General features: G+C 42.8%; 2 protein-coding genes and 1 long non-coding RNA gene across 7 annotated transcripts; 2 read left to right on the forward strand and 1 right to left on the reverse strand.

The window, feature by feature from the left end:
* Positions 1 to 349: 349 nt before the first annotated feature.
* Positions 350 to 25184, reverse strand: ATP6V1G3 (ATPase H+ transporting V1 subunit G3). 2 transcript variants are annotated; one of them, XM_019491206.2, is made up of 4 exons: positions 25006 to 25090; positions 11880 to 12082; positions 8719 to 8819; positions 350 to 1295 (listed from the first exon to the last, which is right to left on the reverse strand). In XM_019491206.2, the coding sequence occupies exons 2-4, from the start codon at positions 12022 to 12024 to the stop codon at positions 1107 to 1109; spliced, it is 435 nt and encodes a 144-aa protein (XP_019346751.1). In that variant the 5' UTR covers positions 12025 to 12082; positions 25006 to 25090; the 3' UTR covers positions 350 to 1106. The 2 variants fall into 2 exon arrangements, with proteins under 2 accessions (XP_019346751.1, XP_006262639.2); XM_006262577.4 differs by lacking the exon at positions 11880 to 12082 and having other exon boundaries at positions 25006 to 25184.
* On the forward strand, positions 23952 to 62940 carry LOC132250822 (uncharacterized). Of its 2 annotated transcripts, none has more exons than XR_009462463.1 (4): positions 23952 to 24213; positions 40742 to 40854; positions 41001 to 41061; positions 62289 to 62940. It is a non-coding gene; the product is annotated as an uncharacterized LOC132250822 (long non-coding RNA). The 2 variants fall into 2 exon arrangements; XR_009462464.1 differs by lacking the exon at positions 62289 to 62940 and adding an exon at positions 41674 to 42229.
* Positions 62941 to 90559: 27619 nt separating this feature from the next.
* PTPRC (protein tyrosine phosphatase receptor type C) lies at positions 90560 to 231337 on the forward strand. Of its 3 annotated transcripts, XM_059728438.1 has the most exons (30): positions 90560 to 90633; positions 90718 to 90835; positions 139766 to 139792; positions 143631 to 143771; positions 146187 to 146222; positions 155366 to 155587; positions 156615 to 156731; positions 160164 to 160319; positions 166921 to 167049; positions 173770 to 173922; positions 193235 to 193419; positions 197501 to 197561; positions 201590 to 201698; positions 202669 to 202700; positions 207065 to 207180; positions 209220 to 209310; positions 209423 to 209499; positions 209747 to 209783; positions 210249 to 210346; positions 212112 to 212237; positions 215637 to 215794; positions 216184 to 216319; positions 221874 to 222023; positions 222768 to 222858; positions 223210 to 223343; positions 225620 to 225754; positions 226068 to 226190; positions 226757 to 226935; positions 229021 to 229156; positions 230781 to 231337. In XM_059728438.1, exons 2-30 carry the CDS (start codon positions 90769 to 90771, stop codon positions 231048 to 231050), a joined length of 3492 nt encoding a protein of 1163 aa, XP_059584421.1. In that variant the 5' UTR covers positions 90560 to 90633; positions 90718 to 90768; the 3' UTR covers positions 231051 to 231337. The 3 variants fall into 3 exon arrangements, with proteins under 3 accessions (XP_059584421.1, XP_059584422.1, XP_059584420.1); XM_059728439.1 differs by lacking the exon at positions 143631 to 143771; XM_059728437.1 differs by lacking the exons at positions 90560 to 90633; positions 90718 to 90835; positions 139766 to 139792 and adding an exon at positions 142694 to 142841.
* The last annotated feature ends 39945 nt before the right edge of the window (positions 231338 to 271282 follow it).

Raw genomic sequence — 271282 nt, forward strand, 5'->3', positions numbered from 1 at the left:
CCTCCCCTCCCCACCAGTTTGGGTCCAATCCTGCTCCCTCTCCTCCCTCCACCCCCCACTTCTGGTCAGACCTCACCCCCAACTTTGGGTCCAACACCTCCCCCCCCACTTCGGGTCTGACCCCCCCTCCCTCCCCTTTGGGTCCAACCCCTCCCCCTTGGTTCCGGTCTGACCCCGCTTCACCCTCTTCCCCAGTTCAGGTCTGACCTCACTCCACCCCCTACCCCCCCCTTTGGGTCTGACCCTGCCCCCCCAGCCCCTGATTCTGGTCCGATGTCCACTCCTGGCCCGCACAGCCAATCGGCACACGTGTAGTTGGGCAAAAGCATTACAGACACATAGACACACAGAAAGACTAAGCCTTTTATTATGTTAAAATAATGAGAGACATGATATAATGCATCTAGAACTACATTTATTTTATAAATAATTATTACTAATTGCATCCATTTCAGGCTAAAGGAGAATCTCTACGGTACATGGTGCAATTCAGTAGGAGGAAAATTCTTTGTGTAGGTAGATATGTAAAATCAGCCATAACTAATGTTTGCATTTAAACTACACAAAATGATGAACAAATTGGGAATCTGGAAAATATGAAGTCTTGGATCTGAAGGCTGTGATTCTCAGTATGCCATTACAAATGTATTTGGTCTAAAGTTTGGAGTTATTTGTAAAATCACTGAAATCAATCCATTTCATTTCCCCAAAACAAGAGAGAAGTGCTTTAATTTCAAGCAAACAGAAATATTATTACTTAACTATTAATTTTAATACATTAAGCATCGGGATAAACAGATTTCATACAACACCCCAACTGGTACAGAACATTTTATATCAGAAAAGAAATAAGACACCCACTAAAAAGCTGCCAGTGTCAAATAATCACTTATTTTGCTGTTGTTAACTTGCCCCTATATAAATCATGGGGGCATGGTAAGCAACAGGAAACCATTTCAATCCACCAAATGCTTGTGAAACCTTGTAGAATTGTATTATATTAAAAATCTGTGTAAGGCTACATGTTTTGGACTTAGTGTTTCTCTCACATACACACAGAACAAGAAAACCAAAATCATCTTGTCCTATCAGGAAAGGAATGCATCTTACACTGCTATGGACACATCAGTGGCTTTGTAGTTCAGGTGGATTTCAGGTTTGATGTCATATACCATGTTCAAAAGTTTTTTCATCATGCTTTCCATCTCTTTGTGATAGTTACTGGTGACAGCTTGGATTTTTTCGGTTGTTTGGTCTTCGATTTTAGTGGAGAGGTTACCCTGGGAGCCCATTATCTACAAAGGCAAAACAAGAGAGAACTTCTTAGCAAGAGAAAACCTCTGAGCAAAATAAATAAAGGCTTACATCATAGCCATGTTTATTGTAGCTGACGCAACCTCTAAGAATGTGTATCTGTGTTCCAACAGAAACATTATGCAAACTTTCCAGAATGCTCTCAAAGAGTAATAGTTTAACTTAGATTGAACCATGTGAATAATCAACAGGATTAATGGGAATTCTTTTGAACACTTGTTAGTTGTAAGCCTCCCACTCTAATGCCAATTTCCAATGTTACTCCAGCATATAGCAATTGATTCTACTATAGGAGAGTTTCTGTTTTTGAATATTTTCCTTATATTGATTAATTCATGAAGTGGTATAGAGTAGTTCTATCACTAATTAGCTTGCTTTAACTTCTCTGAGGTAATCTAAATGTGGTCATTGGGTTATATACACTTCTAAAGAAAGAAAGAAATGAGGAGCTCATAAATTACTGACAATATCCTCCATGTTGCAGGGGTTTAAGTTGTAGCCGTGTTGGTCTAAGGATATAGGCAGACAAGGTTCCTTGGGTGAATTTGATATCTTTTATTAGACCAACCTAAATGGTTGGAGAATAGTTATTAAGCAAGCTTTTGGGTTCAAAAACCCTTCGTCAGGCTAAGGAAGCTGCAGCAGTTGGTGTGTGCTCTTCCTGGATGGAATGAAAAGTAAACAAGCCAGGGGCTGGGCTGGGCTGGGCTGGGGAGTCAGTTGCCAGGCAGATTGTAATGTATCAAAAATCCAATGTCTATGTTTAGTCCCTGATCTCTAGTATCCAGGAGGTTGATGAAATGGAGCTCATAGGCTCGTCTCTGGGAAGTGTTGTGTAAATTTCCCTTGAGGATCAGGACTGAGAGATTGGAGAGAGAGTGGCCCTCCTGTGAGAAATGTGCCCCCACTGGTAATTGGGTGTTTCTATCTTTGATGGATTTCCGGTGTGCGTTCATTCTGGTGCGCAGTTGTTGTCTGGTCTCTCCTACATATCTTCCATCAGGGCATTTGGTGCATTGGATGAGGTATATCACATTCCTGGAGGTGCAGCTGTAAGATCCTGGGATGCTGATGGCTCTGTTGTGGGGTGTAGTAATAGTGGGGGTGGTGGAGATGTGGGGGCAGGTTTTGCATCTCTTGTCATGGCACGGTCTGGATCCTTTTGGTGTGTTCTGGGGTTGAGGTTGCAACCCATATTAGAAAAAGACCCTATTCTTAAAAAGATCTTCCCAGAGCCACCCATCCTAGCGTTCAGACAAGTACCGAACCTCACCAACCTCATCACCAGAAGCAAACTTCCTCAACCCAGAACACACGGTCTGGATCCTTTTATATGGGTTGCAACCTCAACCCCAGAACACACCAAAAGGATCCAGACCGTGCCATGACAAGAGATGCAAAACCTGCCCCCACATCTCCACCACCCCCACTATTACTACACCCCACAACAGAGCCATCAGCATCCCAGGATCTTACAGCTGCACCTCCAGGAATGTGATATACCTCATCCAATGCACCAAATGCCCTGATGGAAGATATGTAGGAGAGACCAGACAACAACTGCGCACCAGAATGAACGCACACCGGAAATCCATCAAAGATAGAAACACCCAATTACCAGTGGGGGCACATTTCTCACAGGAGGGCCACTCTCTCTCCAATCTCTCAGTCCTGATCCTCAAGGGAAATTTACACAACACTTCCCAGAGACGAGCCTATGAGCTCCATTTCATCAACCTCCTGGATACTAGAGATCAGGGACTAAACATAGACATTGGATTTTTGATACATTACAATCTGCCTGGCAACTGACTCCCCAGCCCAGCCCAGCCCAGCCCCTGGCTTGTTTACTTTTCATTCCATCCAGGAAGAGCACACACCAACTGCTGCAGCTTCCTTAGCCTGACGAAGGGTTTTTGAACCCAAAAGCTTGCTTAATAACTATTCTCCAACCATTTAGGTTGGTCTAATAAAAGATATCAAATTCACCCAAGGAACCTTGTCTGACAATATCCTCAGGAGTTAGAAATATATAACCATCCATGGGTCTCATATAAGGCATTTTAAGCCAGCTACAGACATTATACTTTTACCAGTATAAGTTATTAGAAACTGGTCTATACCCACAACAGAGAAGTTTGGCACCCAAAACCAGTCTATACCCATAACAAAACAGAAGTTCAGCATACAGATTCGTTTAAAAATGGTGGAACCCAATCTAAGATTTGTGCCACCCTGCCCCCAACCAAAGGGCAAATGTATGTTCTGTTTGCTATGCTGCTTACAGACTACGCCACTTACGAAAGCCATGAAACTTAAATTGATTCTGCTTTGGGCTTTTTGAATGTCTGTACATGTCAAATTTTCTTGCCTGGCCAGGCAATACCAGGCAGCTTCTGGCACAGTAATTCTCAGGACATTTACTTAAAATTTAATTGAATCTTCCTTTCTCTCTAGAATAGTTAAACATTTTAGCAAGGCTATGTTATAAACAGATGCATGCTGTGACTTCACCTTACTACTGCCCCAGCTGCCTTTGAGTACTTCTCTGTGATAAAGTTATTTAATTAAAAAATTAATAGAATTTTTGAGGATGCTTCAGAAAATTGGAGGATTTTCCCTCGGGTCTTAGAAAGCACCAAGTGGTTGACATATATTAAATTTTGGATGACTTTTCAATCAACGCAGGTTAGCTACCCACATCTTTATCACCTTCTCAGTATGATAAAGATACAATATATAATATGGGTAGGTACTGTGCTTCAGTGCACCGTAGTCCTGCCAAGCCAAGCCCCCATTGTTTCAGTTGAGTGAGTCTCTTGCGTAGAAGTAAAAAAAATTGAACCATGGTTAAATTACCAGTATATGGGAGGGTGGAGGTCACCAAATTACTTTTTCTTGCATCTTCAGCCCAATTTTAGCCTTTAAAGAATACAAGTGAATTTAGATCTTTCTTTGTAAGGAAGTCATTTGAAATGACATTCACCTGCAGTTGGCATCAAATAAGGAATTGGTACATAATATGGATTTATTTTTTGTCCTGGTTTGTAGGTAAGAAGGACATCTTCCCCTGTTTAAATTTTTATTTGGACTAATTATTTTTAGGCCTATATTTAATGAGCATCATCTATATCTTAACTTGAGCCAAATTTTGAGGATTGTCTAGCCACTGTATGATCCCTACCTACATGGGAAACTGTCTTCGTGGAGATAATTTTCTACAATTTTATGGTGCCAATATATTCTTCCCCTAGTCTGCCTCAAGAAAAACACTCAAGAAATGTATTATTTCATTAAGCAGAGTCATATTTGCACTAGGAACTCTACCCTTTGATTCACACTACTGAAAAAAAATATACTCATTTAAGTTAATGAATGATTAGGGTTGTGCAGGTGCTAAGGTGTATGGCTGACAGCCCAGAGGTTGCAAGTTCAAGGCCTTAGCAGAAGTGCTTACAGGGTGATCCTGTTGGATTCCAATGAAGCTACAAATTCTGCTACATAATAGACCTGTGCGAAGCAGCTAGTATCTGCTTTGGATATGGCCGATTCAGAGACAGCGCTTCAATTTGGTGATTTGAATCAATTTGATCGAATCTGATTTAGTGATTCAGCTGCTGAATCTCTGAATCATCCAGACCAGGCCCATTCCATTTGCTTTCCCTGCCCGGCAATGGCTGCCCCGCCTGCCCCAGCTCCCGGCACTTTGGAAAAGATAGTGCCTGTGCAGGCCGGGAGTGGTCTGGGCCCGTCTTTGTGCACGTGGGCTGTGGCCAGCAGCCCGGGCATGCGGGGTCAGAGAAGACCGGGGGTGAGCTAGAATTAGTCACGGACGTGTAATGGTTGATTTAAAGATTGTTTATTTACACCAAAGGTGGTCGTGGTGTAGGCTGGACAGTTTCCAGGCACAGCTCTGCTTAAATCCTCATTAGAGGACTACGACAAGTTCGTTCTTTCCCACGGAGTTGTTGAAGCTCCGTGGGTTCGGTTGTTTCTCGTGCAGGAAGGGATACATCTAGGAATCTATCGGTGACGGGGAGAGGCCAGAGGCTGGTCAGGCCTCTATTGCCTTTTAAGAAATGCGTTGGGTCCGTGAGGATCCGCAGCACTTAGAGAGCTTCATACAAGGCGAAGGTTTCTCTCTCACTCCGATTTCTCTCCCTCCGATTTCTCTCCAACTTGGGCGGAAACCACCCAAGCTCTTTATACGGCTAGCAAGCCAATCGCTAGCCGCCACGTATGCATAATTTAACGTGAACCAATAATGTGGCTTGAATTTGAATACAAATGGCGGGAACTCTTTGCACCGAGCATTTCTTAGATGCAAAAGAAATGCACCATGCAAAGAAAGCTACAAATTAGCGGGAAATTTTCCATTGCACCGGGGTTCTCTTCTGCAGCAGAAAACTCTACCGTGCAAAGAAGCTGCAATTTAGCGGGAAAAATAATTTAGCAGTGCCGAAGCACACACAAAACAAAAATCACAACTTTGGGTTGTGACAGCGCCGACTCAGTGGGTGCTGCCAGGTGTGGGGAAATCCCCACTGCCCCCTACTGCCCTGTGCTGCATAGGGGGCATGCACAAGCCCCGCAAGGCTGCTGCAGGAGCAGAGAGTCCTGGAGTTTTTCTGGTTTTTGTTTTTTTTTTCCTTAAAGGGCTGGAGCTGGGTCGGGTGGGGCAGCTGTGGAGGGGCTGGAAGAGCAAGGTGGGGGGTTGCAGGGCTTGTGCAGAGCCCCTCATGCAATGTGGGGCAGCAGGGGGCAGCAGGGATGCCCCCCCCCCCCAGCAGCACCCACTGAGTCGGGGCTTTTTCTAAACCACCGGGAGCTGGGCAGGGGCAGTCATAGAGGGGGCTGGGGGAGCAGGCAAGGGATGGGGGGAGGCTGGCAGGGGTCTCCCCATGGTCTCCTCTCCCCTCCTCCATCCCCTACTTACCAGCTTTGAGTCCAGCTCCAGCTCTCTGCTGCAGCCAATGGGGATTGCCCAAATCATAGAAGCTGTCCAAATCTTTGGAAAAGATTTGAGGAACTTCAAATTGATTCAGACCTTTTTATTGGTCCCAATTCAATTCAGATTTGGAGACTCAGCCACCGAATTGGGCTGCATCTCCTCCAGATTGAATCAGCACCCGAAGCTTTGCACAGCCCGACTACATAACTATCACAAGGACACAAAAAAGGAAAGGAAGAATGGATGATTCCATTTTAATTGAATTTCTTCATGTTCTCTTTTTTACTACTGAGTTTAAAAATCTTCATCTGCGGAATGTCACACAATGCTGTACTTGATCTATGTTCTGTTTTCCCTTTTTCCTAATTTTACATCTTGTGTAAGTGGGATCCCAGTCAAGCCTTCTCTCTCCACAGATGGGTGCTATACATTAATACCATTGTGTACTCCATTCATTCTAGTCAGCATTAACAGGCTAAATTATATACTCTTATACATCCCATCTTTTATGCCTAAATGACATTTAATAATGTTCTTAGAGGTTCTAATATAGTTGTTGAAAGCATTGGTTCCATTATTTAACAGTAGTAGTAGTAGGCATGTGTCTGTCTCCTGTCTCGTGACATGATAGAATTAGGCTTGCTGAACATAATCCTTGCTCAAAAGGTAAAGTGAAACTGCAATACCCTCTCCAGGGTGCAAATGCCTGGGCATTGTATGTAGAGACACTGAGATGCCTACACACCAATGAGCCCCTGTCAGCCTTGCTGGTTAATCCAAAGGAAAGGCAGAAAGTCCTAAGCTAAAATATTCAGGAATGGTTTTCACATGCTCCTGGAGTTCAGGTATTTTAGAACTTGATTATTTGGCTTAAGTCCATTATAAAGACAGGAAACTTTGAATCTGCAAACTTTGGATCCTGATCTGGGTTTAAACTTTGAATATTGCCAGGATGGATCTCACTAATAGCTCTTTTCAGTACTCTTTGCCCTTCTTGCTGCTGCCTGTCATTATGGACCTATTAGTGTGGTTTGGGGTGTGTGTCGGCATGGAATAGAAGCCCAATCTCACTATAACAAAATACATTCAGGATGTTAAAAGATGCTCAAAGGTAACATTATATATGACTCTGTAAGTAATGTGGAATTATGAATGTTTTCATATGAATATTGACCTAGCACGTGGAACTAGTTATCAGTGTTCTGGCCCTGACCTGGCCCAGCCTCTCGATTTCCCTCCAGGCTTAGGTTAATAATGATGACATTTGTCTGGGATAGATAAATGTCCGACATAATGGGGTCAGGGAAAGTGAAGGAGAACTGTACTGACTGCTTACAACATGTTGTCATTGAAGAACCAGTTTTCAGTTTGGCCCTTTGTGTAAAGTGTTCATCAACAAACACGATCAAGGTGCTAATTGTGGGTATGGTGAGAAGATTGTGTTCAGCCTCATGTAGAGGGCATGTTTTTTTCTCTTTTGACAGTTCAGATTTAAATCAAGGGCTCCCCCTTTCTGCTTGATTGAAAAGATAAACACATTTTAAAGGTATTTGTTTTTATTTTGTCAGTAAAAATCTGAACTTGTATGTGCAGTTTTGCCTGGCCTTACTGTGACATCATCTCTTGGAGCTGACAGTGTAGATTAGTGACTTTGTATTTATATCTATACCTAGGGGTTATGATATCTGTTTAAAAATCATGTTGTATATGGATTGTGGCTGAAATGACAAGCTGGTAAAGCTTTTTTCTTTCTTTATGACTTCTACCATTTTATTTCCCTTTTTTTGACCGGTGTAATTTTGTACAAAACAGGCAAAAAGAAATGAAAAGGAAAGTCAAGAAGGAAAACAAGCAGTTTGTGACAATCCTTCATGAAAACAGTAGGGAGACTTGCCAAAGGATAGTAAAATGTAAAAAAAAAAAAAAAAAAAAAAAAAAAGGTCACTAAAATTCAGGAGAATAAAACCTCAGTTCAATGATTCATTTTTACCATGAGAATGTAATTTAAAAAAAGTCAGAGTTTTGAACACAAGCACCTATCAGAAGATGTTTCTGTGTGTGGAGTTGGAAAATAAGTTGATAAAAATTCCTCTGTGACGGCCTCATCTTGAGCCTAATGACGGTTTTGAAAAAACTCCAACACTTTGAATATTAGACAGAAAGCAACATTTGATTTATTTCAACTTCTAATTTGAATCTAGGAACAGAAGATCTACTTGGTAGTAACAGTGCTGGATACTGTCCAACCTATCCACATCCTTCTAGAAGTGTGAGGCCCAAAACTGGACACAGTACTTTAGGTGAGGCCTCATCAGTGATGAACAGTGTGGAAGAATCACTTCACTTAATTTGCAAGAGATATATCCCAGTCAATAAAACCCAGTATGTTGTTGAGTTCCATGGACATTCAATCAGGCCACTAGTTTAATTATAGATATAAGCGTCTTACTTACATTAGATTGTTTGTGCCTGAATTCCTTTTCTCTCTGTAACCGGTAGTGGTCTATCTCTGCTGTGGCTTCTTCTTTGGCTTGCCTCAATCTCTTTCCCTTTCCTGAACAGAAAATAGAGATATTAAATTCAGGTTGAAATTCTTTGTGACAACACACATGACCATCTTCTATCACAGCTTCATGTTTAAATACAATCTTTTAAATAAAATCGTTTAAATAAAATCTTTTTTCATTGGTCGTAGTAGCCAGCAGATAACAGATACAGAGGTGGGTGATTCAATAAGAAAGAATATCAAAGCAGGTATTTTGTACAAATGTGTGGTAAACATGAAAGCAATCATAAGATCAGGATTTTTTTTTTTTTAGTATAGATAGTTGTGTCTTTACTGAATAACTACACAATGGAGAATGAGTAAAATGTGTAGGATTCCCAGTGAAGTTAATGTAAGTTTTTATTAGGAAAGGTTCTTTAGCAATGCCTAAGTAAATTAAGATCAATGAGAACCAAGGAGATTTAGGTTTCTAAGTCACTAAAGTGCTCAGTCTCTAGTGCTTTAACTAGAAGCACACATCAATAACAAAAAAGTTTGCAGGTTTGCTAACAGAATGGAAGGAACAGCAAACCAGTTCTTTATCACAACCTGTATGACAATTTTCTATCTCACTTCCTTGTTTAAATGAAGTATCTTTTTTGATTGGTAGTAGTAGCCACCAGATAACAGATTTTAGTTGTCACTGATTGGAAAATACATTATTCTGTAAGATTTGCTATATTGATTTGCTGCCAGGAACACTTCAGCCCACACCAACTGGATTTTATTTAACTCTGGCAGATGTCCAGGGTACTACACAAAGATATGCCTAACCCTTAGCGAACTGAACTGCAACATCTATATTTTATTGTCTCCATTACTTTTTTTTTTGGTCAAATGCAGAGATGGGTGATTAAGAAAGAAAGACTATCAAAGCAGGTATTGTGCACTAATGTGTGGTAAACGTGAAAAAAAATTGTAAGACCAGGATTTTTTTTTTAATACAAAAGTTATTCTGTTAAGTGACCTTTAAGCTGTAACAAAAAGAAAAGCCCTCATACTGAAAAATCTTATGCACATGCTTAACTTTACATATTATGAATTTCACTTTGACTTATGCAAGCTGCAAGTAGTCTTATTTATGTGTAAGTCTTTGAAGCAGTTGATACTATCTACAGTATCTCCCAGGTTTGGCAAAAATACATTTAAAAAGAGAGGGAAAGAAATGTAGAAACACAGCGCTTACGTTGTTGTCATGTGAAACAAATGCTGAACTTGTAATTGCTGAATTGTGATGCTTATGTACCTATTTGTTTTATAGGACGTTGGTGAAATCCCACAGAGCCTCACAAAGGTTTTGTTTTTTATACTGGATCTTATTAGTCCAGGAAAATCTATGATGTTGATTAATTAATGAGATGACAGTATTACTAGAGCTAAGATATTGGAAGCTGGCAACTGAAAAGAGGATTCTTTAGTGTGACTGTTTAAATTTTTTTTGGCTTGTTTTTATTAACACCTACTTGACTTCAATTGTTTATGAATACTTTGGAAAAAAGACATTTTTGTTAAAATGTGCACATGCATGCCTTTGATGAATGTGTTGGAACGAAAAGTGTACCTTTTCCGAAGTCCCCAGCAAGGGTCTCTAACAAAATCAGAAAGATGAGTGTTGACAGTTTTGGTATTCCTCAAAACCAAGTGCCCCCCCCCCCCTCAAAATGCAACCCATCCACTCCAAATCCTAAATACTTGAGACTTTCTTTATGTACTTTAAAGAGGAAAGCAAGCAAGCAAGAAATTCCACTTCTTCATTATTCTGTTTTTCTGCTGAAGGATGTGCTATGTTTTGAGTCTAGCATACAGAAATTTGTCTTCATGTAGCCTCAAGTACTATTTCTCAGAAAAAGCCTGCTAGAGCCACAGTTGCTGATTCTGATGTCTGTTGTACCTGTACAAATGAGAAGTAAATCTGTTAAATTAATAGACTTAAACTGGTAGAAGAGTGAAAGGAATTAGGTCCTAACTATCTATATTTGGTACATGATTTGATTTGAACAACAGACTTGAGGCAATTGTTCATTTCTTTTTTTTTTCTTGGTGCACTAAATTGGATTGGTTTCAGTTATACTGCACATGTGAAAGCATATCAGATGTGACATATAGCAATGTAAGTCCCCTGGGCATGGCACAACAGTGAAACTGAAGCTTGGAAAAAACAGTGCTTTGACTAGATCTGTGATTCAAGAAAATCTTTGGCAAAAATGACTGATTCAGTGGTAAATTATCAGTTCAATGGGCAGGCCAGTCCCAAGTCAGGACCTTCATTTCTGGGAGTAGATTTAGTAACAGAGACACTAAATTCCTTTTAGCATCTTATTCTGATTTATAGGCCACTTGACCCACTGGAGTATGCTTATTGTGGAATTCATGGAGGGATCAGGTGTGATTATATTAAAGCCTTTCTACAGCAGGAACTGTTGTGCAACCTTGTGGATTTACTGTATATTTTTATTTCCTAGAATGCTTTCTTGGATACTTAATTATATCTCTCAGAGTCCACGTGTCATCAAAGATCATTGGCAATGTGTATAGAATTGCAGGCAGACCATTTAAAAATGTTTTCCCTGTTTCAAACCAAAATACAAATCCTTTCTTAAAATGTATCTTTACTGAATTCGATTATATTTATTGAATTATGAACCAGCAGTGTGACATTGTTGCAAGGACGGCTAATGACATACTAGGCTGCATTGGTAGGAGCATTGCCATCAGATCAAGGGAAGTGATTATTCCTCTCTATTCAACACTGGTGCCGCCACATCTGGAGTACTTTGTCCAGTTTTGGGCCCCCCACTACAGAAAGGATGTGAACAAATTGGAGAGAATCCAGTGGAAGGTAACAAACTGGTTAGGGGGATAGGGGACATGACTTCTGAAGAGAGGCTGAGGGAACTACCTGAAGGTAGTTGAAGGGTGGTACCAAAGAGAATGGAACTAGACTATTCTCAGTGGTGGCAGATGACAGAACAAGGAACAATGATCTCAAGTGGCAGCAAGAGAAGTTTAGGTTAGATATTAGGAAAAACTGTCTCACTAGGAGGGTAGTAAAACACCAGAAGAGGTTACCCAGAAAGGTTGTGGAATCTCCGTCATTGGAAGTTTTTACGACCCAACTAGATAAAGCCTTGGCTGGGATGATATAGTTGAAGATGTCCTGCTTTGAGCAGGGAATTGGACTAGGTGGCCTCCTGAGGTTCCTTCCAGTCCTCATTTTCTATGATTCTACCTCACTGTGCAAGTGGTCTGTCACTGGTTCATATTTCCAGAAGCTGTAAGTGAAAAACGATGCATTCGTGTAAAGGCTTGACACCAGCCTGAGCAACAGAAGTTAGAGTTGTGTCAGCATTTTCAAATCCTACCCAGTAAATTTGGACGCGTTGATTTTGGGTTTCAAGTTCAACCTTTTCAGCAGAGATTCTTTAAGAATGAAATCAATGTGCCAGATTCTTATTGGATGTAAATCAAGAGAGCTACAACTGATTTAGATGGAGCTCTGCCAGATTATACCAGTCAAAAAACTGGATGAGGATCTGGGTTTCAGCTGGATAATGAAGTAAACTCCCTTAAGTCTAGGGGATTTCATTTTTATATTTGAGCTAGACCCATCCAAAATAAATGTATGAAAAATGTTGTCACTAAATAAATCAATACAAACATATAGGCTAGGGACAGAAATGACACACAAACCAGTATAAGTGATTGAAAACTGGTTCAAATCTGTAACACAACAGAAGTTCAGTGTACATAAGCTGCTTTCAAAAAAAACCAGGCTAAGATCAACCTGGATTTGTACCTCCCCTGCCACTCCCCCGCATTTGCAGGGTGGGCAGGTTAGTCTTGGCCTAAGCTGTTTGCTCCAGGTGAGCAGGGAGGCATGCTTTACTACCCCCCAGCTTCTTGCATGGGACAATGCAGGTGTTTGCCTGCATTTCCAAAATAAAAAGTGAATGTCTGTTCACTTGCTAATTGACTCAGTCTATGCAACTTAGATTAACCTATGAAGACTGAAACGATTCAGCCTCAGGCTTGTACTTAGTCATACAATACATAAAATAGACTAAGAGAAGTGGCAAGATTTGGTTTTTCTGTCTTCAGCTAAAACAGATGAAGCAAAAAAACAATACTGTCCATGGTAGTGGGGCCCAACCTTTTTTGGCATGTGCCACAAATTAGCTCTGCACACTCCCTAAGTGTCACTCTGGTCCCTTACCCTTACCTGATCTTCTGCTTGGCTTTCTGCTTCCTTTCCTGTGCTCTCTGTGTGATCTAATGCTTTACTGTCTGCTCCCTGCCCTATCTGCCACTGTGATACCTGTCCCCTCCCCAGTATGTCACATATCACATATAGAGGCTGCCTAAACCTCTGATCTACTGGATGTTGTAGCAGTTAACGTGTGTAAAAAAACCACTCTGTAGAGTGTCATGCACTGGATATGAAAATGGCAGCCATTTAATTTGTCCATGATGCTTTGCTATTTGCAAACTGATAGCCTAGTGTTTCCTATTTAATTAAATGCAATAAATGGTAGGGCAAGAGCACTGTGGCCAGAATCCATGATTGCCAGCATATGTGATATATGCTGCACCTGATTATGGTGAACAGAAACTAGATCTAAACCTGCTATTTTACTAGAAGCAACCCAAAGGTAATTTTTTAAACCTCTTGTCTATTACTGTGTCTGCACAACGAGGCCTGGCTTATTCTGAATTGTGTTATATGGGTCTTCCTTAGCTGGTGTATATCCATTTAGCTCCACTGAGGTCCATCGATCGGCCCCTGTCTTTGCTGGAAGCATGGAATGAAAATTTATCTAAGACCACTCTGATGAGGAGGTTAGAAACTATATGGAGGCCAGTGAGGCAGAGTGAGGTTTGATCTATTTATTTCAGGAAGGGGAAAAATATACCAGTAGTTTACAGGTGTAATTATTCCAAGAGGAAAGTTTTACAACCCTCAACACCTGTTACACAACAACAGGTGTGCAGGGTACTTTCTTAGATCCCTGTGTGGTTCCCACGCTACGTGGCTCACGTTGATACATCTTGGTTATCCCCTTATATAAGTTTTTATTTTATTGAAACAGCAGGAAAGCATTTTCAGTGTCAGGGAAAAAATGTTTTCTCATTGCCATAATTTTTTCATGGTAATGCGTTAGCTTAGTTATAAGTAAAGCACTGGTGTGATTTTTTTATTTTTTTTTTAAAGAATACTGTTGCTTTGTCAGATATTGTTTTCAAATTAAATAGAAAATCAAGGTAAATCAGACACTTCTGAAAATGTTTAATCTGATCACAAATTTATATCTATATTGTATTTTAAATTAGAATGCTCTGTTAAAACATGCTTTGAATGTTCAAAAACAAATTTAGGATTGTCGGCTAAGTTTCTGTATGTGAATGATAAACCAGTAATAATAGTGATTTGCCAAAAACACAAACAACCCCTGTTTTAAATAGGATTACCTTATTTGTCCTTAAGCGCATGTTAAACAGTTTACAATGCAGATTTTATTGTATTCTTTCTGAGGAGGATATGTTGCACTCCATAAAAATTTAATATTTTGACCACTGGTCAAATTATACAGCTTTTTTGCTACATAAAACATATGCCATCTGTTAACTAGGAAAAAGCTAAACGTGTAAGTTTGGGTGTTAAAAACATGCATTGTCTGAACAGGTATGTTAGTCCCTCCAAGTTTCTGTCATGCACAACAAGAGCTGTGTTTAGTGTTAATTTTTTATCTTGTTGTGCATGACAGAAACTTGGAGGGACTGACATACCTTTCAGACAATGCATTCTTATTTCTGAGATTAATTTTATTTTTAAATAATGGAAGCAAGTAGATATAGCATGAAAAAGAGGTCTAGGATCAAAGTTTGTTTGTCTGAGTCTGGGTTCTAAGGATCTAGAAGATATTAATGTATTTATCTCCATCACACAGCCCTTACATAGTCTGTTAGGCACAGGTGAAATCTCTGAAACCTACCAATGAGCTAAGAGGAGTATTGCAAGCCAGGACTAAAGTGCATTGACCATGATCTATGAAAACAGTATATAGATTCATAGATGTTAGGGTCGGAAGGGACCTCAATAGATGATCTAGTCCGACCACCTGCATAGGCAGAAAAGAGTGCTGGGTTCAGATGACTCCAGCTAGATGCCCCTCTAACCGCCTCTTGAAGACCCCCAGGGTAGGGGAGAGCACCACCTCCCTTGGGAGCCCGTTCCAGACCTCGGCCACTCTAACTGTGAAGAAGTTCTTCCTAATGTCCAATCTAAATCTGCTCTCTGCTAGCTTGTGGCCATTATTTCTTGTGACCCTCCAGGGGCGCCTTGGTGAGTAGAGCCTCACCAATTCCCTTCTGCGCCCCCATAATGAATGTATAGGCAGCCACAAGGTCACCTCTCAATCTTCTCTTGTGGAGGCTGAAGAGGTCCAGCTGCCCTAGTCTTTCCTCATAGGGCTTGGCCTGCAAGCCCTTAACCATATGAGTGGCCTTTCTCTGGACCCTCTCCAGGTTATCCACATCCCTCTTGAAGTGTGGCACCCAGAACTGGATGCAGTACTCCAACTGCAGTTTGACCTCCTTGGATCTATTTGTCACGCATCTGCTGATGCACGATAAAGTGCAGTTAGCTTTGTTGATGACTTTGTTACACTGATGACTCATGTTCATCTTGGAGTCCACTAGGACTCCGAGATCCCTTTCCGCTTCCGTGATACTGAGCAGGTCATTTCCTAGGCAATAGGTGTGCTGGACATTTTTCCTTCCTCAGTGCAGCACTTTGCATTTCTCCTTGTTAAATTGCATTCTATTGTTTTCTGCCCATTTGTCCAACCTGTCCAGGTCTGCATGTAGTTGTTCCCTGCCCTCTGGTGTGTCCGCTTCTCCCCACAGTTTGTATCATCCGCAAACTTGGACAGAGTACACTTCACTCTCTTGTCCAAGTCACTGATGAAGACATTGAAGAGTATCGGCCCAAGGACCGAGCCCTGTGGGACCCCACTGCCCATGTCCTTCCAGGTCGATACTGACTAATCCACCACCACTCTCTGAGTATGACCCTTTAGCCAATTTGCCACCCACCAGACTGTGTAATCATCCAAGTCACAGCCTCTTAATTTGTTCACCAGTATGGGGTGGGATACCGTATCAAAGGCCTTCTTGAAGTCTAAGTAAATGATGTCTACCCCTACTTCTGTATCCAGGTGTTTGTAACCTGGTCATAAAAAGAGACTAGATTAGTCAGGCATGATCTACCTGCTATGAACCTGTGCTGGTTTCCCTTCAGCATAATTTTTTCTGCTAGGCTCTCACATACATGAGTCTTAATAATCTTTTCAAAGACTTTGCCTAGGATGCAGGTGAGACTGACTGACCTATAGTTGCCTGGATCCTCCTTCCTTCCCTTCTTGAAAATAGGGACCACATTGGCCCTTTTCCAGTCCTCGGGGACCTGGCCCGTGTGCCACGAGTGCTCAAATATTCTTGCCAGTGGCTGCGCAATGACATCAGCCAGTGCCTTCAGTAACCTCGGATGGAGCTCATCCAGGCTTGCCGACTTAAACGCATCCAGTCCTTTCAAGTGACTCTGCAACATCTCAGGGTCAACGCTTGGTAGTCTGGACCCCTGCTGTTGCCTCTCTACAATCCCATTGTGAGACTTGTCTTGCCCCTCGTTTAGGAACACTGAGGCAAAGAACTCATTGAGGAGTTTGGCCTTGTCCCCCCCTGTCTGTCACCAATTGCTTTTGCCCATTCAGTAGTGGTCCTATACCGCCCTGGGCCTGCCTTTTACTCCCTATATATCTGAAAAAACAATTTTTTGTTATCCTTAACTTTTGATGCCATCCTCAGCTCCATGGTAGCTTTGGCCTTTCTAACTGCCTCCCTACAACTGTGAGCTGAGGAGGTATACTTCTATTTAGTAATCTCTCCCTGTTTCCACTGCTTATATGCCCCCCTTTTTGCCCGTAGGTTGCTCTGGATTTCTCTGGTCAGCCAAGGAAGCATCTTGGCCCCTTTCCCCTGCATCAGGATTGTCTCCCTCTGTGCCCGAAGGATCGCTTGCTTAAGGCACAGCCACCCTTCCTGGGCTCCCATCTTGCCAAATCTCTTACTCTGCAGTGCGTCGTTGACAAAATGCCTGAGCTCTCTGAAGTCAGCCTTCCTCAAGTCTAGCACTTCCACCCTACTAGTTACCTTTCCCACTCTATGCCTTATGGTGAATTCTGTTATTTGGTGGTCACTGTCCCCCAGGTGACCGCTGATCTGATGACCATGTCATCCCCCGTTGCCAATACCAGGTCCAGTAAGGCATTCCCCCTAGTGGGACCATATACCTCCTGCGTCAGGCGGAGGTCCTGTACATAGGATAGGAACCTGCATGAATGGTGGGAATTTTCTGTCTGCATCTCCCAGCAGATGTCAGGGTAGTTTAGGTCCCCCATGAGTACCGCTTCCCTAGTCTTTATGGTCTCCCAGAGCTGCCTCAGGAGTTCCAAATCTAGTTCTTCCCCTTGGTGTGGGGGTCTATAGCAGACCCCTAGCACCAAATCCCTTTTCCCTTGACCTCCATGTATCCTAACCCACAATCCTTCTACTTTCTCCTCCTCCGATTCTATTTTGATAAGGGTTGATGTATAATGGTCCTTGACATAGAGCACAACCCCCCCCCCCCTCCTCACTCTATCCTTTCTGTACAGCTTATAGTGACTTACTTCAATGTGCAGCTTGTTTATAATATATAGTCCCAACTGCTTTATGGGGTCTAGTAGTTTTTCAGAAAAAAGTTCCAGGCAAGTATCCTTCCTCACCCAAGTAAGTATAACATGCACAACATGCATCTGTTAATAAAGAGTTCAATTATTTTGATGCTCTGGGTTCCAGTGCATCTCTTGGACAGCCTATTCCAAAATACTTTGAGCAAGATCCTTAGCACTTTCATTTATATCAGCCAAGATTTAGCACAGTGATACTCAGATCACAGAGCTGAAGCCAGGAATGTTTTGTCAACATATCCCCTGCAGCTCTTCATAGAAAATGTTATCAAGGATTTATTGTTTTTTAACTTTATGAGAGAGGGATTTTCTGCAATAACAGATATCGCAATCAATGCTTACTAATATACTAAATTTTTGTTTTGTTTTGAAATAGTGTATTTGTCCCTTTTCACTTTGGGGCATACGTACTGTTTTGACCTTGGTTAACGCTGACTGCTTCTGTGGCTCCTGAGCCAATGAGGACTGAGTGTCACTGATGTAGTCTATTGTCTCCTTAGATCGAACACTGTGTGCAAATAAAGTATGATCAGGCTCTAAGCTGTTCTGGTGATGTGGATGTCTACTGATAGAACTTTCCTCTCTTTTTTTTTTTTTTTTGCCCTAGGATATTCTTGAAAATCATGTTTCAGCTAAAAAGATTTTTTTCTGGTAACATCATTTGAGGGAACTACCTTTTCCCTTCCTTCTTTTGTAAGCAATGTAGATAGAGCAGTCAGTAAAGAACAAGCTCACTGCTATGAGTATCTCAGTGGCTGTTTAGCAATGATAGCATAGGTCATATTTACAGTTTAACTTGGGAGGAACTGCACTAGTACAGGCAGGGCAAGTTCACTGTTTTCCTTTGAAACTGAGACCTGTTGATTGTCAATCTCTGAGCAGAATCTGCTGATGTTAACTGGTACAAATTGGTTTAGAGTTGATGTTTTCTGAAATGAGATGGAACAGGCTTGACTTGCTTTGCAAATTTCTACACGCATAGGTTACCTATCTGCTCTAGTTATTGCCTAATAGGTTAGTAATTGTTAGATGACTGTACCTTGGAATTATTTCTGAGGTCTAGTGTACATTTTATTTTATGTCCAACCCGTTGCTAAATTCTGCAGTAATATATATTGATCTCAATTCAGAGTGGCTCTGGAAGGGAAGATGCTGAAATTTATTCTGGATTTAGGTGCGTGTAGTTAACAACAGTATTTGGCACTATGAAACATTTATGACTTCATTAGAAAGTTGAACCTTTTTAATAATGAGGGTTTAGTTTTAGTGAGACAACTCATCTTACATGGGCATAATTAGTTATTAAAATGTTTTAGTTCAAGTCTACACTAGAACATTTTGCTTGCATAATAGTGTTAGTTAGGGCTCTGTTTTACAACATTATTATATCAGCACAAACTCTAGAGCAGATGCAGTTATATTGGCAAAAATGTGCCTTTGAGTATAGAAAGGGTTGGCAACCTATGGCCTATGAATTGGATTTTGCCCACCTGGGCTAAGTACAGACAATCAAAAAGCTGGAGGCTGAATTGATTCAGTCTTCACAGGTTAGTCTAAGCTAGTAGATTGAACCAATAAACAAGTGAACAGACATTCACTTTTGGTTCTGGAAATGCAGCCACATGCCTACCATGGCCCAGGCTAGAAGTAGGAGGTAGGCAGGCTAGCCTTGGCCCAAGCTGCTTGCTCCAGCCAAGCAGGAAGGGCATGCTCTATTTTCCCACCCCCCACTTCTGGCCTGGGCCACCATAGCCATGCCTGCATTTCTAGAATCAAAAGTGAATGTCTGTCCACTTGGGGGGTGGGGAGGGAAGGGGAAGGGTTTGCAAGGAAGGTGCACAGTATCCAGGGACAGTTAATTAGAATCTGGAGGGGATCTGGGACAGAAGATCAGTAAACCGATTTAACCTAAATCAGTTAAGTCAGATATTGCATCCATCTGGGTTTATCTCAAACCAGTTTTGGCCATTTTGAAAGTGGTTTATGTTCTCTGAACTTCTAGGTTAGGGACAGAAATTCAAAAAGGTTGAGCCTGAATTGATTCAATCTTTGCAGGTTAGTCTAACCTGGGTAGGCTGAACCAGTTTGTAAATATAAAGACATTCCCTCTGGACTGAAGAAATGCAGGCATATGCCTGCAGTGGCTTAGGTTAGAAGCCAGGGGCGCTAAAGCAGCCCTTCCTTCCCTTCCACCGTGCTGAGGCCCAGCAGGATGCTGTAATTAGGGAGGGGTTCCTCCCCCCCCCCCCCCCGGCTATTGATAACAGAGCATTTATCAGCTCTGTTATCAGCATTTAGCACCCCATCAGAAAACAGAGCCTCGCTCATTAGTTCAAGCTCTTCTTAAACAACTTTTTTTCCAAGGAAGGAATGGAAAGACATTACCAGATACCTGTTGATTATCTCCAACAATAGGCTCCTTTTTATATATTGTAGATAGCGTTCTGTTACATTGTATTGATTTTTACTGTTTTATATTGTATTTATACTGTATTATATTGTATTCCTATAATTTGTGCATTGATTTTTATTGTTTCATATTAACATAGATTCATAGAAGGGACCACAATGGATCATCGTGTCCAACCCCCTGCCCCTGGCAGGAAAGAGGACCGAGGTCAGAGGACCCCAGCCAAGTGACTATCTAGCCTCCTCTTGAAGACCTCCAAGGTAGGTGATAGCACCACCTCTCCTGGAAGCCCATTCCAGATCCTGGCCACCCTTACTGTGAAAAATTTCTTCCTAATATCTAACCTAAATCCACTCTCAACTAGTTTTACACCCGTTATTCCTAGTCACTGCCTGGGGTGCCTTAGTAAACAGCGCTTCCCCTATTCCCTGTTGACCTCCTCTAATAAATTTATAGGTGGCCACAAGATCTCCCCTCAGCCATCTCTTGTGAAGGCTGAAGAGATTTAGCTTTCTCAACCTCCCCCCGTAGGGTCTATCACGAAGGACACTAATCATGCGAGTGGCCCTCCTCTGGACCCTCTCGAGATTTCCCGCATCCCTCTTGAAGTGCGGCGCCCAAAACTGGACACAGTACTCCAACTGTGGCCTGACCAGTGCCGCATAGAGGGGGAGCATCACCTCTTTTGTTCTATTAGTCATGCACCTGCTAATGTACAACAAGGTGCGATTGGCCTTGTTGACGGCCTTGTAACACTGCCGGCTCATGTTCATTTTGGAGTCAATTATGACTCCAAGACCCCTCTCTGCCTCCGAGCTGCTGAGAAGGACACTCCCCAAACCTATAGGTATGCTGGGGATTCCTCCTTCCCAGGTGGAGTACCTTACATTTCTCTTTATTACATCCTATTTCTCTCTGCCCATTGATCCAACCTGTCCAGGTTGGCCTGAATCTGCTCCCTGCCCTCTGGTGTACTAACTTTGCCCCATAACTTGGTATCATCAGCGAACTTGGAGAGGGTGCTCTCCACGCCCTCATCCAAATCGCTGATGAAGATATTAAATAATATCGGTCTGAGGACTGAACCCTGCAGGACCCCACTGCCCACCTCCCTCCATTCCGAGAAGGATCCATCCACCACCACTCTCTGAGTGCAGTCCCTAAGCCAGTTGGCCACTCACCTGACCGTGTAGGTGTCCACTCCACAGTCTGCTAGCTTCCCAATGAGGATAGGGTGCGAAACTGTGTCGAAGGCCTTCCTAAAGTCCAGGAAGATGACATCAGCCTCAGCTCCCTTGTCCAGGCAGTGTTGCGTGACCTGGTCACAGAAGGCTACCAGGTTTGTCAGGCAGGATCTACCTGTGACAAACCCATGCTGGTTTCCCCTCAGCATCGTTTCCCCTGCTGGGCTTGCACAAATGTGTTCTTTGATTATTTTCTCTAGCATTTTCCCAGGAATAGAGGTAAGACTGACTGGTCTAAAGTTACCCAGCTCATCCCTTCTCCCTTTCTTGAAAAAGGGCACCACATTGGCCCTTCTCCTGTCCTCAGGGACCTGGCCGGAGCACCATGAGTGGTCGAACAGCTATGCCAGCAGCTCAGCTATGACACTGGTCAATTCTTTCAGCAGCTGTGTATGGAGGTCATCCGGGCCTGCTGACTTGTACCCATCCAGCTCCTCCAGGAGCTCCTTAACTATTTCAGAACTAAACTTAGGCAGACTGGTGCCTTGTGGACATATGTCAATGATCGAGGTGGGGGAATTGGCTTGGTTGGTACATAGAAATACTGAAGCGAAGAACTCATTGAACAGCTTTGCTTTTTTCCCCGCATCAACCACCAACTGTCCTGATTTGTCCTGCAGGGGCCCTATGTTGCTCTGAGCTTCCCTTTTGCCTGCTATATACTTGAAGGACTTTTTATTGTCCTTGATTGTTGAAGCCAGCCTGAGCTCAAGCTCTGCCTTGACCTGTCTAACTGATTCCCTGCAATAGCGCACCAGGGAGATATATTCCTCCTTGGTGTCTGCTCCCTGCTTCCATTGCCTATGAGGAACTGAAGCTTGGGGTTCAGCTTCTGTCTGTCCTGTTCCAGAGGGTTCCAGGTGTTGTTACTGAGCATGTAATGCCCTGGCATAATGGTGGGTTGCCTCATCTTTTGTTTCTTGAATGCTGAGGGTGGTTCCAAGGGCTGGGTCATTGGTTCAGGTGTTGGTTTTTAATAGTTCGGTCATTCAGAGGGAGCTATTTCTAGATCTATTGCCATTATCCACACTGAAAGCCTAAATATTGTATGATTTAGGCCTTCAGTGTGGGTTGGCATGAACGATGTCAAGTATCCATTTTGTGTCAGGTCCCCATCTTGTTCCCATCTTGTCCCCATGCCCTGTTGTGTAAGTATGTTGTAACCTATGACTCATACCTACCCCTCCTATGTATCTTGGTTCCTGAATGAATGGGGATGAATGAGGGTACTTGAGAGACAATGGCAGTAGGTCTAAAAATAGCTCCCTCTGAATGACCAAACCATCAAAACCAATACCTGAACCAATGACCCAGCCCTTGGAACCACTCTCAGCATTCAAGAAACAAAAGATGAGGCAACCCACCATTGTGCGAAGGGTTCACCTGCTCAGTAACAACACCTGGAACCCTCTGGAACAGAACTGACATTGCCTGGACAAGCCCTTCCCATAGGAGGGTAGTCTGCCCCATAAAAAGGGGTAGTGAAGACTGACTCCTTGGGGCACCTTCTCCATCTGGACCAGCACCATGTCACACCACCTATCCACCCAGATGCCCTGCTGGTGACCCCACTCTGGACAACACTTTGCTGTGGAAGACCCTGGCTGGCCATCAAGGATGAACTCATAGCCCAGGATAGGTAGCTATCACCCACCTTCCTGCCCAAAGCAAAGGACTTGGACTCTGTTTCTCTTCTCTACCTGGACTCCAACCCTTCCACTGAGTCTTTCTCCTGCTACCATTGTGAATGCCTGTGTGTGTGTGTGTAGGCATGGGGCTGTGTAGTGTGTTGTCTGGTTAATAAACCTGTTATTTTGAAACCCCAAGTTGGGTTTTTGTCTGTTTTCTGACTGTTTCCTCCTTACCACCACTGATCTGCCCCAAGCTCCCAGCTTTCAGCCTCAGTTTCCAGCCCCAAGCTCCCAGGTTTCTGCCTCTCTCTCTTTCCTGGTTGTCTCCTCCTTGCCACCAGGCTTCTTCCCCTTGCACCAGTGACCTTGAGTAACCCTGGGGCCACTTGACCTTAAGTAACCCCAAGCTTCAGTTCCTCAACCAGCTTCTCTGTAGTCTACCGGTTCTAATCCTGGTTCCGGCAACTTTTACTCCTTACACTTTCTCTCTCACCTTAACCTTAATCTTCCCCCAGGTATTGCAAGTACCCCAAACACACGCATACATACCATACCATCCGAGTTAGGAACTCACCTGTGTGTATGTGTAGGTGGGTGGTTTGTGTGTGAACTGGTGAATATACATATATATGTCATATGCGTGATATATGAATTAGTGGCACTGCATGCATGTATCTGGAGCATAATCTAGATTTAGATTGTTAACTGTTCAGAGCAGACCCTGCCATATGACTGGTCTTTAAAGCACATTGTGAACTGTTAGTGTCACATAAACAATATATGACTGCATTAATAGCAGTACTGTTTTGTGTACTAGGGCTACAGGACTGGTCTCTTAATTGACACAACACTGAAGTCTACATTTCTACTTGAAACACAGGCTATATTTCCGTGTAGTATATTTCCTTCTAGAACACTTACACACTATATAGGTCTGATTAAGTCCCTCAGCAACTTTACTTTGCAACATTCTTTGCATACCAGCATTTCTTTCCTCTTTTTTGATTGGCTTTCTTCTCTGATTCCTAATATTTTTCAGTTGCAGGTCAGTCAAGTAACATAAAATTTAAAGGTACAGTATTCTAAACCATGTTCAGAATCTGTGAAAGATCACCTGTAATCCCCCCTGTGAAGCTGAGGCAGGTCAACAATTGATGAATAAGTACTTCGTAGTGGGAGTGCATTCTACATGTTCTTCTATTGAGATCACAGAGAGTGCCATACATAAAATGAGGAAGAATATGCATGGAGAGATTGCAGGGACATGATAATTTGTTTTATTTAAATACTAAGGATGTTCATTTGCAGCTGCAAGTACAGTTTGCTATTCTTGTACGTATTACCTTTTTTTTCATTACTCCTTTTGTCCATGCTTGCCTTTGATAAATTAAGCTTTTAAATGTAATATCCTCATATATTTATATACCCAGACACATAATATGCTTAAAAGAATGTCAGCTTTTTGTTTGCTATTTTTTTTTCTTGAGTTGAGTGTTTAGCAACATGATTTTAAGTGTATTCTTGCTGACTGCATGCCTTACATTGATTATTGGGGTAAACCCTCACAGTGTTGTGAATTCTCATGGTTTTTCTTGTGACTGGTGGTGATATATAGTTTACTTTTTTTTTTTTTTTTTTTTAAAGATCCAACTCCAGGAGTTATATTATTTATTATGTGACTATTTAAACTTGATTAAAAGAATAAAAATATGTTCTGTGATTGCAACATATTTGACAGAAAACCAGTGACAAGGGCCCAACTTTTCTTACTTTTATATCTTATGAATTTGGGGGTGTCTGACTCATGATGACTTTTGAGTTCTTAAGAGTTGCCAATACTCCTAATACAGTCTCCCAATTTTCTATCAGAACAAAACCACTTATAGGCCTGGCCAGCTCGTGACAGCTAAATAAAGTTAGGATAAAGCTAAATGAGCTAAACAAACAGGTGATACTAGTAGTAATCTAAGTGGTGAGAGTGAGCTGGCAAGCAGGAATGAGTAGAAGCAGCAGGAAATTCATGATCCTGTGTACAGATGAAATAATACTGATATTTTACCAAGCTACTGTATTTCTAATGAGCATTCCATAGCACAATACAATAAACCCAGACCAAATACTTACTCTTTTTGGCTTCTTCTACTTTGTCTTTGGCACGTTTTTCTGCTTGTAAAAGCTGCTGGATTCCCTGAGACTGGCTGGTCATGCTGATTCCTTGGGTCTGGCTTGTCTTTGTAACAACTAAGAATTCAAAGGAGTTTTATACTATCAAATAATCTCTTCCCTGGGCATTTTGTTGTGTCAACATGTGTTATAGTACCCATCTAGATTGCACCAAGTCAGCCTGGTCTTAGCCAGATTGCTGCAGTGCAAGAAAAAACAAAGGGCCTAATCAGGAAAACCACAATTTGCTTTAGAGACACTCTCTCCTTCTCTGGGTAACACAAGTTTACCCAGGATTAAACTGAAAATATGGGAATGACACTCAGACTATGACTGCTCATAGTTTTCTTTTTTTCCAGAAACAAGAGAGCCAAAACAAAACCCCTGCGTTGTTGAGGCAGAATTTAATTAGCGTAATTAGTATGAATGGTAGCCATTTTTTTTTTATTTATTGCCTTTTACTTGTAATACATTTTTCCATGGGTACTAAGAGTCAAAGTGGTAGGGCCAGCAAAGTAGTCTTGGCTGAATACATGGGATTGTTTGTATGGCCCTTTGTGTTTACTTGCCATGAACGTTTTTCTTCATTAAAAAAAAAACAATCAAAAAAGTCATACACAATAATTTGCAGAAGCCAAAGTAGAAAAGTCTCACTGTTCAGTGTATGCTCTTCATCTCCCACTGTGCCTGATCCAGATGTGATAATGCAACATCTGGAGGATGCAGCCCTTCAGCTCTGTTCATAGGTCTGGAGGTCCTGAATTTAAGCCTAATGGATCTAAGTGGTACTCAAATGTGAGTGAAAATGCATAGATGCTGTTCTAATTAGGGAACAGACACGGTGACTGGGATATAGCTTCAGTCACCGATCACAAGTAAGCAGCAACAGCTCTGATTTTGATTATTTACCATCAAGCTGTGCCGTGAAGTATTTGAAGAGATATTTTTAATAAGGCATCTTTGCATGTTCCCCTTAGCACTCATGCTAGGAGTCATTTGACACTGTCATTCAGCTGTTTCATTTGGGTCCAATGATAATGTCTCAGACTGTCTTTGCTATTGGCTCTGGCTCCGAGGCCTTTTCTTTTCTGGTGCTCCCCAGGGCAGCTCTTCTGTACTGCTTGCTTGCTGCAAGGCTGTTATGTGGCCCTTTATGACAGAGTGTCTATTGCTGCTATGAATCTTTTTTTTTTTCCAAGTGGCTGCAGGCTTGAGGGAGAATGGAAAGAGAAAAACCTCTTGTCCTATTTCCCTCTTCTACTGAGCTCCAATTTGCAGGAGCACTGGGAGTATGAAAAGGAAGTTGGCTGTTTTCTTTTGTCACTGCAGTACTGGAGTGTGGATCTACATACTGAATCTTACCCTGAGAAGTTATAATATTTCTCATGTGTGACTCTTCTTTCCCACCCAAGTATCACGTGAGATCTCTGTCCCTCTCAGCTGTTGAAATCACATGCCACTTATATTTGTGCAAGACAGCAAACACCAGACACAATTAAAAAAAAATCAGATGCATGTATTGGAGACGACTGTATTGTGTTTGAAAAGAAAATAGGAAGTGATGGTCAGCTGGACAGATGACATACAAATTTGAGGTTTCAACAGTCTGCTGCATAAGCAGAGCCATGTTATGAATGGTATGGCTGGTAGAAAAAAACAGAAGTAGGAAAAGAAAGGAAAAATGAACAGAGTTAGCTTTCATAGGCAAGTGGAATTCAGTCTTAAAGCTTAAAAGGAAGCAAGAGGTAATGTCAAATCAGGGGAGTATCTTGTGCAAGCCAGTCTTTGAACTTGTAAGAAATGCTGCAAGTATGCATTGCCCTGGACTCAGCCAAAACAAGTTAGTGATTAAGCCTTTTTTCTGGCTTTACATTTTGGTTCTAAGTAAGTCCTTGTGAAGATGGTATCATAGTATGATCTATACTGCCAGTTTCCAAGCTTGTCTGATGGTAATGGCTTTCAACATGAGTCTCCCGTGTATTCCATTTTACTGAAAAATCATTGAAATAAAGTATGTTAAACAAGAAACTCTTCCATCATTGGATCCAAAGAGAAACTCTTCTGTGCTGCAGTTCTAATGTCTTTTTTTAGCTTGGTGCAGATGACAGTCCTTGTCACATAAATAGATGCAAGAAAGAGGCTAACGTTAATGTTTAGAGGCAATTGTTTTGGATCAAGAGGAAATCCAGTTTTAAAAAAGAGATTCCTTTCTACATATACAGTAGGTACTTTTGTCCTTTTTAATGAAATTCTATTTTTGCTGAGGTGTGTTTGGGCTGAGCGTCACTGATATATTGTCTGTCTGCTGCAGGTATGCTTTCCTAAATATATACATTTATTTTATTAGATTGTTAAAAGAGGCTTTCGGTAGTTGTTCCTGTCTATCTCTACTGAGAAGGAAAAGAACTGAATATAATTCTAGTGCTTTCCCACCCCCTCAAAAATCCAGCTGTGGAGTCAGTAATGAAGAGGTATGTGAGGGATGAAAGACTTTGCAGAGGACTCCCTGCTTATCTGCAAGTTAGCCAGAAGCAGCAGCAGCCTAAATTAAATGTTTCCAGGGTGGACAGATATTGTGAGGCTGATGTGTTCAGTCTGTAGCCAGAAGGTCAGGGTCAGGGTATAAGTTACACCTGAGATGGTTTGAATTATTTTGTTGTCAAAAGCAATTGGCTTGGCCTATTACTTCAACTGAATTTTAACCAACGTGAAAACTACAACCTTTCAGTTTCTCTGCCCTTTAAATTCACTGCGCAGTAAAAGCAGAGCTATAGCATCTTTTATTGTGGTCCAAGAATTCACAGAGTGTTCTTCATGTAAGAGGGTAGCAGGCAACATTTCTGCTGAGGTAGGCTTGGGCTGAAGGTCACTGATGCATTGTCTGGCTGCTGCTGGTATGTTTTCTGAAATACACACTTTTTTATTATAACAGTTCCGTTATGGAAAAAAACCCTTATTTAAAATTTTTGCTACCATGACTACCAAGTGGCACATTTTGTTCAGGCGACAGCTTCAAAGCACCAGCCCTGATTCAATGATGAAGTAAAATCAGCAGCATGTCAAAGAGGACGAGCTGCAGTAGACTTTTGTGTGTGTGAGCAAGTTCCTTTTGTTTTTTTGTTCAAAAAGGTCTAAGCAAGGAAAGGTACTGTGCACACCTGCATGCCTCGTTACACCACAATGAGGCCACCATGATTATTTTTCTAACTAAAAGAGAGCAACTTCAAATGAAGTAAAATCTATCATATTGAGAGAGAATGCTGCAGAGTTCTGCAACTTCTATCAGCATTTAATGTCAGAGGGACTTTGTCTGTAACACTAAAAAATATGCATTGCCAGCCACAACACACTTTAAAAAAGCATTAATTTATTTTTTCTCTCATAATAAAAATAGCAGCATAAATTATTTTGAACTCTGCATTAACCTTCTGAACATGGATGTATATTTGAGAGCCTTGCAATAAAAACCTAAGGGTGAAAGCCAGTGACTTCAATGGCAAAGCTTCTATTGACTTCAGTGACTTCATCTGTGTTTTGAATTTTACCCTTAGGGTTTAAAAGGATGCAAATGAACAATTAAGATTGCATAAATAAATGTTAAAATCTATTTAGAACGTATGCAACTATTAAATTAATATGCTTATGTAAAAATCTTAACATATGTTGCATATTTTGAATTTGCCCTTATACTGGTGCATTAAGGACATACCTTATGCATAGTTTTTAATTTGCACAGGTTTTCTGGTGTGATTTCTTTCACGGTATGACTGCATAGTAGTGACTAGACTAGTTATGCAAGATTACCAGCTTCTAAATGGGGTATGTCTATGCAAGCTGCTACCACAGTAGTGACTGCAATAGTGACACCTTAAATTCCACACACTACATTTATATTGAAACTTAGCAGCTTGAGGTTCAACTGCATGATTTGAAGGTGGAAATGCATTTTGTGTGTTCAAATCTGAATATTTTTATGCACACCAAAACTGGATCTCAAATAGTATGCTTTCAGTTTTAGCTGGCTTGAAGCACGTCTCATGCTGTATCTAGTGGATAGACTGCTGATCTCATCCTGGTCTTTTAAAATATGTTTTCTTCTGTATCATAAAAGTAAATTTTAAATTAAAGGCATTTAAAAAAACCTTAATATCATGCAGTCAATCATATAATCATGTCAGTTTTGGGCCCTGTGTCATATGTTTTGTGATATGATATATTCTGGGCCTTGAAGAAAATGGGGAATTTTTTAAAGGCAAATAAAGTACCAGCTCCAAGGCACGTCAATAGGAACTGAGTGCCTAATCTGTATTTTACAAATTTCCCCCACCATAATCGAGATATGCAAACTAGATGGACAGTAAAGAAAACTCTCATTTCTATCAGTAGTTACATGATAAATCAGCTCTATGAAATACTGGTCTTTACGGAGAATTATAGTAGTTTAAAAAAAAAAAGTCATGGTTAATTTTCCTTCATGTAAATTCTGAATAAACTTAAGAGCTGATAAGTTATTTTTATTTATTTCCTTTCCTTAATGTTTCATTTTAAGTAAAACTTCTTTTTTGAGGATAGTTCTCCTTCTCTGTATCATTTCCCACCTCTTCTCCCAATAACGGGCCTCTTCTCTTTCTCTGACTCCTACCACATCCTGTTTGACTCTCAAACAATCATTTTTATTTCTTACTAGTGATACTATGTTCTGACAAAGGTTGCAACTTATTGCTGTACTCTTAAATCTCACACAAACTCAAACATTTTACTCACAGCAGGAGAAGAAAAATCTCTTAAGTGTCATTTGAACAAGCTAGGCTAACCAGTAATTCATACTCATGCAGCAAGTGTATATGCATTGAAGAGTGAACTAGATGTTTTTACCTGTAAACTTGGGGTATGTGAAGATGTTGCATTAGGTTGACCTAACTAGGGTTAGGTCCATCTAAATGACCATCTGTGCAGATGTTCTGGGGTGGAGGGGGTGGGGGTTGTAAATCAAGCCAAAAATAGCCAGCCCAATCTAAGTTTGTTCACCCTGGGGTTGGAGAAGTTCAGCTGCTCACTACAACCCTGGACCTGTGCTCTTCCTAACACCTCCCCACCCCTCCACAATCCTGAATCTTTTTATCCCCCTGACCTCTATACCCCTGGACGGACCCACCAACCCCCCACTGTGAACCTTCATCCCCTGCCAATCCTGCTAACACCCCCTGGACTCATTGACAACCCCTCCCCAAGGATCTGTTAACCCCTGCTAATCCTGCCTGTCCTTCTACCCATCCAAAATTAGTTCCACCAAGTTCTTGGTGCAGTTTCTGGCACCACAAACATCTGCACGAATTGCTCCTGGCCTCCGATCATGCATCTTAAAATAAGTCAAGACACTCTAGACTGGGTGTGGTGAATATCTCTGTGTACCCGTGGGTTAATTGCAATAATTTCTTAAGTAATCTCTGAACTGATCATACAATTGTTCATAAACCTATAGGATACTTTTTGTTGATTATGAAATAATCCCTCATCTGGTAAGACCAGATCTATTTCTCACTGGAGTTAATAAAAAGGCTTCTATTGCCATCGGTAATGTTGGATCTGGTCCTCATTCTGGAGATTCACAAACATTTTCCTGGTGTGCGAATTGGCTTTTCCTTTGGAGGACCATCTCCCCTTCATTAGTCACGATGGCTATTTTGCCTCCAGTTCATCTATCATCATTCTCTTCTATCATCTTTGTGACAACTGCAATTACGGATGTGGAAAGTAATATTCAGATACTAACTTAGTTTTGTTTGTTTGTTTTGTTTTTAATTCAGTTTGGCCATGAAATAAAGCGAATAGCCAACAGCTCTCCAGGGTGGACAGAAGATGCTTTCTGGGCAGTGAGCTACAGAGCAGAAACTTCCTCTTACTCTGAAATAGCACCCAATGTGTAGGTTACTATGTGAGCAGTGGTAGAATAGAGGGAATGCAACCTTTCCTATCACTATTAGATCATGGTGGAGGGGGGAGGTTGACTTCCCCCCCCTACCCATCCCACACTCACTCTCTTTCTCAGGCATGCACACATGTGCTCCCCTACTACCTGATCCATAATGGTCAAGGACAGATAGTACACTTATTGCATGGCAAGTGCAGTGAAAGCCCTCTGCAGCTGTAACCAAACAGATGGTCACAGCATATAGTGCTGTAAATATGACAGATCCTGCTTTAATATAACCCTGAATAGATGTAGTACCAGATGGCCAGAGGAGGCTGAGGGGGGACCTGGTGGCTGCCTACAAACTCATCAGGGGAGATCAACAGCAAATAGGAAGAACCCTGTTCTCTCCAGCACCACCTGGGGTGACGAGGAACAATGGTAATAAGCTGATGGAGAATAGGTTTAGGTTAGAGATCAGAAGGCAATATTTTACAGTTAGGGTGGCCAGAATCTGGAACCAAGTTCCTAGGGAAGTGGTCCTCACCCCTACCTTGGGCAAATTCAAAAAAAGGTTAGATGATCACCTGTCTGGGGTCTTGTGAACCCAGCATTCATTCCTGCCTGTGGCAGGGGGTCAGGCTAGATGATCTGTTCAGGTCCCTCCTGACCCTAGCTACTATGAAACTTCAGCACTGTAGGTAAGAGTGCTATACTGAACATCGGTACCAGATCACATTGCAGCTTACATTGAGTTGCATTCTGCCAGCATCCCGTGGAGCATTGCAGCACCCTGCTTACCCCACTCACAGGGTGGCAGTCTAGCCTAAGCCAGAGCTCATGTCCTCTGCCCAGGTGCTGAGCTCACACTGACCCAAGGCAGCAAAGCCCCCCTGTTTCTAATCCCCCCCTGCCCCTTGTTCTCTCTGGCCAACTGTGAACTGCAGTCCTGGGTTGTGGGGGGAGGGTCTGTGTATCTTGCCAGTCAGATCCCAGCTTGGTGCCTTGCCCTCCCCCTCTCCCCTCCCACCCCCCCAAATCCCAGCAGGATTTGGTGCGGGCAGCTCACCTTTGGCTCGGGATGGCAGGGGTCAGAAGATCAGGCCTGGACCTGCACAGAGGCGACCCTGTGGCCTCCGTGGCTCAGGCACTGACAGCCGGTACCTGGCCCATGAGCACCTGGTGTGCCGCAAGGCTTTTCTTGGCCCACAGTTCCAGGGTCTCACTTCTTCTTTCATTTGGCATTAAATATCAACTTCTGAATCTATGAGTCGCTATCTGGTATTATTGCTCAGTGTGCAGATTCCATCTATGCCATCTGGGCATTTGTAAAGATTGCAGCTGAAGTGCTTTAGGAATAGATTTCAGACCAGATTAGTCTGACTGATCTTTTCATTGCCATTCACCTCAGCCCTTAACTAAATTTAGCACAACACATGGGGCCACATTACCTGGCCTGCTGGGCTCTCCACAGGTCCAGAAATCTGGCAGCAGGGTAGTGGTTAGAGTCTATCTTCTTATGCCACATGGTCTAATGCCCAAGAGTACAGGGAATACATCTGTGTGTGTAAGTTGTGCAGCCTGTTATGAGTCTCTCTGCATTGTAATGTACAGTGATGATCTTTTTAGTGTGAGAACTTCTGGACTGTACAGGAGTACAATAGTCTACTAGGGCATATACCATAGCAAGTGAGGTGGTTCTGAGCACTTACAAGTTGGCACCCCATGTCATATTTGTTAAATGTCTTAAGGCAGCTACCCATGCAGAAACTTTACTGCTGACCTTCTGCATGTGATGTTTATAGGTGAGGAAACGGTCTAATGTGGCTCAACAATTGTCCAGGTGGAAGAGTGATGATACTGATTTACTGATGCTCCCCATTGACCCATGCTTTTCAACCTGTCCCCCAACCCCAACCCTCACACCACTGGCCTGGAATGAAAATGAGGTGCCAGGGTTGGTACTGTTGTTGGGGGCTTATCAGTCTGTTACAGTGAATGGGAGCATAAATCTGGTTAATTGATGCCTGGCTGCCCTATCCCTTAGGGACGTGTTGCTTTCCTCAGAGATGCCAGTGCATTGACATGGAACCATTTAACCTGAACTGGCCCCCAAACAGACACTGAAAGGCACTGAAAGCTTTATTTCAATTCCTGTAGCTGAGGTGTAACCAACAGTCGCAAGTGTGGGTTTTTGGTGGCATGCCTCCAGGTGCCATTGCCACAGCACAGTTTGGCAGAGCACCTACATATGAGTACTGCTACAGGTATGGCACAGAAGGAATGGTAAAAATTCCCCCTAGCAAATAATCCCACCACTCCCTCCTTTTCTCTCCTCCCAGAGAACTGGAAAGTCTCCTCCCTCCAGGCCCAGACACTTGGGTTCCCAGGTATCCTGTCTCCCTCAGCACGGAGCTAAAACACAGCCCTCTGGGTTTTGCCAGCTGGAAGATGGGACCCAGGCATCCGTTGGTGTGGTCAGTGCCAAGCAACTGCACAGGCAGGGGAAAGGGTCTGGATAGGGGTCTCACCATATTTCCCTCAGTGTCTCCCTTGTCTGCAGACTCTGCGTTTATGTGCAGGAGGCACTGTCATAGAGTGCAAGATGCTGAATTCAGGATGGTTGCCCAGACACATGCAGAATGCGTAAGATGTGTATAGATGGTGCTGGTGAAATAAGGAACAAATGTGATTCTTGATGTGGAGGGTGGGAATAGACAGGCTGGTGACTGCTTACAGCTGTGCTGCCACAGCACTTAAATGAGATGCCTAGGCCCAGGAATGTACTGCAAAGGTCCAAGAATGAGATCACCAGACAGTCACCTGCTGTGTGAGGGAGGCCACCTGTGGCACTACAGGGCTGATAGTCACAGCATCAGGATAAGGAGTTTATATACAGTGTCAAAGAGCTGCTGGGGGGTGGGGTGGACCAGAACAGGATATATGGTGCATGGGAGCTGCTGACCCATGGTCAGTGTTCCATGGTTTTTCTTTAATAAGTACACTAAAGTTTGGCAGCTTCATCATTTCATTAAAATGAGGAAAGTCTCTTCCTTGGGCTGCATTCCCCTGCATCTTGGTGTGTGTCTTTAGTGGGGGTTGGGAGAGGGAGCAGGAAAGGGAAATAGTGCCTGGCCAGCCTGGGTTGTGGGCAGCTCTGCCCAGGATGCAGAGCCTCAGGAGCCCATGGCTGGGCACCTGTGCCTCACTGCCAGGATCAGGGTACTCCAAGCCCTCCAGCCCTACTCATCCTGGGAGGGCTCCCAGTCCATGCAGGGGAGGAGGTAGTTGGCTGGGGCTTTGTGGATCTGAACCACTTGCTGCTGTGTGAAGCTGGGGTCACACACATTGGGTGTTCACCCACTCCCCCATCCCATGTGCTCCTGGTGTCAGGCCTAGTCAATAGCTGAAGTACTCCTTCTGGTGGTCCAGCTTCCCCCATAAGGCCTCATGAGTCTAGACAGGAGGGGGTAGACAAGGGGTAGACTGGGCCCCTGACAAGGAGTGTGAGGGGCAATGAATTGCAAATTAAATTGGGGAACCTGGGAGCATAATGTCCTCTCTCTATTATCCCAGGGAATGGTACCAGACACCTGGGTTCTGTGTGTGTATGTAGGGCACTTGGGTTCACATGCACACATGTGGCAGTCTCAGGGTAATCTGGGTGGCCATGCACAGGCTGGTTGGCTAGTGGCTTGTGGCAATGAGGACACATGTCATGGCAAGCCGAAACCACATCAGGTCCAGGTGGGTGGCCATGATGTCCTGCAGCCTCCAGAGAGACTCACACAAGGCAGCCAGCAGGACCTGCTGCAGGTCCTGCATCTCCCTGCTTGTTTGCATGCAGAGAGCAGGAAACAAAGGCATGTGCAGGTCACAAAGGCAGAAGGTTGGGATTGTGGTGGCCCATGGCCAGCAGCCAGTTGGGGGGGGTATCAGCCATCTGATTCCATTTGGGAGTCTTCAGCAGCCTGTGGGGCTTGTTGGGAGGTACGTGAGAGTCCCTGCTGCCTGCTCAGCTTGGTCTGTGCAGACAGGCTCTGAGCCCCACCCCTCTGAAGGGCTAATGTCTGTAACGTTAGGTGGTTAGAGTAAATCTTGAAAGTTAGAGAGCTTCCGTCTTGGGCTTCATGAATGCCTGTACTTGGCCTAAGTAACTAGCTTTGCTTCTTTCCATGGCATAGAAAAGTAGAAAACCCCCTTTCTAATGTGAGTTTCATTTTGAATAGAAATGTTGTTGACATGCATTTAGTGGTAAATCTTTTGTTCCTTTTTCATGGGAAAATCCATAGTATCTTAGAAAATTGCACTTCACATTAAAGATACCTCTGCTGAGAGTAACAGAAGCTTGATAGAGAAAATAATTGAACATTTTCTCTACATCCCAACTGAACTTTGGGACTTGTAGTCTTGTGTATACTTCTGTGTTCATCTGAATGGGGGACAAAAGCAAATTAGCTTTACAGAGTCTTCTTCATTAGTTTTACATCCTGTGATAAAGACTTCGCTTCTTTGGTCCATACATTTCAGTCATATTTTGTGAATTTTGAGCAGCAACAGTTGTAAAATCAACTGCAAATGGATAACAGTAATGAGAAGGGTAATTGTTCATATTTTTTATTTTTGCAAGAGAAGATGAGACTAACGATTTTGAGGGAGAATAGTAAGCTCTGTGCACCAGCAGTGAAGGAGGAAGAACTGATACAGTCCTTGTGAAACAAAAGTTTTTGCAAGATAAGTCACAATCTTTGGCATAGGCAGAGATTGCATTCCCATTCTTTGTTTTAATAAACTAAATATTGCCATGGCTGAGTCAGCCCTTATGAAAGCTGTATTTTTTTTCTCCTTTTGTTACTTCCAAAGAGCTTGTTTACACTGATGTGTACACTGATGATTTCATAGACATTAGGGCTGGAAGGGAACTTGTAAAATCATTGGGTCCAGCCTCCCACCCAAGGGGCAGGAAATCAGCTAGAGTCAAAGGATCCCAGCAAGATAGACATCCAAATGTTTCTTTAAAGTGTCCAGAATAGGTGCTTGCAGCACTTCTGGGGAGAGTCTGTTCCAGGCCTTGGGGGCTCACACGGTAAAGAAGTTTTTCTTTATGTCCAGCCTAAACTGGTCTTGGAGGAGTTTGTGATGGAAGATCCTAGCACAAGAAGGCTGGAGCATGCCTTGCTTACCCTAGTCTGCATGGATGTTCCACCTTGGAAAGATATCAGTAAGGCTACTCTAAGCTTGCTCTTGAGCCCTCAGTTTCCAGAAGACCTGAGAGTTGCAGTGGCTAACAAGCCAGAGCAGTGCTATACCTAGAATCCTGGCAGCCCCAGGCAAACATTTAGTATCGGACTTCCCCTTCACCAGAGGTAGTAATTTTTTTTGTTGCAGAAGTCTTTATCACATCTGTGGTATTGATGTCTTTGAATAGTTCATTCCCAATTGATAACATTGCCAGTCCTGTATATGTGCAAAATTAAAACTTGATTTTTGCAATTTTAATTTTTTCCCCCCATTTTTGGACCCCATTTCTGTCCGGGCCCTGGGCGGCCACCCAGTTTGCCCATGCCTGTGCCTGGGTCTGGACCAGAGCAACCCTTTGGGTCTGAAGTATGCCTGCAGACTTGCGTAGGTAGGGTGTACTGAGGGCATCCAGTACTGTGATGTACTATTACTGTAGTGTAGACAAGCCCTACATTGATAGGAGGGAAACAAAGTTCTAAGTGTAGCTATTGTTTGTCCCTTTTTTAAATTTTCCCTTCAGAACCTAATTTTGGATTTTTTTTAAAGTATCCCCAAAGCAAGAAATGATGTGCGGATAAGAGAGAAGGTGGAGAAGAGGAAAAGACAGAGATTTCCTGAGTTTAAAATTTTTGTCCATCTGTTCTTTACTAATTTTAGCCCATTCAACTTTACATCAAGTCCATGGTATTTTTGTTCTTTCATGGTATACACATGAGTACAAGAGACATTAAGCCAGACAATTTTGATTTTGATGGCTCTATTCTGTGCATCAGGATTTACGTATAGGAATTATGCACAGAATTGAGCATACATTGCACACAGTTCTGCAGTAAATTTTAGAAAACTGTTTTTGTTTCACAAAAAGTAAATTTCACTGTTGAAAATTGCAAAGAACTAGTGAATGTATGTATTTTTTTTTCATGCTTCCTTTTTTTACATAGCTGGCAAAAAGCCAAAATTCAGCTTCATAAGTTTCACTTTTCTTGCAAAATACTTCAGTTAGCTCCAATTACCAGAAGTCATTGCAGAGCATAGCTAAATTTTGCACCGCTCCAGCCAACTGAATATGCAGTGACCTACTAGAATCACAATTTTAAACGGTTGGGTCATTTCTTGTGATCAGTTCAGAATGTGAAAATTGCTGTAAGTTAGGAAGTCTGAGCCTAACACAAATTCCATTTTCCTTGGTAGTACATTGAAAAATGTTACTAATGGAAAGAGACACACATTTGCCTGTGGGAATGTCTTGGTGGTCTCATGGATGATGGCCCAAGGTTCTCACAAAATTATATCTGGCAAGTAGCAATTTAGGAACTGACATCATGGCACAATCCAGAGCTGGTCTTGCTAAAGTATTACATAAGTCATTGCACTTTTCAAGATGAAAAAGTTATGGAAGTACCCATCTTGGGTATAGTGGCAGCAATTAGATAGACAAAGGTTTAGGAGTATCTGAGATTACCACAGTTGTCTTATATATTTAAACAGGAACAAATGCAATCCAAATGATGACTTGCTGAGTGATATGTAAATGCCATCTTCTATGCACAGCTTCCACCTTCCTTATAAAGAGAAGACTTCACTTTTCACATGAAACTGTGAGAGAGGCAAGCTTTCATGCCCAGTGCAAGCACCAGCCTGCCCCCTGTCTATGGGTCAGCCATCCATGTCTCTATCCTGCCATGCCTTAATGTAATAATTAGGTGGGAGGCTGCCCATTATACAACCCGATATGGGGGTGGGGGGCTATCCACGGCTCCATTCCACCCCTCCACTGTGGCCCAAGTCTTGCAGATGGCATCTCAGGCAACCAACTCAACCATCTCCTTCACCCATTAGCTATGGCCCCTTTCCCTGGGGCCTTTGGCTTCCCCTTAAGTCCTGGCCCCTTCTCAGGCCAGTTGGGACCCTGAGCTTCTCTGCTGTACATGGGCATCCCTCACGGTGGACCCCTGGCCCTTTTGACCCCTATCTAGGTCCTGGCCCCAGCATTGACTAGTCAGGTCCCTCAGGTTAGGTCTAAGCCCCTTGCCTGCACTCAAGGATCAGGGTCTCCCATTCCCGGCTCAGGTGCTTCACAAAGTGTGCTTGGCCCCACAGAGTTACTCACTCCAGCAGGTTCAGGCAATTCAAGAAGCTTACCTGGCCTTCCCTGGATTAGAAGGAACATATAACCCACCCAAAGGTGGGGGCTGGGGTTAAGGCACCCCTACCCACCTTTCACCGGGGTGGTAACTGGCCTGGCATTTCCTAGGGATTCCCGTGCCACTGGGAGCCGCACCAGACCACCCACTTATGGAAGAGTGCAGTTTTAGGTCATACCCAGGACCAGAGCCTCCTGCTCCTACCTGCAAGATGTTCCCATGCAGCAGCTCAGCCAGGCAATGTCTCTTGCCTGGCTCCCAACAGCAAACTGCTCTTGTTTATATAGGTGGCCAGAGTTCTAAAATGGCCACCATAACCAAACACATGCTGAGTATTTGATTTAGTCCTTAATGAGGCAGGTACCACTGGTGCCCTGCCACAGAAACAAACATGTTCTTGTTTTTCTGGATCCCATAGATATAGATATCCACTTGGGGTAGAACAGCTGATCAAGGAACAGAGTGTATGGGTAACAGGTAGGGCCAATAAGATGTGTATGGTATCTCCATGGCCACAAAGGAGATTTTTTTTCTGACAAGTAACATAGCCAAAGGGCCTGACTCTTATGTGGTGGGGACTCCCTGGTATGGAGATTTTGGACAGTGGCAAACATGGGACTTCTAAGCAGCCTCCAAATAAATTCCATAGTGAGATTTGGGTCTGAAACTGGAGAGGCATTGAGCTGTTGCATGCAGGTTTTGTGATTCAAACTTTGGCTTTCTTTAGCTAGGGTCAAATTTTTGAAACAGAAAGAGGAAACTGCTGCACCAGGACCAAAACTTGTGAGTGTTCCTGCTCTCTACACATAGGGGTGCATTCTGGCTTTGGATAAACTATGATGTGTTTGTTGGAAAATGTTGAATTTTTAAGGGTGACACCTCTGGTGGTTGGTGCAGGCAGTTTTAAGGCCATAACAAAGTGAGGAAAGTGTCCTTTTAATGCAAAACTGAATTTAATTTACATCAAAATTGTCTGAAAAGTTTAACATATGTCAAAATCTGTGGCATCTTAAAGGAAATGAAAGCACCGAAAAATCCCTGCTTCTTTTGCTTAGCTGTTCTGGAACACCTCCCAATTTATCTTTGAAATACATAATTAAAAGGATTTTATTTTTTCACTGGAATTAGGTTACTATGTAACTAGAAGTCATTCCCTGCACTGTAACCCCTGTCTGAGAATATTGTGAATATTTACATTGCTCTTTCTTGACCTTATAGGTAGCAGCAGCAGCTTCTTTTTCATAGGGCATGGCATATGGAAACCTCTCTAAAGGAAATTCATTGCTTTGAAAAATCTCAAAAGATATATATTAAAAAAGAAGCTTTATGCTTATGATAAGGTAACACTTCTTAAAAAGCTACACAATGCTAGCTCTTGAAAATCCTCTTGAAATTAAATTAAACCCATTGAATTTTTTCTTTTGTAAAGGCCTTAAATGTAACATCTCTTTATTGTATCTGTTTGCCCCATTGGATTTTTCCTCCTAAGCCTCACTGAGATTGCTCCCCTCTGCCTAATTTTAAGAGATGATAGGTGAATAGAAATATTTCTGCTAGACTTCAAAACTTTGCAGGAAACTGGATTCATGTAGTTGTTGTCCATTTTACTTGCCTGTTTGTTGGGCGTGGAGACATTGTACCTTTATCAAAGAATCATTTCAAATTATGTCCACGGTTTTGTTGTTTTATTCATTCTTCTCATTAAAACAAGGAAAATTTGGGTTTAGCGAGTTCATGTTTTGTATCTAAACACCAATACTTACTTCTAAGATGACATATACCCAAGCATGGTCTTTGCTGCATCCAGCCACTCCCTGAGTGCTCCCTGCAGTTTAGAGCTGCACCTTCAGTATCATTTCCTAACAATTACTGCCACAGCTCACGTGCATGCCCAACAATGATGTTTGGTTTCCCATTCTCACAGTCCTATTTCTGTGAACCTAAATAGACAGAAGTGGAATAGATTCTATGCCAAATGGGGAAGGCCAGGTTCCTTTGTGTGTAGTGTCCTTTGTGTGCCTTGATATTTTCAGTTACTGAAAAACGAGAAAACATAAAAGAATTGACAATACTTTGTTTTACTATAGGACAAGTTACTGCTGTTATAACAAGTGGTGTTCAGGCTATGTTTGATCAAGGCGGCTTTTACAATAAGTCAGTATGTTTTTCTTTTAATCTATATGAACTTTGCATGGCCTGATGTATAAGGGTGTATGTGCACGCACACATGTGCATGCACACACACATGTACATACTTGCACACATATACACATAGACACAGAACATATAGCCCCACAAAGATGCAGGACATCCATTGCTATACAGAATTTATAGTTAGTGTAGCTAAAGTTACAGCTTTAGAGAAGCATCCTGTTTGACTCTCAATTCTGTTACATTGCAGTTCAATTACAGCATGTGAAACAAAGTTCATTACAGCACTGATGTTATTGAAGAACTAACAGGAGTCTGCACTGGTGCTCTCGGGAACAGCAGCACAGAAGGCTGTGTTCGTAGGTATGTGAACTAAAAGGTGGGAGGGGATGTAGTGATAAGAGATTTAGAAACCTAATACTTTACTGTAACTCTGATTTCCGCTAGACACATTTTAGTTGCATTGAAGTGTACAGAGAAAAAAATTACTGTCTTTTTCCCCTCCCTAGGTGGTTTCTGTGAGGCTCGTTACCAGCAAGCTGAAGACCCATGTGAAACCTACCTTTGGCAGTAGGTTAAGTATATAGTATGCCATTCTTAAGGTTACAAATCCTAATGACATTACATAGGTTTCTTCATGAGGGTGTGAATTTGCCTTCCTTTCAGAAAAGTGACTCAAAACAATCAGCAACTCACAAGATAAATGAACCTATTCATGTTCAAAGACAATATATTATTTTTTTTTCTAGTTGCTTTTACAGCCTGTCTACTAAACACATGTTTTGAGTGCATTATACTCCATACCTCATCAGGCTCTGCACACTAACGGTTCATGGTTACTAACAATTTGTTGTGAGGGTTCCGCCTTAATACATTTCTCCTAGGGTAGCAAAGGGAAGTATCAACTGATTGGAACTTCCCACTTTGCAGAGCATAACCACAGGTGCTTGCCACTAGCTGGTGTGATGGAGATGGAACAAAAGGCCATGCTATTAACTCCTCATCCTTCCTCATGTCTTCCAAATTGGCTAGCAGTGATAGTAGAACAGTAGGGAACAGATATTGCAGCCAGGTGAAGATAGTAATTTATTAGAGAGATGTATGATAACATTAAATTTTTTTTTTTCAAAATTTCATTTTCCAGGAAATTAAAACTATTATAACTATTTCTCTCTGTTTCAGGAAAAATTAAATCAAAATCGCAGAATTTCTCACAAAATGGAAAATCTGTCTTTCACTCACCTAGACGTTCACTCCAAAAGTATCAAGAGTCTATTAAAATAAACTATAAGCACACAAGTCTTTCAATGTAGATGTAACTCCACAAACTTTCCTATGCTCTGATATCAAACTGTGACTTCAGTACCTGGAGAGTTTCTGTGATAGAGGCTGTGATTTAATAACTTCATGCTGAAGCCATGGGACTTGAAACCATTAGCTGGATTGTAGCTGATGTCTTGGTGGGGGGGGAATACATGACTTGAGATCTCCAAGTGGATGTCTCTGCAGTCTGAAGGACAGACTGTGGCCAGCACTTTGCATGGGTGTGCAAGGCATGGAAATGAGAAGGGCACAAGGAGCTTTACAGACAGGGAGCTTACAGGCAAGGGCCAGCCATAAATGCAGCCACTACTTGTGCCAGGCCTGGCCTCACTTCACTAAGCCATGGAGGAATATACTGCAGATATAATAGCAGAGTCAGTTTGTAAGGACAAGAATCCTAATAATTTGGATCAGAAATTTTCCGTCAAAATGTCTTTTCCAACGAGAATGCAAATGTTGATGACTTTTTAAGCAAATGACATTTTTTTCTAAAGGTACTTCAATATTTTTTTTAACATTTTGTGGGGGAAAGGATGAGCTATTTTTAATTTCAAAATGAAATTTTAAGATCAAGACTATATTATATATGTGTATTTTAAGTTTTAAAAGTGAAATGAGGCTGGGATTTTCTTCGCTGTGTGGTGATGTGGGTGTGACAGTTTTATTATCATCTTGTTCTCAGCTCTCGAAGCAGTTTGATTATTGTGTTGATTTGTGGTCTTTTGGGCCACCCTGGGATCGTTCTCACAGAAGTTACAAATTAGGTCCTTTACCCCAAGGTGGTGATCCAAACAGAGTTAAGCTTCTACAGCTCCTATACAATAAAAAGGAAGAATTAAGTGCCTTCAAAGGATAACCCAGAGTACCTAGGCATTGAACCTGGAGATGCCTACAGTTCCTTAATAGAGTATATCTGATCTCCCAGCCATCCCTGAAGTTTAAGCACTTGATTTGGGGCTGCACACCTGGTGCCTCCTATCATCTCAGGATCCAGAATGCCTTGAAGGGAGATGCTGAACTCATACCAGTTACAAAAAATTCAGTACAAAATGCAGTACCCATCACCACTTTCACTCTCAGATGGGGTTGTTGGTAGTAAGGGAAGTGTGGTGGGGGTGGGGGTATTCTGTGTACCAGTATATGTTGCCAGAGTTACTACAGTTTTTTAAACAGGTAAATGAATAATGTAGAAAGAGTCCTGAAAATACTTATGTTTGTTCCCCCATATTTCATAACTTGGTGAGTTAGCACTCTCCTGGGAAATGGAAGATATAGCTTCAAGCCTCCTTAGGCTAAGGCCTTGAACTTATATTATATTTGTGCTAGGAGAAAAGCCTTACTCCTGACACAAAAAGAGAGCATACAGCCTTAAAGAGATTTCTGGCAGAATGCAACGTTGCTCTTTTGCAACAAAGTTGGTTTGGATACCTATCGGGAAGATCTCACTCCTCTCAATCTAACTTGGAAAGCTGTGCACTTCTTTTGGGTGTACACCCAATATCCCATGGTCTTCTGTTCTCCCTGCCTCCCTCCAAGTGTGTGCAGTGAACTAACATCAGACCCCAGGGCCCAGCTGGTACCAATCTAATTATAAGATATCAGGGAATCAGGCCCTGACTATAACAAGCTTAAATCAGTGTCCTAGGCTATTTGGACAATAGAGGCAACCAGCCCTCTGAGGCCACAGGAAACAGGCTGTAGCCAGCAGGCCTCAGACAAAAATACTATCCAGCTAGTGACCTCTCTACTGTTCCTTGACTTGCTTACCAGAACTTCTAGCTTCAACTCCTATTGCAACCAGGCTTCAACTTGAACTCCTGAAATGCCCTGACTTTGACTTGGGTAGCTGGCTTACCGGGAACTCTGATCTCAACTCCTGGCTTACCATGACTCCAGCTTGCTATGAACACAGTTTCTTGACTTTGCCTGACTCTCAGATGACTTGCCCTGACTGCCTACAACCTGTTCTTTAATAGGGGGAGGGAGGGCTCCTTGACACCTTGACTAGGGAACTCTCTCAAAATGTGTTCTCACCGCTGGAGAATGCCTCTGCCTCCTTCTGCACTGCTGTGGTTTGGCCCAGAGCAGTATGGGGGAAGGCAAGCTGTTGTACCTCATACAGTGGGCTGTTCTCCCATGGCAAGAACTGGGAGGGTTCCCACTGTGGAAGAATGACCCCCCCTACCTGGGTCCCACCAATCAGCTGACTGTCCCCACCCACCATCTTGCCATTCTCCTACAACGAGAATACTCCCATGGCTCTGGACACCCCCAAGAGCAGGAGTGGCTGAAGGAGAGGTTCTCTAATTCCCCCTGGCTGGAGAGCTCATCCATCTAGCTCAGATAAATTATTACTGCTCCAAAATAAGCACCTGCTTGTGGTCTAAGAAGACCCTAGGACTTAGGTCTCCCACTTCCTGGGTGAATGTTGTAATCACTAAGTTATTGTGCAGGTGGTGGGTGGTACCACTATTACCATGACTGGCTGCTTGTGGGAATGAAAGTGACTGTGCTTGCAATACTTTGTACTGAATTCAATTCACTGAATATGAATTAGACATGGACTGTGGGTGCCTTATGAATTGGGGCTTAAATTGATTTTTAACACATCTTAGTGATGAACTGGATAGTAATGGGCTTAAGGTAAGAGTTAGCATCCTAGTTGTTTCAAAGAAAATCTAGGTACATAAGGACTTTTTGGTCAAATTGATGTTCCCAAGTGGTTTTGTTAGCTACTGGAGTAGCACCTAAATTCTGTGTAAGTTCTGTTTGGTGTCTACAAGAACAATTTGGATTTGGTCCTCATTCAGATACTAGGATTACAATTTGATTTGGAACAGGATCTAGTTTTGACAGTATAGAGGATGTAGTTTCATAGATTTCATAGACAGTGGGCTTGGATCTCTGGACAAATAAATTTTGGGTACTATAACTGTGTTAATACTTTGGAAACAAGTGCTGTAATTCCAAGACCAAAATAGCATTGAGGTGGTATTAAGGATGTACATATGTCATGATAACTTTAAAGAAAAATATTTAAAATAGGAAACCATAGTTAAAATATAATCTGCAAGCCATGATAAAATTGAGAGTTACCTTTTACGATATCTGAAAATATTGGAATGTAAAGTTAAGGTACCCCAAACAGCTTTACATACGAACAACATCAATTTCCATCCATATTGGAGGAAGTGTGCATTTGTCACTGTGTGTGCACTCCACAGAGATGTTTGCTCAGGACCACTGGAATCTTCTATGGTCTGAGAATACCCTAAGGTGGACCCTAGCCTTACAGTCCATTACCCTTCCTGGTTTGCTGTGACTCTGATTTAAGAAGCAAGCATTCAGCTTCATTCCTGAAGAGGTCACCTTGGGTTGACCCAGTGCAACCTAAAGTTCCAGGCAGCACAGCAGACAGTATCTTCGGTAAAGGCATTTATCGCAGCAAAGGACAGCTCACCAGAGGTTCTCTGTCCCTTCCAAAGGGGTTAAGCAGTTCTTCCATCCCCAATCTAGCCTACACAGTCCTAAGCACCCCCAGAAATATTCAGTGGTTCCTTTCTAGTCTTTTCCAGCTCCCCACAGCTCTTCTGACTTCTTTCAGCCCCCTAGACTCTTCTGTCCCCAGACCTGCTATGCTGTTTTCCTGGCCTGTTCTCCTTTTGTCATCTTGCCTCAACACCTCCTCGGTGTTAACCATCTTACTTCTGTTGTTATGCCAACACAGCCATTCAAGAATGATGTTGCTAATGGTCCATTTAGTTTCTCCTGTAGCCAGTCCTGGTACTTAACTCCCTTCTCCTCTGTGCACAGGCAAAGGATGTAAGCTAAGTTATACTGGGTACATCTACATGAGATGCCATAACGCACAATAACTTATTCTACTGTGCATTAGCGCGTCACAACAAAAAAGCATGATAATGCATTAATGTGCAGTTGAATTAGTTTACTGCTCATTAGGTGTCACAAAAAATCTTTTGCCTTTGCTACTGCACATTAGCACAGGTTAATGTGCCCTTATGTAATACCTGAGAGGTGCTAAACTTAATGTGCAGTAGCAAAGGTGCATTAATGAACATGTAGATGTGCCTACTGTATTATAACAACAATGTGAACAAAATTAACAGAAATATCACACTAAACCATGTAGCCCAGAGGTAGGCAACGCCCAGCATGGGTGCCAGATCACAGCACCTGAAGGCAGTTTGTTTGGTACATGGGCCTTGGGGTGGGCAGCAGGGAAAGGGTTGGGGTGCACTGCTATAACAAGGATTGGGCTCCTTGTGGCTCCCCTGCCATCTGCCCCTGGCATGCCAATATCTTACAAGATCTGGGCATGGGTGTTTTTGCCACTCTGCCCAAAAAATGTTGCTGACCCCTGATGTAGACTCTTAGAGCATCACTTTCAGTTACTGTTCTATATGCAAATACCCAACCTCTGCTAGCTCATTGTAAACTGATTTCAGTCACTGATGGTAGTGTCAGAGTGATGTTCTAGCTCTGACAGTCCAGGAACTGTTCAAGAAGTAAGGGTTTCTTAGGTTGACAATATCTTTTTTTGAGTCAACTGCAAAGTTGGGACGGAGTTAGGCAAGCTTTCAAATGCAAGACATTCTTCATCAGGTCTGTCATGTCTTGCATTCAAAAGCTCGTCTAGCTATCCCAGCTATGCAGTTTGTCCAATAAAAGCTATCATCCTAAGAAATCCTTGTGTCCTGCATTCAGTCACTGATTCATTACTACCTTTGTTTATTGTGAACACTTGTATAGTGAATTCCAAAGTCAGCTTCAGCATCTTATTGACTGCTATAACAAACCACACTAAAAAAATAATTCTTGATTTGGAATGCAAAAAAGTTAATATCTTCAAAATAAATAGCACCCCTAGATTTTTTGATGTAGGTGGCTAACTGTCCTTGATAAATAGATATTTGTTATTAGGGGACCTTGCATGAAAGTTGCAAATAGCATTGGGCATGATTTTCAAATGTGTGAGAATAAAATCAGGCTTTTAGGGTGCCTATATGTGAGCGTGGAGACTGTTTTAATGTGCTGGAATTCCACCGTGTTAAAGCAGACCCAATTAATCAAGTCTGCTGGAGCATGGCAATTGATGTACTCCAGCAGCCTTCTGCATCTCGTGTATCAGTGTCTCTGTGCTTAAAAATGGCAGTGGGATCACTTGAACTAAAGTTCACTTGATAAACTTTAGTTTAAGCACCCCCGCCACCATTTTTAAATGCAGGGATGCTGACACAGGAGCTGAGGTGGTGCTTTAATTAGAGTAGATGTTGGAGCCACTCTAATTAAAGTGCCACCTGCCCCACCCCTGGAGCATGTGTACAAGTGCCCTTAATCTCTATCTCAAGGGCCTAAGTAGGTAGCCTGGTTTCTTAATACTGTGGAATTTTATATAGCTCCCATTGACTTGAGCGGGAGCTGCCTCATACTCAGCAATTTTAAATTCCATATTTATCAAATGCAAGACAAGGGTTTTGTGTGTTTTTTTCTCCAGGCAGCATAGGGAAGAAAGCTCTTTGTCTTTTATTCACATATAAGGAAACCTCAACAAATACATTGTCTGTCCTTGAACTGCTGCCAAAAGCAGCATTTGTTCAGTAATGGAAACCAACTGTGAAGTTGATTAAATGCAGCCAACACTGGGCATATCTGTAAAACACAAGGCCTATATTGGGCAAATATGTATTCTGGCCCTTAAAAAACAAAAAACACAAAAAATCTGGGTTGATATTCCCTCCACAGGGAATTAGCACCAGACTGGCACCAGGAGGGCCAGAACCAGCCCTTACCCCCGCCCCTTGGGGCCAAAAATGCTTCATCTTAGCCAAAAGGCTGACATGTCGATGGGAAGTGTGCATGTGTGTGTGTGTGTGTGTGTGTGTGTGTGTCCCTTAAAAAACCAAAAAAAAAAAACACAAAAAAGGAAGTTGCTCCCTGAGGAGCGAACAAGCCACCAGGCTTTGAAGCATTGCAATATCATGCTGGCATGTGGAAAAGCTGGAACAAGCTCCAACACCCTCCCCTAGTGTGAAAAATGATGATGGGAACCTACAATGAAAATTGCTTCATGCAGCCCATCAAAATAAGATATATGGCAGTGATTCAAATCACTCTCCCAAATAGATTTGGCTGAATCTCCAAATCGGACAAGCCCCATTCCCCCATCTGCTCTCCCAGTCCTGTCAATGGCTGCCCTGCCCAGTCCCAGCTCCCCGCTCTTTAAAAAGAAAAAAAAGCCCCAATTTCACCAGCTCCTGCCAGGCGACGGCGGGGGGGGGGGGGCGGGGGAGATCCCCACTGCCTGGTGCTGTGTGGGGGGGGCTCTGTCATGAGCCCCCATCCCCTACCTGGCCCCAGCCTCGGGCTCTTAAAAAAAAAAAAAAGCCCTGAACTCACTGGCTGCTGCCTGGTGGGGGAATGATTCCTGCTGCCCCCCAAAGCCCCATGCTGCATAGGTAGCTCTGCCACGAGGCCTCAGAAATCCTGAGGCCACTGCAGCATCCGGGGAGTCCAGGCCACTTTTTTTTTTTTAAAGAGCTGAGAGCTGGGGCTGGGTGGGGCAGCTATGGGGGGGCTGGTAGAACAGGTGGGGGTCGAGGGTGCTCAGGGGGCTGGGGGAGCAGGCAGCAGATGGGGCCTGGTGGGATATATTTACAAGGAGTTGATTAGTTTACTGTGGCCTAATAGGGCCACACATATAGTTGCTGAGACTTTACAGTGGAGCTAATTAAACGACTCCACAGGCAACACCTAGTGTAATTGTGCCCAGTGTTTTCAAATTTGCTTCTCACTTCCATGTACTCAGTAGGCCTCTTCAAAGCTGGACCAGAGCTCAGTGGAGCATGGGTGGATGTGGACTGCTCACTGCAGGCTCAGGGCTCTCCACCCAGCTGCCTTTCCCCTGGATGCCCTGCAGCGGTTGCATGTCCACCCAGCAGCAGCAGTGGGCACAGCTTCATGCCACCACCATTTCCCCTTCTGCTGCCAGGCAGGCAGAGGGTGCCTTTCCATTGTGATGTGGCCAGCATGAGGGTCCTGGGGCGGGGGGGTAACAGGGTGGGAAGCCCCAAGGCCACAGCGGGCAGCTTGCTTCCACCCCTGCCCCATGCACAAATTGGGGGGGTGCATATACCCCCCATGCTCTGCCCTGGGAATGTGCACAGTTAAGGGGAGCTGCCCCCCCCCAATGAGTTTCCCCAGCCTCTGTCCCACTCCATGCCCCAGACCCAAGCCGCATGCACCACCCTGGCTGGGCTGTACCCCCAGTCCCAATGCCTGCCACATTCTATCTACATAAGGGCCTCAATCCTCTCCCCCATGTCCTCTTATGCCCCCCACATAGATTTATTTGCACGGAGCTGCTCTCCATGCTGCCTGGCTGTATTCTCGGCCACTTGAATGTGTGCAGGCATGCACATACATGTGTCGCCACCTGCGTCTGATTCCTGGCAGCCCCAAGCAGCCCTTTGAAGGCTGGAATGCTGCCTGCCTACAAGGGGAAACCTGCTATTTCCCCACAGTTTTCTCTGGTCAACAGAAAACCCAGTCCTGGCACAATACTGCCAATCCTGGACAAATGCTGCCCCAGAGTCATGTAGCCTGGAACCAGGACTTGATGTTCCCAGTCTGGGACTGCCCCACCGAATTAGGGATGGCTGGTCACCCTAATGCTCAGGGGAAGTTGGGTCTGACAGTAAGAAAGGGGAAAAAAGACTGCAGGAGGAAGAAGTTGAAGGGCAGAGGCCACAGGGGCTACCTGATTCCCCAGACTTATTTTCCTTGCTCTCTGTGGGAGGGGAACAGATTCAAGGCAAGTCTCCAATAATTAGATTCTATACCTGGACAATATAAAATCTAATTATGGGGAGGGTGGTCATCTTATATTCAGGGCCATTTTCTTTTTGAGTAAATGTGGTTGTTGGGGCCACTTATTTAGGTACCTAAAATTAACAGTTTATTTTTTTCACTTGTTTTGGAAAATGATGGTAATTTTCTACAATATGTGTATGGAAGCTAATGGAAATAAATAATACAGATAATGAGGTAGCCTTATTTAATTAGAGTAGTTATAACTGGAAGTTTTTAAGGGCTATCAGATTAGGAAATTAGTCAATACAAATAAAAAATTTTGCTGGCTGTAGATCAAGTTTTTGCTGAGGAAAAAAACCTGAAAATACTACTGTACTTATGGCTGTGGTAAGAAACTTACTGCAGGAAATATGAGGAAACTGTGTAGCCATTGTATGAAAATTTTACATATTTGCCCTGACTTGCTGTTTTCCAGCAAGATTTTTTTCTTAATTTAATCCTTAGTGGCGGGTACACATCAGGCAAGCGGCCTTAGCAGAGAAAATGTAATTGTACAGCATACTGCAGGGGTGTGTGAGCACATGTTGTTGGCTGTTAGGACTGTTGAAATGTTCTAGAGGTCCTGCTGAGTGCTGGAATAATAACTTCAAAGTGCTTTTTTTCCCCTCTCTCTAAATGTTCTTGGGCTGTTCCCATAGCAAATAAGGAATACAAAATGCTGGATACAGAAGGCAAGAAAATTTATCTATAAACAGAAAAAAGATTTTTTTGTTGCTTTTAGAAAAATAAAAGATACAGTGATCATTCTAAATGATGTAATCTGAAACTGCTGTTCATCTATATCCTTTATCTCTTGTTACTTTCTCTTTTTGAAGTACAATTTTAATGTGTTCACATGGATGATACTGAACATCCAACAGAAAGAGATTGCACAGAGCTAACCACATCAGCTAATAATGCTAAAGGAAGTAGTAGCCTGGAAAAATAACAGTTAATTTTGTTTTTATGCTGGGTGGGTACACTTAAAACATCCTTTAAGAGAAGACATTTTTAAATATTTTGTAGAAAATTCAAAGCTGCCCAAATATAGTTTGACAGGTCTTAATTATACAGCAGTCTTAAATTTCTAGTACGGTCCTGTTGTATTTGGACCTGGGTGGCCTGTCTTTTAATCCCACCCTGGTGGGTATAAAAATTACTTGTGTAGAGGGCTAGTGCAAATCTTATACAATACTTATTTTCATTTTGGTAAGGATTGCAGATTAATTTTACACAAGAAGAAATAATGAAAAACGTTGTTTAAGAAGAGCTTAAACTAATGAGAGAGACTTTGTTTTCTGATGAGGTGCTAAATGCTGATAACAGAGCTGATCAATGCTCTGTTATCAAGGAGCTAGGGAGAACCCCTCCCTAATCAGAGGTCCCGCTGAGGCCTGGCCACACCCCGCTCAGCTCAGCACTATGGAAGGGAAGGGAGGGTTGCTTTAGTGCCCCCCAGCTTCTAGCCTGAGCCACTGCTAGCATGTGCCTGCATTTTTTTCAGTCCAGAGGGGATCTGTGCAGTTACAAACTGCTTCAGCCTAGCCAGGTTAGACTAACCTGCAAAGATTGAATCAATTCAGGTTAGGGTTTTTGAATATGTGTACCTAGCCTTAGTGGTCTGTAAAAGTGGTCAGGAGCATTTTATGAGCAGCAGTCCAAAATTCAGTTCAGGCTTAAAGGCAAGCTGGTGCTTCTTACCTGGCTGTTGCCACTGCCACTTCTCCCCAGTGTTTCTTTCTGCCACCTCACCATAGTACAAGTAAAGACCCTGCCACTGGAACACTGCCAAAGTCCCCTCCTGTTTCATGATCCAGACAGAGTGGTCATATTTGCTGATCCCTGCTCTATAACATCGGAGAGATCCCATTATAATTTGAAGTGTAATCTTAGCAGTAATTTTGGCAGGGAGAGGAAGGAAGAAGACACGGAAGAAAATTTTCAGGAAAGCTCACTCCTGAAAATTAAACTAACCTTTGGGCTACTGAAGCAGTCACAAGGAGAAATATATGAGAATATCATGACCCACATTCATACCATGTAACTTTTTACAGATGGAGTACATCTTTAGAAACTTAGGAACTTTTATACTGAATCAAGCCTTTAGACTTCCAGTTCAGTGACTAATAACTGAGAAAGGAGGAAGGCCTGCACAATATGCAATTTTGCAACAGCACACCCATGAGTAAAACAGGTATGTTTTAACATGGGGAACTGTCTTGATTCCTAAACAGAAGGCATATTTTATTTTATGTGAAGTTATGTAAAGTTGTGACCGGTGATGAAAAAATGCTGTGTGAAAAGGCTAATATTTAGGGCTTCAGTCCTTCACAGAGAACCATTCAGGAAAATGCATCTTGACTTAGGTAGGTTCTGCATGGATACAGGGTCTATCTGCCTAGATCTCAAGCAGATCCAAGACCTAAGTTGTTAACAGGTGTTGAGCTACTACTATACTTCACTCTGCAGGTAATAAAAGGCAATTTGTCTGACATCACCATGCAAAATAATTTGCTATACCAGAAATGCATTTTTATTTTTAGACCCCAAATTTGGAGGTGGAGAGTGGGGAAGAGGTTTTATATATCTCATGATCTAAACAAATGACTTGAATAGAATCAGGATTTTGGTCACTATTCAGTCTGAGTGTCATGTTCTGAGTAGACGTGGTGAGTATGACTCCACCTCCACGGCCGGGTTCCCCCCAAACTATCCTGCCATGACTTTGGTGGTATATAGAAAGGGAGGGAGTTCAGTCGTGTTTTTCTTCCCCTTTAGTCATGGAGATGGAGGTACTCACGGGTATACCATGATGTTGCACAGGGCTCTACCTCCCCTACACCCCATCCACTCGCCAGCCACTAAGGTATCCTGGTCTGTGTCCCACTGATATGTCATCCCCCTTGACAAACTAGGGTGCAGTATAGATTCTAAATCTCTGGTCCGGTACCCAGATGAAGATTCTGCCCGGAGCTTCAACCCGTAGCCTCGAGGCCCTCGCCTCTGGTGTCAGGCGTCCTCAACAAGAGAAGTGCCTGCTTAAATCTTATTCCTGGGAGGGCTGAGAACTTCCCATCCCAGCCTGGTGCCAGCCACCACCCCTGCTCTTCTGCTGTGGGGCAGTTTCAGTGGAGCCAACATTGCTGGTGCACGGAGTCTCCCATGGCCTGACTTGCTCCCAGCCAGCTCTCCCTCTGCTGGCTTCTGGCAGGGTTTTTAAACTTCCTGCAGTGGCAGCTCCAGCTGCCATAATCACCCACCGACCCCACCTGTGAAGCAGCCTCTTGAAGAGCTGGAGAAATGCCGGCTTGCACAGCTCCTGCTCTGCCCCCGCCTGCTCTGGAGGTGAGTTCTCTGGGGTGCGGGCCTCTCTCTTTTCCCAGTTGGGAATGCTGGGGTTTGTCCCATGTGTTCCTGAGGCTCACGGGGGTCCCTTGCAGCCACACTGAGAAATAGTTACTTCACCTTGGAGTTAAAGCAAAAGTCTTCCTGTTTAAGCAGAACAAATATTAACTTAATGCTTTGCTTGCTTATATGTCATTGCCAAATTTCTAAGATGATTCAGCAGGACAGTGTTTAAGGACATTATCCCTATACAAATACCACCTCCCCCTCCCCCCTCCAACCAAAAAATACTATCAACAAACTGACTTCCTAAGCCATAGACCACTCGGGTAGGATTTTTCCTATCATGGTCACCCATGGGAACAATAAATCTCTGGATTCTTTTCCTCCATTCAAGGTCAAGCTATAAAGCAGTCACCTCTTCTGGCACACTGTGTATACTTTTGATGATGTGAGCTGAGTTTTCTGAGAACTAACTGTTTAGCTGTTAGCCACAGAACTTTTGGAAGGAAATATGAAAGTATGCTACCCTCCCTCTGTTGTGAATTGTTTGAGAGGTCTAATAAAAAGATGGCTTTTTGATGCCAGATGGGTGGAAACCATACTTGTGGCCCCTGTGGGAGTATGTCAGCCTGATAGCATGTCCTAAATATTTCAGGGATTTTGTTACATTTCTTTTAATGACCTTGCTAACTCATTCTACATCTAAATTATAGATGTAGAATTTCTTAAACTGGAAAACAAAACAGACCCCATGGCTAGGGACAGAAGTTACACATAAACTGGTTTAAGTGAGCAGAAAATGGTTTAAACCCGTAACAGAACAGATGCTCAGTGCATATAAACTGGTTTCAAAATGGCTGAAATTTGTTTAAGATAAACCTGGTTGAATGTAGTATCAGACTTAACTGATTTAGGTCAAACCAATTTATGGAACTTCTGTCCCTGTCCCCTTTCTGGTTCAAGTTAAATCACAGTCTCACAGCATCCCAGTATGCTTTACAGCCCTGGGCTGTGCTGTCTGCTGAAGCAGAGCACTGTTGGCCCCACCCCTCTGCTCCCTAGCCAGAGCAGTGAGCACTGGCTGACAAGTGGATAGGGATGGGAAACCTGGCTGGCACAGCCCAGTCTGTCTGGCAGGGGTGGAGCAACCCCTGCCAGACTCTTCCCAGCTGGAGTGAAGGGGGCAGTGTATGGGCCAGCGGACTCAGAGGGAGGGAGGGTGATTAAGCTCTCCTGTCTCCCTTCTCTCCCATGGGCACAGGGACCCCAGTCAGGATCTGCCTAATGCTGGGGTGTGCCTGAAGGGGAAGGAGGAAGCAGCCCTTGTTAGGTTTGTCCCTGAGGGTGGGGCATGGCCCGACACCGGCCAAGGCAGCATGTCAGGCAAAGTGGGGGAAGGGAGGGGGATTAAATTCCCCTGTCTCCTCTCTCTCCCACAGGCATGAGGACCCAAGCTAGGGTCTTCCTGGCTTGACCCCCCATGGGCCACTCACACGGCATGGGGCACAGCCAGAGCTGGGCTGGGCAGCAGGTTCAGGTGAAGGCAGGGCAGGGAGGGATTTAAACTTCCCTATCTCCCTTCTTGGGCATGGGGACTCCAGGTGGGGCCTGCTTGCAAGGCAGAAAGCTGGGCAGACCCCAGCTGGGCTCTCCCATTCCCATATCACTTTGGTTCTCCAGCATTGTGTTGGGAAATTTCTTAAGAACAGGCTCCACTGAAGCATGCTTCCTGTTTTCATTTGGTCCAGAAACATAGCAGATGCTACCATAAAAATTTCAAGCAACAAGCTTTCTTGTCTTATTTTGGGATTTATCTGTTCAATTCCATCTCTTTCTCTAGCCTAATAGGGACACATGTGTAGATGTCGGGATGTTTACTGTGCAGCTAGTCAACTGAGCAGAAAATGTCTCATGCAGACATGCCCACTGAGTTGTTTGCATTACAGTAACATGCCAAGTGTACTTGGTATTGTACACATTGGGAAAGAAACACAATCTTTGCTTGCAATAAATTATGAATTGAGAAGACAAGCAGTCTTTGAAGGAAGGTGAATGAAGCATTCAGTGCAAATGTTTGTGTTTATCCACTTCCTTGTCTGCCAGGAGACTATCAGCATATTATATTTGCAGGCTAGCTTAGGATTTGAAAGATGAAAGAGTAGTGTTCTCATTGATCAGTTTGGAGGAGGAGTTCTAAGAATAAGGGAGGAAATAATGGAAGAAATAACTTGTGTACATTTATGGAGTGTTGAAATAGGTATTGAGAAGGCCCAGGGACAGACATTATACATAAACTGGTTTAAGTGATCAGAAACCGCTTTAAACCTGTAACAGAACAGATGTTTAGTGCACATAAACCAATTTGAAAATGGCTGAAACAGGTTAGAGATAAACCTAGTTCAATGTAGTATCAGACTTAACTGATTTGGGTTAAACTGGTTTACGCAATGTCTGTCCCAGACCCCTTGCTGGCTTAAGATAAACCAGAGACGCCCATCTTCCTGGCATGCTCTCTGGGCTGGACAGCTATCTGCTCTACAGCAGGGCTGGCCCCTCTCCTATGTTCCCTGGCTGCAGCTCCCAGCAGGGACTGTGAGCTGCTTCCCCCTTTCCCCCTCGCCACTCCCTGCTAAATACAAATTCCCCCCCTGTCCTTTGCCTTGCAGAGAGGTGTCTGTGTATTAGCTAGCAGTCCACATGCTGGCTATGGTCCATGCTGAGTCAACAGGTAGAATCAACAGACAGAATCAACAGATAGCTGGTGATGTCCCACTGTTGTTTTCTTAATGGGGTGATAAACATTGAGTTAGGGGTTGTAAACACTGTTATCAATTCCCTGCTGGGCTAATCAGAGCATCCTCCTGGGGCCTGGCCATGCTCCCCCGCAGCTCAGTACTGTATAAGGGAAGGGAGGGCTGCTCTAGGGCCCCCTGGCTTCTAGCCTTAGCCACTGCAGGCATGTTCTTGCATGTCTGGGATGTCTGTGCAGTTACAAAGTGATTTAGCCTAGCCTTTTCAAAGATTGAATCAATTCAGGCTCAGGGTTTTTGAATGTCTGTCCCTAGCCCAGGGAACTATTCTAATACATCTCAACAAATTTATCCATCTTATATATCCATCAATATATATTCCTAGTGTTGAAAAAAAAGTTATGAAGTGAACAACAGATTCATAGCTTTTTTAATAAAATCTTTTTGTGGAACAATAATTTCTTTAACTACCCCCTCTGCAGTTTACACAGCAATGTGCTAGTTCACATGGTAAGATGTATTGACCAAAAAAAGAAGAAAAAAAGTCCTCCAGTATTCATTATTGACTTGTGGCAATTTGGCTCCTTAAAGTCTGGTGATGGAATGGAAAACTAACACTGTTCCCTGACTGATTTCTTTGTTTGCCTAGGACAGGAAAAACAATTTAATAGCAGGCAGTTACAGGCCTGATTATAGAGGACTGGTACAATATAGCTCTGTTTCATGGACTGACAATGCTCAGCCAACAGTTTTGGGGATTGTGGTCTTTTTGTGTGTGTGTGTGTGTGTGTAATATCAGTTTTTAATGATGCATTGTGATTAAACCCAGAATTTTATAAATTATATGCTGGACCTCCTCATGATTAGAGGTGTAGCCTCTTGCCAAAAAAAAATCATTCACGTTATTTGGACTTCCTAACTGACTAGGTAAAGCAGGAAGAGCATGTTGTATGAGACAGAAAGAGGATATGCAAATATCATGCTCGGATCCCCGGAGGGAGGACACATGTTATCTCAGACTTCTGCAAATTTCAGATGGTCTGTCAGTTAGCTCAATCTGAGTTTCAACAGCTTGATATAGGAAAGAAGTTTAATTGTTATTTTATTGTATTTGACACTACAAAAATTAATTATGCTTTTTTTAAACAATTAGAAAAATATTGACTAGGTTGCAGGTCAGTGTCTCGGGTCATGGTTTAGGTATTCAGCCCTATGAAGATTTCCTTTGTGAATGCATGCATGTGTGTGTGTGTCTTAAAAGCTGAGAGGAAGTTGATATTCTGAGTACTTTACAGTGTGTACAGTTTGCATCTTAAGTTTTTTGCCTCCTGATTCAATTGACTTTTATCTTTATATACACCACTTTTTTGGCCCATTCCAACACTGTAGGTGTTTGTTCATAAGAACTTCTGGTATTTGTTTCTTGAATATTTCTGACACAGGTAAAAATGAATAAGCTGATTTGTATCAGTGCTCTCTGACCAATTATTACAACATAATATAAAATGAAAAAGAAGCAAGACATAAAGACATTCAGAAAACAAACCCTTCCATTTCCAAGTGTTTCATTTCCCAGGTTTTGGTCTGTCTTTCTTCCTACACATCTCTTTAAATCACCTTTATTTTCTTGAATCACTTCTATACTCTAAATTTCACACTAGCATCTACTATTTTACACTTTATCCCTTGCACTTATTCTATTTTCTGTCTAATATTTCCTGTCATTGGTTTACTCCATTCAGCTATTGTGGAAGTAACAGAGAAAACCAGAGTGTTAACAGCTTGTTGAGCCTAGCTTTAGTTTGTTGATTGTTACTGAGGATCAAATGACTTGAAATACTTACAATGAAGTAGCATATCTAACATGCAGGAAGTAACCCTTCCACTGCTCCACTGCCTCATTTTTCTGTCCATTTCTCTTCTCTTCCTCCCATTTCTCACCTGTTTTAAAAATTATTTTTAACAAAACCAAACCAATCTGAGAGATGGCCAAAAAGAATAAAATGTTTTTGCAAAGCCTAAATTATCTACTGATGAAATACTGAGAGAAGTTCTTGCTGTAATCAGCGGAACATGTATTAATGACAGTAAAAAATCATAAGAACATAAGAACTGCCATTTACTGTTTCAGACCATAGATACATCTGGCCCAGTACCCTCTATCATACAGTAGCAGAGTGGATGCTGAAAGGGAGAGTGAACAGGATATGACCAGGGGTTTTTTTTACTCTTCCTCTCTTAATTACAACTTCCAGTGCCTAAGGTCTAGGAAGTTCTTATTAGGAGACTGTAACCCTAACTCCCATGCTCAATAGTTAGTGATGCGCCTTTCCTTCAGGAATTTGTCCAATCCATTTCTGAATCTGGCTAAAATGTCAGCTTTCACAACATCTGGTGGCAACAAATTCCACACTTTAAATACACGCTATATGAAAATGAGCTTCCTTTTGTTTGTTTTACACTTAGTACCTACTAGCTTCTTGTTGTGACCTTTGTTCAACATCAGCAATCTTAAGAATCCCATAAATATGCAAGATCCCCTAAATCCCTAGACTCTTAGACACCTAGTATATCCCCTAGTATATCCCCTAGTATATACTTGTAGCAGGCTTACCTTTTTGGAGCTTGGGTTGAGTCCCAGAATTGAGGGTCTGCTGTTTGATTGGTGGAGCCCACCCACCAATCCAGAGGCAGCACAAGGGAGGCAGCACAAAGATGGTAAGGAGCAGCTGGACCTGAATCGGAACTGTACCAGCCAGGTCTGGAGAACTTCAGGGGTGAAGCCCCTGAAGAGTATGAAAGGGGAGCATGCTCAGCATGCTGGGGGAGAGATAATGAGGGACAGTGAGGAGAGAGGAGCTCCAGAAATGGCTGTTCTCGGGACCCCGCTTGAGCTTCAGCAGTGTGTGAATCGGTGCATGGGGATCAGGCTCTAGGAGCTGCTTGAGGCAGCTTGAGCCTGCAAACCCAGAAAGCAGCTGGGCAGTTGGTGTGCAGATTGGCACATGGAGAGTTGGCTTTGGGATTAGCTTGCAGCTCCTTAGGCCTCACCCAGTGCACAGGTCAGCACACGGAGGGCCCGCCTGGGAGCAGCTTGCAGCTGCTCAAGTTAGCCTCAGCCCTAGGCAGAGTGACTGGAGTCCCACAGTGTGGCTCTGCCTTTAACTAAAAGAGCCCCAGTGTCCAGAGCAGGGCCCAGGAAAGGAAGGAACCCGGTGTGAGACTGGAGAACCAGAGACTGTAAGGGTTTGGCTCCCACGACACAGAGAGAGCTCTGGGCTGCCCAGTGTGGGGCACCAGGCCATTGAGGACAGTGAAAGATGCTGCTGGAGAGAGGCTCTAGTGGGATTGGCCTCCAGGGGATGAGCCTTGGTTGCTTCAAAGAGGAAGCGTGAGTTGCTGAGGAAGCGGGCATGGGACAGGAGGGTCTGCTGCCTCTACCCTCCATTGCAGGAGGGACGTGTCCACATCCCAGGGCCCTAAAGGGGAGGGGCTCCAAGGAAACCCCTTGGGGAGGTACTGAGTGCACTCCCTATTTTGGGTGATTGTTGTTGTGTCAAGGTCTATATAGCTATGTGTATTCTTTAAGGAAGTTTGTATGGTTTATATGTTCTTAATGTGTTAATATGTATATTTGTATTGTTACTTGGTAGGTCTAGGAAATACTGTTAACTTATTTGGGTTATATAAGTTGAGTCCTCATATGTGTTTATCATGTTGCAACCTTAACTATTTTGTTTAATGTATTAATGATTATATATGTTGTAAGTTATATGGTTTATGTGAATTGTGGGATATTATATGTAGTGTCATATGCTAAGTTTTATTGTAAATATTTCATGTTTTATCTTAAGTATTTCTTATAGTAATAAATTGTATATAGTTAAGCAGTCGGTCTCAGCCTGGCTCTTTAGAGAGGAGAGGGAACTGCTCTAGTAGCTGGCCCCTCCATCAGCACCCTGCCTGACCTCCGTCACTGGCTTTGGAGGACAGGGCAAACCCCACTAGGTGTACCCGGGCTACATACTTTTTCTTCACTATTTAGTATTTTGTAAACATTTATCACGTCTCCCCTCAAGCATCTCTCTTCTAAAGCAGTTTTAAATATTTACAAAACACCTTTCAGATTTCAGGTGGGATTTTGACCATTGAAGAGAGCCCTTAATACTGGAAAAGAGAAGATATATCAGACTCCACTTACATTTCCTGTCTTTTATCAACATTGTACTTTCAGCATTTGGTAACCATCATTTCTGTTTTTATTAAAGCAAAGGCTTTGTTTTGCACAGCCACGTTGCTACTAGTAGTATTGTTTTAAGTATTTATGTCTAGAAAGGCATATACAACAACCTCATGAAAAACCCTTGATTATGGTAGATAACTATGATTTGTGTAATAAGCAATAGCTATAGTACAGCAGGTGTTTAATCATGTTCACCTGTTTGATCCCCCACTTAATATTTTATAACATCACAAATGGTTCAGTTCTAGGGATGATGATGATCATAAATTTACACTTAATAGTCTTGCACCTGGGGATTTCAAAGCACTTTATAATCATTACAAACCAATGAGGTTTTATGATAGCCCTGTGAAGTAAGATGAGGTAACTGAGGCTCAGGGTTTTTGAACAACTTAACTATTTGTAGTTTTTTATGATCTACAAGCTAAGTTCATTAATATAATGATTTCTTTCAACAGCTTTTGTTAAACTTCATATTTTGTTATGTCCTTTCTGATGCAAATTTGCAGATAACAAATTTGTGTTAGGTTTGTAGAATCCTCTGCATTTTTCTCTAATGACACTTCCTTGACAAACCACAGAGGACAAAATAATTCCTGTTCACATGTCTATCTTTGGTGACATCTTTTTAAGTCTGTTGGACAGCCCCAGAGGCCACGTCTAGATGAGCAGGGGTGTGTACTTGTAGCAGTACAAATAGTAGCAGCATAAATTTGTGTTGCTACTTTGTGCTGCAGCTCACACCCCTGCATATGCCCTTTGTTGCAAGACACATTGTCCTGCTGTGGGCAAACTGCCCATGCCCTGTTCCTTCTGGCTTCAAGCAAGACTCCATATGCTGCCAGGGTGAGGTGGCAGGGTGCGGGAGCTGGCTGGGGCACAGGATGCCTTAGTGCGAGACTAGCCAGCAGGTAGTGTGGAGGAGGGCTGCCTGTTCCCTTGTATCCACATGCTGAGGAGTCCCCACACTGAGGCACAGTGAAATTGGGGAGCAAGAAATTCAGGACTGCCTGTTCCAATGTCTCCATGTGCCACTCCTTGGCTGGCTGGGGCACAGGGTGCTTCAACGTGGGGTCTCTGTGTTTGTCCCAGCATGTGCTATTTTTTTGTGCTTTGCACTGCTTTTTTTTCCTGTTTTTTTGCTTTTGGAAAATCCAGTAATAAAATTAGCCAATTAGCAGTGCCATACACAGTTTAACATGCAACATGTGCAGTTTGTGATGCCACACAGAGGTTTGTGGAATCACAATTTGCAAGTGCCTGCATGTATGGACCTGGCCACAGAGAGCAATCATGTCAACACATGGAAAAGGATAAGGGAAGGGCCATCAGAGCATTACTCTGAGCAGATCAACCTTCGAGACAGGTACATATGTTCTAGGTTTGGATGTACTCTGCCAAAAGCACTTTTCTGCCTCTGCACCATAATGGCTGCAACCTGTTCTCAGAATACGTTTCCCTCTACGCGTTACATTATATCTGGACATTGGCAAAGCATTTGATAGAAAGCTTCATAAAGTTTTACTTGAAAAGTGAATCTACATAGTCTTGGACAGAAGCACATTCATATAATAGATTAAAAATGCCTAAAGGACTGTGGACAAAAGACAGCATGGCGTGACAATGTATCCAGCTCTTGGTGGGTAACAAACAGAGGATGGGATAGAAGCAGGTTCTAAAAGTATCTCGTACATGAATTAAACGAACAGATGACACCATCTTGGCAAATTTTGAATACATTAGAGCAGACAGGAGCAACAAAAAGAAAAGGGAAGATGGGGCATTTTGATATAGAGATGGAAAATAAAATTATATTCATTATGGAAATATACAAACTAATACACTGAAGAAAGGTAATCCCAAACACAGATTTTCAGCAGAGTAGAAAAAGGTACAAAAGGCTTAGTTTACAGTAAACAGGACATGGAAATGCATACAAAAGAATTGTGATAAGAGGTGATGATCTTTTAAAGGCTGTGTTGTTCTGTGCAGGGGAAGATGGGTAGCCTTTGGTACTCAACATACAGCTATGATTTAAAACAAAAATCTTTGAACCCTATTGGTTACATGCAATACACGATTAAAATTAAGTAGCAGGCATGTCCTAAAGTAGGTCTGAGAAAGCATGAGAAAGAATGTTGAAAAAATACGAGGTCCATTCAGTGATTTACATTATATATTTCAATGTGACAGGCACATTGAAACCAAAATGGAAATACTTTGGGAAATGTTATTTGTATATGTTTTCTTTCTTTTGACCGTAGGCTGCTACTCTTTGCTTGCTGTTGTCACAGCTTACAGCCTATTTGTCCCACATCGAATAGGGTGCTACTATGACTCTGTCTGTATGGCAAGGTAAGATAGCATATACTGTATTATAGTATATATGATTCCAGATGTTTAAGTAACAAAAAGAAGTTAGTTAGCTGGAGGGTCAAAACCCAATCCCTATTAAGGAGAAGATCAACTCAACAGTTTAGTTAAATGATACAGGATATTTGCAAGTATTTGAAAGGTGTAGAGGCCAAAGAGAGAAAAATTATTGTTTTTCAAGATGCTTGGGTTATAATGAGGAAGAACAAAACTGAGCATCAGAAAATTCAGACTCAAGATCAGGAAAAATAAGCAAGGACAAAAGTATGTGAGATTCTAGAAGCAGTCACCAAGTGGAAAAATGGAAACAGTCACCTGAGTCATTTATAATTGAAGTGGACAAAGTGTTGGCTTTAGGCCACAATTTTCTATTAAGATAGAGATGGACAACTTAGTATAACTTTCCCATCTATAGTTCATATTAGTTCTATTTTAATTTGGATTAAAAAGACATAGGCAATAAATTTATATCTCCCTATCATTTCTCCTCTATGCTCTGTTATAAATATGTGCAAAATCTCTTATTTATCTTTATTTTATGTAAAGTACATTTGATTGTTTACATCAATCAGTGATGATTACATTCCTTTTGTTGGCTCTTTATGTTTTTGGTTGAGTGTTCAATGTATGTTTTGAATATCATTGGCTGAAAATTGGAAAAACATTTTAAGAGAAAAAATTAAACATTTAAAATTGTTTTAATTTCATAGGTTCAAAAATGATTTTTTTTACTGAAAATTTTGCATGAAATGTTAAAATAAAAAAAAAAACTAGTAGTTTTAAATAGAGTGCCTTTACAATATCCTGATTATTGTTTCCTTACTTTTTTTTCCCATTCTCTCCCTTCGGCTCTTTTTCTTCTTCTCAAGCTAAATGGGCTAGGAACAGTTAGGAAAGATAAGAAATGAAAGAAAAATGGAAAAAGTTAAACAAAAGAGAAATAGAAATGTTTGTAAACTGTTTTTAGTGAAGATTGCCAATTTCATTTTTAAAGGAAGTAAAAATTGTTAAATGTTTTTTGGTCAGCTCTAATGTTAATTTTATATTGTTCATTCTGTTCTAGTCTACTTTACCTCTTGTGGCTCAATCGGAAATATAATTACATTCACACAGCATGTTAATTTGATATATCATAATGTCTTGAATGTTCTTGATAAGTATTTTAGCTAGAAAGCTATGCTAGTTCAAGAAGCAGGGACATATAATCATCATCATAAGTATTAATACAGCTTCAGCTTGCTATATCACTTTCCAGTGGAAGACCTCAAAATACTTTATAGAAATCAATTAATTTAGCTGCATAGTGTCTCTGAAGAGGTAAGTGATAGATAAGTACAATTCTTGTTTTATATATGAGAAAAAAAAAGGCAAGGGTGCAAGATGCAGGCAACGTGAGGCCAAAAGGGCCAGAGCCTGAGCCCAGCAAGGGAAAAAAAGGTGGCCTGAGGCTGAAGGCCAAAGCCTGAGGTTGTGGGATCTCCATCCTTGGAGTTTTTTAAGACCTGAGTAGACAAAGTCTTGGCTGGGATGATATAGTTGGGGGTGGTCCTGCTTTGAGCAGGGGGTTGGACTAGATGACTTCCTGAGATCCCTTCCAACCCTAGTTTTCTATGATACTGAGAACAGAGGCAGCCTGAGGCTGAGAGGACCAGAGCCTGAAGCCAAAAGGGACAAGGCCAGGGCCAGGGATCTCGGAGCCTAAAAAGGGTGAGACCAGGGTCAGGGGGCCCAGAGCCCAAGAAGGATGAGAATGGAGTTGGAACCCAGAAGCTGAGACCCAGCACAGTGGATCTAGCTGAGGAAGGTACAACCAGGGAAAAGGGGCCAAAACTAGGAAGGCTGAAGCCCCAACAAAGGTTTGGAGGCCTGAAAGGGCCAAGCACTGTGGTGAGGCTGGGTGTGCCCCAGTGTCACGGATGGCTTCCTGCTTGTTAGTCAAATGGAAGTCAGTGGTCCAGTCCAGGGCACATGGCGCATGCAATATGCAGTAGGTGGCCCCCTCAGGGATGCTGGCTGCTGGCTCAGGAAGCTGCATCTCATGGTGACCAACTGCCTCATCACGTCCAGAAAGTTGTACATGATGTCCGGCAGCCTTAGGTGAGAATCATACAGGACAACAAGCAGGACACATTGCAGATCCTGGCTCTCCATGCTTGGGTGCAGGTGGTGGGACACCATGGCAGGGTGTGGAAAGGCTAGGACACAGAGGCATGTGCAAGTCAAAACAGGTCCCCTGCTCTAGGGGTTTTTGGGAAGCCTCAGGGCTGGGTACAGGGGAAGGTCCTTGGTGATGTGACAGGAGATGGAGAGCATGCTCGCCCATGCCTGGCAGCCAGTCAGGGTTGGCCTGGGCACTTGGCTGTGCTTGGTAGTTTCTGGAAGCTTGGGGAGCCCACAGGGCATGCTGGGAGACATACAGGAGTACCCCCAACCTGCAGACCTTGCCCAATGAAGGCAGCCTCCATCCCTCCACCCCACAAAGGACAAACGTATATGCTGTTTGCTACTGATCTAAAATAGGCTGCTTACAGAACATGATATAACTTAAATTGATTCCTCTTCAGTTTTCTTAAACATATGTACATGGCCTTTATGCATCTAAATGGCCTGCATGAAGCTATGTTACTGCATTTTTTTGCACTGATGCACTTTGGTTATAGCAAAATCAAATTACACTGCATGTGTACCACTGGTAAAATAGAGGAATAGAAAGACCTTCCCACCTTTTAGTGGTTAGGGTATTTACCCAGGTTCTAGGTCCTCCTCATTCAGAGGAAGTTTGAATCCCTGTCTTAGCCTTCCCCACAAAGTGTTCAAATGATGAAAACACTTTGTAGACATTACCCAGATCCTTCTTCAGGTTTCCTCTTGATTGGCCCAATAGGCAGTCAAAAGAGAGAAATATGTGAGGCAGAAGGAAGTGACCAAACCAGAGGGTGCATGGCTCTGTGAGAGAGATGCTGCTTTTGAAAGAAGAGTGTGTGGATATCATGATCAAAGACCAAATAATATTGGGTATAAGAGGTATAAGCCTCAGAAAAAGACTGCTAAAGGACCCTGAGCTTAATTTGGAAAAGGCAGTTAGAATCTGACAAGTGCCTGAGATAACAATGACAGGCTGCAAAAGCTGGAGGAAAAAAAAGAACAAACTGAACTAGACAGGATTACAAGACTGCAAAAACTTAAGGCAACGCATGAAGAATAAAGAAAGGAGCACCTCACTATGAAGCAGGCAAGCAGAGGCCAAAGAGAATTGCTTGAAGAAACAATGGTCAGCTGCAGATGCTGACAAACCCAGGCAATGCCCTACATTTGGTAAGTGCTGCAACAAATTCAAAAGATTCAATCACAATGCAAGAGTTGCAGAAAGGAGCAGGATGTTCCTCACAAGAAACAGCAGGTGCATGCTCTATGTAATGAGGAAAAGAAAGAATTCCTCTTGGCACAATGAAGAAGTTAATTCATCTGAGGATAGGACAGTCACCCAGACGCCAGTGGACTAATGGTAGTTTTTAAATTAGATACAGGGGCACAGGTCAATGTAATACCAGAAAACATTATTCAGAAAATGAACAGTAAATTTGTATACTATAAGAATAAGAAAGTGAGACTTAGAGCATATAATGGGAACGTGATTGCACTGCATGTTGGACACAAAGGCAGTATAGTAAAAATTGAGTTTGTAACACTCCCAGGAAAGCTACTGCCAATTATTGGGTTGTAAATGTGTAAAACTCTAGGTTTGATTAAGATAATGGATGCCATTGAGGGATTAGAATTCAAGTAGGTAGAGGAAGAGTTTTATGATGTATTTCAAGGCATAGGAAAACCGTCAACTGAGTACAAGATAGAATTAAGAGAACCAAATACTCCCACCATAAATGGTCCCCTTGTACTAAGGGAGAAACTGAAAAGGGAATTAGATAGTTAACATGGACATAATAGAAAAAGTAGAGGAACCAACTGCTTGGGTTCATTCACTGGTCATAATAGAAAATAAAGATGGGCCCTTGAGATTGTATCTGGATCCTAACCAAATGAACAGGTATACCAAAAGGCAGCTTTTTCCCATTCCAACCAGGGAAGAGGATTTTACTAACATTACAGAAGCCAAATATTTCTCCACTTTGGATGCCTCTTCTGGATTTTGGCAAATTCCCTAGAAAAGAATAGCAATAGATTCTGTACCTTCAATATGCCCTTTAGAAGGTATTGCTTTCATAGGCTTCCTTTTGGACTATAGTATTTCACAGAAAGGTGCAACAATTTTTGGAAGGCCTTGATAGAACTATGGTTTATATTGATGATGTATTGGTTTGGGGAAATACTATGGAAGAACATGACATGAGGCTAAGAAAGGTACTAGAAAGAGCTCACAGAGCAGGTTTGAAACTGAACAAACAAAAATATAAATTCAGGGTCAAATAACATATCTGGGAGAAAAATCTCTCTGAGAAAGGGATGTAAATTGATTCTGCAAGGATTAAAGCCATTACAAACATGCCACCCCTTACAGATAAGGAAGGAGTGCAAAGCTTACTGGAAATGATCAATTTTGGAGGGAAATATTGACCTAACTTAGCAAAGCAGATCAAACACCTTGGATCACTCCTCCAAAAAAATCGTCAGTGGATATGGGAACGTGAAGATGAAGCTGAATTTAAAAACTTTAAGGACAAAATAATGAAAGCTCCTACACTAAAATACGGTGACCCTAAAAGACCCATTAAATTGTCAATAGATGCTTCTAAGGAAGACATTGGAGCAGCTTTGCTTCAAAAACATGGGGATAGTTGGATGCCAGTAGGATATGCATAGGGTGCTAAGTCAGAGTGCCTATATGCACAAATTGAGAGAGAAAGTTTTTTCTCTGGTCTATGGCTGTAAGAAATTTCATATATTCATCTATGGGAAGCCTGTGATAGCTGAAACTGATCATAAACCTTTGGTAACTAAAAAAAAGAAAGGGTTATCAGACATTCCACCCAGATTACAGAGACTTTTCTTTCAACTTCAAATGTATAATCTAGATGTATAGTACCTTGACATATAGTTACCACCAGGAAAATATCTACTTATTGCAGATATATTGTCCAGAACATATAACACAATGGAAAATGACACAATTCCAGACTCAGGCATATTATATGTTAATCTAATTAAAAGAATGATTCCTGTCACAGATAAAATGTGGGCTCTAATTGCAGAAACTACTGCTCAGAACACCACATTGCAAAAAATGATAACAGCTATTTTTGCCGGCTGGCCTGGAAAACACCTAGCACCTATTCTCACTTCAAGGAAGAGCTGTCAGTACTGGATGGCATTTTGTCCAAAGGTTCATGACTTGTTCCAGCAGTGCTCAAGAAAGACATGTTAAACAATACATGAGGGGCATCTAGGCACTGAAAAATGCAAAAGGAGTACAAGGAGTGCTCTATATTGGCCCAACATAAATAATGACAGAAGATTCTGTAAAGGCTTGTATAACATGCCTAAAGTACAGATCAGCACAAAGAAAAATGCCCATGATGGTCAAGGAGGAGCCCATAACTCCGTGGTATCAAGTGGGCATTGACTTTTTTACACATGCAGGAAAAAAAATATGTATTAGTGCTGGATTATTATTCTCACTATCCTACAACTGCATTGCTTGAAAGCATAACATGTCACAACTCGCATCAAATCAATTTTTGCTAGACATGGTATTCCACAAATTGTGAGAACAGACAATGGACCTCAACTCAACTGTTGTGATTTTAAAGAGTTTGCAAACAAATATGGAATCTGTCGCAGCACTTCAAGTCCTAAATACCCACAATTCAAAGGTTTGGTGGAAAATGGAATACAAATAGGGAAGAAATTATTGAAAAAAGCTATAGATTCATACATCAAGGAAACATGTGTAGTCCCCAGTGGAAATGCTGTTTAACAGGAAACTCAAAACCAGCTGCCAAATCTTGTGGATGATGCTCATCAGAATGAAAAGCAAGGCATAGAAACATTTTAAAAAATTGACAAACTCAAACAAAAATGGTACTATGACAGGGGTTCCAGAGAGTTACTATAACTGCACAAAAAAGATATAGTACTTATTTCAGATGGCCACATGTAGAAACAAAAAGCAATAATTTCCCATCAAGTAGTTCCCAGACGCTATAAAGTAGTCACTCAGGAAGGACAGGTGTTAAGAAGGAACAGATAATACTTGCAGCTTGTAAAGGGGAGAAAAGAAGCAGTATCATGAGATTCACCAAAGAAAACAGAGGTAACATCAAAGCAACATGAAACAACAGAGGAGACTGAAAATGACACAGAAGTAGAGACATCTGAACAAGGGAACCAAACAAGAACTGAACCAACAAGGACTGAGAATGCAGAGAAACCAAAAAGAGAATGCAGAGGAACTTAGAGCCAAAAAGCCAACACAAAGACTAACAGAGACCTGTTAAAATGTGCTTTAATTATGGGTTGAATTAAACTTCCAATGTTAGTATTACATGGTGTGGCAGGGCACTGTTTGTGCCTGCCACTTTAAGATCAGAGCCAAGCAGCCAGCAGGTGCCTGATTGTGGCAGCCACTTTAGATTCAGGGCTGCCTATATAAGCAGGGCATTTGGCTGCTGGTGGGGCAGGTAGCAACATTGCCTGGCTTGAAGACTCCTGGTATCATCCTTGGAGGTAAGGGAGGAGCTGTAGGGAATGATCTGGAGGCCCCTAGTCCTGGGCGTGACCTAAAATTGAACCCTGCTTGGAGTGGGTGGCCTGGTGGGGCTCTCAGTGGCATGGGAGCACCCAGGAGATGCCAGGCCAGTTGCCACCCCAGTGAAACGTGTGTTGGGGTGCCTTAACCCCAGCTCCCACAACTGGGTGGGTTAACCCCTAGTAGGAGCCAGAAGGCAGACCCCAGGTGCAAGAGTGGGGCTAGAGTGGCAGAGGCCTGATGTGGAATACCCTCGACTGGTCAGGGCGGGGGCCAGGACCAGAATGGTTAAAAGGGCAGGGGACCTACCACAAGGGATGCCCAGAGCTGGAGGCCTGAGGTTCCAATTGGCCTTGGAGACAAAGCCAGGGCCAGGGCCTCTGTGGCCAAAGGTCCTGGGGGACCACACCTGAGAGGGGAAATAGTTTCAGGGAGTCAGACAGCGCAAACGAAGGTGGGGTAGGCCGCCTGAATGGAGGGATCTTAGGGGGTACTAATGGGAGGATTTGGGGGCCCAGTGTGGGGCCGGTGAGAGTAACAGCTGGATGCCATCTGCGAGGCATGGGCTGTAGTGTAGGGGAGGTATGGAGCCTCAGATAGCTCCCCCTGGCATAGGGGCCAGAAGACAGGCAGCCTCCTGCCTAATTAAGATAATTAATTAATTAACAACAAGGCATGGCAGGAGAGAAGGCAAGCGGTTGGCTAGAACAGGTGGGTGGGCCAAAGGTAAAATCAGCCCCGAGAAGGCCCCCTTGTAACACATGGGGATATGTTGCATGTAAAGGGGGAAGATGTGTGGATACCTTTAAGAGTGTTATGTATATGTTGCAGGGGTGTAGGCTGTAGCCGTGTTGGTCTAAGGACATAGGCAGACAAGGTTCCTTGGGTGAATTTGATATCTTTTATTAGACCAGCCCAAATAGTTGGAGAATAGTTATTAAGCAAGCTTTCGAGTTCAAAAACCCTTCGTCAGGCTAAGGAAGTTTCAGCAGTTGGTGTGTGCTCTTCCTGGATGGAATGAAAACCGTGTATATGTTGTTACATTTGCCTGATGATTTCAGGAGGTAACTGAAGGGAACAGCAGAACTGTAGGCTGAGCACTGCTTTCTGAATAAGCACACTTTATCATTCTATAAGCTTAACTCCTTGGTCTTTTGAGAACAACACAAAGAGAACCCTTGGTTGTAACCTGGGCTGTTTTTCTGTGACTAAAATTTCAGGATTACCTGACTTTATTTAGGTCAGGACTATCCAACTGGCAGCCCCACAAGTGGTTAATCTGGCTTCTGGGCTCCCCTGCAGTCACTGCTCCCTTCTTTGCTCCAGCTGCTAGTGCAGCTGGTGTTTCAAAGCTCAGTCTCCCCAGAGGCTGGTGTAGGGTCATTCAATGTGGAGCACAATGGTGCAGTGCAGCCTTCAGAGCTAGGGAAGCTTACTGCTGGGAAGATGAAGAGGGGTACCATCCACACCTTCAGTGTCAAAGTGTGGGAGAGCTACCCATGCACATAGTGCAACAGTGGTGGGGACACCTGCCCATGTCCAGTTGGAGAGTTGGGCAGGGGGAAGGGCAGCCTGCTCACCCACATGCAGCATGTAGCTCATCACATGCAGCATGTGCTGGTGCAATGGTGGGCAGACCCCACTCATGTGATTCCAGGGGAACGCAGGCCAGAGACTTGAGGGGGCCTGTGGCCCCTCCACTGGTGCAACCCCTGTGGTGTTCAATAGGCCTGTGCGAAGCTTCAGGTAGTGATTTGATTCAGAGGAGATTTGGCCTGATTTGGTGGCCGAATCTCCAAATCCAAATTGAACCAGAGGACCAGTAAAAAGTTCTGAATCAATTTGAAGCTCTCTGAATCAATTCAGAAAAGACTTGGAGAGCTTCGATGACTTGGGCAGTCCCCGCCCGCTGCAGCAGTGAGCTGGAGCCAGACTTGGAGCTGGTAAGCGGAGGGCAGGAGCAAGAGGGGCTGGAGGAGTGGGGAGGGGGCCATGGGGGAACTCCTGCCAGGCCCCACCAACTGCCTGCTCCCCCAGTCCTCACAACCCCCCAATCCAAAGCACCAAATCGAATCACTGTCTCCTGAATCTGCCAAATCCTAAGTGAATACTAGCCACTTTGCACAGGGCTAGTGTTCAGCCCCTGGCCACTAAAAAATTGGACAGCCATGACCTAGGGGATCCTATCTTGATGCCCAGGTTCTGGGCCAGAGTGCAGTCCTACTGAGTAAACCGAGTGGGCATGCCTAGGTTTGCATCATGGCTGAATCATGTGCTGTGTGCAAGTCCCCCAAACTTCAATTGCATGGCTGCATATGTGCCATTTAGGTATATAAAATATAATAGGATTTGCCCCTAAATATCAATCTTCCCATGTTACCACCTTGTTGTCCATACATCTCTGCTACTGGCCTGAGATCTCTCTCCATTCTGCTACTATACCCATTTTCAGGATTGCTCCATCCCTCCTAAATTCTCTATCTCTCCAGGCCACGGAGTCCCTTTGCTAAAATCTTATCCTCAGACCTTCCTGTATTCCTTAACTGACACATTGTATGATTCTCTGCAGCAGGGATGTTACCTATACAAATTTAAATGTATTACATTGTACAGTGGGTTACCTTGGCAACTGTTGGAACAAAATTTGTCTAAATGACAGCAAGGAGTGCATGAACTCTGTGTCCTCAAGCCTTTCTTTCACAGAGCACTTAGGAATTGTAAAAAAACAAAACAAAACAAAAAAAGGAAAGAGTAATGCCAGTATTTTATTGCTCTAATAGGGGAAAAGGGACTTTTTGCATTAGAGATGGCACTTGTACTATTAGGTAGGCCTCCCATCAAACTCCATTCTTGTCTGGCACCTATGCCCTTGAACAAGAGTCTGAGCAACTCATAGGCAGTAACAAAGAGTCTCTTTGTAGGTGCTTAACAAAAAGGCACGAGCATACATGAAACCTTGTCTGCTGTATCAAAAAACAGACTGCCTGGTGTAATTTTATTCATGATTTCTCTGTTTTCTCCATGCATCTTATTTTTCCCTTTAATTCCCTCCTTTCCCCCCTATTTTCTTTTCCATTATGTATTCCCCTTGTATAGGAAGTTAAAAAAATACCATTTTCCTGATTCCATCTCTTTCTGTTTCTCTTCTTCTCTTGTATGAATAGAGGCAGAAAGCATAAGTGAAGTGAAATCTGTTATTCATTTGACATTACTTGCTTAATGTAAAATGAACTTGCTCATTGTGTGTATGTTGAATAACCTACCACCAGCCACTTAGAAGCACTGAGCACTCCCTTTAAAGTCTGTGGGAGTAGTAGATAGAGTTGGATAGCACTGAGGGCTTGCCTACTCATGGAGTTATTTGAGAATAGATATATTGTAAGAAGAGTGTCCACATAGTAGTTATTCTGGAATAGTTAGACTTGAAATTCACATCCTACTTAATTCTGGTATAATTTTCATGTGTCGGTGACAAGCCCAAGATGCATAGCTCCTGTAAGATTTTTAGCTCATAATTGTTGTTGATTTAGGGCAGAGGCAGAGATGTGGGTTTTCTGGAAAAATCTTGAATTGGAGAATTTTCCAATGCCCTAAATAGAGCGTGATGCAATTCAGCATGTTTATTTGACTTTTATTTAGTACACAACACTAAAAAATACCCCATGTTAATTTTATGTCCCAATAGCCACAAGTATTTGAACTGCAATATTCGATTAGGAAAAAAATTAAATATACCACGCTTAATGTGGTTTAAATATAATATTAAAAAACAATTAAAGCTTTATGTGGAAAGAAATTATTTTTATTGAAATACTTGTAAAAATGTAACGACAATATGCAATAGCACGTACTTCGCTTACGTTGTTTGTTTGAATTCAAGAAAAAAACCAAAGGCACTGAAAACTGTTGACACACTAATTTTAGCACACTCAAAGAACTGCATGATATGCTGTGCTTTGGTTTTGATTTGGCCTACACAGCCAGTTAGGTGAATTCATAACTTGATTTTTGGTTTGGATTATTATGTGAGTGTATTTACCCTCCTGTTTACAAATCAATAAAACCTATATGTACTCTCTCACACTTCCTAGGGATAACACCTGAAAAACATTAATTGCAACTTTGAAACTGCTAAGCTTGCCTAATATTGTATTGGCACCCATTCATTGTTACTAATGAATTTTATGAAACAATGAATTTTTAGAAATGGAAAATTTCCCATGGAAAAATAAAGCACTGGAAAAATTTCCACCCCACATCTCTGGGCAGGGTCATCAAACATATGGCTCATGCACCAGATTCAGTCCATGGAGATGTATGTTCTGGCTTGTGAATCTCTGGACCATCCCTGCACACCTCATGGGGCACATGCTGGCCCCAACCCCAGCCCAAGCTCCATGTGCTACATGTGGACTAGACCTGGCATTGAACATGCTGCATGCAACACAGGGGGGCAATCTGCATGTGGCACCCACACCAGATTGGTTCTGTGCACTGGCTCTGGGCCTGGTCTGGATTGGGCTGCACTGAAGCCAGTGTGCTGGGCCAGCCTGATTGGGTGCTAGATGTGGCATGTGTCCCATGGTGGCCCCCTGTACCACATACAATGCACACAGCAAGTCCAGCACCCTGTGCCACATGCAGCATGTGCTGGCCCTGGGGTTTGGGCCACATGCCACACATGGGCTGGACCATGGACTACACATATCACAGGGTGTGGGCTGCCTGCGCTGCCCTACCAGACTGGGGTCCCAGAGCCAGTGTGCAGGTTCAATATAGCTGGGCACCACATGCAGCTGTCACCCCAGACTGGACCCTAGTGTTGCATGCAGTACCGATCTAGTCAAGCCCTGGAGTGAGGTTGGCATATGCTACCTGTGGCATGCAGGCTGGATCTGGTGCTGTGGGCCCACAGAACAGGGTTTCAGTCCCAATTTGACCCAGAGACCCTCATCCAGCCCATGAGGCTGGGTGAGTTTGACACCCCTGGTTTAGAGCCATGCTGTGTGTGTTGCTTCAGAAATACACTTGCATGGTTCTGACTAGCTACGCTCCAGTTCTCACAGGCAATATATACAGTGAGGTTATCAAAGCATTACTGGTCAGAGGTAGAGGGTTAAATAGCAGGGTGTCTAAACAGGTGACAAAGCAAAAGTTTCTATAGCAGCTTGAATTTGCAAGAATATGACCTAATACTTGTGAACCTGTCAATTTTCAAACACCTTGACAAGGAAGGGGTGATCAGTATCAGTCAACGTGGATTTGTTGTGAACAAGTCACAGCAAATGAATTTGCTTTCCTTCTTTGGCTGGGTTATTAGTTTGGGGAATGAGGAAATGCAGGAGACATAATAATCCTGGATTTTAGTAAAACTTTTATATAGTCGCACATAACATTCTTATAAGTAAACTGGCAAAACATGTACTAGATAGAATTTCAATTAGGTGGAAACATAATTGTCTGAATACCTCCAAACAGAGAATATTAAAACTCATGGTTATTTTCAAGGCTTTGTGGAGTTGTAAGATAATATAGTACCCCATGCATGGTAGCTACATGGGTACGTAGTTATATGTTAATGTAATCTAAGACATACATGGTGTGTGTACACATGTGCTTTAATGTGCATTAGCTTATTTTAATGCATGTTGCTAAAAAGTGTGATTACTTTTACACATGCTCCAGAGGTGGGGGGATGGGGGCAGTTTAATTAGAGTGGCTCCAAGAGCCGCTCTAATTAATGCGACCAGAGCGTCTTGTGTATCAGCAGCCCTGCTCTTCAAAATGGCAGCAGGGCGCTTTTTAAAGCTAATTGAATGAGCCTTAGATAAGGCACATCCACTGCCATTTTGAAGCATGGCATGCTATTTAGTTAATGTGTATTAAAATAGGTTAATGTGCATTAAGCATCACTTAAAAACATGCTCTTTAGTTAATGTGCATTAAGTCAGGCTAATGCACATTTTCCTAGTACCTCACAATGGAGGTTCTAGAATTAATGTGCATTAACTAAAGTGTGATAATGCATGTGTAGCAAAACCCCCAGTTGTTCTTTTTTTAAAACATTGTATTTAAAAATGCATTCCCTCCCCTTTTCCTAACCATTTCTGACTTTTTCTCTCCCTCTCTATTCCCTATAGATAAGTATAAGTGAGCTAAGGCATAGGATAAGCTTCAGCATTTTATTTTGGTAGCAAGTTGCTTTTGTTTTATTATTTTTTCTCCTTCTTTTCAAATACGTTCCCTGTTATGGATAGCTACTGTTTTATATTGTATAATTATTATGTTTTATATTGATTTTTACTGTTCTATATTACTGTTCTACTGGTACGAGATGATTTAGGCCTACATATGTAAGTTAGCATAAGTCACGTCAAGTTTCCATTTTGTTTGTCAAGTCTCCGTCTTGTGTCCCCTGCCCAGATTTACCCTATTGTAACTCTGTTGTAACTGTGAGACTCATACCTACCCCTCCTATGTAAATTGGTTCCTGAATGAATGGGGATGAATGAGGGTGCTTGAAAGACAATGACAGTAGGTCTAAAAATAGTTCCTTCTGAATGACTGAACCATCAACTCGGCAACCCAACCATCACCCTGCATTGACCCTCCCTGGCTCAAGATTTGGAAGACACAGACTGCTGCAGAAATCAGTCAACTCACCATTACAGACACCTGAAACTGCATGTCCTTACCTAGAAGTGCACATGCTCAGTACACCAGGGGCTGACTCTTGCCTGGGCAACCCCCTGCCACTAGGGTCATAGAGGGTCTGCCCTTATAAAAGGGGGCAGTGAAGACAGACCCAGGGGGATGCCATCTTCACCTGGACCAGACCTGCTCCATGTCACGCTGACTATCAACCCAGAGGCCCTGCTGGTGGCCCCCCCCCCCCCTCTGGACAAAGATCCCGACTGGCCGTCAAGGACCTCCTTCCAGCCTGGATAGGTAGCTATCATCCCCACCCTCTCTTCAACCAAGGACTTGGACTCTGTTTCTCTTCCCTACCTGGACTCCAACCCTTCCACTGAGTCTCTTCCTCCTGCTACCATTGTGAGTGTGTGTGTGCATGTGAGCCAATAACTTCATGGGGCTGTGTAGTGTGTTGTCTGTTTTAATAAACCTGTTATTTTGAAATCCTGAGTTGGGTTTTTTTCTGTTTCCTGACTGTTTCCCCCTCGCCACCACTTATCTGCCCCTTGATCTCCCAGCTATCTGCCTCAGTTTCCAGCCCCAAGCTCCCAGGTTTCTGCCTCTCTCTCTTTCCTGGCTGTCTCCTCCTTGCTACTGGGCTTTTTTTCCCTTGCACCAGTGACCTTGAGTAACCCTGGGGCCACTAGACCTTAAGTAACCCCATGCCTCAGTTCTTCAGCCCAGCTTCTCTCTAGTCTACCAGTTTTAATCCTGCTTCTGGCAACTTTCACTCCTTACATTTTCTTTCTCACCTTAACCTTCCCCCAGGTATTGCAAGTACCCCAAACACACACATACATATACCGTACCACCCAAGTTAGGAACTCACCTGTGTGTGTAGGTGGGTGGTTTGTGTGTGAACTGGTGATATACATATATATATACATCATTGTATGTGTGATATATGAATTAGTGATCTGTGTATGTGTATTGGGTGTGCAGGTATTGACAATTGATTTTTGTCTAACTTTTGGTGTTTATAGTGTATAGGTGCTTGAATTGGTGCTAGGTCTGCATGTATCTAGGCTGGTAATTTTGGATGTCTATGTGCCTGAGTTTGAAGTGTGTGTGTGCATGCCTGGTGACGGTGTATGTACCTAGAGTGTCTGTGTGCACCTAATTGATTTTTGTGTGTGTGCGTATGTGCAATTTTACACCATGCCTTCCTGTCTGACAGTGCGATATTGAGATCCTGAGCATTGGCATGACCCCACAGGGCAACACACATGTAGATGTGCCCACAGTTAGTCATGCAGCCTACATTAGTCCAGGGCATAGGGGATTAAGAACTTCCACAGCCACGCTATGATAGGAAGAGATATAAGACTCTGTGCACAGAACCCACATTGGTACACAGTTGTAAGATGGCAAGACACTCTTAAGCAATGGTTTTAACACACAGTGTACAATGGATCAATGACAAAATAACAGGACGTTTCAACTGAGGTTCCACAGAGTTCTGTTCTGGCTCTACTGTAGTTTAACATTTTTATTAATGACTTGGATATAGGAATGGAGCTTCTTGATTATGTTTGCAGATGACACAGAACTGGAAAGCACTGCAGACACTTTGGAGGATAAGAATAGAATTCAAAAAGGTCTTGATAGGTTGGAGAACTGAGCACTAGCTAACAAAATGAAAATAAACAGAAAAAATATAGCGTGTTGTACCTAAAGAAAAACCTGAAGCACAAGTACAAAATGGGAGGTAATTAGCCAGTTAATATCATTGCTGAGAAGGATCTGGGAGTTTCAGTAGATCACATACTCAAGATAAGCCAACAGCGTGATGCCATTCCCAAAAAAGAAAATCTAATTTGTGCTGCATTAACAGTAATCTTGTATATGAGACACCAGAGGTGAGAGTGCCACTTTTATCAGCACTATTTAGGCCCCAGCTGATGTACTGTGTGCAGTTTGGACTTTTAAGAAGGATGTGGAGAAACTGGAGAGGATCCTGAGGTGAGCAACAAAGATCATATAGGGGTTAGAATACAAACAGCATGAGAAAAGATTGAGAAGACTAGTTATACTTATTTAGGCAAAAAGGAGATTAAGTAGGGACATGAAAGCAGTTTTCAAGTATTTGAAAGGCTGCCATAAAGAAGAGGAAGACCAATTGCTGTCCCTTGTCACAGAGCAGGACACTAATGGTTTTAAATTTCAGCAAAACAAATTTAGATTATATTTCAGAAAAAAAATATGTCATTATTGTCAGAACAGTAACAGTACAAAAAGCTCCCCCAGGAAGCTGTGGGGTCTTCTTCATTGGAGGTGGTCAACAAGAGTCTGGATAGGCATGTGTCTGAGATAGTATGGCATAGTGCACTTGTGCAGAGGATGGATGAGATTAGCCTTGAGATTGCCTTCAAACCTATTGGTCTATGAATGTTGCTTGTTGTGTTTAAATTCTTTCTTTCTTTGAAAAAATAGCTGTAAATAACCCACTCTAAAGGAATAAAATATTTGCTTGCTTACACTTTTTAGGTAGGGTGCCTGGTTCATGAAGACTTTTATGTTTATTTTTGATATAGCCCACTTTGTGCTAGGGACTCTTCAGATATTCAAAATGGCTCATTATCTAATGACAGGCCTCTGTAAACACATTTTAGGGAAGAACAGTATAGTCCCATCAAGTCATTCAGAAGTGCCCACAGGTTTTACACAAGGTTACATAAGCTGTGGCATAGTCAGGAACTGACTGTAACTTGTTTGAGTCTCCACCCAGTGCCTTAACTGCAGGAGGACTGTTCTTAGTCACATGCTCGCTAACTAGGGTACTTCATGTATTCAATACAAATTTCATATTATGAATTCTTTGGTATGCTCACCACGTTCATGTTGTGCCTGTCAAACTAATTTCCATCAGTTAGATTCTGTATGAACCTAGAAGGCCCATTTTGCTAGTTAAGAAATTCTTGCTTTCATAGTCAATGGCACAGGAAGAGATAATATAGCTGGCATTCACATCTGGCTGTTTCTGATGCCCCAGCTGAATCAACTTGAAACACAGCCTTTGGTGCTTGAATTCACCTCTGTAGTATGGATAGAAATTACACATAAATCAATTTAACCTTCATACATTCCCATGGGGTAATTTCCTACCCCAGATGCATATTTTGTGCAGTATCTTATAGTTAATTAATTCTAAAAAAAATTAGTTTTAGGACATTGTCACTGGTACCACAGTGCATAATATCCCCAAAGAACAGCCAGCTTACACGAATGGTTTGCTCTCTGTGGATGAAAAACTGCCCAGGATAACATGTTACCCCAAGCATAAATGTGTTTTTCCATGCTGGGTAACAACTTACTACAAGCCCATGTTAACTGTGAGAGAGGAGGTAGAAGCCCCCCGCAACATGTCCCGGGACTCCGCCTGATGAGCACCGATACTTACGGCAAGGACCAAGACGAGCGGCAGCTGCAGGGAAAAGCCGATGCAGGCTCAACAGTTCAGCAGCTGCCTGAGCCTGCGGATTGGCAAACTCCAGGGGCGGGGCCTCGAGGAAGCATGGGCTGCTCAAAAGGCAGTTGGGGAGAGAACCAGTGGCCGCAAGGAAGAGGAGCGGTATGCTGGCTGGGAGACGCAGGTGGCAGAGCCAGGCGGCGACAGCAGAACTGTGTGTGGGGCAGGAAGCACCAGCATGAGCCAGGGAAGCCTGTCTGAGAGAACAAAGAGTCCAGGCTCTAGGAGCTAAAGATTGTTAGAGGGCCATGGTGGGGAGAAGTAGTTCTGCCCCGCAACTGCGGACAAAGAGACAGCTGCACCGGAGAGTTCAGGTACCGTGGCAGGGAAAGGTGACGAGCGAAGGCAAAACCCTTCGGGCAGCCAAGTGAAGAGGGAGGAGCAGGCAGCGTCTGGCTCAGAGCCCTATTGGGAAGTGGCAAGTACCATCAGGTGGTGGGATCAGGAGTGATTAACTCCTGGTCAGTGGGTCCCTGGGAAGAATACTCAAAGAGACGGATAAATTCCTTCTCCCATCCCAGGGGGACAGAAGGGTCCGGGGAGCCAGAATCCCAGGCACCCATTGGCAGATGCTCAACATCTTCTCTTTCAGTTAAGAGTTTCCTTAGTTATCATTACCCCAGGCCGGGACAGGTTTAGTTACCCGAAAGTTGGTCCAAAGACCAGGGATCAACTCAGGAGAAATTGACGGCCAGAAAGACCTGGGGAAGATTACAAGGAGCAATGTCTTCCCAGGCTGTGGACATGGTAAGGGTGGGGTAAAGGGGAGGTTCAGAGCCCCACGAAGAAAGACCAGGGTCACAGCCCCTTTGGGACCACTGACAGGGACCTGCTTCCCCATCAATCAACATAGAAGTCATGGCAGGCGAGTAGAGGCAGTGCTCAAAATAATCTAGGTGACCCCAGGGTGCGGTCTCACCCTGATGTCACTAGGGAAGAAGGCACCAACCAGAAAGGGGCCAAAGCCTTACAACACCTACCAGTGACATTAACGTATTGGGGTAACTTCTTATCCCAATGCAATTTCTGCATAAGTGACAGGCCTAGACCTGTTTGGCCACTTCCGGTGGATGCATCTGAAAGGTCATCATTCATCCACACCTCATTCATGTCCACTTCAGGTATCCATGGTAACTAAGGGATGGCCATCCTTCATTCTACTTTTGCTCTTGATGGGGAACTCACCCTAGTTTCCTATGTTCCAAAGAAGTCCAAAATTGTGCTGTTGCTGTCAAGCATGCACCATGACCTGTCAGTGGGTGGCGAGGAAAGAAAGCCAGACATCATCCATGACTACAGTAAAAACACCGGTGGGGTGGATAACCGTGACCACTTAGTCCATATGACCACCTGCAGATGGAAAATCAACTGGTGGCCAATGACACTATTTTTCAATATGCTAGATGTGGCTGCCATTGCCAGTCTCATCATTTGGCTAGGCTGCAAGACAAACTGGGAGCAAAGATCACATATAAGACAGTGTTGGGGGGGGGGTTTGGGGGGAGGGGTTGCAGGAGCTTGGAGAACAGTTGATCAGTGGACAAATAAAATGAAGAATGATGGATACACATCATCTTTCTAAGTCTGTCAAGTCTGGTATGACTGCGTTAAATTACAAATTGCTACAATGCACCCCAGTAGAACCTTCTGCAAGCATGAGCGGACATTGTGCTTTTTGTTCAAGGACAGATGACTGCAAAACCCGGAAAAAATGTGAAGATTGTAAGTGATTTGTTTGTGTGCACCACAGTACATCACTGCTGCTTTGTGGGGAATGCAATATTTAGTTAAAACAGTTAGGAAATGTTTTTGGAAGTAATTGTTAGTTTGAAAACAGTGTGAACTGCAGACTTAGAAAATCGTTCATTCATATTTTGAAACTCTAAAATAAGTCTAAATTTTGTTCATAGTTTTGGTTAAATAACATTTTGGGTTCAAATAATCATAAATACTCTTTCAAACAATCTGTATGTTTAATAAATAGTTTTGGGTACATTTATACTGTTGTTACTGGTTCCATTTTGGTCATGTGGGTGGGGTAACAAGTTACCCCACGAGACCAACAATGGTTATGGTTTCATGAGAATGGATGAGGGTTAAATGATCAGAAACTGATTTAAACCTGTAGCAGAACAGAAGCTCAGTGCACATAAACCAATTTTAAAATGGATGAAACTGGTTTAAGATAAACTTGGTTGAATGTAGTATTAGACTTAAGTGATTTGGGTCAAATAGGTTTATGAAACTTTTGTCCTAGACCTCTTCCTGGTTTAAATTAAATCACAGTCCCCCAGCATCCCAGCATTTTGCAGCCTGGGCTGGGCTGTGCTTTCTGGTCCAGAGAGCAGGGCTGTCCCTGCCCCCCTGCTCCCTATCTGGAGCAATGAGAGCTGGGGTGGGGGAACTGCCCCCCCAAGCAAACCCCAGCTGGGGTCTGGGGTAGGGGTGTGCAAAATGGGCCCTATTCATTTCAGATTTGGCCTGAATCAGGGACAGTGATATGATCTGTTGATTTGGGTCACTGTCCCTGATTCAGTTCAGCTGAATCTGAATCTGACCATTCAGTGAATCAGGAATTCAGATACAGGCACAGCTTTAAAAGTTTTTTCTGCATATCTTGAGGTAGCAGCATAGCTCATGATTGCTGTGGTGCTTGGGCACATGGAGCATCCCACAGGAGTGCAGGGGGCTCTCCAGTGTGCTTGGCAGCAAACCCAGAGGTGGACTGGAAGTACTTCCAGTCCACTTCTGGGTCTGCTGGGGGCCCTCCCCCCCACACACTCCCAGCCTGGCAATTGGCTACAGGATGACCCCAGGTGCCCCCGCTCAGACCCAGCAGGCAACAGTCACCAAGCCAGGTGGGTGCGGGGGGGGGGGGGGGGTCCCCCAGCACACCCCCCAGTGGACTCAGAAGTGCTTCTGATCCACTTCCAGGTCTTCTGCCAACTGCACTAGGGAGCCCCCTGTGCTTCTGTGGGATGCTGCATCTGCCCCAGCATTGCAGTGTTCAGAGCCCCTGCTACCTAGAGGTATGTAGAAAAAATATTTAAAGCTGTATCTACATCTGAATGACTGAATCTGTCCAAATCTCTCCAAATAGATTCAGAGGGTTCCAAATCGATTTGGAGAGCTTAAAGGGTCCTTTGATTTGATATGGATTTGGAGATTCAGCCACTGAATTGGGCCAAATCTCTGCTGAATTGAATCAGGGACCTAACCTTCGCACAGCCCTAGTCTGGGGCCAGGGAGGGGGTTTAAACTCCCCTTTCCCCACTCAAATTTACTGCTGGCTGTGACTGTGGGCTACAATCCCAGAGGTACCTGGAAGCATGAAGAGGAAGAGATGAGCAATCTTGCAGAGTCCTGCTGCTATGATTTTGGACTGAAAATCCCAGAGACCTTGGGGGCAGCAGAAGGACATAGCAAACACACAGCGCATGCTGGCTACATGCCAGGGAGCCTACTCTAGTGCCCTCCCCAACCTTTCCAGCTTCTGGCCTGAGCCACTGCAGGCATATGGCTGCATTTCCTGAATTAAAGGTAAATGTCTGTACAGTTCTGTTTCAATTTAATCTCTGCATTTTAGACTAACCTGCAAAGGCTGAATCCATTCAGCCTCAGGCTTTTTGCTTGTCTGTACTGTACTTAGTGCTAGAGACATAGTGAGACACTGTATCCACTCTTCCTCAACCTAATTTCACAGGACTGAATTCATTCCAGGAGTTGCTCCTGCAGTGTATTCATCCTGGCTATGTTGTTATTTATTACTGAGGTGTGTGCTCTTTGATTCTTGGCGTGCCTAACTTTGATATGCAACTGTGGTGATTTCGCATATGCTAGACATCACGCGAGCAGAATTTTGGAAAGAAAGTTGTGAAAGTGCACAATTCAGCTGATGGTAAAATTCAAATGACATATAGGTGCCTATGGATATTTTCATTCTTACTTAATTAGATTTACAGGGCTTTGTACTTTTGAGACCTCTGAGTGAAAAAAGGAAACATAAACTTAGAAATTCTGTTCCTTGGGATGACTAAATTAAAAACACACTTTTTAAGGCATAAACTCAGCACACACAAAATACAGCCTCAGGTTACATACCAGTGGGGAGCACTGTTTCCTGGCTTAAAAGAAAAGGGAAAAAAACCAAAACAACTCCCTAGTTAAAATTCTCTGCAATGAATAACTGAGAGGCCAAGTAGCATGGAATTATGCTTCTGGAAATTGGAATTTGGAGATGACATCAGGAGAGACTATCTAGATCTAGCTGCGTTGCTCTACAGGGTCATTGATATAAGGAGAACTCCAGAAGCAAGAAATTATACAAAAGGACAATGGAAAGATTAGAATTTTAGGGCTTGTGTTTGGCTTCTGTCAGCTGACCTGAAGGCAGTGAATACAACAAGCTTCAGCAGCAAATGTGCTCCTGTGAGGGCCAGGTCTATCAACGATGTTTAGTTCATAGGCTGAGTACAGCTGGCATTTCATTCCTTATGACTTTTCCCCTCATATCTTCCATCTTGTGAACTTGTAGGAACTAAACACAATATAGATATTTAACTGTTCCAGAAAACTATTTATTTTTGTCTAAAAGGGAACATTAATACTTGTGAAAAGCCCCTGATGGATGACTTTGGAGAAAGTAGCCTTCAATTTGTCCATATATAACAAGTATAAAAATCTGTAGTTTCAGAACAATTTCCCCTTAACCCTGCCTCGCCTCTGCTCAGTTCATGTACTTTAGCTGTGAATAAAAGGGAGCACTTTTTAGTTGGGCAACCATGTTTGCAATTTGAAAACGAAGATATTTTGTGGCAAAGCACTCTATAAGCTGGCTTCTTTTCTCCCAGTTCAGAAAAGCTTCTTTCGGAGAAGCATGGCAGATTAAAGGCAGGCTGCTCTCTGCACCTGACTTCTCTCCTGTTTTTGGTTTGGCTGCAGGACCGTCCTTGGAGGGGGGGGGGCAAATCGGGGTGACTGCCCTGGGCCCTGCGCTTTGGGGGGCCTCACAGAGCCAGGCCGCTTCATATCCATCTGCTTGCCACCTCTTCCCCCACTGCTGCTGCTGTGTCTGGGCCCCACACAGGCTGATTTGCCCCGGACCTCACACCCTGCTATGGTTGTCTCTGTTTGGATGTATGTGGAAAGGATGAAAGCAAGGGAGAAATGGCTGCCAGATACCATTCCCTTCTGTCACTGAATGTCTTCAGGTTGGGGTGAGTGATGGGGTTTCTTAATAATTAGAATAGGTCACCAACTAATTTCAATACTTTGTATGCTCTGTTATGACCTGGTCCTGGAAAGGGACAAGAGTGAAGTAGGGATGTGCACAACATTTTATAGTGGTATATAGCAGTATTATGAATAGGCTGATTCCTTACTGGACTCTGGCAGGATCCCTTAATCATTCTAGCATAGGAAGAAAATGTATTGTCAGAGTACAGGGATAAGACCTGGCTTTGGAGCCTTCATGGATGCAGAAGTTGGAGGCTAGAGACTACCTTCTGGACACCGAGAAGGCTGGACAGCTTAGGAGCTCAAGGGCTGAAAACTGGCCTGAGAGCTGCTGATCCATCTTTCCTTGTAGCTTAAAGTCACTGTATCGAGGTAATTACAATACTTAGTTCTGACAGCCCTAGTAAAGCAACCTTTTACTGTTTATCAGATTTCAAGTGTTGGAGCTAGTCAAGGGTAGTGGAGACTGAGAGGTCTAGTTTTCAGAGCATCCACAGTACTGATCCTTGAATGTGTGGTATATTCTCTGTGCTATCTGTTTTCCGTGGGCTGTTGTTTCACAGCTCTCAAAGTGACTCCTTGTAGTGGGCTTGATAATAGTCCTTTTTTTGTAAACATTGTGTACTTAGATAAATCCAAATGTTTCCACTGATACAGTGAAAACAGGTATATGTTGACCACCCTAAAATGAGAACTGCTTGGACTACTGTGCCAAAAATGGCATGAATGGTACCTTTATGACTAGTTGTGAGAAGACATTTCAGAATAAACACTTATTCTCTGGCTGGAAATCATAGACTGAAGTTGTTGGAATTCTACCAATATTTGTGCCTGTAGGTATGTATACGTGGGTGAGAGAGATAGAGGAGAATGAAGCAGAGGAGGGGAAAAGTATATCTTTAAAGTATATCTGTGTATTCAACAGGCTTTTAAACAGAAAATCTGAGCCAGCTCCTTGGGTTGTATAAGTTGCTGTTACAATTACAGTTAATGCTTTTTTTCTGATTGACCAAAAACTGAAACCCTAGGTGCTGCTGAAGACGGGTCCTCATGGCTGGGTCTGCAATTTTGAAAAGAGCTAAACAAAATTAACTTCCCATAGCTGCATATTAGGGCTCCTTGATATAGATACTTTGCATCCTGAAAACAAAAGTTTCAAAAGATGGATGGTTTATGATTTTATACTATTTTTCACATTACCATGAAAACCATCTAATATGGCTAATGAACGGGCAACTTTTGCTTTGATAGAATAAGAAGTGCAGGGTTGCAGCTGGATGCACTTGTTTGATTTTTATAGGCAAAACTTACACTGAAATCAACTGTCTGAGTTAAACATCAGGTTATGATTGGCCCTCAGCTGTACCATTTCAAGGGCGGTGCCAGTGGTGCACCAGCACCAGGCATCCTTGAATGTGGGGGTGCCAAATCAAACGGACAGCATCCAGCAATGCTTACTGGAAAAGATATCTGGTTCCTCTCTGTGTGTCTGTCTGCTTGTCTTCATGCTTCTGCTTGATGTACCTGTCACTTGCTCTGCATCTGTGCCTTTCTGATTTTGTCTGGATAGTCTCTCTCAGTCTTTGGCCTCTGGCTCCTACACCAGCTTTTTGTCCCCTCCTCCTCGTCCAAGTGCCTGGTGTCAGGAGAAGGACCCTACGGCCAATGGTTGGCAGTCTCCCATGGTTCCACCCTCCTTCCTGGGCTAGGGGCAGGTCCTCCTGATTAAACCACTCCACTTGGGCTGCAGAGCGTCAGTTAGCACATGTCCTTGCCAAGCCTCTTGCAGACCTAAGCTGTGTGCTAATGTGCAGGCCCTTGGCAGCTGTCGCCTCCTGATCCAAAGCCCAGCAAGAGGCCAGAAGTAGAGTCTGGATATCGTGGGAGGGTGAGCTTCCTATCGTCAGGCTCAACATGATGAGCAAGTGCAAAGCCACCTTCCTGCTATAGAGTTTGTCCTGCAGTTGTGCCTTGGAACTTGATGCCCAGCCACCACCCCAAGGGTTTCACTAAGCTGCATGCACTGCCATGCTAGACAGCAGGTGACTTCCTTCTAGGCATGTGGCAGTCAGAGAAAATCTCAAGATCAGTTCCCTGTGGCAAAGAAAATTACCAACTTGAATGAACTATAAAATTTCCTAAAGAGAGTAGTTCAGTTCTGACCTGGTTTAAACTAGTGCAGAAGCAGAAATAATACTTTTTCCTTCAGAGACTTTTCAATTCAAGTTTGATTAACTGACTAGGGAAACACCAGGTGCTTAATGTTTTTCTTTTGAATCTTTTTTGTTAACTTACATAGTAGTGTGTAGGGGGTTCTCTGCACATGGTCTGCATTGGATGCCAAGATGCGTGGCTGAGGCTCACAGAGGAGTTGTCTCATTATCTTAATAAAGTTTTCATTGTTTAAGCTACACATAACAAAAATAAACAAGCCATCCCTTCCTTCTTTCCCCAAAATGTACAAACATGACTGGTTTATTGTCTGAATGTGTTCTCAGAGACTTGAAGAGACTCTTTATTCATTGTGGCAGAGACAGGTATTTTCAAGGTGGGTGCATCTAGACCTCTGTGTAGGCAGCTGTACGCCCTACATTATGCTCATTATAGTACTTGGCAAAAGGCAAGCCTTATTATGCAGCACATACAGTTGATATATGCTGGCTGACACATAAAATTGTAAGTGACATATCAATAAATACCACAGCTTTTATAATACAATATATCAGCAACTGACACCTTGGTTTAGATCCATTTTGATGCCAGTGGGGGCATGTACAAATCTCTGCAGGAATTAAACATATATATATATTCAAAATAAGGATTGCTGTGGTTAAGGACTTCATTCTGCAGTTCTTTACTATGCTTCAAATATGCTAAAATAGGGTTCCCTGCTTTAAACTGAAAAGCCAGACTTCATAATGCACCATTTGGTATATTTCTTGACTTCATGACATCTGTCTTTCTCAGTTGATTTCAAGCCAGGACCCTTAACAGGGATAGCTAATGTTCGTCTGACAGAACTCAGTTTTGAGTCTCAGGTCTGAGGTTGAGCACATGTGTTGTGGAAATCATTACGTGACAATAAACATATGAAACCACCAGGGCAATTTTACAGAATGATTTTTCAGTGCACTCTGTAGCTATTATTCTTTGAAATGTTTGCAATGTAATGAATTCAGCAAAAGCAAACAAGCAAACAAAAAACCCAACAACTTTCTTGTTGCCAGAAAGCTAAAACAGGCAACCATAAGGCTCAGGTATCAGCTAAGACTTTCGGGGCACATCTACACGTGTTGCTATGCAGCTGTTGTTAGTGCGCCATCATTTTTGGAAGTACTAAATGATGGTGCAATAACAGTCCATAGTACGCCACACATGCTTAGTTTTAGGCATTATGTCATCGTAGTGATGTGCTATAGTGAGGTAGCGCATTGCTATAGCGATGTAGCTGTTGTGTCACAGTTCTTGCCCTCGGATGATATGTTGCTATGGTGATGTAGTGTCACTTGTAGATGCGCCCTGGGTGACTGATTTTACAGGAGACCCCCACTGCAAGACATCTTACTTTTTTGTCTTCAAAATGGATATTTGTAATAAGCTTCTATTCTGCCAGGTGTTTATTCTGCATCTTGCATTGTCATTTTCTGACCACCCACATGGCCAGAGAGGGACCAGCCCTGGATTAATCCTTATATTTACTGGTGAGTAGGCACAGTTTCTGTGTTCTGTAACATGGGTTTGCAGCAACTGCTTCCTTCAGTAGAGCAAGCCAGAACCATTAGACTCCTCTGTCTACACTTGCCTTTCACATCTAAAGCTATTTGACTTTGCCTGTCAATACCAATGTCCTCATATAGACATCTTTATATGTCGTATATCATATAAATCATAAAGTACTTTTTTTTTTGGTGACTGAACATACTAGCGGGATGTACTATTCTATCATCATCTTACATGTGTTCAAAACAGAACTTGATTTTTTTTGGAGAACTCCTGATAATAAACATGAAGTAAATATTTTTCATCTCACCAGACTTTATTATTAAGGGTGATGGATTGAGAGCTCACTTCCTGCACATACTTCCTTCCTATTTTTGGCCAGGTAGAATAGTAGTTTTAAGGAGTCTGTGGCTGAGATGCATGTGGTATATCAGAAAAAACAACAGCATATTTAGTGGTTTAAAAAGTTTGTGGGTTGGCACTATGCTGCCTTCAAATTCTTTTGCAGGCATTCAGGGAATGGCCAAGTTGTAATGGGATTTGACGGCAATACAAGTCAATGTAGTTTTACAACAGCTGAAGCTCAGCTAAAAACAAAAGCACATCAGCTCAGTGGCTCCTTATTGAGTAAAGGCATCATCCATGATTCCACTGTGGAGTTTTCAGTGCAAGCCATTTCCACTCATGTGCGGACCAGTGGCAAGATTTGTTCTTTTAGTGTGCAGCTGTTATGCCCACAACAATAGCTTTGCTGTGGGGTGTTATGTGCCAGAGAAAAGGAAAATCTTGTGGCTGTCATTGGTTAGGTCCTGTGTGGGCCCCTGGAGATATAGGTTTAGTTTCATTTCCTAAATCTGTTACAGACTTCATGTGTGCGCAATGGTAAATCACTTTTTGTCTGTCTGTGAATAAGTACTTCCATCTGTAAAATGAAGATAATACTAATAGCACTGTGAGAATTAACGATTGCATGCTGTATGCCAATATATTTGAGCGATAGTGGCATTCTATGTGACTAGGAAGAGAGGAATTGTCCATTGTTCAGCACCATCCTTTATAGAGTCTTCTGGGGAAGGAAGTTTGAAAATTTGCCTGGTGTTCCTATGAAACTCTGTAGGGGAGCTAGCACAGCAAAAGATCTTGCATACCTTGATAATGAGTCCTGTATGGGACCCTGGGTAGAATGGAAAATGCTATATTACTGAGACTGGACAACCACAGACTGTGGGTTGGTGAGGGGCAGAAGGAAAGAGATGATGATGCCGAGACGTGTGTGTATGTTGTTATGGGCCAGATTCATCATAGGGCAACTTGAAAATATGTAGGTTACCTCCTCTCAAAGCTTTTGTTTCAGGTGGCCTATAGATTCATGTAGATGTCAGCATATTACATGCACTCAGGTCACATTTTCAAGCTTTTCTTTGTAACTAAATGGTCTAAATTAATTTTGTTAATGAGATTTCTTCCTTGGTTCCATGACTTAAGGAGCTGGTGGCATAGATTTGAATCTATACACAATATATGCCATACTCTGGCTTTGGTTTCAGAGGGAATATGGTGCAATTATGTCCACTCATTTATATATTTCATTTACATTGTGTTATAGTGTAATGTTTGGGAAGTTATAAACGTATGCATATGAGTAACAAACACAAATGTGTGAGCTTCTTTTCTCTTTTGTATCAATCCTGTGAACTTAGGGTCTTGGTGGTACATGTTGGCTATTTTTCTGATTAACACTATGTGTTGCATTTCAATTTACTCCTCTCCCTTCCCCCAAAAGCATGAAATTCTAACATTTATCCCTATTTTATACCTTGCAGTGTAAATGGCTTTCATTGTCTAGCTGGATTGCAAGTCCATGGTTGAGTCTTTCTCCAATACCCTCATTGAGGGAAGATGTCTGTGATGTCTTGCTTACTCAGCAAAAGACCACCAAGCAGAAGTCTTCAAGGAGTACTTCCCCCTGCCAAACAGTATAAATAGACTAAATATTGTATGAGAAAATTTGGATTCTCAAGAAGTTGTAAAGTTCCCAATAATAGCATGACATTGTGCATGGGATATGTATGACCAGAGATTGGACCACTGGTTAAATTACAGAAAAGCTGGCATTATGATTAATAAGGGTTGTTATAGTCCCATCTTTGGAAAAGTTAAATTCTTTTACATGCCTATTCAATTCCTGAGTAGAAATGCTTAAAACTGCTCAATTCATTTGAATTAAGGAAGTTAAACATCACTGCAGCAACTTAAGAAAAACCCTCTTGACTTCCTGGAAACTGTAAAAAAAAACATTTTAAACAAGTAAGTAGAATAGTCTCTGACATCACTTAGCTACATGGTGAGATCGCAAGTGGTTAGTCTTTGGGTGACAGAGGAAACTGCTCCCTGACTGATAAGCAGACATTGCAGCGTATGTTCATGGTTATTTTCCTTTTGATTCAAGTTTTGCAGAGAAATTCTTTTACAGAGAGATAACAATTATTTTGCCTTCTAGAGAGAGACACATGCTGTTTCATAAGGATACGCCTGATTTCCAGATATAACCATGTTTTTGTGGCTTAAACTCTTGGCATTTGTCTTTGCCCTTCTGGAGAAGGATGTTTTTGTCAAAGGTAGGTAGCAGTTGACATTTCTTTCCCTAATTTTAGAATGGTAGCATTCTTTTGGTAGAACAGAGGAAATGTTGAAGCTTTGCAATATGAAGACTTGGCAACTTTGTTAAAAAACTATAATATATGTTGTCTAAAGTGGCAGCGGGTCACTCAATCAGGAAGCCATCGCATATGAAGTACAAGACTAAAATGCTTCCTGTGTAGCCATGCTCAAGAGGTGTATATGCTATTTTAAAAAGAAAGAATGGCATTTTTTTCTTTATTTTAATTTATTCAAATCATTTGAGAAACAATGGATTTAGAACTCTCAAAAGTACTAATTCAATAGAATCTTGTTTTATTTTTTGTGAGTCAACAACTTTTTTCTTCAGTGTTTGAAGGCATTAAAAATGAAAATCTCTTTCGATTCAAATTACTCCCTCATCTCAGATTCTACATGCAGTTTCCCAAATTTTGATTTCTCTTACAAAGAGGTTGAAAAGAAATTCAGAAACTGATTGGACCGTGGAAGGAAAATTGTACTGTTTCTATCATCGCCATTACCATTAATAGTTTTCAGAAAATAAATTAATTTTGCTGGGACATCAGCTTGTAAACAGTGAAACTTTTAGAGGGACTTTGGAATTTAGAATTGACTCGCTGGTGAATGTAGATTACTTTACCTCTGTTGGGGCTGAAAAAATAAAGATATGCTCTAAGACTGATTCTACAGAACTAATTACTAGGTATAGAGCTCATTAGTAGTAGTATTAGTCAGTAGGTATTATTCAAGGTAGAAAATACTACATGTGGAATCAGAATTTGTGCGATCTGGGTCTGCATGTTTTGTATAAGAGAAGAGAGTGTCATAGTGCTATATTTATTTCCTTTTAGATCATCCAGTTAATATATTTCAGGAAGTTTGTGCATTTACGGTAGATTCAAGCTGTTTCTTAGGTAATTTTAAGCTGAAAAGTAGTCCATAATTTATATAATTCAAGATCGTAGCAAATGACATGCAGAACCTTGACTTTCTTTTATGTATCCCAGCTTTATAGCTGTGTTACTAAACTGACTTCAGCTTCTCATCAGTATAAGCAAAAAAAACCCCACACACTCAAAAAAGAAAAATAAGAAAAAAAGAAGAAAAAAAAGAAACATTTTGCTAACATGTTTTTTAGTTGCTTTGGACTCTGGACATTAATTCTGTTATCCTTGAAAGTCTCTATAGAGAAAAGGCACTCAATAGATCTGGTTGGTAGCTGTTGGATATTATATGAAAACCAGTGAATACTATAAAGCAAAAGAGCAAAAATCTTTTTTTTGTACCTGATCTATTTTTCATTTTGAATCTCATTTCTATGGCTTCCTGCCGCTCCCCTTTTTTCAGGAAAGGCAGGTAAATGCCTGCCTTCATGGCCACCTCCATTGTCAATTGATGCAATGGCTAACAGAGGGGGCTGGAAGAGGGGATAGGGAGGTAACGGTATTATAACTCAGAAGGCAGATTCTTATGCTCTCTGTCTACATACACAGGTCTAGCTTTGGCTAGTGTCTTCCTACTAAGTTGCTAATAAAACTGTTATAGGAGCGTTGGGTTGCAGAAAGAGTACAAATGCAGCAAGAGTTCAAACACTGTGATGGAATAAAGGTCTTTGAGTATTATGAGACGGACTATATTTGGCTTCAAATTATTTTTCTTGGTCCCTGTTTCTTGTAAGTCATTCTTCATTTTTCTCCTTGCCACTTCCGGTGTGATTATGATCAAGTTTCCCCTCATGTTTAATTGGAGTAAAAGTATTTACCTCCTTTGCTAAACTCTTTGTAATTAGCAAATGAAAAACACTGTACAAGAGCTACTTATTGTTGCCATTATTAATTGTGGTAGCTTATTTTTCTCCTGCATCTGCTGTATCAAATAACCATCTCAACAAGTAAAGTAATTAATTCATCAGTAGAATAAAATCACGTGCTGTACTGCATGGTGGTTACAAGATGCCAGTGCTCTGACTTTTTTTATTGGTTCATAGGTAGAATTGAAGGAAGTTTACCAATATCGTTTAAGTCAAGCTTACTTGAGAGACCCCTAATATTGGTCCAGTTCTATACTGGCACTGTTACCAATGGGACCAGTCTTGTAATCTCCCTTTATAATCCACCTTTGTAACCTCTTTGATTTTCAGAGGCTTATGACTGGGGACAAAGCGGTGGAGAGGATGTGATGGCACTAATAGTCCTGTCAAAATGGGTGTGGTGCAGTGCTCAATCTTTATTGATCAGTGTTGCCATGTGGAGTTGAAGCATCTGTTAAGCTTTTTGGGGTGGAATTCATTGTCAAAGGGGTAAACATTGGGAAAGGTTTGTGATGAGTGTGTTTCAAGCTGTGTTTTCACATTAGAATTTGTATCCAAGCGTCAAATGTGCCTTGGGGTGATCTGTACCCAATGTGAGATGCCGTAAAGGTTGCGGCTGCTCAGAAAATTCTGTGCATGGATACACTTCTGAAAGTCAGGCCTAGTAAAGTGTCTAGAGCTGGGCACCCAGAATCACACATCACTTAAACCCCCCTACCACCTAAGTTTTTAAAGGAATATCTAGAAAAAGAAGAACAATGGTAGTACTGGGGCCTTCATGTATAATGGCTTTGTAACTATCCCAGCCATAATATGAAAATATGAGTCGGTTGTCATTTCCTCTAGCACAAGCTTCTGCCAGATAGTCAGAAGACAAATGTTGCATTTTAGGGTCAAGTGGCAGTATGTGCAGGTACCTATCTTTATGAAGCACTGTAATCGGTCTCCAGGTTTTTCTCAAATTGTGTATAGGATAAATGTCCTTGTCTCCCACCTGCCCACTGCTTCAGGCCCTGTTCTTCCCCCCTCCTCACCCTGCTAAAAGCATTGGTACATTGACAGTTTTCAAAAGCCTTCACCCACTGCTGAGTCACTTCTGTTTTTAAGATGCTGCTTGCTTACTTCATGGTGCGGGTGTGACTTGTTTATTTTTTTAATTAAAAATTAAAAGGCTTTTTTTTAATTAAAAAATTAAAGGACAGTGTCACGAAAATAGTCTTACGAGAAACAGTGAACCCCAACTGCGCACAAGACAACTTTGTTTTCATCTGCTCTGGCCGCAAACTTCAGCAGAACTTCCTCTTGTTTTTGCACCCCTGCATACAAGTTAGATGTAAAGTATATAGCCATAGGCAGCGGAAGGCTGGGGCTAACAGGGCTTAGCCCCCGCTCACCCCTCACAAACACAGCTCCACTGCTGCAGTGCCATCGCCATGCCCTGCTGCTGCAATGCTGTGCCCAGCGCCCCACCATGTGCTGGCCCTGTAATGGCTCTGCGGGAGGGAGGGGCATCCCTATATTGCCTCCCACCCCTTGCAAATAATGTTTTCTCCCACCACCGTTGTATATAGCAGGTGTTTGTTGGGGGTGGGGCAGGTGGGTAGGATTGGTTGGGGCAGTGAGGTAGGAAAAGTGCGGCCTGAGGGCTGAGACGTGCATCTGGGCTTCCACAGCCCTGTGGTCTGCTCTCATAAAGATGTGCAGACCTTCATTAGATGAGGCTAACCTATTCCTAATCTAATTTAGCCCATCTGCACTCAGTTAGACTGGGCTGGCCATTTTTTGCCCAACCTTCCTGAACATCCATACAGACTGGCACTTAGATCAACCTATTAAGGTCGATCTAAGTGTAATGTTCGTACATACCCTTGGTGACTACACAAGTGCACGGTGAAATCCAGTCTCTGCCTTGACAAGGCAGGCAAAGTGAGAAAGGAACAAGAGGTGAAATAACACTGCACAGGTCACATAGCAGGTAGTGGTTGCAATTAGGAAGAGAGGCTTGGTCTCTTGACTTATAAGACAATACTTATTCACAAACCTGAGCTGCCTCCCAAACAATACTTATGTATATTGGATGATCCGGAGGTTTTCATGCTCAAATCATGAATACACTGCATGCATCGAATAACTATTTTGTTAACGTTTCTTTTCTCGAGGAACCGCATTGGGGTGCATTCTGGACAGGCACAATCCTCTGCTTCTGTTCCAAAGCTAGCTATGAGACAACACTTCTGGGGGCATGTCTACGCTGCAGATGACAGGATAGTATAAACATTCTGAAGGTAGCATTAAAGCTAGATAATTTGACCCATGTTGAACTCCCAGCTACCACAGGTAAACTGCCTTCATACCAGAGTTAGCATATTTAAGACTTAGCTTAAATAAACTTAAATAAGCAAGCCTGGATATTTCTGCATGATTATAATCTGAACTAGTAGAAACTAAGTTAATGCTCTGTCCAGCTCTGCTTCAGAGGTAGTTTTCCCATAAGCCTCCATTCACCTGTTCTGTATTCTGTATGCACCTGTTCACAATATATACTGTGTCAGAAGAATGCTTTCAGTCAGATTGGATTGCCAGTGCTGTCCAGGAAATAGCAGTGTAGATCCTGGAGTCTATTGCCTTGTCCATTATTTTAGGCTTAAAGTTAGGTGTTAACTAGATATGAATGTAATCAGCAATAAAGAAGATGGTTGCTATCTCTAAGGGTCAATTCAGGAGTTGAATTAGTTTGGAATCAGTTTATGCAATGCAGTGATGCAAATCTTGTAATGGCAAAACTCTTGACTTCCTTCTGTAAAAATCAAGATAAAAAAACAGTTGTGAAACTGCCTTTACTGAAATTTTACAGTTTTCTTAGTTGAAACAGAGACTCAGACTGCTGCATTGTATTTTTCTATATATATTTTCAGGTAATTTGTTACCTTACAAGTGGTTCCATGTTCCCTGGAGTTTCATTAGCCACTAAACTATCTTATCTATTTCTAGATTCTTTTTCTTTTAGGTAAAACTATTTGGGGCCTTTAGTATCAGGATTTTAAAAGCTAGCTTTAAGATCTTCAATGCCAGCTTGCATTGTACATAGTGGTGTATAGCTATAGAATCTATTTCCTTCCTTTTCTATTATACTTCTACCTTCACAGTACTGTTTCTAGTCATTCCCTGCATGTCAATCCATTCTCAGACAGTATGCTTGTCTGTTTTGTAGATTCAAAGACTCCTCTTACAACCCTTCTCTCCATTCATAATCCCACCATTCTGTAGACTGGTATCAGCTCTAATGATATATTTTACTGTGTGTGAATGACTTTTTTGTGGCACAAATGTGGACTCCGTGGAGCAGTTTTTTAATTGCCATTGTTATGTTCTTTCCCTGACAATTGATGAAACAGACTAGCAGCCTAACAACAGAAAAATGAAGAGAAATCAAAGAAGCTTTCTGTACTACATATATATAGCTGCTAGCAGTTCATGAAATGAATCAACTATGTCCTAGCACCTGAAAAGCATTAAGAAAATGTAAAGCAATACACAAGTCTAACAATAATCTCAGTCTAAGCACAGATGATATCTAGACATATAGGTATTACAGTCATTCCAGATAATCAGTTAAATATTTCAAGAGTGGTTTTCCAACAGAAGCTATGGACATGCCACTTCAGACAGTGTTACTTGGAATGAGTTGTAAGTATGAGGGGGGTTGTTAAATGTAGACAAGGCTAAAGTCTGGAAAGACTGATTTACCTTTGATACTAGTGGATTTAATTTTTTGAAAAACCCAGTTGTAAATGTTATATTATTCTGAAGTTTGGACTGTTTGACTACCAAACTTGTGTGTTGATAAAAACAAAAAGGATTTTATATGCGGAAAGATGGTGTTTTTATAGAGCTTTGTTAGCATGTGAAAAACATGCTCATAATAGATTTTTCTTGAGTGGATCATAGGCCTTATTAAATCCACTGGAATTTTGCATTAGAGATTAGGAAATAGCATCACATCCTTAGAGCAACTGTTACTATGGTCAAGAGTGATTCTTTATAGAAACAATAGTAACAATGTCTCTTTGCTATGGCTATTATTTTGCTTCAAGGCCTGTGAGGTTTAGTTGTAGTTTAATTGTAACTCAGGACTACCCTGCTTTATCCCACTGTTTGAGAATACAGTGCCTATGATAGTGCTGGGAGGTGAAGTATATAACATGTGCATGAATTTATGATATAAAGATCAATGGTAGCTTTTTACTGATTTGAATGACAGTAGGTTTATATAGCATGGGAAAGATTATTTGTAAACCAAAGCCTAAATAACTTTCTATTAAACTAAAACATTTCTGTTAATAGCATGCATCACATCACATCACACTGTTTTCAGTTGGTTCCTGCCACATAAATTCTCTTGATTTCTCTTTACACTCAAATTGTTATTAACCTAGGCCTCACCTCTATGGTGACGTCAATGGAAAGCCCGCAAAGACAGCAACATAATACGCTCAAACTTGTTCAAGAAATATTTTGCCTTTTAATTTTTTTCCTTTTGGTTTTAATTTTCTTTTGTCTGATACTGTAAAGATAGGGGGAAATGTCCTGGGTTCTGCATTGTTCTTGCAATAAATAGCATTTGAGAGCTCAAATGCTTCAGTTCTGTTTTAGGGGATTGCCAGTTCTCTTTCAGTGGATTGCCGTGTAGAGCTAGCATCCACAATTGGAACCATGTGTTCAAAATAGCTGTGACCATTTAGACATAAAAATTAATGGCCATAGCTGTAGCCAGCATCTAGGGTATTGAACTCTTTTGAAAACCTGGTTTTATTTAGGTGCTTCTCTGTAGATGATCTGTTCTGAATATTTGACCCCAGTTGTAGATGCTGAACACTTGAAAAATACGGTCCTAAGCTCTTTTGACCTTCTGGTCCTTAGAGTCTTGTATATTTTGCCATTAGTCCAATCATTATATTTATCATAGCAGAGCATATTGGCTGGAGTCAAGATCACAGGGCCCTATTTTGCTATGTACAGTACAAATGCAGAATGCCTCACCAAGCTCACAATTGAATTTAAGACAAAACACAACAGTAGGTTGAAATAAAAGGATGGAACAACTGTGGGAAGTAGGGTTTGGGAAGGAGTAGGGACCCATGTGCATAGCCAAATGGTTTGTATACTCCCTCTTGCTATTCATTTCTTCTTCTGAGGAACTCATTCAAACTTGTCCCACCCTTGAATACTGAGTCATTTTTTGCACCCAAAATAAACTCTAATATCAGGAACTCTTGTTCTCACACTAGTTACTGTGCTCTTACAAGTATCCTGCATTGCCACGTGGATGCAGTGTGGTACATGGTAGAGGTCATTTAAAAATAAAACACTGAAAGGACAAAAAAAACTTACATGGGTGTCTCAAGTTTATCCCTTTGTATGTAAATTAAATCTACAAAGTTAAATATACAGATGTATTGGAGCATTAAAGTTTTAAAGTTACTTGCATTAGTTATTTGGCCTGACTGCATAACCCTGTAATAACAATGCTGTTTTTTTCCACATTGTAATTGACAGCAGAGCAGCCAGGCAAAAAGCATATAAAGAAATGTATTTTAATAGAGATGTATAGATTTCTGTGTGTGATGTGTGTTTTGCATACAGTATAGACATACCTGGATAGACGTATAATAGGCAAACATTTATAATCTTATACTTGTGCACTTCTCCCTAACAGATGTTTCTTTTACGTAGAATGGAAGTATGTAATACCACTCACATAGAGGAAGGGCAGCACCCTGTTCTACTCAGAATCTTATTTTATGCCACTTACTGTGATATCTGAGCACCACCACCATGACAATAATACATTAATTCTCAGCTAGATCTGTTGCTGTTCTTACAGATTTATTTATATTGAAAAGGTGCTCTCCACTCTGCAAAAAAAATGGGGTTGGGGTGGGGAAGGGAAATGTTTAGCTGCAGGGATGCAAAGACTGACATCAAATCTCATGAATTTCATGTGATAGATCAAATGGAGTCAAACTGTCTATAATGTAAGTAAGGTCCATATACACACAGCTGAGTTTGAAATTTCTATGACACAATTTACTGAATTAGATATATATTTTTTATAGGCTAGTATAGGTTTCATTTTCATTGACTTTGCATGGAGATCTGAGCATTCAGCTCTTCTCAAAACCAGTTCCTGCATAGCTGTGTGTTTGAGCTGGAATTTTCTTTTCTTTTTGAAATGCCAAGGGATTTGAATGACTGCATGTAAGATAAGATATGAAATCCCATTCTGAGATGGGACTCTAAGGTAGAGTTGAAATACTGAATGAAGCAAGTACATGGTGTGATGAGCGTGTAATAACCATAAGCATTTCCTTTCCTGAAAATTCTAAATTATTTCTGTCATGTCAGCTTGTCTCACAGTGTGTCTTCATGATGACGGACAGGATAGGCAGGTAATGGAACAGGGCAGAATTATGCGCCCTGTTGTAAAATCATTAAAATCTTTGTTGTAGACTTGGAAAGACACCTCTATGATTGATTGGGTGATACATCAGCTAGCCTATGGTTGACACATTTTCAGACTTCACTGAACACAAGAAGTTTTAAATGACATTTTCAGAGTTCCAAACAAGGAATCACTGGATTTTTGATTTATACTTGTTCAGAAAATAGTTAATGTCAGTAAGATTACTTATATGCTTAAAGGAATGCATGTGTTTTGCTGGATCAGAGCTTAGGAATCAGAGTTAATAAAACAAGATCAAAGAATGAAAAACAACCCTTTCCCAGTGAGCTGCTTGTAACACAGCCAGTCTATTATAGGCTGAGGTGGCACTGCCCTTTTATTAATGGTGCTTGACCCTTCTCTCTATAAGCTGTTTTCAGTTGCTTATAACTTTGCCAGATTCTAAAGTTTTACGCTGAAATGTTCAATGCTGAGTATGTGCCTTAGACTACTTATTTGCTTATTTACCATCTTTTCTTGCATACTGCATGCCCCTGAATAAAGCATATACCTTGTTTTTGGAAGGTGGAATGAGGAAAAAAGATTTTTCCTTGAAAATACTGGTAAGTATTTTGCAGAGAAAACACAGGCAGCTGCAGTTAGTGGGGAGCAAAAACCTGTGGCTGCTCTGTTAACCACCTAGCTGCAGGATGTGGTAGGTGTTTCTGAATGCACGCCCAGTATGAGAGTGCTGGTATATTTGCTCCCTGCACTTCCTCAGTTAAGACGCACACCCCAATTATGAGCGCCTAATTTTTGGAAAAAGAAAGTGTGTGACATATGAGCATAAGTATTTGCTGGTGAAATGGTGAAAATGGTTCAGCTGTTTGTCACAATGAGACTAGAGGAAAATAGGTTGTTTTCCACTACTAAAAGATTCTGGCTCTAGCTCATGCTGTGTATCAGGGATTTCAGATTTGGTGAGGAGTCAGGCTTTTTGTTAGACACAGACCTTGTCTCATTGAAAAGCTGCCTAAATTTGGGCATGTAATAATTGTTGCAGTCAGCAAATGATCAGTAGAGATGTACTAGTGTTTGGCATCTAAAATCCCAGGTGCTTTTGTCCCAAACACTTCCCCAATTTCTATGTGTAAGCAAACATACCATCTTTAGACTGACTCAATACACTCCTGCTCAGGGCTGCAGTGTTGAAAACAGTTTCCCTTTAATGGCTACTCCAAGTTGGGGAATTAGAACAGAGGACAGGAAGCCTACCTATGCTGTAGTCGCAATGACAATGACACACTTTGCTGTCATCGAAGCTGTGTGGAGGAGGAAAGGAAGATCTGATTCAACTCTGGAGGAGGCAAGAGTCAAATGCTGATGAGGGTCTAAGAGCTAGAAATGGGTGGAGGGAAACAGAAAGTCAGTTCATGGGGAGGCAATTGAGATCAGATGGAGAGCCAGGAGAAAGAAAGGAGTTTGAGATAGTCATGGCAAGGAGACTGGTAAGGAGTGGGGCGTGTGAAAAGGGTGGGGCGATTGATTTGACAAGCCATTATGTAGGGGGCAGTATGTTTGGCTGAGCAGAGACCACGGCAAAGAGCTAAAAGAAACAAGGGTGTTGGAACTGGAGGTTATGGGCAAAAGAGTCTGGAGCTACTACATCCCATTCCCCTCAAGAGCCTAGAATAGCACCCAAAACCCTGCGTCTCGCCATCCCCCTGGTGTCAGCACACATCTGTGTCACTTACTGGCAGTGTGCCATCTCTCTCTACTGCTTTGCCACATATAGAAGGACAACCAGCTAGTGCCATAATGTATTCCATTAGCCCAAGTGTCTGAAGTCTATATATTGAACTAAAGGTCCCAACTGTGTTGATGAACTGGGTGGGTGTGAAGTCTCAGAAGGGATTTTTTCCCCATTTTCTAAACCTAAAATATTATACAGATACCACATAAACACAAATAAAGAACAAACAACTCCCTTTTCCAAATACTTAAGTTACTTGTGCAAATGTGTATGCAGGTAATGATAGGCTTTCATTACATGATCAGGTACTATTTTTTCACAGAATCTCTGTTTTGTTAGGTGCACAGACTTGCACGAGGCTCACTGAATGAGAAGCAATTCAGTTTTTTTATTTTCTTTTTGTTCAGTGGGTGGCTCCTTTTTTAACTGACTGTTATTCAGACCCTTCTCAGTAGACAGAATTATTAATTTTCTCTTGGGATTTTCTGTGGAGCTTCTCATTGTAATATCTGAGGATTTGCAAACATTAACATATTTATTTCTAGAATAACCCCATGAAATGACTCTTTGCTATCCCTATATTCCAGGTGACAATGTGAGACAGAGAGCCACTGGTCTACTAATACTGGGAGATTGATTTCAGAGGCATAGGACCCATTTTTTAGAGTACTCAGTATTACTTTGCACTTCATATGTTCAAAGTAGAGAAGATAATTTGCCTTCAAACACAATTTTGTGTGTTCAGCACTTCTGCAAATCAGATCGATCATGTTAAGTCAGGCACCCATAAAATATGAAAAACACAGCAGTGACTACCTGGGAAAAGTTTGGTTTAATTGACCTGTTCTTCAGGACAGAATTTTGTCATTACTTAGCAAAGCTCAGAGGTCTGTGTAGTGATTTAGCAGAAGTTTGAGACAGAACTATAGCTTCATCATTCAAAATTTGTCTATTTCTGATTATTGCCTGTAACAATGTAGGCTTATTTACTAGGCACATATATAAGTTTAAATTTCCAAAACCACCAAAGGTGATTTAGAACCTAATTTCAATTTTCAAGAAGTGACTTTGTAGCTTAAGAGCCTGTCACTTTTGAAATTAAATTTTGAATATTTGAGTAAATATAAACACCATTTATGTTTATAGCTCTGTGAATTGTGTTGATACAGTTATGGAAATAGTGGTCTTTTGCTGTCTCACTCATTGTATCTGATTAATGCTTGAGACACAAGAGACTTGGAACTATTTTACCATGATGGATAACTTTTTGTTTTCTAAATGAGTATGAAAAATTACCTGACTGTTGATGGAGATTTTGATAATAGTAGATGTGCCAGCCTATGATCTATTTCCAAGAAGTATAGGCAGGATACACCATTCCTCTACTTGAAAAAAAGCTTATAGGTGATTGCTATGGAAACACTGTGGAGTCTCTAGACAGAGCAGTCTAGTGGCATCCCTTCTTCTTTGCTGCAGAGAAAGTAGTGCTGGTGGCACTGGAATCAATGCTTAATAAAGAAATAAGAATATTCACCTCTCAGGATATTTTACTCATTAGTTAGCAATAGTTGCCTACAAAAGCTCATGTCTCTCTGAATCAGTGTCTAGGGCCTATTCTGACTTCTGCATGCCCCCATTTTGGCAACTAAAACAGGCACGCAAAAGAATAATATTTATAAAAATATAAAATGATACAGCTTAAGCGTACCATGAGCTTTAAGCAGAACAACTCATTTGTTTTAATATGTGTCAGTCATAAAAGAGCAACATGGCAGAGAACTGACAGGTTTCACACCATACTAAGGGTTGTGAAGAGGGTATACAATAGTCCCCTGAACCGGGGTATAATTTCATCCTACCACAAGGCTAGCACAAGGCTAGCACAGCTAACAAAGCTAGGTTTATCTCAAACACCAAAAGACAAAGATGCAGGATTGATTGTGTTGATGTTTCTCACTGGGAAAAGAGTGCTAACATCTTCACAAGGAATTCTCTGCCTTTTTTCAAGGGCTGCTTTGGGATGGTGAATAAGGTTACAGGATGCAACTTTTTGAGTATCCAGGTACACAAATAGGGACATGGATAGATAAGCATACACTCAGAGTGGTTTTACAAGAAGAGGGAGACTGTTGCTCGGGAACAAACAATAGCTGCTCGTACTGTCACAGCCACATGTCCATAAATCAGCTAAATTGCCCAACTTTTACTCTGAATGAAGTAAGATGAAGTAGTTTTGTTACATTTATATAGCTACAGATTCAGGCATACCTAAGTTACAGCATTCCAGGTGCTGTGAAGTTTGGAGCAGCAGCACACCTGTCCTTTTTAAGGCACGCTAAGCATACATTTGTCCATACCCTTGATATGCAGATGTGAAAGAGTCTAAAGAGGAAGTAACAATACAGATAATACCAAGCATTTCTATTTTGTGATGTATTTACCAACTTTTCTTCATGTTATGGTTTGGCATAGCTGATTTGCAGCATGCATGCTTGTCACAGGTGGCACATGGCAGATCAAGGATGGGACAGGAAGCATAGTGGCAGGTTGGGTGGGGAGCAGAAAGCAGAGCAGCAGATTGAGGCTAATTTATGGCATGCTTGCAAAAAAGGTTGGCCCCCACTGTATTATAATATTTCCAGGAAACATCAAAAATTATTTAGATTCAGTATGGATCCAGTACTGATGCTCAAATAAAGCTATATATATGGAAAGTTTTATTACAGGAAATATAATCATTAAGGAAATGGTCTGTGTCTCAGTTTGCTGGAGTGTGACATTTCAAAACAAGCCTTGTTTTAAGGGTTTCATCTTAAAATAAAATAAAACAAACCAACCAATCCTCCCATCCACTGCAAACTCCACAATATTTTCCTATACCAAGGAAGGTGATTTTATTCTTGTAATGAAAAATGCTGGTAATTAATGAAGGGGACTGCTACTGAGTATTTGAAGTCTTCCAAATTCTGTTATAAATTTTACAGATTAGTTTTAAAGGAAGAAGCCAATATGACTGTAAGCAGATTCTGGCCTGGTTCACTGCAAACTGCTGTGGTGTGTTACACATTTGGCAATTGTTTATGGAAAATTTGAAATATTTTTCTGAGTTGCTTTATTTGAATGTTTCTTTGTAAAAGATGATGTGATTCTTAACTCCTGTGTTATTCTAATCCTCATTATTTACTTTCTTACTCATATACTGTCTTGCTCACTGCTTTGATCCATTTTATTGACCTAAAAAGCTGGGAACTATAGGTGCCTATACACGCGTTCTGATGTGTTCTCATTAGAACACATCAGAAAAGACTTGATTAATCGAGTTTGCTGGCTCTAATTAGAACACTCCAGCATGCTGCAGAATCTCAGGTATTCAGCATCCTGCATTTGAAAACGAGGTTTAGTTAAAGTGCCCCCCACCACCATTTTGAAAAGTGGGATGCTGAATACATATGGTGCTGTGGTGTTTTAATTAGACCCTGGGGCACTTGTGTAGCCACTCTATTAGGCCAGATCATACTTAAGTGTATGTGAAGTCCTGGTAGGAGGAAAACTGCAGAATTCTGGGTTGGAGTCCTTTGAATTTTTTTCCAGTGGGACAAGAATATCTAGTTTACCACAAAAAGGACAGAGGGTATGAGCTGCACACTGAAGATCCTCCAAATCTTGTGGCTCTCAAGGATGACTGGAGGCAATGAGCTGATACCAAAGAAGTAACAGATTGTAAACCAAGTCTTCCTGCATTGAAGAGTATAAGTAGGATGAAACATAATCAAAATTACTTTAATGTAACTTGCCTTCTTTCTGCCCTTGGGTACACTCATTAAATTCCCATTGATTTTAACCTGAGGGAGAAAAGTTACTTTTGAACACTGTGTAAGATCAGCCTACCAATGCAATCTTAGTAAAATCAGAAATTGCATATTGCAAATTGCTCTTTGGTATTTCCAAAAAAAAGGAAAAACGTATAAACCCAAATTAAAACATTATTCTGTAGGGTTCTTAGCATTGCTCAATAGGTTGCTCAATAGAAAGATTAAAGTGCCCAGTATTTTATAGCGATAGTTGTTACAGGTAGGACCCTCGTCTAAAAAAAATCAATTTGGTAATGTTTCAAATTATTAAATAAGTAAGAGAAATACAGTTTCTTGCTAAATGGACCTAACTAAGTAAATGGAGAATTATTAGCATCACTGTGCCACAACATTTCAGATGATATTTTTAATGATACATATTTAATTTTGTTTCTAAAAATAAAAAAAACCCTTTATTTTCCCCATAATATTTTAAAGTCACATAATAACTGGAAATTAAAATACATTGTAGAATGCCCATGTGGAAGTGACATTGATTTCTTGATTACACAGGGCTTGGATTTTCAGTCACTTACGAGTATGGATGCCCAATTATCTTTGCATTTACTGGAAAATTAGTTGCAAACACTCTTCGATAGCTTCAGCTTAGACATGTTATACCATGTTAAATTATCTTTGCTAGTTTTTCATTTTTACCATGTTTAATCTTATTACGAAGCTTTTTTGGCATTACATAGATCTCATGACCGAGTCATCTTATGAACAAGGGATTTTCCTTAGGGAAAGTTAAAGATTTTTTTTTAAAGTTTTAATACATAATAATATTCCTTCACTTCTATCTTGTGTATTTGCTTGTTTTAAAGTATTGTTCCAGAAAAGCTACCTCAGTTTTATTTCTAATGATTTGGAAGTTTACAATGGTTTGCTTTATGATTATCATTATATGTGCAAATCACACATTTGTGTGATATTTCCCAAAATGTCAGTGTTAGAACAGAAAATAACCATGTCAAGAAATGCAGCACATTCCCTCAATTTTATCAAGTCCTCAACATCCATGAGATTTACAGGTATAGTTCAAAGACCTGTAACATAATCAATGAACAGTGAACTTAAAGGCACAGTTCCTTTGTTATCTTGTGGATCTGTTGGCTCATAATTAGATGATGTACAAACACATCTGTATGCACTTTAAATAATAAAGTGTGGTTCTTAGCTTGTGATTTACATGATAATTAGAAAATGAGCATCAGGAAATAAAAGGAGCTGTTTGTATGTAGTTACTAAAATATTGTTTTGAAGCATTTTCACAAGTTTAAAGATATCTTTGCATGCTGTAACTTTAAATGTACGTTGTAATTAAAATAATTGTAACCTTTTTCATACTTACCAAGAATCCCTTTAATTATTAAATACATTCCAACAATCAGTATGTAGTTTTATGAATGCTTCCTACATATAATTAAATGATACTACAAAGATAAAATTACTTATTTTTCTTCCCAGGCATTTAAAGGTAATTTCCTGGAAATATCTCTTCCATTTTCTAGGGTAGAATTTAGATATAACAGAAGTTTAAATCTCCCCTAAAATGTCCAATTCTGTTTCTTTCTACAACATGGGAACCAGTAACTCAACATGCTCTGCTAGAGTTTTCATGTTCTAGAGAAAAAGGAAGCAGGAAGGCAAAGGGGAAAATAACTGTGGTTATAAGATTCTAAGTATCATATTAAACATGGAAATGCAGCTCAAGTGATAGCAAAAGAATAGAACATAGGTTATTTATAGATAAACTTAAATATACATGTTAGGTTGGTTAGGAAGAAACGTCATGAGCAAATAGCTAAAGGTTCACAGCCAGTTTGATCCGTTTAAAAGAGGATGATCTGCTTTAAAAAAAATAATTCATTGAATGATTTTGATGTTGCACAAATTCTTAAAAATAAAAATCTTTTTGTACGCATTTTGCAAACAGAGAGAGAACTTAAATGATGAGTACTTTTCTAATTAGAACCTGCCAGCAATTAAGTGCTCTTCTTTATTGAGCTGGAGTTCTCTACCCATCTTCTACTGACCAAGTGTTCACATCACTAAGGGTGTTATGTCTTGTGTCAGCATTGATGGTAGTTTTATGAAGTGTTTAGATTATGGATTTATGTAGGATGGTTTGGATAGGGATGATCGGTATTTCTCTATGATTCTATGATCACAAAACTTCATCTACACTTTGGCAGTTTGATTCTGGGAGGCCCAGAACTGAATGGGTATGAAGATGGGCTAGCGCACAGGTGGTTCCTAAAAGTCGAGCCTGAAGAACAATGATAAAACTATATGGGGAAAGTAGGACTTTGAGTACTTGTAGTGTACCACTGAATTTATGCTAATTTTGTACAAGCACCATCTATTCAGTGTACTTTTTATTTCTTTGCTTAATTTAACATGCATCACAATTGAAACAACAAAAACGTATAGAACAGTAACTATCTTGCGAACTATATTTACATTACTCTGTGTAATGTCTGTATTATTATAAAATCTATTTCAATTTAGCTCTGTAGCTAAAGAAATGTGTTATAAATGAAAGACGAGTCTTTAAGTCAATCACACTTGGTGTTTTAGTTTTGCAAAATTATGATTTCAAGCCACGTAGGCTGAAGTATTAATATTTTTTTGTATGCTGCTATAGCTCGCTTTACCTCAGTAAGGAAGTTACTCACTTGTGGGTTTACAAGCAGTCCTAGCCATGGGAGCGGGGAGTATAGAGTATAAACCGAGAGCTACCTTGCTGAAATGTAGTCGAGTGCTCTGCAAAATGAAGATAAAATTAAGGCACCCACATCCGGTGACTGAATTGTTCTGGCAAGTTGTCACCAGGATATTAAAGCTATTTATTCCAGACACTGCTAAAGTACAAATGTTTAAAAGTATTCTTGATTTCTTACTATGCACAGCTAAAAACATGCATTCTGAGCCAGTTCCTCATCTGGTATATATCAATATATTTTCATTGATATCAGTGTGTTTACCCTTAGTTTTATTCTGAGAACAAGGAAAGATTTAAAGAACCAGTCCCACCAAAATTAAATGCTCGCAAATATAAAAATATCTAATTTTTAATAGAAAATTCAATAATGAAATACAGAGAAGCTATAAAACTACAAAGTACAGGATAGTCATATCAAACACGTAATTAAAATTTAGAAAGTGCTCCTTTTTTAAATACCTAACAATCTTATTGATTTTTGAAAGCAAAATAATTTTAACATTTCTAAATCCTGAAGTCTTAAAAAGCCTCTAACAGGTAGCCAACCTGTTTGGGATAGGACTTTCTTATTTAGATTTCAAAAATGAAGTTGTTAAAAATCTCTATGGGAAATTCAGAAAGAACTGTAGGTCAAGGCTGAAGAGCAACATTACCAAGGTATACATAGTTTTGATACTCTATTGCTTGACAAAATATCAAAAAAGTTTACTAAATAAGGTAAAAAGCTATGAGTGTTTCTAATAGGTGTTACTCTAATTAATAGCCTGCCCTTTCTTAGAATCATAGAATTATAGATAATTAGGGTTGGAAGGCACCTCAGGAGGTCACTTAGTCCAACCCTCTGCTCAAAGTAGGACCATCCCCAACTAGATCATCCTAGCCAAGGCTTTGTCTAGCCAGGTCTTAAAAACCTCCAAGGATGGACAGTCCACAACCTCTCTGGGTAACTTGCTCCAGTGTTTTACTACCCTCCTAGTGAGAGAGTTTTTCCTAATATTTATCTTAAACTTCTTATGGTGCAACTTGAGACCATTGCTCCTAGGTCTGTCATCTGCCACTGCTGAAAGCAGTCTGGCTCCATCATCTTTTGAACCCCCCTACAGGTTGTTGAAGGCTGCTATTAAATCCCCTCTCAGTCTTCTCTTCTCTAGACTAAATAAGCCCAGTTCCCTCAGCTTCTCATAAGTCATGTCTCCCAGCCCCCTCACCATTTTCATTACCTTCCTCTGGACTCTCTCCAATTTGTCCACATCCTTTCTGTAGTGGGGGACCCAAAACTGAACACAGGACTTCAGATGTGTGCTGAACAGAGGGAAATAATCCCTTCCCTTGACCTGCTGGAAACACTCCTACCAATGCAGCTCAGTATGCTGTTAGCCTTCTTGGTAGCCTGTTCGCTCATATTCAGCTTATTGTTCACTGTAATCCCCAGGTCTCTTTTTGCAAAGCTGCTGCCCAGCCAGTTAGTCCCCAGCTTGTACCTGTGCATGGGATTGTTCTGTCCTAAGTGCAGGACTTGGTACTTGTCCTTGCTGAACCTCCTGGCTAGGGACAGAATTTACACACAAACCAGTTTAAGTGATCAGAAACTGGTTTAAACCTGTAACAGAACATAAATTCAGTGCACATAAACCAGTTTCAAAATGTCTAAAACTGGTTTAAGATAAAACTGGTTGAATGTATTATCAGACTTAGCCAATTTGGGTCAAACTGGTTTATGGAACTTCTGTCCCAGACCCCATCCTGGTTTAAGTTAAATCAGAGTCCCCCAGCATTGCAGATGCTTTGCAGCCCTGGGCTATGCTGTGCTGTAGTGTCTGCTCTAGAGAGCAGGGCTGGCCCCACCCCTCTCCCCCCTCGCAAGAGCACTATCACTGCTCCAGCTGGCTGAGAAGAGGGTAGGGCACTGCAGCCACAGCAGCATCTGCCTGGCTTCCCCCTACCCACCCCTGCCCCCTCACTGTTTGCTGGTCAAGTAGAGATCTCCCCCTCCCTCCCTCCTCTCTCCCACAGCACAGACCCCAGCCACACTGACTCTAGCCAGCATCTGGTCATGGCCACGCCACCCCCATGCTAGCTAATGCTGAGAGGTGTCTGTGTGTGTCTCCAGTTTCACGGAGAGAAAGGCAGATAGAGCACTGTCTCTTTAGGGCTTTTTGGAGCTAATCAGCAGGTAGCTGGTAATGTCCCTCCATTCCTTCCTTGGAAAAAGTTAAGAAGAACTTGAATTAATGAGAGAGGCTTTTGTTTTCTTGATGGGCTGTGATAAACTTTATGTTATCAGCCCCCTGCTGACTTACCTGTCAGGTTGGTGCAAATGGTATGAAGAAGCAGGGAGAGGGAAATTGAAAACTCAGTACCTGTTCTTTCAGCTGGCTGCTCATCTTCTCCCCAGACTGCCAGGTGCAGTAGTCTGGGACCTTGTCTGAGAAGACTGAGGTGAAAAAGCCATTGAGTGCTTCAGCCTTCTCTGTATCCTCTGTCACTAGCTTGCCTCTCCCATTCAGTAAGGGACCCACACTTTCCTTGATCCTTCTCTTGTTACTGACATACTTGTAAAAACCCTTCTTGTTAACCTTCACATCCCTTGTTAGCTGCAACTCCAATTGCACTTTGGCCTTTCTGATTTCATTCCTGCATGCCTGAGCAATACTCTTATACCCCTCCCTAGTTGTTTGTCCAAGTTTCCACTTCTTATACACTTCCTTTTTGTGATTTATTTACTGAAGACTTCCCTGCTAAACCAAGCTGGTCTTCTGCCATACTTGCTAGTCTTCCTGCACATCAGGATGGTTTGTTCCTGCAATCTTAGTAAGGTTTCTTTAAAGTACAGCCTTGACTCCTCTCCCCATCAGACTGGCTTCCCAGGGGATTCTGACCATGAGTTCCTGAGCAAGTTGAAGTCTGCTTTTGTGAAGGCTAGGGTCCTTACTCTGTGCTCTCCATCCTTTCTTTCCTCAGGATCCTGAACTACTACGTCCCACTTCCATTTCTTCAGCCTCACTTTGCATGTGGTTGAGTCATTAAGTTGTCCACAGACAATAAGAGCAGCCTCAAAGAAATTGCAGAAACAAATATACTCAGAGCAACCATCACTCTTTGGCACTGTCCACAATTGAGACTCAGGGGGCATGTTTACACATGCAAATGCTCCGGAGTAAAGGCATCCTGGGCAGGCATCTACACATGTGGGGAAGTGGAAACAGATTTGCTGCTCATGGTAGCAATCTTCTCCAGCCCCCAGTGGCCCTGCACTGGCCCTTGCAGTAGCCAGGGAGAGCTCTAGGGTGCTAGCTCAGGGCTAGCAGGGAGCACAAGACCAGGAGACACCTGTCTCCTGGCAGGGGCTGGGAGATTGCTCCCTGCCCCTGGGAGCTGCCTGTTGCCAGGGTGGGCTCTGCCACTGGAGCTGAGGTGGGGACAATGCTTCCCTGCCCTGGCAGCAGGAAGCTCCCAGCCCCCACTCTGCAATCACAAAATGGGGTCTGGGAGATTTTTATACACATAAACTGGTATAAATGATCAGAAACTGGTTCAAATCTGTAACACAACAGAGACTTAGTGCACATGAACTGCTTTCAAAATGGTCAAAACCAGTTTAAAATAAACCTGGATGGATGTAGTATCAGACTTAACTGATTTAGGTTAATTTGGTTTCTTGAATTTCTGTCCCAGACCCCCTCCAGATTCAAGTTAACTCACAGTCCCCCCAGCACCCCAGGATGCTTTGCACCTCCCCCACAAACCATCCCCCCTTGCAGGGTTGATGGACTAGTCTTGGCTGAAACTGCCTGCTGCATCTGAGCAGGGATGCATTTTCTAGCGCCCCACCTCAGCTGCTGGCCACAGCCACTGCAGGCATGTGGCTATATTTCCAGAATCAAAACTGTATGTCTGTTTACTTGCTTGTAGATTCAATCTACACAGCTTAGACTAACCTGTGAAGATTTAATTGATTGAGCCTCGGGTTTTTTGACTGTCTGTACTTAGCTCATATAATTAGACACTGTGCTATTTTGAGTTAAGTAATATTTATTATAATTGGGTTGAGTTGTGACTGATCCCAAATTGATCTAGAAGAGAGCAATAAACACTGTTTCAGACAGTGACTTGCATCTCCTTTAATGTTATAAGGACAATTGGGACAATGCCTTCTAGCAATCTGATGGTCCCTGATGAGATTAGGAATTTTTCCCATTTCTCTATTTGGAATAGCTTGTAAAATGGTGTCTAGGAATGGTGTCTAGTCACCATAGGAGGAACAAATAATTTCTTTACCTAAATAATTCTCCCAAATTTATTCATTGTGAAAGTCAATTAATTCATTAATTTTATGCTGAGTTCATTAAACAATCATGTTGGAAACTGTAAGCCTCTTCTTGTGCTAATCTATCTATGCTAGAAATCATGGGGTTAGCAAAATGATTGGCAATTTCTCTCTCAACATAAATTACATGCCTTCTACTTTTTTCCATATCTGCCATATTTCAAATTGACATTCCTGAGCCAGAAAGATTATTAATATTCCTCTTCAATTTAATATTTCTCTTAACTATGATCAAGCAAATACAACATTCTCATGAAACAGCTTAAGGCCTACTATAGTCTGCAAGTGGTACTACAAAAAATTGTCCTAGCTAATCATCTACCCTTATTATTTTTCAGTATACACAATAATATATATGTTGTATTGTGCTTTAATGTCTCTATCTTTTGCCTCCAATGAAACAATATTTGCTGTATCTTTGCCTGTTATTATGAGAGAAAAAATATAATCCCTACATTATTATCAAACAAACAGCTATGTAAGATATAAATGCTTTCTTGCAGGAAGATAAAAAACCCTGAACATTTAGTTAGATTGTAATGAATGATCTATGTACTTTTACTGTAGCTGACAGGAGTTAGTTTACAATGCAGTATGCCTTCAAGAGAGTACATATAGGGTGGTGTTACAGGTTACCTATAAAACATTGTTAAGGTACTTAGGGCTTTTATACACATACCTTTTTGTCCCACAATGCACCGGAGATTTGCCACTTCAGAGCAGGCTCAATTAATTGAGACTGCTCTGCATGCGAGCTGATGTGAACTGCACTGTGCCGCATACAGTTGTATAAGTGGTGAAATGCATGTCAGTGCACAGAAAATGGCAGTGGTGCACTTTTTGACCTAAAGCACTTCCAACGTGTTTTGGTTCAAAAGCGCACCGCCACCATTTTCTCAGCAGTGATGTGCATTTCACCACTTATACAACTGCAAGTGCTCTGAACCAGCTGAGAATTGTTTCAGAGAGTCCACTGGGTCTCAGCTCTGTCTTGGTGTGAGGGCTAGCATAACTCCTTCTCCCCATCGCCCCCCAAGCCACACACACACCTGACCAATCCCAATTAAGTGAAACTCAAGTAAGATTTTGGTCCTTTATTTTTTATTTAGATTTTTTTCACTCTTTTCTCTTTACTTCTCCCCTCTGCCCATTCACTTGAAACAGTTTTGTTTTCAAGATTTTACCCTTCCTGCCTGTGGCTTCAGTTGGCTCCTGGTGGCTACAGAGTGAGGAAAGCCACAGCTCCCATGGTGGTTTCTCCACCACTGAGCTATCTACCACCCTTCCCCCTCTTCTTCTACCCAGAAGAGGGATAGTCTTGGCTTCCATCCACATCCCTGCTAGCCATGCCATCTAGTGGCAAGTCATAGTTGTGCAGGTCTGAGAAGGCATTAAGCCTTAATTTATGACTGCTCTGGAACTGTTCTAACTTTATAATGGCATAACAGACAGGCATGCAAGTCCCTGCTCTAACTCATGGCACTTTCCATAACACACCATGAGTTAGAACAACCCCACCCTGAACCAGCAGACATTCGCCTGTTGGGTCAGGGAGGAATCGAGCCTTCCTGCCTGTTGCCTGACTGGGGCTGGCTTGATGCAGCTCCGCCCCCCCCGTCCAAGCTCTGGTGCTGTCTGCAAGAAGGGAGGGGTTTGCTGGCCTGAGCTGGAGGTGGGGGGCTGGAAGGGTCTGGGGGAGCTCAATGGGGGGGCGGGGGCTCTAATCCACCTGCCCCCCCCCAGTTCAGGCTGAGTAAACCCCAGACTTCAGTGTGCTCCTCTCCCCTCTCTCTGCTCCCTTTCTGCAGACAGCACCAAGGGTGGTGCTGGGCTCCATCAGCCCAGTGCCAATTGTGCCACAAATTAACCTTAGGGAACAGAAGTTCCCTAAGGTGTTCCAAAGTGGAGCACCTTCACCTGATCCCTCATCAAATGGGAGTTAATTTGTTGTGTGATGAGCCACTTTTAAAGCATTCTACAGCCATGTACATGTGTCACAGCTGCAGAGGACTTTCAGGGGGTTGATGGCGCAATAAACATAACTTCTTTCTGAGCCCATCAAAGCCTGGAAGATATGAAAGGTTGTCATTCTTTCTGGTAAACTGCAAATCTGAGCTGTTCTTGTTTTTATTAATAAACTCAAGCTGGATCAAAAGAGTCTTTTTCTTTAAATTCCTATGCGCCCCTATATGTGTGCATGGCAGGACGCACAATTGTGGGATCATGCATTAGATCCCATCATGCCTTATTGCCTGTGTAGGGGAAGCTTGATCTTGAGCTCCCCCTGCACTAGCAAGAAACAAATTCCTATGGCTGAGCGCCCTCAGTTGAGGGGCTCCTAGTCATAGTGGGTGCCCCATGAACCCATGTGGCTAGAGACATAACTACCCCAATCTCACAGACTTGGGGGGGGGGGGCGGTGAAATCCTCAGGGCTGAGAGATCATGGCTACCAGGATCTTGCAGTCTCAGGGGTGCATGAAGCCTCAATCTGAGCCACACTCTTGCAGCCTTGGCTGTTTCATGCACCCCTGAGACTGGAAGACTGCAGCAGTTGCAATCTCCAAGCCCCAGAGGCTCCATGAACCCCTGGGGCTGGAAGATCACAGTTGCACTTTACACTAGGAAGCATGCTGCTGGGACCCAGTGTCTGCAGCTGTGGAATGCTGCTGGAACCCAAAGTCAACAACTGCTGGGGCTGAAAGTCCCCTTAGTTCTGGGACTCCCAGCCCTGGCCAGGCATGCTGCACACCTGTAGCTGTGATCCTCATCAGCTGAGGAGAGACCCTGCTACATGTGCAAATGAAAGCTCCATAGCAACCAGCTATAAAGTTAATACATGTTTCTGAGGTCTACCTTTATAGCAGGTTGGAGCTTTTAATGGCATGATTAGCATTTTGTATGTGTAGTTGGTCTCTAGGTAATTGTGCATACAGAGGGGGCCTATGAAAATGAATGACGATTTTGTTTAGCGATGATGTGTATGTGGGAACCCACACTGTTTTGGGCATCTCTTTTCAATTTGAACTCAAATTTGAACAACATCTCTTTTCAGTTTGAACAATATCCCAAACGAAGTGGAAACTGGTCAACACTGGGGATTAAGACTGGTTGGAACTAAATCATTGCAGTCAGGCTTTGGTGTCCAAGCTAATGTCTTTAAACAGGGCTGAACCGATCTAATCACCTCTGAATATTGGGGCCTCTGAGTATGATGTCTTGATGCAAAAGATGCATAAGAATCTTAAATTAAATGGGGCAAGAAAGAGTTGGCTGAGAGATACCAAATTGTCAAGACTCCCCTAGAACCTGCAACTCTGGCTAATAGTTTTGAAACAATTATCCCTTCTTTATTCCTAGGGGTGCATCTACATGTGCTTATTAATGCACAACAATAAGCTCTGGAGCTTATCGCTGCCGGGTGCATATCTGCACATGCACCTGGGATTGCACCATGTTGAGCTAGGGCAGAGCAGCCTGGCTGGCAGGGGGCCATGGGCATCAACCTGCCAGCCCAGGGCTGCTCCCTGCAGCTCAATGTGCTGCAGAGGGTCTGGCTGGGCCATGAGGGTGCTCCAGAATGGGGCTAGCTGGCAGGCAGCCCCCACACTGAAGCACCCTCGAGTCCCAGCAGCCAGCCACTCCAGCATCTACACATGCATTGCTGCAGCTGGACACCATCTATTAACTGTCTACAAATAGACAGATTGCTTACCAATGGAACAAATATTTGTATCTGCATTGGGATTTATATATATATTGTTACAGTGCATTCATTCTGAAGCAGCCACTACAGCAGTAAATAGAGTTGTACATTGTCCCAGTCATGGAAAGAAACAGAAATGTAAGTAACATGGTTTAACTAGGCCATCTGGGAATAACTAGCACAGTGGAGGTAGTCATTTCTTCCTTGCTTGTGACAGTGCTACAACTGAGGGTTAAAGAATTGGAAAGGATAAGTCTCTTTGTAGTACATTAGAAGCACCTTAACCCTCCAAGTACCCCATTTCCTAACACGTTCTTGGCCACAAGGATTTGCTAGCAACTAGCTTGGTTTTGTCTCCCCATCCCTCTGTTTCCAAAAGAGCCGGCTATTTCTTACCTAACTTTGTCCAGGTCAAAGATCCATCTTTTCCCAGGTCAGGAAGTCATAGCCACTCCCACAGGATCCTGGTAGCTCCTTGCCTACTCTCCCCCTTCAGCATTCCAGATGAGTTTACAGTCAGTCCATGGAAAAAATCTGGATGATCTCTTTGTCTCTGATTATTAGATTCACGCCATTTAAAGATTGTTTTGCATTTGTATAAGCAGTGGCACCTACATTCTGTTATGATGTGTAAATTCTATGGCAGATATTTCACATTGAATTTTACATTGGTTTGACTTTAAAAAAAATTGCCTTGGCTCTTCTAGTTGTGAAGACAACTTTGAAAACATAAACTGAATGTAATTTAGCTACCTAGGTTCCATCTTCTACACAATGACACTGAGAACCATGCTAAAGAATCAAACTTCCTGAATTCCTAATTTAGATGAATTGTTTCTAAATTTCCAGTATGCCACACCCAAGTGTTCAAGAATGCTGGGACCCTGGCACAGAATTTACCTTTAGTTTGCTGAAGATTATATGAGGTTCTGGGCGTAGTTAACCTGATTTAAGTAATCTTAATTGTTGGTCCAGGACAGCCAAGGGCATGTCACACAACTGCACACTTGAAGAGATCCATTTGTGTCTACTAGGAGATAAGGAAGTGATTTGCACATTTATCCACACCATTAGAGAACCGAATAAAACACTGTCATCTCCCCAAATGATAGCATACATTTTGTTGCTGCATGACATTAGGGATAGTGAAGTCTGCCACTTACTAATTCAGCAAACTTTATAATGAACTTGATTCTGAAAACAATTCTTATTCAGAGATGTACTTAAATCATATACTAAAGTTACTTGATGTACTTAAGCTGCGTACTGAAGTGCCTTCTTGAACTCCCTATCTTTCCATGTTCCCCTGTTTCATATACCTATACTCTACATTTTCAGAAGTGTATACCTTAAGCTTAACCAGGTTCTCAATCATCTGTTCTTAATCAATTTACTGTAATTTAAAAAGGACAGTAAATTATTTTCTCACTCTCTCATAAATTCATTGTTATCAATTTCAACCAGATTTTTTTGTGGAATTTAGACTTTGAAATACTGAAGTTTGTACATTTTATGTATTCTCTCTATCAACTTTTCCATCTGTCCTCACAGCCTTGCAGGTGGCTTGACACATTCTACTGCCAAACAGTTCTTCATTTCTTGTGGGCAGTAACTAATATTTGTTTTGTTGATCAAATACATATCTTTGTCCTCCTACTTGTAAGAGCTGGTTCTCATGGTAGTGAATTCTCACTGACAAGGTCTGAAATGTTACTACAACTTTCAGATATGTATCATGATGGAGGTCAGGAAAGAATCTGCAGATATGCTGAATCCTTGGCGTGTGTACTTCACTACTACACCCCTTAGGTAGGCAACTGAATCATGAAATCAGTTGTTATTTTCCACCCGTGACCTTAAGGTTTTACTGATGTCCTTTATCTTTAAAAGTCTATGAGATACTTCTATAAAATACCATTGCTGTTTCACATTCTGGATCCAGAATCTCTGCTTTCACTTTTCATTGTAAGCCTTATTGCTTATTGCAAAAGTAAAAGCACTGAAACTGAAATGAAATAAAGTGAAATAAAATGTCATGTTACTTTTGAAAAGAATGAAAAATAGTCTATTTAAATAAAATGTTGTAAATAGTTAAAAATAAACATCTGCATTAAGTTCTTGAGACATCTGAGCTTCACATCTATCAGTTGCTTTTTTTCCAAGTGAATGACAACACAGCTTTGTAAACATACATTCAGTTTCACTTTCATTTGAAAATCCCCATTTTCAAATACCTATAACTTTCAATAAAAATTCCTTTTGGGGAAAATATAGTCATTCTATAATTAAAAAAAGATGCAGTCTTCCTCCATTTTACCATATCTAAATACACCCTTAAATATGTATTAAAATTATGGCTCACATTTTATGTAAGATTTAATAAAAACAGCTTGGAAGACAAGGGAAAGGAGGGCTACATTTAGGCAATTATATAATTGGTCTGATCTTCAAAGGTACCGGGCCTACAAAGTTCTCATTGACTTCAGTGGGAATTGTGCTGAAATCAGGTAATTCACATTCCCTTCTTTTAAGATTATTTGTTATTCTGCCACTAGCCTTCAATTCCAAGCTTTGATGGCAAAGAGTATAAAGTATCCATGACATTATGAACATGGAATTATAGAAAGCCCAAATCAACTAAATTGTTTCTGTGGAACAATTCATTTCAGGCCTAATATAAAACCTGTACAAAGGTTTGTACTGACTTCAGTGGGCTCTGGATCTGCCTCTTGTGTCTTGTTATCTAGATAACTTGCTTCAAATCTGTACCACAAAAGGCAGCAAAGTGGCTTGTGATCTTCAGAAGAGATATGCAAAGATCCAAATGCCTTCACGTGTCTAATCCCATCTGCTGGCCACTATTTTTCATTTGTTCATTTCTGGTCTTGTTCATTTAAGAATGATGTGTAAATTAAAAACTGTTAATAATATGACAATTATGATCCCATTCCACCTTCCTTTGGTCCTGAAAAATAGTTAATACATCTGTTTTTGTAACATGCCTGCATCTTACCCTTAAGATTAAGACATAAATAGCAGAGAAGAGGAGGACCCACCTGTCTTTGCTTTAAAGATTTTAAGGGTGAAGTAGACTGTCTCTTAGTGACTGGCCCACAGATCCACAGTCTTCCACATAGGCATAAAAACAAAGAACATGTATGGAAATATATTTGATTCTACAAAAAACACTTTTATTGTTATGTGATAAAGTTTGTGCAGGTTTATTCGCTCATCTACAAGACACAGAGGACTGTAAGAAAAGCATTTGCCAATTATTTTTAAACTAGTGGTATATTTCATTGAATAATTTACTTGCCAAATACATTTTGTAACTTTTAAGCACTTCTGTAGCTATAGCTTCCTATATTCACAAATCATTTGATGACTAGCAGCAAAAATTAATCAAACAATATATCCAATTAATTGTTTTTAGACTACTGTGTGATAAGCAAACCAATGGATTGTCTCTCTGAAAAATAAGCTAACTTATAGAAGGATGTCAACATCCTAAAAATATAAACTCTTTAAAAAAAGTAGGAACATAGAGCTTGCTACTGCTGAATATCTAGGGAGGACCTTAACAATAAGCATGCAGTTGAAATGAGTTGAATTTTTTTTCCCTGCTCTTCCTTTTGCGAAGCAGAGACTAGATCTCTATCAGCCAATGCTGGTTAACTTCTTTTTTTAATGTTGAAGGCATCTAGGTCATAGAAACTGAATAAGACTAGAAGTGTAGTTTAGAGCGCAGTTTCTTAGTGGCACAAGGCTGAGATTGAGATTTAGAGAGCACAAGCACTGTTGAAGGTTCCACTAGGCTTGGAGCAAGAAGTAGATTCACAAACACCAGATCATTGGGAAAGAATTTCTTTTGGAGGGTTTGATGTAATTGTATCTTTATTCTGATGTAGATACCACTTTTGTTGTAAAGGATCCTTCAATGGCTTCCCAGGGTTATATCAGACAGAGCAGAGGTATAAAAATGCAATGCATAGTGTAACAGTATATTGAGTATTCTGTTCTTAAATACAGCTACTGTATTTGGACAGATCTTTTTCTTTAAACTTGAATAGCACTGTCAAAGAGAAACCATAAAAATCATACATGTTATCCACGTTTGGGTTCCTGTGGATTCTTACCTGATTCAGATAAAAGTCAAGTATCTTCATATGTAAACTGGGATAGACAAAATTAATAGTAGGTGGATAGAAGTAGAGGGGAATCATGGCATCAAACTAAAGCTGCTCTAATTAAAGCACCCTCAGCATCAGGTGTGTTTAGCATCCCATGGTTCAAAATGGTGGTGAGGAGGTGCTTTAACTGAAGCTTATTCAGTGAGCTTTAGTTAAAGTGCTCCCACCACCATTTTGAAACTTGGGGACTCTGAATACACATGATGCAGAGGCTGGTGAAGCACACTAATTAGCACACGCCAGCAGACTTACAGCAGACTTGATTAATTGAGTCTGCTCTGATGCATGCTAATTAGCATGCATTAGAGCAGAGGTCCGTCACATGTACAGGTGCACTATATGTCAGAATGGCAGGAGGTTTAAAATGGGGATCTACAAGAGTCTGTCCTAGATTTAGTGGTATTTTAGCTGTGTATCAATTATTTAAATACTGGAATAGAGAGCCTCCCAATCATAGACTCAATATTAGTTAATAATATGACAAAGTTGCAAATAAAGCTATTGTTAGTTTGGGCCGCATCAGTAAGTAGGTATAAGATACAGGAGATGAAGATAGTATCACTCTACTGGTAGATAGGCTTCAGTTTGAGGACTGTGTGTAGTTCTGGGCTCCACATTTAAAAATGGATCCAGAGGCAGGCTACAAAAATGATAAAGGTTTTGGAAGTCAGGCTGGGTGAGGAAAAGTTGAGAGTACTAGGTATGCTTGGTTTGGAGAAAAGGAGATTAAAAGGGGCATGAGAGCACTTTTCAAATATTTGAAAGACTGCCAAAACAACCCCCCCCCCCCACCAAAATCAGAGAGCATAACTGTTCTTCCTTGCTGAAGACATGAAGTCCTGGTTCTCAGTTGCAACAAAACAGATTTAGATTAGATCTCAGAAAGAAAAAAAAAAAAAAACTTCCTTACTATTAAAACAGCAAGACATTGCAATAGACTGCCCAGGGAAATAATAACATCTCCTTCATTGCAGGATGTCAAGAAGAAGCTGGACAAATATCTAACAGGGATGATTTACAAACGGCACTCCTGCATTTGTGTCTGGGGTTATACCAAGTGACCCTTGTGGTCATTTCTGATTCTATGATTTAAGGGCCTGATCTTATTGTCTCTGAATCCAGTGGCAAAAATCCCCTTAACTTCAAGCCTTATTATGAGAATCTTTTTGTGAGGGTTTTTATGAGGCTAAGCAATAAAGCATCATTATAACCCTTCAATTATGAATCTGAACAAGTTATATCCCTTTTAAGTTTTAAATTGTGGGATACATTTTGTTCTGGTTTACATTGCATGATGAGTGTCAGGATCTATCATGGGCCAGCCCTAACTGGCCACATGTTCAATTTAAGGTGTGATACAAATGACCTACAAAGTTGTTACAAATTATATATGGAATAATGTGGCTCATTAGCTGTATTATCATACTTTAAATTGATTATAATGTGTGGCTGGGTTACTACTTAAGGCATGATTAATGTGTTAATCAAGTTTTAAATGTAACATGTCAGGCGTCTTAGAGACTATGTGGTTGAATTTATTAGCATGTGCAATTTTTGAACTTTCTTTTATCTCACTTTGAAATAAAGTAACTGGATTTCAAGTTCACCATCTCCTTTTAAGATTTTTATCCTTATTCAGGCAAAACTCCTATTGTGTGTCAATATACAGTGCTAAGGGCTTGATTCCAGTCTTGTTTAAGTTGATGGAGAGATGCTCCTTGATTTCAGTAGGCTATGGATCAGGTTCTAAGTGACTATGGTACTGCAACAGTGGTGGTTGAGATGAAGGTGACATAATCACATTTCCCCCATTTCCTCTGATGGTCATAAGCAATGAGCAATTAGGTGTTTCAGACTGGTCTCCACTGTTTTGTCCATATCAGAGAGCCAGCAGGTCGGTGCAAACATTGCTGGTTCTGATAGATCAAGGAAAGGAAGACCGAGGGTGTAACAGAACAGGAACAGCTAAAATTGTAGGGGTGGAGACTTATAAAAATGATATTTATCATGATATTGTCTTAAGTCTGGCTCTTAGTTTCTCACTTCCATGAAAGCTGAAAACTTATAAAAGTCATAAAGAAACATAAATGTAGTCTGTCTTTTGTATTCACTGTGGAATTACTAAGTAAATATCACAGCATCAAAAAATAACACTATAAAATGTTTCTGATGACAGCCTCTAAGTACCATATTTACTTGATAAGAAGATGAGGTCTTTAACAGGTGGGAAAAGCCCCTTGCCTTACAATTGAGCATAAAGAGGTTGGTAGGGAGAGGGCAGCTGCTGTGACTCTAGCCCAAATGCAGGGTTGGGGCTGGAGCCAGAGCCAAGCTACCTCCTGCCTTCCCCCTCTGCCTCTGCATGCCCCACCACTCCTCCCCCACAGCCCCCAGTCTCTTCCTCCCCTCTGCATGCTGCTTCTCTCTTTCTGTCCCGCTCTGTCACACTCTTTACCTTTCCTTCTCCCTGGCAGGCTTCATCCTGTTGCAGCCTGGGACACAGAGAATGGCTCCAGCCCCCTAGCAGCAGTGGTATGGAGCCAGCGCTGCTGTTCCAGCCTGGCCATGCAACAGCAGTGATGGGCTACAGGGTTAGGCTGGAACTGCAGTGCTGGCTTCACAATGCTGCTACAGGGCCAGGCTTGACTTTCTGCTCCATGTCCCTGGCTACAGCAGGGATGGATCCTGCTGGCATGTAGCAAAAGGAAGGGGGGAGAGGGGGGGAGGATCAAGCAAGGGAAAGAGACTTTGGGGGCAAGGATGGGAAGCAACATGGCAGAAACAGTGTGGAAGAACCAGCATGAAGAGGGGAGGAGGAGGGAACAGGAGAAGGGGAACTGGGGCAGCCTGGGGCTGCATGGCAGGGTGGGAAGAATAGGGAGTAAGTGTGGGGTGGGGGAGGGGATAGGCAGCAGGGGGCAAGGTGCCTGACTCTTTCATTACACTGTCCTCTGCCCAGCCACTGCTTTCCCCACTACTGACTTACATCTGCCCTACCACGTTCCCTTTGAATTGCCTCCCCCACTGCCTGCCCCATTACTGCACCCTTCATCTCCTCTTCCCTCCAACACCTGCAGTAGTGGTGGTGGGGACACATTTAAGATGATCCTCCAATAATTGGATTCCATACATTCAACATGATAAGAAATGTATATATTTTTCATGTATGGAATCTAATTATTGCGGGGTGGGGGGGTCTTCTTGCATTCAGAGTCATCTTGTATTCAGGTAAATAAGGTATGTAGTCCTTCCAGCCAACTATTTTAATTAATTTCCAATTATATTCCTCACATATATGTGATGTGTTCTATGACTGTGGACAGAAGCCAACATGTCATAGTTGTAATAAATATTAAGCCAGGACTTGATATTCTCTTGAAGGCATCTTTCATCCCTCACCAATGCTTTTCACTGTATTTCCAAAGATTAACCTTATCTTCACTTTGGAGATCCTTCTCTTTATCATATAAATGGACCTGGACAACTAAAAATAATTACAAATACCAGTATGGTGAAAAGGAGTTTAATCAGGAGACATGAAGACTGCAGTAGAGAAGTTGTGGTTTAACACTAAGATACGACTGATTACTTGAGCATGCAGCTGCTATGGTAACTCAGTTGCACCATTTGAAAGAACTTAAATTCTAAACCACAGCACACTGCAGCCTCTTCCTTTTTAGAAGAGTTGTGATGAAGAAAAACAGAAGTAAACAGAGTGAGGGAAACCACAGAGTAGCAAAGGCGTTGTTAGCTATAGTTATATTAGCAGGCTTCTGTATTTATTCTGCTCCTATAAAGATGATAGATGACATTAAACTAAAAACATAACACAATCAACAGAATTTCTTTCCCTATATATTTGATAATTGAGGGATTCTTGTGTAATTGTGTATTTACATTCCCCCCCCCCCCCCCCCAGATCATAGCAGTGCTGTACAGGGAAAAACATATTTGGATTCATGCATTTATTTGTGCATGCTACTTTGTGAAATATTTTTGAGGAAAAATGCTCAATGGAGTTGAAATATTCCATCTGATTGTGTTTTTGATAGGAAATGTTTTTTTTTTCCTGTAAATTTAAATTTTCCGTGAGAAAATAACGATTGTCTCTACTTTGGTTTATTGTTGGGGGTGGAGGAATCAAAATGAAATATTTTAAATTTGTGTCAGAATGACAAGACTCAGAATTTTTTGAAGTGAGTGGAAACATTTTGTTTCAGAGTTTCAGGGTAGTCGAACAAAATTTTAATTTACAATTGCTTGTAACAAATTACTATACCTCCATTGTAGTCCAAACCTCCATTTTGTCCTTTGGGCTGGTTTTGCATGAGAACTACATCTCCCATAATGGAAGAGGATTGAGTCACCATAGTGCATCTTGGGAGTCACACAATACTTGGTGCATTAACAAACATAATAGGAAAACATGTCTGGCCCATAGCGAAGAATGGCAGTGACATTCTCAACAACTAACATGTCTCATGAGACAGTTAGCTATAAGGGGAGAAATGGAGGTAGATGAATAAACTTGAAGCATTTTTGCATGAGTTCAATATCGCATGCATTGAATGTGCTATGAAGAATACTACAGCAAAATAAAACAATCTTGTATAAGCTTTATGCATTTTACTGTATACATGTGTTGAAAATGTTCTCCAAAGTTTTGTGGGTATTTCTTTTGTTTGTTTGTTTTCAAAAAATCCAGTTTCCTGACACACAATATTCCACTTAATTGATAAGACTCCCCATTAGACTAAATTTAAAAATCAGCTTTGCGCATCATGCAGGCAAAAATTCATACTATTTTAATGTGAACATTATACAGTACTCTCCAAACAATGTGCAAAAAGCAACAGGTTTGACCGAATAGCTTGGTGGCACAAAGTGGAAAAATAGTTTTCAGAATAATCCATGATATGAATATGTACATGTATATTCCCTGATTTTGCAAGCACATATGCACATGCAAACATACTTATTGCTGTGATATAAATTATCTATATTTATAACTGCTTGTAGTATTGGAGCTAACATTTGTACAGGCTTAATTCTGCAGTGGAAATTAAATTCTTTGGGGTTTTTTGTAGCAAAGAAGTAATAACTTTTTATAGCCCGAGTCTCATTTTCTCTGTGGCCTTAACATTTGTGTCACTTACACCCATCCCACTTGAAGTTTAAAATAAATCAAGCAGTGATGTGGTAGAAGTATGTTCTAAGGCTTCTTGCCTTACTTACCCTTTACCTCCTACTAGAAAGTATTCATCTCTTGTTGCAGTTCAATATCGGCTTGCAGTTGAGCTGACTAATGTCCAGATCTACGCTGTTTAGTAGCAGCCCCCCTAAAATAGTTTTACTCATCTAAAGAAATGGTTGCATCCTGCTGCTTTCTTTGCGGAGGTGGAGAGCGTTGACCTGCGGAAGTAGAGCAGTTCAGGTCCAAAAAAATACGGCGGGGAAGGGTGAGACAGATTTGTAACCTACACCTGGGGCTTTGGGTAGGATTCTGTTTGGTAGGGGCTTTGAAGGAAAAAGCAGAACAAGGCACAAAAAAACACTTTGCTTGTAAGCAAAACTATCAATAATGGGGGAAACCATCCCAGCTGCAAATGTGACTGCAGCCTGTAGACTGAGGGCTCTGCAGCCTGTAAGGAAGGATTTCTTCCTTTAACATGGCCTCAAGCACTGGATGGACTCTGGTCATTTTGACTTCATGGTAGGTCAAAGTATTGTATTGTACTGTATTATATTAGTTGTATGCCAAATACACTATTAGTAAAAAAAGAGCTCTGACTCTTTCAACTCCTTCCTTGATGATTTGCTAGGTCTTGTCATATTAATTCAAGCTGAAGTGTTTACATTCATTCCATCTTTTCTGAATGCAAAATAACATACAGTAAGACAAGGGTGGCCAACATGGGGCATGCATGTCACAAGTGGCTTGTATGACATGCAGCAGATTGGGGCAGGCAACACAGTAGCAGACAAGTTGGCAAAACAGAAAGCAGAGTAGCAGATCTGAGTGGTGTTCAGAGAGGGCCCAGACTGAGACTTAATTTACCCACTTCAGTAAGATCTCATAAACGTGTGACCACTACACTATACCAGATGCATAACTGTGCTTCCAGGAAGATGGTAGCTGCTATTCTATTTCCAGATTTAGCTGGTAAATCCTACTGTTCTAGAGATTACACATTTGATTTTTTTCAGCCAGGTTCCTTCACAGCATTTACTTTTTTTGTTTAATGTTTTAAAAGGTCTTTTAAAAAGTATAGTAGGCCCATATTTCACTGTTGGGTACTATAAGTCTAATTGTTTCCAAAGGAAACAAATGTTAGCTGAGTTGTTTTGTGTTTGTTACTTTAGGAGTTTGCCTTCTTGTCTAAGGCCTTCTTTCCATTTTTGCTAAGTGGTGGCAAGAAAGCAGAGTGAACTAAAGCAGTTATGCAACTCTCTCATTTGATGGCTGGTCTTGCTGTGAATATGCTTTCTACAAATTATCTGATTAGGGGTATAGTTGGAGCTGGTGTGGTTGATAATTTTACAGGTCTATCATGTGGGCCAAGAAAGAACTTTCTACTGGCCAGGCCAGAAGGCGTATGAGAGTAACTGTGATCTGAAAAATGATTAAACGTTTGATCCAGTTTGAAATTTGGTGAAATTTTGGGATAATTCCTATATAATCCAGACTGCTGGATTATATCCCTAAACCAGCCCCAAACCTCTCTGTAATTGTCATTTATTCTTGCAATGTACTGTACAGGGTTTACTAAATATCCCTGAATTTTATTCTAACAATAAATTGGAGAAGTACGTTTCTTGATATGTAACCAAGAGAAGAGGGCTGTGATTTCAAGGGTAAACTTGATAATGCAATTAATGAAATATTTTTAATAACAGTGGGGCATATTAGAAAAAGTAAATTCATGGTGGGCACATCTTCATAAAATATTAATTCAAAGTAGACTTACTGCTCAGTAAAAATAGTGTGTCTGTAAGCCTACTTGGGAGCATGTCTACACGTCTCTTGGGAGCAGATTTGCTCCCAATGGGAGCTACCTGGTACAGGGCTGCTCCTACCATATTATGTCCCCAAGCACCCCCTGGGTGGTAGTCTGGGGGCTGGCAGGGAAGTAGGGAGCCCTAAGTCCTGGTGCTGTCTGGCTCCCAGGTAGTAGTTATAGGTAGTAACTAACTGTGCAGGAGTCTAATTTACTGCACAGTAAATGTGCACACATATAGACAATGACACTTTACTGCACAGCAGATTAGTCTAGTGTACAGTAAAGCATCCCATGTAGATATACCCTGCATAATGTTATATGTATTGAAAGTGGCGTAACAAAATGTTGAGTGTTCTGTGATTGTTAGTTCTGTCTTTTAAAGGTAACTATTCAATTTGTTTGATTTCTCGTAACTGGATTATAATGGGAGATTACAATTTTACACAATGTTTTGGTATTATGGTGCCACCTATTGAATTCTTACTAGCTACATTTTGTTCTGCTTTTATAATAAAGAAAAAATATGAAGCATGTAGCAGGTTCATGGCATAGGATCACAATATAAATCTAGTAGCAAAATAGTTCACATAAAAACAAGAAAGATAGCCCTGTTGGGCTTATCATTTGCAAAGTCATTTAATAAATAATTCTCACCATGAATCATCATGACAGTGATTTACAGTTAACAAGTCCTTCAATATAATTAGATTAAGACCATTTTTCTCCATTTTACTGAAATCTGGAGAGAATAATGGATGTGCCTGAAATGTCTAAAGGTGTCAGTGTCATCGCTGGGATTAAAATTTAGTTATTTCTTTCTCAGTCTTGTGCTCAAACCAAATGATCCCGCTTATCTTGAATTGCTGCATGTTAAAGCGTCTTTCATATATCCATCATATTTGCATTAGAGGTATTGTCTATTAAGAATTATTTCTGAACGTCAGTGACTTTTAAAAGGAATTTTACCTAAATTGGTTTGTAATTCTGTTTATTCTGTTTTTGCAGACATCAGCAGTAATTTAGTTCATATGAATGTTCACAGAAAGTATATTTTGGCTTGAGGCCAGGACATGTTTAACAGCTGAAATGAAATGAGATTCAGAAAGCTATAGTTCATGAAGTTTAGGTAATCCAGTTGAAGATAAAGAATTAATGTTATGGTACTTGAGTGAGAAGTTTTCACTGCTTAGATATGAATTTCAATAATGTAAAGACATTCAGAGACTCATGTTCGCTATTTGCTCACATACAGCTTCCAACCCAGTTTTATTTATTTATGTGGGTTTATACAAATGCTAATAAGATATCATCCATTTATGATAGATTTTGTAAGATCAAGAAATTTAAATAATTCGGATGAGCACTCTTACTTTTGGGTGATACTCCGTGTCTGATTTCTACATCTGTTGAATTTTCTCTCTCTCTGGTATAGCTGTGGAGTATGTAGGTAGTATTCAGCTATCAGTGGAGACGCATGCTAACTAAAGGAATGAAGCCACTAGGAAAACTCACAACTCATATATGCTAATAGTACGATGTTTGTCTCAGCATTATCATTAATGGTACATCTACACAAGATGCTACGGCTGGCTGAAGGAGCAAGGAGGTTGTCGCAGGGCACCTCGGTGCCCCTGCTCCTAGAGTGGAGAAACTGCCAGGGAGCAAGTGAGCGCGCCCTGGCCTGACATAAGGAGCCCAGCTGAGGCTGGCTCAGGTAATGAGCGCAGCTGCGGGTTGCCGGAGCAACCAAGCGGAGCCAGCTGCCTGTAGGGGGCAGGGCCTGGCCCTTATAAAGCCCAGGGCTGAGACCAGGCTGGCAGTTATCTGCCAGTAGCCGGAGAGGTAGGAGCTCCCTCGGCCGAGATATGGGAAGGAGCCTAAGTCGCAAGTACAGCTCATGATAGCCCTGGAGGCTTGAGTTATGATGATGAGTTATGGCCATGCGGCTTGCATTTGTGTTACAGCCTAGGGGCTTGTGGTTTTGCTTTGTGTTTGTGTTATTACACCCGGAGGCTTGGGTGAGGCTGTAGGGGTTGGAGGAGGCCTCAATCACAGGGACCCCAGAGAGTGTGGGGTGCCCTAGCGCCAAGAGGGCGCATTATTTTCATAGCGCCGGGGAAGGCGCAGCTCGCACGCCAGGGCGTGAGCAGCTGGCGGCGAGGAGCGCGGCCAGTGGGTTGCGGGCGCAACCCGTAGGTTGCGGACAGGGACCTAGACCCCGGATTGCGTGTGGGGGAACATAGACCCTGGCCCCAGGAAAGGGGCAATATTATTGAGTAGCCCAGTGTGGGCCCGGCGAACCCCAAAGAGGGGGAGCGCCATTGTATGTTATTGAGTAGCCCAGTGTGGGCATGGCGAGCCCCAAAGAGGGGAGAAGGGCCATTACTGAGGAGCCCTAGAGGGGCCATATCAAGGAGCCTGAGATGGGCATAGCGAGCCCGGCCGCAGGCTAGTGCGGTAACACCCCTCAGACTGAGGCAGGGCACTGCAGTTGCCCCGAGAAGACAGGGAGTAGCAGCGCGGTAAGTCAGGGTCAGAGAGGGTGCCCGTGCGGTTGGCCCTTAGGACCGGAGGCCCGCTAGGGAGTCCCTGAGTGGGGACCGTACCATCAGGGGAGGCCCAGCGGGAGGCTGGGCACGAGAGAGACAGACCGGACAACGTCTATTACATCTACGAGGCTTGGGGCGTGGTATCAGGGGAGGTAGGAGCCACACATAGCCCATAAGGCTGGGGCGCTTGGGTAGCGCCATTGAACGGGGAGACCCACGAGGGGTCCAGGAGCTTACGTGCCCGAGGAAACACAAGGCAGCCTCCCTATTACATATTCCATCAAGACGTGGCGGGCGAGAATGGAGGGTGCCCTCGGGCCGAAGTAGCGCGGTGAGAGGGCCTCAAGGAGATCACGGCCCTCCGCGAGGACCCCGCCGTGACAGAGGTGTTCATGGGAAGCCCCATGTGGAGGGTTAGCCCAGCATGATGGCTCATGGACTGGGATCTGCATGCCATTAGCTGCGCAGGAAGCCACACATGAAGGCATGGAGACATGTACCATTAGGCCAAGCGGGCTCTGTGCCTCCATGTGTGGCTTCTTGCTGGAGTGCTGGAAGCCCCATGTGGAGGCACAGAGCCCACCCAGCATGATGGCTTACAGCTTCCAGCCCACGCACCATTGGGTTGGGCCAGCCAGCTCTGTGCCTCCGTGTAGGGCTTCTAGTACCCCAGTGGGAAGCCGCACATGAAGGCACATAGGTATTTAGAATTTATTTTATTATAGTGATTGAGGCACTGGTAAGCTTCCAAATTGCTTTAAAACTATAAATATATCAATAAAATATTGTGTTCAGCTGATACCTATATATATAGGGGCCTTTTATTTTAATCACAGATTTGGGGATTTTAATCACAGAATTTTTTTTTTTTTTTTTTTTTTTTTTTTTTACCAGAGAATTTGCATTTCTTTTATCAGAGAACACCAGGATCTCTGCTTATCAAGTTGATATAGACAGATTATTTCAAGTCCCCGGAAGTCTGCTCATGTTGAGCCGCTGTGTCAAAAATGAGAGACTGAGTTTTGACTCTGGCAGGTCAGCTGGTCAACTGCACATGTATCCCTTATGTTATATTAGTATTCCATTTAACTTCTGATGGTTGTGCCTGAAGCTTTGTTTTAAAGGGTTGAAAGAGTCCACGTTCAAAGTGTTAAAAATATCATAATTATGAAGTATCATGGCAAGAGAGTAAAGGTGAGATAATAAAAAGTAAGACACTAGTTGAGAAAAGGTGAAAGCAATGAGGAAAATGTTATGGACTTGGTAAATAGAAAAGCACTAGCAGAAGGAGAGAAAGAGCTGCTAATGAAGAAATATTGCAGGTGTGAAGGCTTCCTGTTTACTGAAAACATGGCAGCCATAACAGAATGAAGGAAATGTAATAAGGTACCAGGGGTTCTTTTCCTATGTATTATAGGACTTCTGTTGAGAGAGGGGAAGCTTCTGGAAGAAACTTATGGTAAAAATGAGGAAGAGACGCAAATATTAAGAGAATTCTGTGACTGTAAGGGCACATCCTTGTGGCACCTCAAAGGCTTTTGAGGCACTGTAAAATGCACCTCACATATGTGATTTGGTTCTCTGCATTGAATATTTGCAGCCAGGAGCCATATTTAAGTACCAATATAAAAAAACAACAAGTGGACTAAAAAAAAGTGGCGTGGAGCATGTGGCAGCAGCATGTACCAACTGAAACCAGAGTCTAACTGACCAGAGCCACACTCTGGCTACCAACCATGGTCTGCATGTCTGGATTGCTGCCACTGCACCCCTGTGGAGTAGATTAATTAACTCCACAGTAAATGTAGCAAGTCTACATGTATTTAGACTTAGTCTACAGCCTTATTAGGCTGGTGTAAACTCTGCAGCAGCACACATGTAGATGATAACCTGGCTGGCTGGGGCACAAGAGTGCTTCAGTGTAGGGCTGCCTGCTGCCCCTAGGCCCAGAATGGAGCACCCACATGCCCCAGCCAGCCCCTCTTCAGCATGTTGAGCCGGGGGGAGCTGCCCAAGGCTGGCAGGCTAACCCCCGGTGTTTCAACCCAGCTCAATGTGCTCAATGTGTATTTATTCTCCCTTTAACATGACTTGCTCGGACAGATAAAGCCATTTATTTCTATCTCCCATATTAACCATAAAGCTGAAAGAAGCCTGACAGAAGGATTCTGGGTGGACCATTTGGGGCCCCATTTGGTGATGTTTGGCAGACAAGGAAGGCTTGCAAAGAAACAGGAATCACTGTAAATGGGAAAGAAATGTGCAGCTCGGCTGTGGAAATGAAGTGAAAATCGAAATGTATGCAATGTAGTGGCTCACCATGACTTGAAAAAAGAGGTAGAGTTGAGGGGAACTGCAGTCAATGAGCACTACCATATATTTTATTTAGATGGGCTGCACTAACCTATCCTTGTGGTAGGTTGCCATCAGCATGGATAACAGGGAAAGATTTAAAAGCGAAATATGCAGACATGATATGGAGATTGTGTGGAGGGTAAGAGATGTTCTATATAGGTAGGATATGGGAAGAAATGCCCACAGGAGAAGTGCAGGAGGGAGGAATCAGTGGAACATGTATTTTGGGAATTTGACTTTGCATGGGAGGTTTGGAGGGAGGCACAGAGATTTTTACAAATTTTAGAAGTGAATGGTAAGATAAATTTTGGGAGTGTGATACATGGGTTGGTTAAGAAAGGATGGAAAGAAGGGAAGATATGGGCATTGGTGATCTGTGTTAATGCAGCACTCTGGAAAGTGAGGAACTTGCTGATCATGAAGGGAATAGATTTTACTACAAAGCAGGGTGTACAGCTAATCATGTTTGAGGTCAGATATTGCATGCAAAGGGATGATGATGAGGAAGATGAGAGTAAGAGTGAGAAGAAGTGGAGGAAAGATAAATAAAAATACCTGTTCACCTTAGGAGTGTCTGAAATAGTGGGGTAAGAGAGAGGGTAGGGTAGGAGGGGGAATAGTGGTGGGGCAAAATAATGTTGTTATTGTAAACTATTGAGAGATGAGGAGGAGTTAATACATTATGAGGTTTGTTAGATGATGTAATGGTTTGATATTTGTAAATATGTATTAGAAATTTTGGATTTTTTAAAATAAAAAGTTGAGTTTAATAATTATAAAAAAGAGGTTCCCATCAATATATCAAATGTAGCATTTTTGGCACCAAGAGGAGGGTGTCAGGGCTGGCTCTGGCCTTCCCAGTGCCAGCCTGATATTGTGGTATCTCCAGGTCTGGTGTCTGTTGCCTGTGGGGTGGGAAAAACACCCACCCATTTATTTTTTTATTTTTATTATTATTTTTTTTTTTTAAGGGCCACACGCACACAATAAAGGTTTTCATTGGCATTTCAGCCTTTTTGGCTAAGTTCAGATGTAGCTTTTGTTCCCAAGGACAGGGTGTCAAGGCTGGCTGTGGTCCTCCCAATGCCAGGCTGGTATTGTAGTACCTCCAGTGCCAGTTCCCTGTGGATGGAACACACATCCATTTTTTAGGGGACCCACACCCACATTCCCATTGCTTTGTTTTCTCATTATGGGCCATGCATTTTATAGTCATGCTTAGTATTGGCTGCATTTAATCAACTTCATACTTGGCTTCCATTACTGAGCACATGCTGCTTTTGGCAACAGCTCAAAGATAGTGTATTTAGTGAGGTTTCCTTGTGTGTGAATGTAAGACAAGGGAATTTCCCCCCATACTGACTGGGGGAGATAATCTCATCTTGTATTTGACTAAATATGGTATATAGCTTGATTTTTCAGAGGTTCAGAGAAGTCCTTAGGTCCTCCTGAAATCAGCAAGTATACTTGGGTGCTCAACATTTTTGGAAATTGGGGTATTTGCTACTCTTTTGAAAAATGTAGAACAGTGCCTACAATGAGTCACCTATGGCTTGGAAATGTTTGCCTTTTGTGGATCATCTATCAATGGAACTTAGCTTGGTTTCAATCATTTTTGATCCATAAATTTATGGGTCTTTGTGTAGCAATAAGATCTTTGCAAAAGTGGTTAAGAATAAACAGTTCATCTAAAGGTTCTCTCCCTGTACTCATTATTAACTCTCTAAATGAAAATACTTGAATCTTCCTTAAAGTGTTGTTCTGACCCTAATTAAGTAAGGAGTGATCTGAAAACAACTTTTTATTCCAGAATTGTCAGCAGAAAAAACAAAATCCCATATTGAATCTGATTGAACCTTAAAGGAAATGAAGTATGAACTTTGTGGGTGTTTCCTATCTCTGTAATGAGAAGATCCAGATGTCTAAATGCAGACTTACTTGAGATTTTAGGAGTATTTAGAACTGGATCAGAGCTTTGAGGCTTAATCTATTTTTTGTAAAATGCCGATTTGCTCTTGATCGCCTTTTCTCTCCAATTAATTAGTGACAATTTCTCCCTTAGTTAATAATGTTATCCTCTGTTCATCAGTACATCATGCAGTGTATTATTCTGAATAGCCTATTTTTTTTTATATATTACTGTGTTGATTTGAATGATTCTAAAGATGTATGCTATATGCTATTATTGTTATAAAAGATGTTAATAAAATGTTAATAATAACATAGAAGTTATCCACTCATTCAATTCTGGAGTAAGCAACAATTCTGGCTTATAAAGAAGCAGTCAGTAGATCTTTTTTTATTTAACCTGTACTTTTAGCTATGTATAAAATTCAGTGGATAATGTGTTTTCCCTATTGTACAGCAGGAGAAACAGACAAAGGAAGTGTAAATGCTACTTTTCATAATATCACTTCACCTTCACCCACGCACCTTTCACCCACCCACTCCAAATCATCCTCACCTGCAAGCATCATTGAAGGTAAAAGTGAAAACTGGGACACATCTTTCATTGTCACCTTATTGTTTTACCTTATTGTTTCAGCTGCACTAACATTCCGAAGTCAAAACTATCACAGTTGCTTATGAAAACAGGTTTGTTTCAGGGGGGAAAATATTTAGTTAAATTTGGAAAACATTTCTCATCATATACTTGGTATGTTTAGGTCCTGATAGTTACTTACATTAAAATTCCATTACAGGAATGGAGCATAATATATTAAGTCTTTAAGTAGAGGTAATACAAACTCATTTTTAAGTCCAATGTGATTCTCTTTAAAGAATTATGGGCTGCATTCTTAAATTCTCTGTTATCAGGCATCTACTATTAATAGTATTTGTAGAATATTTCTTTTTGCATAAGTGCCTACATAGATATATACTTTAAACTAACCAAATAATAGTGTGTCATGGAGAGTAACAAAAATTATTAGAATCATTCTCAAGAAGCATGACTTATAAGGAAAGGCTGAAAGAGCTAGAGTTATTTAGGCAGGAGAGCGGCTGACAGATGTTTGCAAAAAATTCTGTACTGGAAGAAGCAGTACTTTAGTTTGACCTTGCTCTGCAGCATCTATATACAGGTCAGTCACATCTTATGCGGGGGTTAGGTGCTGAAGTCAGCACGTAAGGTGAAAATTGTGTAAGGCAAAAACTGGTGACTATACGCGGGGCAGGAGTTCACACGCGGCGCTGTGCTTAGAGCTGTGCGGCCAGCGGCAGCGGCACAGCGCAGGGTGGTGGTGGGGGTGGCTGTGCACCGCCCGGCCACCACCACGCTGATGCTGAGCACAGCTCCATGGTGACAGCGGGAGGTTTTGGAGGCAGTGGCTGTCACTGCCATAATGGGCCTCCAGGTAAGCGGCAGCGCTGCGTACAAACTCAGCCCTGCCCCCCCCTCCCACCCTGCGTATAGTTGAATTTGCGTAAATTAAATGCACGTATGATGTGACTGACCTGTAGATCGGATTCTTCCATGGGGCTTTTTGGCACTTTTATCTAAAGCTGATTCAATCAGCTATTAATTAAAAGAGCCAAAAAAGCCCTGCTAAAGCACCTGATCTGTACAGAAGTTGGGTGAACTGGGTTGAACTAAAGCAATGCCCCTTTTGGTCGTGTGCTGGGCTCAGTGTGGAGGTGCACCAAGTTTAAAGCAAAATGCCACTGAGTGGGGGGGGGGGGGGGGGGGTTACATCTGTAAGCTGCTGAGAAGAGAAGACTGAGTTGAAGGATTTGATAAATGTCTTCAAATACCTGAATGGTGATTACAAAGAGAAGGAAAGTGTTAGCTATAGTCCAAATGCAGCAGAACCCCTATATCTAGTAGTCTGTAAGGACTGTATAGTACTATACTTTTGTCCAAAATGGAAAACCTTTATTTATTACTGGAAAATATGGCTTTAGGAATGTCAGGGCTATGCATCACATTTTACAACATGGTTGAATAATACAAATTTTAGTACTGCTAGATATGGGTTCTGCTACCTTTCTTTGGACAATAGCTAAAAGTTTCTTTTGTTAGTGACCACAACTGAGGGAGGTCTTCATAAAATAGATATTTTCAAAGGGGTCTTAAAAGTACAAGATATTGGTGTCTCCTACCTGTCAATAAATCATTTTTTATTCATGTATCAATTTTATTATATTGTCGTTAGCAATCTTTATCAATAGATTCTCAACTTGTGAAAATCAGCATAACTCATGTGCCAGTGAGGATACAGTGATTTTTACCATCTAATGATATATCTTGGATTGTGTACATTAAGTACACAAAATTGTGTACTTTGTGTACAAAATTGTGATTGTGTACATTAAAAAATGAAATGTTACTAATACGTTCAAGCTGTAATTGAAAAAAACAAAGTATAGATATTAAGTTACATTACAAAGTGACAGGCTGTATAACAAGATGCAACAACTTTATTGAAGATTATTTTTTCAGTTTCTTGCTAACCTCATTCCTGATATACATGCTTCTAGATCACAAAGAACATTTAAAGCACCTTGAGAATGATTGATAATTCAGATGACTCACATCCTTTCTGAATGGGTGGCATTAAAGGGCCTACAGCGGGTATGCTCTTTGTATAGTACAAATTAGTCCACAGATTTCAGTAGGAATATTCAGGTGTTAGGTGTAAGTTATGCATGACTTGATTTACAAAGGGAAGAATAGGAGGAAGCCATGTGCCTATTTTTGATTTGATGTATATAGGTATTTCATGGATAAAGCACTTCTTTTATTTATATTGATTTAGATGTCTTAGATGCTTAATTCTTTAAAATTCCCAGGGAGTGACTGTTCTATGTTTGTACAGAGGCCAGCACAATATGGCAATGCCCTGCAGATGTGACTGTGATACAAATAGTAGAATACAGAAGGACCTGAAATATATAAGCTAGTCTAAACAGATAATATGTTAATAATTTATTTATTTTTTTTATTAATTCCTGGTAGTGTTTTACATTTATTTTACCTTAAAATTGTTAGATATTTAACAATATTTATAGATTCATAGATGTTAGGGTCGGAAGGGACCTCAATAGATCATCAAGTCCGACCCCCTGCATAAGCAGGAAAGAGTGCTGGGTCTAGATGACCCCAGCTAGATACTCGTCTAACCTCCTCTTGAAGACCCCCAGGGTAGGGGAGAGCACCACCTCCCTTGGGAGCCCGTTCCAGACCTTGGCCACTCGAACTGTGAAGAAGTTCTTCCTTATGTCCAGTCTAAATCTGCTCTCTACTAGCTTGTGGCCATTGTTTCTTGTAACCCCCGGGGGCGCCTTGGTAAATAAATCCTCACCAATTCCCTTCTGTGCCCCCGTGATGAACTTATAGGCAGCTACAAGGTCGCCTCTCAACCTTCACTTGCGGTCTCAACCTTCCCTTGCGGTTTTTTATCAGAGAGCCTACAGAAAAAAAGGGGAAAAAGCATCTTTTTCGACTCGATTGTAAGCCTTCTGGATTGTTGGTTGTAGCCGTGTTGGTCTAAGGACATAGGAAGACAAGGTTCTTTGGGTAGATGTGATATATTTTTTAGACTTACTAAATGATTGGAAAATTGTTCTTTGCAAAGTACCCAGGAGAGCACACAAAACACCACCAGACTCTCCCTATGCCTGAAGAAAGGTGTTTGTGCTTGAAAGCTTGCAAAGAACAACTTTTTCCAACAATTTATTTAATCTAATAAAAGATATCACATCTACTTCTAAGCCTTCTGGAATTCTTCCACTCAATGGGAAAGATCTTAGAAAAGTTTATTAAAGAGGCCATCCTTAATGGACTGGCTGACGCCAACATCTTAAGGGATAGCCAACACAGGTTTGCTGTGGGCTTGACCAATCTCATTTCCTTCTATGACCAGGTGACCTATCACCTGGACAAGGGAGAAAAGATTGATGTCATATATCTTGACTTCAAAAAAGCCTTCGATCTGGTGTCCCATGATCACCTCTTGGTGAAGCTGGCCAATTATCGCCTTGGGTCCACCATGATCCACTGGCTGGAAAATTGGCTCCGTGGTCGGACCCAGAAGGTAGTAATTGATGGAAGTCTCTCATCATGGTGTCCTGTGACCAGTGGGGTCCCCCAAGGCTCTGTCTGTGGACCCATACTGTTCAACATCTTCATTAACGATGTGGACACTGGAGTCAGAAGCGGACTGGCCAAGTTCGCCGATGACACCAAACTTTGGGGCAAAGCATCCACACCAGAAGATAAACGGGTGATCCAGGCTGACCTGGACAGGCTCAGCAAGTGGGCGGATGAGAATCTGATGGTGTTCAACGCCGATAAATGCAAGGTTCTCCACCTTGGGAAGAAAAACCCGCAGCATCCTTATAGGCTCGGCAGTGCTATGTTGGCTAGCACTATGGAAGAAAGAGACTTGGGGGTCATCATTGACCACAAGATGAACATGAGCCTGCAGTGCGATGCTGCGGCTAGTAAAGCTACCAAAACTCTGGCTTGCATCCATAGATGCTTCTCAAGCAAATCCCGGGACGTCATTCTCCCCTTATACTCAGCCTTGGTGAGGCTGCAGCTGGAGTCCTGCGTCCAGTTTTGGGCTCCACAATTCAAAAAGGATGTGGAGAAGCTTGAGAGAGTCCAGAGAAGAGCCACGCGCATGATCAGAGGTCAGGGAAGCAGACCCTGCGATGACAGGCTGAGAGCCCTGGGGCTCTTTAGCCTGGAAAAGCGCAGGCTCAGGGGTGATCTGATGGCCACCTACAAGTTTATCAGGGGTGACCACCAGTATCTGGGGGAACATTTGTTCACCAGAGCGCTCCTAGGGATGATGGCTAGGTCGAACAGTCATAAGCTACTACAAGACCGTTTCAGGCTGGACATAAGGAAGAATTTCTTTACTGTCCGAGCCCCCAAGGTCTGGAACAGCCTGCCACCGGAGGTGGTTCAAGCACCTACATTGAACACCTTCAAGAGCAAACTGGATGCTTATCTTGCTGGGATCCTTATGACCCCAGCTGACTTCCTGCCCTTTGGGCAGGGGGCTGGACTCGATGATCTTCCGAGGTCCCTTCCAGCGCTAATGTCTATGAAGTCTATGAATTTAGTAGGTTGGGACCAATCAAAAACCATAATATATAACTTTACATAATATGTAAGTGTAATATAGGGTAAAAAGTAGACTACAATTCCCAACTACAAAAATGGAAGTGTAACATAATCTTCTTTTAAAATTGTTTTTTTTTTAATGCATTTGTTCATTGCCATAGAGCTTGGCTGGCTACCATCTGAACTTGGGATGATATTTAAACAAAAACAGACCTAGATTTTGTTGTTCTTACTAAATTAATTTAAATACTTACTTCACTGGGACTACTCCTGTATTCGTGTCCTGAGCAGGGGTAATCAAATATGGCCCTAGTTCAAAATCAAATTTTGAATAGGTCAAATTATATTTTGTCAAATCTAGTTTATAACTGCCTAACTTTAGTTCATAGGTTGAATGCCTAACAATATAAAAAATATATCTAGATATCAGGGTAAGTCAAAAAACAATCAGTATAAGTCTGGGGAGGAAACGCCAATTCTCCTCTCCCAACTAAGAACTGAAAGTATGGCATTAATGATGATGAATGGATTTCCAATTGTTTTAAATTAGCATACTTGCTTTGACTTCAGTGGACATATGATAATTTACGTCATCTGAGGATCTGACTTATTCCATTATATTGTAACTTGTTAATGTTAAAAGGATATACTTAGTTTTTATTGCCAAATTGAATCAAATATTAACTAATGCTTCTAAACAAATGAAAATATATAAAAACGATATTGCAAAGTGACAGGTAGCAACCTTTTACCATTTACATATCTGATCTATCAGTTTCCAGTTCTCAGACTTTAAGTTTTGTAGAGCAGTGGCACACTTTTGAAACATGTTCAGAGCCTTTGATGACATGTAAACAGTGGGATGGGTATTAGATTATTTCCTAATGAACAACAGCCACTAAGGAGTTTACTGTGTGCATTGTTCTTGTACCTTGCAAGTGAACTCATTGTGTTTAATGGGACTACTCAAATGCTTAAAATTAAATGCATGCTTACATTTCCTGTTGAATTAAGATGCAAAAGCAAAAAATTGTTTGCTGAATCAGGATTGATTGATTTTTAATGTATGGACTCAAAAGTGCTTAATCTTCTTTTGACATTTACCCCTTATTTTATCTCTTTTAGGTCAAGCTGAAATGTCTACTACACCTAGTAAGACAACTCTCTTCTTTTTTTCATTACAGCACTACCTTACTTCTTAGTGAAATTAGCTTGTATTATATTGTTGTTAATTACTAATAAGACAGTTAATTTAGTTTTATCTTCTGGAATGTTTAATATCTTTACATTTAGAACACTGAAAATGTGGAATGAAAATAACATGAATCAATTTATAAAGAAGGGACAGATGAATAAGTTTTCTTGTTTCTGAATGTGTAATAAGTATTTCACAGATACTGCATTATTCATTAGACAATAAGCTCTTCAGGTAAGGATTTTTTTTATATGTTTGTACATCATATAAGACAACAAAGTCCTGGCCTCTAAGCAGAAATGTAATATATGTAATTAATACTAGAGCATGGTAGGTTCTGAAATGACATCTACTACAATACATAGCAAAATGCTCATAGTTACTTGGTTTTGTTATAATGTTGGATAGTATTTTCACATTTTTCTTCCCTCAAACTTTTACCAAGGTTTACAAAATAATTCAAGAAAATTAATTACATTTTAATTTAAACTTCTAACAACTGTGATCCTAAGTTCACTCAGATCAATCCATTTTACCACTCAAATTAGTAGCATAAAATCACATTAAAATTTTAGTAGGAGTAATATTAATACAACATAGAAATTCGATTAACACATTTTAAGAGGAGTAACTACAAAACCTAAAAAATTAATATAATCTTAAATTGGCTGTTTTTGGAATCATACTGTGACAGACTTGTATTTGAACCTTTGAATGATGTTTTAACAATATCACACTATGTGTAGTCCCCCTTACTCATTTTGATTCATGTTTACTGCATTGTGAATAAGTATATCAGAATCTAATCTGTATTGTATATCTTACATAATGTCTGATTTCACCAAGGCTATTGTAGGTTGTTCCTTGGGAGCTCACCAATATCATTAGTACAGTTAGTGATGTTTTCTATGCACCATATTATTCTGATGATTCCTTTCCCTCCATCACTGATGATAGGAAACTCAAGTTCCAAATTTTCTATAGTCTTTTATTTACACTTGTATCTTAAAAAGAATATATCTACTTCACAGCTGACTTAAGATATATGTACACCATACAAAGTGCTTTGCCAACTCATCAATCCCAAAGGACATCTTAGTATGATTTTGGTGTCCTGAGGTCATATTTCTTTTAAATCATGCATGGATTGAAAGGTTATAGTCTTGTCTCAAACATGAGGGAAGAAAACTTTTCTCTTTACAAGTGCCACCTGTTTCCCTAACATTCTAGAAAATTTCAGTTATTCCCACATTTATTCCCCCTATAAGGGGCATGCATTAAAAAATGCAAGGTGTTGTGTATACTGAATGTTTCTTAATTCTGCCACTCTTTGGGTTTTGTGCACTTGAGCAAATCACTTAACTAATTGCATAGATGTCTCTAATAGGATTTAAGAAGCAATTTTGACTTAATGATTTTGCTCAGATATGACTGGACAAATTGTCTTACTAGCTTTAAATGAGCTTTAGATAAGTTCATACTTGTTTTTTTTTAATGATTGTTAAAAATAAATTATTTTGTGCATGGCACCCATTGGGTACATACACAAGTACAAAGGGCATTTGTACACATGCTTGTGCCAGAGCTCTGGGTGCTTTTAAAAGCACACGGTGCTGTGGCGCATGCATTTTTATAAAGAGCAAAATGCGCGTTAGCACTGAGAAAATAGCACACTTTTAAACTAAAAGACATTGAAAGTGTTTTAGTTCAAAAGCTCACCACCACCATTTTCTCAGCATTGACATGCATTTCACCATTTATACAAATGCATGTGACACAGCTCTGGGTGTGCCAGCTTGTATGCAGAGCAGACTTGATTAATCTGGTGTGAAGTAGCTGTCAAATAGATGAATTGAGTCTGCTTTGACAAAATCCAGCACATCAGAGCAGGCAAATGTATGTGTATAAATGCCCTAACTTTCTGACAGTTGACTTAACTTTTTCAAGTTGACTTAATTGCTAGAGCATAAGCACATATAGGGAGCACAGTTGACTTAAATGTGGTGCAAGATCATACAGCTCCAAGGTGTATCATCTTGAGTTGCATTATTTAAGTTGACTCTAAGTGCAAGGTGTCAAGGAGCTGTGTGTGTGTGTGTGTGTGTGTGTGTGTGTGTGTGTGTATGCTTCAATGTGGCTTAACTTAAATCATCTTAGTTAAGGCAACTTTAAGTCACTTTATTTTAAGTTGACTTAGTACGTGTGTACGCACCCAACTACTTCACAAAATAGATGGCACATTCTGCCTTATCCTGATACCACTGAAGCTAAATGGAAGTTTCACCTTTGACTTCAGCAAGAGAAGTCAGTTAATAAGAACAGAGCACTCAGAACTTTAGGTGCTGAGCTTGTAAAAGCTTTATATTTCCAATAACTTTGCTTACATTGTATTTTTCTATTTTTGCCAGTTGTTTTTTATGCTACAAACTAAATACAATTGATTGCCCACCAAAATAAAGGAAGAGCTAATACTGTATAACCATGCATCTTATAGGGTATGCCTGTACTTTACTCAGAGGTCTGACATCCCCAAGCTGCCTTTAAGCCATGTAGCTCAGGGAGTGATAGCAGTGTAGGTGCATTTAGCACAAGGCTGAACACAGAATAATTGCTTATTTACCCAGTGTCTGTGATTGGTTTTACACCTTATGCTTTTCTTCATGCTCCCATGACTATACTGTTACTGATAACCAGGCTAGCTACTTCAAGGTGAGCTCAAGTATGTTTATGACCTGAAGTCAGACCTCAATTCCCTTCCTTTTAGTACTTTTTTCCAAGTACAGCAACTTAATTTACATGGCACTATCATTTTCTGCATATAGTATATTGGGAAACATTAACAAAAATAATTGTACTTCCTTGCTACAGGTATCATGTCAACACGCAGCTCATATACTACCACTCATGCAGACTCAAGCTCTTCATTTGGAACCAGCAATCAGACACTCAGCAGCTCTGCTGCCCTTACCGCACACACTTCTGCTACCACCATACATAAATCATCAGGTTTGCTGTATTCCTTTAGATGTCCCAGGTTGTCAGTAGTCCTGTCTTGATTTGTTCATGGGGAGGAGTTCTATATGGGTTGAGAGTGGAGTAATTCTTAAAACAGCTCTTCCTCAGCAAAGCATGACCGTGTTAATACATGGCACAATTAATGCCCAAAAAATGGGCTTCTGCATTTTATTTCCAGATTGTATCTTATGGCTTGATCTTGCATTCATTTTTCTCACAAGTCTCCTAGGCATTCAACAACAATTTTGCAAGAGCAAGGATTGCAGAAGTGAGCCCATAAAAAAACTGAATAGAATTAGTAGTTTCTAATTAAAATGTGGTATCTATAGTACTTTGAGATTATAGTTCTGATCATACAAGCACTTGGAGGTGAGAAAAATGGTTCCTATGGAAGTAAGTTTGGCAGAGTTTGCAGATTTTTGGTACTATGGTAAGGAATAAGAATTATTATTTTTCCTAATTTGAGAGAAGGACAAATTATGAAGCCATTATGATGGCTGAATTCCAATTGATTTAGTTAGAATTTTTGTCTCACTAATGATGTCAGGATTTAATATATTATGTGGACATCTGAGGTTATTTTAAATTACAGTTAATATTTTTGGTTTTCTAAATGAAAAGACTAATAAAGCCTTATTTATGACTCTGTCCTTCATCTGTTGTGATAAGATATCAACAACAACAAAAAAACCCAACAGGAAAGATACACTTTTAATACGAACACACAGACAAGCGGAGAGAATCTCTTAATAGTATTTTGTTCTGTTCATTTCCTTGCAGATTATTCTAATCCATCACCCTTGCATGCCTCCACGTTACCATCCACGACTCTTACTCCATCCAGCAATTCAACAAACATTTCTCAGTCTTCTGCAGACATCTCACATTCCATGGCTACAACTGCTTCCAGTCTCACAATAGGTGACAGACCTGCACACAGTTATACCTCATGCATGTGAAATGTCAGAGCCTAAAGTGGCTTTATCTTTGAAAAATAATAAAAATATGTTTTGTCACAGATTCAACTGAAAAAACTAATTTTTTTTCCAGGCTGCTTACTATTGTCAATTTGATAGTTAAATTTTATTTAAAAGTTCATATTTCCTTTATGAAAGTTATGAACAGGAAGTATTATTTGTTCTTTCATCAAAAAAAAAAATGGTGAAACCTGTTTTTATACTTCAATAAATAATTATCTTCCAAGTAATTGGATTCTATTTATTTAGTAGATATCATGATTGATACACTCTCTATTCTATAATTCTGACTATGTCCTAGCTAGATATTCCAATTTTGATGAAAGAGTAATATCACTCATATCTTTAATACCATATCAATAAGAGAAATAATTTAGCTTGTGCATATGGAACTATAGGTTGTAAAACATATAATGGGAAGTTATAACTTATAATCAATTATGCAAACAGATATAAAATACATGCTGGGCATGTCTACACATGAATTTATGCGTGCCTAAACTTAATGCACCTTAGCCTAAGGCGCATTAAAGTGATTTAGATGTGTGGCTACACATGCACACCTTAAGGAACCTGAATGCGGATTGCTGACTGAATGCATTGGCAACCTGCCCTGGGCAGCACCCTGGATAGTCCACAGGAGTCCATGGCAGCATAGCTGAGCAGTGCAGCCCAGTGCTGGCCAAGGGAGTGAGAGTCTCCAGTTCTCCCAGATGTGATTGGCTCAGACCTGGACCTGGCCCTAGCTCCGGCCCTAACTCCCTCCCCATGTTCCTGCCTCCCTAGCATTGGATGACAGCAAGCTGGAGCCAAGCCTGTGGTGTTCTGCACTGCTGCTGGATACCATCAAGAAGAAGACACGGCGAGTGCTGTTCTGCAAGGTGCAAACACTGGAGCTGGAGTGCCAGTTCCAGCAGCAGCAGTACCTGTCAGCGTGCTGACTGACATGGAACTAAGTTGGCAGAGAAGGCACGAGGGCTCCTGTCAGAGCATAAGAGAGAGGCCTCCTGCAGCTCCCTGGGGGGGAGAAGAGGGCAGCGCAGCACAGACGGGGCTTTTGCTAGTGGCTCTCCCATGCCTTGGAGCAGATTTGCTGGCCAAGCAATGCAGCCCTGCAGGAGTAGGATGCCTTGCTTCCCACTCAGGATTCAGGCACCCTTAGAAGCCTGTTCTGGGATCCCACCTGGGACAGCAGGCAGACTGGGACTGCATCTGCCCCCAGCACCTGGCACAGCTTTCCCTGCTCCACGCACCTCTTCCCCAGGCAAGAGCCTGGCCTTCCTGCTGGACACTGCTCATCAGAGATGTGGCATGAGCTCCTGGGGCCTCTGCATGGCTCAGCCCAGGCAAGCTGGATGCAATGCAGGTGGAGGCTCAGCCATGGATCAGGCAGTCCAGAAAGAGCCTAGCCTCTGCCCACGTTGCTCCTAGCCAGCCCAGGCTGAACCATGCAGAGCCCCATGGGCAGTGTCCATCAGGGCAGCTATGCACTTTCCTGGGGAGGAGGTGGGAGAAGCAGAAAAAGCCATGCCAGGTGCTGAAACAGATGCAGTCCTGCCTGCTGTCCTGGGTGGAAGCCCCAGTGTGGGCTCCTAAGGGCACCTGAATCCCAGGCAGGCAGTGAGTCACCCCACCCCTGCAGGACTGCATTGTCTGGCCAGCAAACCCACCTCGAGTGAGAGGCAAGCAAAGGCCCTGCCCATGCTGTGTTGCCCCCTTCCCCACCAGGGAGTCACAAGGGGATCTTTCCCTTGTGCTTTGACAGGAGCCCTCACACCTCCTGCCCGCTCTGCCAACTTAGTCCCAAGTCAGTTGGCACACCTACAGGTAGTGCTGCTGCCAGAACCACCACTCCAGCTCCAGTGTGTGTGCCTTGTAGAACAGCATCCGCCGCACTTTCATCTTGGCGGCATCACAGGGACCCATGGGCTTGGCTTTCAGTCAACATAGGCTTGAGTTTGGGCTGCTCAGTCAACATAAACAGTATTAAGGCACCTTAAGGCATCTATATGTGGGTTAAGGTGCCTTAACTAATTCAACCTAAATTTTACCCACTTTATGCACAATTAGCCTAAAATTGCCATTTTTAAGTTGCATTAAGGGCACACGTGTGTAGATCCGCACCCTTAATGCACCTTAAAAATGGTTAATGAGCCTTAAAAATCATCACTTGTGGATGTGCCCACCATGACATGAACAGAAAAATGTGACTTATTCTAAACCAACTGTTTTAGCATAAAAAGGCTAATATTATTTAGAAACAAATATTTGGAGATCTCAGATAAATGTACTAACAGTTCCCCTTCCTGCAAATGATTAATATAAGCCTGTTTTCTCATGTTCTTTCCTCTTTTTACAGCACCCACTCCAACAAATGTTTCCGAAGTGGACTGTGGTAAGTTATATTTAAATGTACTCTTTTAAACCAGAAACAAACTCTCCTCATCTGATTACAATAATTGATATATAGATAGTAAATCAGCAGCTCAAATTAGCAGATATGCAAGCAGTTTATTTTGTTCTGTGAGCTTTGTTACTGTTTTGAAGGGATGTTTTTCAGTTCTACAAGCTTTTGCACAATTTTGACCAGCTTCACATTCTGCTTAGACATCTTGCTTCTGTTTTGTGACAGGAGTAACACCACCAGATGTAGAACCTGTAGTATGTCGAGGGTCTCAAAGCATATCACCTACACTGTAGTAACTGGTTCTGTGAATGCTCTTATGCAATGGTAGATGAAAGCTAAGCTTTTCCACGGAGGGGCAAGCTACCATGGATGAGCTTTCATTTGTTATGGACTATATATTTTCATTTTTCATAGACTATGTATAAAGGTGTATAGAAAGATAGTTATCACAAGAGTAGCTGATACACTGCAAATCCATGCTTGTGGTAATTTATTTATATTCACATGCCCTTAGATTCTTGCTTTAATTATCTTTTATATCCCAAAAGAAATAAAATTCTACAGATGATACAGAACAATTGATTAAAAACAAATAAAGCCTTACTTTTGTGCTCATAGTGAGGGCATGCTGGGGTGGGGGTGAACTGGAAACTGAACAGCAACAAACAAGCAAAGTTCCAAATTTTTTCACAAACAAGATTGTTGAGTCAAGGAACTATGTTGTAATACAATAGTTTCTAGCTGATATTATCATAGAGTTCATTCTTCCCTGCATATATATGAACACATCTGCATAGTGTATTATGTATTGTATGCCATTCAGTTACCAAAAAATATCAATTGTTGTCTATTTTTATACTGTCATAAAATCTGTATATTGCACTCATATCATGAATTGTTATTTTATGCAAGATGGAGCAATTTATAGCAAAATGCCATTTCAAACAAAAAAATTAAAAATTCAAGCTGTAAAATATTTTAGTTTCTAAAATGAAACATTTCCTTTAGCAAATAGGGAAATGAGAGTCCACTTACAAGATGCTTACAGTCTACACACAATAATTAGACTGATTTAATGCAATTGGTACTGTTTCATTGAGAGTAACATTTTCACTTTGTTTTAAAAGAGAATGCTTCTGATCCTATGCATACAGTTACAGTATTATTTCCTATTTTCAGTTCACTTCTTAACTGGAAGTGGCACTTTATTTCCATGGGTTATGCATTCATCAGAAGGATTCTGGGGTGTTCCTTCTTGAATAAATCCTAGACCTTGCTCAACAATACATACCACTACACTTGAAGTTTCCCATTCTCCTAATTTGTTTTGTCCAGAACACAACTGGTGGTCTTCAGGCATCATTAATACATTTACAATTATTTCCCAAAGCTACAATAGGGTATACCTTACAACCTTCATCCCCTTTCACAGTTACCACATTGGCAGGAATGGTTTTAGTTTCAGCATTATACGTAAAATTATTTAAAGTCTACCAGGCTTACAGTTGTCTTTCCATTTCAGTGGCAGTATCCCATACTATTTTACATAATTCTTGGATAACACTGGCAGTCACCGTTTGTAACCTGTATGCATGCTAGTGCTAGGGATGTAATTTCTTGCCTTTCCCCTAATGCTATCAGCAGATGTGGTGTCCTATGGAAAATTAAACAGTTCCTCTGTTACGTGCACCTCTAGCCATCACAACATTCCTAAGCCTTATAGCTATGAATTTAATGGGATGTACAATTCCTTTAGATTCCCACCAACAGTGGCTAATTTGTTTGATAGAACTTCCTTATCTATGGTGTTTAAAACCTTGGTCCCCATTTCAGCATCTCCTAATATGGCTCTTAAATCTTTTTTTTTCTCTGGTTTGTGATTATTTTCATAGGCGCTGACTCCATGCATGCCCCAGGGCTCAAGCACTCATTGAAAAAAATTAGCAGGTGCTTAGTGCCTATCAGCCATGGCTGCAGGCTGCTTGCAGATATTAAAAAAAAAACAACAAAAAACGACAACACTTTACCCGAAGAAGCAGTGTTATTTCAACCTGGCTCTGCAGCATATGTAAAGATAGGAAGCTTAAGCAGGAATTTTTGGTGCTTTTAGCTAAATCAGCTATTAGATAAAAGTGCCAAAAAAGCCCCAGTAAAGCACCTGATCTTTACAGCTGCTGGTCCAAGGGCTGAAGTAGCACGTTGCCTCTTCTGGGCATGTGCGGGGCTCACTGTGGAAACATGCTGAGTTTAAATGAAAGCTCTGGGTTTTTTTACATCTGCAAACACCCACTTCTGAAAACCAAAGTTGGTGCCTGTTTCCATGAATTTATCCATGTTTCCCATCCTTGTATATAAGGTTTTGCAAAGCGGGCATACCTTGGTTTAATAGAGGCTACTGAAACATTCTGAAGAAATAAAACAATTAGCCTTAAGTGGTGTACAGGGATAGCCAAAACTTTCTACATACAGTCCCTTCAAATTCCATAGGGACTTTTGTGTTCAATTGCTGGTGTCAAATCCCAGGATTTTAAGTATTCTACCATTATCCATGGTGTGGATTGCATGTTTTACATGAGTATGGTGGGGTTAACACCACATGATTGGTTTGTTAGTGTGTAATTAAGCCACACTTTTTCCTTTTATTATGCTTTGTTCTATTACCATAACTAGGTTTGCTGTTGCTATCTAAAATTAGAGTCACCTTTACAGTAGGAGCAAGTTTCACTGTATATATAGACCTTTCATTTGAGTTTCTTATCCAGGTGTTCCATCCCACTATATGGAAATAACCCATCCTTTACTGTGAGTTGTCACGGTGACATTAATTTCACATTTAATTTTCATACTGAGCCATAGCTTCACTAAGGGACTGTCACATCAGAGGGTATTTTAGCTCTATATAAATGGTGTGCTTCAAACCAATTCCTGGGATCCAAATGATAAGAATTCCAGTTATTGCCCGAGCCAGTCTTTCAAAGGGGTGACACATCTTGGTTTGCTGCAGGACAAAACATGCATATACCTCATCCTTATTGGATGGAACAAAAGGATTATATCACTCCTGGTACCATTTTGGACTATTTATTCCTGTGTCATATTTCTATCTGATGTACCATCATGCTGGCCTTATTTATGATGTGAATGTGACCCATCCATGGTGATCCTAAAGCATGATTTTTTTGCCTTAATCCCTCTATACATCACTTGGTTACTAACACTTCCTTCAACCAGGTGTAGGATTGGCCCTAGCTCTTTGTCCATTCTTTGGACATTAGCCTTCAAGGCTATGACTACTTGTCCTTGAGTGACCGATACAGCCATCAGTGAGTTTTGGACCCACTGATCAGTCAATACTCTGGCCTTCATTTCATCAAGGGGCTCCCTTCCTAGCCATCATTGTTTTGGTAATCTCATGTCTCTTACCATCATGGCTTTATGGGGTATAATGCTATGGAATGCAACTGCTCCCCATAAGGTCATTAATGCTAAGGGAAACTTCTGGTTCCAATCCTTCCCTTGTTGATGACAACCACCTTGAGAAAGGTGGTAAAAAGTGAGTGTGGCAGGGCACTGTTGGTGCCTGCCACTTTAAGGGCTGAGCCAAACAGCCAGCAGGTGTTTGATCTCAGCAGCCATTTTGAGACACCATCTGCCTATAAACAGAGCAGATTCCTGCTGTAAGGCCAGGCAGAAACATCGCCTGGCTGAGCTGATGTATGAGAACATCTTTAGGTAGGGGCAGGAGACTCTTGGTCCTGGGCATGACCTAAAACTGCACTCTGCAAGGACTGGATGGCCTGGTGGGGCTCCCAGTGGCGCGGGTGCCTCCAGGAAAATACCAGACCAGTTAACACCCTGGTAGAAGGCGGATCAGGGTGCCTCAATAACCCCTAGGCCCCACATCACTGTGGGTAGCAGTTGGGGCCAGACATGGCTATGGCCACCTGAGCCCCCGCCGGGGAGGGAAGCCCCATAGCTCCACTGAGGGGGTGGAAGATGTGGAGCCCCAGTAAGGGCAGGCCCCCAGTGAGGGGGCAAGTGTGGAGCCCCAGTGAGGGGGAAACCAGAGGGCTGGGAGCCCAGTGTGTGTGAGTTTGTATAGAGTTGCCCCTGGGAGGAGCCAGGGCAAACTTGGCCCCGGTCAGGTAATTGGCTGGCCACTATCCTAGTGAGGGTCATGGGAGAGGCCCAAAAGATGGTATATCTGCCACCCAAGGTGTGCGCTACATAAAGCCTATGGCCGAAGGGGCCGGCTCCGAGAGGAAGCAAGGCGGTACAAGTAGTTGATGCATGAAAGAGATCCTGTGAAAAGGGGTGGAGTGTGAGAGACCCTAGTGAGAGGAAGGCAGTATGAATGTGTGTGTGTTTATGAGGCCTGACAACAAGGACTAAGCTTGGTCTGCTTGTAGGCTGGAAACATTGGGCTGCAGTGTAGGGGAGGAATGGAGCCACAGATGGCGCCCCCTGGCATCGGGGCAAGAATGGGCAGCCTCCCGCCTAATTAGAACCAATTAAGAAACAACAAGGTGAGGTGGGCGGTTGGCCCGGAAATAGGTGAGCAGGCCAATGGCCGACTGGCCACAGGAAGGCCCCCTGTTACAGTGAGTTTAGTTTTTTCTATTTGCCCTGAACTTTAGTGGTGTCTTGCTGTGTGTAACCATTGCTTGATCCCAAATGCCTGGAACACTCCTTTGGTAACTTCTCCTGTGAAATGAGGTCTTCGGTCTGCATCTGTTTCTTTAGGCATTCCCCACCTGGAAAAGACTTGCTCTACCAGCACACTCGCTGTGGTATTGGCAGTGTTATTCCTTGAGGGGACAGCTTCTATCTACTTCATGAGACTATCCATGTTAACCAAGCAGTACTTATTACCTTCAGCATTTTTAAGGTAAAGGGCTGATGTAGTCAATCTATAACCTACTTCAGGGTCTGCTTACATGTTTGTGTCCTAGTGGCCCTTTCACTACTTTTCAGTACTTTTGGGATTGTTAGCAGCACAGGGTAAGCAATTACTTACATACTTTGACATCTTTTCTCATTTTGGATGACTACCCTGTGGCTTGTACTCAGGCTAAAGTCTTATGTATCCCAAGGTGGCTCTGGTCATGAGACAAAGCAACCAATTCTGTCCTGATGTATCTTGGCACCGCCCAAACAAGGAAGTCCCCTCCTTCTTTCTGTACAAGCATGAGCCCAGAGGGATCTGCCCATATTTTCCATTCCCAGTACTCTCCCTCATCTATTAATTCCTGGAGACTATCATCTTCCTATTGCAAGGAGGCCAAGTCTACACCTTTTCTTTGGACAACCATTACCACCTCACTGGCTTCTTTTTCCCATGGGCTCCCCTCCTTGGGTGCAACTTTGGCCTCCAGATCCACCTGATTGTTCCATTGAGCCTCTTCTGTTCCCTGCTGTGACAGGCTCAGGCAATCCCCCTGGCATCTGATGCCCCCTAGTGGTCAGATCTGCCTGCCCACACATCCCAAGGTTCCATTTACCTCCTATCTCTTTCCTGCCATGGCTTGATTTTTTTGGGGATCTTTTAACTTGAGAGGCTGCCTCCAGAGACCAGGGTGGTCTCTTCCTGGGTGCCTTTCCTTGGTGTACAGTTCTCCAGGCTTCTCTGCCCCAAACCTCAGGACTCCTTTGCCCTAAAATCTATGGGGTGGGTTTCCACTTTAAGATAACCCCAGTTGTGTCTTAGGGGCAATAATAGTGCCCTTCAGCTGCCACCATAGTCACACCATAATTTACAGATGTCGGTGAGTGTTTAGTGTGTATGTGAGGGAGGAGTCTTGGCCCTGACACTGAACTCAGCCTCTCAAGCCTTGAACCTTTGTTGGGGCTTCCGCCTTTCTGACTTAAGCCCTTTTCTACCAGCTAGGTCCCCTATTGCAAGGTCCACTGTCCTGGACCTCAGCTTCTGAGCCTGATACCTGTCTCATGCTCATGGGCTTCTGGGCTCTGGCCTCTGTCCCATGCTTCTAGGCCCCTGGTCCCTATTCCCTGACCCTTGCTAGGGAACTGTCTACTGGGTGTTTCTCAGGGACCCCTGTGGCCTCCAAACCATCCAAATCCTTCAGTCCTAAACAAACAAACAGCAGCACAACAAAAATATAATCAAACTGCTTCCACAATGTTTTTCTCTGGTCAGGGTTAATACCCAACCATACTTCCCAGTGACAGTCTCACTCTTGCTTTCATGGGTAGCTTGGGTGTCCATGGGCTTGCTTCCTGCATCCAGGTTTCCTGGGGAGCTCCTCTCCCTGAAGCATGCAGGGTCTGACTACCTGCCCTGGCTCAGGTTCTGGGCTTATATGCTTTGATGCCCTGTTCCCTTCCTACCATGGGCTCCCTAGCCACACACAGGAGTTTCTTCTCTTCATTAAGGGCCAGCCTGTGCTCCTGCTGCTGCAGCCCCACACAGCCAGCTTAGCATGCTGCACTTTCTTAAAGTAACAGGAGCCCCCTGGCTCATTAGACCTGCTTATTCACTTTAACCTTGATATTGTAGACTGGCTGCTACTGCTGTGCTGCCAATTTGGCTAGTTAAAGCAGCTTCCCAGAATGTGTTACCAGTTTACCATATACTGTTTTCATATTCCTCACCCTCCAAATGGATAGCCAGTTTATTGCAGCCTGGACTACCCAATCCAACTCTGATAAAACAGCCATGAGTTTTCCAGATGAAGTGTTCTCCAAGGCTACTGCCACTGCTACAATCTTGGCAATTTATTATATTCATGGCAGCATACCCTGTATATGGGGTGTCCTTTTCATAATAAATGGATGCATCCGTAAACCATAACTCATCATCCCCAGCCATGGTCTCTTCTAAAGTTATGTCAGTCAAGAAAAGTGCAGACCCTGGTTGTGGGGCATTCATGTTCTCCTTCCCCTACCACTACTAGACTGTAAGCTACTGGGGATAAACCTGTCTGTTTCTCTACAATTCTCTTTGTTTAACAATGCCAGCATCTATCTTGCCAGTTGAGGGTTGGACACAGGGCCATGATTAGCCTTTCCAGATAACACATACTTCACTGGGGTATGGGTGGTTTTCAATGTCAAGGGAGAGACCCACCAAGTACTCCCAGTGCTGCATAGCCCACACTAAGATTAGCACTTCCCTTTCACAGATAGTAAAATCCTATTCCACTGTGGTCAGTATTCTAGAGGCTTAACCTACTGGTCAGATCAGTACTGTGATTCTGGCTTAACACTGATCCAGCCCTGTAGCAGTTGTGGCTAACTGTAAAACATATGTTTTTTCCATATGGGGTTAGACCAGTGCTGGAGCCTGCCTTAGACTTTCTTTCAGGGTTTTGACTGCCTCATTCTGTTCTGGTTCCCAGTCCCATGGGCATCTTCCCTTAACTACTTGTATAGCAGTGTTGCCTTTTTGGTATATCCCTCAATAAAGTCCTGGGAAAGTCTAGTCAGGCCCAAAAAGGCCTTAAGGTTGTAACATCTGTTGGGGCTGGCAGTTTCTGAATATGCTCCACTCTTTGATTATCTGTGCTTCTCCCTTCTTGACCTAGCATTATTCCTAGGAATGATATCTGTTAAAGGCCCAGTTATGCCTACGCCAGGCTTATCTTAAACTCAGTCCTGTGTACAAGCTTCAAAACTTCTTCTGGTACTTCCAAGTTTTCTTCTTTAGTCTGCCAATTTGTCGTACATTCTCATTATGTGGGTGTGACATAGCTGGGGCATTATGGAACCCCTGTGGGACCCAGTTAAACTTATACTGTTTTCTTTGGAAGATAAAGGCAAATTTATACTATGAGTCGGAATGGAGGGAACTGCGAAACTGGACATATTTAATTCTGAAAATCATTTGGAGCCTTCTGCTATTACAGCCATTGGCTCTGGATATTTTGCTACCACAGGCAGTCATGGGAGACACTTTATTAAGAGCCCAGTAATCTGCATCTTTCCATCTGCTTTCAGTAGAAGCTAAATGAGTGAGTTATTTAAACTTTGTTGTTCCACTATGATTCCCTGATCTAGTAGTGCTTTTATAGTTTCCCAGATGCTGCTTCCTACCTCTACTGAGTATCGGTATTGTCTTTGAGGCAGTGAATCAGGGTCCTCAATTACTACCTCAGCCTCAATTTTTCCACACTCGTTTGTTTTGCCCACACCTGAGGAAAATGTTTAGCTATTCCTGAACATCCCACAGCTTTTAATGCAGCACACTGGTGTCTACCAGAGATTTGCCATGGGGCTCCTTCCCATCCTGTGTTCCATTTCCCTGGAGAATCCCAAAAGGGTCTGCCATAGTTCTTGACATAGAATAGTCCTGTTGACTAAAATCTATAATCCAATTAATTTTTTTACGGCATCAACACCCAAAAATGCCTGTTCCCTCCAATGCCATCATTCCAAAAGACCCATCTGACCAGCCTTGGCCTATTCTGAATATTTTCTACTTGGAAAATTTTACTATCTCCTTCTCATTGAATACCTGAAGGGTCTTCATTCCCCGTGTCCCAATCTGAAAAGAGTTTTGTTTTTTTTCTGAACAACTAGCAAATGGTAACTCAAATTTAGTATCAGTGTTGCCATATTGTGCTTGTAGCCCACACCAGCACCAACATTGGTTAGTGAACACTGTATTAATTAATATTATAACTGAGGGCCAGAGTATATTTTCCAGAACAAATCTGAAGAATCTTCCTATGCATAAACTGGGTATCTGCTCCTTCATGATAGCATGTCTCTCTCCTATAGCATGTAATGGGGTCTGTGAGTGAAGGATTAATCTGTGCAAAAATGGTAGGCTCATAATCTGTAAGTAGAAATGCAAAACATTATCCTGTTTTATTTATTTATTATTATATTTTTAAGCCAACCAGTTTCAGCTCCACTAGAACTATGTTGTTAAAAGGCCAAAGTAGGGCACAAGGCCTTTTTGTTACTCAACCTGGCTTCCTCTAGTTGTCCCCCAAAAAGTGAAGTTTAAGGCCTAATGAAAGGGTTCCCCTAAATAAATTTGCATTCCACAATACTAAATATATCCAAAAGAATGAGTTCTTTATAGCTAAAGTGAACATAAGAATGTGAAAGTACAAGAATAAAAGAAGGGACTAGTAATTTTAATATTTTCTCTCTCTCTCTTTCAGGAAAAAAGATCGCTTCAGTGGGTCCTTACAAGTACTTAAAGGACTCAGTCAAGGCAACATTGAACATTTCTGGATTGATATTGAAAAATTGCTTCTGTAAACCTGAGTGTAATATAGCAAACAGTTCCTCTATTGAAAACCTCACAGAATGTCAAGAATATAACATTTACCTGGAATTTAAGGATGGATGCAATAGAAATCTTTCATTTTCTGTTCCACCTAGTAAGTACAGTTTTATTAATTTTATAAGGCTTTATTCAGAAAAAATATGAATATGAGTAGGATGCGGCATTTAAAAAATCTTCCAGTGGTAAGGTTCCTATGAGCTATTGGGTGCTGAAAGTTTGACTTTTGCACTTGTAGGCACAGATCTAGAGGTAAAGTCTTATAATCAGGCCTACTATCTGCTGTAAAGCTTGAGACCAAGTTTTTAAAATGTAGGTAAGTACAGCACCCAAATAACTAAAGACAGCAAAACAGAGGCTTGTTAATGATGTGAGTAAACCCTGTGAGGTCATTATCTGGCAGAGAGTCCTTACTGGGAGAGAGAATTGTAGAAGTTGAACTGCATCACTTGTCCTGTCCTGTCTCAGCCATCTACATGGGGTAGGACCTCAGCTGTGAAATCTTTTACACTTTCAACACTACAGTTTACAAAATCGGTAGTCTACAGTAGTGGTTCTTGAACTTTTTTTTCCCGTTAACCACTTGAAAATTGCTGAGGGTCTTGGCGGACCACTTAATAAACTTTTTTTTTTTGTTTTTTTGTTCTACGAATCAAAGCACACAACTCATCTGTACTTGTAAGATAAGACTACTGATATTAAAAATATATTTTTGATTGTTCCACAACTTTTCTGTGGACCAGCTGAATGGAGCTCACGGACCAGTGGTGGTCTATGGACCACAGTTTGAGAACCTCTGATCAACAGAATAACACACCACTGTGTGCTTTGTTTCCTTGTGCAGCTGTGCAAGTAAGGCCATTTTTACACTTAAAACTTACCCCTAGAATTGTATGGGTTACCAGATGTCTAGAAATAAGATACAAGGGTTTTTTAATTGATTTTTTTTGAAGAACTCATTTAATAAATGGCATGTTACAAATTACTTTAAAACATGCCTTTTGTCTTGCATATTTTTATTATCAAATATAATCGTATATGTGGATATTGAAAACTAAAAGTATTTCAAAACATATTAAAAGTAAGTATGAACTAAATGTGTTATATTGTTCCCATCATTAAAGATACAAAAGAAAATGAACTTGAGGTTCAAGATACAACTAATATCTCTGTGACCTTAAAATGGACAAAGAACTTTCAAGAAAATTGTCATTTGACTTACACGTATGGCTGTGAATCTGGTATGTATACTACTGTCTTTTTATAGCTATGGTTTTAATTGCTTAATTTATGTCTCTTAGCAGGTGCAGTTGAATTGCTGAACTTAGTGCACTGTTTAACAGTGGACCACAGTTTTTGCTTACAGTTAGCACTGCTACAGCAAGTGCAACGGTATCTAAGTCAGTTTCTCTAAAATGTAATAAATGAAAACCATCAAAATTGGCAGGATTTGATACCATGCATAAGTCTTATATTAATTTACATGTATGTAGATTAATACATATTTTTAAATAATGGATATTTACCCAAATACAAGACGACTCTGAACTTAAGATGATCCTTCAATAATTAGATGCATATATTGCTAGAAAAAATATAAATTTATTTTATATATAGCTAATATATAGAATCTATATATGTATAGAGTCTAATTTTGGAGAGTCATCTTAAATTTATCCCCTCCATTGCTGCAGTGGGGGATGAGGACAGGCAGGTGGTAGGGAATAGGCAATCTGGGAACAATAGGGGACAGGCAGTAGAGAGGACATGGGGAAGTGGTGTTGTGGATGACAGTGGTGGGGTAAACAGTAGGGAAGGTGAGGGTGGAGCAGGTGGCAGAGGAGGCAGTGGGCAGATGGTGAGGGGTAGGTGGTAGAGGGGGCAGTACAGGGACAGGCATTTGGCCTTTGTACCTACCCTTTGACCCCCTCACATCTTGCCCCCTATCACCTGTGTGCCCCCAACATTTGGCTGCCCTATGCCTTAGGTCCCTTCTCCCCTTGTCTTCTTCCATGCCATCTTTGCTTCCCCCTCTGCTTACTCTTGTTCTGGCTTCAGCAGATTTCATTCCCACTCCAGCATGGGGCACAGAGCATTAGTTTGCTCCAGCCCCAGCTTAGCCCTGTAGCAGCTTTGGCAGGGTAGCAGTGGCAGCCTCAGTTCTGGGGCTTGGTCTGAGCTGCCATGCCTGGAAGTGTTGAGACAGGTGTGGGGGGAGGGGGAAGAGGCTGCTGAGTGGAAGGTGTTGGGGAAAAAAAGATGATTGGGGGACCCTTTTCTGCCAGGGGGTGGACAGCTGGGGGAGCAAGGCCTTCAAAGGGAGACAAAGGCAGTGGAGGGGCAGGAGACCCATGGCTGAATGGGGGCTGGGGGTAGGTGGCAGAGATGGTGGGGGATCAGGCAGCAGCTGTGGCTTCAGTTCTGACCACAGCCACAGCCGCTGTTGTCTACCCTCCTGCTGCCTTGCTCTCAAATCAAAGATGAGGGGCTTTTTTCCCCATATTAAATGGGCGGGGGGAGGAAATCTCATCTTGGACTTGAATAAATACAGTAAGTCTAAAAATAATGAGAAAATACACATCCATTAAAGAGTTGTTGCCTTGACATTTTTCCTGTTTTACTATTTGGTAGGAAAATTTTAGTTAAGACGATAAACTGTTCTGTGACCATATCACTCCTGTGCTCAAGACAGACCTTTGTCAATCTTCTAGTAAGGTACATAAGACAAAAGGGTTTGGTTTTGTTTTTAGTCCTCTTCAGGAAAAGCAGCAACCATTGATAGCAATTAAAACAGTCATTCCAGATAAGGCTTCCCTTCCTTCAGATAAGCTCTGGCAGGTGTCTGGGAGCAATCCCTAATCAGAGCTTGATACCAGCTAGACTTTTCTTCTATAGAGTGGGAGGTTTAGGAGGTATAGGAGGTTTCTTCTGTAGACTGGGAGGTTTGCTGTCTCAACCAGCACCCAGCTAAGCTGTTCTGTCCACTTTTAACCTTCCCTCAAGTCTTGACATCTGTTGAAAATGTAGCAGGCTGGGGCTGATGTAGTCCACAGATGCTCACCATTCCTGTCCTGGACAGCGATGGATTTATTTATTCTACTGCTGTCCCCAGTATGAGTGTGTTTAAAACAAAAGGTGTTCAATAAGTTCTATTCCATTGCTAACAGCAAGGGAGAATGCAGCCTAACTACTATATAGAAAATTCTTCAGGTTCTTTACTACTAGAAGGAATTAAAGGAAGGGCTTTCCCCACATCCCCTGCCTAGCTAGGGCATTTGATTAGAGGGGCTGGTTCAGGCACTACCCCAAAATAAGAATGTAATACAGGACACAGTACATGGCAGGAGAAAGAAGACATCCATAGTTACCCCCTCAAGGGATGGGTAAGAATAATGAGAAGACAGATTTGGGAAAATATTCCCCAGTTGGGTTTCCAACTTCCACCCATACTCTCCCCTGCAGGTAGGGCCACAGTGAAAGCAGGGAGGGTAGATGACTCGGGTTATGAAGATGGAAAGAGCTCAATGTTCATAAGAGTTAAAGAGAAGGATAGTCCTAAACATACAGGTGGAAGAAAGGAAGGGAAGGTTCTTGGCCTTGGCCTGTCCTGACAGGATAATCAAAGATAGAATGTACTTAGTGGGATTGATCTCAAAGGGCTTGGATAAATATCCTGACCTTTTTATTCTCATCCATAATGAACCCTCCAGACTTTGTGAATCACTGTTTCTAGACAATAGCATGAATATATTTTTATAATTAAAATTAAACATATTTGTAAATAGGTTTTAATCTCTATTTAAAATTAGCATTCATATAATCTTCAGAATTGTCTAGACTCTAATTGTGGAAGGAGCTTGTATATTTTGAATCATATCTATACCCAGTTTATTACAGCAATCTACCTTTTTGGTCTCAGAGAGAATGTGGATGAAATTAGGAGATATATATATAAATAAAATGTCATAAGAGTGAAAACAGAGTTCTTAGCTTTCATATTGTGACACTATTATTATAATATGTAGATGCTATGCATGATATGTTTGCTTCCCTTTTTTAAACTGACATTGTTGTATTGGCTACTTTTATGTTCAGATAAAAGGAATAAATTATAAATGTGAGATGAAATACCATATTTACTCGCACATCAAATACACCTTTCTCCCCAAAATTAGCCATCTAAAATTGGGGTGCATGTGAGGAAGCTGATAAGCAGATCTGGAATGAAGGAGATGCTGGAATGGCTGCCATGAACTGTGCTACCTTCCTGGCCACTTGTAGGAGGGGTGATGTCAACTCCTCATCTCACTCAATCTCTTCTTGAAGCTCTAAAGCTAAAGGTGTAACTGTCATAGCTGCTGCCAAATTGACATTTGCCACTTTGGCAACAGCTATGATAGGGTTAAACCTTTAGGTTTGGAGTGGCAAGGAGAGGGGGAGTGATACTGAGGGGTCTACTCTATACTCATCATGCATGCGGTCAGGGGCATTCAGCCATGGTGAGCCCATGCTGTGTCCAGGAAGACTAGAAAAATTTTCATTATGCCTTCCCAAAACAAGGTGTATATCTCATTTGGGCATGTGGTATGCAAAAAAAATATGGTATTTGCAAGTTAATCACTGATTTTTTTGAATCAGGAAGACTGTTAATAAGTTTTTACATTTTGATGCAGGAAATCATTCTAGTGCAGGAGATGATCAATCTAAGGAACCTAATAAAATAGTGACAGAACTTTTACCGTACCACAATTATACTTGCACATCAAAAATAATCTTTGCTGGTGAAAGAATCGAGACGCATACAAAAGAAATACAAACAGATGTTGGAGGTGAGTACAACATTTACTATTCCTGTAAACATAATAGGAAAGAAAGCATTTTGTGTTTTTATTATAGGTCTTCCCAACTCAGCACTTACGCCAACTGCAGAGCCAGTCAAATTTTTAATGGGCCTTTTGAATTTTTGAAATAGAAAAATTCCCTTAAAATATTCAATTCTTTAAAAAATATTTTTGAAAAAGTGATGACCTGAAAAATAAAAAAAATACACTTTATGATCCTTAAATAATTTTATTTTGTAGTATTGTTTCACATGTTTTTTTTTTTTTTTTCTTCTCATTCTTTTTCTTCCCTGCCATTTTATTTTTCTATTATAATGGCTTTTGCTTCACTTTGCTTAACTTTACCTCACTCTGCCTCACTGTTTCTTTCTGCCTATATTTTTTCCTTTATACAATCATTAGGCTGTAGTTTCCATTTCCTAGAAACTTCTGGCATTCAAAACCAAAAAATATGTTTAGAATAAAAGTTTTCAACCCCTTCAAAAATGATCCAAGAGAAGCCAAAAAATGAGCATCAAGTATTTTCCCCTTTAATGTCACACTGGAGAAGCATGATAACAAAAGGCCTTTAACTTAGAATTCTGATTCAGAGTTCCCATTGATAATGTGTGCCTGCATTGATAATAGGGCTGTGTGAAGCTTTGGTTGCTGATTTGATTCAGTGGAGATTCAGCCTGATTCGGTGGCCAAATCTCTGAATCTGAATCAAATCAGGAGACCCTTTAATCTTTCCAATTCAAATTGGAACCCTCCTGAATTGATTTGGACATAGACACAGCTTTAAATATCTTTTCTACATACCTCAAGGTATCAGGTGACTCGTGAATGCTATGAAGGTGGGGCTGATGGAGTATCCCACAGGAGCATGGGGGCTCCCCAGCACGCTTGGCAGCAGACCCGGAAGTGGACCAGAAGCTTTTTCCGGTCCACTTCTGTGTCCACTGAGGAGCATGCAGAGGACTCCCCTGTGCCCTGCCCCCCCAGCTCAGTGACTGGTGCCTCCTGGGTCTGGGAGGGGGCACCCGGGGTCCTCCTGTGGCCGATCACCAAGCCAGGGGGGCGCGAGGGGCCCCTGTCACCATGCTCCCCAGCAGATCTGGAAGTGGACCAGAAGTACTTCTGGTCCACTTCTAGGTTCACCCCTGAGCACATAGGGGTGCCCCCCATGCTCCTGTGGGACGCTTCATCCACCCCAGCATCCCAGCGTTCATGAGCCATGCCTGGTACCTCAAGGTATGTAGAAAAAACATTTAAAGTTGTGTTTATGTCCGAATCACTGATTCTCTGAATCGGCATCGAATCTTCAGTTTTGGATTTGGCCAAATTGAATCAGAGACAGTGATCCAAATCAACTAATCGAATTGCTGTCCCTGATTCAGGCTGAATCTGAATCCAAATTGAATAGGGCCCACTTTGCACACCCCTAATTGATAGTGTCCACAAACAGTGATGGGTACCCCACAAGCTCAAGCCAGGATCACTTCTCCTGCCCATGCTATTTTTTTTTATAATAGGACCAAGGCATAATTGTTTGTGTTCATTATGTGCTTACTGGTGCTCATATGTGGTACTAGGGTATATGGTGATTTATCCCAGATTTCCTGAAGACAAACAGAGTAGAGACCATCTAGTAGTTTGTGTGTAGTACATTATGGTGTTTGGTTTTTTTTTTTTTTTTAAAGGTTGCTAATCTTTATGCCATGTTTTGTGCCCTATTGATTTAGTGACTTGCATTGAGTAAATATACTTCGCTTTCATTCCTCCAGCATCGCAGGATGCACAGCTCTCAGCTGCTTTAGTCTTTTCTACCCTGCAAAGTTCTAGTCATCTCCCTGCCCCCACATTGAGGGTGCATCTACATGTGATGATACATCACCATAGCAACACACTATGTCGATGTAGCATCCACAGCTGTCTACACATGACCAGCAACTACTTCGCCGTAGCAGCACACTCCCCCATTATAGCATACCACTATGGTGAAGTAGCTTCTAAAAATAAGTGTGTGTCATGCACATGACACAGTACAGGTGGTTACTGCACTGAGCTTTAGTACTTCCTTTTGGAAGTACTAAAGCATGGCACAGTAAAAACATCACTGTAGGGCAATGTGTAGATGTGCCCTGAGAGCAGCCACTCTGCGTGGGTTAATTTTAGATCGACCAGGGAGATGAGGGAAGTATGCCTCCCCTAGCTACATGGTTTTTCTGATTGGTAGCTCAATATGGAGCCAGTAGGACTTATTCAATGGAGACTAGGCAGCCAGAGGAAGCCAGCTTCTCTCAGCTTCATTGTCTTGCTGTTTGGGGGCTCATGCTCAATATGGAGCCACTGCAGCCCAAATAAATGGAGACCAGGGGTACCTGTACACAAGTGCAGAGGCTGCTCTGATGCGCTGTAATTATAGCACATCAGAGCAGACTCAATTAATCAAGTCCGCTGGAGTGTGGTACTTAGAGTGCTGTAGCAGCCTCCCACATTTCGTGTATCAGCGTCCCTGTATTTCAAAATGGCTGTGGTGGAGATTGAACTAAAGCTTGTTGACTGAACTTTAATTCAAATGCCCCTGCCGCCATTTGGAAATGCAGGAATGCTGATACATGAGACACTGCAGTGCTTTAATTAGACTATCCACCCCAACCTCTGGAGAATATGTAAAAGTGCCCCATGTGTCTGAGGGAATCAGGCTTTCCCTGGCAATATGATCTCACTGCTGGGCAGCTGAGCTGCTGTCATTGTGCCTTAATTTCAGTGAGACCAGGGAACCCAGGGTAGAACACTTTCCCAGCTCCTTTGTCTTGCCACAGTTAATGCTGCAGCTCTGTGCAGAGAGCAGAGCCAGTGGGGATTAACCCAAAACAACTACATTGTCAGTGCAGAGCCACAACCATAATGCAGCCATCTTGGGGAAGAACTTTCTGGGCTCCCTGGTATTGAAGAGCTGTGCAACTCCACACTTAATGTGGAGCTGTTGGGGCTTAATCCCCAGCAGCTCTGCTCTCAGCATGAAGCCACAACATTAATTTCAGTGAGACCAGGAAGCCTGGAGAAATATGCTTCCCCTAGCTGTGTGGTATTATTGTCAGGCAGCTGAGGTGTTTGGGCTCCCTGATCTGGTTGAAACTGATGTGACAACTGTGCGCCAAAAGTAGAGCTGCCTGCATTAATTGTTAAACTTATAAACATGATTCACAAAATAATACTGGAGATTTCAAATAAGAATCCATAATTTTTAAAACATTCTACCCTGTTGGGGTCTTTCTGAGTTCTTCACAACAGAAGAATTGCTCTATTTTTTTTCTATAGTATAAAAAAAATGAGTGAAAACTAAGAGCTGGCATTTACTGATGGGTGCCTCAAATCTATCAAGGGATGTGTCTTGAGTCTATTGAGGGATACCTCAGGTAGCACCTTGTCAAGGGTATTTAAATGCACCTAGTTCATTGGAAGTAGGCGGATAGAGACAAACAGCTTGTGGGAAGGCATGGCCAGGTGCTGCCCAAATAAACAGCAAGGATAGCCCAGACAGAGAGCAAGTACCAGCTGAGGTCAGGCTCTTTTGTGGAATCTGTCATCCATGTATTCTGAAACATTTTGCAATGAAAGGTCCAGCTGATCTCTCACATTACAAGGCCTCTCTGTCAGTTCTTCAACACCACATGGCAAGCTAGCAGGAGAACTGGGACCAGAACTCAGCTCTCATGACTGATGGTACAGAGCATGAGCTAGACAATATTGTTTCTTGCTGGTTTGGGCTCTGTCACCACAGGAGCAATATTAAGGATGGAAAGATGGCATGGAGACTTCTTTCATTCCTTCCAGGCCACAGCTAAGGCACGTGGATGGAGTTTGCCCTGTTTCTGCCTACACTGTTCCTACTGTGTGGATCAATTCAGGACTTTATTCTGTATGACACCTTTAACCAGCACTACATCAATTAGAAGCTACATGCCACCCCCACTTCCACACTGGAGGTGGGGTAGAGTTCTGATTCTTGTCCATGCCTCTGCTTGCCAGCCCTCTAGTGGTAAGTCACAGTTGTACAGGGGGATCTTCAGTCCCCCTGTAGTTACACAAGCACCCATGTCATTAGTTTTGCTGGTCAGCAGCTAGGGGTACAGGGCCCCAGAACCCCTATACCTATCTCCTTGACAGCTGCCAGGCTTTGTGGCCTCATCAGGGGCTAGCAGGCCTGCAGCTTTGACTCCACTGTGGCTTAACACGTATACATGACATGAGTTTTTTGATTTCATGATTAAGGGGTGCAGTTTCCCTGAACCCCCTCTACCTATCTCCTTGAAACTGTCAGGCATCATGCCCTCAGAAGGGGATATCATTTCTGTAAGTTTCATGCAAATCAGGGCAGAAATGACAAAGCTATAGGCTGTTTCAACCTTCCCCATTATAGCCTATGGGTGAAATGTAGAAACAGCATTGAAACAGTGAAACATTTCGACTTGCCTCATTTTGTTTCAAGGCTGTTTTGAGCATATCTATTCCATTTTGATTTTACTATTTCAATGTTGAAACAAGTCGAAACAGCCTTGAAACAAAACTGGTGGCAAAATTTCGTACAGCCCTACAACTCAAATAGTTGGAAAAAGTCTTCTAACATGCTTTCAGGTATAAACACCCTTCGAGAAGCTGAGGAAGCATCTGCAGTTGGTGTGTGCTCTTCCTTAAATTACTTGACTTTTTATAAGGATTTTTTATTAGTACATTCTATGCCCTTTTGTTTATCTATTAGATTTTTATGCTTCACTCCCAAAAGAGACTCAGGGTGATTTATAATAAGAGCCAGATAAATTTATAAAGACAGATACAAATATTAAGATACAATAATATGTAACAGAACAAACACCCCAGTGACCCAAAACTTAACCCAGCCTGTCAATATAAGAGAAGGTCTTACAATACTCCTGGAAAATATCCAAGCTCAAGCTCTGATGGACCTTAAGGGAGTTATTCCAGAGCAAAGGAGTCACTACAGAGAATGATCTCCCATGTGTTATCACTAAGGGTTCTACCAAAATCACGGCAGAATTGCACTGCATGGTGACTCTTTAATATTGCAGTTTGTCCCATATCTCCTCCCTGCCCCTGATTGGTGGAGAGGCCCTGCCATGTGCTTGCTGCTTTTGATCAGCGGGGAGGTGAAAACCACGGTTTAAAATATGGTGCTGTTTTTGCCTCCCAGCTGGTCAGCAACAAGGATGCCAGGGCTCCTTGGCCAATTGCCAACAGGAAGCAAAAACCACACCATATTTAAAACTATCATTTTTGCCTCCCCGCCTATCTGGATTGAGTGCCAAACTGCGGGGCCCCTTCATTGGGGACACATGGAGGAAACTGCAAGATTAAAGGAGCTGCCACACATTCACTTCTGCTGCAAATTTGGTAGGTCCCTAGTTATCACCCAACAAACTTGGTGCACAGATGATACATGCAGGAGTTTGTTCTCAGTTGACCTTAGATATTGTGCTGAAACATAAAGGAAGAGGTGGTTTCTTGAGTCGGCAGTGTCAGCCTATTTAGGGCCTTATTGGCCAAAACCAGAACCTTGAATTGTGATAGACACCTATGGAACCTATACAGACCACTGCTCCAATTACTTCTGTCTCTTTCACTCTTTTCATTGCTACAGTGATCATTCTAAAATAAAGGCTTCAGGCATGTGTAGATGAAATGGGAGCCCTAAATTGAAATGGTGGGTTTTTAAAAACACCTCTTCAATATAGGGCCCTTTAAACCCCTGTGTTGTGCACACACTGATATGAATGACCCGTATCCCTGGTGACTGGGGGGGCACAGCGGTGATGGGACATGGTGGTGGCAGAAGTGTGGCAGCAGGAGACTGGCAACAGTGAGCAAGGAGCTCCCACAGATTCCACTAGCACTTGGGTGGTCCCAAGGGCATGGCAGCTGTGGAGGGAAGCACCAGGCCCCCACGCAACTCAGGCAGGCAGGGTGCGGGGGGTGGAGATCAGCCACTTTTCTTGGCTGGAGCCTGCCTTCATGGGCTGTTGCAGGGTTTCCTGCAGAGCCTTTGAGCTGCAGGGAGCCCAGTGCTTCACCCCGCAGCTGTAGAGGCAGCAAACTAAAACTCCTCAGACGTGTTTTAGTTTGCTGCCTCCCCAAGTCATTTAAGGTGCATTCTGCTGCTGAATTTCCTACAGTGGCTGGAATGTGCAATATGCCACCAAGGCGTGCAAGCACTGACAACATTAAAGTGGTGCAAAAGCATTTAGCCTGCTTTAAAGTGTCATGCACACATGCCTGTCATTTCCTCTGTACACGGCCTTGGTTTTTAACCTCCAAATGCTTTTTGTGTTGAACTATGCAATTTCTTCACAGATTTCTGTGAAATGGAGTCCTGTATTTGTGTAAAATGGATCGGAGATCAATACTTTGTGCACATTTTGTCAATCCCTTATACTTCTATCCAATAAAATTGTAATTCCATTCAATGCTTTCAAACTTGAAACACTTTTTATTTTAAGTGTCCTTAGCTGTTGTTTCTTTATCATTTTTAAAAGTATTTTCTACATGAAAGTAGTTTTATTCTTAGTTCTCCAATTTTCTGTAACAGTTCCAGGGATACCTGAAAATGTGACTCAAGTAGTAACTTCTGAAAATGTATCAATTACCTGGCGTGGACCCTCAAACATAGCTGGGCCTATAGGTGGATATATTGTGACATGTAAAAAGGGGAAGTCTGGTGAGTACATTTTTCTTTGATATTTGCCACATAACTGAGATGAATTCTAAGTTTATTCTGTCACTGTATAATGTCTAATGAAGACTTTATTACAGATCAGAGACTCTAGAGATAACTGTTACACAAGTAATAGTTGAAATGCCCAATTGTTTCTCTAAGAAGTTTTTAAAAAACCTTCTTTTTTAATAATGCCACATACTTTTAATATAAAGGTAGCCAAAGGCTACAGTGTAACCCCACACTTGAGCTCTTAGGACATTTTTACATGTGTTGTGGGTCATGGCACCAGGAACTTTTAATTAGCAAGCTGCACTAATTAAATGCTCCCACACGTCATGAGAATCAGTGTCCCCACTTTGAAAAAAATTGAGGTGGAGTGCCTTGAAATAAAGCTTATCAAACATGTTTTATTTCAAAGCACCCCCACCACCATTTTTTTTCAGCTTGGAGATGCATGGGGATGCTGATATAGGTGATGCGGAAGCATGCTGGAGCGTATCACTTTCTGTGCTGCAGCAGACTTGATTAACCGAGTCTGCTCCAAAGTGGTGGATTTTCAGCTAATCAGAGCAGGATCCATGCATGTGTATAGGAGCCCTCAGAGTCCATAGTGGACCAGTCAGTCTTTCAGCTTCTTTGATTAGCTTGAAGCTGGGTCTGCTTCCAAACTGCATGTGGACATGTATATTTGAGCTAGCTGGCAAGCCTCAGGCTGTTATTTCAGCTGAAGGAAAAGTAATTGCCACATGACCACTTCTCTTCTGGCTCACTCATTGTACTCTCTTTGAAATTCCCTCCTGTCCATGTTGCTTACACCCCAAAATCATGTGTTCTCCTTCCATTTCATAAATTATATCTACAGTTTATTGGCCAACCAGACCTACCAGTAACCAGCAGCCTGACAAACTTGTGGCTCTTCCTAATACCAACCTTTGCCATAGAATCATAGAAAATTAGGGTTGGAAGGGACCTAAGGAAGTCATCTAGTCTAACCCCCTGCTCAAAATAGGACCATCCCCAACTAGAGCATCCCAGCAAAACTTTGTCTATCCAGGTCTTAAGAAACCTCCAAGGATGGAGATTCCACAACCTCTCTAGGTAACCTGTTCCAGTGCTTTACTACCCTCCTAGTGAGAGAGTTTTTCCTAATATTGAACTTAAACTTGCTTTGCTGCAACTTGAGTTCATTGCTCCTTGCTCTCATTTGCCACTGAGAACAGTCTAGCTCCATTCTCATTGGAACTATACTTCAACTACTTGAAGTATGCTATTAAATCCCCACTCAGTCTTCTCTTTTCCAGACTAAATAAGACCAGTTCCCTCAGCTTCTCCTCAGAGGTCATGTTCTTTAGCCCTCTAACCATTTGTGTTGCCCTCTGCTGGAATCTCTCAAATTTATCTACAACCTTTCTGTAGTGGGGGGCCCAAAACTGGACACAGTACTCCAAATGTGGCCTTACCATTGTCAAATAGAGGGGAAGAAACACTCCTCTTGATCTGCTGGCAGCATTTCTACTAATGCAGCCTAGTATGCTGATAGCCTTTTTCAGAACAAGGGCACTATTGGCTCATTCAGCTTATTGAGTACTATAGCCCACATGCTTTTCTGCAGAGCTGCTGCTTAGGCAGTCAGTCCCTAGTCTGTATTGGTGCATGGTGTTGCTCCATCCCAAGCGCAGGACTTTTCAGTTGTCCTTATTGAACTTTGTAAGATTTCTTTTGGTTCAATCCTTCAGTTTCTCTCTCTGAATCCTAGCCCTATCCTCCAGCATATCTACTACTCCCCACCCAGCTTGGTTCCATTGGCAAACTTCCTGAGGGTGCACTCCATCCTATCTTCCAAATCATTGATGAACATCTTGAACAAAACTGGCCCCAGAGCCAACCCCAGGGCACTCCACTTGATGCTAGTTGCTACCTAGACATCAAGCCATTGATTGGTACCATTTGAGCCCAACAATCCAGCCAGTTTTCCATCTACCTTACAGTCCAAGCTGTACTTCTTTATCTTGCCTGTGAGAATGTTGTGGAGATTTTATCACAAGCCTTGCCAAAGACAAGGTACACCACATCTACTGCTCTCCCCATATCCACAGAACCAGTCATCTCACCATAGAAGGCAATCAGATTGATCAGACTTAACTTGCCGTTAGTGAATCCATGCTGACTGTTCCTAATCACCCTTTCTCTCCCCTAAGTGCTTAGAAATGGATTCCTTGAGGATCTGATCCATAATTTTTCCAAAGACTGAGGCAACTGATCTGTAGTTCCGTGGATCCTCCTTCTGTTTCTTTAAGATGGGCACTATATTTGCCCTTTTCCAATTGTCTGGGAACTCTCCTGATTGCCACAAGTTTTCAAAGATAATGGCCAGCAGGTCTGCAATCACATCAGCCAACTTCCTCAGCACTCTCAGTTGCATTGCATCTGGCTCCATAGATTTGTTCACATATAGCTTTTTTAAATAGTACCAAACATATTCTTTTGCCACTATTGGCTGCTCACCACCTTCCCAAAGTGTTGCCAGGTTCAGTAGTCTGACAGCTGACCTTGCCTGTGAAGACTGAGGTAAAGGCATTGAACCTTTTCCTCATAATCAGTCACTAGGTTGCTTCTTCCATTCAGTAGGGGACCCAAACTTTTCCTCATCTTCCTCTTTTTGCTGACATACTTGTAGAAACTCTCCTTGTTGCCTTTCACATCCCTTGTTAACTGCAACTCCAATTCAACTTTGGCCTTCCTGATTTAATTGCATTCCTAAGCAATACTCTATTCCTCCCTAGTAGTTTGTCCTAGTTTTTACTTCTTGTAAGCTTCCTTTTTGTATTCCATGATCACTGAAGAGTTCCCTGCTAAGCCAAGGTGGTCTTCTGCTATACTTACTATTCTTTCTGCATTCATTCCTGTGCCCTTAGGTTTCTTTATAGTACAACCAAATACTTTACTCTCCCCCTCAGATTGGCTTCCCATGGGATTCTGCCCATCAATTCCCTACAGTACAATATAAGATCTGCTTACATTTTCTTTAAATTTGGAACATCCAAAGTTTGAATTCCAAGGAAGAAAATGAAAATGCTGGAAGTAGTGAGAAGGAAGAACATTGCTTCCTGCCCCCAGGAGCTGCCTGCTTCTGGAGTAGGCTCCAACGGCAGAGCCTAGGCTGGGACAATCTCCCAGCCCCCACACCAATCATGGAACTGGAGCCAGGAGCTCCCTGCATGGGGAGAGTTCCCCACCCAACTTGGAGCTGGCTGGGACCTGCCCCAGACTGGGACAGTTCCCAGGCAGTCCCAGACTGTATGGGGAAGTCAACACTTCCTCTCGAGGCTGCTCCAGTTGGAAGCAAACAAGCTCCCCTATAGGCTTACTGCACAGTATTTTTTTAATGTAAAAGTATGCAACAAAAAGATGATTTTCTACTTCAAAGAACTTTCTATGTGACTGGGTTTTTGGTTATAGCTGTCTTGGTCTAAGGACATAGGCAGGCAAGGTTCTTTGGCAGATGTGATCTCTTTTATTAGACCAACTGAGTAGTTGGGGGAAAAAAGTTCTTGGCAAGCTTTCAGGCGCAGTAACCCTTCTCCAGGCATAGGGAGTTTGCTGGTCTGAGACTCCAAGGAGTGAGAGAAACTAAAAGTGTGGCAGGATGTCAGTGAAAATATAAATAGGTACAAGTTAGAAAGACAAAAGATAAAGCAAGTAAGGGAGGGGGAAGAATTTGCAGCGAGGAGAATACCCATGATTGCCATCTCACAAATATATAAAAAGGGCTTTCAGTCAACAAGGACACTCCTCCAGAGAGAGATTGCACTTTTGAAAGAGTCACCTGGATACCACGTGAAGATTTGCTTCAGTACAAAAAAAAAAAAAATCCCCACAAATGACACAGCATTAGTTATGACTCATCACCCATCCCGGGACCTACACAGAAAATCCTCAAACTATTGCAACCCATACTAGAAGAAGACCCTGTTCTTAGAGAGAGCTTTCCAGAACCACCCATCCTAGTCTTTAAACAAGCACTGAACCTTGCTAACCTCATCACCAGAAGCAAACTCCATATGACCCAAAACATATCGAATGGATCCAGACCATGCCAGGACAAGAAATGCAAAACCTGTCAACACATCTCCACCACCCCCACAATAACTGTATCCTAATACAAAACCATTACCATTCCTGGATCTTACACCTGCACCTCCAAACATGTTATCCAGTGCATCAAATGCTCTGGTGAAAAATATGAAGGAGAAGCTAAACAACAACTGTGCGCCAGAATGAATGCTCAGCAAAAATCTATCAAAGACAAGAATACCCAGCTACCTGTGGGGGCACACTTCTCACAGGACAATCACTCCCTCTCTGATATCTCAGTTCTAATCTTCAAAGGGAACTTACAAAACACCTTTCATAGATGACCTCATGGACTTCACTTCATAAATATACTGGATACAAAAAATCATGGATTCAATATAGATGCTGAATTTATGACACATTACAACCAGCCTGACATCTGATTCACCAGGCACCTGCCTGACCTGACCTCTTACATTCTTTTTTTCCCTCACCTTTTCTCTCCTCCCCTCCTGTAGTTTTTTGCCCTTTGTTGTCTTGATTTCCAACTATTTCCCTTTTTTATTGAGAGCCATTATTACTCCTGTAGTGTTTCCCTTTGGCCTCCCCCCACCACTTCTTTCTTTCCCCTCCCTTTCCTTCTTTACATTTTTGTCGTTCTAATTTCTACCTATTTACATTCTCACTGACATCCTGTCACACTTTTAGCTTCTCTCATTCCTTGGAGTCTCCAACTAGCAGAGACTCCCTATGCCTGAAGAAGGGTGACTGCCCAAAAGCTTTCCAAGAACTTTTTTCCAACTACTCAGTTGGTCTAATAAAAGATATCACATCTACTCAAAGAACCTTGCCTTCTGTCTATATGATACCTTTCAGCCATTTATCAAATGCAGCAATTGGACTGGGAGGCAACATAATAGTTTCCCTTTCGAAGTGCCACTGATGCCTTCTTCAACAGGATTTGCAAGAGAAACTACCACTTCTCAGTTCAGATATTATGTTCTAAAAGCAGCTGGACAGCATCTAAAGTTAAAATGTAGCCTAGAGGCCATAATGGGCACTGGTTTAAGGTTGCTAGTTTGGGCTTTTAAGAAATGAGGAAAAAAAGGATGAGGTGGAGTTCTAAAGGTGTGACAGACCGCAAGTTGACTAATAAAGGGGTTGGGGAAATGCTTCATACCATGCCTATCTTTGCATGCAGAATTGGTAGTAGGTTAAATGAAAACATCTTTAAGCCCATTATTTTAATATCTGTAATATTTTAAATTGAAATACTTGAAACACTAAATGGTGGAAGAAGAAAAAGAGTGGAGGGCAACCTTTATTTCCCCCTTTTTTTTTCTTTTTTTTTTTTTTAAAGAAGTGAGGGATTTCTACTTCCACTGTAGAGCCTTTATATGGTTCAAAAGATGCAGTAGGGGCTCTAAGCATCATACCAAGGACCCCTGATAATATGTATATGTAATGGCATCATGCCCCAGATTAGGCCTCCAATGAGAGGTTTGAAAGGTAACTTACCTTTACTGTGTGGAGGTACAGCACAGATTCTCAGCCAAAATCTTTTCCTTATTTCCATTTTCTTTTTACCTTTTACAGTAATGGGCGTGGTAAGTATCCTTTTCATTGGTGATGAGCTCTCTGCTGGTTCCTGACTATAACATTATCAAAAAGTGAGCTGGCTAATCTCTTACATCTGAATTCCTGTGGTGCTAGGCTAGTCACTTAAAGCAAAGTTCTCCTAGGTAGTCACTAATTTTATGTTCCGCATGTTCTGGGTGTTCAGCCTGAGACACCTGAGATGAGATTTTTAGTTAATAGTGACAGTTCAAATAAATTAGACCTGTGCTTTCAAGATATAAAGTGTTGTAAAAATGCTAAGTATTATGAATATGCTTTGTGTTCCAATTTAGGCGCCAAACTTAGTTAACATTTGACTCATTTGGCCTTCATTGTTTTGTCCTCAATCTCCAGATGCATAATGGGAACAACTGCTATTCTCACATATGGGGTTACAAGGATAAATTCATCATTTTTATGAAGTACTTGGGTATTCTGGTGAATAAGAAAGTACATAAGAAATTAATAACTTTCAGTGGACAATTTGGATCATGTTAATTAAATAAGGACCAAGGGTGCAAACTGAATATGGAAGATAAAAAGAATTATTGAATAGCATACCATTTCATGAATTTCCCTGTAGGGAAAAATAGTATAGAATATAATTTTGAGACCATCATTAATGCACGTCCACATGAGATCCAGATGAGTTTGCACAAGGGAACCTAGGTCTGGTATTTCGTAACTTCTGAATCCATTAGATTTTACTATATTATTTCAGCAGAGGGTTTTTTGTGTTTAATTTATATGGATAATGATAATCACTACAGTTATAGAATACTTGATAAGATATTATCTTTCATGATTCCAAATATAATTAATTGGTGCTAGAAGCAGACCCCATATAATTAAGTTAATTCATAATCAGGTTCACCCATAAACTGTAAAAAATTCTGGCTTTTAGCATCTTTTTTTGTAAAATCCTTACTGTCCTGTTTTAGAGACAGGAAAGTAGATTAAAAGAACTTACATGGCAGTCCTTTTGTTTAGAATATGACATGCTCACTTAACTTCCCCTTTTTTATTTAGTCTTTTTGAATAAAGAAAATCATACACATACCTGCACGGGATATGAGCCATACAATGAGTATACAATAACAGTGAGAGCATACACCAAGAATAAGAAAAATGAAACGGTTAAAGGAGAAGAGCAGGCTTGTAAAGGGCATACGACATCAGCAGGTAAGTTTATTTAATAACCTTTGCATGCAAATACTTCATAAATGAGTAGAAAAAGATGTTCATCATTAGATATGCATTCATTATTCATGCACAATAAATTTACTGTTGTATTAGGAATGTTTACACACTAGTATTTTTCATTTATTGATTTTATTTGAATCATTTCAATATTCAGTGTTGATACAATCTTTGCATTATGCTTTTCAATGTGGACATTTTTAAGTTACCTTAAACCTAATAAATTTATCAACTTTGAATTTGTTTTGGTAATAGGACTTTTAAAATTTAATTTTATACAAAATGCAAAACAATTTAAAAGATGCATAAAAATATATTTACCTTCTTCTGACATCATATCAATGCAAATGTAAAAACAAATAATTATTTATAGCCCTATGAATAGGCAGGTTTAGTTAGTTTGGATTCTTAGCTCTCACAGGATAAAGCTCGAGGTCTACTTTCACACCCCTGTACATTTTTTACCTGTGTTATAATTCCTTTTAATATTCCATTTTCATTTTTCTCCAGCTTTTAAATTCATGTCTACCAACATTTGGGGGGGGGGGTATGTGGGGGGCAATATTTCCCATCATTTTGTAAACTTTTGCAGAAACTTCTTTGTGCAGACAAGGCCTAATTGGGGCACAAAATTTATGTTTAAAATATTTTTTTTCTTTTCTGATCTTTCTACTTTAGAAGTTTCAACTTTGTTATTCTTTTAAAGCCCAGCAAAATCTTTTCTTTTCCCAAGACTTTTATCAGCTTTTCCTAACATTTTTGCTTACTTTTAGTCCTCCGTGTGTATGTTCATTTAAGCAGTGGCACCCAATCTTTTGGCCTGGATAAGTCATATAGGGGTGAGTCTGTGACCTGAATCGCCCCCAGTCTCATGCTCTCTATCATGCCCAAGGGCATGCCAGATCAAGCTGCAGTCCAAGTCCTAGCCCTTTGTATGCAGGTTGGTTTTGGCTATGGGGCCATGTAATCCTGCTTGTGGGGCTTGGAAGTTTGGCAGTGATGACAGCATTACTTATTACTTCTCCTTTGCTATCAAATTTTTAGAGCTCTGGAAACCCCTGTGGGCTAGGGGCTGGATTTGGCCCATGAGCTAGGGGCTGAGCTCACCTGATTTAATTCCATTCTTTAGTTCCTCCCCAAACCATTTAATTCTTCTTTCTCCTCCCTTATTTCACTATTAAAAGTTCTTTCCTTTTCACTACTGCCAGTATTTCACTTTCTTCCTTGAACTCAACTTTCCACCTTTAAAGAAAATGTAGGCAGCTCCAGTACCTTCTCTCTTTAGATAGCTTCAGGTGTTACTGCTGGCTCAGTTAAGTAGGTGGAGAGTTACTTCAGAAGAGAGGTAAGAAGCTATCTGGCTCAGTTCCTATGCTGAGAAAATCCTCCCCTTTGCACTATTCCTGTATTCATTCCAATTCTGATACATTTTGTTCTATCCACTTTACCCATTAAAAACGGCCTGAGGTAAAACTCTCACCTAAGTATCCAGGGGTGTATTTTGTAGCTGTGTTGGTCTAAGGACATAGGCAGATGAGGTTATTTGGGTGAATCTTATATATTTTATTAGGCCAAGTTTAATAGTTGGAAAAATTTTTCTTAGCAAGCTTTCGGGTTTAAAAACCCTTCATCAGGCTGAGGAAGAATCTGCAGTTGGTGTGTGTGTTCTTCCTAAATGGAATGAATAGTAAAGAGGCCAGAGGCTGGTATGCATGCATGAAAGGCAGTCAGTGAAGATGTAAATTGAGGAGTCATTGGGTGAGAGATTTGAGCGGGGGGGGGGGGGAAGAAAGAGGATGAATGTAGCAGGTAAATAGTGGAAAAGTACTTGGAGTCAGATGTCAAGCAGGTTATAATGTGTCATAAATCCAATGTCTATATTTAGTCCATGATTTTTTTTTTTTTTGTACCCAGGACGTTGATGAAGTGAAGTTCGTAGGCTAGTCTGTGAAAAGTGTTTTGTAAGTTCCCTTTGAGGATTAAAACTGAGAGATTGGAGAGAAAGCAGTTGTCTTGTAAGAAATGTGCCCCCACCAGTAATTGGACATTCTTGTCTTTTATAGATTTCAATGTGTGCATTCTTTCTGGTGCGCAGTTGTTGTTTGTTATTTTCCATCAGGGCATTTGGGGCATTGGATGAGATTTATTATATTTCTGGAGATGCAGCTGTAAGATCCAGGAATGCTAATGGCTCTGTTGTGGGGTGTAGTAGTTGTGGGGACGGTGGAGATGTGTTGGCAGGTTTTGCATTTTTGTCATCACATGGCCTGGATCTATTTGGTGTGTTCTGAGCAATAGGAAGTTTGCTTTTGGTGATAAGGTTAATGAGGTTTGGTGCTTGTTTGAAGGCTACGATGGGAGGTTGTGGGAAGATCTCGCTAAGAATTGGGTCTCCTTCTAGTATGGGTTGCAATTGTTTGAGGATTTCCCATATACATTTGAGGGAGGGGTGATATGTCATAACCAGCAGTGTGTGATTTGTGGGAGGGTTTCTTCTGTACTGCAGCAATTCTTCATGTGGCAAACCTGAAAGCTTGCTAAGAAAAATTTGGGTTTCACCAAAACTCTGTGGGGGGTGGTTTGTGGGCAGGGTCATTCTTGAAACTTTATTTTGCCTTTGGGCTGACTACATTCTTGTAAGTAATTCCATGTCCTTCACCTGAAGACCAATCTATAATTGCAAGACAGATTATGAACTTGACTCATTCACAACTTGGTATTGGGTATGCCAGCTCAACTGAAGACTTATATTGACTGCCTTCAGATGTAAAAAAATAAAAATAAAGAAGATCTTTCTTTTGTGTTTGGTGTGGGGGCACACAAAGCTTAGTGCATGCCCAGAAGAGGCATTGCATTATTTTGACCTGGCTCATCCAATTTCGGTATAGACCGGACACTTCAGTGGGGCTTTTTGGTGTTTCTAATAAATTACTGAATCTAAAGTGCTGTTTTGTTTTGGTTTTTTTTTTCATGTCTGCCAGCACCCATAGTGTCTAGGCTTAACACCATGCCCATATTGCATTTCAGCAGTCCCTTCATACTAACAGGGCCCATCAGAGCATCATTTGCCTAAAAGCAGTTCTGTTCCCCAAACAGCTCTGAAACCTAATCCGAATTCATTCCTTTCCCAAGTTTTGGTTTCATTAACAAAAACAGATAACAACATTCAATTTAAATATTCTACAAAACCTTGGTGATGTTTAAGCTTCTTCCCTCATAATTACTAAAAGCATAGTTGAAGTCCCCACTTGTTAGGGAGTTTCTCTCACCATTTTTTTTTTTTTTTTTTTTTTTTTTTTTTTTTTTTGAAGCATCATGATCCATGCATGGGCAGATCTAGGAATTTGAAAAGGCAGGTGTGGGAGATGTAACCAGCATCACAGGGGCCAGAACATAACAGCATTTGCTAGGAACTTGTTTGAATCCCTGTATGACCCCACCAAGCCCCAGCCCCCTGCTCTGGGCACTCCTGAATCTCTGAAATTCAATAATGCTTCCCCCTGCTCCTGCATTCCTCTCTTCTTCAGTAGACACCCAGGGGATGCCTCTGGGTGTGGGAAAGGGGGACTGTAACAGGACACACCCTAGGGTGGCCGTGACATCCGTTGGTGGCTACCTTGGTCCTGCCCATGACCAGTTCTTGCTTCTGCCTCTCGTGGTCATCTTCTGATGTCCCCCCTCAGGGCAGGGCTGCCCTTAGAGGTTGAAAAGCTCTGGGTGCTCTTCCTAGTCCTTTTCCTATTCTGTGCACTTGATTTGGTCCACTTGGCTTGGAACACACAAAGTCTCTTTCTCTCTTGGCCTGTGGCTCTTCCAGCCCTAATTGCCTTATGGGCTGAATTCATGACATCCTGCACCCTCTACAGCCAGACCAATGCCTCACAGATGTCATTCTGTCACCAGTTACTCCCTTGTATAAGCTTCGGCCTTCTTAGCCTTAGCTTACAGGTTACTCTGGCTGTAGACTGCTAGCCTAAGCCCACTGGCTTCGGCCTGGTCTTTCACCCTCAGCCTTTCAACATCCCCTGGCTGCCTGTGTCACCCTCTCTGGGCTTAGGCTACAGCCCAGTTGGCCTCAGGCCACCTATATCACCCCTTCTGGGCTCAGGCTCTGGTCTTCTTGGCCTCAGGCTGTTGGGGAAAAAAATTAAGTCCCCGGGTTCGTTGGGCGGAGGCTCAGACAAATTACAACATAAGTTTACAGACTTGATTTATAAAAGAATGCATTCTGGACAGACTCATACACAACTGGAGAATTGTGAAGAGGTTTGACCCCGTACAATAGGCGAGGCATGTTTATACAGAAAATATGACGACATAAGCACAGCAACAGCATATACTAATTAGCATTTGCCATGACTTTGATAGTAATGAGCATGTTTTTACTTATTTTTAGTACAGCAGTGTTAGTTTAGGGGGGGGGGCGGTTCTTTTGACTTGTAACCACAGGGTTACTTTCCGTTCTGGGCTGCCTCGGCAGGCCAGTACGTGACCTGCTCAGAATTATTTTTACACTAAGTTTCTGCTTTCACTGGACTAAGACAGAATTGTTTCAGTCTGCGCTATCCTAGCGGTTTTGGGTCATGTTCTTTTGACTTCCCCATAGCCTAAGCAGGGTATGTGATTTGCTCGCTTACACATAATGGTGATTCAACTCCATTTTATTCCCCTTCATTCCCCCCTTTGATCCTTCAGAAGAAGGATCACTCTATTTTTATTTGGAATGATTTAAATTTGTTCACTCAGCCATCATGTTCCCTAAACTTAGGGGATGAGGGATCATGAGGAATCTCTTGCTATGAGTCCTAGGACTTAGGCCACATACCCAGCAATCTGACGCATTTAGAGCTTTTGATACTTTCTGCAGCAGACTTAAGTAAACATTTGAAGCGCTTAAAGCAATTGAGCTAAACAAGATAGCAGTTATGACAAGTTTTTTAATCATGTTGGCAAGTATTGTTTGGCTTGCCTCTGCAGGCAATTCTTCTGGTTTTCATTGTCTGTTTGTTCACCTTGATGTCAATATCACTTGATACTCCTCACTTGCTTGAGTGCGGTCCTGAGGGTCTTTGTCCTCAGCCTCAGGGAAAGGTTTCAACCTTGGTTGGGATACAGCTGTTGTTTGTTGGAGGTCTTCTTGCTCTGGTGTTACAGTTCTTCAGTGAGATGTATGGATCCAGGCAGGTTTTCCCTTAACCCTTACAGCAGTGTTGGTTGTTAACAAAACTTGGTAAGGTCCCCTGCACCTGGGCTGCAAGCAGTTTTTCTGTCGGAACTCTTTTACAAGGACCCAGGGTTTAAGGAGTGGCCAGGAATATTAATAGGGATTGGTAAAGCAGCACTAACCTGTGAAAATAAAGCTTTGACAGTATTTATGAGCCCTTTGCAATAGTTTAGCACATTTTCATGACCTTCAAATAAATTAGTTGTTTTAATTTTCTAATAGGGCTCAAGCCAATGTTCATAGGCCTTTTAAATAGTATTTCATGTGGGGTGAGTCCATGTTTCCTATTAGGCATGTTTTTAAGGTGCATAAGCACAATAGGAAGAATATCAGGCCACGGGAGTCCAGTTTGTTTACAAAGCTTTGGTAATTTGGTTTTTATGTCTCGGTTAAGTTGCTTTACCTTTCCTGAACTGGATGGATGGTATGGTGTGTGGAATTTCCAGATAAATCCTAAGGCTTTACTGAGTGCTTTTTGAATTTGAGAAATAAAATGTGGTCTGTGATCTGAATTTATGGTACGAGGTACTTCAAAACGTGGAATTAGTTCAGTCATTAACTTTTTTGCAACAGAGATCGCATCTGCTCTTCTGCTAGGGTAGGCTAGGCTTCTACCCATTCGCTAAAATGACATATAATGACAAGCACATGTTTAAATTCTTTGTTAGGAGGTAAGTTAATAAAATTCACTTGTAAATTTTGGAATGGACTATAAGACCATGGTGTAGCACTAGCCTGTACATGAATGGGTTTACCAATGCCATGTTGCAGACACATTGCAAGTTTGAGAGAATTTTTGAGCTTCTGCACGTGCAAGACGAGAAACCAGACCTTTAGGGGCAACAATACGTCCATCAGGAGAGTGCCATAAGGTATCAGAATGCAAGATGCAGCCAGCTGCACTCCAGGCACTTTTTCTGACTCCGGAGCTGCATCTTGTAAGAGAGAAATAGTAGAAGGGGAGAGGTTGAGCAGTGGACAAAGGAAAATAGAAAGCGGGGAACCATAAATAGCTGCAAGCTGGGCATGCTTATCGGCATAAGCATTCCCTAGACTGATTGGGTCAGAGTGACCTGTATGAGCTTTGTAATGCATAACAGAAATTTGTTTAGGTAGTAAAATAGCGTCTAGTAAAGTTTTTACTATAACAGCATGCAAAATAAAGGATCCAGAAGAGGTAAGAAACTCACATTGTTTTCAAATTTGTCTAGCAGACTGGCAGACTTTAAAGGCATACTGAGAGTCAGTGCAAATATTAACTGACTGAATAGTTGCAAGGATACAGGCATGGGTAAGAGCTATTAGTTCAGCAGGCTGAGCACTATGAATACTAGAGAGACTGTGTGCTTCAACAACCTCATGGGGTGTACATACTGCAAATTCAGCACGGAGTTGTCCCATATCATCCCTTTTACATGACCCGTCTACAAAAAAAAAAAAAAATGCAGTCAGGGTTAGAGGTATATTAGACAGATCAGGGCGAGGAGTAAGTATTTGATTTACTTGGGTGAGACAGTCATGATCTAGTAAGTGAATATCACCTTCATGTGGTGAAGGTAAAAGAGAAGCAGGATTTAAAACATTATAGTGGACAAAAGTGACATTGTCAGCAGCCAGAATTATACGCTTATAAGAAGACAATCTTTGGGAGGATAAGTGTTTGAGTTTTATCTCGATTCAATAAGGCAGAGACAGCATGGGGAACAGCAAGGGCAAGAGGAGATCCTAAAAACCATGGTTGCAGACTTTTCTAAAAGCACTGCTGCAGCAGCTACAGCACGCAAACAAGGTGGGAAACCTTGGGCAACAGGGTCAAGCAAGGAAGAAAAGTAAGCAATTGGCTTAGAAGAGGAACTAAAGGGTTGAGTTAGGACTCTAGTAGCGACACTGTCTCACCTGTCATAATCAGGTCGCCCAAGTGCCAGAGCTGATGCAAGTGCAGTTTTTAGATCAACAAAGGCTTGCTCATGGTGCTTGGTCTATGGAAGAGAACTTTTAGGAATGGTATTCTTAGTAAGTTCATGTAAAGGTTTAGCAAGGAGAGAAAAGTTAGGGATCCATTGTCTACAGTAAGAAGCAGCGCCTAAAAATTCTCTAAGTTGCTTTTTGGTGGTAGGTCTAGGAAGGCAAAGAACAGCAGAAATGCGGTCAGCAGTTAAATGCTTGTGTCCTTTAGAAATTTTATGCCCTAGATATACAACTTTAGGTTGGCAGAACTGCAATTTAGCCTTTGATGCTTTATGACCTTCTTGAGCTAAGCATTTTAGCAAATGAACAGTATCAGTAATGCATGCATCTTTTTCTGAAGCAATCATGAGGTTATTAACATATTGTATGAGTATTGAATGCCAGGGCAAATTTACAGCATTTAAGTCTTTCTTTAATGCTTGAGAAAATATGGAGGGACTTTTAGTAAACCCTTGTGGTAATCGTGTCCATGTATATTGCTTTTTCTTGTAGGTAAATGCAAACACAAATTGAGACTTAGGGTGAACTGGGATAGAAAAAAGCAGAATATAAATTAACAACAGAAAAAAATGCAGCAGAGGCAGGAATCATGCTGAGGATAGTAGAGGGGTTTCCTCGGCTTTCCGGGAAAGGGGATACTGATTTACTGCAGGAAAAGATTTGCGCGTGTTATAGGTTAACTGAACTGGCTCAATGTTCAAGAGTTTCCCCGTTTTATTGAGATGGGAAGCCCACAAAGACTCTGGAACATCCGAAAGAGATGGAGAGTTGGAACAGTCTCCATCTATTCGGTGGCTTTCAGAGTCTGTAGAGAACAAGAGCATCAAATTTTGGGTCTGATTAGAGGGCAAATTTAAATATACGCCCTCAGGGGAGCAGTAGATTATAGTGCCTAATTTACACAACAAATCTTTTCCTAATATATTTACTGGAGCAGTAGGACTTAACAAAAAGGCATATTCAGCAGACAGTGGCCCAATTTTGACTGTGGCTAGAAGGTTTCATCATTAGGGAACTGTAACTCAGTGTTTTCATAGGTATACCCTTTCCAAACATGAGCTAATTCAATCAAGTGCTTTTGTTTCTTTGGGCCTAATTGGGGTCTGTATGTTTTATACATATACCCCAAGGGTGATTTTGGATCTGGACAAGAGGATTCTCAACCCATTGTTAGGACAATACAGAATACAATAAATTCAAGAGAGAGATACCAAAGACACAAAAGGGAAGGGAAACGGGTTCATCAGAGCGATTCCCGGTGCCAAAGACACAAAAGGGAACTCACAAAGTGGAACACGAGCCCTTGCATTCAAGATTGGCTCGCAAGCAGCCAACTTGGGGCGGCTGCCCGTGAACCAGACATGAGGGAAAGACGCAAGACAATCTCTCAAATATAAATCAAAGTCATCAAGACAGGGACTATTAGAGGCCAGTAGGCAAAGAGATAGACAAAGAAGAGTCTAGGCGTCCCCAGACGAAATTAAAAGTCTACCTGTCATGGGTTCCACATACTCAACTTCAAAAAATGTATTCTAGTACACTTTAACCAGACAGATAAACCAAGGCTTAAGCTTTATATAAATAACATAGGGAATGCTTACCGCCGAGAAGACGTTACTCGTCCAGGCTAGGGAGCGCTGAGACCTGTTAGGTGAGATTTTAAAATTAGGATCTCTTACCTCTGAGTTTTGGCGCCACGGGTGTCAGCTGTGTCCCCAGACTGTTCAAGCTGCCAGCTCGGTGTTCTGTCACATCCTGCTGCTGACACCAGAAAACTGTTGGGGAAAAATTTAAGTCCCCAGGTTCATTGGGCGGAGGCTCAGACAAATTACAACATAAGTTTAAAGACTTGATTTATTAAAGAATGCATTCTGGACAGACTCATACACAACTGGAGAATTGTGAAGAGGTCTGACCCGTACAATAGGTGAGGCGAGTTTATACAGAAAATATGACATCATAAGCACAGCAACAGCATATACTAATTAGCATTTGCCATGACTTTGATAGTAATGAGCATGTTTTTACTTATTTTTAGTACAGCAGTGTTAGTTTAGGGGGGGGCGGTTCTTTTGACTTGTAACCACAGGGTTACTTTCCGTTCTGGGCTGCCTCGGCAGGCCAGTACGTGACCTGCTCAGAATTATTTTTACACTAAGTTTCTGCTTTCACTGGACTAAGACAGAATTGTTTCAGTCTGCGCTATCCTAGCGGTTTTGGGTCATGTTCTTTTGACTTCCCCATAGCCTAAGCAGGGTATGTGATTTGCTCGCTTACACATAATGGTGATTCAACTCCATTTTATTCCCCTTCAAGGCCTCCTCAGTCCCAAGTCTCTGCCCCTGGCAGGGCTCAAAATTTGGAGTAGTCTTCAGCCACCTTAGTGGCCTCCTTTCCATTCCAACAGCTACAGCTGATTCTCCAGTTAAAACTAAAACAAAAATGCAAGCCACCATGTTAAACTCAGTCTCCCTTCTTCTGCATCATCATACTACTGCCAAGCCACCTCCCTGCTTCCTGGCACTCTTGGCCTTAGGAGTACCTGCCATGGCTTGCAGCTATCACCAGCCTGAGCTGCTAGAAACTCCTCTTTCTCCTAGGTTCAGGGTCACACTACCTCCATGCCTCAGGCTTATATCCCCTGGCTCTTCCCCTTCCAGTCAGGTGATCCCCTGACTTGTTGCAGGTGTGCTGTCTCAGCCTTCAGGGCAGCTTACTGCTTTTGCTCTAGCTACCATGGCATTGCACTTGTTACCTAACTAGGGTGATGCCCTATTGTCCTATTGCTAGGCCGTTGGTCCTGCAATAAGTGCTTGCAGCCTATGTGCCCCTGCCTGCCTACTCCCATCCAGCTAGCTCAGAACTGGCTGCCTTCCCTCCCCTGAGCTAGACACATCCCTGCTGTGGCTTCTCTTTCAAGCAACAGAAGCTCCTGGTTCTCTGTTACAGGGACCCACTTGCTGCCACTACTATCCCTGGCTGACCCAAGGACCTGGCTGACCCAGGGAAGTAGGAAGCCCCAGGCCACTCATGCCCTACTTAAGCTGGGGGCTTCAGTGAGCAACTGAATAGGGTTTTAAGCTTATCTGGGGACTGCAGTAGTGGGTGAGTCCTACTTTCAGGCTCTCTGCCCAGTCCCTTTGGTATCCTCTAGTGTCAGAACAGGTGCTGGAAGAGGGGATTGCCCACCTCCACCACTGTCCCCACCAAACTCAGCCAAGTAGCCATGCCAAGCAGCTGGAGTCCTTGGGATAGCATGGGAAATCTGGGGAAGTGGGCATGAGTAGGAACCTGCCTTTCACCGTCACCAAGCCTGGTACTCCATGCAGCCACTTCTGGCAGCCCTCTGCTACAGCAAGGCATGAGTCTCTAGGGCTAGAGTGAGGTATGAATGACCTGAGGTTTGCCTCACTCCTGGTCAACTGTGGACAGCAGCAGTGGGGGATGGGTCTCCCTTCCTCATTTGCTTCCTGCTTGGTCCCTGGGGCTCTCCTGCCAGCCTGGGGCTCCAAACATGACTTGCTTTCTTAGGTTAGGGACAGACATTACACATAAACCAGTTTAAGTGATCAGAAACTAATCAGATGCTGGTTTAAAACAGACATTCAGTGTACATAAGCCACTTTCAAAATGACTAAAACTGGTTTGAGATAAACCTGGTTGAATGTAATACCAGACTTAACTGAGTTGGCTCAAACTGGTTTATGCAATGTCTGTCCCAGCCCCCTTCCTGGTTGAACTAAACCAAAGTCCCCCAGCAACCTGCTCTCTGGGCTGGGCTTTCTGCTGTAGCAGCACAGGGCTGGCCCCGCTCCTTTACTCCCCAGGTGAGCAGGGACAGGCAGGGGCAGGGGTCTGGCCGGAGAGGGGTTTAATTCCCCCCTCCATATGCCACCGGCAGGGACTGGAGCCTCATCTCCCTCTTTGCTGCTGTAGCATCTGGCCAGCATGACCCCTGAGGCATAAAGCGGGGGCTTTCTCCCCTCTACCCCTGGGGGACCACAAATGGGTCTGCCCACTCTGACTGCCGCCACCACTGCTGCTTGTTCCCTGCTTGGGGCAAGCACTGGAATAAGCCCCCTCTGCCAGACACCAGAGGGAAGGGGAATAACCTCCATCCCTGCCCCCTCCACCAAAGGGGCACTGCTGGCTGGTGTCTGGCCACACTCCTGCCCGGCCGCTGCAGCTGTGAGGGGGCAGGGGTTCTGATGGGGTGAACAGCTGCTACAGCAGCTGGGTGGGGCCAGACACTGGCCACCAGGGCCCCTGGCTGGGGTTATTCCCCCCTCTGCCACCGGGGCACTGCACTGGGGTCTTCCCACCCCAACCACCACCACTGCTGCTCGCTCCCTGCTTGGGGCAAGTGGCAGAATAAGCCTCCTTCAGACACCAGAGGGTGGGAGAATAACCCCACCCTGCCCTCCAAGTGGCCCTGCTTCCACCCAGCCACTGCAGCGGTGAGGGGTCAGGGCCCTTGATGGGGGCAGCAGACCTTATCATATTGTTGAGGAGCACAAGCCCCTTCCCAGGACAGGGCCACACTGCAGGGAAGGCAGAGCTGTGGCAGACTGCACATGGCAGCATTGGAGCTCAGAAGGGGCCAGAGTCCTCCAAGTCCTCTCCCCCCCACAGCACCACTGTGCTCCATAGCAGCTTTCCTCACCCCATAGCATAGCCACCCACTAGGAAGAGTCTCACATTTGGGGAAACAATGACAGGGGCTGCTGCCTTCATCATGGTCACTTCCCCATCACTGCTCCAGTAGCTGGGCAGGAGCAGGGGTGGGGCCGGGACTGGGACTTGGCGCTGGCTGCCAGGGCCCTTTGGTGGGGACAGGGACTGGGCTTAATCACCCTTGTGCCAGCAGGGTCTGCCTGCCCCAACCAGTGCTGCTGCTGCTTGCTTCCTGCTTGGCACAAGTGGCAGAATAAACCCCCTTATGTCCTCATCAGCCAGATGCTGGAGGGAGGGGGAATAACCCCATCCCTACCCCCTCACCCAACAGTGCAGATGGGAAGGGGTTCATGCTTGGGGAAACCATAACAGGGCTGGGGCAGGGGACAAGGACAGGGATGGGGTGGGGCCAGATGCTGGGCTCCCAGGCCTCTTGCAGGGGGCAGTGGGCAGGGTTATTCCTTTCTCTTCCCTGGGGGTGCTACAGTGGATTCTGTCTGCCCTGGCCACCACCACTTGCTCTGTGTCTGAGGCAAACAGCAGAATAAGCCCCCCTGCTTCAGAATAATACTCTCCCCTGGGGTGCCCTTGGGGCACCACAGCAGGGTCTGCCCATACCAGTGGCCAGTGCTGCCACTCACTTGCCCAGGGCAAGTGGCGGAGTAAGCCCTCCCACTTCAGAATAAACCGTCCCCTTTGGGGTTCCACGAGGGCATCTCAGTGGGCTCTGCCCACCTTGGCCACCACCACTCACTCTGTGCCCGGGGCAAGCAGCAGGATAAATCTAGCCTTTGAAATAAGCTCCCCACCTTGGGGTGCCCCTGGGGTGCCACAGTGTGGTCTGCCCACTCCAGGAACCACTGCTCACTCTCTGCCCAGGGCAAGCAGCAGAATAAACCACCCCCCTTTTGGAATAAGCTCCCCCAACTTGGGGAGCCCCCAGGGCACTGTGGTGGGGTCTGCTCACTCAGGCCACCGCCACTCCCTCTGTGCCCGGGGCAAGCTGCAGAATCAGCCCCCCCATTTTTGAATAATTCCTTTCTTTGGGGTGTCCCCATGGCGCTGCAGTGTGGTCTGCCCACCCCGGCCACTGCCACTTGCTCTGTGCCTGAGGCAAGTGGCAGAATAAGCCCCCCATCCTTGGGGCGCTTCTGGGGCATCACAGCAGGGTCTTCCCATCCTGGCCACCACTGCTGCCAATCACTCTGTGCCCACGGCAGGTGGCAGAATGCACCAGGGTCAGAGGGGTGAATAACCCAACTTGTCCCGGAAACAGAGTGAGTGGCGGCAGCAATCAAGTCAGGCAAACCCTGCTGCAGTTCCCTGGGGCCAGAATGGTGAATAACACCACTGCCTGCCCCACCAGGGCCCTGGCAGCTGGTATCTGGCCTGTGCCCTGCCCCTGCATAACCACAGGAGTGGCAAGGTTGGAGTGACCGTGATGGGGGTAGCAGCCCCTGTCATGGTTTCCCCAAGCACAAGCCTGTTCCATTCAGGGTGCCGTATTGCTTGTCTAGGAAAGCTGCTATGGAGTGTGGTGACACTGTGGGGGTCTTGGAGGGCTCTGGCCCCCTCTGAGTCCCGGTGCTGCCATGAGCAGTCTGCTTCAGTTCTGCCCGCCCTGCAGTGCGGCCCCCCACGGGAAAGGTCTCACACTCCCCCACACTACACACTATGACATGGGCTGCTGCCCCCATCAAGGGCCCTTCCCCCTTGTCACTGCAGCATCCAGGAGGAAGCACAGCTAGACACTGGCTGGCAGGACTTCTGGGGGGGAAGGGGGATAAGGTAGTTATTTCTCCTCCCTCCATTGTCCGGAGGAGGGGACAGAAGGGGTCTTATTCCACTGCTTGCCCCAAGCAGGGAGCTAGTAGCAGTGGCGGTCAGGGCAGGCAGACCCGGCTGTGGTCTCTCGTGTGTGGTCTCTCTTGTGTGAGTAGAAGAGGAATAACACCCCCTTAACTGCCTCCTCTGCCTAATGGGTAATGGTATCCCTCCACTGCAGCAGCGAAGGGGGAGCTCCTGGTAGACCTGTATCAGGACCCTGCTGGTGGAGCAGGGAGGGGGAAATTAAACCCCTATCTGGCCAGTTCAGCCTGAACTGGCCATACCCCGCTTCCCCTAGCACAGCTTCCCTCCAGCTGAGGGAGCATTCTAGTGTAGCCTGAGCAACTACAGCCATGTATTATTGTAAATTATATAAACAAGCACACATGGAATGTCTTTATTTGTGAAATAATAAATTGTGTACAACATTTCCAAATACAAAGATCCTATTTACAAGTAAAATCCCTGCTATCTGGCATGAGTGGGGAATGTGGAGAGAAGGGGGGGGGGCAGTAATTGAAAAATGCTGGTTACCTGAGGTACAGGGTTTCTGGCCAGATGTGGAATTGTGGGGGAGGGGTGGTGGAAGCCATACGTGGAGCAGCGGGGGGATGGGGGTGGTAGCAGCCACACGCAGAGCAGCAACAGCAGTGAGGCAGTGGGAGCAGTGTCTGCACCTATCGTCCCTGCACCTGCACCACCTCCACTCAGTCCAGAAGTGGGCACCAGCAGTAGAATCACTGCCTCTTCCACCCCAATTTCAGCTCTCAGCGTGAGACTCCCACTGCCAGAGGAGGAGCTGGAGCTGGAACCAGGGATGCTGAGCACACTGGTTCAGGCAATTCTGGGGACTGGGGGGAATCAGAGTTAATGCTCCACACCCCTCACATTTCCCCTTGACCCAGGTGGAAAGCAGCACCTCGGAGGAGGCTGAGGTTGTGGAGGCAAGTGGCTCAGCTGAGGCAGCTCCTCATGCTGTTCAGCCTCAGCCTGCTGAGAAGGGGGAAAAGGCAGGATCCTCACCCTCAACCCAGAAGCCAGGGAGTAGTGTAGTGGGGGATCATTTTGAGGTAGCAGATGATCCCAGGTTTGCCATCTGCCAGCACTACTGAAGGCACATGAGCCATGGCAAGGATTTGAGACACTTTCCATCACAGCCATGCTGCTGCATCTGAGGAGGCACCACCTCCTTGCCCTTCTTCCTGCTGCAAAGCCTGGCACCAGTGCGAGTGTGCTGAAAGGGAAGTCCCCTGCTCACTCCAAAGTCCCCTTTACCCCCACAGCAGAGACAAGCCACCCTGAACCAGCGGGGGACAGGTGGACAGAAAGCAGGGTGCATTCCCAAGGCACGTGAGATCACCCAGAGCATTGGGGAGATGCTTGCTCTGGATAGCCAGCCCTTCTCCCTAGTTGAGCAGTCAGGGTTCAGGCAGTTTGTAGCACTTCTGGCCCCATTTTACAAAGTGCCTGCATGCACCACCTTTAACAGGGCGGTGGTGCCCTCCCTGTATCAGGCATGCAGGGAGTACTTGAGGGAGGAGCTGTACAAGTCAGGGCTGCAGGTAGCCTTGCACTTCATCTCCGACATCTGGAGCAGCTGGGGTGGCGATCACACCTATCTCTCCCTCATAGGGCACTGGTGCAATCAGTCAGGCCATCGGTGGGCTCTACTGCAAGCTGAGGTGCTGGATGAGTCCCACACAGCAAAGGATATCATGGGGGCCATGAACTGCATGGTGCAGGGGTGACTTGTTGGACAGGCCAAGCTCACCCATGGGTTCATGGTCACCGACAATGGGGCCAATATGGTGAAGGCTGTCCATGATGCCAACTTTGTTGGCATCCGCTGTGTGGCACACAGGCTGCACCTAATAGTGAGGGATGCCTTGGAGGGGGACAGAGCTGCCAGTGATGGCACCGCCACCATACTGCTACAACCCAGCTGATTTCAAAATGCAGGAAGGTGGTGGGCTACTTCCACTGCAGCATCAAGTGGGGCAAGATGCTGTGGGAGGAACAGGCAGAGCTCAGCATCCTGTGGCACAGAATCATACAGGATGAGGAGACTTGGTGGAACTCCACATACCTGATGCTCGAGAGGCTGGTGGAGCCATCCATGAAATGGCTTTGCTTGGTGAGATAGGGATCAGTGCCCCCCTAAACAGAGCTGAGTGCGGTACCATCTCCCAGATCTTGGTGGTCCTCAAGCCCTTCCTTGAGGCTACCGAGACCCTTAGCACTGGCAATGTCCTCTTCAGCCAGGTAATCCCCAGAGTTAAGGAACTGGAGAACCAAATGGAGAAGTTCCAGGGGATCAATGTTCCTGGCTGGGGCAGGCCGATGTCACCAGACATGCAAGCAGTGGTAAGGCAGCTGAAGGAGGGCATCAGGAGACGGCTGGACCCCTTGTGGTCCAGTATGGTCCACTTGATGGCAGACAAGTGCAGCTCAAAGGTGAAGGGGAACATGTGTACTGGCAGCCCCAAAACCCTTGATCACTGGACACAGGTGCTGGTGAACAGTCAGGGAGGCCAAAGTGCAGAGGTGAGGGGATGTGGAAGGGGGGGGGGGGGGATCCACTTTCCTGTGCCAGCACTCCCAGCACCAACACCAGTGCCAGCACCAGCAGCAGCCAGTCTCCTCCATGCCAACTATTGCCAATGTGGGCCATGGGCATGGCTTCAATGCTGGGGTTCAAACGTACCAGACCCCAGCCTTGGACAGGTAGCACTGAGGCTTTGGTGGCTAACTATCTCTCTTTGGATGTGGAGCCACTGGAATGTGACCCCTGGGCCTACTGGGCAAGCCGCAGCCAGATGTGGCAGGATCGGGCCACGGTTTCCCGGCAACACCTGTCCTGTCTACTGACCAGTGTTCCAAGCAAGAGGGTGTTCAGTGCCAGGACGAACTTGGAGGTATGGGATTGGGGCTATGAGGAAGGAGGAGGCCCCAGGTCCTGGGCACAACCACTAAAACTGCACCCTGCCAGGGTAGGGAGGTCTGGTGGGACTGCTGGCAGCATGGCAGCCCCATAAATGCCAGGACCAATGATCCCCTGGTGAAGGGCAGGAAGGCGGCACCATAACCTCCCGCTAATGCATGCACGAAGTCCTGGCTGGGGAACACCCAGACCTGTCATGACTTTGACAGGCCCGATGTTTGCTGGTTGCAGTGCAGTTGTGAGGCTCCCGGTGAGCTCAGCTTAGCTGCCCGGGATGCCAGCTTTAGGGTTGAAAACCCCTTTGTCTGGCTCAGGAAGTACCTGCAGTTGGTCCTGGATGGAAGAAATAGTAAAGAAGACAGAGGCTGGCCTGGCCCACAGTGCAGGAAAGAAAGCCAGTCAGTGAAAATGGAAATGGAGGCATCATGGGGTGAAGGGCAGGCTGGGGTGGGGTGTAGGGGGGATGTAGCAGCACAGGTAGAAGTGCAGAGGTGCCTGGTGTGTCGGATGTCCACCTGGTCACAGTGTGCCAGAATTCCACTGCGGATATTGAGTCCATGAGTTTCTGTACCTGCTACCTAGGAGGCTGATGAAGTGCAGTTCATAGGCCCAGCTCTGAAAAGTGGTTTGCATTGTAATTTGTTCCCTCTCAGAATCAGGCCTAAGAGACTGGAGGCAGAGTGTATTTTTGGTGAGGAATGTGCCCCCACAGGTATTTGGGTTTTGTTGTTTTTGATAGATTCTAGTGTGCAGTTTGTGGGGTACTGGAGATACTTGGCAGGTTTTGTGTTTTGAGCTGTAGGAAGTTGGCTTCAGTTCTGGTGATGAGGTTAGGTGCTTGTTTGAATGTACAAACCACTTTTCAGAGCTGGGCCTATGAACTGCACTTCCCCAGCCTCCTAGATAGTAGGTACAGAAACTCATGGACTCAATATCCACAGTGGAATTCCGGCACACTGTGACCAGCTGGACATCCGACACCCCAGGCACCTCTGCACTTTTACCTGCACTGCTACATCCCCCTTTCCCACCTATCCCCCACCCCAGCCTGTCCCTCACCCCGCTGAGGCCTCCATTTCCATTTTCACTGACTGTCTGTCTTGCCTGCACTGCATGCCAGGCCAGCTTCTGGCTTCTTTACTATTCCTTCAATCCAGGACCAACTGCAAGTACTTCCTCAGTCAGACAAAGGAGTTTTCAACCCTAAAACTTCCAAAGATACATTTTTTTTTTTTAGGTACTCCTTTTTTTTCATAATACACACACAGACATAAAAACACAAGATAAGCCATCACACACCATGAATAACATGATATGTTCAACACAACACAACAACTTTACTTCTCGCTGTCAATTCTTTTATAAAATGACAGGCTCCGGGACAATTCTGTGTGGGTACCTTTGATGCTACTTCTGATGCTACTGGTGTTGAGCCAGCTAAGTTATTGTACCTGTTGTCACATAAAGCAGAGGACCAGGCATGTGGCTGTAGGGGAGGAGGAGGCCTCAGTGGGGCGCACTGCTGTGTTGTGCAGAGGCCCCAGCACCAGGAAGGGTGCACCTTAACACAAACACAGTGTCACCCACCCACATCACAAGTTTTGCCTGTCAGCAGCTTGGGGTGCAGGGCCCCAAATGACAGACTCCCACAGCAAGACACACACAGCTGGCAGGCAGGCTTCGTGGCCTGGCAGGGCCCAGCACTCACTCAGGCCTGCTCTAGGACACACACAGCTCTCTCCCCTCCCCCCAGCCCCTGCTCCGATCTTCTTGAAGCTTAGCATGCATTGTGGCCTTGGTAAGAGCCACCACCCCTGCAGTTTTCAGCCCACTGCGCCTTAACACACACAGGATCATTTGTGTCATGAGTTTTGCCTGTCAGCAGCTTGTGGTACAGTTTGCCTCCAGCCCCTGCACTGATCTTCTTGAAACTTGGTAGGCATTGTGGCCTCGGTAAGAGCCACCAGCCCTGCAGTTTTCAGCCCCCTGTGTTGTAATACACAGCCATGACATGAGTTTTGCTTTTAAGAATGTGGGGTACAGTTTTCCCCCCCAACCCCTGCACTGATCTCCTTAAACCTTGGCAAGCTTCATGCTCTTAGCAGAGGCTACCATCCCCGCACACTTCATCCATATCGGACAAGAAACAACAAAGTTATAGATCTTCCATTGATTCCCCATTATACCCTATGGCCGGATCTCCGAGGCAGCTCCGAAGCTTCAGAGCCGCTTCGGCCAGATCAAGGCAGAAACCTGATCCGGAGCTCCAGATCACATTGTGGCTGTCTGAAGTGGCCGGATCCAAAGCTGAATTGGATTGTTGCCGACTCGCACAGCCCTACTGGTTAGTAAAATCCCGGACAACAGGGATTTTACTGTAATGAAGTGGGGCAACTGCTGTGTCACTTAGCTTTACAAAACCATGTGAAGAGGTGTCTGGTTACAGTACAGCCTCACTGTCAAATTATGGGTATGCCAGTTCAGCAAAGCACATTTCTGCTTTACAGAATTAAGGCCAATGTTCTTACAGGAGGCAAAATTTAGTAACTATTTTGGAATGAGTTGGTGCTTAGTAAGTAAAAAGTAGATGGAAAGATAACATTGTTCATTTTTTTAAAACTGCTAACCTAAAAATGGTGTAATTTCTTTTTTTAAAACAGAACCACTTATCCAGTCATCAAAACTAGAATTTCTGTCAAATAATGAAGTCAAAATTCAATGTGTTTCGAAAGCAAATGGTCCAGAGGAAAAGTTTATACTGACATGGGAGGGCAAAAATGAGACAAAGGACTCATGTATATTTATAAAAAAAGGTCTTTCCTACTTGACATCATATGATTTTGAGGTAAGATATACCAATTTTTAATTTCAAAATAAAAATATTGGTACTTGAATATTGTTTTTATTTCATTTTAGCATTTTACATGTTTTTTTTTGTCATGAATACTTCCACCATGATAACGTTATTTTATCAGTAGCCTTCGTTTCATAATTCTCTAGTGTTTTATAATTTTATATAGTTTTAACTATGATGATCAGAGATGGCATTAAAAGTGTCTTTTATGTTTCAGAAAATGATCATTATGTACATGTCATTATTGCCAAAATTAGATGAGAGTATAGACATGCCCCTAGACTGCTATTTAATTCCATACCTAGAGACTTGTCTTTTGGCTAAAATCCTCCAACATTCACCTTAAAAATCCCTCAATCCACTCTGTAGCAGAATCCAGCCAACACTTGCAAGCTCTTAAGCATGAGGACGTAAGATAGGGGTGGGCAATTATTTAATCTGTCAGGCCACTTAACGAGTTTTGGTGAGCTGTCAAGGGCTGCGCACAAAATCTTTTAGAAGATATAATTTGTACAAATGATGATTTATTTTTAATATATACTAAAAATCAAACATGAACTATATTTTACTTTTATTACAAAAATGAATTTTTGTCCTTTTTATGTTTTTGAGTAGTGTATATAGAGGAGATTGCATAACAGCGTAAAATAAAGTCTTACTCTTATACTGTGTGTGGGGTGTATGTGGTAGGGGTGAATGTGTGGAGGGAGTTGGGGTGGAGAAGTTGGTGTGTTGGGTGTGTATGGGGGTGGGAGTTTGAGTGATGTGGGATGTGTGTGTGTGACAGTGTGTGGGTTCACATGTATATGTGGGGGGCTGCCCTTATGCTAGGTCCTAGGAGCTGGCTGGCTGTGGGTGGAGGGAGGAGGTGGGGGGCACATACAGCAGAGTTCACCCAGGCAGTGCAGTGAAGGTGTGGTCTGAACCCCCTCTCCATTTGGCCCACGGCTGCCCCTGCAGCACTCTGCATGGGGCTGTGCTTCTGCCTACACCCACCCTGCACCTGCAGGACAGCACTGGCCTGGCTCCAGCCAGTGCACACAGTTTCCTGGTGGGGCTGCTGCTGCAGCTGCCCAGATGCTGGACTCCTGTTGCCTCCAGCAGCTCCTCCTCCTTTTCCTTCCCCTGCTGCGCTGCTTCAGGCAGCAGGTAATGCAGGGAAGCTGTGGGGACACATGATGGGCAACAGGTGCCCAGCCAAGCCAGGGGAAAGCTGCAGCTGAGAGTCTCCTGCCCCAGTGATTGGGGCTCCAGATCCAGCTTCTGGCCACCTTCCACCCTTCCCACCTGTCTGGTGTGATTAGCAGCCATCTGCAGATAGCTGCAGGGGTAGAAGGCTGCTGGGAGCTAGAGTTGGAACCTAGCCTGCTGGGGCAGGAGTCACATGGCTGCAGTTTCTCACCCACCTGGTTGGGCATGTGGTGCCCTGGGCACATCCCTACAATTGACCTTGCTTCCCTGCACTACCTGCTGCTTGCAGCAGCACAGAAGAGGAGAAGGTGTTGAAGTTGGGGGTGGCCAAGCAGTACTTGGGTAGCTCTCTCTCCTTTTACCATGCACCTGTTGCATGGTAAGTGTCACAGCAAGGTCTGCCAGGAGGGCCGTGATCTCCTCGAGGTCCCTTGCTCCTTGTCAAGGCCGGCCCAAGGGCACCCTCTAATTCTCGCCCGCCACGTCTTGTTGGAAAATGTAATAGGGAGGCTGCCTTGCGTCTTCCCTGGGCACGGCTACTCGGGACCTCTGTCCCTGCGGTTCTTCCGGACCCCCTGGGGGGTCTCCCGATATGATGGGTGTTCCCCAGACACCCTAGCCTTATGGGCTACGCGTGGCTCCTACCTCCCCGATACCACACCCCAAGCCTTGCAGATGTTTCTGGACGTTGTCTTGTCACCAATCAACTCACCCGCTCCCTCGGGCCTGCTCTGTACACTCTATGGAAGCACCACCTCCGGGCTCCTCCTCTCTGTGCCCACTCCGGGCTCTCTCTCTAATATACTGCCCCTCTCTTGGGGCTCTCGAGGCCGACTTTAGGCCTTCTCTTAGATATTCCCCATTCTGGGGTCTCAGTGCCCCCTCTGGGCCCTCTCTAAAAGTATTGTCCTGCTCCGGGACCCTTGTCCGCTCTGGGACTCTATAGTGAGCCTCTGGCCTTCTGGCCCACCGCACTGCTCTCCCCTTCTCTCAGGGCACACCGTACTGCTACCCCCTTTCACTGGGGGCAACCGCAGCGCTCTCCCCTGCTCCGGGGTTAGCCTAGGCAGTAGCCATTCTCCCGAGGCTCACCGCGCCCGTACTGGGTCTCCTAACAATGTTGCCCCCTCTCTAGGGTTTACTACGTCCATCCTTGGCTTCCCCAATATTGCCCCTCTCAGGCTCCTCAATATTACCCCTCTCGGGGTTTGCACTGGTCCCCTTCTTTGGGACCTTCTGGGCCACACTGGGCTCCTCAGAGTGACCCTCTCTGGGGCTGGGGTCTATGCACCCGGCACACAACCCGGGGTCTCAGTTCCCCGCCCGCAACCCACTGGTTGCACTCCTCGCTGCCAGTTGCACCTTCACTGGTGCACAAGCTGCGCCTTCACTGGCGCTGGGGTCCCCATACCACTGAGGTACCTATGAGGACACTGCACCCTCTTGGCACTAGGGCACCCCACACTCTCTGGGGTCCCTATGAGGCCTCCTCCAACCCCTACAGCCTCACCCAAACCTCCGGGTTTAATACACAGAGCCAAACAAACTCAAAGCACAAGCCTCTAGGCTATAACATAACTACAAGCCGCATGGCCATAACTTAGTATCATGGCTCGAGCCTCCAGGGCTATCATGAGCTATACTTGCAATCTGACTTCTTTCCGCATCCTGACCGAGGCAGCTCCTGCCTCTCCGGTTGCTGGCAGGGAACTACCAACCTGGCCTCAGCCCTGAGCTTTATAAGAGCCAGGCCCTGCCTCCTACAGGCAGCTGGCTCCCCTTAGTTGCTCCGGCAACCCGCAGCTGCACTCGTTACCCTGGCAACCCTCAGCTGGGCTCCTTATGTCAGGCCAGGGCTCGTTAGGCTCTGCCAGGGCTCTCTCCCTGGCAGTTTCTCCTCTCTAGGAGCAGGCACCTAAGTATAAACAGTAAGAGATGGCTCATGTGCATGAGGCTAGTTAAGTGAAACTCCCAGCGTCAGTCCTAGAAAAACAAAAAATAAAAATATACATAACCAAAAGGGTGCATTCATTGAGCTAGAAAGGGTAGGATATTCAGGTAATATTTAGTAAATGACTACCTGTAAGCTGCAAACTGATTTTTCCCCCCATTGTGTGCACTCGTTTGCAGGAGTTGTTTTGATTATTTGGTACATTCAGAAGTTGATTAAAGTGAATCAGGGATCCAAAACTACACAATCAGGCACTAATTTTCCCAGACTCTTGAACAAAAGTTTTTTCATCCTGGGTAGCCCTTGCTTGCAGAAAAAATTTCACATTCTTAGTAAAACCACACCCTCTTCAGACTTCTCCTCAAGACAGTTTTCCTCTCTCTAAATGTCTTCCTGTGCTTCTGTCTGTCCTTTATCCTTCCATTTGCATCCTTTTTATTTTCATCCTTCCATGCCACCCCCTCTACATCCACCCCTGTGTATATACATATACATGTTCACATATGTGAACATTACTTTTATTGTAGAAAGGTGTAATTCCTTTGAAATTTTTGCTTTTAACATTTTAATGCCATTTTGAATAGATTTCTATTTACCAGATAATGCTTTTAGTGAAATACTAATGTTATTCAAACTTATTTATATACTACTTTTCACATTAAAATATGTCTTTGCAAAATTACTTATCTATAACTACTTTATTCTAGAGATATTGCAGATTCCTATATATTGACATACTACTTCAAATTAAGTAGCAGAAAAAAAATCTAGGAGCTGAAAAAAAATGATCAGGGCACGAATCCTCAGCTGCTAGAATCAGTTTTATACCCCCTGACCATGGTGGTATGGGTCTGTTTTGGTTTGTTTTAATTTCTGTAATCATTGTAATTCAGTGTACTTAAATTAGACTTTATTTTTACTATAATTCAGATCCTTGCCAAGAATAGAGACTTTTATGGGAATCGTCTTTATAAAACAGTAACAACAAAATGTGAGTAAATATTTGCAGTGATCTAGTTAATATTTTTATATCCAGGTTTATTTAAGAGACAGTGCATAATGTTAATATACATTTTAAGCTTTGCTGTTCTCATTTTTCCAAATAAAAACCCACACCTGCCAACCTTTAAGTTATTGCTCCTTAGTCAAATAAGTAATACTACTGATTAACAGTGAAGAATAAAAAATAACATTAATGAATATAACATCACTCAAATGTATACTAATTTAAATGTATACTAATTTAAATATATATTTTTCAAAAATATTTAAATATTGTTTTTCTGAATATGGCTCTCTAAGCCTGTCAGATTCTGATCATGAGTTAATGTGAACCTGAAAAGAATGAGTTAACATGCACAAGGAAAGAATAAGGCACAGACATCATGGTATGGTTAAATGGTTAGGACCTGGTTTAAAACTATTACATTACTGAGATAATGACTTCATGCTATTTCACAGTGATTTTTGACTTGCCCATGTGGCCCAGGTATAAGCTTGAAGGGATCTGTGAAGGCCATGCTTATTTGACTTGAAGCCAAGGTCCCAACCCACTTTCCTCCTCTATACCAGTGGTAGGTGAGATCATCTAGGCTAGGGACAGACATTACACATAAATCAGTTTAAATAATCAGAAACTGGTTTACACTTCTAACAGAGCAGATGTTCAGTGCACATAAACCAGTTTGAAAATGGCTGAAACCAGTTTGAGATAACCTGGTTGAATGTAGTATCAGACTTATCCCTGTTCTCAAAAAGATCTTCCCAGAGCCACCCATCCTAGCTTTCAAACAAGCACCAAACCTCGCCAACCTCATCACCAGAAGCAAACTTCCTCAAGCCCAGAACACACCAAAAGGATCCAGACGGTGCCATGACAAGAAATGCAAAACCTGCCAACACATCTCCACCATCCCCACTATTACTACACCCCACAACAGAGCCATCAGCATTCCTGGATCTTACAGCTGCACCTCCAGAAATGTAATATATCTCATCCAATGCACCAAATGCCCTGATGGAAAATACGTAGGAGAGACCAAACAACATCTGCGCACCAGAATGAATGCACACTGGAAATCTATCAAAGACAGAAATACCCAATTACCGGTGGGGGCACATTTCTCACAGGAGGGCCAGTCTCTCTCCAATCTCTCAGTCCTGATCCTCAAGGGAAACTTACACAACACTTCCCAGAGAGGAGCCTATGAGCTCCATTTCATCAACCTCCTGGATACTAGAGATCATGGACTAAACATAGACATTGGATTTTTGATACATTATAATCTGCCTGGCAACTGACTCCCCAGCCCAGCCCAGCCCAGCCCAGCCCCTGGCTTGTTTACTTTTGATTCCATCCAGGAAGAGCACACACCAACTGCTGAAACTTCCTTAGCCTGACGAAGGGTTTTTGAACTCGAAAGCTTGCTTAATAACTATTCTTCAACTATTTGGGTTGGTCTAATAAAAGATATCAAATTCACCCAAGGAACCTTGGATGACTATGTCCTTAAACCAACATGGCTACAACGTACACCCCTGTATCAGACTTAACTGATTTGGCTCAAACTGGTTTATGCAATGTCTGTCCCAGACCCCTTCCTGGTTTAAGATAAACCAGACTCCCCCAGCATCCCTGCATGCTCTCTGGGCTGGGTGGGGCTCTGCTTCACAGCAGAGCTGGCCTCTCCACTCTGCTCCCTTGCTGGAGATCTGGCAGAGACTGCAGGTGTCTGCCTGGCTTCTCCCTGCTAAGCAGGGATTATTCCTTCCTGCCCTTCTGCCTTACACCTCTCAGCATTAACTAGCAGACCACATGCTGGCTACAGTCCATGCTGTGGGAGATGACAAAGGTACACAAGCACAGAACTTTTGGGGGCTAATCAACAGGTAGCTGGTAATGTCCTTCCTTGGAAAATCTGTTTAAGAGCTTGAACTAATGCAGAGAGGCTTTGTTTTCTTAATGAGTTGATAATCACAGAGTTAGGGGTGATAAACATTCCCTGCTGGGCTGCTCAGAGTCAGGGGGAGGAGGGAGTATGGGTCACATCAAAGTGTCCTGCCAGGGCCTGGCCACACTACCCCTTGGCTTAGCTTCCCTGTGGAAGGGAAGAGAGGGCTGCTGTAGTGGCATGTAGAATGCAATAATCCAAGTTGGAATTTGACTAAGAATGGTCTTGTCTGTACTGAACCACTAAGCAGTAAGTATTTGGACTTAGTTACATGACACCAGTTTAAGAACGAAGGGATAAATACTATTTCCCTTTGTGCATTTAAATGGCAAGGGCATAGCTGAGTAACAGCAGTTTGGGGCTCTTGTATATAGTTTCTAGTGCAGCTCTGTGGGCAAACCTGCATGTGTCCACTAAACATGCCCAGTAGTCCTGGACTGCAATGGGGTAGCTGCACAGCAGCAGGCAGGGAAATCCCTCAAAATGTTTTTTGCTTAAAAACTGTGATGGGAGCCTGGGAAAGGAGGCAGGGGAGGTCCTTCCTACATTTTAGCTCAATACTCCTTTTGAAGCACCCACTGAACAGCAAGAAAATAGCAAATGACAAGATGTGTGGCAAAGTGAGGTGGCTGCTACTGTTCTATTTTATCCAATGAGTTCAAAATGCTAAATAAAGTGGGCCAGCTTCAAAAGGAGAGTAGATGTACCTTTTTCTCCATCCTGTGTGTTGGGCAGTTTGTTTTTCCATCAGGTGATATGGAATCTCATACTGTGTAAGTGACAGAAACTGCAGTTACAGAGCTGCATATGAAACATTAAGCACACAAAGTGAAACAGGCTTTGGCCCAAAAATAGTCAGTGTATCCACTCAAGCCAGAATCATGTAAAGAAACCTTGTAAGTACTTTAAAATTTATGATGTACATAATAGTAGCATCCTAAACCCTTTGTATGCCATTCCTGACTATGAATTCTGAGTGATTTCCAAATGCCATAAATGCATTGTGAACAGTAGGGCCCCAGTATTGGGCCTGTGCGAAGCAGCTAGCATTCGCTTTGGATTCAGCTGATTTGGGGGACAGTGATTCGATTTGGTGATTCACATCACTGTCCTGATTCAATTTGGCCAAATCTGATTCGGAGATTCAGCTGCTGCTGAATCTCTGAGTCTCCGATTCAGCCAGGCAAAGCCCATCCCCCGCCCACTCTCCCAGTCTGACAATGAGTGTCCTGCCTGCCCCAGTTCCCGGCTTTTGGGGAAAAAAAAGCCCTGGCTCACCGGGTGCAGCTGGGTGGGGGGCAATCTCCACTGCCCCCCACTGCCCCATGCTGCATGGGAAGCTCTTCCATGAGCCCCCTGAACCCCCAAGGCTGCCACAGGAGTGTTGAATCCTGGGCTTTACTCGTGAGTTTTTTTTCTCTTAAAGGGCCGGAGCATCTGACACGGGTGGGGCATCTGTGGTGGGGCTCAGGGAGTGAGGGGGGTCTGGGGGCTCATGCAGAGCCTCCCATGCAGCATTGGGGCAGTGGGAGGAAGTGGGGATCACCCCCCCCCCCATGGAAGCACCCAGTGAGCACCAGCTTTTCATTAAAGGGCCAGGAGCTGGGATGGGCAGGGGCATCCATGGGGGGCTGAGGGAGGGGGCAGGGGCATGGGGGGGTTGAGGAGGTTGACAGTGATCCCCCTATGTTCCCCTCCCCCAGCCCCCCACCCCCACCCCAGGTACTTACCAGCTTGGAGTCAGCTGCAGCTCCCTGTTGCAGCCACTGAAGACTGCCCCAATCATCAAAGCTCTTTGAATCTTTTCCAAAGATCTGGAGAGCTTTGAATCAATTTGGACCTTAAAATTTGTCCACTGATTCGATTCAGATTCCGAGATTTGGCCACCAACTCAGGCCGAATCTTGTCCAAATCGAATTGCCACCTGAAACTTCGCACAGTCCTACCCAGTATATCTATGCGCATATATATAAACATATAAAAAGGTCAATGCAATTGTTATAAAATTTCTGATTGTTTGTTAAAAAGAAGTTAAAATAGATATACTCTTTCTTATTTTTGTTGACAGATAATTCTAAAGCCCTGATTATATTCTTGGCATTCTTGATTATTGTCACATCAATTGCCTTGCTTCTAGTTCTGTACAAAATCTATAATCTTCACAAAGACAGCTTACGGTAAGTTTCACATTTTAATTTTTTTTTTAAGAAGTATAAAAGGCAGATTTTGAATATAGTGCTAAAAATTTAAAAATGAAAATCAAATATTTCATTTGATATTTGAAAAAGAAACTCTTGATTTAGAAATCAGTGCAAGTGAAACCAAACAGGTATGTGGGATGGCTTACATAGCAGTGGCTATAATGTGGACTCTGAATAATGTGCAACAGGATATCTCTGATTTGATCTGATACAGGTTGCAAAAAGCTGGTGAGATAAATATAAAATTATGTCTACAGTATTTTCATTAATAAACATGGCATGTCCATATTATTTTTCATCCTGAGTATTGATAAATTACTGATTCATTAACTACTCAGAATCTTGAAATGTTTATGAATTTTCTTGACATTTCTATAAAGACAGATTCATGTGAGAACATGTACCACCTATTTTTTAACTGTTCACCATTCATTAATATTAGCTTCTAAAAGGCTTGGTGTGGGGAGACAACTCTAAGTATAAATCACTTTTTGCGTCTTTCTGATCCTAGAATCACTGAATATTCATATAATTTAGGGATCCCAATCCCCTTGGAATCAATCTAACTATGTGCAGATATATTAATCTTGTCTGAAGATCAAAACTATTATACTAGTTTAATAATCAGGCAGGGGATTGGAGCTTTCTAGAGTCTTGTATAATTTGCTGTGATTGTTCCATCTATCTACTCTAATCCATCATAGGTGGAAGATGAAGTACAGTAATAGCTGTGTTTTCACTCAAGGGTAACGTTTAGTTTTATTTACATACAGTGGGATAGGAGCACACAGACACGATTGTGGAAACAAATCAGATGACATGTACTCCTTCCTCTATAAAGCAATAAACTTGTATGTCTGTCCATGCCTTATGATTGTCAAATTAATTGCTTCCTTTACATGCACTGTACATTTCAAAGCCTTATAAATGTTTATGTTTCTTATAGGAGTTCATCTGAAGATGTGGGGCTTGTTAGAGGTAAGTACCTTTTTCACTACGTTTTGCAAGTGAAAATGTGAAATATTAGACAAATGCTTAATTCCAAGTCACAGCCTTCCACACTTTACCCAGTTAATTTCTGTCTAACACATATTGGGAGCATCTAGATGTGCTGTTAATGCAGTGCAGTTTGCGCCACAGTTTATTGCTCCACCATAGGATAGTACTTGTGTCTGCTAGTAGCTAGTTTACTCTAGCTTAATAGCACTGCACATGTAGTAGCAATTCTGTATTAGAACAATTCAATGTTGCCAAGGCCAAAAAAAATAAGTTAATGAATAGAGTCCAAATGTTGTTGTGGCAGGTCCCGGCCACAGGGGTAGTCATGATGCCCCCTGTTGGCTGTGTGGCTCTTGCCTGGCTCTGTCTCTAATATAACCTTCCCTCGATTGCTCACCCACCACACCTTGTTCTTAATAAAGGTTAAATGAGGAAGTCTGCCCATGGGCCTTAGTGAGCCTTAGTCCATACAAATCACCACCAGGTCTCTAGCAATCTTAATTCAGCCCTTAAGCAAAATGGGCCCTCTGGCCTGTCCATGTCCCCACAGGGTACCTGTCACTTTAAAGGCTAATTGTGTATCTGTGCCCCTCCAGGGAACCAGTAGCTTTAAGGGCTCATTATGTGGTTCCGTTCACACCTACACTATACCTTATATAGGTGTTATTGTACAGCAGGGGCAGGCAATTATTTGCGCTTGCAGGCCACATAGGCAATTCTGGGGAGCTGCTGCAGGCTGGTCTGCAACTTGCCTCCCAGCTTCCTGCAAGACCCTGGAGCCTGTGTGCCCTGCAGCTTCTCCCCACCACCACCAACAGTGCACAACCCCAGTCCCAAATCTGGCCTGCCCTGCACCTGCTCTAGCTCACTTGCCCACATTGAACAATGACAGCAGCTGGGCAGAAGCTGCTGCTCAGGGTGGGGAAAAAGCAGCCTCTCTTTTGCTGGTGCTGGGCTCTTCTTGCTGCAGCTGCCCAGAGCAATGCCTAGGCTGCCCTATGGCTCCTCTCCACGGCCATCACTGATGCCTCCGGGCCACCCAGCAGGGCAGCGGTCACAGTGCAGAGGAGCAGCAGGGCAGCCCAGATGCAGGCTCCAGGTGGCTACAGCAAGAAGGACCTGGTAGCAGTGAGGGGGAGGGGCCGCTTTTCCTGCATGCTGAGCAGCAGCTTCTGCCTGGCCACTGACTGCTGCTGCTGCTGCTGCTGCTGCTGCTGCTCAGCATGGGTGGGTGAGTTCGAGTCCAGAGCAGGCATGGAGCAGGTTGGGGTTAGGGCTGTGTGCATGGGTACTGGCTGGTCCAGAGCTGGTTCACTTCACTGGGCCAAGTCTGGAGTGGGTGTGGGGTGGGTCAGGGGGGATGTGTGCATAGGTCCCTGCCAGTAACATGGGGTACAGCTTCCACAGGAGCTGCTGGTGCCCAGTGTTTTAGAAACTCTTGTATTTAGGTACTGAAATATGGATGTAGGAACAAAACATTAAACTCCCATAAATTTAACAACCCACGAATGCCCAAAACTTCAATTATGGGCATTTAGGTTTATGCATTTAGGTGCATAAATTGAAATAGACCTTTATTTGTCTTGATTTTTCTCTATTATCTCTTGATTTTTCTCTATTATCTCTTACTGTAAACAACACTCCTTATCAAGGCCTGGGCTAAAAGGCTCAATGTTAGTATAGGCGAAGGAGGCCAATAAGACTAAGACCTCTATAAGGCAAATGACTGTACAACAGGGGTGAGAAAAATACAACCTGCAGGCTTGATTCTACCCCCAGAGGGACTTTGTCCAGCCTGAGGCGGGTCCGTTGGTCCCGCCAGTTCCAGATGCCATCTGCCCCATGGCATGTCCCACCATCCCCTGAGCATGCAGTGGGGCTGGGGATAGCAACAGCAGCAGCTAAAAGGAGCTGCTGCTGCCTGGGCTGCCAAGAAAGGAAGTTCAGCTGTGGAGGTGCCTCAGCCCCTCTGCGTCCTAAGCGGGTGGCGGGACACACCACAGGCTGGATGGTGCATGGGCCTGGTGGAACTAAGGGACCCACCACAGGCTGGACACAGTCCTGATCTAGCCTGTAGGCCATATTTTGCCCACCTCTGTTGTACAACTTTCAGGGATCTTGACCTTATTGGCCACCTCCCCCTATAGTCTCGCTGAGCCTTTTAGCTGAGGCCCATGATAATGGACTAGGCTTCTAGGCTTGAGCCTACCTGGCTGCAAGTCTCTGACTGTGTCAGTCTCTGACAGTGGGCCCTCTTGGACCTTTGGCCCCTCCTAAGCCAGTTGAGATCTCCAGGCTCCCCTGCTCTGGCAATCCTCAACTGTGGTCCCTCATGGACCATTAGCCTCTCCTGGGCCCTGGACCTAGCCCTGCTCTTAGACCACTTGAAACTTCCGGACTCTCTGGCATGACTGGCCCCCTTGGGCTTGGTCTCCAGCCATGGCCTCTTCTGGGCCCTGGCCCCACTCCTGGACTTGTTGGGACCTCCAGACTCCCCAGCCTTGGCAGTATCTGTCTGTAGCCCCTCCTGTCAGCTACACACAGTCCCCCTCTGGGTTTGTGGACCCCCCACAGACCCTCTCTGGGCTCTTAGACCATTGGGTCCCACTCACTCCCCCCCCCACCCCAGACTACCAGGTCCCTGAGTAGGCCTTGAGTTTACTTAATAAAACTTAATAAAAAGACTTATGCTCTCTGTCAGATGCACAAACCCTCTCTACACCAGTTGGCCTGTCACGAGTATATGAAGTGAGGGGTTGGAACTTGACTAAAAGTTTTCAAAATAAGGAAAACCTTGTATTTATTTGTTTGGCACCAAATCTATTTCTGTACCTCAGACATTGGCCATAATATGACCACAGCAGACCTCTAGACACTCTTATGAGGCTCATCTGTGAACCAAATTCCCCTCCAAAAAGACCTTTCCACAAGTGAAGAACTAAGCATCAATATGAAATTCCTCTGTGCTCAGTTGTAAAGACTTTTTTGACATACCATCCTTCTGCTTACTGTATCTGGTAGCCCACTTGCTCTTAATCTTTCACATTGGTGTTTGCATTAACTTTTGCTCCCCAGCCATATTATTACTACAGGAGACTCCTATAACAAGTACATAACCTCTGAAAAAAGGTATAGGTTCAGCCAACACCAGAAAACTTTCCAAAAAATAAATCCTGGAAGGCAACTCAAGCACACTAAGGAGCCCTAGAGCAATTTTTATTGCTCTTAAAAATAGGAAGGAAAGGCTAGTCATAGGATTGATAGGTGGTACCTACTAATTCCAGATTGGGGAGAAATTATTGTTTTAAATTGTTAAAGTAGGCAATCCCAAGAGACTATTTTGTTTAGCATGGGAAATGTGGCACAATTAGATTGCCTGTGATATTAAAAAGAAATTGGGTTGACTGGGATTATCAATCAAAATTCTGGGAAATTTCTTGTATGAACTAATTGTTCCAATTCAGGTTTTATTTTTAATTCTGAAAGGGTAATTTTTGTCCTCTTGTGCTTTCTGTTTTCTTCAGTTCAAAAACCAAGGGGAAGGCAATTATATATTGTAATATATATACAGATTACAGCTGAGTTTCCATTGTACACATGTTGCTGCTTTTTACATGACTGATGTATGCTATTGATAAACTCAAAATATATACTCCCATATATTATGAACATGTTGAAAGAAAGCAAAACTATCTCTGGCTATAGCATTAATTATACTAAATGGAAAGTGATATCATTTTCAAATCCATTTTCATTGCCATATGGAATAATACAAGAATGTATCTTGTCAGAATAAAAAAGAATAAGATTGATTATTGTTCTCTGTATATTTTCCTTATAGCTAATTTGAGCTCAGAGACTATGCAGGGGGAAATTTTGAAAGATTGGCAATGTTTTTTATTATTTTCTGTGGAAAAGTTTTGTAAGTGCTTTGCATACTGGTATATTTTACTGGAGCTAGTAAATGGCTAATTAGAATGTAATAAAGGAAACAGCACCATGTCATCATTGTGTCTGCTTTGCTGTCATCTATGGGCCAGGTTTAGAAGTTGCAGTGACCCCATACCCCATCACTTACCAGATAACTTCTGCATACAGAGAGAGTCAGTTGCTTTCTCTCTGTGCAGTCTTTTTTGGTGGGTGTCCCCCTAAAGTTGGAGGGGTTTAGTTCCTTTTGGAGCCTTTACTTACTGGTGAGAGGCCAGAGTTTTATGCTATACCCATCTTTGGTTTGGTATGACTGACTGTTCCTATTCTTTTGTTAACACATTATGCTATAGAATAAATGTAATTACTGAAATATTCAAACTAATACAATAAATATCAAATACATATTTACATAGTTAAAGATGATGAAAAGCAGCTGCTGAACATAGAGCCCATTCCTGCAGAACTGTTGTTGGAAAACTACAAGAGAAAGATTGCTGATGAAGGAAGACTATTCCTGGATGAATTTCAGGTTTGTGACCAGTTAGAAATGGAACATGCATCCCAAACCAGCTACTTTGGAAAATGCCATTAAAAAGAATCTGCCACATTAGATAGCCAAACCATTTGCACCAAATTATAAAATAATCTAAGACAAAGAGCTGAATCCTTATTTCAGGTCATATGACTGTGTATCGACTCTCGTCATTGATTCCATCACTCTTGTTTGGGTGTGTGATTTGCTCATTGTTTAATCAGTGACAAAAGTCAAATGTATAGCTTCAGTTTTCTTTTTCAAGAGCATTTATATTATGTATCTTTTGCCTTGTCATACCAAAATAGCTTCAGACAACATGAATTTCTTCCAAATTTGGTTTCAGACGGCCTTGTTATCTGTATAAAATACATTGTGAATGATGAGCAGAAATTAACATAAACAAAAATACAGGAACGTAGCTAGATCTGATTTACACTCATGCAGTCATATTGATATGAACACGCTTGCATGGAATTTGATCCCTTTTGATCACATAACACACTGTTGTTTGAGTTTTGTGTATGTACAGTAAATAAAATATAGTAAATAATGACTTTTGGAGAGAAATTTATGTGGTAGCTTTCTTAAAGGTCTTGTACTATAACCCCGTTCTATCTAAACAATCAACCTAAGATACACTTGACATGTCCTTCATCTGCAGGCTATTAGAAGACTCTTTCAGAGAAGAAACCCTAGTATGAGTGGACTTTTGCCCCTTAACTAGATCATTTTCCTGAGTACTTTGTTACATGTGAAAAGAGTCAAACTGCAGAGCAAATATTTGTATGTGGAAACATAAAACAATAGTCAAAATGTATATATGTATGTAAACAAGTTATCAGTGTGCACAAACAGCTAATTCAGTGCCAAGTAATGAAAAATTTTCTCGTACAGGAAAACAGCTTTAATTATGGAAAGTCAGCCCATTCCTACAGAATATAGACTGCAGAATGAAAATATAATTGTCATCTAATATCCAATTAAGGTTCAAGGTAACCTTATTCAGGTTTCTAAATCCATACTTAGGAATAACTGATCTGAAAAAATGACAGCATTCTGCAGCTTCCACGGGAGCTGCTGGACATTGCTTGGTGCCTTGTGTTTTAGAAACTCTGGTATGTAGGTACTGAAATATGGATATAGGAACAAAATGTTAAACTCCCATAAATTAAACAACCCATGAGTGCCCAAAACTTCAGTTACAAGGTTGTATATATATCATTTAGGTGCAAAAAGTGAAATAGGTCTTTCTAGAAAGGCATATTTTTCTATATTATTTCTTATTGTAATCCACACTTCACAAGGAATATTACAAATGCCACTGGCCAAGAATTAAAAAACAACAAAAAACTCCTCATCAAAGCAAGGCATTTCATTGCATAAATAGTTCTCCCTCTGGGGAGGGATGAGAGAGCAAACCACATATGATAGATGTTAACTATGTTGCTCAATGCAGTTCTGTAATGCTCTCTGGCACCAAGGTAATGAGCATTACTTAAAAGCTTACCTAAAAAAGAATAAAATTAGATAAAAAATTGCCATTATCTCCAAATGTAGTAGTTTATTTAAAACAAAGTGCAAGAAAACATTGAGTGGCTGCTGTCAAGTTGTGCCAGATCCTGCCCTGCCTGTCAATGCAAACCAATTATACAAGGAGGCTTATATCCAGTTTTGGATTTCTCAGATTAAAAAGAACCCTAAAAACCTTTAGGATTTAAATTAGAAGTTTTTTATTATCGTTGTTTGTTTGTTTCATTAGAGTTTATCAGAGCCTGAGGTATCAACAAGAGACCTTTTATGTTGGTACTGAAGGCAGAGCTTCTTTATCAGTCCTTTGAAGGTGAGAGAAGCATCTCTTCATTTCATGAAAAAATATGTTAATGTTTATATCCCTTAATAAACTTTAAAAGTGAATCAGCAGGAATTAAGGTACTCTTGTGGAAAACAGACTAGGTTCCAAACTTTCATTAGGAACTAATGTGAATTTTGTTGTCCATTTTTAGGTTAATTAAAAATCATATTGTATATTACAGAGTATTCCAAGAATTTTCAGTAAGTTTTCAGTTAAGGAAGCACGCAAAAACTGTAACCAGAATAAAAACCGTTACATCGATATTCTCCCATGTAAGTATTCATTACGAATTCTCTATACTGTATGAATGTTTTCTTGTTTTCATTTATCTCAGTTTATGGAAACAACATGTTAATTTTATCATTTTTTAAATTATCTAAACAGATGATTATAACCGTGTTGAACTCTCAGAAATAATGGGGGAACCAGGATCGGACTATATAAATGCAAGCTATATAGATGTGAGTGACTTTTGGTAAAACTAAACAATTTTACTACAATTGAACAATTGAAAAAAATGTTTATCTTCTTTCCTTTTAACCAAATACATTTGATTGATTGTTCTGGAATGAAACTTGTTAATTGTTTAGCTCTTTCTGTCCTTATTCTACAGTTGGTATTATCAAATTCATTCCCATGTTATATGTGAAATATATACATTTCTCATGTGGGAAACCTTTTCATCTTGTTTATCCTTATTTTTATTAGGGCTTCAAGGAACCAAGAAAGTACATTGCAGCACAAGGTAAAACTTTACATTTTTTATTTAAATCATTCTCTAGTTACCTTCTGATCAAGGTGGTGGAATCAATCACATGAATATATTTAGCAAAAAAGGGGGCAACTGAAGAAGGATGGATTTTATTAAATAGTAAAGGGATGCAGGTTAGTTTTGGTTTGGGGAGTTATCACTTTTCAGGAGCAGAAAGGAACTTTTGTATCTCATGCTTCATATATTTAATTAAGAGGATTTAGTTGTATGCTACAGAGGTTTTGCACTTCTCAGTTAGGAAAGAAAAAGTTTTAGAAGTTTTTAAAATTACATATGCTAATGATAGGAGAGTCATAGAATCGTTTAATTTAGGCTAATGTTGCATGTCCAGTACTTGGCTTCTGAGCCTATATGATTAAGTATGGTAACTAAATCATAGTCTTTCAGTGTTTCTTGAGTCTTTGAAAGAGTCATCTTATCAAAGACTTTGTATGCTAGGTCCCAAGGATGAGACTACTGATGATTTTTGGAGAATGATCTGGGAACAGAAGGCGACAATTATTGTCATGGTGACTCGCTGTGAGGAAGGAAACAGGGTGAGGACTATATCTGTTTATAAATCACTTGGTTACTGTATACGGTAGGTCACTCTGCTTTGGTTAACTATGCCTTTTGTTTCTTTTAGTATTTTTTCTGTGTTCAAATGTTTCTTTTAAGTCCCTTAGCATCCTTGTTTGCTGCTCTCTTCTTGTCTTAGACTCTCTGACATTTATATGTTTGATTTTCAGCCTTATCAGTAATTCCATCTGAAGCAAAGGCTTGAGGAATAAGGAATTAAGTTTCACCTTCTTGCTGATAAACCCATAAGTACAGGGATTTATTTTAAGCTACTGGACTTAGAATTTGTTGCATTAGAGTAAAATCCCTCCCTTTGTAGATTTGTGACAACATTCACCTTCTGAGATGAGAATGTAGATTAGTACAATATTCCTTGTTCTGGACATGCTGCTAATAGAGTTGAAGGACAGTTGAGCAAGGGCTGATGTACGTGGAGGAGCATGATTAGGGTGTCTGCTTGCTAGAAAATTTAAGCAAGAGTCACATACAGCCTGTCACAGACTGGCTAGGTGCTGTGAGTGTATCAGCTGTTAGGCTTCTGGGTTCGGGATCAAGGAGGCGAATTGGGAGTGAAGTAAAGGCAAATTTACTTATAGCTTAGCATACAACAGTTAACAGAAAGGTTAATGTGACAAACAGATAGTATAGTAATAAAGAGCTAATAGTGAATAATAACAACAGATAGACAGAATGACAAAGAGTTCCCACATGGGGTTGGCAACTTATTGGCAGTCCCTCTATGCCAGGTGCGCACCAAGTTGTTCCAGCAAAGTCAGGCATCCCCAATCAACGCTGTCCGAGGGGTCACCGGGAAGATCCCTTGGTCTGGATCCGGTCCTCACTCACACTGGGAGTCTGGGGTCCAGGCTTGGTACAGCGATGGGCCTTCTGTCCCATCCTTCTAACTGGTCACTTGACATGCACATTCCTTTATGCCTTATCTTATGCTAATCTGTTGGCTTTAGAGCCACTCACAATCTTCCCCTATAGCTGTTACCCTATGGGATCAAAAGGTGTTAGAAATTATCATGCAAGGTTACTGCCCGAACTCGGGTTCACCCAATAAGCAAATTACACCACATTACTTTGAGGTTTGAAATTAGCATTACTTTGCCCAAGCTCAGCCCCTTAGTTTCTTATTCCTGGATTCCTTGGAATGTGCTAATTATATTAGGTGGTCAGATCTTGTTATGGCTGACCAACCTGTTAAATCAGTTAATCTTGTATCTCTCCTTGTTTTGGGGGCCAATGATCAGGGCAAACAGTTAGATTCAATACTTTGGTTAAATTACGACAGACAAATTCCACTTGTGGGTTGCAAACTTGCAAGCTTTGCATTAGCTAATCTTACCTGCTAAACAATTGCCTGGAGGTCTCCAAGAGCATATATTTATTGCTCATGATAGTAACCCCTCTGGTTCTGGCCAACACAACAGCCACAACCTTAATTGCCATTTTCAGATGGCAACAATGGCCTCTACCACTTAGTGGATAGACTGCTTTCCAATCTTGTACATAAATTCTGTGGACAAAACCTGCAAGCTTTATGCATTACAGCAGCACCTGGCCCTTTTTATGCTTAAATCAGTGATGAACTCTGTACAAAATTAATTACATGCATCTCATAAGCTGAAATTATACTAGTTTATAAGTTATGGTTTTCTTTTATTTCAGGCATTCTTCAAAATATACTCTCTGTCAACCAGATATTGCGCCTTTAATTATGTACTATGTATTTTATAGAACAAATGTGCCCAGTACTGGCCATCCATGGAGGATGACACTGCAACTTTTGGGGATATCGTTGTGAAGATAAATGAAATTAAAACGTGCCCTGACTACATCATCCAAAAACTGAATATTACCAATGTGAGTTGTTTTATTAACACAAAGATGTTCTGAATTGATTTGCATGCTTATAGTACAAAGACATTATTATAAAAGTCTTCTAAAACACCAGTTAATGGGAATGGAAGACATTTCTCCTGCTTTTGCCAAACAACCTAAGACAACACCAGGTAGATGCTGGGTGATATAATATTGCAAATATGCAATGGAAATACATTTCCTAACTAATTTTCCCTGCCCATTGGTTTCAATGTTATCTTTGTCTTGTAAATTGATGGCAAGATTGTGGCTCCTAGAGCAGCATTGTCTACCATTATAGTAAATATAGAAGGAGACAATTAAAGGCCATTTTGAAACAAGTAGAGTGTCAACAAACCAAATCCATATTGCGTCCACGTTTGTGTCTTTTAGGCCTTATTCTGCTACTCTTGAGCAGAAGCTTTACTCTAGAGGGTAATCCATGTACAACAGCATTAGCATATAAACTATAGCATGAGGATATTGAGATGTAGCTGTTAATTAAACTGTGACATAACACTTAGGAGGGATTCTAGGTTGGAGTAGCAAGTTTATTACAGGTCAAAAGAAAGGCGCATTGATTATTTTGTGTAAATTGATTTGTTTATAGTTTGCCTATTTGTCTTTAAAGCCATGTTAACATGTTGTGGTACATAATACTTTAAGTACTATAAGTTATCAATTTTCTTTTGGGAGGGGCTGAAAATGAGTAAAACTAGTTCTTATGCAGTTAAATCCACAGAGGGTGCATCTACATGTGCAATTAATGTACACAAATAAACTCTGAAGCATATTGCTCATGCCTCAGCCATCCATTCCACAGCATGTGGAGCCTTGTCAGAGCAACCAGCCTAGGGTTGTTCTGCTGGGGCTCCACGTGCTGCTGAGGGTCTGGCTGAAGCATAAGGGTGCTTCAGTGCAGGGCTAGCCAGCAGGCAGCCCCTATGCTGAAGCATCTCTGTGCCCCAGCCAGCCCCCATGCAGCACATGGAGCCCCAGGGCTGCTCCAGTGGGGCTCCATGTGCTGCAGAGTGGCTGGCTGAGGCATGAGGAGCCTCTGAGCTGAAGCACCCTCCTGCCTCATCCAGCACCTCCACTGCACATGGTGCCTGGTTAGAGTAACCCTGGGCTGACTTGCTGGGTCCCCCAGCCAGCCTCATCACCATTTACACATGCTTTTAAGCGCAATAATTTACTGCTCCACTGGATAGTACTTGTGTTTGACAGGACTATCTGATGGCACAGTAAATCAGTCTGCTGTGTCCTAATTGCCATGCACGTAGATTAGTCTACTTTGCAACAAAGCGCACATGTAGATGTGCCCAGAGTTAATGGTTGGTGGCTTAATTGTAGTTCACTGCTGGTAATATGTATAATAAATTTGATCATAGATGGAAGAACTTTCAGTACTTTGTATTATTAAAGCCCTTAACCTCATGGCTAGTTTTATTGTAATTTAGGCTTTATTGTTAGATCTCTATCTCACAACAACAGTTCGGAAACCTTCAAAATGTTCTGCTACATCAGTCCTAACCTATCATATAGTGATAACAAAATATCCCATTACTCTTGTATAATGCTGAATGACACTTTGGAGTATAGGATTAGAAAATGCTGGATATGCACGTCACCAGTGTATTCTAGGAATAATGTATCCTGCATTTATGTTGGACCAAATGCTTCTTGAAGTTCCTTTCAACCCTGTGAGGATATGATTCTATATTTTGCTAATTTTGTTTCACAATCATGGTTCCCCAGTTACCAAAATGTCTGTTCTTTCCCTCTCCTCAAGGGAATCAGGCACCAGGTTTACAGTAGGTTCTCTGATTTTGTAGAACCCAGTGTGATGTAATCCTTGAGCACAGTGAGTTAGAAAACAGTACCAGTATGAGTGATAGGTGTAGGGCGCAGACAGAAATTACATATGTTGGTAAACCAGCATCTTGAAAGTGCCCTAAAGTCACACCCAAACAGATGAGCATGGCTGCAGAGTACTTCAATTGCACAGCAAATTAATCCTCATTGTATGAGGGTTCAAATGAAGATACTCCAAAGTGGAGTACTTTCATTAATTTCTGTTGGCTTTGGCACCAGGCTGATGTAGCACAGCCCAGCCCCCAGTGCTGTCTCAGGATGGGAGGGCAAGAAGGTAGGGGAGGGAGGTCCATTCTGGGGTTTTCCCAGACAGCCTGGAGGGAGGATGGTAGGTGGAATGGAGTGCCCCTGAGGGTAAGACCTGGGAGCTGCACTTCTGTCTGTGCCCATAGGCTTTGCTGCTGCCACTTTTATGGCTTCATACAGACATTTAGTTTCTCCTGGGAGAATCGCTATTCTCCCAGGAGAAACTATGAGAACTAAGAGTGTACAGATGGTCAGGCTTTTTCTCCCAGAGTAAAAATGGTCATTCCAAGAGAAAAATAACCTGGTAACAACCATTTAAACCACTCCCAGGAGAGTTTCTTCTGGGAGAGCAAATGGCTGTACATGCTGTGGCTTCTCTCAAAAGAGAACACAGTCCTTCAGCATCTCCCCCTGCTCCCTTCTGGAAGATAGTATGTTTCTAGATGGACTCTGCTGCTCCAGAAGGAAGCAGAAAACGCCCCTTTCACATCCCCACATTGTGCTGCAGGGAAGCACAGGCTAACCATAGATGGTCAGGGTCAGGCAATCAGTGCTACCCTATGCACTGCTGCCATTTGTTACCCTGATGGCTAAGGGAGCCTGCAGAGCATACTGAGATGTGTGCACAGAAAAAGGACCCCCCTCCTCCTGCTACCCCCACTTCCTGGCTGTACAGTGTTGGCACTGCAAGCTCTCCACTCTTCAGGGCTTCAGCATTCAAAAGTCTATACACATGGCTCTGGGTAAGTTTCTCTACCAGGAGAACAAACCTGAAATGTATGTACACAACCATATTTCTGAGTTGCAGTTGCCTTCCTTCAGTCCATTGTGGGTGTGGGCATTAATTACTTTAGGAGGGAATTAATAGCTTAGATGACAGAATAACAGGTCTGGGAAGCGACTTATACTCTAACTGCCTGGTTCATTTAGAAGTTCAGTATTATATTGTGATGTTATTTCATATCTTCACAAAAAACCACAAGATTGCTCCAATTATAGTAATATTGGATTGTGTGCTGCTAATTGCGAACTCATTTTTTTTAGTTAACAAATGTTCCATATAAAAAGCTCTTATTTTCGGCCGTTGTTTTGTTATTAAAATTGGATTAGAGCAAAGTTCAAACTTGTGAAACCTTGCCAAAACCTCATGACTGTAGAATATTTGGAATTTCTGCTGCCACATTAGCTGACTACTATATCTGTTTTCTTCTGCTTTATTCTATACGTTGTGTTTCATTTGACTTTGATATGGTACTAATGAACCAATTTCACTTTATCCAGAGAAAAGAGAAGACATCTGGGAGAGACATCACTCACATTCAGTTTACTAGCTGGCCTGACCATGGTGTGCCCGAAGACCCGCATCTCCTCCTCAAACTGCGCCGCCGAGTTAATGCTTTAAGCAACTTTTTCAGTGGCCCAATAGTGATTCATTGCAGGTAGTATTACATTCTAGTCATAAATACCAACCAAAACTACCCTAAATAAGCATGTCAGAAAACATTAGAAATGATAGCTTAGGCCACAGATTGTTTTAAAGGTACCTATAGCAATCTAAATTTCAAATGTAAACATGCCATTCAGATCAACTGTAACTTTGAAAAGCAACCACTTTTCAATTTAGCTGGCTCTAAGCACCATATTTGAAAATATTCTCCTTGTTTCTTTCAAAAATGCAAGTTTAATTGAGTTCTGCATTGCAGATAAATTTATAGTAAGCCACATTGTTTTCACTTGTACTGTACATCCTGTACATTGCATTCCCTTACTTAATAAGACTGATTGCTACTATCTCCTCTCAATAACTTTGTAACATTTTACTTGTCAGTGCTGGTGTTGGACGCACTGGGACCTATATTGGCATTGATGCAATGCTGGAGGGGCTAGATGCAGAAGGCAGAGTTGATGTTTATGGCTATGTTGTAAAATTACGCCGACAGCGATGTCTCATGGTTCAAGTAGAGGTATGTTTTATTTATTGATGCCTTTCTTTGCCTAATGCTAGTTAAAACTAAGATAACCACAATTTTTTACTGCAGCTGTCTAGAGAGACATACAGTTATGAAAGAAGGTGGAGATAAAACTATTTGGGAAGTAAGGATATTCATTATTTTCCGTATTATGAGACTTCAACAAGTTTTTGTTATAATTGAATATTTTAGGCAATAAAGGCAAAAATATATATTTAGGAACCCACGGTTTGACATGCAGTTTCAATACTGTAGTTTATTCAAATGCATATATTCAGTGGGGCAAAGTTAAAATTTGAAGTTCAAAATTAGTTTTAACATTTAAAATTGTTTAGATGGGACTTTAAAAAGTTTCTGAGTTAGGAATCATAGAAAGTTAGAGTTGGAAGGGACCTCAAGAGGTCATTTTTTAATCCAATCCCCTGCTCAAAGGAGGACCATCCCCAGATAAATCATTCCAGCCAGGACTTTGTCAAGACAGGTCTTAAAACCCCCCAAGGATAGAGATTCCACCATCTCTCTAGGTAACTTGTTCAAGTGCTTCACCACCCTCCTAATGAGAGAGATTTTCCTAAGATCCAACTTAAACCTTCCTTGCTGCATCTTGAGAACATTGCTTCTTGTTCTGTCATTGGTCACCACTGAGATCAGTCTAACTTCATCCTCTTTGGAACCACCCTTCAAGTAGTTAAAATATGCTATCAGATCCCCTCTCAGTCTTCTCTTCTCCAAACTAAATAAACCCTGTTCCCTCAGCCTCTCCTCATAAGTCATATGCCCCAGCTCCCAAAGCATTTTCGTTGCTCTCCGTTGGACTCTCTCCAGCTTGGAGAAAATTGGAGGATTGTGGGCTTAACTCCAAGACAGTCAGGTGGGTGAGAAACTGGTTGCAGGATAGGACCCAGACAGTCATAGTGAATGGATCTGTGTCATCCTGGCGAGGAGTGGGCAGCGATGTCCTGTAGGGATAGGTGCTTGGTCCAGTACTTTTCAAAATCTTTATTAATGATTTGGATATGGGGGTGAAGAGCTCACTGGCCAAGTTCACAGATGACACCAAGTTATGGGGAAGTGTGTTCACGCTTCAAGATAGGCTGCAGATACAGACGTACATAGACAGGCTAGCAAGTTGGGTAGATCAGAATCTGATGAAGTTCAACATTGAAAAATGTCCACCTTGAGAAAAGCAGCCACCAACACACCTACAGGCTTGGCAGCACCAAACTGGCTAGCACCACAAATGAAAGGGACCTGGGGGTAATAATAGACCACAATATGAATAGGTGCTGGCAGTGTGATAATCAATCGCTGCATCTCCAGAAAAACCAAGGAGGTGGTTCTTCCACTCTGCTCAGCACTGGTGAGACCACAGTTGAAGTACTACATCCAGTTCTGGGCACCACAAGGTCATGGACAAGCTTGAGAGAGTCCAAAGAAGAGCCACCAGTATGATCAGAGTCTTACACGGCAAGCCACATGAGGAAAGGCTGAGGGTTATGGGAGTCTTCAGCCTGAGGAAAAGAAGGCTGAGAGATTACCTGGTAGCAGCTTACCATGACACGAGGGGAGTACATCAAGGGGTTGGTGAGCAACTGTTCACCAGGGCACCCAAGGGGAAAACCAGAAGTAATGGCCACAAAGTCCTGGAAGACCGATTCTGGCTCAACATTAGGAAAAACTTCTTCACAGTCAGGGTGTCCAGACTGTGGAATAAGCTCCCTCCAGAGTTAGTGCATTCACCTACCCTGGAAATCTTCAAGAGGAGACTAGACAGTCACCTTGCTGGGATCACCTGACCCCCAGTTATCTTTTCTGCTTGGTTCAAGGAGCTGGACCCAATGATTGTCCAAGGTCCCTTCCTGCCTTACAATCTATGAATCAATCTATGTATCCTTTCTACAGCATCACAGGGAGACCTGGGAGGCACATAGCCCCTGGATCTGTGCATGGGACAGAGGTGGGCTGCCGCTGTGAGCTGGACTCTGCACCTCACTGCTGCTGCCCTGGAGCAGCATGATGCCATGTACCTGCCTTGCATGGGGTGCAGAGTCCAGCCTGCTGCGGCAACCTGTCTCCACCCAGTGCACAGATCTGGGGGATACATGCTCTCCAGGGTGCGCACAGTGCCCCTGGACAAGCTGCCCAGGCACTGAGCATCCCATAACCCATCTCAGTTCTGGAGCTCCATTCACTCCAGCCCTTGCCCCTGCCTGTGCCCCACTCCCTGCCTCAATACAGGGGCCTCAATCTGCCCCCTCCCCCATGCCACTTCCCCACAACAGACTTACCTGCTAGGAGAGGAGGGTGCAGTGTGCATGCACACACAAAAGTGCATGCATGTGCTCAGCCCCCCCAAATAATATTTTCTCCCTCTGCTTATGCAACCAACCCATGCTTCCTCAACTTGCTTGCGAGAATACTGTGGGAGATGGTATCAATAACCTTGCTAAAGTCAAGGGATATTATGTCCACTGGTCTCCCTGCAAACACAGAGCCAGTTATCTCATCATAGGAGACAATCAGATTGGTCAGACATGACTAGCCTTTGGTGAATCCATGTGCCTTAAATGACTTGGGGCGCAGCAAAAATACTCCTCCGAGTTTTAGTTTGCTGCCCCTAGAGCCGCAGACCAAAGTACTGGACTCCATGCAGCTCAGGGGCTCTGTAGGCAGCCTGGCAGCATCCCATGAAGGCAGGCTCTGCCCAAAAAAAGTGGTGAGCCTGATCTATTCCCCCACCCCCACCCTGGAGTCTGCCTGCCTGCCTGAGCTGTGCAGGGCCTGGTGCTTCCCTCCGTGGCTGCAGTGCCCCCTGGGACTGCCTGAGCTAGGTACCTGGTGCTGCAGAGAGAAGTAACAGCCTCCCCCCCTGCAGCCCAGGGACTGCTCCACCCACTGGCAGCTCACCCTCCCCTGCCCAGTGCCAGACAGGCAGGTAAGTCAATGGGGTGTGTGCACAACACAGGGGTTTAAAGGGCCCTAAATTAAAGCAATGTTTTTAAAAACCCACCACTTCAATTTAGGGCCCCTGTTTCATCAACACACACCCCAGGATCTAAACTCTGCTGTTCTCCTTCCTTTTGTCAGGATCCTGTACTCAAAGGAGTACAAGTCCTATTAAAAGTTAATAACAGATGGGTCCTATGCTTGTTACTCTGCAGGCCTTGTTACACAGTAATTTTAGGTAGCTCTTGGAGCTCTTAACATCTGGATTGTCTGCACATACCTGAAACTAGTTTTAAGCACTTAAACTTACACCACTCCAGACTAGGATCTCTCTCTCTGATCCATTTTAGCCAGCTAATATTGTGTTACACTAATATGTGGACACTCTAGGCTACACCTTAGTATAAACACCCCACCTGCCCTTCTCCCCCACTGGCCCGCACTGCTCATCCCCTCCCCCTCAGCACCCCAAATCCTCACTCACTGCTCCCACCCCATCCCCTCACCTCACTTACTTGTGGCTGCCTACACTCTGTGTTCTGGGGGAACAGGCAAGGAAGGGTTAACCTGCCTACCCAGTGGCTGTCACAACTTAGCCCAGCCCAGTCCAGAAGGTAGCAGCATCTGGGCAGGCAGGTTAACCCTTTTCTGCCTGCTCTACTTTGACAGACAGCATGGATAGCAACAAGTAAGTGGGGTGGGAGAGAGCCCCCAAGGCCATGTGTGGGGGGCAAACAGGGGAGCCATTGAGGAAAGGGTACAGGGGGAATCTGAGAATGGGAAGTGGGGAGGAGTCTTACCTTTCAATACTGTAGGCTCCTGCTGGCCTGAAATATGACTGCTTCAAACTCGAGGTAGCACTAACATCAATCAACATTTGTGTGGCTCACAAGTATAAGGTGTAACAAAGCCCTGAGATTTTTTTGAAAATCCCTTCCTAAACTCTCAAGTTTACAACCTTACTAACATTTCATTTTATTTATTTATCATAACATATTTGATCCAAAGGACTGAACAGTGTTCCCTCACAGCTCATTTAATTAATATTGAGACATGCCACTTTGTAATAGCTATACTCAGTGGTGTAACAAGCTGAGCTGGTTCCTGGGGCAAACCCTGCTAGAGAGTGGGAGAATGAGGCATGTGGCTCAGACAGTGGGTGGGGGATCACATGGTTCTGAGAGGAGGAGGGGCAAGGGTTTTGAGAGCAGGGGTAGGCAGAGGATGGAGCAGTAGCATGGTTTCTAAGGGAGAGGGCACAGGGCATATGTTCTGAGAATGGAAAGGGCAGGGTGGGGCAGCAACTTTACCCAGCTAGGAACTTCTAAACAGTCCTCACTGAGCTGCTGTCACTGCATATGCTCTGTCCACCCCAGCTGTTTCTCTTAAAGCAACAGCAGACCTGGACTGTTTTGGAGTTCCTGGTATGGCAAGACTGGTGACACCCAGATTCTGCAGTGGTGGGGGCATGATTCTGGTGCCCCCCCTACCTGGGTGCCCATTGTGGGTTCCCCACTTGCTCACCCCCAGTTATAGTACTGGCTGTTAGGGCTGTGCAAAGCTTAAGTCTTTGATTCAATTCAGTGGAGATTTGGCCCAATTTGCTGGCTGAATCTCTGAATCTGAATCAAATCAGATAACCCTTTAATCTCTCTGAATCGAATCGAAACCCTCCAAATCAATTTGGACAGATTAAGAAAGATTCAGCAATTTGGACACCAAGACAGCTTTAAATGCTTTTTCTAGATACCTCAAGGTAGCAGGAGCTCATGAATGCTGCGATGCTAGGGCACATGGAGTGTCCCACAGAAGCATGGGGAGCTCCTTAGCACACTTGGTAGCAGACCTGGAAGTGGACCAGAAGCATTTCCGGTCCACTTCCGGGTCCGCCAGGGAGTGCGCTGGGCCATGCCCATTCAGCTTGGCAATTGGTGCCTCCTGGTTCTGGGGGGGCACCCGGGGTCCCCCTATGGCCAATTGTCAAGCTGAGGTGGCATGGAGGGGGCCCCCGTGTGCTCCCTGACAGACCTGGAAGTGGACCAGAAGTACTTCCAGTCTGGAGCAGCTCTTCACAGGCATTTCACCTGCTTGCTGCTGGAGTGGAGGAGGGTTCTGGCCAGATGCTGGCCCAAGTACTTCCAGTCCACTTCCGGACTCACTGCCAAGCAAATGGAGGCCACCCTGCATCCCCCGCACTCCTGTAGGATGCCCCATGCACCCCAGCATCGCAGCATTCATGAGCCATGATGATACCTGGAGGTATGTAGAAAAAACTTTTAAAGCTGTGTCTATATCTGAATCGCTGATTCTCCAAATCAGCATCGAATCTTCAGATTCGATTGAATTGAAGCAGGGACACTGATCCAAATCAACAAATCAAATCACTGTCCCTGATTCGGGCCAAATCTGACTCCAAATCAAATAAGGCCTGCTTCTCGTACCTCTACTGGCTGATTCTAATGCTTGTTTAATATGTCAACAATGATAACACTAAATACATAGAAATTTTATGTTGTTTTGAAATAGCTAGTCATTTGAAAATATTTTCTAACGATTGATTTCCATTTGAAACCCATGTCACCTTTAAACTGGGGAACACTAGGCGCAGTACATCTTGATTCATCAAGCACTGGTGGAATACAATCAATTTGGTGAAACAGAAGTCCCTCTCTTAGAACTGCATACTTACCTTAACAACCTAAAGAGAAGAGACCAACCCAATGAACCATCTCTGCTGGAAGCAGAATTCCAGGTAAATATACCAGCACAATCTGTTTAACTTGACTCTAGTCTGATTTGTATTAATTTAGTTTTATGGAATAATTCAAAGACTTCATTTATTTAAAATAAAATCAATGGAGCCAGGAATTTTTCAAAGTGCAAATTAGGCCCCTGAAATATTTTTATAGAGTCTCAATTGCTCTAGTTTTTTGTTTGTTTGTAAGTTGACATTGTAAGTTTGTATTTTTGAATGAAGAGTACAAATATATATTTATATGAATTACAAGTGGTAGCTTTTTTTTTGTTGTTCTCATTTTTCCTGCCTTTATTGTTCAATAGCTGAATTTTGTTTTACAAAGATTTATATGTGGAATATGACAGACACATTTATCATTTCATATGAGTTGACCAGCAGCATGTATATGATAAGTATTTAGTGTTCTGGCCTACAAACTTTTCCACATCACTTCAGAAGAAAGGCATGTGACTGAATAGAACAGCCTGTAGAATCAAGGCCATAGAATAAAGAAAAAATATTACAAAATAATTTATCTCAGAGCTATTGATTTACTTGTCACTATAATCTTATTTGAATTTATCAAGATCTGGCAATGCAAATTGCCATTACTATTCCATGTATTTAACTAGAAATATGTGCATTTGATACATGTACAGGAGAAGCACCAATGTCCTTCAGTGTCTTTTCTGTGTCATATGGACTATAACATACTTTTTTATACAGATTTTGTGAAATCTGTATGTTCTTTTTTCTCAGAGGCTGCCAACCTACAAGGGATGGCGGACACAGAACACTGGAAATCGTGGAGAAAATAGAAGTAAAAACAGGAATTCCAAAGTAATTCCATGTGAGTATTTGTAGCTATGCCTATGGTCAGTTTGTTCTAAGTAAATGAAGATTCTTTGAAAGGAATAACATAATAGGACAGTGCATTAACTTATGGATAATATGTATTTTAAATTAACTTACTACTCTCTAAAAAGTAAGTGATATGTTAAAGAGTAAACTGTTATTCATGCCTGATTTTTTTACAGCAACCAGGTTGCCATTGAAAGTGACATCTGTGCATAACTGCCCTTTTGCTTCATAGAGTTTCCTTTAAACAAAACTAATGGGAAGATCATTGGCTTTTTGTTCATGTGAAATAGAATAAAGAAATAGAGAGAATTTATTGGTGTGATGTTTTTTTCTTATGTAGATGATTTTAACCGTGTACCAATTAAACATGAAGAGGAGAAAAGCAAAGAGAGTGAACATGATTCAGATGAATCCTCTGATGAGGACAGTGAAAGTGAGGAAGCAAGCAGATACATCAATGCTTCATTCATATCTGTATGTATTTATAAGAGGGATTACACTCATCTAATGTAAAGTCACCAATAATAGCTAGGTGCTTATTTTTGCTTATGTCACAAGTAGCCATATTGGCTTCATGCATAAAGATGTAGTTGTCTGTATAAAGGACACACTTCATTTAGATATTCATTTATGGATTGTATCACAAAGATCTAATATTTGATGAAACTCCAACCTTATACGTTAGGGACAGAAGTTACACATAAACCAGTTTAAGTGAATAGAAACTGGTATAGACCCATAACAGAACAGTTCAGTGTACTTAAACCACTTTCAAAATGGTCACAACTGGTTTAAGATTAATTTGGTTGCATGTAGTATCAGACTGAGTTGATTTAGGTCAAACTGAACTTCTGTCCAAGACCCCTTCCCGGTTCAAGTTAACTCAGAAGTTAACTTGAAGTCAGAAGTTAACTCCAAGTCCCCCAGAATGCTGCAAAGCAGGGTTTGCCTCACCCCTCTGCTCCCAGCCAGCCTCGCTGGCCGAGAAGGGGGTGCGGGTGAGAAACCTGGCTCCAGACCCCAGCTGGGGTCTGCCTGGTTGGGGTGTAGCAGCCCTTCACAGGCATTTCACCCACTTGCCGCTGGAGTGGAGCAGGGGTATAGACAGATGCTGGCCCAAGTCAGCACACTGAGGCGAAGGGGAGGGAAGGAGATTTAAGCCACCTTGCCTGCCCACATGGGATTCCAGGCAAGGTCTGCCTGGCAGGGAAGAAGCAGCCCCTGATAGGTTTTCCCCACTTGCCACTAGAGCAGGGAGCAGAGTAAAAGCCTGTTAAGTGCTGCTCCACCCCTCCAAGGCAGAACCCTGCTGGGGTACTGTGGGGGCCAGGGAGGGGGTTCTGGCCCAAGTTGGGTTCTGGTTATGCCCCCACAACCCCACCTCTGATCCAGTGAGGAGCAGGGGAAAAGCCTGCTAGGGGCTGCTTCTTCCTGTGCCCCTGCACATTCTGGCTGGGATCTGTCCAGAGCAGGGTGGGTGTTTAACCCCCCACCATACTCAGCAGGCCTGCCAGGCCCTGGCCATGCCCCCTCTCCCCCAGCTCGAGTGTGAGGTGGGGGGAGGGGAAGCCTCAGAGTGCATCTCTTGCAGCTTTCCTCCAGCCTTCTGGCCACTGCAGAAGGGAAGGGAAGGAAGGCTGTAGTGCCCCCCACCTGCCCCGCAGTTTCTGGCCTGAGCTACCACTATATTTCCAGAATCAAAAGTGGATGTCTGTGCACTTGCTTATTGGTTCAATCTGTGCAGTTTAGACTAACCTGCAGAGATTGAATCAGTTCAGCCTTGAGCTTTTTGACTGTCTGTACTTAGCCATACAATCCTAGTCTGTGCAACCTCATACCGTTAACTAATTTAGCAGTAGTCAGAAATTGAACAGGCAGCATAATAAACATAATGAATGTAAATAAAGCAACTATCTTTCCTTGTTTTGTTTTTTTTAATCTGAAGTTCAGATAAATTATAGTCCAGTCTATACTTTTGCCAGCAAGAATATGAATAGACATCTGTGTGAATTTCTGGCACAGATTGGTAGTTACAAGTATTAATATTTTTTTCAGTGAATCATGAACAGGGTTATTCATAAATACAGCAATGTATTAGTGAAAATCAGGCTTTTAGTATTACATTCACATCTGATTTTATAGTTACATTAATAGAGATCATTATAACATTCCACAGGGAATGGATTTGTATGAGTTCTTTAGGTTATAACATTGTATATTCACTCATAATTTTCTGCTTACTGTCAATACAGCCAGCTCAGTTATGCTGTACAAAGGTTTACTAGATATCAGGTTGTAACAACAGATGTGGAAAAGGAAATGCTCTTTTTTAAATCCCTTACCCCATGCTCCACAAACCTTGAAGGCCTAAACTTTCTCCCATTACAGTGCAAATGTATCCCATTGTTGCATATAAAAACATGGAGAAACACTGGAGAAAATACTGGGAGTTAGGAGAAGTCAGTCATGTACTTCCACTGTTTTTTCCCTTTCAGATTATGGACCATTGGAATAGTGAGTTTTGTGATGTCCTTATCCTTAAGAACCTGGACTGTGACCTCAATAAATAGCCTTTAGATGGCTATGACTTCTTTAGACATAGGGACATTGTTAGCTGTGAAGTTAATGTTGTTAGTCTGAAGCCAAGTAAACGTGACATGACAAACAGTCATAAAGTCAAGTAGATATGACAAATGCCTTTTCAAGTGAATTAGTCTAAAGAAAAAAAATGTTAAATTTGACTTTTCTAGGGTTACTGGGGTCCAAGAGCAATGATTGCAACCCAAGCACCAATGCAGGAAACAATCAATGACTTTTGGCAAATGGTCTTCCAAAGAAAAGTCAAAGTCATCGTTATGTTGACAGAGCTGAAAGAAGGAGATCAGGTTAGTATAATCTTCTGCAATGTAAAATCACAGAATTCCAGTTTCTGAATAGCATCAGAAAACTTTTCAAACCAAAAAAGTATGTATCTCAATTTATGCTTTTGGCTTTTGTAATAAGAATCATTACACCTTTATATTTTGAATCATGTTGAAATAACTTTTGATGAAAAAGTAAGCATTCGTTTACCATGCATTTTATAATAAAACTGACATCTCCAAATATTTTAAAGTACATTGACCCCATACATTAATTTAGAAAAAAAGGTCAAAAACTTGAAAAGGAAGGACTAATTTGTACTTTTATCCTTTCTAGGAACTCTGTGCACGGTACTGGGGAGAACAAAAACAAACATATGATGGTATAGATGTTGAAATGAAAGATATCAGCCAGTCTTCTAGCTACACCATCCGTGTGTTTGATGTCACACAGGTGAAGGTAATAAATAAAATGCGACAGATGAGTGTTTTACATTTGCTTTTTCAATTTTAAACTTAGCCATGCATAAAGGAGCAGCCAAAAGATGAGAAAAATGCTTGTGTTATGAAGTTTTTATAGCTAATTTTATTAGTTCCTTACTCTAATTTTTAAATATTTTAAAATTAAGACTTTGCTACTCAGCAGTGATTTAAAAGCTATGTCAAACATAAGTAAAACAAGGTCTAGAGACCCCTCTAGGTGGTCAGCTTCCTCTGTTTCCATCTTCTTCCTGGGGATGGTAATTTACTGTTGTCTCAGAACATCAGCAAACTCTTCTGTACTATAAACTGGCTGAACAAAGTCTCCACCTGCTAAGAGAGTTGAAATGAGTACACAGTACCTAATCACTCTTGTATACTTAGGCCAAATGCCTGGGTGCTCACCAACCTCATGTCCCTGCAAAGAAAGATCAGGTCACAATCTAGCCCTATGTGATCACCTTTTTTTGTTTTTTAGTACCTGTAGAGTGAACACAATACATGGTATTATCCTGTGATTTCATTACACATTTATCTGTGTTGCAGAGGAAAGAAACTCAAACAGTGTATCATTATCAGTACCATAACTGGAATGGCATGAATGTTCCAGAAAACCCCAAGGACTTGATCTCCATGGCTCTAAACCTCAGAAAAAAGCTCCCAGATAAGCCTGTCACTGAGGACAACAGATACAGCCGGAGTGTTCCAATTGTTATTCATTGCCGGTAGGTGTGGACTCTGCAGATATTTTAACATATTTCTAGGCTTTATTATTAGGTCTGTGCAAAGCTTTGGGTGCTGATTTGATTTGGAGGAGATTTGGACTGATTTGGTGGCTGAATCTCCAAACCGGGATTGAATCAGGGGACCAATTAAAAGGTCTGAATTGATTTGAAGCTCTCCGAATCAATTCAGAAAAGGTTCAGAGAGCTTTGGCGATTGGGGCAGTCCACACTGGCTGTGGCAGGGAGCTGGATCCAGACTCCTTGCTGGTAAGTAAGGGGCAGGGGACAGGATCCTGGAGGAGGGGTAAGGGAACCCCATGGGGGGACCCCTGCCAGGCCATCCCCTGCCTGCTCCCCCAGGCTTCCTGAGTGCTCCCCCCCCCCCCCGACTGCTCCTGGTTGTTTAAAAAAAAGCCCCTACTCACTGTCTGCTGGAAGGTGGGGTGGCAATCCTCACTGCCCCACACTGCATGGAAGACTCTGCCATGTGCCCCCCACGCAGCATGGGACAGTGGGGGGGGCAGCACGGCTTGCCCCCCCTGCCTGGCAGCAGCTGGTGAGTGGGGGCTTTTTTTCCCCCAAAGAGCAAGGAGCTGGGGCTGGGCAGGGCTGGGAGAGCGGGAGTGGGTAGGGCCTGTGTGATCTGAAGATTCGGCTAATTCGGCAGCAGCGGAATCTCTGAATCAGATTCAGAGAAATCGATTCAGGGGAGTGATTCAAATCACCAAATTGAATCACTTTCCACCAAATTGGCTGAATCTGAATCCAAAGTGAATACTAGCTGCTTCACACAGGCCTGTTAGTTATGTTTGGTAATCACAGTTGCATAATTCTCACCTTGGGCCCAAAGATTTCTTAAAGCCTAAAGACTAAATTCATCCTACAGGCCCTGCCAGCTTTCAGAGGCACATCACAGCAGCTCTGTGCTCTGGGCAATGATGGTGCAGCCACCATTACAACAGTGCCTATTTTTGTATTGGCCCCTCCCCGTTACAGATAGCACACTAGGCTGCTACCCTGCTCACTCCTGTCTCAGTTGTGCTCCGGTCAGCTTTTCTTAGCAGATGCTTCCAGTGACAGAAATTTGAACTGCATATTATGCTGCATAGGAAAGTAACTGTAATCTCCCATCTGCTGAGGTGGCAATAATGGCTGAAGGCCAATACTATTCAATGAGTAGATGTTGCTGGCAGGTGACCAAGAAAGATGTCAGGTCACTCCAAAGTCCTAGGAGGCTTCTAGTAGATTTTAATGTTGTATCTTCCTCTCCTCCCAGCCAACCTCTCACATGTGGAAGAAGTCTATCATTGTTCTTTTCTCTTTTTGGCACAGGGGCCGAGTTTCTTCAGGGAGATGAATATTTCACTAAACTTAGCATAGGGATGAGTATCTGGATTTGCTTCTCATGCTGGCTGTTACATTTGTCACATGGCTAGGTGTTGACTATGTTTTGTATTCCATGAGTGGACAATGTTGTTGAGTACCAACACCAGAGTCAGCATGCATCTTCAGAGCAAGCTGTATGGGGGTGGTGCATACTCCCTTGTAAAGATAGTCAGTAATTCAAGGTACAAGAGCCAGTTGTGAAAAACTGTGTTCTGCTGACATTCTAAAGATGTTGTGGATTACCATAAATTCGTTCCCACAAGAAATTTCAGCAACAATAATGTTTAAACAGTTTTTTTCAAAAGTCTTAAACTTAATAACTAGTCACAGACTGTACTGATTTTACATTCCAGTAAGGTGTACTGTGCCCTGTTAGAGCATACCAGTTATGGGGCTCAGCAGAGCCCAGCCCTAGCCATCTTCCAGAAGCTCTGTAAGACCTTATTTGAGCAGATATTTAGTAAGCAAGGCTAAACTGGCATATTATTTAGGGATAATTTTTTGATACCTTATCTTAATACTCTACATGGTTTTATAAGCTATTTTTCCTCTTATCGTAAGCCACCTGCCCAGGGCAGGGGCTCAGACTTGATGATCTACTTAGGTCCCTTCCGACCCTACATCTATGAATCTATAAACCTGTAGTCTTTGTTGGGAAGGCCATCATATAAATAAATAAAACACATCTTCTACTTCTAGTGATGGATCCCAACAGACGGGCATGTTTTGCGCTTTGTTGACTCTTGTGGAAAGTGCAGAAATAGAAGAGGTAATAGATGTCTTCCAAGTTGTGAAATCTCTTCGGCGTTCCAGGCTGGGAATGGTCACCAGTTTTGTAAGTAAATCCTATTAACTGGACAACATAATAAGTTGCTTTTAGTCTTGAATGCTTTAATAACCTCTGGCACTGATTCTATGTGGGGAATGTTAATTATAATTAGCCCATACCTAATTATTCATCAGCAATTGGAAATTGGCTGTTGTTGTTTAGAAGAAACTAATTAGCAAAATATCCACAGATATTGTAGTGTCATAAACTTATAACTGAAAAGGGTAACAGTAGATGTTATAAACCACTAGATATTTAGGGTGGCATTTTCACAGCTTCCTAATGGAGTTAGGTGCCCAACATCCATTGAATCTCAGAGAAAATCTGATAGCTACCTTTTTAGCCAGGTTAAGATATCCACTTTTTGCTTTATAAGCAGCATTTTTATTAGCATGCTGAATGTATTAAATTCTTCAGCAGTCCATCTTCATTTTCTAACTCTAGTATAGATTATTAGAGAACAGAATCATAGCTATCACAGTGTACTTCGTGTACCATCTTGATTCTTTTTTAAACAGATTTTTTATAATTTATTTTATGTGTCAAGAGGGATAGATTTGGTGGCTCTTCCTCGGAAATGAGACTATTTTAGATCAAAGGTTCTTAACCTTTTTAGATTCGGGGTACCCCCTAGTTTGACCCATGGCACCCTTGTTTGATCCATAACTTTTGTGAATTGAACAGTATCCCATTTCAAACAGTAAATTATGTATTTCACTGCTTACCTAGTTGCCACGAAGCTGGGCAGTGGGGGCAGGGTAATGGCCAGGTAGGGATGAACATGAGCCTGCACTTGTCTCCTCATACCTGCTTAGCTCCTCATACCTCATGGGATCCTGATTGAGAATAACTGTTCTAGGCAGTGATATTGTACCTGAACTGCCAGGAATTAGGACAGTCCACATGGCTGTGTTACCCTAAATCAGGGGGTTTCAACCTTTTTTAGTCTAAGTACCCCTGGTGGCTGGATGCTGAGCAGAGGGGCGGGGGATGGTGCATGGCCAGATGCAAGGTTGGGGGGTGGCATGCAGCTGGATATTGAGAAGCAGGGAGCACGTGACTGGATGCCGAGCAGGGTGGGGATGGCGCATGGCCAGATGCCAGAGGGGGGGCGGGGGGGATGCAGCTACATGCCGAGGAGGGAGAGTGTGGATGGATGCCGAGTGAGGTGGGGGGTATACGGTGCATGGGCAAGCAGGGATGGAGTGCCACTGCCTCCCAGGAGCAGGGCCTGGACGGGGGGGGAAGCTCACTGGGCTGGTGTGTGGCAGCAGCAGCCACCACATGTGAGCTTCCCCACCCCACAGAGGAGCGCCGCTGCCCTCGCCCCACCCTGGCCCTGCTCCTGGGAGGCAGTGGCACTCCATCCCCACCCACCTACATGTACCCCTTAGAACTGGTCCAAGTACCCCCAGGGATACGTGTACCCCCGGTTGACAACCCCGGCCCTAAATATAAATTCAGAAATAAATTCCTTTGGGCCAGCAGCCAGAGAATTTGTCTTCATTTTTCCTGAGTATTTTAGTAATATGAATGTGCACTTCATTTTCAAAACTTAGAAAAAAAATTAACTGCCTTATCACAGCTACTTGGCATTTCCTCAACATTAATAATTTATTTTTTACATTAGGAACATTACCAATTCCTGTATGATAGTGTTGCCACCATCTACCCTCCGCAGAATGGACAAGTAAAGAAAAATAGCAAACAAGAAGATAAAGTTGCATTTGACAATGAAGTAGATAAAGCAGATCAAGAAGCTAATTTGGTTGCTATTGATCTCACCTCAGTGACGCCAGAAGCTAGAAAGGATTCGGAAGCATGTGAAGATTCTAAATTTGCAGACTGCATTAAAGGAACAGAGAGTTCTACAAACGGCCCCACAACTCCAGTTTTATAATATATAAGTCATGGTACAGATTTCTATATGCAAAGGAGTTTAAAAAAACAGAATAAGAAGCAGACATTTCCTTTTTCCTCACCGTTTTTTAAAAAGATTCACCCTGGGTCCATTTTTAGGAGGTACGGTATTCAAAGAATACTTGAAAGTTGTGGCACTGTAAAAGTTTAATTTTCCTGTAGATTTATTTGCATTTTATACTTTTTCGACAAATTAACTATTTTTCATTTTTTCCAAGTTTGTACAGAATATTGATGTTTCTAATAATATTCTAGTTTTGAGCATTGGGGAGATGAGTGATGTTACTTTTTCAGTCTTATTTTTTGTTGCAAGGAAGAAAGTACAATTTATCTACAATCATAAATATGACATTTATAAAAAAAATATAAACAATAAAATTTCAGGTACTGAAAATATAAGTTGTCTTGTAGCTACTGTATCTCAGTCCAAGGCAATTTCAAATGTAAGATGACCCTGTAATAATCAGATTCCATACACAGAAAATTGATACATTTGTTATAATTTTCCATGTATAGAACCTAATTATTGGAGGGTTATTTTAAATTTGTACCCCTCCTTCCCCCCATTGCAGCTCAAAAAGCCATGACAGGAAGGCAGTAGGGGTGTCAAGGGACCTGACAACTGTTTCTGGACTCCTGTCACCTGTCCCCACACCACTTTCCTTTCTGGTCTTTGCTCCATGCCCTGGCACTCATCCCCTTACAATGCCTGTCCCACCAGGTACCTGCCCCCTTACCTGTTCCTCCATGTCTGCCCCCTATGTCTTCCCCTGCATCTGTCTCCACCCCACTCCCCATGGTGCGTGCACCCCCTGGCACGTGCACCCCTAGTACTTCCATCATCTGGCCTGACCCCCCTTTTCCTCCCCCCAAGCACATACCCTCTGGCTTTGGCCCCCACTCCAGCCCTGGGCATGGAGCACATGGTCACTGGGCATGGAGCACATGGTCACTCCAGCTCCCACCTGGCCATACAGCAGCAGTTGCATGCACTCCCCAGCTCTGTCCCCAGCTGCAGCCCTGCCCCCTACCCCAGCATTGGAGCCACCACCATTGTAACTTCTGCTAAGTGGCTAGAGAGGGGCAAGAGTCAGCATGTGCTCTGTCTTGGGCTGGCCAGAGTGGAGCCAGAGGGCAAGTGGCAGCGGGTGTGGGGAAAAGGGAGAACCAGGGGGTGAGGCACAGTAACTGCCCCTCCATCTCTGACCCCAAGCCCAAGCCTGGGTTGGGGCTGGAGTGAGAGCTGCACCAACTGCTTGCCTCCCCACCTGTATTCAAATCCAAAATAAGGGGCTTTCCCCCTCAATGTTAAATGTGGAAAAAACCTCTTATCTTGGATTAGACTAAATATGGTAATTATTTCCTTACCGTCTTCAAATTGATCTGTTGGGGAAGGAATATGAGCTTAAATTTCAAAATGTTGAGGAACTACAACCTGAATTAAAGTCACTGGGAGTTGAAGGTGCTGTGCAGAACAAACACAGTAGGTGTTGGCAAATCTGTGGGCTGGCATATGTCAGCATAGCTCCATCAAAGACAATAGAGGGTTGCCTTGGCTGAACTTCTTGCCCTGTATCTTACTAAATTTATGAGGAATGTAAGCTTTGCATTTGTCTAACTGACCTCAAGATGTCCCTGTTGCTCCACACAAACACATCTGAGACTTCCTATATCACCCTCAAAGAAAGTTCAGCATCTGAAATACTGAATGATTGCTGAAGTTCTGATAGACAGAAATGTCAACTGCTATTTGGCAACTTAAGAATCTGTTTTAAAGGCTTTTCTTATGCTTATTTTCTGTTTAAAGAGAGCAGTCCGTCAGTGTTTTTTAAATCTATTTCCTATACTCACCATTTCAAAATACTTGTACTATCTGTACTATTCTTCAAAAACATTGTAGAGTTTATTTAGTAATGTTATAATATGATGAGGATTTATATGTTATCTTTTGATAATTATATTGCTGCCTTCGTGGACTTTAGTCTGTTTTAAAGCCAGATTAAAAGGACAATTAATGAGTAAGTTGCACAGTGAAAATTATTTAAAAATATAGGCTTATATGTAAAGTTGCTTATACATTAAAGCCTGAAAGGGCTTGAGAATTAACCTGTTTTTTTGTAGATTATGTAAACTGATTGTTTTCTTATACATTAAGTAAAGGGTTTTGAATTTCCCAGCACATTCAGATGTTAGTAGAATAGCAGCATTTCTTCATTCTTCTACAGCTGTCTTCATGAAAGCAGCACAGATACTTCCAAAAGTAGGTAAATATCTTGACTCCTGTTTTCCCTCCAGTGCTCCAGTATATAGATATATATGGTCACACTGATTCAACTAAACACCTTAAAATATTTGGAAAACTATACCAATATCAGTCATTATGGGTACTTGATTAAAGGACTCATAATCTGAAAGCTCTGGAGATGTGTTTGGGTCAAAGAATTAAAGTGTGATGGGGTTACCTTAATTTTCTAGTTGATCTAGGTTAAATGCTTCACAAGTGTGCACCTGAAATCCTGTTTGAAGAGACATCAGAAAGCAAGAACAGCAGAAATTTCCCTGGCTGGAAAATTGAGTAAAAACTCCGTAGCAGGAAACTACTTGTAATTAATTAGTTTATTCCAGTCTAATAGGGGTGCAGCTGTGGATGCACAACATTTACTGCAGAGCTAATTAGCCTACTCCACAGTACATATCTTGTGTAAACACGCCCAATAACTCCCGAAGCAACAAACACCTTCTTTGAAGGTAAATAACCCTAAAGACCAAAATCTCACCTGGTATAAATCCAGGTGGCTTCACAAGTACACCAGCTAGAAATATGTCCTCTACATCCTTTACATTTTAAATTAAAATTAAATTAAAATTTTAAATTAAATTAAATAAGGGTTTGGACTGTAGAAATTCTGGAGAATTCTTGTTGGTTGATCTTTCTTCTAATGATTTAGCAATTGATTCACAGTGTATTTGCTTCAAAATTGAATAGCAGTTTTTTGATCTCATTTGTATGGATGCTGATGTAAGGACAGATTCAAAATTACTGGTATGTTAACTCTTGTGTATTTCACACCTGCAACACTACCCCAAAAAGTGCTATAATGAATTATATTAAACCATCTCTTCATTACTTTATTCCTATTTAGTATCCCTACTCTCTGCAAGCCCATACATAGAATCTGAAGTAGGCTGTTGCCTAGGAAAGCTTATGCATTTCTGAATGAGTTAATCTCTAATATAACACCCTGCCATGCCTTCTGTCAGGTTTTTAGTAAATCCTAGTGTGACAGTTTGAAGAATCTATGTACATCGAAGTAATGCTGTTTGATATTGGGCATTTCCCATATGTATCTGTGACAAACTGAAAATTTTGTATGTAGGAATTACTTGCTTCTCTGTTGTCTTTTTTCCTCCATACTAGCCCAAATCCAATGAGTAGTGACATGTGGCCAGCAGCAGAGGGTTGTTAAATTTTGATACATGTATAATCAAACCTTTTAGACAGAATTTTAACTACTGACCAAAGGAAAAGTTTTTGAATCTGGACTCTTGGAGAAATGTAATTAAGCAATGGGTCATACAGTAGAAGTCTTTGGCTGATGAAGCTGATCAAAGGGTCACCGAAAAAGGACATTAGCGATCTCTGCTCATTAGAGAGAAAGACGGAGACAAAAATTAGGTTACAGTAATGAAAAGAATCCATGTTTTGCATGGTAAGCTCTATGTATTAGAAAAGGGAAGAAGAAGGATCCTAGACTTGTCAGAGGGTTTGTCTTCAAATCAAAGAATGCTCAAGAGCAGATAGAAAACAGGCCAGGAAATGAATGTAAGGACAACTCAGTCATTCAAACCTATCTTATTAAGTGGTGCTATTTTCAAATCCACTACCTTGCTCTTCTCTGCTTAGAAAGAGGCTAATTAGCCCAAATTGCCTTCAGAACATTTGCCATTGCTTCTGGTACAGGAGATAGCATATGCGGGGCAGGCTAGCGTGTTCGACAATACCACTGCCTGGCATGGTGAGTTTGCAGTGCTGATATATCTTAATTGTTTTGCTTTGTCTAGATCTTTATATTATTTGTAATTTTTAACATAGATAATATTACATTAAAAAAAAAAACTTTGCAAGGCCTGTGCTTCAACTACCATGTATCTCAAGAGAAGCAGATACCAAATAAGAGTGCCTACAATGTTGGAGCTTTGGGGTGAGAAGGAAGTTCTTTCTTACTTAATGGAATGGTAATCACTGTTGCTGATGTCAAAGATTCCAGCAAAAAAAAAAAGGCCTAGGTCAAGCCATACTCAAAATAGATCCAGAATAGATCCAGGTTTGTAGGTAGTGCTTAGTTTGAAATTACTCATGTATAATGCACTGTAATGATATGCAAGTTCTTTTAGCGGATTGGCCAGGCTACATTTCTGAACACAGTCACTTTTGGAACTTGCTGGAAAAAAAAGTAAGTATGGCTAAGTACAAATATCCAAGAAGCCCAAGGCAGAAGTGGTCTAAATATTGAACTTTACTTGAGGGTGCTCTAGGTTAGGTCAGGGGTGAACATAGCAGATGTTTGCCCTTCAGTATGGAGGGCTCAGAACCTGCCCTCACTGTCTGAGGCCAGCAGGTAGGGGATGCTCTCGTATACCTCCCTATGTGCCCTGAGGAGTCCCCGACCTGCCAAAGGGTCATGAGCAGAGCCAAAGAAGTGAGCCACCCCTGATTGGCTGCTGGCTAGGACCCACCATGCCCCCAACCCTCTGCTATGTCACCATGGTCCCTCCCCTGAGCCCAGCTTCAGGTTTCCAGAAGAACTCCAGAGTGAGCATGAGTGCCTGTCATCATGACTTGTATATGCCTTCATGGGCCTGTCTACCTACACCCCACCATGGTGTCCTGCCATCCATGCCTAAACAAGGAGACCCAGAAGTTGTGGTGATGCCTGCTGGTTGCCTTGCCCAACTCATACTGGAGGCTACGGTGTATCATGCACACCAACCTGGACCTGGTGTGGCAATGGCTTGCCATGGCATGTGCTTTCATGTCCATGAGCCACCAGCCAGCAATCCCACAATGCCCAGCCACCGAACCTTGTGTTTGCCAAGTCTCCAGGGCTGGGCCACCAACTTTCATGTGGTTAATGAGGATGAAGCCATCCAGGACACCATGGATGCCCGGGTGCTCCAGCACCACCTTGAGACTGTCAAGTACCGGTTTGGGGTCTGTACCACCAGCATCAACTGGTGGGAGTGGATTGTCATGGGTACCTGGGACAATGAACAGTGGATCCAGACTTTCCGCATGTCCTGGGCCAGCTTCATGGATGTTGTTGCCCAGATGGCCCCCCAAACGATGTGCCAGGATGTCAGCATGTAGTGACCCCTTGCTGTGGAGAAGTAGGTGGCCATCGCTGTCACGAAGCTGGCCATCTCCAGCAGTTACCGCTACATTGCCAACCAGTTTCACATGGCCAAATCTCCATCTGGGGAGGTGTTTGGTCATTGATGACATTCTGGCCAACCATTTCATTCACCTCATCGACACCCCACATTCCCACCCTCTATTCAGCTCTGGCCACCCAGGTGGTCACCAACTGTAAGGGCTACTTCAGCATTATCCTGCAGGGCATTGTCAACCACCAGGGATGTTTCGCCCACATCTTCATTGGCTTAGGTGGGCAGCAGCTATAATGCCTGCATCTTCTGCAGTTCCCATTCCCTGAGCTGATAGAGAGTGGGTAGTATGCCCCTAGGATCTCCAGTTTCATTGTCGGTGACATAATTTCCCCCCTCCTTAGGGACCCAAAGTACCCCCTCCTGCCTTAGCTGACAAATCCCTTTGTGGGAGGTGGGCAGCTGGATTGCCAGAATTTGCACTTCACCTACTACCTAAGCAGGTGGGGCATGACAGTGAAGCATGACTTTGGCTGCCTCAAAGCATGCTGACAGACTCTCAGTGCATGCTTCAAGGTGGATGAAATGAACTTGGCAACTCATCATCTCTGTGTGCATACTCCATGATATTTGTGAGACTGGGGGGAAGTCTTCCATGAAGCCTGGGTTGAGGAGGCATGGCACACGGACTGGGCCTGGTGGCATGAGAACATGCAGTGCAGGGATGGGGGAGAGGGTGAGTCCTTGCTAATGTTGGGGGCCTTGACCCAGCACAGAAGAAGGCTGTTTAGCTCCACAGTGCTCAGGCTAACTACCTCCTCTCTCTCATGGACCAGGATCCCTCCCTGAATGAGAGGGCTTTGAGTGCCCTTGCCCTGGCACTAGGCCATGGGTCTCCTGCCTTGGGTTCCTTTGTCCCTGCATCCCAGGCAGGACAGCCCACAATGCAGGCTGCCTGGACATCTGCCCCAGGGGCACACACCAGGGTGCAGTAGCATGCAGCACAAGGAAGTGATGTGCCTCGGTTTAATAAAATGTTGCAGCTGCCAAACTTTTCATGTGTTTAATAAAAAAAACCTGTTCAACATTGCTGTGTCCTGCAAGGGAGTGCAGGGGGAGTGCAGCTCATTAGTCTGCTAGGTTAGGCTGTAGTTGGGAAAGTATTTAGCAATGGAGCCCACTAGCCCCAGCTCATCCAGTTGCCCACTATGGGGCCCAGGGGAGAGCTCTTCGGCTTCCCATGGCCCCAGTCCTGGCCTGGATGCTGCTGGGGATGGACAGCCCCTGGGCCTGGGCTGGCTGGTTCTGGGATCACAGTGCAGCGACTCCCATGCACCACACCTCCTGTCCTAGAGCCCCCACACCTCCCAGCATCTCTCAGTCAGAGTGTGGTAGGGAGTATTTCCCTTCAACCTCCATCCATGGGCCCTCCATGTGGAAGCCCCATTCCTGTCATCCCAAAGAAAAGTCCCTGGAGTGGGGCTTGCCATGCCATGGGGGGGTAGGAGGCAGCATCTTGTTCCAACACTTCTGCTTGGGAGGATTACAGGCTCTTCACAGGAGGCAGCACTTGGGCCAGTTAGGGGTGTCATAGGTGGACCCCAAGCCATCTGTGACCTTTCTGCATATCTTATTCTGGTGCTGTGACTCTCTTAGCTCTGCAGTGACATGGGTTGTCTCATCCAAAAAGTGGGTGTCCATCCGGAGACCCTGTTTCTGGGCCTTCTGTGCCTCAGCAACCTGGATAAAAGCATCCCCCAGCCTGTCCATTTCCCTCTCAATAACTTCAGTCATTCCTCTTGCCAGTCCTGCAGACCCTGGCACTAAGAGTCTGTGGCCCTGAGGTCAGAAGCTGTGAACAGAGTTTGTAACATTTCTTCCTTACTTCACTGGTGCCTCCTATACACATCTCTCATGCTTTGTATGTGTTAGGGTGACTGTCCTTGAGCCACCATCCCAGCCACTCTGAGCTGGCCTCCCATGCACAAATGCAGAGTCTGTAGACAAGGGAAACACAAAGCTGTTATGTGAGGTTGCAAATTGAGTGATAAAATAAAATATAAAGAGAAGCATTTCAGACTCTCTCATCACTTGCTTGGGCACTTGCACAGACACACAGAGGAAGCTATAATAAGTTTGCTGTCTGAACCCTTCCCCTGCTGAGGGCTGGGACCCATGCAGCTGCTCTCCATCCACCACAGCAGAGATCATGTGTTCCAGCTGTGCTGTGGGTGGGTAGCTCCTACAGTGGGGAAGAGAAGGGTTGCTTGAGAGGTAAGGCCTGGGTCCCTCTGCAGGCACTGTGGTGGACATTTGTTTTGGTCCCAAACAAGAGGCCGGGGACCCTGGTTCCTGTGGAAACTTGTTCCATTCCTGGAGTGGACAGAGACTGACCATGCTGGGGAATGTTGGCAGGGCTTTTACAATGCTCTCATCCCCTGTCCGTCCCTTGAAGGAGAGATGTGTCAGTGCTAGGTCCCTCTGGGAGCAGCACCTAAATCCCTACATTACCAGGGTGAGACATGGCTGGTTCCTATACCACCATCCTCCCCCATGCTTCCCTTTCAGGGGAGGCATTTTGGCTCAATATTTTGATAGCTGAAGGACTATCTGCTTGGACATCATGCTGCAGAACCCTGGGTTGCCATTCAATGTCAGAATCCACCTTAAGTTGTATCTGTCTCTCCGCTACAATAAGCGATTGCCAGAGATGGGGATGGAGGTTGCCTTCAGCAGTTGGTACAATGACTGTCTGCACCATAAGAATCAGAATCAGCTGACATTGAATGGACTTTAACCATGTGTTGGATCAAAGTGAGGGAGGAAAAGTGTCACTTGCCAGCCTTTCCAGATGCACAACCTGGTAGTCACCCAAGCAACAAGAGTGGAGCAGCTAACATACCAATTCCCACATGGGACTTTTGCCATCACATCTGTCCCTGTCTTGGACTGGAAGAGAGGAGTGGGGGTTGTTTGTGGGATTTTTTCATTCCTGCTGTGCCACAACTGAAGTGGTTTAAATCTCTTGTCCCTGACCTTGGGGTGCTGTCTGCCAACTGGGCCTGTGGCCATGCCAACCAGAGCAAAGTAGCATGCACCTGAAATTGTAGCTGCTATTTACACTTTGCCTGTGGAAATCAATATACACTTTCAGTGCCCTTCTGTGCCTGCTTGTGGGAAGAGGGAGGTGGTTCCAAATGACCGAGGCATCTGTGATGATGAGGCTCACTTTTCTACAGAGGCTAGCTTGGCTCTGAGAGATAGGGTGGGGAGGTGTCAATTAGGCAGATTTATGTTCCCATTGCATGGGAACATGAGCTGACAAGTGCCCAAGGCCAGGTGGGAAAAGGGACCTTGATGTTTTTGCTATGCTCATAGATGGGAGGGCAGGGATTGGGGTGAGGGGAATAAGGGGATGAGGTCACTGTTCTGCTGTGCGCTGAGGTTAGCACTTTGAGCACTTCCCTGGGTTCATAGATTCATAGATTCATAGATTGTAGAGTTGGAAGGGACCACAATGGATCATCGTGTCCGACCCCCTGCCCCTGTCAGGAAAGAGGATTGAGGTCAGATGACCCCAGCCAGGTGACTATCTAGCCTCCTCTTGAAGACCTCCAAGCTAGGTGATAATACCACCTCTCTTGGAAGCCCATTCCAGATCCTGGCCACCCTTACTGTGAAAAATTTCTTCCTAATATCTAACCTAAATCCACTCTCAACTAGTTTACACCCAATATTCCTAGTCACTCCCTGGGGCGCCTTAGTAAACAATGCTTCCCCTATTCCCCGTTGACCTCCCCTAATAAATTTATAGGCAACCACAAGATCTCCCCTCAGCCATCTCTTGTGAAGGCTGAAGAGATTCAGCTCTCTCAACCTCCCCCCGTAGGGTCTATCATGAAGGCCACTAATTATGTGAGTGGCCCTCCTCTGGACCCTCTCGAGATTCCCTGCGTCCCTCTTGAAGTGTGGAGCCCAAAACTGCACACAGTACTCCAACTGCAGCCTAACCAGTGCCGCATAGAGGGGGAGCATCATCTCCTTTGTTCTATTAGTCATGCACCTGCTAATGCACGACAAGGTGAGATTGGCCTTGTTGATTGCCTCGTTACACTGCTGGCTCATGTTCATCTTGGAGTCAATTAAGACTCCAAGATCCCTCTCTGCCTCCGAGCTGCTGAGAAGGACACTCCCTAACCTATAGGTGTGCTGGGAGTTCCTCCTTCCAAGGTGGAGTACCTTACATTTATCTTTATTAAATTGCAACCTATTTCTCTCTGTCCACTGATCCAACCTGTCCAGGTTGGCCTGAATCTGCTCCCTGCCCTCTGGTGTACTAACTTTGCCCCATAACTTGGTATCATCAGCGAACTTGGAGAGGGTGCTCTCCATGCCCTCGTCCAAATCGCTGATGAAGATATTAAAAAATATCGGTCCAAGGACCGAACCCTGCGGGACCCCACTGCCCACCTCCCTCCAGGCCAAGAAGGAACCATCCACTATCACTCTCTGGGTGCGGTCCCTAAGCCAGTTGGCCTCCCACCTGACCATGTAGGCATCCACTCCATAGTCTGCTAGCTTCCCAATGAGGATAGGGTGCAAAACTGTGTTGAAGACCTTCCTAAAGTCCAGGAAGATGACATCAGCCTCAGCTCCTGCATCCAGGCAGTGTGAGACCTGGTCATAGAAGGCTACAAGGTTTGTCAGGCAGGATCTACCTGTGACAAACCCATGCTGGTTTCACCTCAGCATCGTTTCCCCTACTGGGCCTGCACAAATGTGTTCTTTAATTATTTTCTCTAGCATTTTTCCAGGAATAGAGGTAAGACTGACTGGTCTAAAGTTACCCAGCTCATCCCTTCTCCCTTTCTTGAAAATGGGCACCACATTGGCCCTTCTCCAGTCCTCAGGGACCTGGCTGGAGCACCACGAGTGCTCGAACAGCTATGCCAGTGGTTCAGCTATGACACTGGTCAATTCTTTCAGCAGCCGTGTATGGAGGTCATCCGGGCATGCTGGCTTGTACTCATCCAGCTCCTCCAGGAGCTCCTTAGCTATTTCAGAACTAAAAGGTTGGGGGCCACACACTGTGAGTGGGCAAAGCAGGGTGATTTACCCTCCCCACCATGCATCACCATCCCTGCAGTGACCTCCCCCCACCATCCCTTTCTGGCCTTCTTGGCCACAACAGCCTGAGAGAGGGCAAGGACCACAGGGACAGCCCATAGTAGCTGTTTTCCTGCTACCTCTTCTTTTCCCCTCCTCTTCCTACTAGTGGTTCCCAATTTCCCCCAAAGCCTGGGTCCCCATCATGGCCTCGGGGAAGCAGTTGGGGGAACCATGCTATCCTGGGCTTCATTACTTCTTCACTTGGGGCCCGAGTCATCAGGAGAAGTTGGGGGATGGCTGGCCATGGCTAAGATACAGGTTATGCTAGAACAGTGGTCACTGTGTTGGTAGTGGAGGAAGGCTGGTTCATGCTCTGCACCTCCTGGAGAGGGGCTGCAGAGTGTCAGAGTGGGTTCAGGACAGCTGTGGCCCTTGTGTGGGGAACAGTGTCCCAGGGCCTGCTAGGTCAGCTGTGGTCTGTGGCATTGAGATCTGAGATGGTGGGGGCTCCCATGAAATGGAGGGCATGTGCCTGAACTCCAGGTCCTGTGTCCCAATGTCTGTTGTGTCAGAGCTCTCCTCACCCCCCTGCACAGTGTGGTCCATGCTCTTGGCTATAGGTGCACTTTGGGTCCCACATCCTGTGATGAAGCAGCAACTTGCCAGAGTCTGCCGGGGCCAGCTTCAGCAGCTGTGCTCTTTCCCTGTGGCTGCTGGCAACCTGCTCCTGGGAACATGGTTTTTCCACTGTGCCAGGGCCTCCCTGTGCCCCTTTCTCCTCTGGAGGGGTCCCTGCTGGTGACTCTTCTGGCCCCTCAGTGGTGCTGTAGATGTGGGGTTGTTGAGAGCCCTGTACTTGGCAAGGAAGTGGAACAGCTTCTCATAAAAGGGCATGGTCAGCACTCACTGATATTGAATCCTCATCATCTCCATCTTGGTGTGGCACAGTGCCATGTCCCTGTTGTGGCCCCATGCCTGCATCCGATGGGCGATGCATGTGAATACATCCCTGTTTCACTTCCCATTCTGGAGCTGGCATTGGATTTATTTCTTACCCTAGGTGGCAATGAGATTTCTCATCTTCCTATACTCCCAATTGTGCACCCGAGTTTGGCTGGTGGCAGATGATGGAGTGGGTTTGTTCATGGTTCATGGCAGTGTCCTTGGGGTCTCAGCCTCTGTTGATGGGTGATGGTCTGGCTGTGATGGAGTGGATGGAAGGCTGAAAGTGTGGATAGGAGGAAGAAGAAGAGAAAGTACAAAGGTGCAGGTCCTGGCGTGTGCCTCTCCCTCTCACTTCAGGTGGGTGTGGCCCCTGCTCCAGAGTCACTGGGGCTCCACTGGTCAGGCCACCCCCACAACCTTGACCTTTCTAGGGGCTTACAGTAGGCCCCACATGATTCTGCCAATACCCTTTGCCCCTTAGCTTTTGACCAAAAAAAGCCTTGCAGCACTCCAGGTGCTTGTGGGCCAGATATCTGCCAGCAGTGCCTGCAGCATGGAGGCCACAGTCCTAATCTTCTGGCCCCTGCCACCCTAACCCAGCGGAGGTGAGCCACCTGCACCAGGTCTAGTAGGGGAAGGTGGGAGGGGCCATGTTGGGGGCTGAATGACAAGGTGCCTAGTCCTGGGGCTGCCTGGGAGGGTGTGCTGGTGCCAGGGCTGGAATCCATAGGGCTGTGCCTCTGTGTGTGTGTGTGTGTGGTGGAGGGGAGGTTCTTTCAGACTCTGCATCAGGTCTGTAGGGTGATTTGTAACTTTGGGGGCAGGGGGGAGGGAGGCATGGACCAAGGATGTGGTTGCCCCAGTGCCAGGGCTAGTGCAGGAAAACACATTTCTCTCCCCTGCTCCAGCATGGCTGCAGCTCACAGATAGAGAGAGGGTGCTGGCTAGGGCAGAGCCTGACTCTTGTCAGTTTCAACTTATGTAGTGGGGCTAGCTCCATTCTTGGACAGAGCACATAAGCTCTGGCTGAGGCTAGAGTGCTACCCTGCAAGGGGGTGGTCAGGGTGCCACAAAGCCCCATGGGATGCTGGCAGAATGAAACCTATCTTGACTTGTGATGGGATCTGGCACAGACGTTCAATAAAGCACTCTAACCTAAAGCGCTTTAGTCTGATACCACACCCATCCAGGGCTGACTTAGAGCAGGATCCACTATTTTAAAAGCGTGCTCTGTACCATGACAGTTTTCTTGGTTCTGGCTGTAGAGGACTTTTCATGTGCTTATCATGCAATAAGTGTAACATCTGTACCTAGCCTATGTTTAACCAAAATCTTCAACATTTTCAGTGTGCGAAAATTGAAATAAAACCAATTCTTTGTTTTTCAGAATTTTTAGTTAGTTGTTCTTCTTTCCTTTCCCCCATTTCTCTTTTTCCCATTTTGATATCAGGTAAAAACGGATGAAGCAAAATGGGAAATGCCAGAATTTAGGGAGGTTATTGTGAAAAACCCCAAGCCCTGGTTCATGCTTTAGCCAGCCCCAGTCACTGTTTAAGAAAACCTGTCTATTTTTTTAAAAGCCATCTTTCTCTAAAAATGACTATGCTTTCCTTCAAGCAACTCCTTTAGAGTCATGCCTCTGTGCAGTATTAGAGGTGGTTTAAAACATAAGTAAGGAAGTCCTAATGCAAAAATGTTTGTGGACGTGCATGAGAAGAATTAAGAGTTGAGTCACTCTCTTAGCTACAGTAGTGCAAACAAACATAAACCATAAATAAAGGTCAGGACATATGAGAAACTGTACAATACATCACAAATGTCTAGTCCAATGCATTAGTGAAAAGAAGAGCAATTATTTTTGTGTTTTGGATTCTATTTGCACTATGCTTATAGGGGGAAACACTGATCTGTGTCTGAACCTGAAGGGAAATTCCTAAACCAATATAAAATTAAAACCATATTTGCCATTAGGGTAGGATAGCAGTTCTCAAGCTTTTTAGATTTAAAGCATCCCTTGGAAAATGTCAGCTCTTAACTTTCACTCAGATTTTTGACTATGAAAAAAGTATTGAGCCAATCTGTCTGTTACCAAGAACTCAGAAAGACTACAGCAAGTTGCTATGGTGTGAAATTTCTGGGTTTATCTTGGGAAGCATGTAGATGTTTTCAGATCTTACTGTGCTGATGTTGTATAGCACCCTTCAAAGGCTCTCCCAACACCTCTGGGTGCTGCAGCACCTTAGTTGAGAATCACTGGCATAGGATCACTGTAACCTGTCTCCTGTAACCTGGCTCCTCAGATACATTCTTCTAAGGGGACAGTGGGAGTTGGCCAGTGTTCTCCACTCAGTATTCCCTCCCCCCTGGAACCATAGTTTTTAACGCCTGCTCATGGTTTTTCATCGGTTGTCCCCAGTATTCAGTTGTTACACTGTTAGTGGCCTCCAACACCTGAGGTGGAGAGGGGAGGAGGGAGTTTAGTTCCTTGGTGTGTCTAACACCACCATTGTAGCGTAACAAAAAGGCCAACTCCAAATGTAGAATGGAATGGAGGTGACAGTCACAAAATAGGAGCCCCCAACATTATCCATGCAAGAAACTTAAAATATTGTGGGATTCTTTCCTTTAGAGCAAATAACTCTATTACCTATTTCATGATTCTTTATTTCAAAATACAAGTAAAACCAGTTATAGCTGGGATTGATCTGGAACACCTTGAACTGAGGGGAGGGAAAGTAGCAAGTTAACCTCAAAGCCATAACAGAATTCTGCAACTCATTCTGCCCTGATCAAAATCACTGGTCCTATAAGCCTAAAGCTGATGATGCTTGGGCCCTCCCGGTCAACTTGCTGAGACCCCTAAAGGTCACATCTAACTTAGGTCTAGTGACGCTGCAAGCTCCATAGAATGCACTTGAATAGGTTTCATTGCATTTATACCATTTGTCCACCAGGCTGTGCTGAAACATTTCAGATAGTTTTGTCTAAAAATTGTACTGAAAACTATTGTGCTCACTGCATCTATATAATATAGTACTATATGATATGGTAACATGCATGTGAAATTCATTTATACAGGTATGTGTGGATCTTTGCATATGTAAGAACATGCTTTATTTTGGTGTGCATGTAAGGATGCATATTTTATCTATGTGCAATATACACATAATAACCTTGTTTGTGGGCCTGCTATATCACTCAGTATGCTATTATCAGACCACAGTCCCACTACTAAATAATCAGCTGTTTTTGTATAGATGCTGAGGGCAAAATACCAAGAAGAAGGAAGTATTACCATATGCATCTATTCATTCGTTCATGAGTGCTAAATAGCTGAGATAATATTTTATTATGTGGTGGTCAAACTTTTAGTAATTTTTGCTTCAAAAGTGGAATCATAGGCAACAAAATGAAATTCTTGTACAGTTCTCCCTGTACCCAAACAACATTGGTTATGATGCTCTTCTACCTTATAGACACAATTGGGAGCTGGGCAAAAATTTGTCAGTAAACTCAACTATTTGTTGGGGAATGTTAACGGAACGGACTTTCCAGTGGGATTGGAGGGGAGAAGGGACTGAAATGATTCGTTTCTCATCTTGTTTTGATAACACTAATGCTTCGTTTTGAAAAGGTTAAAATGTTTGACTTCAGCATTTTATTTCCTTTGGTTTCTTGTTTGATATATTCATATGCTATATTATAGAGTTTTAAATAATCAAAGCAATTTTTTTCAACATTGAAAAGATTCATTATTTCCAATTTGATGGTTTTTTCCATTTCCATTTGACAAAAAGTGTTGACTTTTTGTTCCAGGTTGGAATGCTAACTTCAGAATGAATTCCCCAAGAGCAGAAACCCTGTGCATAAACCATGTCTAATAACCCATTTACAAATGATATTCTGTCCTCCAGAGTGAATAATGGGTTCTCATTATCAAGGCATCCTTAGCTCTTCCCCATCTTTTGGTCTCAAAAAAGTCTTTTTCTCACAAAACTGCAAATCAGAGTTCTCAGATGTCTGTCAAATCAATTTGGGGTTCAAAACTTCAGCTCAGCTAATGAACTTCCATTTTTCTTCCCTCTCATCACCAATTAATGAACTTGGACCTGTCCTGTTGTTCCTGTCCCAGTGAATTGTGAACTCTACTCCATGTTATTTGCTTTTTCTCACCCCATAAAACAGTGAACTCTGAGTTACCTCCCTTTGCACAGGGCTTCTCTGGGCTGCCATTCAGGCACACAGGATGCTGTCAGCTTCCCAACCACTTTGTCATATGAGACGTATTGCTCCTTAGTCACTTAGACTATTTTCCCTCTGCTCTGACAGACATACTCTACCTATTGGCAACAAACTACCCAGACAGGCTGCCTACACCTTTCACTCAGATTCTCTTCTCCTTCCACCAGCCAATTTTTACAGCCAGAAAGAAGGGGTGCTCTCAGGGAGCTGAGTTCCTCCAAATTCAGGAACGCTGAAGAAATGAAACGTATGCTTTCCTGTTACAAGAGGGGAAAATCCTACATTCTTTTAATTTCCCCTATATTTTAACTCTTGTCCAGCATCTCTAGCTTACTGGCCTGTTGGTAAGTCAACAAAATAGGAAAAAATTGCTTTAAAGCTCTCTTGTGCTGGGTTCATGGGGTAATTGTGAAGACAAAGTTTGTTTGTTTTTCCAGATGGATAGATGCTGGGTGGATTTCATCTCTGTAGGGCTGAGGTCATAGTCTGGGTCTTTATGTGGTACCAAATTAAACATTTTTAGCATGCTGATGTAATATTAAGTCTCAGGGACAGTTACTGGTTCACACCTCTAGGTTGTAGGTGATGTCAAAGCTCAGGCCTTTACAACACCCTAGCCTCAGCAGCTCTAGTGTGTTGAAATGCTTCTGTGAAGTATTTGTCCAGGATTTTTAAGTTGTTTAACAGAAGTTGAGGCAAAGACTGTTGCATTGTGATTGCCTTAACACCACATGTTTTCTAGACTTTTATCAGGATATGGGTCTCTCTGAGTACTTTGAGCATGCCTGCATGATACATAGGCATAAGTTTTGTGAGGACTAAGACCTCAGTAGTGTCACTAGCTCATCATATTTTTGGTCTAATGGCATATATAGGAAGATGCACTGCTCTGTGAAGATATTGGCTCAGTAGTTCAAATTTCACATATCTGTGAGGATTATGCCATTACTACATCTAGGTAGTCTCATGTCAAAAGACAAGACTCAATACATGACTCAATAATTCGACAGTGCTGAACTGATGTGAAGGTCCAGACTTTAGTGAGTGTTTCTTATGTATGGGCCTGATGTCTAAGGACAGAATTTGTGGGATTACTGGTACTGCTGTTGAGGGTTGCTGAGAGGATGTCTAAGTAAAATATTTTGATTACTGTTCTAGCATCTCATGCTTTCCAGGTTGCTTTCAATATAGTTCCTTGAGAAGTCTGGAATTCTTTGACTGCTCTGGAGTGAAAGGCTCTTCTGAGATCAGTAATTCAACATTTACAAAAAAGATATTTAATCAGAAAATCTAATTTGTCAAGATTGAAACTTGTTGAAGAAATGTTTTGAAATTTAGACAGGCTAGAAAGAAACAAAATATCAATGGCCTGCTGCTTAGGACAGGTGCCTGAAATATGGAAGACCTAGATTCAAGGATGACCCAAACCTAGGTCATCAATATGCATGATCATTCCCATTACTACAAAGCTGAACATTGTTTCTGGTTATATTCAGTAACGCTTTCTTTTAGAGGTGTTTCATCTTGTATAAAGAAGTTTAACTGAGCAAGGGAGAGACTGATATCATAGCCTACTGGTTAAGGCATTTACAGGAGTTGTAGACTAAACATCCTGGTTTGAGAGAGAGTTTGACTTTATAACCCAGCAGCAATGTTGCTCCTGGGGAGACTGTGAACTGGGCAAGGCAGATTCATACCTGGGTCTTCTACACAGTACCCTAACCATCAGACTATTGGCTAGTCTCTCCTTAATTGGATTTTGTTCAGAAAAAAAAATTTGATTGATCAAGAATCCAATTCACAATAGCACAATACCATGAAATATTGGCATGGACACAAATGTTGAAACCTCAGAACTCCATATAACATGGCATTCATATTTTCATTCAGCCATAACCAACATTTCTAGCTGTCATGGTTGATTCTGAGGCCTATATTTTTTGTGAGGTTAAACATCCCAAACATGCCAGGGTGGATGTTCAGAATCAGTTCTTTATGAAGTTACTATCAGCTTTACGTTGCTGGGCTAAAGCCAATGTAAAAGTTTATGCAAAGTTAATGATTAACATGTCTAGTTTCCTGGTCTCTTGTCTCATGTGAAATGTCACTGACTCATCTCTGTCTTGCTGTGCTGTTAGATAAAGACCTTTTGGGTTCACTGTTTAGCACTCGGTCTTAGCCCACAAGAGGCCAAGAAGTGATTATTTTTACTGGTGAGATTACTAATTCAGCATCAGTGTTTAAATTAGATCAAAACAAAGGGAAGACCTCCATCTGTAGTGGCTCTTTATGTTTTCTTGCAGGCTTCATATTATTTTCTAATGTGACATTGCTTTTAGCTTTGTGCGTAGGGACAAGAGAATAAATATATTTGTAAAGGTATCTGTGTCCCTAGATAAGGCTGTAGTCAATCAAGCAAAAGTTGTGAAGGCATTTTAACAGATTCTGAATGTGAAACGGGATGGGGTCCAGAGCTGGAAGTGTCTAGGTTTCTTGGTACAAATGGTATGGAGAAGTTGAAATGTTTACTTCCCCCCTGCTCCATCTGATCTTTAGGTAAAAATCCCATCAATGTTGCCAATTTGGTACCATTTACTGCAGTTTCACTCAGAAAAAAGGGTCAGGTGGATATAGATGTAAAGGCTTTTCTCTTCTTTTGCATCCATTCTAGGTTGCTATTTTTTAAAAATTGCACCTCATATTCAGTTGCTCAGCTACAAGCTTTCACTTGCAGCTAAAAATATAAATAAATCCAGCGTTTGTTTAGTTTAATTCCTGCTGCTGCATTTTTTCATCCTAACTATCATGTTGAATTAGACATCTCTTTGCTCAAAAATCATCAAATACAAAAGGGTCCAAAGTAAATAATCGCAGTCAATCAAGTTGGATAAATTAAACGGTTATAACTTCAAAATATAAGATATATAGGAAAGGAGTGGGGGATGAATATTTTGATTAAGTTTATTCAGGTTTTTTTGGCAAGAGCTTGATCTTCAATAGACATCCAGGCTGATCCCTTCCCCCTGCAATCTGACACCTCTTGGCTTCAAGACATTACAAACAGAAATCAACTGCCATATGATGGCAACTGCTCTGAACAGCCTGAGTTTGTGCAGATGAGGCTCCTGTCAAGTGGTTCGGGGGCAAAGACCACATATGCAGGGCTGTTATAAAGCAGTATGAGTAATGCAGCACAGAAGCAAGAACAGGATATGCCTTCAGCTTCAGGAAATGGGTTAATGCAAGAAATGTATGCAGGTGTTCCCCTGCTGGATTTATATAAGGGAAATGGGTGGTTGCAAAACAAACAACAAAGAGGTTGCAGCCAATTATATGTTTGTATAACATTATTTATGGAAAAATTTACATAAAAGTAGGTTGCATTAACCGTCTTTACTAGTAGGACTGTGTGGTGGGAAGAAACCTCCTCTCTATCGGCTCATTAGTATTTGTTTCATCCTGGAGGAACAAGCAGATGTCAGTAATGCCAGGGAGAAATGCAAACCTTCTTGTTACTAATTTGCTGCGTGAGACCTGAGGACTCACAGTGGAAGGAATGGGGAGGGGTAGCATTTGCATCCGAACAATGGGGGAACAAGTCTTCCTTTTGTGACTAGCCAGCTGAGGAGTCATAAAGGTATTATACATGAATACGTGTCTGAAGGGAAGGGGATACAAATAGCATTGGCCCCATTCCTTCACTTTCTCAAAGTGGGTAGAAAGGTACCCCCAAAAGGATTTCTTTGAATAAGGTAATGCTGCTCTAATCATTGTCCCTTGAGGAACCCCTGCAGTTATGCAGCCTTCTCCTCCTAGGCTGGATTCTCATGAAACCGCTGCTGAAGAAGCCATACTGCCTGAGGGACAGAAGATTCAGGAGCTGCCTTTCTAATCTTATTTCTCATTCAATTGTACCATTTTTCCTTTGGCTCCTGTTGTATGTGTAATGGACTTTTGAGGCTAGCCCATTAATATTCCATTGAGGATGGAAATTTCCATTGGCAATGCATCGGGAGGGCATCGGGGGGCATGTACCCACCTCAGATTTCTGCACTGACAGTGGGGTGTGGTGCATGGGGCTGCAGCCTGGCCAGAGCCAGGGTCCAGCAGCAGTTGGGATAGCAGTAGCAATGAGATTTCTGCACCAGTGGTGGGGCATGGGGCTGCAGCCTGACTGGACCCAACACCCAGCAGCAGCAGAGGCAGCAGCAGTACAGAGTTGTGCCCCCCCCCCCCCACACACACACACACTGGCAGCATTTATGTGTCACCTATGGAAATTTCCTCCCCTGATGGAATAATGTGTAGGTGATTTCAAGAGTTAACATTTGTACAGTTTTGTGGCCTCATGGTGAGTATTTGTGACAGAGAGCTTTTCCTGCATGGTGAGGAAATTTTCCCTAACACTAACGCTTTTGTAGCGTTGCTTAAAATTGTCTATTGATGTCAGTCCTTTCTAACCTGGCTCACTGTCCATGTCTACACATAATATCAATGCAACACAATAAACTCTGGCACAGTTGTGCCAGAGTTTATTGTTCCTGGGAGCAGCATTTGCATGTGTGCCAAGGATCATAGCACATTGAGGTGTGGCTGTGCAGCCCCAGCTTGCAGGAGCCTTGGGGGTTAACCTGGCAGCCTGGAACTGCTCCCCTTAAGCTCAGCATTCTGTGGATGGGCTATCTGGGGCATGAGGGTGCTACAGTGTGGGTCTAGCTGGAATGAGCAGCAGCCCCCTGCATTATAGCAACTACATGCCCGAGCAAGCCCCAGTCACTGTTTACACGTGCATTGCAGTGGAATAAATAACTCCACTGTAGGATAGTACTTGTGTTTGTCAGTACTATCATATGACAGACTTAATTAATTTACTGCGGCCTAATTGGGGTTCACATGTAGACAGTGGTACTTCACTGTGGAGCTAATTAGGCAACTCATTAAAGCAGCTCCTATAGATGCACCCCCTGAGATCAATGGGGAATAGAAGACTGGGCCTTACTGTGTGAAGCAATTATCAGCAAAGCATCTTCAGTTATTTTTTTAGTGTTTAAATACTTTAGATATTTATGCTAGCAAATGACTTTTTCTTGTAGAAAGGATCCCAACAGACTTATTTTTTTTCCCATGGCATACCACTGTAAATTGAAGTTGCCAGTATGCCAGTTTGCGATTTGCTCTTGGCATACTTCAGTGCACTGAAACAATTCAGTACCTGAATTCTACTCCTTAGGAAAATTGTTTTACTGTAGTGCAGTGGATGATAGATCTGCCATGTTATTGAAATATATACTTTTAACAGTTCAGTGCATTTAACCAAAAAAAAAACCTTATATATTTTATCTGAGGAGTATGTGCATTATTAGTCTACTGGTCAGCATTTGAGAAATTTTCTGGTAATAAGCTATCCTCAGAATATAGTCAGGTGGTAGGATCCCTGACACCTTTGCTATGATGGGAAAATGCTATGCTGTAATCTTTGCATATCTCAGATAACAGGCAAGGGGTTACAGAAGGGTACAGAAGCTTTTATGAAGCTAAATACTTTGTTTCTTTGTAGGAGTGTCACAACTAGTCTTGCCTCAAATTCTGCCCCTCTGAGCAGTGCAGAGAACTGTTTGTTCTGTAAGAGAGGAAGGAGGAGAAAGCAAGAGTGTTCCTAGCACTATTTTTCACTGCATTGCAATCCCATCCAATAGACTATACATGGAAAAATATATAACCCCCCCACCTGAAACATGTGATTCATCATAGACAAAGTCACTGCTGCTACCTCCAAGTGGATTTTTCCAATGATATTAGTAGGATACATGCATCTTTGTATGCGTGTGTCAGAGTTAATCAAGGGGGAAGAAAAATAATTAAATGTGCCATTTTGTTGGTCTCAAAAGTTATTGAAACTCACAAAAATCATTGCATATTTCATCACACTTGGCAGGCCTTTCTCAGGAGAGGTCCAATACTGGGACACTAGCCATGCACTGCTGCTACTCATGACTGAGGTGCATTGACAGAGAGTGGTGTGTAGGATTTAACATGAAGCCAGCCTGCACCAAACTTTGCTCCAGCAGGGATTAATCTCTCACATTTATGAGTGCTGAAATTCACCAACATTTACTCCTGAATTAAAAAACTCACCAAATTATGTTACTAAAGCAAACAGGCCATGGGGTTTTGTTTCCCTATGTAAATAAAGAAGAGTCATATTTAACTGTTGCTGTTTTAAATAAGGTGACCTTGGCATTAGATGCCAATGCATTTGCTACCTCCTTAGGTGTTGATGAAATTAGCTCTTGGAGAATCAGGACCATGATTGCTGTATACAGGGTGCATCTACATATGCACTTGAATGTACATTATCCTATTTTAATGCACATTAAAGCACCACATCAACATGCTCATTTGCTAATGCATATTAAACTAAGCTAATGCACCTTTTTCTAATACCTCACAATGGAGGTACTAGATTTAATGCACAATACCAAAGGCACATTAATGAATAATGAAGACAGTCCCACAGTGACTAAGACAGCAACAAAGGCAGCAGAGGTGTGGTGGCATGTGGGTAGGATGGTAGTCTGGGATTTGGGTAACCAAGATTTAGTTCCTTGGTCTACTACACACTTTAGGTATGACCTAGGACAGATAATTTTAAGGAAATGAAAAAACAGGGAAAGACTATTTATAAAATGGGGATAATAACCCTTCCTTATTTTAGAGGGGTATTTTGAGGATAAAAAACCAATAATGATTGTGAGGCATTCAAATTCTATAATAATGGAATGGAGAAAAGTATTTCAAAGAGAACTAGTTGTGCAGCTGGAGTTTGTGACTAGCTCCTGCCATTCTCTCCTTTCCCCTGATGCAGGTTTCCACAAGGCTGATCTTAGTATAACCCTAAAGCTAAATGAATACTTTAGCTTGGTTTTCAAGTAGGACTATTCTTAAGATGAGGTAATGTCAGGATGCCTGAGGATATAGAAATTAAGATTAGACATCCATGCAGAGGTCAATGAAGATTCCAATATGCTTAAAATGGAAGGAGCAGAGCTACCTACAGTCCAGAACTCTGAAAGCACTGGCATGTGAAAAGTCAAATCCCATTTTGGGGCTTTTAATAAACATAGCATAAGAGGGTGTTACCTCTTGAATGAAAAATATCAAATGTTATATTTAAGAAAGACAAGAAAGTGAACTGAACAATGTCAGACCTTATTCTATAGTAGGCAGGGATTTAGAACAAACTTGAAGGGAAAAAAAATTAAAAGACATGGTGATAAGTGGAAAATGGGATGAAATGCAGCACGGGTTTATCGAAGTTGGATAGTATCAGACGTATCTGATATCTTTGTTTGATACGATGACTACATTTTTAATACAAAGGAAACAGTATATCCAATATATCCAGATTTCAAAGAAGTATTTGATATGAAAGTATTAGTTAAAATGGGGATTAGTACAAGAATCATGTGCTGGAAAAGGAACTAACTGAGGAGGAGGCAGCAACACGTTGTGCTGAAAGGGGAACAGATGGGAGGGATGTTACAGATTAGTCCAGGGACTTGTCATATTTAACATTTTCACTGATATGTACCTACCTTTTGTGTACTGTAACTAATGGAATTTGTGGACAGCATAAAGCTTAGAAACATTGCCCATATGAAGGAAGATTGGAATACTGTGCAAGAAAATTGGATGACCTCAATGGCTGAAATATTGGAAGTAGGATGGAATTCAGAAGTGCAAAGTGCAAAGTCATGACAAGTTCATTTGGGGACTAATTAAAAGATTAGTCAGTTGTACAGATATGTAAAGTGGGGACTTAACAGTTAGGAATGACAGGGGAGAAGAAAGATCTGAATGTTAATTGATCACAAGATATGAGACACCAACATAATATGGCTATGAAAAAGGCAAATGCAATCCATGACATGTGTTAGGCAAGCCATTTCCAAAAAAGTTAGGGGTGGATTTATGCCATTGTACAAGAAAATTGAAAAAATTCATTTGGGATACAATTCTGGTCATCCACATTCAGGAAAATTAAACTCAAACAGGAACGGGTTCAGAGAATGGCTATTAGAACAACCAGGGAAATGGAGAATGGATCTTATGAGAGTTTGACTTGTTTAAGCCTAGAAAAATAAAGGCTGAGAAGGATGTGATTGCTCTTTCTAAATAGAAGAGGAAGCAAACACCAGGGAGGTTGATGCTATTTAAACTAACGGACAATGTTGGCACAAGCAGATGTGTATAAGCTTCCCATGAATAAATTTAGACTGGAAATTAGAAGGAGGTTTCTAATCATCAGAGAAGCTAAGTTCTGAAATAAGTAGGGGTGCACCACATGTAGCTTGATCAGGTTGCAAAATAGGTTATATCACATGGTAACCTGCAACAGCAGGGTACCAGACTAGGTGGCCCATGAGATCCTATCCAGCCCTATTTCCTCTGTTCCTAATGATAAAGATCAAAGGCTTGGAAAAATTCTTATATAAAACGAGATTGAAAAGATTGGGATTGCTTATCTCAGAATGAGGATGAATGAGTGGGGGACCCTTCTGAAAGTTTATAAAATAATGAACAGTATAGAGGACTTTAGATTGGGAATGTTTGTTGTTGCTGTCTTTCAGCACAAGAACAAAGGCACATTCAGTGAAAATAAAACATGACTAATTCAGGACTGATAAAATGAAACTGCTTTTTCCCACAATGCCTAATTAGACTGTGGACCCTGTTTCACAAAAAGTCAAGAACAAAAACTAAGCAAGATTTAAAAAAAGGATTGACTATTTCTATGGAAAACAAGAACATTCAAATTACTATTATAAATTACTGATAAGTGGGTGTGGGGGCGGGGGTTGGGGAATGGGTCATTTTAAAACCTTGGCTTCAGGTCTTAAATGAGAGACAAGACTGAGACATAATGTGGCAAGTGGGCTAATTATCATATGTCTGCATAATGCAGGGTTCTCACACATTCCTATGATACATGTGGTTTTGCCAGACATTTAAGTCAGAATACTGGACTAGGTGGACCTTGGGTTGGCCTGATTTTGTACATCAGTTTCTTCCTTCCTATATTACTTTGTCTATTTAGAATAACATAAATTCTTGTTGATCTATGTACCTTCTTCCCTCTAGTATAGATACAGGTGACATATGTTAGGCAGAGAGTTTTTCAGTCAACGGATCTCTTTGGGCAAAACTGTGCAGAGATTTGGAATGAGATGCCATCAGTATGCTGATGACACCTAGCTCTACATTTTCTTTCTCATCTGAACCAAGCCCTGCAGTCTCCATCTTTCTCAGTGCTTGGATACAGCTGGGGTTTCTATGTAGGTAAACCAATTAAAAAAGGAATTCAAACAAGACAGAGATCATTTGAGCATGTTGGGAGTGGGGCGGGAGGGAGGAGAAGAGGTGTGGGGTTAGGACACCAGTCATTGAAGGGTTCAGCCTCATCTTGTCACTCCAGTTCACAGCCTTGGAGTGGTCCTTAATCCTCTGCTGTACCTGGATCTTTAGGTGGTAGTGCTAGTTAGGAGTGCCTTTTACCAACTCCATTTGTTGAGAATGCTGCAACCCCTTCTTTCAGATGAAGATCTGACCACCATCATCCATGCCTTTGTAACTTCAAGGTTAGACTATTGCAATGCATTCTATGTGGGCTACCTTCAAAGACCATGTGTAAGCTGCAGCTGATGCAGAACACATCAGCTGGCCTTCTAATGGGGATAGGGGCATTTAACTCCAGTGCTCCAGAGTCTGCACTGGCTCCCAACAGTTTTCTGAGTGAAGTTTCTGCAAGCCCATGGGAGAAAGGGGAGAGCTAAGTGTCATAGAGTGTCCTTCAGAAGCTGCCTTTCAGATACCCTGGCCCTTTGGTCTCCTACATCCTCTGGTTCTCCATGGCCCTCTGGTTCTCCATGGTTTCAATCCTGAGAAGTTGGGGAGGGGACTGAGCGTAACCCAGAACTTGAAACAGCACAGCTGATGACCTCTTCGGTAAGCACCACCCAGTCAGTATTGGGGCAAAGGCCACCCAGCCAGATGTCCCCCTCCAAAAGGGCTAAGCAGTCTCTTTGTCTCCAGTCCAGCCCGCACAGCCCTGAGCAACTGAAAGATACTCAGCTGCTCCCTTTCTAATCTGTAGTTCTACAAATCTATTCCACTTCTCTAAGTCCCAAGCTGCCAAACTGCTTATTTCCAACTGCTTTCCTGTCGTCAAGTTTATCTCCTCTGCACACCTCTTAAGCATTTGGTTTTACCTCTGTTGATATGTCAACAAAGCCAGCAATTCAAGATTTGATGCTAAAAGTTCATTTTGTCTCTTCCTGTATGTGGACCCTTCGTTCTTTGTGCAAGGGCTAAGGAGGCAAAATCATATCACATTATATCATATCAACATCTTTAACACAGAAATATCACAACAGAACTTGTCACACAGTCTGTCACACTAGGGCTGGCTTTGATTTCTTCTACATAGTATTTCAAAAATTAAACTTTCTATAAAGTGAATTGTACTATTTCCTCTCCTGGTTCCTAGTAGGCAGAGACACAGATGCATTGGAAAAAAAGGAAGACCAAGAACAGTTGTCATAAGGACTGACTATGCCAGTAGTTTGCCAATTGGTGATTCCTTTTTTGTAAGGCATCCACAGATATTTCTTTAGGGTTACTTAAAACCAATAGTATATAGGGAATTTCAATGGGGCTAGGGATCTGGCCAGATTTAGAATCCAGAGTCTAGCTATTGATTTTACCAGTGTGCCAGTATTTTATAGTTCTAATATTATTTGTTTTTGCTTTTCCATGAAATATATATGCCCTTAAAAGGCTCTGAATCTTTGCTGCCAGATTAATAGGATTTACACTGGAAAGTGGGTAAACTCAGGTTTATGGATAGACTAAAACCTGAAAGTTAATTTTCTGAGCTAAAGAGACATCAAAAGTGGTATGACAACTATGGTTTGCAGGAGAGAGATATTTTAGTATGATTCTCACTTCATGTATTATGGGTTGGTAGTATATAGCAACCAGGAAGATTTGTTCTAGGTTGAAAATAGTTTGTGTACAAATATGGTAAAGTATTTTTCAAAATGGCTTATGAACAGCTTCCAGTATGAAGCTGTTAATTCTTTTGTTTGTCTGTTTGATTGATTAAACTACTCAAGGGGGACAGGAGACAGCTTTTAAGCTCCTTTCATTATTTGTTCATTATAAAATCATTCAGGGGGGAGGGGTTTAAATAGAAGCTAAAGGAGTAAATGAGTATATGGTCCTTTTAATCCTTATATATCTTTGCAAGAGCTATCATTTTTCTTTTTCCATAAATCATCGGTCTCCCCAGTGATATCAACAGAATGACATACTTGTCTCTCCCCAGGTGATACAGCTGACTCTTTTCATGTATTGTTTTTCCACTAATGCCTTTTTATCCTTAAGGAGAGATGTAGCTGGTACATAGCATGAGTCAGAAAAAAAATCCTGTTTACATCTTCACCGCTTTGTTCTTTCTGGGGTAATGGCCAAAGTTTACCTAGAATAGAAGTCATAAACACAGAAGTACATGTATGTTAGAAACTTATTGTATCTCATACCATCTTTGAAATATTAATATATTCCATGTTTTACATTTCCCACTTTTTCAGTTGGGAGTCTATGTGAATTTTAACTTGAGGATCAAAGGTGGGAAGGAAGTATTTTATAGCCAAAATCTTTATCCAGAGATGTATTTATATATTCACATTGGTCATTATAAAAAGCCTACAATAACTACAGTGTTAATACTTTTTAAGACTTGACCTATGATACAAAAACTAGAAATTATCTGAACAAGCTGAAGGATGTAGAGGATCAAAGAACTGATCTCTAAAAACATTTCTACCACTCATTAAATATACCTCGCTGGTGATTAGAAAGTGCAGACCATCAATCATCTGAAAAGCTATGCTTTTGTGTATGTTATATCCACTGAAATCAATTGAAAAAATTCCGAAGCTTAAAAACAGATGCTTCCAGAATCACCAACTGTCTCAGAAAATCTTGGTGCTAACACTTTAAAAAACCATGGCAACTAATGATACCATCTTGGCCAGTCAGACAGGTGGCATGGTCATGGCTATCTTAATACTCCATGACTAGTGACAAAAATTGCATTTAAACCACTATAAGTGATTGAAAACTGGTTCAAATCTGACACAATAGGTCTAGGTACAGACAGTCCAAAAGCCCAAGGCTGAATCAATTCAGTCTTTGCAGGTTAGTCTAAACTGTGCAGATTAAATTAAAATAGAAGTGAACAGACAGTTCCCTTTGATTCAGGAAATGTAGCCACATGCCTGCAATGGCTCAGGACAGAAACCAGGGGGTGCTGGAGCATGGCTCTCTGGCTGTGTGTCACTTCCTCTTCCTGCTGTCCCCAAAGTCTCTGGGATTTGCAGTCCAGAATTACAGCAGCAGGACTCTGAAGGGTTGCTCATCACTTCTTCTTTCTGCATCCAGGTGCCTTTGGGATTTGTAGTTCACAGTTACAGCCAGCAGTAAATTTGAGCAGGGGAAGAGGTATTTAACCTCCAACCCTGGCCCCAGACCCCATCCAGGATTTACCTGGGCGGGGCAGTCATGTCCCCACCCCACCCATAGACTGGGCTGCATCCCCAGCTAGGCTTGCCTCCCCACCCCCTTGTCAACCAGCCCTCACTGCTCCAGCTAGGGAGCTGTGCAGCAGACAGCACAGCTTAGGCCAGGTCTGGAAAGCATGCTGGGGGACTGTGATTTAACTTGAACTGGAAAGGGGTCTGGGACAGAAGTTTCATAAAATGGTTTGACCCATATAAGTTAAGTCTGATACTACATTCAGCCAGGTTTATCTTAAACCAGTTTCAACTATTTTGAAATCGGTTTATGTGCACTGAGTTTCTGTTGTGTTACAGGTTTAAACCAGTTTCTTTGTAACTTCTGTCCCTAACCTAGAGGTCCAGTTCACATAAACTGCTTTCAAAATGGCCAAAACCACTTTAAGATAAACCTGGATGGAAGTAGTATCAGACTTAACTGATTTAAGTTAAATCAGTTTATTGAACTTCTGTCCCAGATCCCCTCCAGATTCATGTTAACTCACTGTCCCCCAGCATCCCAGAATGGTTTGCAGCTCCCCTGCAAACTCCCCCCCGTCCCAGGGTGGGAAGGCTAGCCCAAGCTGGCCCAAGCTGTCTGCTCCAGCCAAGGAGGGAGGTGTGCTCTAGCACCCCCTGGCTTCAGCCTGGACCACTGTAGGCACGTGTCTGCATTTCTAGAATCAAAATTGAATGTTTACTTGCTTGTCAGTTCAATCTATGCAGTTTAGACTAACCTGCAAAGATTAAATAGATTCAGCCTTGGGGTTTTCAATTGTCTGTACTTAGCCCATATGTTTGAACACTAAACTTTAACAACTATCTTGTACTCCAAGTTTATGCTGTTTTATAAGCTTCATAGATTTATTAAGCTGTTTCTAATGTTAATTCAAAGGCATCTTGTAAACACCTTGGAGATGTATATTTTTTAATTTAAGGAAAAGATTTGAACAAGGTTGAAATGATCAAACCAATGATTTTTCCAATGCTTCATGGCCCAGACAAGTGCAGTAAGTTTAGGTGATAATTCAGATGCATTTGGAATCTAGATCAGTGCTTCTCAACATGAACGGTGCATGCCCCCAGTGGCTGGGGGGCACTGCTGTGTTGGAGGTGGCGGCAGCAGGAGCCCAGCAGTGATAAGTGGGGGAGCTCCCGCAGACATCACTGGCACTGTTGGCAGCCGGGGGGTGGCAACAACCCACAGGCACCACCAGTAGTGTCGGCGGTGGCCAGGAACAATCATGGACCACCGCAGATGCCAGGGGGGCTGGCAACCACCCACAGGCACTGCTGACTGTGTCGGTGGTGCCTTTCTGCAGGCGGTGCACCGCCACACTCAGGGGGTGCACATGCACCCGTGTGCACCCCCCATGTCATCCCTCCTTCTCAAGTTGGGTACCATGGCACCCTAAGACCCTTTTAAGGGTGCAACGGTGCAAGAACTACTATTGCTACCACCACTGTCACCAGGTGAAAGTGTCCCACATGCCTTTTTTCTCAGGAGGGACATTCAGGGAGAAACAGCAGAATAGCTACAGAAGAAGGAGGCACTCCTGCCTGCATTAGGTTTTCCTCTCCTCCCTTCATTGCTCTGCTTCCTACTAGCTGGTAGTATGTAAATAGGAAACGTAAGGCTGGGAGACTCCTTGGGTATAGGACAGCCACATTTTCCTTCAGCAAAACCTGCATTTCCTGCTAGCCAGTCTGGGAAGGGAGTGGAGCAGGGAAGGGAAAGGAGCAGAATCTAATATAGGCAGGAGTGCTTGTTCCTGCCTCAGCCATTTCCTTGTCCAGCCCCATATGGCCCACATGGAAACAGGTGCACAGAGTAGTGGTGGTGATGACCATGGCTGCAGGGGCAGCAGCAGTAGCAGCGGCCTGGAGAAAAAGTATCTAAGCTGAAATAGTATAATGTTTCTCATCCAAGATGCCACCAGGTTTAGAAAAGTTAGGGAAGAATGTCCTAGGTTTAAAAGATTGAAAGCCACTGATCTAAAGCTGTCAGGGTGTTGGTTGCCCAAAACTTGCAAAGAGCAATTTTTCCACTCTTTAGTTGGTCTAATAAATGATACCACATTTAACCAAAAAAAACAATCTAAATCTATGGCATTTTTTTATTAATAGAGCCCACTAGGACATATTTATGACCATTACAAAGGGTTCACAAATGATGTCTCAAATAGAAATAGGTAGAGGATACTTAGACCCTACTCATTCCAATGGAATATTTTATTAATAGATCTTGGTTACCTGTAACTGTCACACATACATTCCAGCTTGGAGTTATTGCCAGATCCAAAGATACTACAGGTATTCCTTTAACAGATGTAGGTATAAAAGACAGTGTTGAAGCATAATATTCTGTTTAGGGCTAGGGACTAATCCCAGGATGGAATTTTATACTACTTGATGAAACTGTATAGTAAATGTATGTCAGTGGGCTATTTTATTCAGTCAAACCAGTACTACAATGTAAATAGCCATTTTCCCTTCAGCACTGCCTTAAAGGAAATGGTGTTTTATTAAAAACAATCAGGAACAGTCACTTAGATGCAAATACTGTTTGTTTTCCATTACACAAGTATAAATCTGGAATGACTCACTCATTCCCAAGGAGTAATTTCAGATTTATAACAGTGTAAATGAGAACAGAATTAAGCCCTTAGCTAGCATGAACACATTTTCCAAAGTAAGGGAGATCCTTCAGTAAGGGTTTGGAACTCCCATTAGTAGGATTTATAGAGATAATGAACCCCTGCATGTTAGCCAACAGCTTTGTTCTTTCCAAACTGTTATGTCTAGTGATACGCATCCTGTATATCTTTTCATAAAATGCCTACTTGCAATTTTAATGTATATGTGGGTGTGTGCTCTGTTTCACGTATTCTATTTCCATACATATGGGATGGTATATGCTGTTTATAACAGAGTGCTTTACCCGTGAACAATTTTTACAATGCTTAGTAAAGTTTTGTCTTCCTAAAATTGGAATTCTTAAGCAGGGCATTCTATGAAATAACTTTCCATCATCCATTCCAACATTCTTTTTCTCTTTTGAAAATCATGGCTGATTAAAAGTCTAGTGCAACAGATGTTTGTGATCTCATGATTGATATGTTTTCTAGGCAGATGTCGAATATTAGAAGCAGACCCCTTTTGAATTTTTTACAGTGTTCAGAATCTTTATTTTGCTTTCAATATTACAGTAGGACACAACTGCTAGGCAGAGTAAATATTTATATATTTATTATAGTTAAAAGTAGATACAACTAGATTTATTCTTTTATATTAGCTATTACAAGAGGTTAATAATATTTTTCAGGCATCAGGCTTTTATAATGCTTCATGAACCAACATATAATTTATGCTTATGAAACACTGAGAAGCTTGTAGGCCAAATTTGGACCTGATGTTAGCAGGTGCAACTTCACTAACTTTGTGGATCCCAAAGCAGGTTAATAGCTTTTATCAGCTTGATATACAAATAAATCACTTTGCTAGTAAGTCATTTTATTCTGTTTTAATACTGAAACTGAAGTCCCCTTGGGGGGTGAGATACTTCCACTAGCTCAGCAGCACTGTGCAACATTTAAAAACATGAAGCAAAGGTTGATGAACATGAAACTGTGGAGGGAAAACAGGTAGCACAGTGCATTTAGACGGAATGCAATTCAGAAGGACACTGGGCTTACAACCGCTCTTAAAAAAATCCAAAACACAAACAACTCCCTCCATACAAACAAACAAAAAACATTGCACACCATCATGAAAGGCTTTAAAAGGGCAGAAGGCATTCAGAAAGTTTGTTTTGCATGTCACCTGAAAGACAAGAACTCAAGAAACTGTTGTTTATAGTCCTTAAATAACCATCCTTAAGTATTAAGTCTGTTTCTTTCCAAGAAGATGCACAGGTACAGGTGCTTTGTTCTTTGGTTGATTCCAGGTATTTTTGGAAGGGCCCAGAGAGAATGCCAGAGGCAAAATAGATCAATAATATGTGTGAGCAAGGGCCAGAGCATTCAAGCTGGATTTTCAGAAGGGCACAATATGTGCTCGTATGCTTAACCAGATGCTATACCAGTTATGTCCAGGGGCACAACTAACTCAGCAAGTGCATTAAACATTTAGCATACGCATTCATCAGAAGGTCACTTTTCTGATCCAAATTATACGTGCCTAGGAAGCACACTGCTAGAATGCCTAAATGCACAAACACTTGTGTATCATTCTGCATCATGCTGAGCACATCACTGTGGACAATTCCTACATGGAGATGAGGAGATTGATGCCAATGACGGTCTTCTATTGAGCTAACAGAGTAGAGCCGATGTAATGTTTAATAGTTTCTCTTGATCCTATTCTCTCAGGACTTTTACTAATGTGTAAAAACTCATCCTGCCTGATGTGTCTAGGGTCCTAGAAATATCAACACATATTAAGCATGGCTAATAGTGTAGCACATGCCAGCATTGTCAATTCCATACTGAAGTTCTCTCCTTCAGTAGTCACTTCCATATTTTCACTATTGTGACAGCTGACAGAACAAGGAGCAATGGTTGCAAGTTGCAGCAAGGAAGGTTTAAGTTGGATAGTAGGAAAATCTCTCTCACTAGGAGGATGGTGAAGCACTGGAACAGGATGCTTAGAGAGATGGTAGAATCTCCAGTCCTGGAGGTTTTTAAGACCCAGCTTGACAAAGGCCTGGCTGGAATGATCTAGTTGAGGATGGTCCTCCTTTGAGCAGGGGTTGGACTAAATGACCTCCTGGGGTCCCTTCCAACTCCAATTTTCTATGATTATATGATTTTAACTTGATGCCCCTCCTTATAATACTGATTTCATTTTCTCTCCTATTTCTCTGGTAAGGACAGGATGGGAGTTGCTTTAGTGTGTTATCATATTAGAGAACATATTATGGATTTTAGGATTGCTTACACAGAGGGATTTACACATTTTGAGCCTGATCAAATCAATTGTGTTGGTACCTTTACTTCTGTATTACAGCAGCATTCCAAATTTGGCAGTCTTGCCTAAAGAGTGTGATTCAAATCTATTGGGGTAGGTGTCTAGGATTCCTGTATAATGAATGGGGACATCTAGGTGAATCCCAGGGGAAATCAAAGCACTTACAGTTAGCAAAGGAAAAATGTTAGGCACAGAGGTTTCCCTGGACTCAGAGTTCTCTTTATTGCTTAGGCACTGGACTCAGGGCTGCAAGGGATATGTCATATAGGGATTCAGTCTGGTTAGAGGAGATGTGCTTGCTTGAACCAGCATGTCTAAATGACAGTAGCATTAGCTTCAGTACAAAGTGCATACCAGGGGTGTACCAGTAAAGATTTTCTTAGCCAATACCGATGGCCAATGATTAACCAGCCATATTGACTGATACCGATCTAATAGCTGACTTAGAGGACTGTTGTCTGACAGCTTGGAGAGCAGTGTCCAGCTGGTAAGTCTGTAGGGGGACGGGAAGCTAAGGGACGGGGGGAGGGAAGCTGTGGGGGGGGGCAGATCGAAGTGCCCCATGGTGAGGGAGGGAGTGGGGCAGGGGTAGGCGCTGCCCAGCTGGTTCGGGGTGCAGGGTGCAGCTGTGTGGGGCTCATCCGGGAGGTGCAGATGGTTGGGAGAGGGGGAGGTTCCCTGCCACTGTCTGCACCCCTAGGGGAGTCATGGGGGGCATGTTCCCTCCCCCGTATTTATTCATGGGGCAAGGGCAGGCTACCTGATGTGGGCTCAGGGCCAAGGGCTATACCATCCTCTTTTCAGCAGGGGGCTGGGCGTGGGGTGGGTGGTGGTGGGGCTGGTGGTGGTGGCATTGGGAGGGGTGGCTATAGGGTGGGCTACAGCCACCCCAAAATTCCCCATAGCTGCCCCCATAGACACCCCTCCCAATGACATTGCTGCCTGCCCTGCCCCCACCTGCCCTGAGCCCAGCCCCGACTGAAGACCCACTCTGGGAAGAGGCTGGCACAGCCCCTGGCCCAGAACCTGAAGTGAGCAGCCCACTCTCTCTCCATGCACAAATTCAGGGAAAGGCACATGCCCCCCATCCTGCCCCTGGGCGTACATACAGTAGCAGGGAGTCACCTCTTCTCTCCACCCTATGTTCTGCCCTAGTTGGGCAGCACATGGTCCTGTCCCTGTCCACTCACTCGCTCACCATGTTGGCCTCAATCTGCACCCCACATATGCTTACCCTCCCCCATGCCTCTTCACCCCCACAGATTTACCAGGCAGATGCTGCTCTCTAAGCTGACGGGCTGCATTCCTGACTGCATGCATGCAGCACCTGCGTGCATGCACGTGGCATTTATTGGGGATATCATCAGGGACACTGTCCAAAATAAGCAGATGGCTGATAATGTTAATTTTCCTTTTATCGGTACCAATCTGATATGTGATCAATATATTGGTGTACCTCTAGTGTGTACCCTCCATTCACTGTTTTACATAGCCAGTAGTGATGGTGATTAGGCCTGTGTGAGTAGGCAGCTATTTGATTCAGCTTTGGATCCAGCCACTTTGGATGTCAGCGATATGATCCAGAGCTCTGGATCGGTTTCCCACTTCGAGCTGGCTGATGCAGCTCCAAAGCTTCGGATATCCAGCCATGGGGTATAATGGGAAATCAATGAAATATCTATAACTTTGTTGTTTTATGATTTGGATGAAAATTGCAGGGATGGTAGACTCTGCTGAGAGCATGAAGCCTGCCAAGTTTCAAGAAGATCAGTGCAGGACTTCGGGGGAAACTGCACCCCAAATTCTTGAAAGCAAAACTCATGTCACGTGTATGTGTTATGCCACAGGGGGGTGAAAACTACAAAGATGGTGGCCTGTTCTGAGGCCATGAAGCCTGCCAAGTTTCAAAAAGATAGGTTTTGGGGGGAACTGCAACCCAAATTCTTGAAAGCAAAACTCATGTCTCATTTATGTGCTACACCACAGTGGGATGAAAACTATAGGGATGGTCACCCCTGCTGAGGCCACAAAGCCTGCCAAGTTTCAAGGTGACAGGTGCAGGGGGAGTCTGGCTTCTGGGGCTCTGTTCCTCTGGCTGCTAACAGGCAAAACTCATGACATGGGTGACACTGTGTGTGTTAAGGCACAGTGGGGTGAAAACTGCAGGCCTGCTAGCCCCTGCTGAGGCCACGACACCTGCCAGCTGTCAAGGATATAGGTGCAGGGGGTTCTGGGGCCCTGCACCCCTAGCTGCTGACAGGCAAAACTCATGACATGGGTGCTTGTGCAACTTACTGTCTCTGTCTTGGGGCAGTTGATTGTCTATATTGATTCTTTCCTCTCCTTAGTCTGTGGTTTTGTAGGTGTTAATCATTGCTAGTTAACTCATTACATTAGCTAGCAACTGTATAAAGAGCTGGTCTCTGACTGAATCATGATTGATTGGTAACTGATAATATAGTAGTTTAGCAGCCAGGCTTGCAGTAGTCCCCCCACCCCATACCCCAAGTCAGACACAATTGCACAAGCAGCTATGTCACAAGTTTTGCCTGTCAGCAGCTAGGAGTTCAGGGTCCCAGAACCCAGAAGCCCTGCACTTATCTCCTTGACAGCTGGCAGGCTTTGTGGCCTCAGCAGGGGCTAGCAGGCCTGCGGTTTTCACCCAGCTGCACCTTAACACACACAGTGTTACCCATGTCATGAGTTTTACTTGTCCACAGCTTGAGGTGCAGTTTCCCCCAAACCCCTGTACCTATCTCCTTGAAACTTGGCAAGCTTCATGGCCTCATCAGGGGCCACCACCCCTGCAGTTTTCACCCTCCTGTGGCATAACACGTACAAGTGACATGAGTTTTGCTTTCAAGAATTTGGAGTGCAGTTCCCCCCAAGCCCCTGCACCTATCTTCTTGAAACTTGGCAGACTTCAAGCTGTCAGCAGAGGCTGCCACTCCTGCATGATTCATCCAAATCAGACAAAAAACAACAACGTTATAGATATTTCATTGATTCCCCAATGAATCAATGAAACTCCGAACCGCTTTGGAAAGCCTAAAGAAACCAGCACTTTGATCAAGGCATGCTGCTTCGGCATCCAAAGCATCCGAATCTTCTCTGAATCTGAAGTGTGGTCCGAAGCCTCGGACAGCCCTAATGCTGATACACATATTTTGCTCAACAGCTTAGCGGGAAGAGCACTTATAAATGTAAACAGTCAATGTTGTGAGCCAGAAGGAGTATGATTGCATAAGTCAGTAGAACAGCAGTTCCCTGGGGTGCCGAAGTACTCAGTTCTGAGCCCAGGATTTTTGTTTTACATTAGACTTTTATTGGCCCCAAGGATCTTGTACTCACTGAGCAATTTGTTGCTAAGTGGAACACCTTCAACAGAAAAGGACTTCCTCCTCCTCAACTTCCACATCTACTCAGTTTATACCTTAGGCTAGTGGTAAGATCACTTCCTTGGGAGGTGAGATGTGGGTTTGCATCCCCTTAGGATGAGTTTGGTGTGGAATCAACAGTCCACTGGGGAAAGCTAGGCACCTCCCCCTGTCTTTTGTATTGAACTGCATACATATTGTCATCAAACAGGTGCTCAGAGTGCCCAGTTCCTAACTTGATGACTCCTAGTACTGATGAGGATTGTAACAGAGTTCCAGTGGGAGTCAGTTATCTAGGGGCTGGTCTGGACCATGCGCAGCAGCCTGAGTCCAGGTGCCTAAGGAAACTTCAAGTACAAAATGAAGATTCCAAATAAATCTAGGTGATTGTGCCCATGAATCAGGATCAAGTCGGATTGTTATTTGTAAACTAGATAGCTAGAACTCCAAAATGTAGGCACCTATTGATTTGCCCCTTTGCCACCTAATAGAATCCATATCCCGATATTACAGGGGTGTAGATTGTAGCCATGTTGGTCTAAGGACATAGGCAGACAAGGTTCTTTGGGTGAATCTGATATCTTTTATTAAACCAACCAAGAAGTTGGTCTAAACTAAAAACATCTCCTTTTTAGACACAATGATCAATATCCAGAATGATAAATTACAGACCACGTTATACAAGAAACCCACAGACCAACATACACATCTGCACAGAACCAGCAATCACCCTAAACACACCAAAAAAGCTGTGATACATAGCCAGGCCCTCAGATACCACCGAATCTGCACTGAAGAGAACACCCGGGATTGCCAACTCACCAATTTTAAAAAGGCTTTCACCCAACAAGGACACTCCTCCCGAGAAATAGATCAATGTTTGAAAGAGCCACCCAGATACCAAGTGAAGAACTGCTTCAGTGCAGAAGAACTCCCCCCCACAAATCGTACACCGCTGGTTATGATGTATCACCTCTCCCTCGAACCCGTATGGAAAATCCTCAAACAATTGCAACCCATACTAGAAAGAGACCCTATTCTTAAAGAGATCTTCCCAGAGGCACCCATCCTAGTTTTCAAACAAGCACCGAACCTCATCAACCTCATCACCAGAAGCAAACTTCCTCAGACCCAGAACACACCAAATGGATTCAGACCATGCCATGACAAGAAATGCAAAACCTGCGAACACATCTCCACCACCCCCACAATCACTATACCCCACAACAGAACCATCAACATTCCTGGATCTTACAGCTGCACCTCCAGAAATGTAATATATCTCATCCAATGCACCAAATGCCCTGATGGAAAATACGTAGGTGAGACCAAACAACCACTGCCCACCAGAATGAATGCACAGCAGAAATCTATCAAAGACAGAAATACCCAATTACCTGTGGGGGCACATTTCTCACAGGAGGGCCACTCTCTCTCCAATCTCTCAGTCCTGATCCTCAAAGGAAACTTACAAAACACTTCCCAAAGATGAGCCTATGAACTCCACTTCATCAACCTCCTGGATACTAAAAATCATGGACTAAATATAGACATTGGATTTATGACACATTATAACCTGCCTGATAGCTAACTTCCCAGGTACTTCTCCACTATTCATCCCCTTTCTCTCCCCCGCCACCCATTGACTCTTCAATCTACATTTTCACTGACTGCCTATCTTGTATGCATACCAGCCCAGCCTCTGGCTTCTTTACTTTTCATTCCATCCAGGAAGAGCACACATCAACTGCTGAAACTTCCTTAGCCTGACAAAGGGTTTTTGAGCCTGAAAGCTTGCTTAAAAATTGTTCGCCAACTATTTAGTTGGTCTAATAAAAGATATCAGATTCACCCAAAGAATCTTGCCTGCCTATATCCCCATATTAGACACCTATGCTCCCTATATAATGTATGGAGCAATCACAGCACTGAGAATGGCATCTGTAAAGCCAGCATGCTTTGTGGAGATGCCTAAACTAGCTAACAAAACACAGAGGAAGACCAGTAGGCCTAAATCCTACTCTTCCCTGGGATTTAGTGGCTCCTACAAACATGAGCAGAATCTGCTCCAATGCACTGGAAGTCCAGTGCATCGGACCAGACTCGATTAATCGAGTCTGCTGGAGCGTGGAAATTGATGCGCTCTGGCAGCCTTCTGCATCACATGTATCAGCATACCCGCATCTCTGCACTAAAAAGATGGCAGCAGGGCACTTTGAACTAAAGTTCATCAAATGTATTTTATTTCAAAGTGCCCCATCACCATTTTTTCATTGTGGGGATGCTAATGCATGCAATGCATGAGTGCTTTTAATTAGCACAGCTTGCTAATTAAAGTACCCAGTGCCATGTCCCAAAACAAGTGTAAAAATGCCCTAGGTGCCTCACTGCAGTCTGCAGAGAAACACCACTTTCCAATTGGGATTCCCTGGCTTGGAGCTGGAGCCAGCTGCTGTTGCCACTGTAAGTCTTTAGGAAGAATGGTGGAGCATTAATCCAGGACGAGAGAGACCTGAACTTCCCTCTTTCCAGGTGAATGTTCTAACCACCAAGCTGTATATGAGAATGCTCTTAATCTTTTCTGTTGAATGTGTTCCATTTCACATAGACTTGATAAATGTTTCCTGGGCTAGCTGCATGGCTAGTTAAAGCCAACAGCCTAAGAGATTTTGTGGGTTTAAATTACCCCATTCCTGAATACCTCTCCTTACCATTTCCTACTGGCAAGTTTTGACAGTTTCCTAATTCAGCTTTCTGACTTCTGGGGATCCCTAGCACTGAAGGGAGAACCTGGGTGCTAAACAGAGTTTGAGGAATTCAGTAGCTGGCTGGGTACCCAGAAATTAGTTCTTCAGTGCCAAATTAAACTCTTATTTGTGGATTTAGGCCTTTGGGAATAGGGCTGATGGGTACTTACAGTAGCTATCTTTATAACATATGTATTTTCATAGGGAAAGGAGTGGGGAAGAGAATTAGGTGTGTTTTTACTGTGTATTTTTCTTGCTTCGTGCTTTGTCAGAGAATTTAAATAAATCCAGACTTATTTATTAAAACCCCCAAACCTAGCTTAATACTGAAGGATTGCTTTCAACTATGATTCTCTGTGCACATTGTGTGTGACACCATAGAGACTGTAGAACAGCACTAGGTAACTTTTTTTCTGGCTGTGGGCTGAAATGGCCCACCTTGAGATAGTTGGGCTCTAGGACCTGCCCACAGCCAGTGCTCCTTCCTGCAGCAGCATGGGGAAAATGCCCACCATCAAAGCACCTAGCTGCTCAATGATGCTAAAGCCCTATGTCTGTGGACCAGATCCAATGGTTTCATAGGTTGCAGCTTGCCAACCTGTGCTCCAGAACAGGGGTGCCACAAATGGCATATGCAGCACAGTAGCAGGACAAGAAACAGAAATCTGAGCTTCAGATCAGATAGGGAGCAGAAAGAAGAATAGGAAAGGGATCAGAGTGGTAGTTGGGGAGGGTGGCATAGCTGCCAAAATAGTTGCCTTCCCTCTCCCCCTACCATTCTAGAAAAAGCAAGCACACTTATTTTTGGCTTCTGTCTAAAGG

This window comes from Alligator mississippiensis, chromosome 5, assembly GCF_030867095.1.
Source record: "Alligator mississippiensis isolate rAllMis1 chromosome 5, rAllMis1, whole genome shotgun sequence".
Classification (NCBI taxonomy): Eukaryota; Metazoa; Chordata; order Crocodylia; family Alligatoridae; genus Alligator; species Alligator mississippiensis.

What these genes read in the sequence shown, in the direction of transcription:
- ATP6V1G3 (XM_019491206.2), bottom strand. Translation starts at nt 12,024, where the DNA reads ATGAGGACTGGAAGGAACCTCAGGAGGCCACCTAGTCCAATTCCCTGC. An exon ending in AGATTCCACAACCTTTCTGG is followed by an intron (nt 8,820 to 11,879) that starts GTAACCTCTTCT and finishes TTTTCTGTTCAG; the next exon opens with GAAAGGGAAAGAGATTGAGG. An exon ending in TCAGGCACAAACAATCTAAT is followed by an intron (nt 1,296 to 8,718) that starts GTAAGTAAGACG and finishes TTGCCTTTGTAG; the next exon opens with ATAATGGGCTCCCAGGGTAA.
- PTPRC (XM_059728437.1), top strand. Translation starts at nt 142,709, where the DNA reads ATGTCAACACGCAGCTCATATACTACCACTCATGCAGACTCAAGCTCT. An exon ending in TGCTTCCAGTCTCACAATAG is followed by an intron (nt 143,772 to 146,186) that starts GTGACAGACCTG and finishes CTCTTTTTACAG; the next exon opens with CACCCACTCCAACAAATGTT. An exon ending in CTTCACAAAGACAGCTTACG is followed by an intron (nt 201,699 to 202,668) that starts GTAAGTTTCACA and finishes TGTTTCTTATAG; the next exon opens with GAGTTCATCTGAAGATGTGG.